The 261,991-nt window shown below is 42.1% G+C and overlaps 5 protein-coding genes and 1 long non-coding RNA gene across 20 annotated transcripts; 4 read left to right on the forward strand and 2 right to left on the reverse strand.

Moving 5' to 3' along the window:
* Positions 1–2,708: 2,708 nt before the first annotated feature.
* MCF2L2 (MCF.2 cell line derived transforming sequence-like 2) lies at positions 2,709–183,858 on the forward strand. 7 transcript variants are annotated; one of them, XM_037406989.1, is made up of 34 exons: positions 2,709–3,118; positions 43,980–44,063; positions 54,536–54,650; positions 63,020–63,110; positions 64,341–64,460; positions 70,074–70,190; positions 73,369–73,518; positions 74,515–74,639; positions 76,162–76,276; positions 77,449–77,568; positions 78,774–78,965; positions 79,773–79,964; positions 80,351–80,528; positions 90,672–90,775; positions 94,183–94,271; positions 141,236–141,302; positions 142,454–142,569; positions 143,870–143,939; positions 148,821–148,913; positions 149,410–149,502; positions 153,173–153,298; positions 157,553–157,774; positions 159,125–159,217; positions 159,595–159,673; positions 160,798–160,870; positions 164,069–164,178; positions 168,085–168,180; positions 172,276–172,365; positions 174,525–174,596; positions 176,327–176,413; positions 178,647–178,765; positions 179,329–179,441; positions 180,417–180,520; positions 181,702–183,858. In XM_037406989.1, the coding sequence occupies exons 1-34, from the start codon at positions 3,016–3,018 to the stop codon at positions 181,800–181,802; spliced, it is 3,819 nt and encodes a 1,272-aa protein (XP_037262886.1). In that variant the 5' UTR covers positions 2,709–3,015; the 3' UTR covers positions 181,803–183,858. The 7 variants fall into 7 exon arrangements, with proteins under 7 accessions (XP_037262886.1, XP_037262884.1, XP_037262885.1 ...); XM_037406987.1 differs by lacking the exon at positions 2,709–3,118 and adding an exon at positions 24,873–25,214; XM_037406988.1 differs by lacking the exon at positions 2,709–3,118 and adding an exon at positions 24,873–25,214 and having other exon boundaries at positions 64,341–64,454.
* On the reverse strand, positions 94,451–116,213 carry B3GNT5 (UDP-GlcNAc:betaGal beta-1,3-N-acetylglucosaminyltransferase 5). Of its 5 annotated transcripts, none has more exons than XM_037406996.1 (2): positions 116,037–116,213; positions 94,451–99,922 (listed from the first exon to the last, which is right to left on the reverse strand). In XM_037406996.1, the coding sequence occupies exon 2, from the start codon at positions 99,589–99,591 to the stop codon at positions 98,455–98,457; it is 1,137 nt and encodes a 378-aa protein (XP_037262893.1). In that variant the 5' UTR covers positions 99,592–99,922; positions 116,037–116,213; the 3' UTR covers positions 94,451–98,454. The 5 variants fall into 5 exon arrangements, with proteins under 5 accessions (XP_037262893.1, XP_037262892.1, XP_037262891.1 ...); XM_037406995.1 differs by having other exon boundaries at positions 115,990–116,213; XM_037406994.1 differs by having other exon boundaries at positions 115,929–116,213.
* A 39-nt stretch (positions 183,859–183,897) lies between the features above and the next one.
* Positions 183,898–209,294, forward strand: LAMP3 (lysosomal associated membrane protein 3). 3 transcript variants are annotated; one of them, XM_037407190.1, is made up of 7 exons: positions 183,898–185,587; positions 187,585–187,781; positions 192,172–192,962; positions 194,311–194,433; positions 197,767–197,824; positions 199,754–199,921; positions 203,596–209,294. In XM_037407190.1, exons 2-7 carry the CDS (start codon positions 187,736–187,738, stop codon positions 203,733–203,735), a joined length of 1,326 nt encoding a protein of 441 aa, XP_037263087.1. In that variant the 5' UTR covers positions 183,898–185,587; positions 187,585–187,735; the 3' UTR covers positions 203,736–209,294. The 3 variants fall into 3 exon arrangements, with proteins under 3 accessions (XP_037263087.1, XP_037263089.1, XP_037263088.1); XM_037407192.1 differs by having other exon boundaries at positions 194,314–194,433; XM_037407191.1 differs by having other exon boundaries at positions 187,617–187,781.
* Positions 209,295–212,939: 3,645 nt separating this feature from the next.
* Positions 212,940–233,687, forward strand: MCCC1 (methylcrotonoyl-CoA carboxylase 1). The gene is made up of 19 exons (XM_037406764.1): positions 212,940–213,041; positions 214,184–214,230; positions 215,252–215,391; positions 215,812–215,907; positions 216,074–216,195; positions 217,187–217,334; positions 218,133–218,254; positions 219,372–219,483; positions 219,809–219,890; positions 220,684–220,811; positions 222,332–222,515; positions 223,019–223,128; positions 224,446–224,662; positions 225,752–225,838; positions 226,369–226,418; positions 228,677–228,814; positions 229,425–229,532; positions 230,530–230,601; positions 232,087–233,687. Exons 1-19 carry the CDS (start codon positions 212,983–212,985, stop codon positions 232,204–232,206), a joined length of 2,142 nt encoding a protein of 713 aa, XP_037262661.1. The 5' UTR covers positions 212,940–212,982; the 3' UTR covers positions 232,207–233,687.
* LOC119156666 lies at positions 232,427–241,417 on the reverse strand. Its single transcript, XR_005107258.1, has 2 exons — positions 241,309–241,417; positions 232,427–234,117 (listed from the first exon to the last, which is right to left on the reverse strand). It is a non-coding gene; the product is annotated as an uncharacterized LOC119156666 (long non-coding RNA).
* Positions 241,418–241,520: 103 nt separating this feature from the next.
* DCUN1D1 (defective in cullin neddylation 1 domain containing 1) lies at positions 241,521–261,345 on the forward strand. Of its 3 annotated transcripts, none has more exons than XM_037406767.1 (7): positions 241,521–241,644; positions 250,412–250,628; positions 251,897–252,065; positions 252,646–252,776; positions 256,564–256,646; positions 256,890–256,986; positions 258,517–261,345. In XM_037406767.1, exons 1-7 carry the CDS (start codon positions 241,642–241,644, stop codon positions 258,594–258,596), a joined length of 780 nt encoding a protein of 259 aa, XP_037262664.1. In that variant the 5' UTR covers positions 241,521–241,641; the 3' UTR covers positions 258,597–261,345. The 3 variants fall into 3 exon arrangements, with proteins under 3 accessions (XP_037262664.1, XP_037262662.1, XP_037262663.1); XM_037406765.1 differs by lacking the exon at positions 241,521–241,644 and adding an exon at positions 242,202–242,297; XM_037406766.1 differs by lacking the exon at positions 241,521–241,644 and adding an exon at positions 249,538–249,841.
* The last annotated feature ends 646 nt before the right edge of the window (positions 261,346–261,991 follow it).

A 261,991-nucleotide genomic window follows, 5' to 3' on the forward strand; every position in this document is an offset into this window, starting at 1 on the left:
CTGTACTTCTAACACGTATATATCTGCAAGGGCTTTTATCCTTCAGAGAGGATATCTGTATTTGTAGTAAAAGTGTTGGCTCAATTTCACAAATATATGCAGCCCTGGAAATTGTTACCTTAACAGTGATGGACTGAGTTGCTTCAGCACCTCATCTTCCTAATCTTCAGCCATTCCTTGAGTGACAGGCACAGGGCTTTCATTTCTCTCCATCTCTAAGAGATCCCTGTAGTCCAGCTTCCTGTTTTTCCTCCTCTCAACTTGGGTCTTGAACTGTGGATCACCAGTGCTTTTGCAGTATTTCTGACTTGGTTGAGTCTCTGTGACCCTTCCATTTGGGAATTTATAATGGAAAATGGCAAATACGCACTATGAACAGTAGCCTCTTTTAATGCAGGCACCACTGAATCTTGGCAGTGTAAAGAAGTCATCCCATGACTGATAAAACTAATGGAGTTTGCTATTGCATGGCTGCGTGCTGCAGCCCAAACCTTCCCACCAAAATAACCCAAATTTCCCTTTTGTTGTAACTCACATCGTAGGACAGCACCCTCAATTCCGACTGAATCCTATGTAACCCACCCCACGGTATAAGCTGGGCAGGGGGCAGCCACAAAACATAATTATTCAGTCCCTACTGCATCCTTTCCCCTTTCAGGCTTTGTACACCTTGCTGATTTTCAGTGAACCTGTAAGAACTAATTTCTGTCTCCTGAATTGGATTGCAATTGACCAACAGGTTCAAAAGTTATTGAAGGTATAGTGGAAGACTGGAAAGCAGACTCACATAGCAAGAAAAATGATAAGAGAAAAAGGATCTTAAAATAGCAAATGTTGATGTGTCTGCAGTTACTGATGCTGAATAACAATGTTGGTATTAGGAGCATATGGTCTTAAAATAACTGGGAGTGGATTTAGCTAGAAATAAGACAAAGGCTCTTAGCTATCCTTGATGTTCTTGAACAGCCTTGCTGTAGGAGTAGTGAGAGCGTACCATCTACACCACTCTTCAGTGGATTTTATTTCATTTATGAATGGGATTATACAATGTTCCTGCCTGCAGAAAAAAAAAAAAAAAAAAAAAAAAAGGAAAGAAAAAATAAAAAATCTGTTAAGTGCCTGGAAACACAATGACTTTTCTAGTCCTGTGTTCCTACTTGCAATGTGTGACCCTCCAAGACCAAAATAAAGCATCCCAGATCTTTCAGACACCTCCAAAGATTATGTCTGGGTGTCAGTCTGCTTCCTTTATGCTTTTTTTTTTTGCCATGATGGCATCTGTTCCCTGGTTGAGGGAATCCTTTTAACATTAGTCAAGGACTTTACAGTCTGAACTTTATTGCCTAGATGGGCAGTAAAAAGAGGATGTCAGAAAAAAAATGGCTTTTTGCTTTAATCTCAGAATGTTGGCAGGTGGGTGGCTCTGAAGTCATCCTCCTCACTTGTTTTCAGGCAGACTTGCTGTTAAACTAACTCAACAGAAGTATGCAAGGAACCTCTCAGCACAGTTGGTCAATCATCCAAAAGTGACAACCGCAGCACAGATACTCAGACTGGCTTGTAGGTCAGTCAGCTGATTATAGGATTTTCCCGTCACAGAGGTAGATAAAACCTTTTGCAACACCAGTACTGACGCACTGATGATGCTGTAAGATCTGATGAGCCCACAGGGGTATTTCACAGCTCAAGTTTTGTGTATACATGTTGTCATGTTCTTTGGCATGTCTGGAAAGGTGAACCCAAGTAAAATCCTGTGGATGGGTGGGGAAATCTGGAATTATAGCTGAATGCATTCTGCAGAAATAGAGCAGATCTCGCAGGCAGCTGCACCCTCCTCTATTTTATTTTTTTGTTTTTAGAGGTGTAATAAATTTTCTGTGTTCCCAGAAGTATGTTGCCTGGAGCTTCAGGTAGGCTTCAAAGGAGGAAGTGCAAAAAAGGGAATGGAGACATACAAGCCTCTGGCATGCCCTGCCCTCTCTCACTTCCTTGCCTGCCTCACTTTTCCTTATCTCAGATCCCAGCTGGGGTCTGTAGCCAAGAGGGTTGATGAAGCTTCCCAGTAGCTCAGCAGCCAGTTGCCCTATGGCAGCCGCGCAACCCTGCAAGGCTCAGCTGTGTCCCTGGTGCCCAGGGGCAGCTACTCCCCACAGACCTGCTCTGGCCCACTGACGGGCAGTCCATCAGGGCCTGCCTGCCCTCGGGCACAGCAGAGCTGCGTGGCCCTGATTGCAGGTGAGTCCTGCCCAGCAACCAGGGCTAATTAATTCACCCTTCCTGTACACATGCAGCTGGAGAGGGTCCTGTGGGCTTGGTCATGCCAGGATCCTAGGGTTTCCATCCCCGCAGGAGGCAACAAACCCTCTGCCCCTCTCCCCCTCCATGTATGCGGCAGCCCCATTTGTCAGGCAAGGGCTTTTAGAGGGGGTGTGAGGACGGTCTCTGGGGACATTGGGGGTTTCATCTGGGGACAACCTGCAAGGCATCTGGGCCCCAGGGGCCAAGGGGGAGTGCTGGAGGCTGCGGGTGGGTTGTTCTCGATTCCCAGGCACGCTGGTGAAGAGAGCGTCGCAGAGCAGCTGCTGCTGTTAGAGCTCGCCTGCCAGCTCCACTCCTCCCGATGCCATTCCTACCTCCAGGATTTTTCCCTGACTCACAGCATCACCATCCAAAAGTCTCCCTGGAGGAAGGTATCTGCCTGCTGGTTTGTCTCTTTATCCTTTGCCTCATCCGCGGGAGAAGGGAGAAAAAAAGCCATAAGCAGACAACTTGCCTGCTCCTTTTTCCTTTTTTATTTCCCCACTCCTGCTCCCTTCCTGTTGTCAAAGGGGGTAAAATCCCCTTTTGAAAGGAGCTTTTCTAGGTCCATGCATGGACCGCAGCAAATTGGAAGAGGTGAGCAGCCGGCAGAAGATGTGAGAGCTGGAAGGGCCGTGCTGTGGGAGTGGTCCTCGCTTTGTGTGCAAGCGAGGCAGTGAGTGTGCAGCCTCCCACTCTGGGTGCATCTTTTTTTGGATGCTGTGCAGTTCCCTGTGTGAAATGCTTTTTTGGTTAAAAGAAGAAGAGATGTCACATCAGGAGCTCACCCAGCGACTGACTACGGTTATCACCCATGTGGGTAAGACACCTTTATTTTTCTTCTCACTACATTTGTGTAGATTTGGGGGCCCTATTCCCCCAGGAGGTGCTGATGCTCTGTACAGGCAGGAAACCTTTGTGTGACAATATCACACCTGTGCGTGAAATAGGAGCCATCAGCAAATTGCAAACCCATGGCTTTGGGCAATTAGACAGCTTTTATTGATGGTTTCATTTGTTTTTCAAGCATGCCGTTCTCTGAAACACAGAAACAAGAGCAGAGAGTGTCCTACCTGTGAACTGATCTGTGTAAAACACCAAAGCACAGTCCTGCTTGCAGGGAGGTGGTAGAGAAAAAGGGGTGGTGGAAGGATGCTAAAGCAACAGCATGTTGCTAATGTGCTTTGCATTTGCCTGTGATACTGGAAGAACAACCCATTCTCAGAGTCTTTTTTATTACCATTGCTGTTTCAAGGGTTCTGGAAGGTGCTAGGACAGGATCCCAAGAGCTCCATGTTGGGCTTGATTTTACTGTTTGCTAACCTTCAAATGCTAGTGAACACAGGTAAGGCCCATACTATGCACTGGCATCCTTGTAAGTCTGAGCTGGCTACCCACTTGCTGGCTTTGGTGATCTAACTACAAAGAACCAAATAACCTAAAACTAGCAAGATAGTAGGAGATGCTGGAGATTAAAATACCAACTGAGAAAAGCTTTTGGGACACCCTTTTCTGTTACATACAATTAAATTAAAGCAGTTTGTGGCTGTGTTAAATCATGCAAGGAGAACATTTTTAGCTGAATTGCATGGGAGCAAATTTTATAGCTGTCAGTGTTTTAATGGATTGTGTGTTGTGAATGCTAAAGAGATATACAGGCTCCCAAAATGCCTTTGCCATTGAATTTGCTAAATCTGTATATGAAACAGAGTGTGTCCAAAATGTGGCTTTTGGAGAATATACAATTAAGATTTTAGACCAAAATGCTTCTTGGGTTTGATATTAGCTGTAGCAGCTGAACTAAGTTTAAGAAAGCAAATGAAATTGATAGCTTGCCTAAAGAAATGGCACAAAAGCAGATTTAAACTGAATGCTTAAGACCAGGTCCCATCATCTCTCCAGGCTTTTATCCAGGGGTCAGTCTTGGTGCTTCTCATAACCTCAGCAGGGGTTTGGTGTGGGGGAGAGAGTATGATTTCCATGAGAACTTGCAGTGTCAGCCTCTTGACCCAGTGATGCCAACATGAGTTGCTTTGCAATTGTACAAATTCAGATTGACATAAAGTCACATTAATTCACATTTTTATTATGAAGATTTGGGATTCAATATGAAGCACATTCAGACTGACACAAAGTTACATGAATGCACATTTTTATTATGAAGGTTAGAGATTAATATGAGGCACACTTAATTTTTTTAAGAAGAGTATTTCAGTGGAGCCAGAGATTTGTGCATCTCCTGGTTTTCCTGTTAGATTCAATACAGATCCCCATCATCCATATTAAGGACCTTCCTTGATGTTAAGAGGGATTTGTTAGATGTAACAGTATTTTGTTAGCATTTATCGAAGTAGGAAATCGCTCTGGACACAAGAAAGGTGTTAATGAACTTTCCCCCGTTCCCTGACAAATAGAGAGGTTTCTGGGTCATGTGGCTGAAGCTAGAGAGTCTCATTGGTTTCCTGGAGGTCAATCAGCAGGTCAGTACTAGGGGGAGACATGAAGCTCACAGATCTTGTGTTTTTTCCATTTCACACTGAGGCAAGAGCCTAGTTCACCAGCTTCCAACGGGGAAGGAGAATGCCACCATTTTCCCAGCCATTCAAGACCTAGAAAACAGACCCTACTTGTGGATTCTGCCTGCCTGTTTGTAGACAGTGCTCACTTTTTTATTGAATCATGCAACTAGAAAAAGCACCTGTACAAAAATGGAAGCAAGTAATATTAAAAAAAAAAAAAGTTATTGGCTGAAGGCAGAACTTTTCTTCCAAACCTACTGATGTTGCACCATGTTTATGAATCACACCTTGTAACACGAGTTGCATTAAGTGAATCAGCAGTAGCTTATTGAAACAGTAATTCCTGGGCAGCTGCAGGGGTCTCTTGAAAGTTCAGTGGGAATCTTCACAGCTCAGACAAGTGAAAGGGCTGTTATCCTCGGCAAACTGAGGGGATTCCTCACCATGAACACACCTTAGAATGTTTAGTATTTTTACAGCATTTATCACCCTCTTATTACCGCTTGGACTGATGGCATTCAACCTGTCTAGAATATAGCCAGCTCTTGGTTAGGAGCACAGCTCTCAGCTCAGTCAATAGCAGGAGGGAAGAAGCTTATTCACAAAAACTGCAAAAAGCCAAACAAGAACTTTATGGCAATATTAAAAAGAAAAACCTTTATATTTGCAATAAAATCTTTATGGAATCATTTTGGTGTGTATGAAGTAGACGAAGAACTCATGAAGAACATGAGTTTAGTTTTAATGTGTCAATAAGAGTGTCACAAACATGGTTAATTGCCTGGAGCTTAACTTATCTGTCCTGGGCAGAAGCTTTGATCCCTCATTAGTTGACTCATGTTGTGTTAGACAGTTCACGTGCTTGTTAAAAAGCCTCTTATCCTGCTACAGACTTCATATAAGCTACCTGCTTCGCCCAGTTTAAAATCAAAGCACTGAAGTTATTTACCTGCTCCGCAGTAGCTGTCCTAACTTGGTACTTTTCTAGTACTATGCACCCTGCCCTGTAGCAGGTCTTTACGCAGTGTCAAAGAATAGAGGACCAAATTACATCTGGTAAATAGCCCTGTGCTCTCTCAGCCTCTTTGGGATTATTCCCGATTGCCCTGATGTGCGTGAGGTAATGGAGCCACCACAGGTGTCTAGGACAGAATAATTTGTTAATACTAGCAGGCTTTCTGCTTGCTCTCCAAACTTTAGCACAAAATGTTACCCAATCTTGTTACCAAAACTGCATCAACATTCTTTTTTAAATTTAACCTACTTTCATTAAACTTGATTGTTGGGAGGTGTTGGGGAAACACTCATCCCTTTTGAAAAAAGTGTGTCCTTTGGGTAGGTGGGCAAGTGGCAGCTCTTCTGTGATGGGGAGGGAGGAAGCTTTGCTGGGTGACATGTCTGGTGCTGACAACAGGGTTGTCTGCATGTGGGAATGGTACAGCTCTTCCAGCTTGTGAAGCCCACCACAATATGCTTTTGTGCACCTGCTACCCACTCACACTTGGCAGTTGGTTCCCAGAAGTCTAATGCCAGCTTTGCTCTGTGTGGGCAACGTTCTGGGTGCAGTTACGCACATAAGCACCTCCACCCAGTGCCCCATTTTCCCTATTTTTTTTTCTTAAAATGTTTTTGTAATAAGATGGAGCTGCCAGAACTGACATCAGCTGTCTCAAAAGGAAACAGCAGAGTGTGGCTCTTTTCTGTTACCAGTAATGAATTCCGCGGCACATTAGAGGCAGGGTTTTCTTAGAGGCTCCCCTTAACTTACAATTAAGTTGAAAGCTCCTCACATCTTCAGATGACAACTGAATCCAGATGAGCCGTCTGTCAGTGTCCCTGGTAGGGGAGTCGCTGATGTGAAATTGCAGAAAGCCGTACATTGCACAAATAATATATGCAATGAAACCCCCATATATTCATGTCAGCTTTCATCTGGTTTTACACACTCATATTTGCCCAATCTCCCGTTTTATGAATAGAAAAAAGAATTTAAGCAACTTGATGGAGATCAAAAGGAAAGTCAGTGGCAAAACTTGCTTTAGGATGGAAATCTTAGGACTTACACAATCACTTAACATTCCTATTTGTTAACCATGGTGGGTCAGTTCCTACTGCTCTTGACTTAATCACCAGCTCTGAGGAGCACTGCAAAATATCAGTGTGCAATGAAGAGAAGCAGTGCTACAATTTGGGACAGGAAGCGAAGGGTGATACTGCATCCACTTGACTGTGTGAGAGGAATTTAGGTCAGCAGAATGGAATAACCCGAGCTGGCACTTGTCCGAGGCCAAGGGCTTAGCATCACTAGTCACAGAATCTGTTTTATGCTGCAAAGCCACAAATAATCTAGTATGTCACAGCTGGATAGACGATTGCAATGTTTCTGATCTGTGTCTGATCTACAGCAAGGACACTCAAAAGAGATTTTAAAAGAAATTAGATTTCAAGGTACCGTATCAAATAGGCCTTCTGCTACTTCTATGCAACGGCTTAAATCAAGGCAATGGAAATTCCCCTGCCTGCAACTGAAAATGCTTCCCTTTGTTTTAGAGCATTCATGCATTTCAGGAACTGTTTTCGAACCACTGGTTCTACAGCTCTGTCCTACTTAGTTTTCTGGTGAGCATCTAGGGGCAACTGGTCTTTTCCATCAACCACAGCACACCAGGTTTCCTTACCCAACATGGGATGTGCACCTATCACTGCATTCCCAATGAAACAGGGCAACAGAAAACTGCAGAAATTTAGTTGCAAAATTTGCTTGGGATCTCATGCTAATGAGAAGTGGTAGTTTGGAGTTCCTTTCCCCATTAACCTACTCCTATTAAAAAATTTACCTTCTGTGATCATGTTAGCTGCATCTTTCTTTCTGTACCCCAATAAAACTTTTGATTGAACTGTTGGCCAATTTTAGCCAAATTTAGTGAAGTGACAAAGTTCATAAAATATTAAGTTCATGCAAAATACAAAAATAGTGACTGAAGAGAAGAGAAAGATGCAATTCATGAAGAAAAGGCTAATAAGCTCATTTGGTTAGACCTCAGGGAATCCACATGAGAAAGTGGAATGGGAGAAAAGAGAGGTAATAACAATTTATCTTTTTGTAATTTCACAGCTTAAAAAATCTACTTATTTACATTTTTGTTTCTACATTGTGGTTATTAATTTTACCCCATTCTGTGCACCTGTTTCACTGGAACTGTTTAATAAGTCACTGTTTAAAAGTATTTTGCTAATGCTGCAAAGTTTGTGTCTATAAAAAGTGGAAATCAGGCTTTCACAGAAATCCATGAAAAACGTGCAGATGTGCCTAGTGCACTCCCCAAAATGTAGAATATTACAGAGCCCACATTCTAACCTGGTTTGTCGAGGCATGATCAGAAATAAAGTCCATTAGAAATTTTTATGACTTGGGGGTCCAGTTTGTCTTTGTTTCAAGGCAAAATACTTACATGACAGTTTGGCAATGGGAGACAGAGGTGACTGAAGAGCTTCCCAGAACCAGCAGAAACAGTTGCATGCTCTAAGGCTGCTCTGTGTCAGGAAAGAACAGCTCAGAGGTGTTTCCTATCTACATGCTGCCTATTCTGCTTTAGCTGAATACTGTTTCCTATGGGATGTGACTCTGACTCTACCATCCTTAACAAAATTCAAGAGAAAGTTAGAAAAATCCTGCAATATCCAGGTGTGTTACCATTAATTTCTTTTACAGCAGCATGCAATAAGCAGAGCCATGCAGAGCCCCACAGAACTGAAAGGCTGCTTACAGCCCTAGCTGTTTTCTCATTTATTGGTAACCTCCCCAAAACTGGCTGTTAAACCCTGGGCTTTCATTCTGAAGTCAGCAAGAGACCAGGAGGTTGGGGAGAAAAGGGAATAGGAGTAGCTACCATCCACCATCTGCTTGCTGCAGGTTTTTCACACTTTCCACTTACGCATTTTGAGATGGTGGCTGTTGGAGACAGGGTACTAGGCTGGATGGAACTGAGGTGTGATCCAATCTGTCAGTCTGTGGGTCACTGTCTGTTTTGAAAGCTTCCACATTGCTGCTGTTAAATCTAATGCTACAGCAGTCTTCCTCTGCCCTTTATTTTCTAGCCTACCTCAGTAATGGCTTGTTGATGTTTGTTTCTTGGAGTGAATGCATGGAGGAGTGTGTAACATGAGAGGAAATTACTAAAGGAAAGTCAGGTGGCAGGATCCAAGTTTTGCTGTTAGTACTGGTGGTGCCCATGGTTCCTTCTACAGCTATGCATACCAGGCAGTGGCTCCTGTGCATCCTTAGAAGGCTCTGCTGGGCTCTGTAGTTTGTCTATTGGTGGTCTCTATTCAGTCCACTCTCCTTAATGTGGCCACACATTAGTAGTAGGGACTCAAAAGAATTATTCTAAGATGCATAATTCAGTTGCACACAAGTCAATGTGTCTGCTGTTTGGGTTGGCTCTTCTCAGGGCTTTCGTGAATGCACCTCTGTCTGAGGGCCGTATTTCCGACGGTGTTAGCCCTCTGTGGCAGTTTGAATACGACAGAAAGCAGAAACTACTGCCTTCCAGAGCAGACTTTTGCAAACACTATGTTGTGGTTTTCTGTTGGGTTTTGTTTGCCTTTTTTTTTTTTTTTTTTTTTTTTTGAGGCGAGGGGATGTTGGTTATTAAATAATAATTAAATAAAAGAAGAAAGAGGTAGCTTAGGTCACAGGCAAAGGAAAAATTACTTCTTGCAGCATCATTCAGTGAGCTAGTCAGGCTGTGGCACTTCCCCTCTCCTCTTAAACACTCCAGAGCAAGCCCAGGGCTACCTGGAAGGAGGACGCAGGGGGACTTTCCAGAGGAACGCAAATGTAGGAGGTTTCCTTCTGTGTGAGGTTTCTGGGTCAGGCACAATGAAAGCTGCTGGTGCTGACAGAAGTCATCGCTTGCTAACAGAGTAAGCAGTTGTGACCAATACTGCACTGCTAAGTCCCAAGATTAAAAAGCAAATAGGCCAAAAGGAGGTAGAGAGGAGCCCCTGGCTGTTCCCATCTCTGTGGTAGAGGGACGCTCAGATGGCCTTGCTGAAAATTAAACTGAGTTGACATCTATCACGATTCCTGGCAGCTCATTAAATACAAGGGCCTTTTTCCACCTCTTGCCTCATCTTTTATTTAATTCCTTTTGTCGCCTTCCATATGGTGCCTGAGTCCAAGAGATCCCCTGAGAGGACATCTCCCTGGGGGAAAAGGTTCAGTGCTTGGGAGGCTTGCAGCACCAGAGCATCTGTTTCATCAATTTCATTGCTGTTACTCCTTTCTCCCTGTTTCTACACCATGTTTGAGGCCTGTCTTAGCCTCCAAGGAATGACTTAGCATTCAGTCTAGGGTGAACCTTTCTGGGTGAGGCTTGCATGACTGCTAAAATAATTTTCACAGCACAGTGTCAGGTACATGACACTAGCTCCGTTTATATATTTTCTCTTGGTTTTCAGTACTGGGCTTGTTTCAAGCATTCGGGAGAAGATAAACCATAAATGTTTGGTGTTAATGCTGATGTGTTGTAGCCCACAGACTGAGCCTGTTGTACCTCACTTTAATGTTCAGCACAGTAACATCTGGATTTCCCCAGGTGGTCAGTGGGTCACTGACTGGCAGAAATCCAAGTTCTCTACAAAACTGCCTGCTCCTACTTACATGACAAAATGCTGGAGAATGATGTGAAAGGGATAACGTGGCACATGGATCATTATTAGTCAGTGAGCTTTGGTGACTCACACTAACCAATACACCAGACAGCCATAATTGAAACCAAGTAACAGGAGGGAGACAGGGTGAAGAAACAGCCAACTCTTACATGCATAGATGGAAAAACATCACTTGTAAATACCTTAAGTGATCTGTAAATCATGGCATGGAGGGAGGTACTGCTCTGAAAGCAGAAACACTGTAAATAAAAGCTTGTGAGTTTAGTGGAGGAAAGGACAGCAGGCTCCACTTTGGCATAGGGACAGATGTGTAGGGGACAATTGGGTTGAGATCACAGTATCTTCAAGCTCTACTGTCATGTAAGCACAACATAGATAACATCTGTGAGTCTAAAGACATAACTGCCTCTGAGGAGTGATTGAGCTCATGTACTGGAAAAGAGCCACGTCCAGTATGTGAACTCAGGCTGGTATAAATCTGAAGCAACAGAGTTTATTCAAGGGTAAATTACATTACATTTGTACACACCCACTTCTTGTTGTTTGCAGTGCAACATTACAGAAGGCTGATGCCCTTTCAGCAGAGGTCTACAAATAATTCAACATTAGTGAATAGTCCTTTATCCTGTTTTCTATTAGAATATTCCTTGCAGTGTAGTAGGGAATGAAGTGCTGAATTGAGACAGACAATCTCAATTTGCAGTGGACCCTGTGATTTAGTTTTCAAAGCTGCTGTCTCCATCTTTTCCAGCCATTGGAGTAACCTGACAGTACAGAACAATATGTCAAACTATACGGCCAAAGGAACGACAGGCTACCAGGATCAAAAATCCATGCTGTCGTGAAATGATTGTCTATTTTTTTTACCAGAACAACACATACACAATAGCTCAAAAACTGTTTTGCACCTGCTGTGCATTGTATTTGGGGTGTTCTTGAAAATGTGTTGTTCTGAAATCACTGCTGTCATGAAATTTCAGTCCTGCATCCTTTAGACAGTCAAGAGCTAAACAAGCACAGCCAAAGCACTGGTTCCCCATGCTTTCATAGAGATGCACTGCCGCTCATTTCAACATCAGTACCCTGCCTGCCTCAAAGGTGCGCCCATGGTTTGGCTCTGGTATAAGGTACTCCCACCTAGTGCCCTCCTGATGTGGGGACACAGGGGCTTGTTTGACACGTCAAGGCAGCCAGCCCAGCCCTCCCTCACGTTGGCAGAGCTTCCCTGATTCCAGAGCTACACGAATGCAACAGAGATGAAGTTCCCTGAGGACCCCATTGCAGTAAGTGCAGGACTATTACAGTGAATGCAAAGCTGACTCTCTGGAAGCTTAAACAGAGATACAAAAGTTCTTTTTGGGATGTTAGCCCAGCTTTTGATTTTAAAAGTAATGGATTCCTGTCCTGGATTACTCAAGCATGGGAGCAAAGGTTAAATTGCTGCAGAAGCCAAAATCCTTTGAAACATTGTGAAGAGGTGATGGGAAATGATCTCTCATCAATATTACAACAGAGTGTCTCTGATCCAGAAAGGTGGAAAGAGCTCTATATTTCTGTGTGAATAACTGGATAACTGCTGGTACTCAGCACTCTGCAGGACCAGATATTTTCATCTGAGTGTACTCAGCTGTAGCCCCTGCTGCAAACAGGTTTAAGAGGCAGCACAGTGCAGGCGCTGCCTTGGGAGCTGAGACTTATGACCTACTGTCAGAGTTGCCCCGGGTTCATTTGGGGATCTTGGGTTGGTTCCTGTAAAAGCTCAAGGAAAGCCAGGCTGAGAGGATCTTGAGTCAGACACCCAACTTGCGTGAACGCAGGCTATAATCTCTGTTCTCCCAGTTATCTCCATCTGTGTCTCAGAGATCTTGGATGAAAACCAGCAGCTCTTATCCTGAAACTGGGGTGCTCACATATTAGGTGATATGGGTGGGTGCATAAACAAAGGTACTACAGTAGGGTTTTCATAGTATCAATCCATATATTAACACCATATGTTACAGACTTCATATGAGAAAGGCTGGATCTGCCACTTCCGCAGTGCAGGCTGTTGCCCAGGGCAACGAGATATGAGGGGCTGCGAACCATTTAGCTATTGCTTTCTCTGCACGACTCTGAGATGTGTGATTTCCAGTTTCCCTTGGGCAATGAATTCTCTACAGCTGGCCCTGGATACGAGAGCAGTTATCTGCAGTTGCAAGACATAAATACAAGACAAACAATGATAACATACAGCATTGTGGTCTGCCTGGCAACAGCTGCTGGCAGGATCTGACTCCTCTCCTTGAATACATGCCTTGGGCTCCAGAGATTTTATAGGAGTTACTCCCAGTTAACACTGGAGAACCACTTCAAGATACTGGAACGTGGAGAGGTGAAGAAAGTCTAAACCCAGAAATGGTATCTTTCAGTATTTCAGGAGAGTGGTTGTTGCCTTTAAATTTGAAGACCTTTAAGGTAGCAGCCATATTTTAATTACAAATAGGTAGAGGAATGTCCCGAAGTTGCTGGCATCTCTAATTATTGTTATTGTGATATCTGTAGATTAGTTAGGATTTTCTGAGGATATGCAAGTGCTGACAGGTACTGGCGGAAAGAACTGCAGCAGACACATGCAGTTCTTGTAATGATGATAAGTAGTAATGAGATGATTTGGAGATGTGAAGTTTGGATATGCCATCTGTTAATTATGTATGTTATAACCTCAACACTTCAAATGCATTTTCTTCTGGTATGGAGCTCGCATTCTAATAGAATTGCTGTGGCTAGAATTACTATCAGGAGAGTTTGCCTCTTGTTATTAATCAATAATCTTTCACATAACAAAGCGTGACTATAAATATTTCCCCCTTTTGAGTCTGAAGTTCACTCTTACCCATTACACTTTGGTTCAGAGGTCTCTGAAGCCAAGGCTTTATTTCTGAAGTGATCAATATTGGTGTTTGCAGCATAAAAGCCAAAGCTGATGACATACATAGAAGCCATACTATTGATCTTGTAATATTCAGAGAAAATGTTATTTCAAACAGAAATAGCTATGGCCTTAGTATGACCCTAAGCTGTAATTAGGTGCATAACTAATCGGAAAGCTCCCAGCAGTAACATGCCAGTAGTTGTGGAGGTTCCCAACAGGAGGGTTGCTGGCAAAATCTGATTAATCCTTGTTATGGGGATCAGCTTATTTTGTGAAAACAAAATTCCTCATGTTTTAAAATAGAAATTCAAAGCTACTACCACCATTTCATCTGTCTCAGATTTTGCACTGTTGTCAACGTTTAGTATCTTATCCCCTTCCACGTTGCAGAAGCCAGGAGAGGCTCCACAGCAGACTTTGAAGTCACAGTTCAATTTGAGGTAAACGTTTTGGTCCTTCTTTTGTAGCTCATAAAAATATTACTTTCTGGCTTTGTTTTCAGCTAGTGGAGAATCAGTTTCAGCAACGTGCAATTGTCGTTTTGGATCATGTTGTAGTATACTCTGGCTGTACAGCAGAGCCTCGTGCATAGCTGTATCTTGAATGGGAAAAGAAGCTAGCAGCCAAGTGCACTTTGTTGGACAGAAGCAGAGGAGTTTGTTAGTGATATTCTGTGCCCATTCTATCCCAATATCTGCAATAGCAGCTCTGCCTGTCCCACACTCCCCTGCAGAGCTGGGGTGCCACCACCACGCAAGGCTTCCCCAGTACAGTCATGAGAAGGAGGAGAGATGACACACAAGCAGTCATCCTCTGCGTCCTCCTCCATCCAGCAGGACACCAGAGCAGGGCTGCTGCCTGGGGAAGGGACAGTGTGTGTCTGTTGGCCTCAGGAATGGCAGCTGTGCTGGAGCAGCTTTGTCCACCGCAGGGGAGAGGGCAGCAGAGGGCACATCAGAAATAGAATCAATTTCTATTGATTTTCAAAGCCCCTCAAGTACAAAGTCAAGCGATTTTGTATTTCTTTCTCAGATCAGCTGAAAAGTGAGGTGTTATAGTTGGACAGAGGAGCCTCACTCGGTCTCCAAGAGATTTTATGGCACTGCAGGGTTTGGTACCCAGGAGTTCCTTCCTGTTGATAAAGCCCCATCCAGTGAGATTCAGATGGTCCCCATTGCTGCCTCTTTTGCTGAGGAGGCACTAGAGGGCACAGGAGGGTGTAACCATGTCTGTGCACAAACCCTATGGGAGCAAGGCCATTTCCCTGTTCATGCTACAGTAGCATCAAGGTGCAAAATACCCAGACAGCACGAATTCAAAGAAAGGCATGGTCTCCAGAGATAAATAGCCTGTAAGATGAGTGCTGAACCTTTGAAAACTGTGGTACACAAGTTCTCCATTTAAGCTTTTCATCTAAACTGGGATACACTAGAGAAGGACATCACTTGACTACATGTGTGTAATTCTTGATCTCTTTAGGAACCATAGTTTAAGTCTTATGTAAAAGCCATTTCTCTGTTTAAGAGTAAGCACATACCTTCATCTTAATCTCTAGAAAATATAAAAGCAAGCCTATACTTATAGCAGCTTCTCCTTCAGTAAATCTGAGCGTCTGTTGTGATTTTTATAACTTATTTGAACACTACAAGAGTTACTAAAAGTCATAAACATCTTCCAGGAAATACAAAGATTAGAAATATATACCTCACAGGAAAATAAGGCTGGTATTGGCATGATCATCCTCATGCCTCAAAGAGCAGTTCCACAGTACCCAAGCGGAGATGGTAACATTCAAATGATAGATCAGGCATGAGTTAATCTAGCAAATCTAAACTACACATCAGGAGCAGCAGGAAAAAGCAGCTGAAAACGGCATTACCCACAGCATAAGAGAAAGATGGACTAGGGGTCCTCTTAAATGGCGTAACTGGAGCACTGGGTGGAGAGTGAGTTGGTGGGAGCCTCAGGTAAAAATGTTCTGGCAGTTAAGGTTGATTAGCGCAGTCAGGATCCTGACTACATGCTGCTACTAAATGCAAAATATTTTCGCAGTATAACCCATATGCTCTAACATACCTGCCATGTCCACTACCAGTGCTGATATTTGGGATCAGTCATTGAGCCTGATTTTAAAACTGCTTGTTAGGGTTTTGGTTTTTTTTCAACAAACTAGCTCATTCTTAGCAGTTTCAGTTCAGCAGCCTTCACTACCAGGCATGCTGCCTCTGAAAGTGTACATAGTAGTAATTAGCCTGACACAAATGACACTGCAAAACTTTAATGGGCAAGATGCTGTTTTAAAATACAGTGTTGAAAAGGTGGAGGTATCTAGGAATGATATAAAATAGAGAAACACTGTGTGTGCCATGTTCAAGGGTGCAGCCAAGAAAGGGATATTTCTTGGTATGTCCCCTTTTATCTTCCAGCTTTACTGTAGTTATTGCAATTGATCTTAGACAAATTGTATGATTACCTTGAGATTCAGTTCCCAGCTGAGGATTTTTTCCTTTTGCTTCATTATTTGTATTAAGATTTTAAAGTTAATTGGTGGATTCTTATGATGCTTCTGAAGTAATTAAAAATATTGCTCTATTTTTTGCACAGTTGATTGCTATTCTTGAAGCAAGTATATTTAAAACAAGAGACAGACAAAAATATTGTGTAGAATTATGTGAATTTATGTTACAAAGGAGCAGCAAAGAAAGGGCTAAAGTGGGTGTGAAACTATTATATCCCCACCTGAAAAGCAGGTAGCAATTAGGAGTATGTGTTATCACTAATAGTGGCATCGAGAACTGCTACAGGGCCTGTTCCAAATAAGCTGTGAAAGAGATACCAGCTGAAAGAGATTAAATAAGAAGGTAAGTTTTCAGGTGTGGAAGGAAATATAAAAGAGGGGTTGGAAGGTTGTGTGCTGTATGGGTAACCTGAAAGTTGTATGGAAGGCTTATCTGAAGAATGAAGTTTGTATGCTGTGTGGGATGCTTTAAGGGTGTGTAGGAGGGTGAAGGCTACCAGGAAGCTGGAAAAGCTGCATGGGAGACCTGGAGGCCAGGCAGGTGGCTGGGAATGTGAGCCGAGTCCAATATTATCAGCTTGCGTGGCTTGGAGACTTAAGAAAGACAGAAAAATAATTACTTGTAAGAGTTCCTATGGATGTTCCAGAGCTTAGGGATGCAAGAAACAACTGTTGTTTATTCACCAGCACATTAAACAATTAGATTCTCTTTTAGGCAGAATGACTGTAGATAGTAATTTTGTGGAATTAGTTGTTAACCTAGAGCTCTTGGAGCCTTCAGGGTTATAGGAGGTGGAAGAAAAAGTAAAGACTTTAGATATTACAATATCTTAAGAGGAAGCAGCATTTGAGAAGAAGCTGCTTCCTTTGAATGTCTTTATATCACTTAAGAATTAATGTGAGTGATAGGTTGGCTTTCATGTGTTCTCTTGGGTGCTATAGTTGCCTTTTAATGCTATCTAGAAGCACTGGTTAGGTGAGCAGGGTCTGTCTTATGGCGGTGTTGCTCTTTGCCAGGGTGTGGAGTCAGCTGGCACGAAAGTCCTCACAGTAAGAGAGGTCTCTACCAACTGACTGCATTAGTGCAGAAGCACTGGGAGCTGGAATCCCTCTTAAATCAGTGCAGGCTCCAGCAGATGTGTCATCTACTCACTACTTCTTCAAGTGGTACATATGTACTGATAATGTGCTGTTCAACCTTCTCTGCCGCCTGTATGCAGCATGCCTCTGTCAGTATCTTCGGAGCCATGCTGTGAGTACAGCTGATTGGAAAGGGTGCTCTGCTACCGAGACAGTGCTGGCAAATATTTCTAGTTTGCAGATGCAGGAGAGATCATGCTGATCTATGTCAGTGTTGCTATAGAACTTTGAAACAAGGACTGGATACCTCTGACTCCAGGTGGTACCAGTGAAAGCATAGGTCATTAGTATCTCAGAGAGTCAAAAGTCCAGTGCAGACAGACTAATATTTGGGTGCAACTAGGAGGATGGCATGCTACTTCATCCTTATGCCCCTGTCCACTTTGAGGTCACTTCAACAGTGAGTCACTTCAACTGCTGAATCTGATGTGGTTTCATTCTTGACAACAGAATAATCCTAATTGTGAATCTACTGCTTTTAGCTGCTTTCAAACTATTTTGCTGTTGCTTCTTTAAGCAGAATGTCTTTGTATGTAAAGATATCCCTCAGTATAAACCAAGTCTGAAGGGTTCTCGAGCCTGTGGGAGATGTATGGATATCTGCTTTTAGCACATTCATCCCCAAATTTTTGCTTTTGTGGGGCAAAACTTCAGGTAAAATACTTCCTATTTACCCTCTGCTCCCCCCTTTTTCAAATGGTTCTCAGATGCATACTCAAATAAAACAAAAATATTATTCTTAAACTGTATCCTTTTATTGGCAATTAAATGGGAAATTGCCTATTTCATGGGAGTAACAATCTCTCTGTGGTACCAAAGTGCTCAGCTGAGAATCACTGGAGAAGTACAAAGCATTATCGAATGTTATATTCCATGCAGTGGATTTATGCCTATTGGGACTAAGGTCCATAAACGGATGTGGGATTTAGATGTGTTTTACTGAGTTAATCTGTGTTGGTCAGCAGAAAGCATTTGTAGTGGGGTTTTCTGGCAGGCTAAAGAGCAATTTTTTTTGTACCTCATCAGAACATGGCACCACTCAGCTTTAGGTGATTTTAAGCCCATAGTACTGTTGAAGTCGAAGCACTGTCTTTAATTTGTTGGCTGGCGGTCTGGCCTGGTGCAGGCAGTGGTTAACACATCCCAATGTGAACGCTGCATGTCCTTATAGTGGGACACTTGAGTTGACAGGGAAGGTCTTTGTGCATTGGTGTGATATAGCGGAACCCTTGCATTGCATCTTGTAGGACAAGTTATCTCAGATGCAGCTCTACGTTTCTGCATATGAAGCTGACTTAGAAATCTTATTTTTATTGTGTGGACATACTTGCCTGTTGATGTATATGGTCCCTGGATAATTTTACGCTTGCAACAAAAGGAAAGACAGCTTTTATGCTCAAGCTTTGTCTGTCCCAGCTGGCTCTTTTCCATATAATTTTAGCAGCTCTTGCTTCGTTTTGACAGAGGATTGAAACTCTTGGTTTCCTGTCAGTTTTCCCTATTATAAGACATTACAGAATCAAGACAGATTAGGCTGATGAAAGCCAGTAATTGTGCTCACTGGGGAGGGGAGGAGGAGGGTTGGGAGCGTGGTTGTGTGTGGTGAGGCAGTGTCTTGGTCTTGCAAGACCAAGTGTGATGCAGTACTCTGGGTGGGGAGGAGGTAAATGAAGTGTACATATGATGTACACTGATGCACATGCTAGCAGTTTATCCATATCTTTATTTTTTCTGCTACATGCCAGACTTTGGTGTAACTTGGGAAATCAGCCTGTAGATGTGTCTTTCTAGAACCTTATAATCCATTACAGCTGACAGTTTAAAGACAAAGCTGAGGAGAGCAAACTGGGAATGCCCATGGGTTCAGTCTGTGAGTGGATATGAGGAAGGAACAGTTCTGAAGCATCATGCATTGAGCAGGACAAATTCCTACTGCTTGAGTGTAGGTGTATGCAAGTGTCCAGCTGTCCTGTGTGATTGACTGATTTTATCCTTGGTTCCCTGGAAGGATGCAAACCTTGCCCTTGGGGATGTGAAAGGAGTGTGTTTGATGTATATCTGCCAGCTGAGAGGGCCCAATCTGTCAAAGCCTTGGTGTTAATGAAAGGCTGGATAGGAGCTCCTCTTTCTTTGTGGACTGCTCAGAGTAACTGAGTGAACCTCAGTGCACAGACATGCAGACAGGAAAAAAAAAATCAATAGTCCCTAAAGTCCAATATCCCACCCTACTAGTAATGATGTTGAGTGTTTGAGAGATGGCAATAAAATATTGGAAGTGCCTTTACTGTACTTTGTAATGTGAGAAGCTGTTTCTTCCTGTTCAGCTAATGTTTGGCATGTGTTCAAAAGCCTTGAGTATCAACAGCCCTTGTGATTCTTACAGATCCTATTTTTATCCTTGTGTCTTTCTGGTTCTTCTTTATCTGCTTCAAGTTATGAATTGCAACAACAACAAAAATGCTGTTTCTGTCAGGGGATGTGCACAGCTGCTTCTCAGAGAAAGAAGCTGTCCTGGTGGTCTTGGCTGCATGGATCCAGCAGCTGTTTTGCAGTCTAAGTGCTCCAGTGGTTGGTTGCAGGGAGAAAAAGATGAAGGAGGGGGAGAGAAAGAGGAACAGTGCAGGGTTCTGGGTGCCAGCGAGAATCAGGGTTACCATCACACTGGAGGTAACTCAGTGTGTCAGTGGCAGAGTACAAAAAGGAGAAAAGCATGTCCCTGTCTTAATGTCCAGAAACTTTCTTTTCCAGCACTTATGCTACTGCTGGAGGGCAATGGCACAAGGACCGTGCCTGTGCATCCACCTCTCACATGCTGCATGGGTGGCAAGGTGATCATGGTGTTAGGGAGTGTGGGAGAATGATGGCCTGACATGCCCAATTTTATGGATCACAACCTCTGGGTTACCCAGTAACTCTCTCATCTGTTCCTTTTGCATTTACTTGTCTTTCATTTTATTCCACTTACTCTTTAAGCCAAGAGCAATGTTTTGGGTATGTAATGCACAGCAAGACTTTTAGCCTTACTTAGGCATTTTCATCATCAAGACTGGAATAACTTGGCATCCAAACCCAAACCCTGGATCTAGCTGCTTTTTACTCCTGTACCACTTACAGATTGGTAACTTTGGGAATCTGTTTATCTTGCCAAGCAGATGCCTAGCAGAACAGGAATGCATTCTGTTTGTGCATAGCTGCAGAGGTCAAGAGAGCTAGATAAAATAAACCCTGCAGGTGCAACAGCAAGTCTGGTCCACTGCTTGGTCTATGAAGTTTCCACTGATCTCCTGATCTCCCAGATTCTCCAATCCAGCAGTGATGGTACTGGTGCTTATTTAGTTTTTTTTTAAATAATGATGGTAATGGTTCTTGATTAGCCCTGGATGCCTACAGGGCTTTGAGATGGCAACAGAAGTTCTTTTGGGGTAGGTTGTCTTCTGATCTTTGCTATACTCACTCCTGCTTTTGGCAGCTTGTGTGGGAGTAAATGTGCACCAACAGTGGCAGAGTTCTTGTTTTCTGCTGCTGAACATGACCAAAACTGTTTTGCTTGTCAGTTAGGAAATCACTTTAAGCAGATCAGTGTAATGAGATTCTGAAGCCATATGGCACTGGAATTAGTGCCTTCTAGTGCAGTAACTGCATGTTGTAATTGCAACGGTGCTGTATGCTAAAAGTAATTTGAAGAGCAGAGATTCCTCTGCTAGTTCCTTTAACTCCTTGGGGCTTAAAACAATGCCTGGGATGCAGCCCTTTATTAAAAAAGGAGGGGGAAGGAGTGGGAGTCCTGGTCTGCTTTTTATTAGCTGGAACAAAATCAATGGAAGTTAACAGAAAAGACCCGTTTCCATTCTCTAGCTGAAAAGTGGAATGGATGTAACCTGTAACAGCACTAAGTGTGCTCTGAAAAGAAACCTTTTTTGTCAAGCTGCCTTGTGGCTTATCAGATTCGTGACCGGGGTGGTGGGAAAGGCAGAAAGAAGGTCACCAAGGTATATGCAAAAGGACTAGTGTGTTTCAGCACAGCTATCTAAGAACACTTCAAACTTAAGATAGAACTTCACATAAAAAATAGGAAAATTGAAGCTGGGGTTTCAAGAATGAAATATGGATATTTTTCTTAGCCTCCATGTGCATAACCTTAATAGTGTAATTGGATTTAGATTCCTTATTTCTCAGCCTTGTAGAATACTATATATAGGTGAGGGGAGCTGCTAGTCTTCATGAATAAATAAGGTATCTCCTGATGATCTCACTGGGTTGGGGGTTTTTTTGGTGGTTTCTTTTGTGTGTGTGGGTTTTTTTTTTAAATCATTGGTGGATAGAGGCAATTTTTCAGTCACATCTACTTGTTGGTTTGATGAAGTGTAAGAACTTTGATGGTTCATACAAGGCTCTATGGGAAAAGCTATGTCTGTTTCGTCTCAATTGTTTTAATGACTGGGGGGGTAAGTTGCAGAGAGTGTTTTAGAGTATTTTTTCTGTTGCCTCACTTACACATGCAGCAGAAGCAGACTTCTCTCCCAATTTCCTTTAGCACATAATGCTGTTTCCAAACTCAGTTCTTTTCACCAGAAATAATGTCCATTGGGCCCAGCACCATTGAGATCCAATGTGTGTGTTGCATGTTTAATGCTTAATGTGGTACCAGCCATTGGAGCGCTGCTTTTTTGAGGCAGAAGCATGTTATTTCATGAAAAGAGGTATAGGGCTTAAAGGCAAATTAGTTAAATCAGTTTAAATTTATGGCAGTCCTCTGGCTATGCAGTCATGACAGCAAGCACTTCCTAGCAAGCTCCAGTTCCAAGGTAAACTGGCATTTCTAATGGAACTGCACTAGTTTCTAGTTTCTCAGTTTGTTTTGGTTAATGGAATCTCTGGGGATATCTGGGTAGTTGGGATTTTTTGTTTAGTTGTTTTTTGTTTGGGTTTTGGGTTTGAGTTTTTTAATTTGTGATGACATTTTCTTACATGGATTTACTTGCTTATTCATTGACAGACCAACCCAGATGATGTTGCTAGGCAATGCTGGCAATTCATGAGTAGGACATGTCCTCTTCCTTAGCTTTTCCAAACATTTTGCTGTGGCTGTCTGGAGCAGCAGGGAAGTAACCCCCTTCTGTTCTGTGATCTATGGAGAAGACCCAAGTAAGCATGCTCGCCATCTTCTGTACCTGCTCCCTCTACTACAATCTTCTGCATGCAAAGAGCATAACTTGCTTCCAGTCAGACTGATACCTTTTAACTAACAGAGGAAAATTGTGAAGAATCTATTATCCGTGCTGAGTGCATGTTTGGTAACATTATGTATGAGTGTTCCTGCAAGCCAGCTCTTGCAGTAGCTCCTGTGCAGATAGATCCAGTGCAGTACAGAAGTGGTAATTTGTGTGGTAGGAAACAGTGCAGGTCTTAGTGCTCCCATGTCAAAGGTTTCCCATATGTCAGGAGAAGCTAGCCCAGCTGCCTGTGAAATGTGAATGAAATGAAACTTGCAGGAGAAGAAACAGATCCTTCTGTCCATCCATCCTAGTTCTTGCAGCACAGCACTCAGTCCTTGAAATAAACATCATGTGCCTGGTTGCTAAATGCATAGCAGCTACAGTCAGCTTTTTTTGGTTTTGTTTGGAGTTGGGTGATGGCAATGGTACCCCAGGCATCAGAGATGTGTATTTAGTGTTGTAATGCATCAGTGTTTCCTAAGGAAAGATGTTTTTTAGATCGTTTTCCTGGTGTGTGCTGTGGCTACCTGTGCTTCAAAAGTTCACACCTAGGGCAGATATCTTCTTGTCCCACTTTCAGCATCAAATCTCCCTGCCTTGGAACAGAGTGTCTCATAGATCCTCCTGTTGTGAAGCCATGTGGACACCAGTGGGAACAGTGTACACAAGGAGGGAGGATGGCAAACAGAAGTGTATTGCCACAAATGCTGGATTCTCCCTCATTGTATTTTTATATAAGGGCAAGGTCGAAGTGCAGTTATTCTGTTTCAGACATACACATGAACGTGTTGTCAGAAAAGCTTATTTTCCAAGGTACATCGTGTTTGCCTGTATATGGAAGGACACCTTGAGGCCCTGTAACGAAAGAAAAGAGGATGGAAGAAAGGCTTTCAGATAAAACTGCTGGGTTGTGTTTCTAGTTTTCTTATCTCAGGATGACAGTTTTCTACAAATTAATTTTGCCTTCTGTACCACTGTTCTCCTTATCTGTAAAATATTTCAGTCCCCTGGGGATTTCTGTATGGAAGCTCTAATAAATATTTTACAAATGCTAATGAATCAGGCCACCCAACAGCTCAGTACATCATTGTCCTCACTTAGCAGGTAGGGTATTGGCAAAGAGCAGGAGGGTGACAGCTTTATGCCATGCAGCAAAGCTGGAGTGGAAGGGAGCACAAATCTTTTCATTTAAGAGTGGAAATCCCCTTTATAGTTTCCTTTCATCAAAAGGAGAGGTTCTGAGACTCCCTGCTCCTCAAGTCTGGTAGCTGTTTTTCTCCGTAGTCAGTTTGTGCACGTTGGAAAGCTTGAACAACTCACTGGTTGAGGAGCAGTGGACCTGGCAGGGGAGAAGCTGCAGAAGATTGTGGAACGGGGAAGTAGGAGGGTATTGACTTCTGTATGCTTCAGGCATTCATGCCAGTCTATTTAGTTATTCACCATTTTAGTAATGGCACTGTGTGAGGTTTTTTTTTCTCCTGGGCATCTTTATTCCCTCAAGTTTAGTCTCTGATTTGTATTAGTTAGGCTTCTCCTTTCCCACTCCATGTCTAGGGCTATCAGATATGGTCTGAGAGGGCCATGAGCTGAAGGACACTGGATGCAGCTATGTAAAGTGCCAACAGGTGGTAGCGACTGAAGCAGAGGGAGGCAAAGGTTCTCCTGGCCTCTGTTTAAGATCCTTGGAGGAAGCTTGTTCTGTGCTCAAGTCCCTGCAGTTGAGCTCTGGGTTGCAGCTCAGCCCTGATTTATTAAGTTCTCATTGTATTCTTTGCCCTGTCACCAGTACTGACCTTGTGCCTGTTCTTGCATCTCCTGTGCAGTCCCCTCCTGACCCCAGGGAAGGCTCCTTTTTATTTCACTGCATCAGGATTGAGTGCTCCCTGCACTCAGTTCCCCAGTGCTAGTTTCTTCCCAAGACTCTCTGATCAGTGAGTTGTATTATAGTAATTATTCAAAGGTGAAAAAGCCCCTTCAAAGGGAAATTTCTAAACATATGTTTCAAGTCTCTCATTTTGGTGTCAAACTGATGGATCAAACTTCTTTTTTTTTAAAAAAAAATAAACTGGGTGAGGGGTTGCACAGCTAGCAGAGCATGTCTGACAGCAGTGTTTTTCTTCTGTCTTCTATTTGCTACTGTGTTCATTTAGATTATCAGATCTTATGAGCAGGGACCGTGCACAGCAGCAGAGGGCTTTTCTGTACAGTTGCAGCCTCCCAGTAACTGCCGCCAGACATATGAGTAATTGGTTGAGCAGCTCTGCAGAGCAGTCTCCTTGTACTGTCCAAGCTGAAATGCAGAAGTAAAAAAAATCATCTCGGTGATGAAGAATCATAAAATCATAAGCCTGAAAGGGACCAAAACCTATGAAGAAAAACCGTTTCTTAAAGAAAAATTCTTTGTGAATATATCCGGCATGCTCTTTAAGAGACATTCTGTGATCTTGCAACATGCTTCTGGGATCTTCTCTCTTCATTGCTGCTTATAAGATAGCTTTAAATTAATGATAAGGAAGTCATTCAGGCCATGGGCTGTGCTGAGGTTCACAGCTTTCATTCTGAATGAGAGAATAAAGTAAACTGATATTGAAAGCAAGGAGGGAGAAACAAACGCAGTCAGTAAGCCTATAAAAGCCTTAGCCAATTGCAATGGCGAACATCCTGCTGGCAAGGGTGACCTTGAATGAACTAAGTGGGATAAAGTCACCAGCCTGGACTGACGGCTGAAGAATCAGGCTGGATTCCAGCAAACCAAGAGAGCAGGTTCCTGGCAAGAGTCTCCTGAGCTGTGGCAATGGCTTCTCGATGTCGGAAATGTGGACAACAGGTGCCCAGGAATCCACCTTTCACTGCCGTCCGGATAACAGAAGGAGAAATGAAATCTTATCATGATTTTATAGGAGGATGCATTAGACTGGAACGCATGACAAAGAAAGGTATGTGCAGCATCTTTAAAAGAAATAGCATCTTCTCATAGTGTTAGCTGCATTGCATTCCTTGGAGATTTGCAAAAAGATTATTTTTCTAATGCTTTGAGGAGTCAGTGGTAAATAAAGACAGCTGGCTGGGTTTGAATGTTAACTCAGGTATAAGTGCATCATTTTACTTGGCTGTATGTTTCTGGAATATTTCCAGTGATTTGACCTGAAGGAGTTTAAAATGAATGCTAGACTCATTCTGAAAAATGTTTATTTTGCTTGAGTGTTAGACACTGAGGTTTCTGTATATGTCTGGAGCAGGTATTTGATGTGAATGTAAAATACTTTTTTGAAATGAATGTAAGGAGTTGGGGCAGTGGGTTTCATGACCCAGCTGACTCTGTCATCCTGTGCTCCTAAATTATGATGTAGAAGGTTGATAACTTTTTCACTGTAAAGATTTTGGTTTCACTTTACTCGTGACAAACTTGGACTATCAAGCTTTTTGTGCTCTGCATGGGTCAGTCTGGGTACAGGGCAGTATTCTACTCTGAGTGGGTTGCTGGTGTCCTGGCAATTTGTGCTAACTGCATGTTAACTCTGAAGTGGAGTGGTGGTAGTTGAAATCTAGGCTGTTGACTGTTCAGTCACACAGCAAGATTGCTGAATCATAGAACACTTTTTCTGTGTCATTTGAGAGAAAGATTAATCAAGGAACCCTTTGGTTTTTTATTTGCTCTGTTAACTTGAATAAATACTTAGCAAACCTCAAATCCAGAACTTCATAACATGTTCACTAGTATGTGACAAAAAGATCCCTGAAAGCATGCAATGTGATTGTACTTTCAGGTTGAATTGTTTATTTGCTGAAGAGCCAATTAAATCATAAGAGAGTTGCATTTCAATCTGGTAAATCGAGAATATTCTGCAGAAAAGAGGTGGACCAGAAGCAGGTCATCTGCTGGCAGCTACTGCTTACAAATTGGGATTTGCAGATGCTTTCTTTAATAGGGCTCTAATGCACAATGCCACGGTTTGAAAACTGCAAAGCCAGTCCATTGTACCTCTGCTTCTGTTGGCCATCTACCCGTGCTGATTTTTGGGCTCAGTGCCTACCTATGTGGTGTTGTATTTGGCTGACCTTTCAGTAACTCTAATGTTTCCAGTTCCAGTCTTTGTAACGAGGCATTCAGAGTTGTGTAGCATGGCAGAAATATCTGGTATCTGAGTACAAGAGAGAACAGAATTAATTGAAGTTCCTTCCTGACTCTTTGATCAGGTGCTTCCAGGTTGCTCACGGCTTTGGGGGCCTGTGGGCCTGCTGGAGGCAGAGCTCAGGCATCTGCTGTTCTTTTTCTTCCTGTAGGTAGGGAAGGGAAGACACTAGGAAGAGCTTTGCCATGGTTACTGTTCCCAGGGAAACTCTGTCCCTGCTTCTCCTGTTGAGAGATGACCTGGCATAGTATTATGGGCGGAAATCCTTTGGAAAAAAATTTTCTGCTAGAGAACAGTGTGTCAAATCGGTCTGAGCCTGTTGCCATTTTGTAAGGCAGAAAGCATCTTTGCTGTGTGTGTTTTAAATTTGGACGAATGAGGCTGCAGAAGGGGCAGAAGTTAGGTTATTGTTGGGGTCAAGTTCCTTCAGCTTGCGTGCATCAGAGCTGTGTTCTGTGAGAATACACCAGTGACAGCTCTGCATGCGGTGATGATGTTAGAAGGGGGCTAAGGAGCTGGCAAGGTGGCACAGGAATTTATACCACCACCACTGCCTGGGTTCTTTTCTCCTGCTTTGAACTGACTCTGTACTCATCTCTTGTGTTGTTTTGGCCATAATTTTCTGATCTGTGAGGTGGAAGAAGTGGGAATTACCCGCCTCCATAAATATTGGATCCTGGTGATGTAGCTATGACTATCATTTGAAGCTTAGACCAGTTTCCCTTTGCATTAGGTGTTGCTTAAACACAGGGAAAGAAAAATGGTCTGTCCTGGAGGACTTGAACTTTATCTGCCCCATCTTGCTAGCCCTTTGTTACTAGCAAAAATTCATTGACAAGCTCCAGGGGTGGATGTGTGCCTCTTTCTCAGGCTGGCTCTGTCTAAACATAGTGGCCAATGCAGGATCTCTGTGGCATGTTCTGACTTGACTCTCCCTTAGGGGTACGCTTTGTGCAATGTAAAGACCTAACTGGAGCATTGTTAAGGACTAATTGGCTAGTGCTTACTCAGTACTTCAGGCGCTCCAAAGTATGAAGCATTTTTCACATACAGGCCACATCTATGGAGCCCTGTGAATATTCTGTGGCAATTTTATCTCTTGTACTAAATATTGTAATGAGAAGAGATGGAAGGCACCCAGGTAACTACAGCAGCAATAGAGACCATGTGGTTGTGGTCAGGCCTGCAGTGACCCGCAGGTAACCTACCTGCCATCAGCAGTACCCCATAGCAAACAATGCTGTGCCAAGCTAATCCAGCTCCTGGATCATGCAAGTTCAAAGCTTCCTTGGAATCAATGTTATTTGTTTTGGTGAGCATTTGAAAGTGTGGTTGTAGCTTTTTGTTCACGTAAAGAGGTGAAAATAGTGAATGCTTATGGAAAGGAAGTGCTGCTGTGGGGGGCCAGTTTGAAGGATGGTCTCCCTATGCTATGGCCATGTGATGTCTGCTCAGAGCTCCACAGCCCTGCTTCCCTGTAACAGCCAGAGGAAGGACCTTGCTGTATGAGCTGGCCTATGGGTGCTGAAGTCCCCTCTGTGGTCTAATGTACAAATGGTGCTATTTTGAGTACTAGTGTATGACCTTGAGACTTTCCCTGGGAGCTGCAGCTCCAAGGTGCTATAACTGACATGTGAGGGGAAAGAGCCCCCAGAAAGCCAGGCAAGAAATGTGGCAGGGACTCCAGTCCAGAGTTGATCCTTCTTGTAGTAGCCCTTTCAGTTCCTCACAAAAGAGACACTGAAGCTGAAAGCAAAGCTTAGCCTCTTGTCATGAAATGCATCGTTTTTTGTACAGTGGCTCATGTACCTTTTCAGCACTGACATGACTATTCATGTTACCCAATTGCTGGTTAAAATCTTTTATGCTTGAGGACACTGCCTGCTGAACTGGCCCCCTCTGTCCCCAGATGCTTTTAATTAGTCTGCCTTGTTGTGATGCTCGTGTCCTCCAGTGGGACCACACATCTACTGGGGCTTTACATGGATGGATGAGCATTGGCTGGTTAGACTGTATTTTTGCATGCTGTGGAGCTTGAGGCTGCATGCAGATTATATATTTTAAAATGAATAAATGTGTGTTTTTCATCTGTGCTCAAGGCTGGTGGCTGCATAAACCAGGGTAATGAATCTGCAGATACTAAGGAGAATGCAGCTCATTGCTGAGGCTCTTCAGGATTTTGCTGTTGCTGCAAAACCAGGCAAGACTCTCCTTGCCAGTAAAATGGGGACATGCCTCTTGTACTGACAGAGTACTGATTTTGTTCTTCCATAGGACAGAGGCATGCCGCAGTTCGGTCTGCCCAGTAATCATGGCTGCTTGTTCTCAGTTCTGCTGCTGTGTCTCTCTTACTGCTGGAAAAGAAAAGCGGTTTTTCAGATCTATCTGTTCAGGGAGAAGAAGGGACTAAGTATTGGAAATGGTTTTAGAGCAGTTAAGGATTTATAGTGTTATCTTGGGAAGGAAATCCCAGCTGAATGAGTTCAGGCTGGAATTTATTGGACTTCTTGGAGCTTCTCCACCTTCAATACTGAAATAAATGAGAAATGCTGACCTTACCATAAAGGTGCTGGTTACTGGGGAAAGTGACTGTTGCATGAAAGACTGAAATCCTCAGTGTAAGTAGAAGGTATTTCTAAACCCCTTGAGACTCAGTCACAGTGCCTCCTTGTGCATAGCTCAATTTTTCTTGTATTTGCATTCAATATCTATTCTCTTTAATGTAAAATGCTACCTAGGGAACCTGGGATAACTTTAATCTGGCTCTCACTGCAAAGAAAATAGCTAAAATAAGATATACTGTTTTCCATAGAGGTTTTTCTAAGAAAAGATCCTTATCTTAGATGCTTCTGTCTCTTTTCACCTGTTCCCATTGATATGCAGCCTGGTCTGCTGCTATTGAGCTATACTAAACCCTGTTGACCTAATCAGAAAAGTCTAGAAAATGGTGATGAAAATAGGGAAAGCATAGCTTGATTTCCATTTAAAATTAGTTTTGAGAGATAAGTAGTACTGAGAAGATCAAGAGAACAAATTCTCAGAGGGCAAGTTATAGCAGAGGCCTTCTGGGTATTTATGTTTTTCCCTTCCTCCCACGACAAAAGAATAAGAAACAACTTGGTGAAATGGAAAAGCATTAAACACAGATAGACAGATTGCTGTAATTGGTAATGTTTTGTTAACTTGTGGGACTTATTACCACAAGATAATAGCTCAGTTTGCTTTTTTTGTATTGCCTAAATTGCAGTGTAAACTGGGGAGAAGATTTCAGTGGAATGTACAGGGAGGTTGGAGAGGATCTGTGCAGAGCTCTTCCTGGTTATGCTCACAGAGCTTATTGTCCAATTTCAGCCAGTTCTGCTCCTTTAAGCCCCACTTAAAGATCCAATTCTGCTGTGCTAGTATGTTGTGTACAAATTGTGCTGCTTCCTTATCTGCGTCCTGCTGTGGATTAGCCTGCCCAGTGAGGTTTCAGAGCCATGGACTCTCCTCCTTCACCACCTGGATGTTATCTAGCAGAATTACTCATGCTGAAGTATAAAAGAATGATAACTAAAGCTTGTTTGTAGCAGCCCAGTCTCCTATATGAATACTTGGGCTATGCCAAATGTCTTGTTGCACAGATTTCTGATACCATTAGTTCATTCCATTTCTCAAGGGCAAGCAAAAAAGTCATCCAGGCTTTTACAACAGACAAGAATTATTGACCAAACACTTCCCCACCCCCCCACCCCCCTCTTTCTAAGCCAGGATGTGTCAGCAGCTCTGTTCTCCACAGAGACATCACTTTATTCATATGCAGAACCTTTTCCTGTGAGTCATTAAATTGGGCATTGCTGAATTCAGGCAATTTGTCTAAACTCTTGAGTCACCACCTTGATACAGTGTGCTGCTGTAGGGGCCTCTGAGGAGCCAGGGTCTACATGACTAAAGATCTGATTATGAAACGAGGATACTGTTAACTAGTAAGGTCATCCTCTGCTAGCATTGGGGAAAAGCTGAGGTGAGATGTAAAGAGGTAAAGGAATGGGATACTTTGTTCCATTTTTTCCTTTGCCACTAGACTCAAGAAGGGAGATCTGCCAGAGAAAGGATGAAATTGGGGGCAACTAACAATTTTTTAAGTCAAAACCACAATAAGATGGAAATTAAAGTGAGAACTTTGAAACTGAAGCCAATTTCTTTGTGTTACGCCAGCTGTAGGGGAAACAGAGGATTTGCAGTTGCCTGGAGTCTTTAACATAAGATTAAAGAGCTAAATGCTAGTTTAATCCAATTTCTGTGAACTTCTTGTGTGTTCAACAAGTCAAACACAATGAACCTAGCGGCCCCCCCTGGTCCTGCAGTGGAAGAATCTGGGAGGAAGATCTCTGGGTTAGAGGCACTTGGGTATGAGCCATTCCTTGTCATCGGTTGGGACCCATACCCATAGGTGTGAACACACAAACCTGTGGGGGCAGATGCTTGAGTGGTGCAAGTTATTTCAATGGAACTGGGGTGTGTTATAGCAGCTGAAGATCAGGGGGGTTTATTTTTTTTAAGTAAACTTCCATATGTACTGCAGATGCTTACCAGTAATGAAATCTGAAACTTCAGCATTAGTCTATTCATTATGCTGTATGCTGATGGGGTAATATTTGACTAGTACAAATATTGTTCTACTGAGAGTGGCACAATTAAGCCTTTTCAGCTTGGCAAAGACATTTTACAGATGCACACTGAAATTACCTTTACTAATCATGCAAATGAAAAATGTCTAAAACTTGTAAATCTAGTTTATGAAACTGGAAGTGCTGCCTGATGAGCTTTCCTTTGAGCATGTAGTGGACTGAGAGGAATTTCTTGGTGCCTCTTCTATGGTGAGTTCATTCCTCTCTCTATCTCGGGAACCCAGCATAAAGTTAGTGATCTACGTTCACTTGCAGGGTAGTGTTTAGTCTTCTAACTCCACAGCTGGATCTGCTACTTGTACAGCATCTCTACACAGAGGATTAAAATGACTTTTTCAGAGTGTAATCTGGTGCATTTATCAACTGCTTATGCTGATGTGACACTTGTCCATAACGCTTTGGAGCTTCTTCCACCTCTGCTGCTAGAGTGGATGAGTCTCCGCAGGCAGGTTGTGAATGCTGCCCGGAGAGGGCAGTGCACTACACTGACCTTGGCTGGGGAACTCTGCTGTGAGCTGGGGCTCCCACAGGAGATGAGCTGGGTCTCGGTGCGTAACGAGGCTGTTTAACTGTCCAAACAGAGGTGGAGGTGAATCTTCCACCCACAGCATCCCCACCTGAGAGCAAAACACATCTACAGTGTGAGACAGATTTTGATTGTAAATTGGTTATATGTGAAAGTTTATATCAGTACAGGCAGCAGAGAGTAACATTACACACTCACTACAGCTGGTAAATTCATGTGGTTAGCATGCAGTTTAAGAGAGGCTGGGGAAAGAAAATGCAATGTAAAAACATACTGTGCATCTTGCTGCTCTTGTAGTCCACCTTTATCCCCCTAGTAGTACCTGTCTGTAACCCTACAGGTGTCTTAAGGTTTCATACTTACCTCATACCTAGCATGGTGATGCTCTATTTTGATTTGGCATTTATCTGTAACTACATATAAAATTCTGTTAGTTTTCTCATGCTGTACTATAAACACTGTGATGGTTTGTGTTGGTTGGCTGATAGGGGAAGGATGGAAACACTGGTTGTGTGATCCTTAAGACGGATCCACTCCAATAGCCTGTCTGTATAGACAACTTTGGGCTCCTCATTTTACAGGCAGGGGGCAACTGAGGCTGGCTGGTGACCTGAATACCTCTCCCCATGCCTCAGTTTCCCTATCTATAAAATTAATTACCCTTGTCTTTTTTTGAGCCTGACTGATGGCAGGACATGGAGAAGAAGCACGATGTTACTGCTACATCATATCTAGTAGAGGACAGCTGCCCTGAGTGTACCCTAGGTAAAGAATGACTTGTATCTAAAGTTACTGAGCTACTAGGGTTTGTGGTATTAAAGGGACAATTTTATCAACAAACCTAATGCTGAAGTGGTGACCCAGTATTGCTTCAGACAGCTATAGGTGCCCTGTTACCAGTGGCATGCCAATGTGAAAGTACATGTGTACTCCTTTTGTGCACTGTGCAAACTTGTGTCCTGAAGAACAGATTATCTCCTGTTCAAGAGCTGTTGTTCTGTTTCCAACCAAATTCATAGGTCTTGTGCAGTCTTCTCCTTTGTCTTTAAATAACAGTACTATGCTTTGGCGTGTGGGTGTGCCTTTGGGATAGTACTCCAAGACAGCTATTCAGAGCAGTGCTGTTGGTTTCCCTTGGCCTTGAATACTCTACTATTTGAAGTTACTTTAATGAGAGCCTTTTCCATGCCTTTGTCTGAGCAAGTGAATCTGTTTTGTCTCTTGTTAGGATGTACCTCTGTGCTAAGCTGTGAACGCCTCCGAAGTGGCTAAGGGTCCAAGTGGAATGCTGCCTGGGAGGGAGCTGGGGAGGGTTAAATTCTGGGTATGATGTGTGTCAGAGGTCTCCACTGTGGTCTGCACTGAAGCAGTTACTAAGCAATTTGTGCAGTCCCCTCTGGGAGAGCGTCAGCTCTTTGGTGCACCGTTGGTTAGATCCAGGACTGCTTCCACAGAAGGCTGCCTTCCTCCATCCCTCCCCTCTGCCTCTTGCAAACTCATTACCACAGCTAGACTGCAGAGAAGCCAGCCTGTGACACATAGGAGGGCACATGCTTGTGAGTGTGTGTGGGTCTAAAGGGGAGGTGTCATGCCTTGCAGTGTGTTTCCGTTGCTTTTTGTAACGGGCATTTGAACTGAGATGGTGGAGACAGCTTGGAGAAGGCAGCTGGGGGGGTGGCTGGGGCTCCTCAGGCAGAGAGGTTGGCTGTGAGCAGTATTTGTCCTTTTACTGAGATATATATTCAGAGTGCTACTGGCAACAGTGATGGCTGCTATGGCTCATTGCCTCCAATGGCAGTAACCAGGGAAATATTTTTGAGCTAACTGGCCTCTGTTCAGGAGTGAGCAAGAAAACAGTCCTTCAGCTCTGGAGCAGAGTGGTCACTCAAAAATTACATGAATAGGCTCTGAAATGATTTTGCTGGATGCAATAGTTTGGAGCAGAGCCAGTGGCTATAATTTTTCGAAGATAATTGTTTCAGCTGTAAAACTACTGGCAAGCTCTGGGGAGGAAGGAACGAAGCCTGCCATACAGTCTGCCATGTCTCTTGATTAGCTTACTGTCAGGGTATTGTAGTGAATGTATTTTAGCCTTGCAGTTTGGCACATGCGGTTTTTGTTATTCATGATGGATTTTAAGATGACAATGTGGAAATGTGAAACCTTCTTTTGTTGCATTGTGTTCTCTGAGCAGGAATTTATGCTCTAGCAATCCAGCATTGTTGTGAAGCACAGATTTTTGGGAAGAAGATGAATTAACTTTTCTCTGGCAAAAATTAGAAACCATGAAGAAGTTTTTACTACTGAGGAACTAGGCAAAGGGGCTGTGCCATGGTGCTGTAAATCTGGATTAATATCTCGAAGGTGATGCTGAGATTAGACCTTGGCCTTTAATGCCTTTTTATTAGGGAAGCTTCTGTTTTATAGAAAGCAGGATATAACATCCCCCCTCTAATACTGCAGTGTATGCTCAGTGAAATCAAGCAATATCTGTCTAACAAAAAATGATTTGCTGAGTATAGTGTGTTTCTTTATCGCTTTAATTATAGATAGTTCATAATGTATAATGAAGATTTGTTAATAATTTCATATCTATATCTTATGATTTTACAGGAATATTATAAAAAGTCTAACAGGATGGAATATGAAGTCACCTAAACCAAACCCTGAGAGTAATGCTTTAAGAATTTTATATTGTTTTGTGCAATTTAGCTTTTATGGGGATTATTAATCAAGGATTCTCAGATGTGTGCATAAATGTATGGAACATTCTGACAATAAGTAGTTGTCAAAATCCATTGTGTGACTCTAGATATAAATTTGTACACACCAATATGTTTTTGTAGAACGTATAAACAGTCAATCAAAACACTGGCTTATTTTCACTTGTTCTACTTTACTTACGTAGGAGAGAGACTTTTTTCACCTGTCAATTTTAAGACACTTTCTTTAAAAACAAACCAAAAAACCCCCAGCCAAACAAGAACATCAAAAGACTGGTTTTCAAGAAGTGGTTAAATGGAAAAAGTGGCAATATGTGTTTGTTCACTCAAGGAAGTCTATACCAAAATCTTTTGAAGCTGGATTAGAAAGTTGAAATAAACCGTAGCGGGTGCATGTTAGCAGTACCAGCACTGCATATAAAAGCGCAGGGACCCATCCTGCCTGGGTTGGTAACAGCCTGCTTGCCAATTTGACACAGAAGTGGATAATTGAGTTTTAAGCTATAAATAGGCCTGATTGAGAAATGTCAACTTTGCTACTTCCGACTCAGAATTCCCTGGACTCAGATTTTAATTCTGTATCTGAACTTCCTGGCCATCTACTATCATTTTAGATTTAGATGAATACATAGTTAAAACGTTTAACAAACAGTACTCCAAGCATATGTACATGTCCTCCAGTTTCTGTGCAGCTGCACATAAACTTAACTTTGCCTTACACACATGCCTGAGGGGTCTGCTGAATTAGCAAGCACCTGAATGCCTGGATGTAAAGCCTGGGTGAAGTTCAGGTTTGGATTAAAAAAACCTGTGGTTCACTTGCACTTCCACTGTGAAGGAGCATGCTGGACTCTCTGACTTGAAAGCCACTGCAAGCAAGTCCTTGAAAAGTCCTTGCAGATTGCTAATGGCTGGTGTGATCTTGAGTGTAAGCTAGAAGAAATGTCTCTTTATGCAGTGGCAACGTTGACCCGCAAATATCTGGGAATTACTCTCCCGTGTCTCTGCTGCCTCGATGCCTGCCTGTCTGTGTAGTCCCTGCCTTGTTACTTGGTCAGTATTCAAACATCTCCTTTGGAGGTCGCCGCTGAGCCTCTCTTGAATTGTTCGTTGAGTAAACTTCAAGCACAGGTGTATGTTAATGGGTTTACATCTTTAGAGTGGTAAGATTTTCCAGTTACCGAAGTGGCCCAATATACCTACCCAAGAAATTGAAAGTGAGGGGATTTCCAGTTGGGAAGACGTGATTTCAGTTGTTTGATATAAACAGCTTTCCCTTCACCCCCGTCCAAATCAGCCACAGTAGGTTCCTAATGGATGCTATGCCTACCTATAACAACTTTTAAATTAAGTCAGTAACTGCTGCTGGAGCATGGGAGAACACAACCACTAAACAGGTCTTTTCAATCTGTGACTTCTCCACTCCTGTATTTTATGTTAAACGTTAACATCAAATGTAGTGAATGAGATGAACTGAAAAATGCAGTGATCCAAAGTAATTTGAGCAATCATTGCTGAAAGACTTAAAATTGGAATAAATGTTTCATGTCCCTGCAGAGCAAAGCTCAGGTAAAGCTGTACATCCTTCATTAGGCTGCACAGAATGCTTTGGAAATACTGATTGCAACTTAGCATAACAAAAGGAGAAAACTTCAGATCTTCTGTGCAGTAGAAGATCACATCAGGCAGTAGGTCAACTTCTGCCCAGGTAGACACTGAGGATCACAGGTTTTTGAGGTTTTCAGAGCAAGGTGTGCATTTCTAACCTTTCTTTCTTTCATGGGCATTGTTTGGGAAAGCTTGCAAGGCAATTCCATCCACACCATGGTCCCTTCTCAAGGGATCAGAGCATATTGACATTGCATCACTCAAGACAGTCAAAGTCTTGCTCCTAACCTTGCTTGTCCAGATTTCTACCACATTAGTGTACACCACGTTTTTTCCTGGCTTAGTTTTCAGTTGACTCAACATGGTTTAGCAAAAAAAGATAAGTGGTGGGAATGTGCAGAAGAGTAAAGAGAAAGGAGGGGATTTATTTCCTTTCTGTTTATTGCTGGATTTTTAGTTCCTCTTAATGCAAACAGTCTGTAGTACAGCCAGCTTGTATCAGTGACTGATCTTTCTGTTGCTCTGTCTGGGCTGAAAGAATAAACAAAACTGTTCAAAAAGTAAACAAAGGGCACAAATGGTGAGAAAGGAAATAAACAGTTTTTTTTTAAAAAACCAAACAACCAAAAATAAGAGCTTTTTTCTCTGACTTAATAACTCTGAAGTTCTTTTTGGCCTTCAGGAGGGGAAATGTTTTTCTTAAGCATTGGTATTGGGAGTTCTGATGGGACAGAATATTTTCAAATCCTTTAGCCTGCCTAAAACTTATCAGTGAAGACATGCAATTTTGTCTCTTTAGTGTGTTTAGTTCTTGAAATGTAGCTTAGCTCTGCTAGACTCTTAACTAACTATTGTCGTTCATGGCAAGCTGACACAGGATAATGTTTTAATTGTAGATACTCTGCAACTTTCAAACTCTGGATTTGTGTGTTGCCTTTTGTTATTTTTTTTAAGAATAAGAACACAATACATTTGGTGTCCTTTCATGCTCTTAAAAGGAAATCTCTGGCGTTATGCTTAACCTATCTGACTTTTCCATCACACCAGCAATCTGATTTTCTGCTAAATCCACATTTTTTATTTGAATGCAGTGAGGGTAGTTTTTGACTGAGCTTGCACACAGTAGAAGTAGGCCAATATACTCTGAGATTTTAGTGGAGATTTATTTTCAGTTCCAGCTGTTGTCTTTTCCTGTAAATTAAGTACTAGGCTGCCATTAAGAAGATAGGAACTTTGCTCTGGAAATTTGTAACCCAAGTTTAGTGACTTCAGAGCGGGGATTAAAGCAACCCCCTCCTCTTGTCAACAGAAGGTCAGGCAGTTGTAGCATTCAGTCACCAAAAAACCAAAGAACCCCCAGTGTCCTGTCACGGCTGGCTGCCTTTGGTTGTCTCTCATGGAGCAGCAGGCACTGCTGGGTCAATCTGCTTGGCCCAGTCCAATCTTTTGCTCCAGTAGGTCATGTTTCCAGCACTGTTGGAAACTATTAATTGCCATGAGCATGTATACTAGTTTCAATCTGCTCAGAGAAGAGACAAAGAAACATGATTATATTCATTGTTTTTTATTAGCTGTGGTTGGTGTAGCTTGGAAGGCAGCGCCCTGTGGGCTGTGCTCCAGACCTGCTGCAGGAACACGTGCAGCTCTGGTGAGAAGTAAAATAGGTAAGTGTGTGTGGGGAAGCCCAAGCATGTTTCATTTGAGGGAGGAATTATGAAGCGTTAACTGAACGGCTTTCCCCTTTCCCTTATAGATTAGACAGCACAGTTGCAGCTACATTCCCTACAGGTCTGGAAGGGAGGAGAAGTTGTCAGACAGATGGCTGTAGTAATTGCTTTTCTTTTTCTCCCCCTTGATAGAAAACCTTGGGAAGCAAAACTGTAAGGCCTAATTCTTCTGCGGCAAATCTGGTCTCTGCTAGGAATTGAATTTGTGCCAGTTTAAGAGGAGAACCAGGAGTAGATTAACTGACTTATTTTATTTGTTTTGGTTTTCTGGTGGATTTCTTTTCTCTAGTATCACATCCTTATTCACATTTTAATTGTCCTGGCAAATTCAGTTAGCCAAAGTAATGAAGAACTGCATGGTATGTCCGGAGATTCAACTTTGGTGACCCATGTAGAGGACTGGCATTTTTTCACATCATACTGATTGATCAATAAATCTTTTTTCTTTTTTGAGAAGCTGTGTGTAACTGCCCCTTCAATTAAAAATAGTTAAAACTGTTAAGACCACAAGAATAATAGCACAGAAGCTAGGAAATGCCTGGTGTATGTTTTGATATGATCTTTAGTTGCATGGCTATGCAGACTTTTTATCAGAGGACAGGACTGCTCTGAAGTGACCAGGTGTTGTCCAGTCTCTTCTGCAGAACTGGCACGGTGCAATGAAACAAGACAGTTGTTGTCAAGCTCCTGCTGCTTGTCAGCTTCCTAAAACTTTCCCATTGATTTTTGGGTCCCTGTGTAGTGAATTAAAACATGTCTATCATCAATAAGTTTTTCTGAGGTAGTCTACGAGCATGCAGCTGTTAGGTCAATGTCAGCTTAAAGCAGGGTTTTCTCAGCTGTGCTGTCTGTCCCACAGGAAAAAGGGATGTTGCTTCTGCCCAAGAGGCTGGACGCCACTTCCTGCAGACTTGTGGCTTGCCGTACAAAGACCAGGAAGGCTACAGAGCCTCCTGGGGTAAAGCTGATGGAAGATATGGGTGGATTAATGTTCACTAATGCTAGGCAAAATGTCATAGCTTTAGGACAGGGGTCCTCAAACTTCTTAACCAGGGGGCCGGCACGGATGAAGTGGCAGGCAGCCATCTGCGGCTGCTTGTTCCCCCCCCCCCCCCCCCCCCCCCCCCCCAGCAGTCTGTAAATACTGGGGGCCGGATTGAGGACCCTGGGGGGCTGTATCCAGCCTGTAGGCCATAGTTTGAGGACCCCTGCTTTAAGACAAACCCAGACCTGTGTCTTTCACTAAGAACTTTTTTCAAGCTTTATTTTTAGTCAAAGATTAAAAACTTCCTTCATCATCCCCAAGCAATCATGTTTCCAAGGACAGGAGCTTATATTGCAAGCTCTGTGCTGTGATGGTGTTACAAATTCATCGATATTGGAGAGTAACTACCTTTTACGCACTGTCCTAGAGGAATATGCAAGAGTACAAATGTGACCTTCTGTGCTGTTGGCTTCAGCTGCTGACATTTCTTAGCCATGTGATTTGCCATTTGGGCTCATGAAGTATCTTCCCTCTTCTCCTTCTCCTGCTTGTTTCTTCTGCTACAATTTCTTTTCCCAGCATGTCAGTGTGTGAGCTATACTCACTTAAATGTGTGATTCCTAGTCACCAGATGTATCTTATACCCCCCTTCTCATCATCTGAATGTTTCCTGCTGAGTGTGGGCTTTACAGAAAATCTCATGTGCCTTGTCTTGCCCAGGCAGGGGATTTGATGAGAACTAACTGGCACTCTGCAGTTCTTGTTTCTATTACTTTATCTTATCTTTACACCACAAAACTCTTTTGGTAGAAAAAGAATATTTAGAAACCAATAACTATTTTTTAGGGCAAACTAATAAAGCAGCTATACGAAGGTGTGGGGGAGAATTTCGCTTTTGCTCAAGACTAGTTGATATTGATGATGCCTTCATATTGGCAAACATCAAAAGCAAGCTATTATACTGCCAGATTTGTTACCCTGGAGGGATGAGCAAGTCTCTGAGAGGCTAGAGATGGTGGCACATTTTCTATTTCATTTTCCATTTCTGTTGAGCCTCCTTATGATTGTCTCATCCATTGTGGAAAACTTTCCTGCATTTTTGCAACTGTTTGGCATAAGCTCAGTCCTGGTCACCAAAACCTGGGTGCACCTGTCTGCACAGGTGTCACAGTATCTTTACATCTTCTGGATGCGGAAATCAACAGTGTAATCTTCAATGGATGCTGCAAGATTTCTCAGTTCTGAGAATCTAAGCTCTGTTTTATTACTTTTTTGATATCCCCCCCCCCCCCCCCTTCTGGGTTGGTTGGGGTTTTTTTTTCCTGTTTTTTGATTCTGCTATAGCCACCTCTAAACATCCATTTTTCTCTCTTCTGCCTCCGTCTTGCTGCCATCCTGTTTGAAAAGGGCAGATCTATTAATATTATGGTGATTCAGAAACACTTCAAGTAGAGTCTGAATGATGACAGAAGTCTTTAACCAGAAATTTGGAGAGACTTGTCATATCTGTTGAGAATTATATTCGTAGATTACAGGACCTTTTTCTCGCTGGTTCCTTGGGTGTAGTATTTATCTGACTGTAAACAGGGCTATTAACGTGCTGTTCTTGAGCAGCTGGCAGAGAAATCAGGCTTATGGTGTTCTCTGCTTTCTAATAAATAACCCTGTATATTCAACATTATTTATTTTGCCTTTTTATACTCTGTAGTTTCCCCCACAGATCCTATTCTGGGCATGCATGGGGAAACCGCAAAGTTAAAAAGGAAAAACTTAATGGGTTACTGTTTTTTAGTTTCCTTTGGGAACATACACCTACCTCTATCTCACCAAAACCTGGAGTGCCACGTGGCTGTTGGCTGGGATCTCTGTGCTGCCACCATATAGATCATGAATTGGCATGAAACTCACTTCAGGTGTGCTAGAGGAAGAGGTAAACACAGCAGCTCAGGGTGGCAGGCTGTAAACTGGTTTGTGGGTCCTCTGACTTCCCTGCTTTGTCTGTGACAGATGCGTGGAACAGGTGATGCTGTGCCAGTTCACATGACAATGGTTTTGCGCATAGGAAGGACAAGGGTATAAAACAGACTCTGGGAATCCTGATGTGTAAGGATTAAGGATTTATGGATGTTTGATATGAAGACAAGAAAAAGCTGTGGGAGGAGAGGTGAGATTACTGCAGCATGGTACTTGGCTGCCTTGAATAATGTCAGCTAGGGTCAGTAGGATACCTGCCGGGAGATCAGGAGGCTGTTCAGTCCTTCAGTCTCTTAAATGACCATGTGCCCTATTGGAAGCAAAGCTCAGCAAACAGAATTGCTGGTTATATTTGTAAAGGCACAGAATGGAAATCGGTTCTCTGTCCCTAGCTGTTCTGTGGTCTTTCCTTTGAGAAACTGAGCATAACTTGCTGAATATAAGGTACTGAGTTTAGCTTTACTATATATGTCAATGGATTTCCACAGACCATAACACTGAATTATCTCAGGTCTAAGGTGTCTGCAGACAGACTCAAGGCATGTTACTGTTCTAGCCTTTCTGTTGCTCTGTCTAAAAATTCACAGGTTTTGCCCTATTTGAAAATCAATTGCAAATGAGTGCCCTGCTTGTGAAAAGGTCCTAATGGCTGTTCCAGTACTGGAGAATGGCTTTCCTTCAATGCCTCTAGAAAAAATATAGCACAGAGAAGACCATATGCTGCTCGAGCGGAAGAGACCAGCCCTGTTCTGGCCTGGTGCATCACTGGTTCCTTTGGCCTGTTTGTTATAGAAACCTTGTGAAATATAGTCATGATGGTGATGTTGAGAGAAAGGACATGGGTCTATTTTTCCCCAAGTAGATTTCAGAACAATGTCAGTAATATCTGGAAGATCATCTGCCAGTGGCACGCTGTGTAGTACAGGGCAATTCTACAGGTAGATGTGTATTGCTTTTGGCAGTGGCGATCCAGGCTGGAGGAAAGAGGATGTGGTGAGGTGGTCCAGACAACCACTGCACTGTGGCTGCCATGAAGTAGTGCAATCCATTAGAGCACAAGGTTAAGTTGCCCTGATGTCATGGCAGAGATGAGGCAAATCCCACTCTTAATTCCTGCTCTGTGAAGTCTGGAGAGAAAAGCAAGCACAGAGCTGGTGTCAGAATGTATTTGTACCTGGCAGAATGACCAGGCTCCCTTATATTACAAGCTACCTCAATCAGCTGAGGGCAGCAGGGCTTTGCAAGGGTTCTTGTCATCCTAAGCAAAGGCAAAGTCTCTTGGTTTTGACAGGGTCATCTCTGGAGGTTGTCATGAGTCTGCATAAGATGCTGTGCGAAGATGTGTTGGGGTGTATTTTTCATTGTTGCATTTCTTGTGCCTTGAGTGGGGAGAAAATATGGTGCTTTTCCTGCAGAGGCTGTATCTACCTTCTGATGTGTTTGTGATCTCTGCTGCTGTTGTAGTTTAACCCCAGCTGGCAACCAAGCACCACACAGCTGCTTGCTCACTCCCTGCCACCTGGAGGGGTGGGGAGGAGAATCAGAAAGGAATGTAAAACTCAAGGGTTGAAATAAGAACAACTTAATAATTTAAACAGAATAAAAAGCTAAGAACAACAACAATAATAATAATTACAGTTACAATGGAAAGGTGGGGGAAAGGATAAAGTCCAAAGGAAAAGGGAGAAAGGAAAACAAGTGATGCACAGTACAACTGCTCACCACCCGCTGACCGATGCCCAGCCAGTCCCCGAGCAACAATCCTCCCTGCCCCAGCTAACCCCCCAAGTTTCTATACCAAGCATGATGTCCCATGGTATGGAATATCTCTTTAGCTGGTTCAGGTCAGCTGACCTGGCTCTGTCCCCTCCCAGCCTCTTGTGCCCCTCCGGCCCTCTGGCTGTTGGGGTCCAAGAAACCGAAAAGTCCTTGACTTAGAATTAACATTACCCAGCAACAACTGGAAACATCAGTGTGTTACCAGCACTGTTCTCACATCAGAGCCAAAACACAGCACTGTACTAGCTACTAGGAAGAAAGTTAACTCTATCCCAGCCGAAACCAGGACAATTGTGTATTCGGGTTTTGACAGAGAATAAACCACAAATATAAGTTGTTCCACTATGCTTTTTGGAACAAATTGTTCTCTTCCCTACTTGTAGCCCCTGCCAGTTCAGGAGATTTTGAGTCTTGATGGTCTTCTGTTATATATGTGCTGTACCTGACATAGACCCAGACCTTTGACAACTCTTGGGCTCCATTCAGGTGATGAGAAAGGTAGTATAAAATACACTTTGGTGACTAGGAATCACACATTCAAATAAGTAAGTATAGCTCACACACTGATGTGCTGGACTCTCGGGCTATAACTGTGTGGCTCAGTCCTCTACAGACACCCAGCTTGGTTACCTGGAGTATATCTCTTCTCAGAATAAAAATAAACTAGTCTGTGTCCAAGCTAAATGGAGGCCAAAAAGTGGTGGTGGTGTTCTGTACCTGTACAGTGGCTAAAGGCCTACTTACAGTAGGTGCTATTGTAACATAAACCTTTATCCTGCCAGTTGAGACAGCAGATAAGCAGATATTCCCCAGTAAATGTTGCTGGTCTAGACTGGGGTGAAGAGTGGGGAGAACAGCTGGGTGCACCTATTACAGAAAGATCAGGTTAGCTCAATGCAAGGTTGTAGTTGCTGGTCACTGAATAGATCACACAAAATTGTGGTGTTTTTTCCCCAGCTGCTTGCTAACTTGTGTGTGTGGGTTTGGGTTTTTTTTAACTTTTCAGTGTTTACTTCAGAAGAACAGGCTTTGTTTTCGTGAGAATAAAGCCTCACAGCCCCTTATTTCCTCCTTTTACTATGTATTTGCTTGTAGCGGAAAAAGCACCAGCAAAGGAAACTGTTCTGGATTGGTTAGTTACATAAAGTCCTCGAGCAGAGACCAGGGAGTTCAGGGTGGAACGTGGCACTCTATCTGAAATAGATGTTACTGTTTAAAAGACTGAAAAGCTGCTTTATGTGGGAGGCCAAATGCAGTGGCTTAATGTGAAACACGAAGTAGTAAGGAGCAGGCTGTCAGCTTGAGCAAACCTGTGACAAACGCTGGCAAATCTACTGGAGCTGCTTTACGAAAACCTATCTCTAAAATCACAAGGCAATAGATAAAGTGAGTAGGCTGAAGATGAGACTGTAAGTATCATAAACTTTTCCATGATAGTCATATAACATCTGAACCAATAGTCAAGTGTGGCTCTTTTCCTTTGAGTGTTGTCTTTTTTTCTGGATTCTTAAAGGATGGGAAAATTGTCATTAAGGCTTTATTAACTCATTTAAGATTTCTGTTTTCACTTGCACAGATGAAATCATGCAGCAGGAGATACGGCCGCTGGTTGCAGTGGATATAATAGAGCAGCTCCACAGGCAATTTGCTATCTTGTCAGGTAAGAAGTTGCTGGTAATCATGCTCCAGGATTCTCTTTGAAACATATTGGAAACTATCATGCTGTCACCCTTCAGCTGTGTACAGCAGTTGCAGTCGTATTTTTATATTGCTAATGAAAAGTGCTGTTACATTCAGACACTCACAGTGCATGGAACTGATAAATGCCAACTTGCTGTGCTTATTTGTCTTAAGGTGAGCTCGTTTTCCATGCTGTCCACAGTGGGGTGGGGGGAACAGATTTAGAGGGTAAGAAATTAAACAGAACTTTGTGTACATATCCTTGCACAATGACCAGGCCTTCTGTTTGTGGGAAAAGATTTTTGGTCTATCAGGGAGCTATTTATGGCCTTCCCCCTCTGCCTTTGTTTTAAAAATAATTCATTTCTGAAGTACAAGGTTCTAATCTTTTAAAGATTTGGTTACTACATACTCCTTTTTTTGCCTGAAGTTTGCAGTCACACAAAGTGATGCAGCTCCTGCCCTGAATAAATAGCTGATATTGAAATATTTGCCAAAGTATTTAATATATTTATTTTGGATACTGTAGAAAAGAAATCCTTATCTGGGTCCTAAAATGGCCTCTGCTGTTGACTGTATGGCCTCTGGCAACACTTTTTGTCTCTGTTTCTGCCTGATCTGTAGGTAAGGGAATTAAGAATTTGCTTTCTTTCTTCTGCATAGACACACAGTGAAGTGTCATGAGTTTGCACAAAATACTGAGATGGTCATAATAAGGTACTCTTGGACAGCCTGTCCTTCTCTGCTTGGTGGAGAGGAGCACTGGGTACACGCTGCAGTGAGTACAAGGACCCAGCTCTGTAAATGATCAACTCAGCAGGCCCAATCCTTATTGCATCCTCACATTAAGTACACTCCAAGCTCCCAAATGAAATACAAATCTTAAGTTACTGAGAGTTCTTTATGGGGCTCTAAGTATTAAAACTTGATTTTTCAAGTTTCTAGGTAGCATCTTGTGGCAGTTTCATAAGCTCAATAACTAACTGTTCTGCATTCGTCAGAGTGTGTTGACTGAGCAGAGGTGGAACAGCTGCCTTCTCATCTACAGTAATGGATCTCAGGGTCACATCTTCCTAGAATTCCTGATAAACGTAAACCTCCGTGCAAAACAGTCTCAGCAGCTGCATAGTATTGCTCAAACCTTTTGTATCCCATCATTGTGCTCAGTGCAGGGTAACTAGGAAATGCTACTGTAGCATCTATCCCAAGACCCTTTTGAGGGGTAATGTTGCAGTATTCTCGTTTGGCTGTCCAGGTACTCACCTGCATACCATGTGCTTAGTGTAGCTCTGCCATGCCGAACTGAAGAGGATGGTGAGTAACTTGGTATTACTGTTAAGTGATTCACACCTGACTGCCAGAGATTTCAATGCACAGATGCCACAACAAGGTCTCAGAAGCATTAGGTAGTCAGGTGAAGATGGGCACCCCTTTCCTTTAAGGTGCTAGCTGCTTAACAGCAAAAATTAATGACTGATGGGTGGGAGCTGACAAGTTCTTAATCAGGGGGCTGTTGTCAAGTTTGAAACCAATCCTCACTTAAAGAGCTGCTTCAGGAATGCTACTCGCATCCATTTTATGAGTGCTAAACTGACTAAAATAGTCTAAATACAAGGAAGGGAACAGGGAATCTAATCACTGTTCAGTTCCTTCTGGGTCTTGATGTTAACTTCAGTCATATCACCACTGGGATGCTTGTCTGCTCCTTGTAAGCAAGAAAATACTTATCAGCTGGTCTTTAGAATGATCTGCTTGCTTTTTCTGCTTACCAGGCATGCAGAGCTGCTGAAACCAATTTTGTTTTCAAGGCTTTTGACTGGTACACAAATGCCTGAAACAACCTATGTTGGTGTAAAGAAAATCATGCATGGTGACATTTCAGTGTCTTGTGTGCAATGCCTATCCAGTAAAAAAATGGAGGACTGCTCTTCTTTTAACTATTGTTACCTTGCAACATTTGAGACCATTAATAAAAGCTATACATGGCATGTCATGAGCAACTTGTGGGAAGTGGTTTTGCTGAACAGGAAGAAAAACCCATTTTGAGTTCCAGCTAGAATATTAAACATGGCACAGAAGTGTCAAGGGTAAATATAAAAACATTTTCATATTTCTTTATGAACTCATCTTTTCAGCAGTGCCTGTATTCTCACCTGCGGTTTTAGCAAATTCAACCCTTCGCATTTGATCAAATTCTTTTATTCTTGGAAATGATCAGAAAGATGTTTTAATAAGACTATTTAATTCTAAGGTGCTTAAAGAATTTGAAAATAATTCTTCATAGAAAGCAGGGCTGAGGAGCTTGTTTGTTAGGGGTTGGCAAATAACTGGTTCATTGGCATACAACTACTAATAACAAATACTAAAAGTGAGTGAAAACGAGTCTTTCATGTCCCCATCTACAGAAATAACAAATCCCATTTGAAGAATTTTCAGGCTTATCTAAAATCTCCTCAGCAGAGTCCAGAAATAGTATCCTAACAAGAAATAAGGCAGTATAGTTCATAGTTTCTACATTGTTTTCAGTTTGAAGTTTACAGCTGCATTTGGAAATCTGGGTGCCTCCAGTCCAAAATCCCTGTGGCAGCCCTTGAAGATGATCATAAATGTAAAATCATCTACTCGGATGTCTCTTTAGCCCAATATCTTAGTCTGTTGGTGACAGCTGGTGGGTAATAGGTAAAATATAACATTAGGAATATTCCTTACTGTCCCTTTATTGTCTCCTGCAAATGGAGGTTTAGGTACAAAGGTACAAGCCAGAAATTACTATACTTTTCAAACATGTGTTTCTCTAAAAAAGCGTGACTTTCTCTTTCCTCTAATGAAAGATTGGGTGTGGGGTTTTTTCATCCAATGAAAACAGATCTGGGCACTCTCCTGCCTCATTTCACTTTATTAAAGTAATTCACACATAAATGACCTCATTTGATTTTGATTTTTATTTTCTAGGCAGCTCTGCAGCTTTTCCTTAAAGCATGCTGCTTTTCATTAGGCACACTCACCACAAATATTTTGGTGCTTCAGTGCTTGCCTACATGGAGACTGAAAATCTGATACCTAGCCTATTTCCTGTTTTTTCCATGCTGATATGTTCCAGCTTAGTAGCTGTCGTCTGGGGGGAAAAAAAAATCCCTCTGCTCTTTGGCCCTGTCACAGTGGGCAGTAAAAACCACTCCCAACATACTTGTAGAGTGTTTGGGGCATATAATGTGTTTTTCTGAACATATTTATAAAAATGGCATATGCTGATTTATACCAGTTGGGGTTTTTTCTTTCACTCTTTAGGCTGCAGCCTCCAGAGGGCCACTAGCCACCTCTTCCATGCATGCACACGCAGAGCTCAGAGGATGTTAGCAGTGAGTCTGGTTTGTGCTACTGCACAGCCTCTAGCTTTGTCAAGCTCTCCTGTTGGATCCTGTGGACCCCACATCCATTTGTTCAGCAATAATGAAAGTAAATGGTTGACTGTTGCAAGTAAATATTTACTTGGTTAGTATCAGCTTTTCCTTGTAATGGTAGTATTAACAGCATGCAGCTAAGGCAGATGTAGGGAAACCATACTATTCCCTTGCAAGTAAAGCAAAAGAGAAAGAGTAGAACAATTGGAGTCAAAGGCTCTTTGTTTTCTCTGGACATGACTCATTAGAAACATTTTCCTGACAATCGCTGTGTACAAGCTTCTTAGAAGACAATCTGACTATCTTGCAGTGTCTGAGCAGATGGTGGGAATTATATAACAAGCCTAATGAATTTGATGTTTGATTGTGTCAGGGTCTAGTTATAATGAATGTATTAGATACTAACAGCCTCTTCTTTCTACCAGACTAATCAAGACTGTACTGTCCATGCCAAGAACAGGGAAACTCTCCAAAGCCTTCCCTGGTCCACTGTAGTAGCAGAAAAGGCTGTGGTGTAATGTGATAATGTCCTAATCACATAGTTCTGCTTTGGTCATCTTTTTTTCCATGTGCTGTTCTAGCCTTGCTTAGCTTGTGAGATCTAGTTGGGAGTACTAGTTCTTGTGGTTAAATTCTGGTTTTGAAACCACTACTGCCTTTTTCCTTTCCCTTAAAACTGAACTCCCAATTATGGGACTCCAGCTGTGACAACATAAGAGTGCACGGCTATGTTTGTGTGTTTCCTGTAGCTGTTAAGGGAGCTAGATCATGAAGCTGGGTAGCACTGAAAACCTGGCTATTTGAATGCAAACCAGTTTTTACTCAAGTATGGAGAACCAGTGGTAAAATACTGTTCCTGTCCTGCTGACTGACTAATAACCCACTGTACCAATCTGTTCTTGGAACCTCTACTACCCCCTCCCTTTTTATCTGCGGCTTCACAACCTGTTCTTATCTGTAATTAGTCTGTCAAAAAGCCCAATCTGCCATTTGCAGCAATAATGGATCCTGTTACTAAATCACAAATTTATTAGACAAACTGTCAAGAAGTATCTTAGCAGAGATTAATTTCCTTTGTGTTCTGCTCTTGTTAAGTCCATGGACTTCAGTGGATGGGAGGCTATAGCTGAAAAGGGTAACTGACTCAAGCCAGTTTATTTGATTTCCAAAGCCTGGAGGGTATTTGGCCGTCTGCTTCCTGTTTAAACTGAGCCTTTTGGAAAACCTGGCTTGATCTCGCCAAAAGACAGTTTGGAGCTTGTGTAAAAATCTAGACCCAGGAAGCATCGTTTAACTTTAATGAGAAATTCAGCGTTCACAACCCTTACATGCTCTGTTTTAGTTTTCCATGTTGAGTAAAAAGCAAAACTTGACCAAGGCAGTGAAACTTCAGCCAGGATATCACTGACCTCTCTTGCTGTGTGACCCAGGAGATGAATTGTATTCACATCTGCTATGACTAAGGAGCTCTCTGCGTATGGGCAGGCCCAAGCAGTTGGCCTACATGTGTCAGCAAAATTTAAAGAAAAGTTTCCAATACTGATGAGTTGGTGTCTGTGGCAAGCTGGGGAGGTTTTTTTCTGGAACTTTTCTTGCCCATAGCCTGTTTGTTGGTTTGGGTTTTGTTTTGGTTTTTTTTCCCCGTGGGATTCAGCATATTTGGTAAGCTCTAGTTAGATGTTACTTTATGAAACCTGCTATTAGTGTTACAAGAAGAGCTGCTGGCTATGGAATAGAGCTTCAGTGTAGCCCTTGATTGTCTAAACCATGGATATTTGGGGTCCCTGGACAGGAGGCATAGGTGGGCTAGAAATGAGGAATGGGAAATTTCCTATGATCCCCATAGCGTCCAGGAACTTGGCCTGCAATCGTGATTGCTGCTTTCACATCAGTCATACCAATGTGCAACTTCAGCTGTGAGAGCTCTCAGAATTCAGCACTCGCACCTCATTTGTCAATCACACCCTTTACAATGCAAAGCAAAATTAAACTCTCTGTGCCACTATATCCTGTTTCTACCCCCTGCATATTCCTCCCCTGAATACTTCAGCTGTTTTGTTTCCACAGTGGAATTCTGGCCCTGTCTTCACTGCAACATCTAGCCAGGCTGCATTGGCAGCTGGAAAGTCTATCTAATAGGAGCAACTATGAATGCTGCTTTGCGTCCTGGGACTGGCACACATGAGAGTGGGTGATGGTCCCATTACTGTGCCCTAATGCAGCTTGTGTGCCATCTCTCCTACTTCTTTTTCCCTTCTACATTCACTCTGTACTTCTGTCACCCAGGTTCTCCCTATTCCTTTGCCCTTGGGCCACGAGAGAAGAGGAAAAGTTGAGCAAGAAGCTGGGGTGGAAAATAAGGAAAGCGCCCAGGAAGAGGAGGAAAGGGATGCTGTCATTCTAAGTGGCAAACCAGGCAGACTGCTAAGCTGACTGTAATCTTTTCCTCTTAAGTCTTGCCTTTTTACAGGCAGTCCAGCCTTCTACTCCTCCAGCTTCTGATTTGTGCTCCAAGTTGTTGAGTTTGATGCACCTCTGTGTGTGACCCGGAATGCAAATGATTTAACTGCTTGCTGATAGTTTAACTCTGATCATACATCAAAATTTGTAATCAGAATGAGTTTGGGTTGAATGCCAGGCAGGTTGCTATCTGCACAGGTAGAGAGCAGAAAGGAGATGGATCTCCTGAAGGAAAATGATGGAGCTGAATCAGGGTGATGGCATGTGTTGTATTCATGGGTGATGTCTGGGAGGGGCGTTCAGGTCTGCATCAGGAGAAGGTAGGCAAAATAGAGTCGAGTTTCCTTGGGAGGCAAAACCCTGGGGCTGGCTGAGCAGCAGTGACCCACGGAGACTGCCAGCGGGATGGCCTGGCTCTCCTACGGCAGGGTCAGGAGTCAGCCTCATGTCAGTTCAGCCAGAGAACAGCCCTGAACCTCCCCTCCTGCCAGAGGAACCTTCAACTCTTGTGGCTGCTGCCACCAGCTGCTCTTTCCCTGGCCGGGCACCAGCATTTGGAGCTACCAGGAGGTGTTTGAGGTGGCTGGGTCTCCTGAAGAGTGCTGCAGGGTGGCATCTAATGGTGCCTGGAGGAGCTGCAAGTCAGTGAGAGAGGCCTGTGTGCTGCTTAAGCACAGCTGCCAGGCCTAGCCTTGCTCCCGACACCTATTTTTCAGTATATCTTTGTCCTTCTGACTGCACTAAACTCAAGTAATTGCTCACATCTCCCATGGGACTCTTTTATCTCAGCTCACGCCTCATCTTGCCCTGGCTTTTTGTGAAGCTCCTTTGCTCCTGGCAGTCCTTGGGCCCCCTTATCTTGCTGCAGAGATGCTGCTGAATGGAGCAGGTGTACCTCAAGTAGCCATAATGTAACCCCCTCAGCTCTATGCTGTGTTCATGTGGCTCATTCTAGTCAGCACTTCTTTTCTGCCTTCCTCCTCCTGCCCTCACTTGCTACATGAAATGTTTGGTTTGTTTTTTTTCCTTTTCCCTTGAGAAGTGTTTGGTTTGTTTTTTTTAATTCTTTTGGCCTTCTGTTGAGCTGCTGGAGCTCATTCTGTCCCTGTCTCCCTTACTGATGATGGATTGTAAAATTTCTGTTCAGCAATTTGCACTTTTCACAAGTGATGCCCAGGAGTGTAGGGGTGGTGCACAGTCCCAGCAAGTGAAGGGATTGTGTACAGAGAGTCCTTGGGGCCAAATTCCATGCACTTAGTCCTTATGGCTGTGGAACTGGCTGAAGACTGTCCCTGTTGGTTTTTAGTTTGTGCTCACTGCCCTTCCAGGACACTGAATAGTAGCCAGTTGAAGTATTTTAAGGATTGGAAGAAATCTAGTGGCAACTGCCTAGAAGGCAGGGTTGGTGGCCTAGGAAAAAAAGGGCTGCAGCCTGTCAGTTCACATTCTGCAGAAATTTGTGTACTGCAGCAAATCTTGGTTTAGTGTAAGGAAACAAAATGGCATTAACATTTAGATGTATGGAACTGATTTCTCATCCAGAGGGGAGAGTTTTCCAGACACCCTTGGCCTTATATCCCTTAACATCTACTCTTGTTGCCTTGCTAGATATATGGATCATTTTCCCTTGTAACTCAGCTGCTGCTCAAGATTCAGATATGGGTAGGAACAATCCATTCTTAATGTTTGTGTTATTACTTGTCATCCAACACTTCAGACATTTGTGTTCTCTCCTTGTCATAGCACTTAACAATTTCTGATCGCAGAACTCCCTCAAACTTCATCCTGATTTCATGGTGTGGCAGGAACTGAGGGTTTCCTTGTTTGTTCCTTTGTCTGAAATACAGCTGTACTCAAGAACATTCGGAGTGTTCTCCTGTTCTGGTTGCAGCAGAGAGTACTGCCTTCACCTTGGAGAATCAGATGGAGTCCAAGAACTGTCAAGGGCATGTGGCCTAGTCATAGGCAAGGAGCATCTGGCTCTTAGATGAATGCTCAGTGTGAGGCTGCTCCTAAGTGTCCATCTAGATTTGTTGCTGGTAGTGAAGAAGTCAGTGTTCAGCCTGCTTAATTCATTCCTTGAATGGCTTTTTGTAGGAGAAGATCCTGTCATAAAAATACACACCCACATACACACAGTGCCTCAGCAACCTGCCTCATCTGGCTTGGGGCAAAGAGGCCGGAGGAAGAGAGCACGTTTGAATGTGGATGCAAGAGAAAGGGAGGGCAAGAGAAACACAAAGAGATCCTCATCAGCAGGAGCATTAGAAGTGCCATGTGAAACTTGTAGCTTAAACAAAACTTGAGGATAACTGCAGGTAAATGATCAGGCGTTGAAGCAGGGGAGCCAGGGGAATCATTTCCTCCAGTAACAAATATTACTGCCTTAAACCATAATATTCCAGGTTACTGCACCCTCCCCCATTTAGGGTATCTACACGCATCCGAAACATGTGAATGGGAAACCGTGGTGCCAAGGAACCTTGTGCACGCACACAAGATACCGTCTGTGAAGCACCATGTCACGCATCGAACTCTGCAAGAAGAGGCAGAGCAGGCGAGTGGCTTTGTTTTCCTGCCTTTTAGTGCCAGTGTCCAGGACGTGTCACCAAGAACCTGCAACAAACCGTCCGGACTGGGTCCCTGCTGGCTGGAGCACTCAGGTCTGCGTGATGGCACAATTAGTGTCACTGCGGGCTGCAGAGGCTGCCCCGAGACCACGCTGCTGTCTGCCAAAGCGGAGGCTGGAAAAGTGCTCAGCTCAACAATTGAGCATCCAATTCAAAAAGTGTCATGTGGGTGATAGTTTTCTTTCTTTGTGTTTTGGCTGAAAGCTGCTTGAGGGCTCTGTAGGCCTCTCTTTTCTCTGGCAGGGTGAGTTTAGTTGTTGATGTTAACACAACTGAGTCATTTTCAGGTGTCATCAAAGCAACAATCAATTTTCAGAAAGGAAAATAGGGGCTAAAGGTAGTGTCTTGATGCAGCTACCGTGTCACCAAATGTCAAGAAGGAAAAGGGTTTCCTTGTTAGAAATTCCTGTTTTCTAGAGCCCTAACTTTTTCTTTATGCAAGTATTTTTGTCCTCAGCATCCCAGCTCCATGGCTGGACAGCACAGAAGGGACCTTAAATAATCCAACTGAGGCTGGGAGGGGTGGGCAGAGAGAGGATCAGGACTAGCAAGGGACTGACCGCTTTACACAGACGTAGCTATAGGAATTACTGGAGTACCTTTTTGCAACAGCCGCCAAAGCAGGAGCAAGTCGTTTGTGGCATCAGCTGTGGTTGTCAACAGAAGGCAATAATCTGTGGGAGCAGCCTGGAAACAGGGCTCGTTTATAGAGATTTAGGGGGTCATTTTGAGGAATGAGAATTCATGTTTTTCTCCCTAAGTCTCTGTTTCCTCTCATGCTCCTAATGGGATAATCTATTTGATACTTTCCTTGCGGAAGGTAATTTTCTGCCTGCCTCTCACTGTTTCTTTTTCACAAAGGGGAAACCCAGGACATGGCTATTCCTTGGACAAGAATCTTCTTTGGGTAGTAAATGACTAGGAAAACTGTCTGTACTGCAGGACTAGGCTCAGTATTGGGTTAATAGAGAATTCCTCAGGCTGGTGTAAAAAAAAGGCTGACAGAGAGATTGCAGAGGAAGGAGAAAGACTCAGGGAAAAGCATGTCCTTAATACAGTATCTAAGGAGCACTAAGCAATAAGGTACCAGTAACAAAAGCTTTGTTTCATTGCGTTTATACTTTTACATGCTACTGCCTCGTTTGCTGTCTGTCTGAGTCCAAGTTGGTGAGAAAAGTCCTGTTAACTTCTGTGTGGTTTGAGTGATGCCCAGATTTATTAGCAGAACCAAGTTAGGATTGGTCCTGCAAGGGAACGGGGTTTGTGCTGCGTACTGCACCATCTACAAGAGCTGAGCATTGTTTCAGGAGAACTGTAAAGGCTGCTTAGTTATAAAGGGCTGGGTTCCATGCATCCCGTAGCTCTACCAGAGTTTGAATACTGCTGTTTGGATCATGGAGTCCCTCAGATAGGGACTTTTCTTGACCTTGCTGCTTATGACCTTTCTGTCCTATTTAATGGAGGTTAGATGCAAATAAACAAGATGAGCAAAAGTCATTGATTAAATACTCCATGCACTTTGAATGCTTTTTTTTTTTGTTAAGGAAAAACCTAAGACTTGATTGGTCCTATGCCTGTGTCATGGGTTGTATGTGTGTATTCAAAGCTTATAAGCTCTACTACTTAATTTCATTTAATGTCTAGAAGAAACCAGAGTCCTCTACCTATACATAGAAAAATGTAATATTATCACAAGAAATTACTTGAAAATATGAACCAAAGAAAACACTTAACCAGAACTATGCAGAAGGTTCATGAAAAAGCTGAGAATAAACAGCAGAGGCTAGAATCTCAGCTGGTGAAACTACAGTCAATTATAATATCAAGTGGGACACTGATCATGTGTACTGGATCTGGGTGCTTTTCAATGAGGTATATGCCAGTGCTTCCCATTTAAGTACTGACCAGTCTGTCCGAAGACATAAAATCATACTCTAATTTTTACAACCTCTCTTTTGCAGGAGGAAGAGGGAAGGATGGAGCACCCATTATAACCTTTCCAGAATTTGCAGGATTCAGCGACATACCTGATGAAGATTTTCTGAATGTGGTCACATATCTAACCAGCATTCCCAGGTGAGGCTACGCACAAATGTCTTGATTTCCCAGAGCTTTGCTTTCTCAGCGGCTCACTGCTTTCAGGGGTGCTACCAGGATGTGCCAGTGACTCTGCATTCGTCCAGTCAGTGTGGAACTTGGCTGTGTACAGGAGGCCCTAGGAGCCACTTGCGTCATTTGCACGGGAAAGAAAGCTTTACACAGGACAGGTTTTCTGTTCAGGGCTTGAACTGGGTGGGAGGGGGTATAGATCTGAAGAGCAGCAGTAAAAATAGCAGATCAAAAGGGAGTTGAGGAGCATTTGTGAAAGCTGTCAGGAGGACTAGGTGTAACAAGGGAAGGGTTGCATGTGGAAGGAGCCAAACTTACATAAGTCCTGCTGCTGCCTATCTCTGAGGGCACCTTTCTGTGCAGCTTTCTCTTTTCTGAGAAAGCAAGCCAGGTGCCCTGGTGACAGGATTCTGGCAAGCACAATGTGCTTTCTGATGTTTTGTTTATTGGGAGGTTGTTCTAGATGTTTTCCTTGATGTTTGTCTAGGATAGTGAAACAAATGCATTTCCACTGTGCTAAGGAAACGTTCTAAGGCCTGGCTGCTGAATTACTTTTTGTTTATCCAAAAAAGCGCTGAATATTTTTTCAGTCCCCTGATCCTGCCTCTGGACTATGGCTGCTTGTGCAAGTTAGAAGCACAGCAGGGATTTATTATTTCCTGTGGTCTTGTGTATAAAGGTGCTTAGAGGATGATGAGGGGAAAACGTGCCTCCTTCAAGTTTGAGTAAGTTTTCCAGCTCCACCTACATGTATTCCCCGTACAGACTTGCCAAAGCAAGCTGAGAGAAACCACATACTGTGAACTTAACAGTGTCATTGTTTAGCTCTGCTCTGTAGGGCTTTTGTTCTGCCAGAAGAAACTCTGTCTTAGGTATTTCTTCACTAGCATTGGGACTGGGAGGATGACCAGCTTCAGGGTTAACAAAACAGCAATAGTAGCTGAGAAAAACACAAACCTAGTTTTCCAGTTCTCTGCATTTGGTATGCTGGTGGGTGATTCCCAGTAATGTTGTCACATGTTGGGAATCTAGCACTTTACATTGTCAACGTGATAGACAGAAATGCATTAAGCTTCTTCAGCCTGTGTGAAAGCCAAAAGTAGAGATGGGTTCAAAAGCAATTAGCCAAATTCATGAGGGATAGCTCCATCAATGGCAGCTGAACACAATGGCTCGGGTGCAAACTCTGGCTGAAGAAATCCTTGTATTTCTTCATGCTGGGACTTGGGAGAATATACCAGAAGAAAGATTGCCCTTTTTGCTTTCCTTCTGCTTTTGCCTCAGTATGCACTGCCAACCAATATTGGAGACAAGGTATTGGCCTAGATGGACCTTTGCTTTGATTCTATTTATCAGTTTTGTGTTTTCTTTTCCCCTGAGGAATCCCAGAGCAATGCACAAAAGATGATAAATTAAGTTTCAAAACTTTTAAAGTCAGGAGATCTGCAATGTGCCTATTTTACAGATGATGAGGTATGTGTAAGTAATATCTTATACTACAGATAGGCTCACCAAAACTTGAGTAAGTGCCTATTCAGTTTGATTTAAATGACCTGTTCAAGGTCAGTGAAAGACTGGGGTTTGAACCTACATTTTCTGTGTACCAGCACATTGCTTTGACTCTTGGGTTCAGTCATATATCACACTGTAGGGATGTGAGTTTTCCAGGGAGTTTGCTAGTTTTTCTTGCAGTGCTTTTAGGAAGATTGACCACATTTCTTGAGTCACTATTTGAAGCTTGTCATCCTTTATGTAGATAGTGAGGGACAAAGGTTTTAATTTAGAGGAGGAAGAACCTGAGCAGCAAGCTTTGGTTGTGTGATTTGTGACATAATTATATGATGTACAATCTTAATGTGGCATAAGTAGTGGACCTGTTTGGGTGCAGCAGAGTCTTGTTAGTCTGCAGTTTGCTGGTCCATGCACAGAGAGTGCTTCTATCATAACATCTCAGCAAGCAGTAAAGGGACTGCATTTGTTACTTTCATCAGCACTACTGTATTGCATACTACTGTGCATATTACAACAGTCTTCTTGTATGTGTTGTTTCACTGCTAGTAGTTCACCCTTTATTTTAATTCTCAATGAAGAGGTGCAGGTATCAAAGTGACTAAGAGAAGATAATAGTCTCTAACTCTTGTGGCGTTACAAAGGGCATGGCCGTGAATCAGGTAAGAGGAAGTATAGTTTGAAAAGGAGTTTGCCTTGTTTATCATAGGAAATACTTCTTCATAGCTCAATGAACCATACAAATCAGCATTGATTTTTCAGGCAAACATAAAGAGAATATCTATCATTTGTAGTGTCTGTTCCTGCACATCCTATAGAAAAAGATTCATGCTAGTTGTGGAGATAAGATCTGTAATTGCAGATGACATCATCCAGTAAGTTAGTAACTTTCTAAGTCCCTCTGGAACGATTACTCTTATGCAGCTATATGACAAAACGTTGAAAAGATAGACAGTAAATGTTGTTATTCAGATGCGCAGGCATACACTTGTCTTTGATGTTGCTGAGCAAATTTGGCTTTACCAGCTGTGGCATACCACAGTTTACTTACAGGCTTTAAAACATTAACTGTTCTCCTGGGTGGAAAATCAGCCCACTGGGACTTTTGTAATATGATTAATTTTCCCTCTGGCTCAACACCTGCTCATGAGAGTGCTCCGCTAAGGGAGTCTGCATACATACACATCCACAAACACTGAGTAACACCACGTATACTCATGTATACCTTTATGCATGCACACTTGCAATAGATAGCTCCAGAAAGTTCTTCTTTACTTGGTTTATTCCATGGCCAGAATTCCCTTCTCTTCCAATTGATATGGATCAACAACTTTGATAAACAGGTACCCTTCTCTCCTTCCAGAAGAGGTCAGGAAATTTGACATCTTCTGTTCTCCTCAAATCGGTGTTTAAGGGCTAACCTGAATTCAGAGTTGAGGATGAAACAGCTCTGCTGATTGCATGCATTCTGTTCAGGGAAAGGGAACCTCTCTGCCAGACGTCTGTAGATCTAGAAAAATATGCCAGAAATCAATATGGTGGTAAGCCTGATGTTTATCTGCTGCGCTTGTCTTCAAATCCCTCTTTTCAGAGGACTGGAGAGATCCCAGTGTGTTTCCATTATGAGGGTAGAGATATTACAGTACTGACACAGAGAAACTACTGATAGGGTGTGTGTGTTTAAACAAACTCCCTTCCTCTGGATACACACACGAGTGGTGTTTCTCAGCTGTACAACCACTTGTGCTGATGCTGCCACCTTGGCTGGGCTTCTTCCCACTGCTGCTTATCTGCATGCATCCCTTAGCGCCAAATGACCTTCAGACCTTGGTATAACCTTTCCTTTCAGCATGCTGACCGAAATAGGATCATTTGCTGACACTCTTTCTGTTTCCCTGGTTAAATTTAGCTCTTACATCAGCCAGGCCTATCTAGTAAAAAAAAAACAAAACCAAACACCAAAAGCCAAACAAAAAAAAGCCCAACTGAACAACAAAAAGCCAAACATACAAATACCATTGGTTTATCTCAGTGAAGACAATTAGTACAATCCTGAACATCAAGGTGAAAACCAAGGGATAACATTGCAGAAGGTGGAGGTCTAGACTTCTGTCAGAGTTACAGGCCCATTTGAGTTTTCTCTTGTCCAAAGTACCTCTTTTGTCTAGACCCTTGTGTTGTATCCATCAGCATGTAGCAGCCAAGTTTTACTGGGGTGTATCTGTGAACGGGTTTTTTTGCTGCTTGCCTTTGTGCAGCCTGCTGGAGTGATTTTTGAGTGATATAGATGTTCTCCCACATTTTCTTTTGTGCGCTGCTCAGCTGTTTTGCTAAAGCAGCACGTGTTTTCTTGTCTTCTCTGCCTACTCTTTTCCTCCTCCTTGAAATCATGTAATTTTCCAGCCTATTCTTTCTTGGTTTTTACCCATTTCATCTCAGACAATGTAGTAAGTTCAACATTGTAAATTACATATACTGGAATAGGTACCTCAATTGTTTGCTTAATGGCCTGGTTCTCATTTTACTCTGACAAATCTCTCAGACCTCATGTCTTGACTTGTTCTTCGTACACTTCTGCAGCTAGGATCGTACCTGCACTGTTTGTGCAGTAAAGTGTTCTGGCCTGTGCCTTCCCCCACAGCCCTATGTGCCAGGCATGGCTTGTTGGCAGGTTTTGTCTTTGCCAGCCAGCTGCATTTACTACACTTGGTCTTGTAGCAAGAAAACTGTGAGTAGTGCCCCAACATAGCTAGGCTGCACACTCGGTGGTATTTTGCTGTCCTTTGTTCTTTTGTCATGTTTAAATCCAATTTGTTATATCAACATCTATTTTATCTTTCATTTCCTCAGTTTGTCTCTTTAACTGGCCTGAAACACTGTGATTTGCAGTGGCAACTGATAAGCAGTGTTCCCTTTCCCATGTGTTCGCTATTCCCAGCTCTTGCCACCCCCAAGACCAGTCTTGCCAAGCCTAATTTCATGAGAAAATTAATCTACTGCTTCTATTGCATTTTCTTGTCTCTGTATTTCATAAGCCTTTGTTCCTGTTTTCTATGAATTTAATTTTTCTTGTTGCATCTGATGCCTGAAGGTTTGGATGCTGTTACAAATCCCCATGCAGAAGAACATCTGGAAAAATGAACTGCTTGATCATGGACATGTTACTTGAAAAACCAGCAAAGGTCCCTTTTTAAGTGACTTTGGCTCTACATGTCAGAGGGGCTTTTAAAAATGGGAGTTAAGAGCTAGAGCTGAGGTCAAGAGGCAAGTTTTACTTGACACAAATACTTTTGTTTGTTTAAATCACAGTTGTACTTGTTACTTTTGGCAGATGCTCTTGTCAGTTACTTCCATTGCAGTTTGCTCGCCAAGGTATCGTTATAAGGGTCTGATTCTGAATTCTTTTAGGCCTCCAATTCTCCATGCACACTCCTATTAGAAAGCCTTTAGTCAGTCTCAAACCAAGTAGACAGGTAAAAGAAAGCAATTACTAAGTGCAATCGGTGTGTGAGAATATGGTGCTTATAGGTATAGTTAGTTGTGGTTTAGCTACACTATAAATTTTGCAAAGAACAGATTGTTCTCATTTTTATTATCCTAGTATTAGTTGAATGATATATTTCTTTAGACCAATATCAGCATTTTGTTAACTTTAGCTAACATGCTTTCTTTGGTCATTTTGTTATATATCAGTGGTTTCAATGGAACTGCATCAGATTTGAACCTGATTCTGTGTGTCAAATTGTTGTCTGAGAGATATTCAGCAGCTACAAAGTGGTTGTGGGAGTCTGAGCTGAAAACATAATTAGATGCTGATTCTAATACATATTCTTTGTTTCTTTGGAGTAGAGGTCATATTTTGGTGATCTGTTTAATTCAAATTATGTTCTCTTACATTCCCATTTTCCTGCTGCTTTAATGTGGTTCTCAAAAATTAACATGGCTGTCAAAAATATATAAAGAATACTAAAGAGACAGCCTTTTCAAAGGTCATCTAAATATATAAGCGTTGAAAGTGTTGCATTGACTTAATTCCCCCTTCATATCTCACTATTTCACTAACAAATTTGTTCCAAACAACAGACAACTTTCATTAACACACTGTAAGCAACATGGATGTTGAATTGTAATGTTGTTTTCTGAAATAATTAGTCACAACAAGGTTTTTTTGTATTTGTTCTGGTTAGATGGATATTTGGATCAAATGCTGTTCCCTGCAAGAGCAAAGAAACCTAAGTGGGACACTTGTCGTGTGATTACTCATTTCTCTGGTCATTTGAAGAACTGCAAATAGAAGGGCTAACCTCCACCTGTATGAGGCCAGAGCGTGCTTGAATCTGTGCTTTAACAAGAGGCCAGGAAGGGTGCTGGGATTGTTTTTGGGAGCACTGGATTGTGATAACTGTATTATCAGTATCAAATATTATAAAACTTTATCCTGGACTAGTCTGAACTGATTGATAGTATGTAGGAGAGTTTTCAAGTATCTGTTTGTGAGTGTGATCCCGTCTTTAACAAGCCAGTTTTCTGTGGACTGGATGGTCAGACAGCAGTGTCCACTGGATGGCCTCCTCTTCCCTAGGCTGGGGAACTGGCTGCAACCCAGTCTGTTTTTTAGGGCGTGTTTCTATTTGATGGCTTCCCAGTGGCTTTTTTACCTTTTGGGGTGGTGGTTGTATTAGCTGGAGTACGGGGGGTTTGTAGCTTTGGGGTTCATCTGCAGTAAATGGAGTAACTGGGGCTCTTGTTGGCACGGGGACCAGCAGACCCATGTGCCCCGGGGAGGTGCAGCTCTGATGTTGAGCAGTGGCGATTTACGCCACCCCCAGCCTTTTGCCTGGAGTGAGATGCTGTGCCAGGGGTATTAAATGGGAACAGAGGAGCAAAACCCCACCCTTCCTTTCCTTCCCTCTGTGACTCCTACAGGCATTTGCACCCTCTGGTTTCTAACAGCTGTTTCCTTTCTGTAGTGACCTAAATATTTCTTGGCAAAATTCCTGGCACCCCACCTGTAATGCTGCAGCATTGGTTGTCAAGGCAGACAGGAAAAAGCCTGACCTTGCTCTATGTGTCTTCATTAGGTAGGACAGGCACCCTGTCCACAGAGATGCTACCCGGTGGTCTGGAGGCTGAGGCTGATTTTCCCAGGCCTTTCCTACCTATGAGACTTCCAAAGCAATTTTTGGTCCCAATTGGCTGAAGCAGTTTGGTAAAATCAATGCAGGTTTTTGGGCAGGTTAGGAAGGCCCCAAGTTGAGACTTCTGTGTTTAGTTTCTCACACCCTTTCTGTAACAATCTGCAATACACACAATTTCTTAGTTGGTTTCATCTGAACCTTTGATTCCTAACATCTACAGCAAACACGTAGATTTTTCTTGAAACACTTGTCAAGCTATTGAAGCATATGCATGTATTTGTGTGTGTATATATATATAAAAGGGAAAACCTGATTAATTATCTTCCCCGTGCTTGAGAGGCACTGCTGCAAACACATTTTTCTATCCTTTGTATGAAAAGCTGCACATTGCACTACTTAAGAGGAAAGATCATCTATTGTCATTAAATTTTGTAATTTTCAGAGCAATGCTGTAAAAATGTTGAAGTGGGAAATTCAGTGAGTTTTCTTATTACTGGTATGAACTATTAGGAACAATTGCATAGCATCCCAGATTTGTGTGACTTTGGTTTTCAAGTTGCTGTTCTTGATCCTGCAGAGCTGTAGCAGAAGCTCAGAGTTGCTAACACTGGTGCTTTTTGGTGGATTATTGACATGAGTTTGCATAGAATGACCCGTGAAAACAGTGTTCCTGGGTTGTTCTTGTACGGACAATGGAAAAGGGATCAAGGAAATGTCTTATAAGATTTCTTTGATCTTAATCTGTGATTAGATGTTTGATTGCAGTATGTCCTTTGATTATAACTTTTTTACTCTTTCTGCCTGCCTCGGGTTTGTCCAGAGATGACTAAGTCATCCTGCTATAATGACATTTCTGGAGGTTTTTCTTGATGTGTACTTCCTAGCTTCCAAGAACTTCTCTCCAACTCTGAACACTCTTGGAAGGCAGAAGGTAGAGCAGTCCTGCTGAAGCCCTGCACACCAAAGTGGGGGTTTTGAGAGACGGGGAGAAGATGGGATATTTATGCAGTCTACATAGATGGGATGGAGCATCACAGCAGTGCCTCATAGATCCTCCTTGAAAAGTACTGGGAAGGAACAGTAACAGTTATTCTAGCCAATACGTTAAAAGGATGCTTTTGAATGACTTGTAACCTTAGAACCAGTTTGTGGTTGGCAAGATACAACTCTTCCATTCCTGCTTTGCCTCTCAGAATTTCTGAGGCATTGTGTACACAGGGGAGGTGGTGACAGTAGGGGGATGCTGACTCCAAGGAGCTAAGTGCCCCTGTCAGATGTCAGCGTGCTTGGAGAATGAAGAGTGAAGTGGGGTGTCTATTAACCTGAATTATTTTGCAGAGAAAACAAGATCTGAGGTTTTTGTCTTCAATACAGTACAGTGTAATTTGTGATCCTGAACTATTCATATCATCTAGATTTGGCAACGGAATAGCATAGCAGCTGACAGATTTAGCAGATAAAATATTCATGTTTTGTGTAAGCTGCTAGCTTTACACTGGAAAGAAAATTTGCTGGCTTTCGTTTTCATGTGAATTTCTGCCCAATACTTATACTTTTCACTGTACGTTGCATTTTTGTAATGGGCTTAGAGGGTGATCTGACGGAGCCTGGTTTTTTTGCTGCAGTACACTTCCTTGGAACAGGAGTATCTCCATGTAACCCAGCATACTTATTTCATCTGTTTTGCAGTCTGGAAGCTGCCAGCATCGGATTCATCATCATCATAGACAGACGACGGGACAAATGGAGTGCAGTCAAGGCATCCCTGACACGAATAGCAGTAAGTGCTTGCTTTTATTATTTATCTTCTAGAAATTAAAATTATCCACTGAACTTTGGCACAGGATGCAGTCTCACATGCTCATTTTTAGCTCCCATTTTCTGACTGTGGATGCAGATTCTCCCCTGCCCTGAAGCTCATCAGTGTTAAGTAAGAGAGGGAGGAAGCTGCAGTAACAAATTACACAGCCGCCTTTACTGATGAAGTAGGACAAATTGCTTGTTTGCTGGGTTGACAGCAATATAAATTATAGCAATTTGAAATTGGTTCCTAGAAGTGGATAGCAGAAGTAGCCTTCTATGCCCTAAGGAGTGATGACGTGGCCTGCTTATGAAAGAAATGGATCCCAAGGGGCTTGTGTCTGCATGGTAGTAAGTGATCTCTGTTCAGAAACTCTTAATAACTTATTATATCTCATTTGCAAAAGTTGGAGTTAAGCACTGACTTTCAGTGCTAATAAAAGCAGTTGGTTTCATACATCTATTGCCAGGAGCATGTGCTGTGTGAGTAGCAAGCGCTTATACACAGAGGTGTAGAATGGAGGGATGACCAAGGTGACTTTAAGTCCCTTCAAGGAATTTAGACAGAACTGCATTTCGTTTTCAGTTCTTTCTAGCTGCTCTCTTCTAGAAATTGTTCTTTCCTTACGCTTGAGGAGCTCTGAGGAGTGCATGAGAGTTATAGGCTGGGTGTTGCAGGCAGGGCCATGTCTAATGAGTGTGCTGAGTGCCTGTGTGTAGGGAAAAAAATACGTGAGGTTAAAAAGATTAAAAGCCTTTTCCAGAGTGAGAAGGTAAGTCAGCCTGGGGAATTAATCTGTGCCACCAGCTTCTTCCACCCAGTCCAACGAGGGTAGCCAGTTTTGCCCTCTAGTGGCTGCAGCCTAAAAAGAATGGGAAACCTTGGCGTGGTGGTGTGAAGGGAGCGTGGTGTGATTCAGATCTGGGAAGGAAGGCACCAGTGCAGAAACTTTAGAGCTCTGTGCTAAATCCATATCAGAAAACAATGTATGGCTGGGCACTAAAATCCATGGGCCAGTCTTTCTATTGGCTTTGGAGGCTGTGGCAGTAGGCACGTGCTGAAGGGACCAGCTGATATTAGCAGCTGGACTGAGCAAGGTTCAATATGAGCTACCTGCTTTGCCCTCTTTAGGAAACACTTGACTGAGAATTCCCTTGGCCTTCCTTTAAGGCAGAGTTGTGCCTTCTAATAGTTCTATATTTCTTGCAGGGAGCATTTCCAGGAAACCTGCAGCTGGTGTTTGTCCTACGACCCTCACGCTTTATCCAAAGGACAATCGCTGACATTGGCATTAAACTCTATCGAGATGACTTTAAAATGAAGGTACCGGTAAGCATGCGCTTTTATTTTTGTCCACGTGTGTTCTCTATCTCCATGTCTGTAGTTCTTAGGTGTCAGCAATTTCTCATAACCCAGTAACTGAAATTTGATTGCAAGTGGCAGCTGGGGACTTTTATCTGGGTCTGTATGGTGTATATAGGAGTCATACCAAAGAGTTAATTACCAGTGGATGCTTCCTAATGTTTAATAGATATGGCTTTAAACTGAAAGAGGGTAGATTTAGATTAGATATAGGGAAGAAATTCTTCACTATGAGGGTGGTGAGGCACTGGCACAGCTTGCCCAGAGCAGCTGTGGGTGCCCCATCCCTGGCAGCGTTCAGGGCCAGGCTGGATGGGGCTTTGAGCAACCTGGTCTAGTGGAAGGTGTCCCCGCCCATGGCAGAGGGGCTGCAACTAGATGATCTTTAAGGTCCCTTCCAACCCAAACCATTCTATGATTCTGTATTCCCATGTAGGTCAGTCTAGCTATAAAATGTGACTTGGATTTTAAGTATTGACTTCTTAACTTAGTGGAGCTATTCCCCAATGTAGTAAGAGGTAGATCTTGTCACCCTAGCAACAAACAAGTATTTAGGACTACAGAGCAGTGAAAGGCTAGGGCTGAATTCTGCTCTATTTTATGTATTATCCATGGGACCGCTGACAGTGCCCCTGTTAAGTGCTTGCATAGCATTGTGCATTATTAATGCCTTTTATGATTCCCCATGACCTCAAGATTCAAAGTTTAGGGTTTTTACTTCTTTTTATATGCACTTGGCATATGCTGTGCCTTGATGAGAATGCAGATTGAAGCAGGTTATCAATCCTGGAAGAGTTTAAGTTGTAGATTATTCTGTGAGAGCTCTTTCGGGAGTTCCTAGCTGCATGTTTGCCTGTGGTTTCCAAGTGTTTTATAAATAAACTTGAATCATGATTATTGGTTCATAATAACCATGATTCATTCATTCAGGTGTTTCATCCTGGACCAGACTCATACTGTGTTCCACAATTACTTTACTGGAGTCATTCCATATGATTGTTTTGGATTTTGCTTGTGGTTTTATATTGTTTTGCAAAAGACCCATGGCTCTCCTCCAATGAAATCTAGCTCTGTTGATACCCAAGTTTGAAGTTCAGGTATTTGACACACTTCTTGCTTCTTTTGAAGTAAGAGACAGCGGCCCATTTATTACAATGCATATGGAAAAGGAACCTTGAACAGTCATTTGGTTATCGTGGATTAAATTGTAATGTTGAGTGTAGTTTGGCAAGGGTGGCTTTTTGGTAATTAAAATGCAAAATTGATGGAAAAATGTGTGTTTGATTACAAAACAGAATCTTTTAATTTTATAGCACCTTAAAAAAAATGGATATTCCTGTATTTAGTAAGCCATGATCTGTTACCATAGCAACTGTTGTACCAGTTACTGTAGTCCTGAAAGGGACAACTTCATCAAGGACTAGCATTTTCTAACAGTTCAGCATCTTCTATACTTTTAGCAGTTTGTTTGACAACAGTGTTGCATTTCAAATCCAACTTGAAATTATGACAGTTGGAAGGGAGGTTAATTCTTGGCAGGAGTCAAGCACTGCATTAAGAATTATCTAACCAGCAGGAAAATGAAGGTATGAGTTTAGTTTCTGGTAGTCTTGGATGTTCAGATTTTGAGCCATCTTGGGTATGTCCACAGAGCTCTTAAAGAGCAGTCTTACAAAAACTAAGAGCATGATGTGCTTGCTGCTAGATCTGCCTGCCTCCTGTCCAGATATCTGTAGAAAACCTGTCAGATTTATATATAGGCTGTTCATATATGCCTGATTCTGTTATAAATTGCTTAGGGTTGTGCTAAAGGTGTCCTAAGTTCCTAGGTCTGTCATGCTCTCTGGAGGGGCCTTTCACCTGTGTTTGCAGCCCATCCTAAAAAGACCGTCTGGGCATGCCCCAGTGTACCCCGATTTGAGAATGAGTAAGTGACTGAGAGCAACATCTATTTGTGCCCCTTGAAAATAGCATCCTACATGCCAAGCATGAGAACAGGGCCAGAGAGTTCTTGTCCCACGGGAGATATTCTTACTCAAGGAGTTAGGTATCAGCACCTATCTTTAATACCACCATCATCTTTTAAATTGTTTGAGTGTTGGTTGTTCACGTGGTGTGTTTGGCACTATGACATTAATGTCACAATTGGGCTGTGAGTGTGTTGCATTTCCTGTCACAACCATGAGTCAGTCAGGGCCAGGACACAAGCATTCAAAAGGGGCTTCAAGAATATGGTGTGGATTTGTTAAGGAAACATTTGTTAAAGAGTTTATCCGAACTATCAGACTGCAAATATGTTCAGTAAAATAGTTTTGCTGGGTTAAATCAACACTGGATTGAGTTGAAGCCAGAATATCAAACAGGAGCAGGAAATAAAGGCTGAAACAATAAGCCAGATGCAATAAGGAAATGCAGGATTTATATGATTTATTAACCTACAAGTTTGGTTAACAAAACCTCCTGAGGTAAAACTCTGTTGGAATAGTGAAATATCATTACCCAGGAGCAAGATACAGATACACCAGGGTTCATCTGAGATAAAATCTGGGAATTCCAAAGGAACACCCAGAGATTTACAAAGGGAACCTCCCATCTTGGGAACTGAATTAAAGCGTATTCGAAGTGTACACAAAATGCTGAATAACCTGTCTGTAGCAGGCACTTTGACCTTTGTAGACTGTGACTTTCAGATGACCTAACCCACCATGAAGCAACCTCACTGCAGCTCTGTGTTCTGTGCTGACTTGCTTATGCAGGCCCTCCTCTTTCTCCAGCTTGCTGAATGTGGCAAGAAGTGGAAGATGCTAATGCTCTGCAAGATTGGTTTCTTAGATGGAGGCTGGATTACTCCTAGGCTTTCTCCTGCAGAGATGCCTTCAGGGCAAAGACTTGTGCCCTGTTGGGTAGCACCACAGCTGGCAACATTAATAGACTTGTTTTGTGGCTCATGCTGAGCATATCAGGTTAAAGCAAACATCTTCATAAAAGAAAAGTGCTTGAGAGTGTTCCTCTATAGTTTCAGTGAAGCTTGGAGTATGAAAAGATTTCCAACTTGTCAGCAACATTTCTGATGGGGAAGAGCTACAAAGCTCAAAGACTTACTATTGAATTGCAAAGCACCTTTGAGAAAGTAGTACATAGACTTCACATTCCAGTCTGAGGCTACTCCAAGATGATATAGTTCTTTGAGTTTTCTGGCTTTGATCATAACAAAACAGCATTTGGTAACACATCCAGGGAATATTTTTCCATTTAGCTTTGGCTGAGGTACCCTGTGCTTGCTTTGCCTCAGTTTCTTCACCAGCAAGGTCTCCTGGCCTCTGTGTTTAGAAGCGGGGTTCAAGGAGAAGATGAACTGCTGGAAGTGAAAAAAGAAGTCAGGGACTTCTTGAGAATATTCAATCCATACAGGTCCATGGGACCAGATGCATCTGTCACAATATTCTTGTATCCAAGATAGGATGTTAAAGTCTGGATAGGTGGACAACTAGACAGATTTAAAAACCAGTTGCATGATTGGGCTCATAAGGTGATGGTTAATGGGTCATACTCTTCCTGGAGGTGGGCAACAAGTGGGGTTGTGTCGTGATATCTGCTGCGACCTGCCCTGTTTAACATCTTTATCCATGACCTGGAAGAGGTGACAGTGTGCTGCCATCAAGTGTGCAGATGACACTAAACTGAGAGGAGCAGCTGGTACACTCAAAGACAGGGCCGCTGGAACATAAGCTCAAGGAATGGGCTGATGAGCATATTATAAAATACAAAAGGGACATATGCAAAGTCTTGCAGCTGGGAAGGACTTCCTTTCTCAAGAACACAACAGTGTGTATTGTTGACAACAATATAGGCTGTAGCCTGACTGTCTGGGGAGCAGCTCTGCTGAAGGGGACCTGGGAACTTGGTAGACGGCAAGCTGTATGTAAACCAGCAGTATGCGCTGGCAGCAAAGGAAGCTATCAGCATCCCACATTAACATCAACAGTATTAACAGAAGCACAGCCAGCAGGTTGAGACAAGCAATTATCCCCCTTTATCTGGCTCTCATTAGATGACATTGAAAATATCCTGTCCAGTTTTAGTTCCCTTGGTGCAAGAAAAAATATTAATCTGGGTTGAGGTCAACAGGGGGCCATCAAGAAGGTCAGGGCTCTGTAAGATGCTGAGAGAGCTGGGCTTGTCTAGCCTTGAGAAGGGAAGGCTTGGGAGGGTTAATATGACATAGCAGCAGCTTTCCAGTTCCTCCCAGCAGGTTACTGAGAGCATGCAGCCAGGTTGTGCATGGCAGTAGGACAAGAGATAACTGACATGAAGTGAAACAAGGGCTCGATATAAGGACTCGATATAAGAAAAAAACTTTTAACCACAAAGATAATCAGGCGGTGGACCAGACTGCCCACAGAGGCTGTAAAACCTCAGTCCCAGGAGGATAAAGCCCTGAGCAAGCTGGTTCGATCTCACAGCTGACCCAGCTTTGAGAAAGAAGTTGGACTAGAGACCTGAGGTTCCTGCCAACCTGAATTATTCTAGAATAATTCTGTAACAAAGATCAGCTAAAAATCTGTTCAGGTTTGTTCTCAAGGCTTTTCTTACAGCACTATCAGCCCAGAATATACATCTTCTTGCCTCCATACATCTATGCTCGTCTCATTGTCCACAGTGCGTGCAAGTGTACTTACCATGCTCCCTTAGAGCCTTCTAACAGTCGTAGCCAGTTATCCTTTCTTTAAGCGGCAGTGAAGTAATACATTTGACATATATTAAAGTCTAAGGCTTCAAATTTCTCAAGATGCTCAAGAAAAACATCTTGCTTTTCTGTTGCTGAAATCATGGTGTATTTTCTAGCTGTTAGAACAAGGAGATACATGTGTTTATTAAATATATATATATATATGTTATTTGTGTAACCACTTGTGTTGCCAGATCTACAGTGGTTGCCAAAAGGTAATACTGCCTACCTGAAGCTGAATGCAAATCTGGTTTTGCTTTCATTAAGTAGGTCTAGTGGTAAGGAGACTCTTTAAAATAAGAAAATTGATTTAGGTTTGTCTCTCCTTTTTCTTTCATCATGGCCTAGAACAGAAGAAAGCCAGTGAACTCAGTGGACATACAGTGCCATAAAAATGGTACAACTGAAAGGAAAATCTTATTCTCAGTGGTCTCGTTTCAGCACTTCCCTGAATCAAGTGGTTGGTGTTGAGGAAGCTGTTTAACCTGCCTACACCTCCACTTCTCTATAAATAACTTGCCTAGAAAATATATAAATTATTTCATGGAAGTCTGTGTGAACATTATAAATACCATACTTTTGCTCTTGATGCACATGCAAAATGACTGCATCCTCAGCCTAGTAAGGAGCGAGATGATGTCAAATTATGGTTAGTTCAAGAATAGCCATGTACATATTGAGAAGGCAAAACCTAGTGGAACTAAACTATGGCTGTTACATGAACAAACATACACTGCCTATGGTGGGACTGCAGTTTGGTCATGCATGTTTAAGGCAAACCCAGATCCTAGGAACAATGATGAAAAGGGCTCATTATTTCTCTCAGTCTGTTGTGTTTGGATTCATTTCAGATCATCATGTTAAATTCTGTGTCTGATCTGCATGGCTATATTGACAAAAGTCAGCTGACACGGGAGCTGGGAGGAACCCTGGAGTATGGCCACAGTCAGTGGATACATCACCGAACCGTGAGTGTTGGTGTTGTTCTTTCAGATGTCTACACCCAGAATTGTCCAGATGAAAACCGTAGAGCAACCATTAAGCAACTTTTCAGCTGCATTTCAGCATACAGATTCTGCCAGGTACTCATGGAAAGAGGAAATCTATGACTCAAATAGAGAAAGGAAGATTCCCTAAAAGTTTATAACAGTAGTGGTAACATGTATCTCACCGTTGGCCTAGACTAGGGCTCAATAGTGTCATAGTATTCTTACTCAGCAAGGCCCTTTGGCACATTCTTAGCTTTTGAATAATTGATGAGAATCCATAGGCCTTTGGTTCATGGTTGAAGCTGAACGCATGCTTTAGCACTTAATGGACTCAAAGGTCAGAATTCTCACTTCAATGATTCATTGTGTCCATGTTTTAAGGGAAGAAATACACTTAAGGCTAGTACTAGATTTTATTTTCCTTTGTTTTCATTCTCATGCTACATAAACATGCACTCCAGCTGGGTCTTATTTTGCATAACTGAAGAACACTTATTAATTGTATGAAGGCAGGAAGACTTTTTATTCTATTGCCTTTAAGGAAACTTGATACAGGTTTGATTGTTCCCTTTTTGGGTTGGTTAATACATTTCAGTGGCTGCTTCAAAACAATATAAACAATTCATTATGGCACCCCAAAAAGGTGACGGTTTACAAAAAACAGACCCCAAACTCTGGCACGTTAGCAGCCAAAATATTGTCTCATCCTACCTAAGCAAAAATGGGCAAAGCTGGGTCCTGATCCTGAATAAAGAATTAGTTTTCCAGAGGCTGTATGCAATGTTTGCATCTGTCTTTGTGGGTCTGCTTGGAAAACTGGTATGTTAGAGCTCACATCTAATTGGCCTCAATGTTTTGCAGTGTCCTGAGCAGCCTCGAGTTTGAGTCTGGGGTTGCTGACCTGCAGGCTAGGTCTGACACTCGGAAAAGAGCTTTTCTGAGGTGGCTTTGTTAAGTCAAATCACTTGTCACCTTCCTGCTATCATTTTCTGTGCTTTACTTTCCTTATAAAATTAAATTTTACTCTCCTTGAGAACCACTAAATATTTCAGGTTTCTAAATATGCAAACACAGAGTCTGAATTTCCTCTAACACTTGTTATGTTTATAGCTGTGTTGACTACAATAAGGTTAGAATTGAAGTGAGTGAACAGGCTTACATGTTAAGAGTATCAAAAATATGAAACTGTTCTTGCAGGAGGGGTGAGTCTAAAGGAATCATCTGTGTGAACTTTCAAACAGCTAAAGGTTTGAAAAAATGAGGGGGAGTAAAATGCGGCACAAGAAAGGCTATGTTGTTTGTCAATGATGGGAGTTTGCGTATTTTACCAAACGATGTGTATATGCTTTACATAAATAAAAGCGAGCCAAGATTTGAGGTGTGTGGCTATGTAATCCCCAGATCTTTTGGTTAAATTTGTTTGAAAAACTTTTACCAAGCACGGAGACATGAAAAATACCCTACAGACATAACTTACGTATATGAAACAATACGTTACTCACACGCGCAGGAGGGTAGAGGCAAGCATGTGATGAAGCGAAACACTGATAAACTCACGGTGCATGGCGCAGCCAGCCAAGGAGTCTCTGCTGGATAAGAGGGTTGTCAGCAGGGAAGTGTCAGCCTTGAAACAACATGACTTTCAGTCTTGCTGAGCTATGGTCTTCATCCCCTCTCCTGCTTCTCATCATGTTCTCATATCTTGTCCTGCCAGTGCTTTTTTTCTGAAACGGCTTTAAATGGTTGCTGAATGGTAATGACACAGCAATCTCAATGCATTGTTCTTTGTTTCTGCTTTCTTATCTTGAATGGCTAGAAGCCTGTGAGCTTTCTTGCCCACAGAGTACAGTTTTGGCTTTTAGTAAGCCGCCTTTGGTCCTGAATGGCTCCATAAGTGTGACATTTCAACCAACTTTAATCCCATAGTTTCAGTGCTGAGAACAGCAGGCTACAGCTGCTAAGCAGTAAACCAGAGCCTATGTGGGTCTGTACTGCTTATGCTGAAAGCAGGCATGAATTTATGGGGGGAAAAAAGAGAAGAAGGCTATGAACTCGGCTAGCATTGCCTCATCTGGGGCATGTTTCAGATCACATACGTGGGATGTAATTTCTCTCTTCACCTTTTGAATGATGATCTACCTCCAGTTTGTTTTTCACTGAGCACACAGCATAATTTTAACTGTCGTGGTTGCAAATGAGGGATTCCCATCGCTGCTGGAGAAGGGAATGCAACTTGCAACAACCATGTAGTGTTTGGCTGGGTGTAAGAGCATCCCTAGTAGTGTTGACTGACTCAAGCCATTGGGTGGGTTAGATCAAAGAGTGTAAAGAACAAAAAGCTATACAGAACAATACAGTCCCTAAAGAAATTGGGACATGATAATGAAAAATCATCCCATGCAGTTAATTGCTACTAGCTAAAATGGTTTTAATCACATCTCACAAGTCTGAACAATATATTCTACTCTAAAGGCAGCATTGTTTTTAAGCCTTCCTCACTTCCCCTTTTGATTTTTGACAAGGTTTGTATTAGTGCACCAAAGTGATAAAGAAACAGCAATGCTCCAATTAATTTATGCATTTTAACTGTATTTGCAGTAAGTTGTCCTTGTATTGTACTAACATGAACAGATGGGAGGGAGTGCCTGCAATGCATCTTGTACAGATAGGCAGGACGGAGATGCACATTGCCTTCCCCCTGGCTTCTGAAAGATTGCTGCTGAGTGAACAATGGCTGTGTAAATATAAATGTAAAAAGGCTTTGCCCTATACACTTTCAGAGTTTCCTCAACTTAAATAAAGCCTTAATTAAACATCTAAACACAGCAGAATTTCCTAGCAAGCACAGGCAGAGGATCTAAAGTTCCAGTCCTGGCTTTGAAACTTATGTCCTTTGTGGTTTCATTATGTCTGTAAAGCTCTGGGAGTTCCCCGGCTGGTTCTTTGAGATGACAATACTTGTAGGCCTGTGAAAAGATCATTTGTGACACAGGATTTAATTTATAACTTTTAGTATATCCACCCAAAGAAAGGCAACATGGCCAGCTTTACCGGCATGTAATACTTGCAGCACAGTGTGCCTGAGGGACTAAGTAAGCACTGTTAAAGGGTTATGGGTAAATAACCAGTCTGTGACTTTATGCTCTTGCTTTTCCAGGCTATTGAAAACTTTGCAATGACAGTAAAAACAACAGCACAGATGCTACAGACCTTTGGAACAGACCTAGCAGAGACTGAACTTCCCAACGATGTGCAGTGCACAGAAGAGCTCCTCTGCACACACACTGATCACCATAGCAAGCTGAAGGTGAATGTTGTCTCATGACAGCTCCATCAGCATAATGTATGACTTCTTGATTTAACAAAATTTTCTGCCATCATTTGGGAGTCCATTGTCTGGAAACTACTGAACAGGAGATAAACCTGAGTTCAGGAGGTCGATTTGATTCAACTATGAAAAAGGGTTTCTTACAGCTTCAGGAGTGATAGAACAGGGAAATATCATTTCTACTGTATGAGAAGTTGTGATGGGATCACATTTGGAATAGCATGGGCGCTGACGAAGAGTTCATCAGAAAGGATGAACTCAGACGGGAGCAGTTGTAGAGAATGTCTGTGAGGATAATCCAGGAATAAACAGAACGATCTAACTAGACGATGACTAGTGTTTTGTTTTGGTTTTTTTTTTTTTTAAATAAAGTTGGGGCAAGTTTAGCTTTGCAGAATAAGGCTCAGAAAAAAAAACATTACTGCTGTCAACAAACACCTGAGGTTAAACAGAAGAGAAAAAATACTACTTAAGCTATATTAGCACAAGAACAATTTTTACGCAAGAAGTGTGCAGTGATGTGGGGACTCCTCAGATGACGTGTTAATGTTTGAGCCTCATTATCCTTTTCATTGCTCATCTTCCATGTTAGAAAGACACCTTCTTCTGTGGGTGACTCCTTGATAGCTGACATACTGTGGCTCAACATGTCACAATGTTGTTTACAGAACTGAATGATCTGCAGCACACATTCAATTTATGGTATAAAAATTCATTCTGCAAGTTGCCTGGTCAAGAGTACAATCTGCTTAGAATTTATATACGATTCCTTTTTTCAGAAATATATCTACTATTCAAAGTGAATAGATTTAGTCTCTGCCTTTCTAGAAAAATTTGGTAAGCATTTATATTTTGTTCCAAGTATTTAATACCTATGAAAGAATTCTCCTTTAGTATTACTATATTGTCCATCTAAGAGGTGTGAGTGTTGTCAAAGTACATATAATTTGTTTGGCTTGTTTTTTTTCCCCTCAGGATGAGCTGAAACTAGCTGTGAAGCAGGGGGCCACCCTACTGACATGCATTAGGGAGCCAGTCACCCGAAGTGCCAACAGCAAACTCAGTCCAGATGAACTGGAAAATGTGGCAACAGTAGAAAGGTCAGTGAAGCTAGATTACCTTGTGCAAGTTGCTAATTTATTCCTAAGAAATGCAAGTGTAATGTTAATGATTTAAATATTTGAGTTATAAATTCCTACTGGTTCAGCTATTTGGGATTTTTTTTGGTCGGGTAACTCAGAAGGGAAAAACTTTGAGGAAGTTACTTGATTAAACTGCCAAGACAAGTTCAAACAAGTCCTCAATTTCCTAGGATTTTTTGTTGGACCACTAACTACCTGGCTGAAGACTTAGTGTGGGACTTACTTTGCCCATATGCATCCTCCAAACTTCTATGCCTAGTTGGAAAGTGTCATCTGAATTCACGTGAGATGGGAGGGTGTTTGTGCATGCCTGTGGAAACACTGGGAGAGGAACAGATGAAGATGATACTCTGAAACATACTTCACAGCTGCACAGAGGAGAGCAAAAAAACCCTATTCCTTCCTACAATGCTAGTTATTACCATAAAGCTTTTAGTCACCATGTAGAAGTTTCTGCTTTGCCACATGATGCAGTGGAAAGAGAAATGCCATGCTAGTATTTCAGTGTGTCTGCATTCACTGGGAACAAAGCTGCCAAAAGTAAAGCTGAGCTGATATTTTTCACTGAATACTTTAAAATCCTTTAAACAGTCATCCCAAAGGAATTTGCGAATTCATCTTGAATGCAACAACTAGCTTTGATTAAAAAAACCAACATTTTTCAGGGATAGATTAAAAACAGATTTTTTTTTTTAGAGGAATAGGAGGGAGCTACTGATGTTTGCCTCAGTAACTTCATTCCAGCACTCACTGGGCTTGTAGGAGATAAGGCCTTGTCCCCTGCTCTGCCCAAAGAGTGTCCATCTATTGAAATATAGGATATTCAGAGAATACTTCCTTTTAATTTTTTTCCTGTTTAAACTGTTCTACTTTGTAATGTAATTAATAGACTATTGAGAGACTGTGAGGATGACTCAGTAGTCTAGTGTCATTTTACTTAAGATGTATGACACCTTGATGCTATTTTCTTTGCCAATAAATGTTTCATTGTTTACACAAAGTGAAACAATGTCCATGGAAGGCATTATGAGCTTCTAACCTATTGTTTTTAATGGACTGGGAAAAATTATTCAGTCCTTGCCTATTTCTGGTGGGAGAAGAAAATGAAGAAGTTGTAGAGTTCTGCTTTAAACGTTCCTTGAAACAACAATAGCATTATATTAAATCTGCATTAGCCTGGGGTGAACTAGGTGGAACTAGAAGAAGAGCTGGGTGGAAGCTAGGGAGAGATGGCTGCCTTTGGCTGCCAGCACATGGAACAGCTCTGTGCTCCTGTCGTAAGTCAGGAGGCAGGACTGCCTGCCACAGTGGATCAGCTGGCACAGTGGATCCATGCAGCTGTCATTCATCACACTCATGTCATTCTTTTTTTTTTTTTTTCATTCTCTCTTGCTTAAGGGGAAGTTGGTACAGATCCTTCTTACAAAAGAAATGAACTATAGGAAAGTAGTAAGTTATTTTCATTTTAATTTCTTAACAGGTTGTTGGCTCAGTTGGATGAAACAGAAAAGGCTTTTGATCAATTTTGGACCAAGCATCACCTAAAACTAGAACAATGCCTGCAGCTTCGACACTTTGAACATGATTTTAGAGAGGTATTTCATCTGTTCGTTCTGTCTAGCCTTCTCTGGTACAAACAACCCAAAAAGGAGATTGGGAGAGAAGCCCTTCATTATGAAATAGCAAGTGGATATTCAAAAATTAAATTCTTGACAGCTATCAGATATCTTACAACATTTGAATAAGGCACAGTGAGGAAAGTGAGAGCCTGTTATGCCAAAATGTGAAACACCAACTTCTTGATAACATCACACACAAATGAAAAATGATTGATCAAATATCACTTCTGTGATGGTAAATTGCCGATTCCACCAGAGTCATATAATCATAGGATGGTTTAGGTTGGAAGGGACCTTAAAGACCACCTGCTTCCAATGCCCCCGCCATGGGCAGGGACACCTTCCACTAGACCAGGTTGCTCAAAGCCCCATCCAGCCTGGCCCTGAACGCTGCCAGGGATGGGGCACCCACAGCTGCTCTGGGCAAGCTGTGCCAGTGCCTCACCACCCTCATAGTGAAGAATTTCTTCCCTATATCTAATCTAAATCTACCCTCTTTCAGTTTAAGATCGTTACTCCTTGTCCTATTGCTGCAGGCCCTACTAAAAAGTCTGTCCCATCTTTTTTATAAATGCCCCTTAAGTATTGAAAGACTGCTCTAAGGTGTCCCCGGAGCCTTCCCTTCTCCAGGCTGAACAACCCCAACTCTCAGCCTGTCTTCCCAGGAGAGGTGCTCCAGCCCCCTGATCATCTTTGTGGCCTCCTCTGGGCTCGCTCCAACAGGTCCATGTCCTTGTTATGTTGCAGGCCCCAGAGCTGAACACAGTGCTCCAGATCAATGAAACACAGTTCAGAAAGCCCGGCTGTCAGCCCAGAGGCTGGGGTAATACAGGTTCTGGAGTAATATAGACTCTAGAGTTACAGGTCTTCAAAACTGTGTGGGCCTAAATGGTGAGAAGCACTGTAACTCTTTGAAGAATAGTTGATTTGTTGCATTATTCCTTGGGTTTTCAATTTTGGATGTTATTTCTTGGTTTTTCTATTTTGGAATGAGCTGAAAGACTAAATCAGAGGTGTAGACTCTTCTAAAAGATGTAGGCAAATGTTTAGAAGCCATAGTTTTGTTACTGTTTTATAAGTATTTTGTGATGGGTCTTTGGGTGCAGGTTTTTGGTGTGGTTTTTTTAAATTTTTATATTGTTTTTTAGGTAAAACTGGCCTTGGATAATCTCATGGAAGCACAAGCAGCTTTTGCTGACATTGGAGACAGTGTGACTCGAGTGGAGCACCTCCTAAGGGAACAGAAACAATTAGAAGAGAAAGGACAGGTTTGCACTCAATGTAGTATTCTAGCTGCTATAGGCATGATCTTCTAGACACTTCTCTGTCACTGTCCTTACATCATGCTTATTCATGTCTCATGAGTCATTATTTTAAATAGCAAAACTCAGATCCTAATTTCCAGAAACCAGGGTTGTTCAGACTGGTAGTTCCAGTTCGTTACTTGGAAAGCTAGAATCCAGTTCAAAAACTGGTATTTCAGACCAGAAAAGGTTATGTCCATCTTTAGAATCTGAAAAGCTCAGAACACTTCACAGGTTAACTTGGCCAGGTAACTTTTAAGATCATTCTATTCAGACTCGTAGCAGTTTGAGGAATACCTGTGCCTTCCAATAAACACCTTTCTTTTGCAGACATTTGGACTTTGTAATTCCATCAGCTGGTCAGCTGTGATGTACATCAAACTTAAGTGTTATTAGAAAGCATTGAACAATGAGTAAGTTAAATCAGAGGAGGATGCACATGATCAAAGGTTATAGTAACATGTGATGTGGACAATGGAAGGAAAATGCATGATGTACTGATGTGTGCTCTATTCCTGTTGGCCACCTCTCATTTAATTCTATTGTGACTAAGTTTATTAATTGTAGTCAGTCAGTAGGATCTGAAGAGTTTTCCAAAATATATCTTGGAACAAAAATTAACTAAAGCATTATAAACATCACAATTAATGAGTGGAAAAAAAAAATAATTTACAGTTTTTCTGATTACTGGGAACTTTGCAGGAAAAAAGACTTGTATAATAAATGTCCCCAGTATGTGGAAAAAAAAGGTGGCATGTGCTCACATAATCACAGTTACCACAGAAAGCTTAAAGATGGAAGAGACCTCTGGAGGCCATCTTGTTCAATGCCTCTGCTCAAGCAAAGAAACCTAGAGCAGGTTGTCCAGGTGGTCTTTTAATATCTTCAAGGAGGGAGACTCCACATCTCTGGGCAACCTGTTCCAGTGCTCGGTCACCCTCACAGTAAAAAGGTGCTTCCTGATGTTGGGATGGAGCCTCTTGTGTTTCAGTATACTCACTGACAACTAAGTTGGTCTTTGGTATAAATATAAAGTAAGACATATCAGATAAATTAATATCCCAAACCTTCACCTGCAGGCTACAGCCGGGATTACAGAGGCGGATTAGTTTTATTACACATGTCATTTTAAGATCTAGCTTTGGATTTCTTTCTCATTAATTTCACAGGAACCTTTGGAGAAGGCCCAGTCTCTAGCTCTCCATGGAGAACAGCTCATCCAAAACAACCATTATGCAGTTGACTCCATTAGACCAAAGTGTGTTGAACTCAGGCGTATTTGTGATGACTTTACCAATGAGACCAAGAAAAAGTGTGATATTTTGGGAAAGTCTCTTGAGCTTCATAAGCAGTTAGATAAGGTGAGTGAACCTTCTTGGGTAACAGCCCAGGTGAGGTTCTACTGAAAATGAAAGTTTTTATATGCTCAGGTAATTTGGATGAAGAGAAAAAGTTGGGGTTTTTTTTCCCTCCATTTAATTCAGAAACTGTTACTATAAAAATGGGAGCAGTAGCTTCCCATAATTATGGTCTTTAAATGATGAAAAGTAGAAGATAAAACTAAGGAAAAAAATTGAAATAGGCCTAAATTTGAAAGGGGAATCAAATGTATTACAGTGCTTAAAAATTACTGTTTTCCCTTTCAGTTTAACAGTTTTCACTTTCTTATCTAGCTAGAATAGCAAGCTAAGTGCTTCGGGAATGTCTGCATGCTATTACAGCTACATCTGAAACAGGAATTACTGAAAATTTACGGTAAAACCTGCTTTGGAGTATTTTTAACTAAGTTTTATAGGCCTAAGAAGTTTCGGGGAGTTTTGATATGCTTCAAATACTTGTTTCGGGTTTTGGATAATTGGGTGACTGAACACTGAAATGAAGGTAGTACAGCTGACAGATTCGATTTGCAGCAACCATAGTAACACTTCTGTTTGCTCAGAATATTTTTACTTTACATATTACTGGACCATCTAGCCCATGACAACTGAACTTAACTTGCTATTGGTTCTGTGTATCTAGGTGGGGTGACTTATGGCCAGGAACTGTTGGGTGCTATGAAGTCCTTTAGGGCCACGTTAGGCCAAATGCATATTTCGTGGAGTAAAAGCAACACCTCACAACATGGACTGTCAGTGATGAAGTCTTTCTGGCCCCGTTTTTCTCTAAAGGCAAGCCAATGGTGTGAAGCTGGGATCTACCTCTTAGCTTCCCAAGCTGTGGACAAGTGCCAGTCACAAGAGGGAGCTGAAACTGCACTCGTTGAAATTGAGAAGTTCCTGGTAACGGCTAAGGAACATCAGCTCTCTAACCCGAAGGAGTTCTACAATCAGTTTGACATGATCCTCACCCCTGAAATAAAGGTAAAACCCGTCAGATATGCGTGCACTGATTTAAAATTTCAAAATTACCAACTGCCTTGTACATGAGAGCATACTTGGCTATATATTTGAGTCTGCACAAATATGCCAGTTTCCCTACACCAAAAGGGCATAGAGGTGAACGCTTAGGGCAATAAGTTTTATTCAGATGGGTAGTCATGGGACATGTGATTTTTCTTCATAGTGCTATAAAGACTGCGTGACCTACTCAGTGAAACAAATCTGTGTGAGTGCATGGGCTGGGTTGCAGTAAACTGCAGCACATTATGATCTTCAGGTCTAGTCTGAATCTGAGTAACAGAAGTTCTTTCTTAACTTGCTTAGTTCAGCACTGACAACCATCTGTTGTTTGCCTTTTCTTTACCTAGGCCAATGCCCAAAGAATTCTACAAAAACTAGAAGATGTACAAGAAATGTTTGACAAGAGGCAAGTAAGTCTAAAGAAGCTGGCAGCCAAACAGACCCGGCCAGTACAACCTGTTGCCCCGCATCCTGAATCTTCCCCAAAGCGAGCATCACCAAAGATTACCAGACCAGCAGGAGTAGGTAGGCCATGCACACCTGCTTTCAGATACGCACCAATGTTTTGTTCACATAGTCATGTTTAAATTTTGTTGCCACCATGAAGACTTGATGTTCAGTGTCAGCCTTGCAGGCCTAGCTGTTAAAAACAAATGTGAAATATCTGTCACTGCAAACATACAAACAAGGATGAATAAAAAAAAAATTCTGGCTTCTCTTCCTGGGCCTAATCTACAGGGTACATTTTTACACTGTTTTTCAGTATGTCTTATAGTGCAAACTCTTGAAAACCCTAAACAAAAAGCATGAGAACCTCTTTTACATTGCATGTACTCTAGTGTGAATATTTGGCTTTAAAGGGTCACAATCCCTCGAGTTTTAGTCAGATACTTGCAAAGGTTAAGGGTTCGTGAGCAACACTGACTTGTTTGTGCAAATTTTTGTTTTTCCCTCTACATAACTGTTTATTCACTTTCTAGTATTGTCCTCTACTAACTATAAAAGTTGAACATTGCTTGAGTTCAGAATTTATTGGAAGTTTCTTACTTGAGATGAGGATGTGCCTTTAATCAAGATAGCTATTTTCTGCAGAAAGAACATGGATGAAGCCAATTTGAAACAGTGCATCCTGGAGACCAGCTACCCTGTACTTGGTGGTGGGAAGGGGTTGTCCATTTTCAGTAGAGATGCTTATAAGAAACTAAAAAATGGAACCTTAGGGCTTTTTAAAAGGGGAATCTTTAGCAAAGAGCCTTGAAAAAACTAATTTGCATGAAGAACATGCAATAAACTTTGCTTTCTCAACAGGAAGATTAGGATGGCCAGTAGCCTGATCACTTTGCTTTCTAGGCATGTTATCACAAGGTCACACAAATGTCCCTGTCATTCTTCTCTGCTCCCCAGCACTCATCTTTCCTTGTCAAGGGAAATCATTGTCATCAGTTACCTGCCAGTCTGACATCTGTACTTTTTTTTCCCCCAAAACCATGCTAGTTGTGTTCTTAACATTGAGTTGCTACCTCAAGTTTCAGCTTCACTACTGGCTTAAGGCAAGCAGGGACCACAATGCCTTTGAAGGGGTCCTGCTCTGCCGCCCACACGTCCTCCAGCCATGTGTTCCCCTCTTGCACTGTTGTTGGCAGTCAGTTAGCTGTATAAGTTGTGATTTACCTTGAAAACTCAACGATCAGACTGCAAAAATGTGGTAGTTGGTTTTCCATTGCATGAGTTACAAAAACGCAGGGACCTCTCAAGATCACATTGCCCAACCATCTGCCCAAAGCAGCACTAACTTTGAAGTTGATCAGATTGTTCACTGTGTGGCCACTAGTGCTGAAGCAGAAGTTGCAGAAAAAACAGGGTTATGGGGTCAGTAGGTCAGAGCCGGTTAGTCGCTGCTAGTGGTAGTACAGTTTTAGAATAGTTTTCAGCTATCATGTAACTGCATCTTCAGGCTAAAAGCTAGTCTTGCATTTCTGTTTATGCATGCGGTCACTGCTTGTGTTTCTCAAACTTTCTTGTCACTTTAGAGCGCTTGCAGATTTTTTAAATTAAACTTTTGGCACAAACAGAATCTTAAAGAATAGTCGCTAGGACATAAATGACAATGCTTGTTCATACTGCCAATCCCATACTATCAGCTCTTTCACAGAAAATCGTGAGATGCTTCCTTGCTCTGACCCTTGCATTGCAGTTTCCTGTTATACAAACAATACAGGATAACTGTGACAAGGATTAGATAGCCTCTGATGTCCTGTTGCATGTTAATAGGTAGATGAAATTTATTTTAAAATGTTACTCCATTTGTTCTCTGAGGAGATGCAAAGTGCAACCCAGTCTTGTTCAGACATTGGTAAGTAGACTGTAACATCTCATTCAGATTTTTTGTGCCAGAAGGTGATTGACCTAGAGTACCTCGGTACAAAAACAGAAGTCCCTGACTGTCTACAGCTTATCCTGGGGCTCAGAAAGTTACTTTAACTGCTGTAAACAATACATGGATCTTTACATATACTGTGTAATGGCATCCTTTGTGTATTATCCAATTGTCTGCTACAAAGAGTTATACTTAAATTTTTCTGAGCGTCCTTCCCCTCAGAATGCCAAAGTACTTGGCAAGTACTGGTGTTTAAACCCCTGTTTTTTTTCAGAAAGAAAACTGAAGATAAACTGATAAACACAGATAAACTGATTCATCAAGGGGTTTCACAGTCTGAGTCTGAAATGTGGCTGAGAATAGAAACAGGGACAGTGAGTCCTATTCCAAGCCTTGAAAATGAGGCTGTGAAATTCTGCTCTTCTTGAAGCTACCCTCATTTGGACTTTCCTCTGTGTCCTTTCTTCACACGTTTACAGGATCAATGCAATATCAGCGGGTCTTTTTAGAAGAATTGAGTACCATCTTAGAAAAATGAGAGAGGCTAAGAGCACCTTCTTGAAACGTATTGTAACTCATTGTTATTTGTTACCAGGACGTACCTGAATATTTCGAACAGCTTGCAAAACAGAATACAGCTACGGGAAAATACCATGTTCCTAGTCTGTGTAAATACAAAAGCAACCAAAGGCAATACAATATGGTAAACAGACATAGAAGACCAGAAAGGAAGGCTTTTGTCCCCAGGCAGCAGATGTAACAATACCATGGCAGCCTTGCAATGGTTGTCTGTGAAAGGAAAAAAGTTACGTTTGTTCCAGAATAGATTTTGTTTTGTTTTGTTTTTACTTGCTGACTATCTGCTCCCCTAAAAAGGACTGGTAGGGAAAATTCAATCCAATTCAGGGTGCTAATGGAAAAATCTTAACAGATGTGAAGGCTCAGGCATGAAATACTCCATTATTATAGCTGTGCCACTCTTCACTTTACACGGACATAATCATTAGTGCATACAGGCAGAGCTGATACCATGTATGAGAGAAAGGGCAGAATTCTATCAGGGAAACAACTGTGACAGTTTCTTATGTCTATGTCCTTATGGTGTTTGATCACTCTTGGAATAGTCTTAGCTTAGTAAAGATCCAGAAAGGCAGCTCAGAGCTGCACTGTAAACTCTCCCTCACCCAATGCTTTTCTGTGGGTTGGAAATTCTGAAGCAAAATTTTAATGTCATCCCATTTGTGCTTGAACCTTTCAGTTTCACAAAAGAGCTTGTAAATTTTGCAGGGACAGGCCTGTTCAACGTTGAAAAACTGCTACTGGAATTATCGTGATGCTCAAAAGTCTATGGCAGCTGGACCTGGTGTGCATTTTAGCTGTGGGAATCTGCTTAAATGTTACTCACAGATCAACCCAGAAAAGGCAGAAAACTGCTGACCCTTTTGTAATAAATGCCTTGAAAATATTAGTAGTATATACGACACCTTATTTTAAGGAGAACTCTCTTTAGTCCCAATAGAAGCTGCTTGAATATTGCTAAGGGCTAAAATTGTCCCTGCATCTGTTGGGAGGAAAGAAGTGACACTTGATGGAGAAATTCCTTTGCTCTACTTCACTTTTGAGGGTATCATTTTTTGTGATTTGACTACGTATTTCTGGTCTGTATTTCTGTACAAAACTCCTTAGCTGAAGTGAATTGGCATAGCTCCACAAAATCAAGTCCTGCAGGCTAGCATTGCCCACAGGCTGTCAGGCAGAGTGGGATAAGCCACAGAACTGTAAAAGATAATACGAGCTATTCGGGATGGATGACTGTAACTAACAGTTCTCTATTTTGATTGTAATTCTCCCAAACTCCAAATCTTTGAAATGAAGCTTTCCCAAAGGCTATCTTCTTCAGCCTGATGTTTTCTTGGAAAACTTCAGTAAAAAATTATTTTGGCCATCTCAGTGAACAAGGCTAGGAAAATTGTCTAGCTTTAGTTACCTTTGTGGCAAGAACTGGAACATGACAATACAAAATAGTTTTGTCCTTTCCTAAAGTGTCCAGATTTGGCAGAATTATAAGCACTTGGGGGACAAAAAAAAATATCTCAGTTCAAACATACTAATTAGGTATGAACTTGCTACACTCTGGCTTCTATAGTCTTACTTCCTTTGTTGTCAGCAAAAATCTTTGGAACCCAGAGACAAAATATGTTTCCTATCCCCTGCACCACTTGTTTCCTTACAGTATGATCTTGCAGCATCTTAAGTAAGGCCTGCTTAATGCAAGGCTGTCACAGTCTCCCTTTCTACTCTTGTCTTTGCCCACACAGCAGCGCATTTCTGACTGCGCTTTCCCCCAGTACTTCTGGTTACCTAGCCAGGGGAAACAAAGGAGGGAACTGAAAACTGTCACTGAGGTGGTGGGGTTGTTCTGTTTTGGCTAGTTCAGCTCCTCATTGTCTAGTTCCCTGAACTGCAGTGCTGACAAAAAAAGAAGGGAAAAGTATATGGCCAAAGGTTGGGAGGACAGGGAGAAGTGTACCAGACCCAGGTCAGATGGGTTTCAGCTGTTGTGGAGTCAGCCCTGAAACTGTGACTACTTACTGCTGCTTTTACTCGTGATGACATGGGAAATAGAAGCTGGTGCTGTAGGTGTAAAGGTCTCAACCCTGTTAAAAACACACGTGGGTGTTAACGTGATTCAACTTACTAAAAACAACCCCCTCAAAATTGCACTAACTTGTGCAACTACATAAAGAAATCTACACTGGAAAAAGCAGTAAAAGACTGAAATCAGAATTACTGGGCAGGGCAAGTATCCTCGAACAGTTAGTGGCATGTAATACTCACTAACCTGAAAATTCAGTTCTAAAAATGTCAGGTTGGTCTCCCAGAGTAGTGTATTCTCTTGATCTTTATCTATGGAACTCAGATGTCAGTGTGGTTGATAACAGCCTGTTACCTCTGAGAAGTGTTGTGAAAACAGCTCAGTAAGTATTTATGAAGCACTTGAATTGTAAAAATGATTATTAGAAAAAAAAAGACAATTATTTTCAGAGCAGGGACTGAAATACCATACGGATAGTAAGGCTCTGGGCCCCCACTGAGAAATACAGATAAATCAAAATAGTGAATAGCTGCTCATGAATTGTTTCTGATTCCATGCACTGCATGAAACAAGGATTCTTAGAGGGGGGTGGGCCAAGATACCTTAGCTGCAAACGGGCAAAATTAGGGTTGCACATGCAGCTTTGCTTCTGGCATCTCCTGTCTTCTAAATGCTGTAAAATATTCACCTAGGGATTTCTTTGTGTGCAACATAAATGTGAAGTACAGGAGCAGAGATGTCAAAGTTTCTGTGAGCTCATTAAGCAAATAACATGTTTAACAGCACATTGCACATAAAAAATCCATGACTCACCCTACAAACATCTCATAAGGCCAGCTTGGATCATCAAATTCATATGGGGAACACAGCTAGAGCCTTTTCAGTTCCTTAAATAACAAAATTTAAACTGGTTCAATCTCAGTTAAATATGTACTACTGCTCATTGGATCTATTCCAGCATTCCTCACAGTCACTAGTGCATAACGCTCACTAACTAATAACATCTGGATAGAGGATAAAAGAATGTCTTGCAAGAGCCTGGGGATGTGTGCAGGAGAAGTGAGGCTGCAGAGATTAGCTGACTCAGAAAAGATGGTGCATATGATTTTCATTAATGGTTTGGGGAAACCACCAATTTCTATAGTTCAAGATATTTCTATATATGAAGTAGAGAAAAGGAGAAGATGCTTTCAATTGTGCAGCTGTAGGGCTGCTATCACGCTTGGGCTACTCTTGAGGAAACCAAGTAGTCTGTCTCCTTGTAGAACAATACTCCATGTACAGGGGCCTTGCTGTATGCTTCTTATATGGGTAGATTTTTAGGGGGCTTGATAGCAATTTTGCTAGAGCAAAGAAGTATAGATTACATTGCTAAGAATGGAAAAGACTTTCTGTATTAAGCCATTAAATGATAAACCCTTAGGTGCTCTGGTGTTTCTTTAGCTGCCTAAGCATGCTGTTTTGTCATCACCAGCATTCAAAACAACTATTAAGGCATTATCTTCAAACTCATGTTCCTGTGGTACAGCATGAACTGCAAGCCCCGATAAACAGTTTAGCAGACTAGTTGCTTCCACACCTGTTCTTGACAAAGGACTTTGTTTCTGCTTTAGGTGATTTGTGAGAATGCACAAACTCCTCTGCAGAAAACAAATGGGGAAGCATGTGGCTGGGAAATTCACACAAGACCTGAATGTAAAGCATGGTATTTAAATCTGAGGGGGGCTTTGAATGTCTTACAAGTGTTGGGGGTGTGTCATAACCCTTGACTCTACCGAGTCTGTGTCTCTTGCTGGTCAACAAGTTACATGTACTCTAGCAGGAGCAAACTTGAGGCCAATGCCCAGATGGACTAATTCAGCTGTCTCTGAGCACGCGGGAGCTGTGTACTGTTCTGTTTGCGCCTCGCTGTGTGATGCAGCCCCCGCCGTGAGAGACAAACACCTGAGAGATGGTGCCTGTACCCTGCCATGCAAGAGCAGGGTGGGGAACTGGGTGAAACCACATCCTTTCCTCACAAGCAGCACAGCAAGTTGTCCTCACTGAATTTGTTTCAGTCTTGGAGTGGCGGGGAGACTGCAAAGCAACATTGAGCACATGAGTTTATCTCCTTTCCTAGAAACTTCAGAGATAGTACAGCCCACATTACCATTTGTTGTAGGCTAGTAGTAAAACAGTAATTCCATATTTATCGTGCAACTTGTTCATAGAAAAACTAGTGAGAAGTACTAAAGCCCCATATGAAAAGGACAGGGGTGCTCCAGGTGAATGCAAGTGATAGACCCAAACCCTGCTCTACGGTAAATATCCTTGCAATAAACAGTTTACCTTTGCATACAATGCCTTTTAACATTTGTTTTAAAAGCAGCATTGAGCAATTTAAAATATTGAGTTCAAAATGAAATCTTCATTACTCATTATCCAGAGGAGTGCTGTGAAACAATAGGATGAAAACAACCTTGATACCCTGTAGACCTTAGATTGTTTATAGATATAGTTTTCCTTTGTGTTCCTGTACTTTGTTCTTTCAGTAGGCAGTTGAACACTGTAACTTTCAGCTTCCTCAGCAGTACAGTACAGTGATGACCTTGAAACGGCCAACTGTACAGAATTTTATAAGGGAGTTTCCCTTATAAAATCCTTTCAGTTCCATAGTAATTAGTGCAATAATTATTGGCAGGTATTTGAGCTGTTTCTTTCTATATTGCTCCAGAAACTACTTGAGTGTAGTGACACGCAGCAGTCTCTGAATATGGGCCAGTCTATAACTGAAAAATACTCTGGAGCATAACTGAAAACAGATTGCTTCCTGTTTTCAATTCATTTCTGGGTCAAATTTGAAGGGGAAAATTTGCTGTATCAATCTGAACCAAATTCATCTCTGAAATATAAGCAGTTGGAGTTGATTGTTTTCTTATCTTCTCCCTGCTTCTTTCCTGAAATATGTTATACCGATGACGCTAATAAACTAAGCTAATAAAGTGACCCGAGTAATCTGCTGCTGGATCAAAGAGGATCTGCTCTTGGGCTTTTTGTGAATGTCATCTTTCACTTACACTGTCCAGTGTTCTTTTTCCTGGATCACCTACATCTGTCTCAAGTTTGTAAGTTGTGATCCAAACATCAGTCATAACAGATTACCACGTTTTCTGCTGACTGCTTTCATCCAGGATCAGTATCAACCATCCCTTCAAGCTAAAGTTTTCTTATTAATAAACAGGTCAAACAGCTTGGTATTACTGACTGCTGTTCTAAGCAAAAGTTCTTAAGTTTCCTAAAATTACTTTCTTTGCTTCTATTCCTTTTAATAATACATCCAGTATATATAAAACTTGGGAATTGACTTTGTAGAGCAATGAACTCTGATTTAGATAGGGTAACTGGTATTCAGGAGTGTTTGTTAAGTGTGTGGGGAAAAGCATGAAAAGTCTCAGTTTTCTATAACTGAATCAGGATTTTTGTGATCAAGTCCTGTATCTATTTTAATGCTGATTTTTCGAGGTATAAATAGGATATAGTTGGGAGAAGCTCCAGAAGAGACTGTTGTTCAGTGTGACAGGTATGATTGCAGCCTGTGTCTTGCCAAGATGATGCTAGATGAGCATTTAAGGCTAAATAAAATCTTCTGGATGCATTAGTATGGAAAAAAGTGAATTTACTGATGATTGTAACCACTTTACTCAGGGATTCACAGGGAAAATCAGAAAAGGGCCTGTTTGAAAATTTATCAAATAGTTGATGAAGGTTGGTATTCTGGTTTTGCCAATGGTAGAAATCATCCTCCCTGCAGATTAGAAAGGTATGAAGAACTTTGACAATAAGGTCAAATAGCTTTTATTTGCTCTATCTTGCTTTTTTTCCCCTCCCTTAGTTTCAGAATGTCAATACACCACTTTTTAGGTGAAATAACAATATTTTTGAGACAACAGTTACTACTTCATGGAAAGCTTTCTTGGGGATGGGGAAAAAGGCATCTGTTGAAAGCAGTGCTCAATCAAAACCATCCCCCTGCTGTATATTCTGAAGAGAGTGATGGAAGAACCAGAGTTGACATTTTGCATTTCTACTCAGTCCTGGGAACTGTAAGAATCTTCTACTGGTCAATTATAGCTGTTGGTGGCTGCCAGACTTTGCTGTTCTTTAGAAGAAACTTTCTAATATGGAGTCATTGTGAGGAAGTAATAGGCATGACATGGACATTACCAAGTCTTCACGTCATTCAGCATGGGATAAACCCAGGAAGATTCAGGAAAGAGTTAGAGAGAAGCTGCTTTAATTAATTCTCTTCCCAGCTGCACAATAAAACACACAGGATAGAAGAAATGTCAGCTTCAGTTGTTCTGTCTATGAAACTGATTTTCTTAACTGCATATAATTTGGGGTATTTTGATGCTTTTTCTTTTTTTTGCCTTTACGTTAAAAGAATAATTTAATGACAAAGGCAGTTGAAAATTTGTTAAATGTGTTTCTTTTTTAAAAGTGTTGAGTCCTCTCCTACATGAATCTTTTGCTACTGTGGCTGCCTCATTCAAAGATGTCTGCATCTTTTTTATTGTATCCCTCAGCTTCTCCCAGAGAAGAAGAAAAAGTTATTGGTGACCACCAAGACTGTAAACTCCTCAAAACATTAAACTTGGTGAAACCATCTTAAACAATGTTACCAGATGCATTTGAAAACACCAGCTTTTATTTTTGAAAAAGTTCTTGTTCTGTGAGAAAGTTTTCCCAGAATAAAACTAAAAAGGACTTAATCTCAGAATTACAACAATTTTGTTCTTTGTTGCCTGACCCGGATTCTTTCATTATTTCATCTGGTATTCATATTTGTTTTTATCATGACATGCATGGTTGCCTGTATCAATTCAGCAACTAAGAACACGGAGAGCACTGTTTGCCTCATACTCACATAACATGCACTGTGAACTCAGGATCAGTTTAAAATAAAGATACAAACTGTAACAGAGATTATTTTTCTACTGAAGCCAAATGCATTCCACTCAAGCCAGATGTATGATTCCCCTTCTCATAATTCATTCTAAACCTTTTCTCTGGGCAGCAGTCTCATGAGAAGCAGTTATGTTATTAGGGATAATTTTCTCTGACAACTCACTGTCAACTGGTTTACAGAGCCTGTAAGGCCCAACAAACCTGACAAGACAGAGCATATTCTAAAATAATCTCCCTGGATTCACTGTCATTACATACATGGTCACAGTTACCTGTTGAACACCTGTATGATTACTCTTTTGAGACTTGTTCACATGATGAAACCTTATAGGGCACAATTCCTTATGATCTGACATTAGCAAACTGTTACCAGAACCAAACTTTCTTCTCTTTGGGAGCTCACACAAGCAATACCACCTGAGCTGAAAAACCATGCAAATGAAAATTACCCAATTGTTGATACAGCTGGCTACGTTTGCCTGTGCTACGCTAAAGATGGTTGGCAGGAAGGAAGCCAAACCGACGCAGTCATTACGGTGTGGGCTGTAGGTGTCAATTCAAGACACAGCAGAGCACGGAAGAACATAGCCCATCCCTTGTGCCAGCTGGTCCTTCACCTCTGCAGCCACAACCCAGGTCTCCGTTACCACTGATGTGACAGGATGTTTGCTCATTGCTTTTATTACAAAGTAGGATTTCAACTTTTAGCACGCATTTTCTAATGTTACTTTCTTTTTGACTCCTTCAGCTACCAACAGGAGGTCCACAGAAATTTCCTGCCCTCCTAAGACCATTTCTGAAGTAGAGTTATCAAAAAAGAAAAACATTAAGAAGAGTAAAGGTGGAATTAAGGTAGGTGTATCTGTGTTTGGGGGACATCCCATATTGTGAAAGAACTCAAAACAATATAAATAAAAGATTTACATATTTATACTTAGAATTAAAGAACTGAACATTTAGAAGAATTCTCTGGGGTTTTTTACACTTCATGTTGCAGTTTGAAAGTTACTCTGATGAGTGTTAAAGATTTATGCTCAAGTACATAGAAAAAACAAGTTATACTGCAGCAGAAATCACTTTCAAAGGATGAAAGAGGAAATGTGGAGTTAATGTCCAACAATAATACATTCAAGTGCATCCAAAGTCCTTCCTTATAGCATATGAACTATTCTGTTTCTAAAACTAGAATCTTATTCTAGCTCCTCTGAAGTTACGTGTTATGTTCCAGGTTTCACCAAGTTATGTATTTTCCCTGATTTCTAAGGGTAACATGCAAAGGAGGGAATACTAGACGCTTAATACTTCAAAACTGGCCAACCAAAAAACCTGTAGAAAAATTCCACTGTTGCTTGTTGCTGCATGGGCAAGTAAGGTTCAGGGAAATGTATTTTGCTTTTGTGTCTCTATGATATTTGTAGCATTGCTGTTTCTGCAGCAAGATTCTGTTCAGGACTCCTTGGACATCCTTATCCTTTCCTCCCTGTTCCCAAGCCTGACAGCATTTAAGAGCCCTGCCATTACAGCAGAGTCTTGTTTGTTTAAGCTGTAGAAACTGACTGAGATGATAAGCTATCAAGACAGGCATTTGGCCCTCCTTCGGTATTTTAAGACTGGAATCAGAAGGATCCAGAAACTTCATTCATCTGCAATTCTTGTAACTACAATGAACTGCAGCTGCATCCTGCAACTTTTAATTTCCCCGAGCTAGCTGAAATAGCCACTTTCAGAGACCAAACTTATTTTTTTTCCTGTCAAATTCAAGTAATGCCTCATCTGTTTGAGTTTAGACCACACAAATACACCTGTAAGGGACAGGAGTACCACTCAAGTTGTGTTCTGAATGGTCTGTGGACAAGTATTATGTAACTTTGCTAACATCCTTTCAGTTAGAAGTTTACAAAAAAAAAGACTGAAGTCAAATCATACGCAGTGCTGTTCACTCACAACCTTTTAAATAGTAACAGCCCTTTGCTGTAATTTTCTTGCATCTTCCCTGCATTATGATTCATGTTATTAGCTCGTTAGGGCAGCATGTATCACTAGAATGAGAAAAAAAAAAGTGCAATTTAAGGTATGCTTCAAGAAACAAAAAATTGAGAGGGTCCTGAATGTGTTCAGGGAAATAATACAACTAATATTCAAAAAGAATAGCAAAACAAGTTGAGTAGTAGGGGAAAGAGGTATGATCTTGATTTAGCTGCCTCATTGAAGTGTGATAAAACCAACAAGTAGCCTTCTTCACATTTCAGCAGTCTGGGGTCAGATGAGGGAGAAAGGAATAAGCTTTGTCAGTACGTCTCTGGGGAAATGAAATACCCCAACCTAAAACAGGTTATATACCTGGTAAAGACGATGACGCACTAGCCCCTGCACTTGTTAATTTTTTCATAGTTCCTTAGTTATTTTACAAAGGATTTTTAAAGGTAAGCTCTACATAAAGAACACATCCAATAGCAGAGATCACCTTTTATGATTAAAGTTCTCTGGGTGTTTTCCCGTTTAGTCCACTATTATTGAAGGTATTCTTAAAATAAGCATTTTAGACTTCCTGATTTTTAGTAAGTAATTCACAGAACAAACCTCATACATTAGCGCTTCTTACACCAGTAACAGCCACTCCCAGTTCTGAAATTCACTCCCAGTTCTGAAAAATTAAGCATTAGTGGAAATAAGTTAGCACCCTCACTGTGCAACAGCATCAATTAGTGGATGTGCTGCTTTGCCCCAGTTATCCAAAAAATGGCTTAATCCTGTTAGTGCAGAAATTCTACACAGATTAGAACTAGTTGTTTTGGGGTTTTGTTAAGTTTGTTTTCTGGGTGGTATGGGTATTGTTAGGGGCAAGAAGGGGAGGAATAGTGTTATCCTAAGGTAGAAAAAGCTTGAAATGTATCAAGTGTCTACCTGGCACAATTGTGCTATTTACCTTTTGATATAATGCAAGCTACTTCAACCCGGCTCTTCTGTTATCCACACCCTGACTTGCTTGTACATTTGACCTTTATTTCCCTGAAGCTGAAAAGCAAAAATTATATTCAGCCCATTTCCCAAAATGGCTAAAACAGCCAACGAGTTCAGCAATAAGCACAGAATAAAATCTAGTTATCAGCAGGAACATACAGCTGGTCTCACCTTTGAACTCACAGAAAGTAACTTTGGAATTAGTCTTATTTGCACCAATAATGCAGGTAATCAGTTGCATTCCTTCCACAATTAAGTGCATACAACATGATACAGGCTTTATAAAAACATCCATTAATGCACTTTTAAATCTACTTTCTAAGACTACAGTGCAAGGTATTACCCCCTCTCCTTCCCTTTCCATTGTTGCTATAAAATTTGTTTGTATTTTATTTGTTCTGGCAATATTTCAGGTGAGGATAGCTTATTAATGAGCCCATCATTGTCACCAACCAGCTAAGTAACTTAGTTACACAGAATGTAAGGCAGGCCACTGCTTGCTTTTTTCCCCACAATCAGCCCTTAAAAATGAAAGTGCTCAGGAACTTAAAAGACTCTGCTGGAGTTTAGATATTGGATTAACTGCAAACTCAACAGCTGAGTTGTTTTACTGAGTTTGAAGAGTTTGCCTTTGAGTAAGCCCCAAGTAGTGTTTCAAAGCTGCAGGGAAAAAAAACAAAAGAGGAAAAGCCTGTGTAAAACGTGCCTGGCGCACACTTGAAGTGATCTGACTCTGCAAGACAGGACAAGGAAGTAGGTTAATGTTTATCAAAATATTACGTAAAAAACTCCAGTCCATTTCAACCTGGGAACAGCCCTTGCACATGTATGCTGTGCGCTGTGTTTGAGGGGATATACTTACCCAACACTGCTACTAGCGCAAAGATACTTGTCAGAGGCACAAGATGGATTCCCTTAGACTTCTCCATACAGCACCATACAAAGAACTCTGAAAACGTGAAGGCAGGAAACAAAAAAACCCCAGTATTTCAGACTCTAACAGGCTGCTATGCCTATAATGATCTGCGTAAGGGGATAACCCTCCTTCCACGGTGGAAAAACAAAGACTTTGCCTGGATTCAAGAATGCCTCCCATGCCAATGTTGAACAAGGAAGCAGAAAAAGGGAGAGGAGGTATTCTTAATTTACAACCTGCATATATAGAATTCAATTAACTTGTCCAGTGTCTTACTAGACTAGGCAGGATCCATTTTTTATTCTTTTAAAGAGTCGATGTTTTCTAAATAAAAAGATCAGCAACTGAGTATTTTGACTTCTAATGTGTCCTTTTTATTCAGATTGAAGTGATGCATGAAGCTAGTCAAGGAGGATCTAGCAGAGTCCTGGTGATGAGTGAAAGTGATGAGAACTTGTCAACAAGGAGGAGGTAAGGCTGCATACATGAGCCAGTATCATTGTTTTGTTCTTAGAATTAAGATAACTGCGTTTATAGTACATTCACTACAACTATGGTGAAGGTTCACTAAGATTAAAATTAGATATAGTCAAGTTACTGAAATGCTTCAGACATGCATTTATACACAGTTTGTCAGCTGGAAACGCAAGCAAGATTTATCTTTTATTTTCAGTTGGGGGCTTGGGGTTTTTTTGCAATTTCCTTTTTTCTTAGAAGTATTAATTACATGGCATGAGAAAATAAATCATTAGAATAAGCCTTGCATATATGTACAAAAAAAGCAGTATTAAAGATCATCTCATTGCATTCAGGATATTCACATTTGACTATATGCCTGTAAGAAGTTTCTGGTTTCTTAAATGCAAGCAAAAATCTTCTCTCCCTTTCTGCAAAGTCTTGAGAAAGGGATTATTAATGATTTAGTCTAAAATACTTAAGTCATTTTAGTTTAAGAGGTGCAATGAAAACCCAGTTCAATTTAGTTATACTGCACTGTTTCTAGGGCAAGAAGAGCAAAGAAAAACAAAACCAAAAACCAGCAAACCAAAAAAAACCCACAACAAAACTCACCCTGCAACAAACCAAACCCCACAGTCTTCACTGACTTAATTTCCTTTGTTTTCTTCAGTACAATTCAGTTATGCCTCTATCTTACTCAAGTATAAGCTGAAATTACTTGATGCAAAAGACTGCATTTCTAAAACTACCAGCTTGATACATTATGCTAGGCAAATGAGAGAAACATACAAAAGTGCAACTTACTCCTATCTGAATTTAATTATACCCTATGAAAATACAACTGGTCTCCAAACCATCAGCTAGTTTTCAAAAGCTGCAGAGTGTCATCTGAAATAGAACTTACTTAGATAGATACACATCTCTTAGGAACAGTTGCCTAAAAAGAACATACACATTTGGAGTTAATATTAACAACAGGTTAAGCTTCTAACATCTGGCAGTTTTATACAACTTCAGACCTAGAAGCTTGGTAAACAAATTTATGAGTCCTCTCCTTTCTTGAAGACACCACAAAAGGTTTGGTTCAAGGTAGAATATGAGGAACGGCGCAGAAGGGGAAGCAGTTTGAAGTCCTCTCTTTGACAGGGAACTCAGAACAGCACTTAAAAGCATCAGAGCTCAGCTTGTCTGTTACAAAGACGACAACAAGAAATATTTAACCTCATTGTGGTGTTTTTTTTTTTTAAAAAAAGAAATAAGACTGTTTATTCAAAACAAATTTTATAAAACAATTGTCTTTGTGGTACAGAGCAAAGTTTAAGAATAAATATTGAATAATTTGTATAAAAATTAGTAGTATCAAAGGGAAAATGATGCAAACCAAACAAACAGGTAAAAAAATTTTAGCATTAAATATGCTGTGCAACAATGTCAAATTCTTAATGAGGAGTGACCATTCAGGCTGACAAGAATTTTATTTGTAGAAGTAAAACCTGACAGCCCTGCATTGGAGCACTGAGACTATTGTTACAAAAGATCCAGATGAAGGTGTACAAATCTTAAGTCACCGTTTAGAACCAGAAAATAAGTTTTCCAGCATCTCCATTTTTTGAAAGGAGTGCCTTCATGCTTTCCTTTTTATTCAACAAGCAACTTCTCTTCACTGCAGCAAAAGAAAATGCATACTACAAACATCAGGGCCCTTTTGAAAAACAAACCAAACAAAATTCAAACCAGCTGTAAAACAAAGTGTTACAATAGTAAAAAATGACTTTCAGATAATGGCAAATTACATCTAAGCAGTGTTTTAGGTGTTAGCTAGGTCACTACCCCATAGAAGTTTAAGCTACTTAGTTAAAACTTATTTTACCTTTTTTTGTATGAGTGAAAATAATAAATCCCAGCACATAGTTATGCTGGAAAAAATGTCTTATTAGTACATTTCGGTTGCATACTGTGTATGAAGACCCTCTTTCCCCACAGTGAACAGGGTGGCCTTTTCTATTAGCGCCATTTTGCTGTGCAGCTTGTTGATTTAAATGGTCAGAGATCTGATGAAGCAGCTTTCCCTCAGCACAGAATACTACTTTCTCTATATGTGCCTTTATTTCTCTGTAAGCCAACAGGTTATATAGATCTAGCGCCGTCTTTTGTTTTTTTTTCTTTTAAAGTACCCGCATCCTCATTACTGTAATCAATCTGTACAGGCTGGGTTTGTTCTTTTTAAAGTAGCAGCTGTTACATTCTTCAATCATTCTGAAACTGATAAATGATTTATTTGTGGGTTCTGTACATACCAAACATTTGGGTCCTGTTAGGATTCTTATTCTTTTCTTTCTGGAAAACCAATTACAGAAAGCTATCTATTTCACTTAATTCCAGTAATTACCTACCATACATCTGAAATGGCATCTTAGAGAACAGCAAGCTCACTCCTGGATTCTGTCTACACTAATATAAACCATTAGCCATTCAAACCATTAAAACCTGCAGCACAGCTCCAACAGCTGTAGCAGTTACTTAAGTCTGTATAGCTGTTCCACAGAAAAGTCAGAAAACACAGGTCAGGTACCTCACTGCTCCACACAGGGAGGAACTTCAGGCAGAAGGAAAAAGTCTAGGCTCAGACAGAAAACAAGTAGTATTGCTCCTGTAATTAGCACATTTCCAACAGATGCTTGATGATTTGTGAGCTTTTGCATTGTTATTGCTCTGCTGGGTAAGCTTGACTCATTCAAGCTTTCAGAAGTAGTTTTCTGACACTATCCATGCTCGAACTTTTTCCAGCATCAGATCAGATCGTAAGCAGTATCTGACTGTACCTTGTGGGCTGTGCGTCCAATCCAGGAAGAGCTACCACAGGTTTGGCAATTAGCAACTCAAATATCTGTCCTGAGAGTCTGTGAAAACACCACTAGTGAGCTACACAAGAAAAGACTGCAGACATCCTAGAACTTTGATTCTCTGCAATATTTATATGGCACCACAGTACAATTCGAAACAGCTGGAGTTTAAATATCACTTGAATTCTATCCTGATCTACAACACACAGGTGTTTTATTCCTCCTGCAGCTGATATTAACATTGAAATATATTTAAGATACAGGGTTTTGTGGACACAAACTACCCTGAAATTTTAAAGACTATCCTTGTGCTTAAGGCTACAGAAGTTTTAGTGATTTTGGTTTGTGTACTAAGTTTCTGTGGATGATCATCTCCCTATCCTTTCACTGTGAAGTCAAACTTTGTGCAGCAAGTATCTTCCTCCTTTGTTATACAAGCATGAAATTTTGCTTTTTACAGTCTTTAACAGCTTCAAAATACCTGTAAGTAATATTTTTGGGGACTTTTGCTTGCTTTTCACCTTCAGAACCACGAATACTGGAAAGCACAGGTATTGTTAAAAAAACACATTTAGCTTATTTGCTTATTAAAGATTGGACTCTAAATATACTGCCTCGGTCTTCAGAAGGCAGAGAAAGATGAGCAAAAAGAGTTACACAAGCAATAGCTTGATTTTTATTCTTTCAGGTTCTAGAGGGAACTCCTTTGTTACTTTAAAACAACCAAGTCAGAGGGCACTCAAACACTGTTTCCCTATTTCAAAGACTTAGCAAGCTTTGAGGAAAAGGTTGTAGTAGTCTTCACTTCTAGCACTCACTGTTTGTCAATTGTGCAGGTCCATACTTACTTTCCATGAAGCACTGAGAACTGGTGAATATTTGTAACTGATTAACATTGCTCTAAATTACTGCAATAGTCTCATTCATCAAGTCAGAAGTTCTATTTTCCTCATGTTTTGAAAGGTCTACTCCATTTTGATATAGAAGATTATTTTTTATCATATGCCTTAGTTCACATACATTTTTTAAAGAAAACTTAAGACTTACTGACAATTTCAAAGTAGTAGACATTTTCACCAAGCATTTCAAAGTCTAGAAGTCCGTTATAGTTCATTTAATCCAGATTTGCATCCCTTGGAGAGTGTAAAGGAAGAGGATACAATGTAAAAAGTTGCAATACAATAGGAGAGTTATTCCAATAAGAGATCGTGAACAGAATTTGGGACCATCTTTCCCCCCCCCAAACCCCAACTATTCACATGTAAGTTTTACCTCTTTCCACATTTACGTATTTTGAATAAACAGCTACAGTTGTTTTGGCTCAGTCGATCTTCAATGCAGATATTCAAGTATCAAGAAAATGCAGCTGAACAAGGATACGTGTCCTCATAGTATAGTTTACAGAGAAGCACAATATTAACTAGTCTGCAGTATATTCTACCCCAAACCCCTGAAGAAAACTCTTTAACTTTGGGATCTGTAGCCTCCTTCCAGAGCTGGTGAAGATCATCTACGTGTCCATGAGAAGTCATCATTTTTTTATAAATGCAGGGATGATATGGAGCCTTTCCTTCCCCAGAAAAAAATGCATGATATTGTGGTACAATTCCCATTTTATTGGCACAGAGACCCATGAAAACATCATCTATATAAAGACTTGTATTGAGGGTCAATGAAGCCTCATATACTTTAGCTGCTACATCATTTGATATTACATAAGCAGCTCCTGCTGTATAGTCAGGATAAGAGGGCCACTGGTACATTTCATATGGAACATAGTATTTGCTACTCTTGTCTCTTATGGGGGGTGATCCACGATGGACACGACCAATCCAGAAATCTTGAACACCCATTTGTGCTAGACTTTGGAGATAAGCAACAAGATTTGGCATATGGATAAATATATCATCATCTGCAGACATAATGAACTTGGCATGAGGACAGTACGCATTCACCCAGCTAAACTGCAAAAGCAATTTAAGAGTAAGATTGTGAAAAGTATCCAAGAAGTCTTGCTGAATCAAATCATTGTATTTCTGGTCTTCCAGCTGAAGTTCTCTTTGCAGCTGTGTTTGCTGCTGCTGACCTGCTGGTCGCCCTAAAGCAAAAAGAGTTTTAATGTTGGCGTTAAGTTGAGAACGAACATACTTCTCGTTACCCCAAGTTTGTCTAATTGCATCCCTCCGATGACTGTTTTCAGGAGAAGTCTTCACAAACAATAGGAGAAGGACATCCTGCTGCTGACATTTCTCTCTGTGGTTGATCAGGTACTGGTAGCTTGATACTCTGCCCAAGTTATCCCTGTTGATAGACAGGCTGTCATTCACAAAATGGTAGCTATTTATGAGGTATCGGTATGAATAGGACTTCATATGACTCACAATATGATTATCAAATGGTGCCCAAAAAATCATAAGACACAATACAAAGCAGGTGGCAAATATCTGCAAAAAATGGCATTTTCTGACTCTTCTGGGACTAACAAACATTCTGATGCAGTTTCTATAATCCTTATTCTTGTTTGGGATCAGTGTTTTTACAGTGCCTGTGTTTTAGTTTAAGAGCACAGTGTCACTCCAAGGTAAGTGTCCATCGTAAGGCACGTTGTCTTTCATTCGGCATCCTTGCAAAGCCAGCTTTGCTCACAGATTTCACAAGTCATCTTTCTCAAAAAAGATTTTTGTCTCATGGAAAGAACACAGACAGTTTTGAAAGACGAGACTTGCAGATGAGCGTCTTCCCTTTGGAGCATCTTGACGTGAACGCTACAGCTCTGACTGGGTCTTCTCCTGTGCTTCTTTCCTTCATGAAGATGAACACCTACCAATTGCAAGTGGGGGTGGGAAAGAGGGGAAAAGTTTTAGTGAGCTGTTATTAACACAGGTTAGGTTTTAAGTTTGGCCACAGAAATGAGCTGACTGCTCAGACGTTCCCCACCATACCTACCTACGCCCCCCCAAACACAGGCAGCGAGCTGGAGGCCCCAGCGCAGGCTGCGGGAGGCCGGACAAGAAGGGGAACCTGGCACAGAGGCTTCAGTTCCCACACAAGAAACCCTTTCTCAGAAAATCCCACTGCCCTTAGTTCTTTTAAGCTAGGAAGGAAACCACACCTACAAATGATGGAGTTTACAAGTTGTCTTTAAGCAGCCTCATAGAGCGAGACCCAGGCCGGCAGTGGGAGCACCAGGCCACAATGGCGGAGCCCCCGCAGGCCTCGCCTCACAGCCTGCACCCAGGCTCTCTGCAAGGGGCCCGGGGCCCGCTGGCGAGCAAGGCAGCCCTCAGGCTGGCCAAGGGCTGTGGGGGTGCAGGTCAGGCAGGACCCCCGTACCCCAGCGCAGTGCCACCGCCCCCGGCCCCGCACAAGCCCACTGCCTCCACCCTGAGGGAAAGGGCCACCTCCATGTTACCCCGTTGCCGGAGCTGGTCTGTCCTGCCCCAGCCCTGGTAGCAGTGCAGCGGCCTCATCCAGCACCTTCCCTGCAGGGGCCGCGAGCCCAGGGCAGCGCTGCTCTCCTGCCTCTGCCCGGGGCAGGCCTGCTGAAGGGAAGCCGCCATTAAACCTCCACAGCCAGCCTGAGGTTGGCTGAAAAGTGCCACTAGTACAACCATGCTCCAATGGCACCCATTACCAAACATCCCATGTATCAGCTTAGGACCTCTACTTTTTAACTGATGGTGCGGACAGAGATTGTTTGTAATCCCAGCTACCGTTATGAGGCAGGTTACGAGCAAGCTACACCAGACAGCACCACACAGACTCTCCAGTTAGGCACCCCTCTCACAGACACACCGGTTAAGACCAGACCGCTAACATTGCAGTGCTCCTGTCTCTGCTACCAGCCAGAGTTTTAGTGAAGAAAATAATCCTAAGCACAGAAAGTCCAACCAAACCCAGCCTTCCCCCCTGCAATTTGTAAAATTCACTTCTTGCAGCCAGAGTTGTCTCTCCTATCTAATAAACAAAACCAGCCTGAATTAGAAGTACTTGTTCATCCCATAAAAACCTGACAACAGAGTAAGCTCTCAGTCCAGAGGAAATGCAGGACTAGCACCCCACAAGCTAAGCACTACTTAAACAGACACACAGCCCCTGAAGCAAGAGAGCACAAGCTGTCACTATTATGTTAAAAAAGTTACACGCAACACAAACGTTTTGACATTGTTTTACCCATTTGAGGTCTTGCAACTAGATAGCATGACAAGAACAGAACAGATTATACAGAGATAAGAAAACCTGCAGCAATTTTCTGCTGTAGTTATCTACAACAGGAAGGGGACTGGCTGTTAAAAATGGAACCTGTGCATTGGTGCAGTTGAGGCTTGCAAATTGTAGTGCATAACAAAAAAGCTGTATGGGCAGTTTGGTGAATAAAAGTCAGCCCTTTTTATAGTATCAGTTTAAACCCTTTTTATTTTGGAAACACGAAGCTAAACAATGCACCTCAGAGTTATAAACTCAGCAACTTTACAATAGAACGCTAGTGCAAAGCTTACTGGTTTCAGATGAAGCACAGAGATGCAGGCAAGCTGGCATGTCACAGAAATCCAGACATTTGATAGCTCCTTTTGGAGGACTGGGTCTGAAGATGCCCGCTACTTCCTGAGAGTGAGGATAAGTTCTGGTTTTTCCTCCAACCTAGATACTTATTGGTGCTCTTTTCCAAAAACTCTGTACTCTTTGCAAAGTTGACCAGCTAGCACTAATGCTGCAGCATTATTCCCCCAACTAAGTTTACAAAAAAAAAAAAAAAAAAAAAAAGGTAAGCTCAGCCTAGGTGGTCAGGTTGCCTGATCATCGTGACAGCTTAAAACAGCTGACTGACTTTTCTGAAAGTTAAAAGAGCACGAGGCAATCTATTTAGCCACTTGAAGCAAAGTCTACCCTGGTAAACACTGGAATCCTAGTCACCAAATACAACTTTTTTAGGTTACACTTGGATAACATGTTTTGGCAACAATATGCAATTGCCCAAGTCATCTGGTAAAAAGAGACAACAGTCAACATCACAAACACAAAAGTGAGAGTCGCTGAAGACTAGCCTACATGACAGTTATTGCCACTAGGGAAGGGTAAGCACCTCCAGAACAAAAAACCAGCAACCACAAAACACAGAAGTCACCACGGAAACAGCTTTTATTATGGAGCAGATAGTAGGGCACAAGAGATGCACATAGATTTTCTGCTCCCTTGCACCCCCCCTCCTGGAAATCAGAGATGCTGGAAAGAAAACTTAAGCTTTTCCTTGAAGAAAAAGCAAGCCATGAAATCACCTGACTAAAGGCTGGAACAGTCTGGTGTATCACTACCTCGATCTAGTTCAGGGGAATTAGATCAGCCTTTAGTAGACAGAAGTTGTTCAGAATCCCCTCTCAGAAACATCCCATCTTTCATTGTCAGAACTTTTTACAGCTCATTTACAACACCCATCCTTCGGGCTTAGTCATGCTCTCCTTCCCTTAGCAGGGGAACAGGCTGACTCACCACAGGAGCTATTCACTGACAACTAATTCTCAAGATTCTGAGAAAAGAAAAAACCCAACCACCATACCATACCCATGTGTTCTCCCCAGCAAGAGGAAACATGGTGGAACAGAGATAAAACCATCCTCGATGGCCATTTTTTCTGACCATAGTTAAAAGTGTTTTGCCTCTTGGTGTGCATTTTCTTACTTGCGGCTTGGAAGCTTTTAGATCCACTGAGATTGGAGAAAGACTGGAAAAACCAAGCACCCATACACAGTTCCTGTAGCTGCCTTCCTTTCTGGTAGATTTAAGATTCACAACTCATGCAGTCTAGTTGCAAGTACTGCAAGCCTTTTTCACCCTGCAGCGATCCTACCTTTCCTAAAGGGCTTTGTAATTTAACCTTTCAGTATTACAAGCATGACTGTCATTTGAATGTAGTAACTATTTACACTTCCATATTTTGCATTCAGTAGATGTTCTAGGATGAAAGTGGAGCTACCATGGTTTGTTACGCAAACTTGGTATCTTGTAGAATGACCACTGTGGAAAAGCAGATCCTTAGAGAGCTACTTTAAATGCTCACAGAAGTCAGTATTTGAAAAAAGTCAGTCTGAAGTTAATTTCAGGACAGAAACAGAACATTTTTGGAAAGTCCTCTGAGGAGAGACAGACATGGGAGATCCTAAAGAAACAGAGACACTTTAGACATGAAACACCAGAGACACAGACCTGCAGGGAAAAGAGCCATGAAGGGACAACATTCACACATAAGGCACTCCAACACGGAAATTTTTTTCCAACTACCACCACCCTGATAAAAACCCTAAACTCAAGAGAGACCAACTAAGACCACCCAGAGGGAACACCCCACAACTCCCAGCTACAAATTCTGTCATGTGGTATGATACACATGCTGGGCTTTAATTAACCTGTAATATCTGACATACCACATCCCTGCGTGACACACTTTAGGACAAAGAGATCATAATATACAGTTATTTTCACTCCTTCTGCCTAGGACAGAAGCTATGTTTAAATCACAAGTGGCTTTTCCCAGGCAATGCAGGATATTCCAGGAAACACCATTCTAAATAGAACCATTTTGCACTATCAGCTTGTAGCAACTGTCCCTTTCACATCAACAACTCTTAGATGAAGTTCAGAAGATCTACAAGAAAGAACACCTCAAACATTACCTAGTTTCAAACAGAAGTCATCTGAAGAGCTGCTGATCACTTATGTCCATGTCTTGACCTTGGCTATGCCAAAGAGACACTTTAAGGGTGCAGTCCTATGGGATGGTTGACATCAAAAGCTTAACTGCTGCCAGTTGGGAACAGCCTTAAAGTCACTCTTCCCCAACCCATCCTCACCACACAGACCTTCCACAGCTTGCAACAGCTCTGGAGCTTATACAGTTGCTCAACAAGCCAAATTCAGCTTCCTCCCAACATCTTCCCCTCAGAAAGCAACCTGCTGAAACCCTGCAGGAAAGATCAGAGTGCTTAATTCAGGTCAGGCTGTATCTAGAGCCTAACCTAAGTGCACAACAGCACTCAACGGTTTCCTTTGCAGAACCAGATGTAACACACGTTTCTGAAGTTTTCAGTCTTTTCGATTTTAAGGCTACTACCAAGGCCCTGTGTTACTACAGAAAACTTTAAAGTCTAGGGCAGGCTTTTGGTCTGAATTCAGACTAGTCCTGTCACATGAGCTACTCCAGATAGAACTTTTTTAATAATGGAGCGGGATGTCCAGGTTAGGAGGCACACTGCAGAGATGCTCCATCCTGCTGGAAGACTTCAGATGTCACATGGACCTAAACTGCAGCACCAAAGGAATGTGCCCAATCACAGAGGTGACCAGAAGCAGAAACTCTGCAGTTAAAGCTGCATGGCCCAAGATTAGCACTGCCTGGATTTAATTCAGACAAATTTGTCAAGCTCAGTGTACTACGACAATCCTGAAAAGAGCAAGCCGGATTTTCTTGAAGCTTTCAAAATCTCTTTAGAAAGGAGTTACAGGGTTCAAAGAACACATTTTGGCACGTTTGACAGTTTTGTTTAAGTAGAATTTTAAACTAGTTTGCAATGTTTGGTTTCTGAGCAATTTAAACAGTTAAAATTCCTATGAAATTGAACTCTTCCATCTCCAGCTGTACTGATTTATATACTGCTTACACCAAAAGACCAACAGAAACATAGTCAAGTTAGCACATCAACTAAGCCATCAAAATACAAAATTACACGTTTATCAATATTTTCCCTTCCAATTGACTACTTAAAGGGTAAGAAAGTATGTGCCTAAGTTAATGGGAGCAAAGCCTGAATGGACATTGCTGCTTACAGCTTTAGCTACAAGATTACATAATCCAGGTTCCTCACCATTTTTCTGTTGCTGACATGTCTTCACAAGTCATGCTATCTGCCATCTCTACCCTGGCCTATGTCCTCCTTCACTCCCCAAGATCTGAAGAACTCTTTATACATTAATAATTTGCTTTAAAACTAATCTTCAAGTTCCTCATAGATGAGCTGTATCACAAAAGAAAACTGAACAGAAACACCAAGTTACACCTGTGACACTTCTAGGATTTCCTGCAGTAGTGACAGGTCACTTTAAGGAAAAAAAGATGCATTAAGGTACTTAGCTAAACCTTCCTTCCTACGTAGTTCACAAATGCCAGGATGGAAAGACAGCATAAGCACACAGCCTGCAAAGAAAATAATTTCAAGTATTGTCAAAACTTCCACTGTTACACCATCTTCTGTACAGAACTGGTGAGAAATGGATGTCAATTTGGACATGTATCCCATAGAAAAATATAGTCACAATGACAATGGGATTAACAAAAAGAACCAGCCTACTGCTATGAAGATCTATGCAAAGTTTAAAGTCATAGATGCTGCATCAATAAAGAACATTAATGCAGGGATCACTGACGGTAGCTTTGAAAATTTTGTTTCAAGAACATTTAACACACCTTCTGCAGCCTCATATGCAGGCTTTGCCTGCAAATTCTTTAGTTTGCCAGCAGCAGGCAGGGGACAGTTTCCTGGGATGTTAGAATCGGCATTCTTAGATGTTTTTTGTGCATGCATTGAAGATCTCTCAGATTGAGCAGACACCTGATTTTTCAGGTGAAACTTAACACCTTCCAAAACACAGACTCCCTGAGTGATTCTGAAGTTGCTCAGTCAAGAGTAATCCCCTTATGAAAAATAACGGGTCCTGAAGTATAGCACTTCCTTCAGGAGAGCTTTGTATCAGAGATAACAGCAGCATCATATAGAAAAATGAGACACTGAAAGCTGCAATCACTTACTGCTTCTCATTGATGTGTAACACTTCTAAGTGCTGGGGCAATCTCTGAAGTGTTCATTGGTAGAGAAATTCAAAGGATGGCAAAGCATTAGACTGCAATTGAGCAAAGCATTTCAACTCCTTCAGGGCTGGAAGCAGAAACAGATTGTAATACTCAACTCTGCCAAGAGACATCTAAGTGCCAGTAGAGATGTAGTTTCTACAGAGATTTTGCACTTGCTGTGCCCACTGGGTGGAAAGGAAGAGGGTGATTTCTTCCGTTTCCCCTAAAAGGAGCAGCAAGCTTCCCAGCTGCTACAAACAAATCTAAATGGAGACATCTGCCAGTATGGACAGAATTGCCTTAAGGTGCTTTCATCAGTCAGTCCCCTAGAACACCTACTGTGCAGATATCAGGAGAGGAGCAGAATCACACCTTTCAAGCACCAATCTATGCTTAGACTGCAGTTTTCAGTTGCTTTAACCTACTATATCCACTGCAGACTCTTCCCCATACAAGCTAAAAAGGAGGACTGCATTTTCCAGCATGAAAACCTCCAAAATACAAGTAATTTAGTTCAAGGGATTTTGCACAAAATGCACAAGCACCAACATGCAATTCTTTGGTTTGTGTGCAGCAGATTGGGTGAAAAGAGCCAGTTCTTCATACCAACAGTAAGGATAATACTCCGAATTTTCAGAGTCTGGCAGCAACCTGATTGAGGCCACACGCCCTCATTTTCTGAGAAGAGTGACTAAGTAGAGCACTTAACCTCCACGCAGCAAGTCAGAGCCCTAAGATACAACTACAAAGGCCGTAGTGGTACCTATTGTACAACCCATTGCACCCGTTTCAGCAGATGCCAGTGATAAGCTCTAATACTACACCGAACAGCAGTCTGTATTTATATAAATTCACATTTACAGTGCCAGTATTTAAAGACGTGCGAGATTGGTACACATTCCTTTCAACTCCCATGTAATAAGGCAAAAATAGACAGCAAAGGGGCAGAGCACACTAACTGCAGCTGCTCACGTTACCCATTGGGTGTAGGTGGCAGAGCTTTAAGTATCAAATCCATTTGCACAGCGCTACTCTTTCTGCTTCAGAGCAGCACTTCAGTCAGCACTTTTTACGCGCTCCAGAAAGCTTCCCCCCAGTTTTATAGCAGGTCATGTCTGTTCATATTTGGAACCTTCTGTACAAGTGGTGTAAAGAATTTTCTAGTGACTATACATCAGTCTCAGATTATGCAAAGTGGGTGAGGATCGCAAAAGGCATTACTAAGAGGGCTAGCTTGCCACTGCTTTCTACCCCACATTAGCGTACTCATCTCTTTACAAATGTGTATTTCAGAAGGACATCCCATTACACAGGTCAAGCTCTCAGCTGAAAGTTGGCTCAAACTGAAGGCTGAAGAAAACTCTTTTGCCCACAATAAAGAAAGCAATTAGCATCATAGAATGATAGAATCATTTAGGATGGAAAAGACCTTTGAGATCATCAAGTCACACCATTAACCCAGGACTGCCAAGTCATCACTAAGCTCCACGTCTACAGATTTTTTTAATTACCTCCAGGGATGGTGATTCCTCTACCTCCCTGGGCAGCCTGTGCCAAAGAAATTTGAATAAGCAAGCAGTTATGGATCTAGTCCAAAGCTCAATACTGGATGACAAGAGAATGCAAATTCTCTAGTTACACAGTAATGCTGAATCCCTGTTTCATAGCATGGTAAAAGTTGAAGAGCTACAACATTACAGTCATGCCTAATCAGTAATTCCTTCTGCTGCCATTAAGTAAGCCCATTCAAATATTTATTTGCAGCTAGAGATGTTATTTCCTGCCTGCTTTCCCCACAAACCTAAGGTGATTTCCAGTCTCCAGGCCATACCTGAAGATCAAGCTGAACAAGTATCTGAGGCAGACTAGCTGCCAGCTGCCAAGCTAAATGCAGAAGTCAAAAATTTAAGACTGACAACTAATTGCAAGATGACTAGTTTAAGTTGCTTTTCTATGGGGCCTCACTTTTTTTTTCAGAATACTTTTCAAAAAAATACAGTGAGTTAGAAAGTGCGCAAAGAACTCATTTAAACAGAAGGCCAATACTGTTGTACCATGGCTGTTTCTAAACCATGCTAGACTTTTGCTATCCTCGTTCCATGTTTTAAGTTTTTCATTCCAGAGTAAACATTCTCTCATCTGCTCTGCAGCCAATCTCTCTTCCTCAGATAATACTCTAGCCTATGATCCCAATTCAGCATCCAACTCCAGATGGATCTCTCTTACTGCGGCAAAAATTTAGTCAAAATCTGGATGTTACACATGTCACTAGCATGCAGGCACTAAGGCAGGAAGACAAATCAATTCAATTTGTAGATTAAAATGCAGGGATTTTTTGTGCCACAGCATTGCATTTTTTTTTTCTTTCAGTTAGACCAGCAATGAAAAAACATGTTGGAATTAAAAAGAAGTCGAGTCAAATACTGGTTAACTTACTGGGTACAGGAAATAGTGGAGTTTTTTTCGTGTTCTATTGGGCTTACATCTCTCTTTTCCAGATTTAAGTTTGCACAGGTCAGAGATATGTGAACTCATGGTCCACACAGCCGAGTAACATCCCATCTAGACTTTCCAAATCAGCTTAGCTGCCTAAGTTTGCCTCTCTTATGCATGGCTTATTAACCTTAGCCAAGTGTCACGCTGCCCTACCATCCAGGCGTTTATACTCCATACACAACTGAGCATGGCAGAAGTCTTGGATCACCCCTTTCTGCATCAAATCTTTTCCTCCAGTAGTTCACGTTCCTAAACCTACAAGTAAAGCCCTGGGAAGCAAGTCTGCAGGTTTACTTGTCTACCCGCAAACCACGCACACAAAAGTTTAAGGAAGCTGGGCTGCAGAACACTGGTGCTGGTTCCCATCTCAATAGTACCTGGGGTCAGTAGGAGCCAACATCACTTTTGTTAAAGACTCTTCCACTTAGATGACCCAAGTCACATAGTCAGGAACACAGCCTGTTTTTCAGTTCTTTATACATGTTGTAGAAATTAAGGAGCAAATCAGGTCCCAGTCCTATGCACAGGGACACCAGACAGTGCAGACTAATTTGCTGTGTTGCCTGGGAAGTACCCGGGTCTTCAGTTTCAAGGCCATGCTTTCCTCATCACATAACACACCCCCAAGCAAGCACAAGGTCTAACACTAGGTTGAATCCACCATGCAGAGATGTACCTCAAGCAAAGCACACATCTACACACAAAGGTGTCCTAGGAATTTAAGGCAGTCCTCTTAAAGCAACTATAGGATCAGCTTAGAAAAGAAGCAGCTCTGTGGAAAAAAAACAATACTTCTATCAATACCTAAGAAAGCATCTACATATATAATTCAGAGACGAGCTTTCCGATGAATGAAAAAAATCATGAGAAAGGGGATCATTAATCTTAAAGAGGTTCCCTAACAGCTCATCACCCCCACAAGCGTAATGGGGCTGCCATTGCAACAACACTTCAAAGCCCTCCTCTTGAGATCACAAAGAGCAAATATTGCTTAAGCCACTCTATCTTTCCTTACACCCACAGATCGACAAGCACTTAAGAACAGACAGTCATTGCATGCTCTGTTCCCTTGGCCCTTAACAGAATCATGCCTTGTTCATTCTCAACCCTTCCCGTTCACCACTGTGCATAGCTGCCAGCAAATCTTAAGCTGAAAGAAGTGTTGTATTCTACTTGAGGCTGAGGGAAGAGGAGAGTTATTAATAACCCTGTCTGCTTCTTGGATAATCTCATCTAGTGAGTTGTCTTCTTTTATTAATAGGAAATCAATCTATTCAAATGAAGCAAGCAGGCTATCTGACCATGTATTCACTTCTTGTTTAGTATTTGTAGTTCAGTGTTTTCTTAAGAGATTAATTCCCTTTTGTGGTAGTTCAGCACTAATTTGGCACCAAATGCAAATGCAGTGTAGAAGTCTCTCTCTCCACACACTGTGTATGTACACCCACACTTTTTACAGAAGCATGAAGTACTAGTCATTCAAGATACATCAACAGAAGTTAAGAAACTTCATTTTTAATTAATTCAATTTTGAAGTTACATAAACAGCACCTTGAATTCCATAAAAGAGTCACCCTAACTTCAGGCAAATAGTCTAGAAACAGCAAACACACCACACTGTCGGTTTCTCCTAAGTCCCAACTTCCAGACTGCACACAGTCTTCACTGCCATAAGAAAGCCCCAAACAGCTTTAAAGCTGAAACTGAATAAACATGCTAGAAGCATTACATTAAGAGGTACATGTATGTTAAGTCAAACTCCTAGCAAACAGACACAATCCAGACCTGTTAGGTTTGTGCTCTCCCATCTCTCTCCAAGACACCACTTGTTGAGGAGCGGCAGTCAGTTTGAAGAGAGGGTTAGAGAAAACAGCAAAGAAAGTTTTGCCAAATTTAAGTGTACTGGAAGAGCCAGCCACCAGAAAAGTAGAAGAGTGTTTTCTGCATTTGCAACAGCTGTTGACAGAAGTCACTACTGGTTTTGCACTTCCATGACATTTGGATTCATATGGCTAGCTAGCCTCCTTTATTTCAGTAGTACAGCATTAAGCTAAGGTCTATCTCAATTATTTTATATGACTACATAAGTTCAAGGCTTTAATGTAGTTTTCACATTTTGAATAGTTTTCAAGACAGTCAAGTATTTCACATAAAGTTACAAAGAACCAACAGCTCTTGAAGAACAGACTCAATACAGAAGATCCTACATACATATTGGGGGTCTCCATGTTTGTTTCAAGCAAGCTGGAAAGCCAAAATCCTCAGATTTTATCATAAAGTGGATCGAGAACCACCTCAACATATACAAAGGAGCTGCAGATTGGCTGGAATAATAGCGGCACAAGGCTTTGTTTAAGCCTGTCTGCAGACTGGGTGGGATGAATTCCATTAATCCTCTCCTACTTCTGTGGGAACCAAGGAAAATTTTGGCCTTTTATACAGCCTTTTTTTTCAAGGCAACAAGGCCAGGGACTAAACAGGAGACACTCATCTGCTTTTTTCTGTTACAAAACATGGGGAGCAGGAACAGCACAGGCTCATGGCAGAAAAGTGGAAGAACAGAACCAGCACCCCCCACATGCACCAGCGAGAAACGTGACAATACAGTAAGCTGTAGCAACTCAAGAACAGCATCCTGCAGTTTCTAGCTCACCACAGATGAAGTACCCTCACTGAGAGCTGCTAACAAGTCAATGGCCGTAACACACCGCAGAACAGAAGACTACACAAAGAATTCCTCAGGCCTAGCTTCAAGATTCAAATTGGATAAGAAAAGTCAAACAAAGGAGCTGCAAAACACTCCCAACATGTTTAATAAGCAGTGAGGTTTCTCCAAGACTACTTTGTAAATTAACATGAAGCAACTTGTGTATTTGCATTTAACCAGAAGTACTTGTCTCTGCTTAGGAGAAATGGATAGTAGGTCACACTATTTCATAATATCAAGAGCCAGTAAAAATAGTATTTTTAAATTTATAAATGTGTCTGTTGTATATATGTGTGTATATGCACACACATTTATATGCAAGACTGATGTAAGGCCAAGAATGTAACTGAACTGCACACAGCACAAGATTAAGCTCTGCTGCGAGGACAGTTTAGTGAAACAGAGTGAAGTAGAAACTACAAATGGAATTCATTAGGAGGCAGACCACAAAACACCAGTCTGTGGACTCTAGAAGGAAGCTACAAAGATGGGAGCAGAAGCTTAAAAGACAGGGATGACTTAAGGCAGAAGGAAAAACAAAAAAATCCATTAAAGATGCCTGCTCATTCTAGAAAGTTGAGCTTAGAGAACAATGCAATAGAAAGTCAGTACTTGTAATTACCACAAGACTTCACTTGGGTCTTTCAAACAAAGCAGCCAGAAACTCAGAAAAGAATTAGTCGCAAGTATGGTACCTTTACCACCCCTGTTACCCATTACAAGGGTTTCCTACTGAAAGTGTAGTGAGTAAGTATTTTATTGGAAAGTCAGGAAAGCTACAAGGAAGAGTTGCAAAAAGCACTGTCTAGTCTTAACAATAAAACACACTGATTACATACCTGAGCATACAGTGCAAAATGAAAGGCTAATCTTCCTTTAGTTAACCAAGTCAAGTAGAAGAAAATCCATCTATCCTCTATTTCATATTCCATGGAAAACCACAACTAATAGAGGGCTGAGGGAAGGGGGCTGCAGTGGTGTACAATGAATAGCAGTTTAAAGAACAAGAAAAACTGTAAGTTTCCTGCCCCAAGACAGAAGGCTAGTTTACGTCAATCAGCACAAGACTCTTCGGGTTCTTAGCAGCAGCGCAACTGGAAGAAAAAAGCTGCAGGATGCAGCAGGAGAAATGTGAGCAGAAAGTGACTTACTGACCCAACAGCAAGTTCAATTTGAAGCAACTTTCCTCAGTCTAAATGCCAAAGTACTAGCTAAAAATCTCTTCCTTTGCTGGTATGTCCCAAGGCACCTCCAACAGTACATGATCTGTGTTGGCAGAAGGGGTTCTTTATTTCAAAGTTGCTGCACCCGAGTGGGTGAAGTTGAGCTGCTGCATCTGAAAGGTGACAGCTTACCTTCAAGGCACCAGCAGCATTCCTGGAAGTTGAGTAACCGAACACTTTTTATTCAGACTGTAAGACTATATCCAGCAAACTGGAGATGGCACCAAACTTGACCTCATGAAACTGGTTTGCAGCAGGTAAACTTGCACTGCACTACAAGGCAGTCTGCGGTCTTTAGCAATACGTAGACCTATGCCCCTCTTCAACAGTCCTTCAAACCGGAGTTACTTTTGCTTACAACATCCTCTACTTTCAACATCATCTGTCCACAGGATGTTTAAGCAGTCCTGAGATCTGTTAGATTTTCTGGGTTATTTGGGCATGTAGCAGCAGCATCTCCAAGCCACAGTTCTATGTTGAAGATCAGACTACGCAGTCACCCAAGCAACAGGTAAACTTCAGGACTGGTACAGGTTCATACTAAAAAGTTGCAACTCTAAAGCAAAGGGGTTGTTTCATCATCCTATTTCCACACATTCTGATGGTTTCTCCATTGACTACAGAATCTAACTGGTGTCATCTTTCACAGGTCCTTCAATAGCATTCCTCCCCTTGCTTTCCAAGGGCAAATATCCTATTCTCAAAACTTATGAGAAAAGGGAAACCTCTCAAGTGTCTGTGACTTATTTCAGCCTTTGAAGACTCAGGAATGTACAGATTTCTGTTCAGAATCTGGAGCGGTGTTTCCCAAATATTTCAAAGATTCCAAATACGCAATGTCTCCTGTATCAGTGGAAAATCCTGCTGTCACTTCCAGCCAACCTGACAGAGGTGCACCATGCTGCTTTGCACTGGAATTTAAAGAGTAGTTATTACTGAGGTCTGCTAAATGGTCAGATAGCCTCACTCAAGATGTGTGTATCCCAGGAAGCTGATAAAGGTACTTTACTAAACCCCGCAGGCTGGTATGGAAGGAAGTTCTAGCAGCACAACACTAATCCATCACTTTTAGCCAGTTCCAAGGCCCAGCAGACCCACTGCAGTAACAGCAAAACTGCAGTGAGGTTTCCCAACAGCAAAACCCCCTCCCACTTCTGTACTTTTTAGTAAGCAACATCAAGTTAAAGGATTACCTAGACAATTCCTCAGGTACAGACAGATAACCATGGGAGATGAGGCAATGCTTAGCACATCCTGGATGCCATAACACTTGTAGGTGCAGAAAAACACCCAACACACAAGCCACTGGCATTTCAAATGATAAGCTATGACTTGCAGGGTTTTCCACATGCTTCTCCCTGATCTGTAGGTGAACTGTCATTCCTAGCTTCAGTACTCACTATTCCAGTTTGTCCAGAGAGACTGTCCCAACTGCTGGCTTTGAGCAGAATGAGCAACCAGTTTGATTCTCAGTAATTATGGATCTTGGAGAAAACAAAGCGATACAGTTTTGACTGACTCAATGGAAGAGAGCGACTAAGCAGATATTGCTATTACATTTCTAAGCAGAAAAAAAACCAACAAAACCTTACCAGCAAAAAAGCCCATATTTTTACCAAAATGATATATTTCTGTATATAACAGATGGTCGGCTTCTATGAAACTAGTTCTGTGCAGAACAACCAGTAACTCCCATAATACCAGAGCAACACCCAGCTCTATGTGACAGTCCAGCCTTCTGGAATACTGCTAGAATACTCCATGGCTGTTATCAACTGTGATTTAATATTGCCTGCCCTGCTCAACAAGGGGAAAAAAAAGCTGGCGTTTATCCTCTCTTAGATTACAACTGTTTTCCCTTCTTTTAAAATAATCTATCCCTTTGCTGACCCCATCCCTTCCCCTTTCCAACTGCTAGGAGGAATGCAAGAATTGGGGAGGAGAAGCGAGAACAAGACAGCATCATACAAAACAGATTTCAACAGCCACACTAGGCGTTTCAACACTACTGCTAAGGGATCCTTGGCGAGTCACTAGATGCAGATGCACGTAGAGAGTCCTCCACCGCTTTGCACGGCCAGAACACAATTACAGGCTTTTCTTTTTGGCATTGCCTTGCACTTAGTTTAGTTGCTTACAACAGAGCCAGTCTCCCCTCTCTGGACACTCCCAACATCTTGCTCAGCAGCAGCTCAAGACGCTAAAAAGCACAGGCGTTCCGATGCGCCCCCAGCGAGGGCGAGCACCCCGCCGCCCCTTCCCCCGCCGGACCCCAGGGCTCTGCCCCACACCCCGTCCTGGCGCGGCAGCCGGCGCATCCCAAGCTCTTCCCAAAACCCGTGAAACCCAGAAGGCTCAGGAATACTGGGACGCTGGCACTGGGGCGGGCCGCAGCACCGCCACCCTCCCGCCACCGCCAGCTGCGGGGCGCCCGCGGATCCCGACATGAGCCAGATCGATCGTTCGGGACCGCCCCGCCCCGCCTGCCCCGGGCACTCGCGGAGCCCCGGGCACCCGCGGAGCCCCGGCAGCAGCTCCGGCCATGCGGCCGCCCCTTCGGGCAGACAAAGGAGGGGGCCGGCGCGGCCCTGCCCCTCGCACACCCCCGCCGCAGCGGCGCGCCCGACCGCCGCCCGCCGGCTCCGCAGCCCCGCCGCAAAAAAAAAAAAAAAAAATTAAGGCGCTTTTTGAAAGCGTTCGGTATCTCCCCCTTTCGCCTAATGCGTTTCCTCACGCCGATTTTTTCCTACGGAGTCCCCAGAAATAGTTCGGGAGAGGGGTGGGTGCTCCCGGCGGGGCGCCGCCAGCCTCCGCGCGGGGAGAGGAGCTCCCGGCGCTCATTAGCGCTAACGAGGGCAGGGCGGGAGGGCTGCCCCGGCGCCTTCGGGGGCGCGTCCCCGTGTTGCAACCCAGGGCTGAGCGGAGAAACTCCGAGCCGGAATTGCGAGTTCCTTAGGCGGGGGAAGAAAAAAGCCCCACACCCACTTTTCCTGTAGAGGAAAAAATAAAATTAATATTTAGAGCAATGGGAACGCGGGAGCGGCTGCCGGATGCAGGGCCGGGGGGCGGCGGCACTGCCACTGCTTTGAATGGGCGATTTCCCCGCAAACCTTGAGCGGCTGCGAGTTTTTCCTTCCGCGGCTCGGGGCGTGAGTAATACCCCGAAAGGGCCACAAAATGTTTCAGAGTTTTCCCTGCTTTTTCTTTTCTTTGAACACAATCGACAATCAGACAATGGCAAGAGACCCGGGGGGAATCTGCTGGAAGGCTCCGCAAAACACAGAAAAACTGCGCTGAAGTTTGGGTCTCGTTCATCGCAGAAATGTGAAAACCCAAAAGCCGGACAAAACCCTTCTTTCTTTACGGCAGGAGTAAGACAGCCGCGTTCGGAGAAACCTTTTAAACAAAGCAGTCGGAAAACTAGTTTGCCCAAAGCATGGCACCGCAATTCCAGAAACGCGGAGAAGCGAGACACCCTCCGCCCCGGCGCAGCCCAGCCCCTGCAGCCCCCGAAGCCAGACGGAGAGGAGAAAGCAGAGTACATTCGCTAACTTTAATTACCCAGCTACTCGCTTCACACCGAAAGCGAGGGAGGCGGACTGCTCTTTGCAAGCGAACGCACCGGCAGAGCGGGAGGGAGGGCGGCCGGCCCGGCGCAGACGGCGGTACCTGACCGGCGAGCCCCGGCAGCCGCTGCCGCTTCCGTCCTCGGGGCAGGGGGCTCGCGCCGCCGCCCGCGCGCGCGGGCCGCCCCAATCACCCGCCGCATATAGGGGCCCGCGAGCCGCGCAGCCAATCGGCGCCGCCTCTCCTCCCCCTCCGCCGCGCGCCGGGGCTCGGCCCCGCTCGGCGCGCGGCGCGGGTGTCCCGCTGTTTATAAACACCCGCCCGGCGCGGGGCGCCTCCGCCGTGCGTGCTCCCCGTGCCGGGGTGGTGCAGGGTTGGGTTTTTTTTTTTTTCTTCTTTTTTTTTTTTTTTTCCTCTCCTCCTCCCTTTTCCCTCTTCCTGTTCCTCTCTCCTGAGGAGGTGGCGAGGGTGAGGCGGCGGTGAGCTGTGTGGGGAAACGGCAATGCGGTGACGCTCGGACTGCTAACAGTAACGCTTCTTAGAAATTCAACGATACGTCTTAAAAATATCTCAGGGGACGCGACAAAGCTTTAGCTAATTGCTGCGCTAAGTCTCCGAGGTGCTAAATAACATCTGGGTAGGTAGCTTAAGGTCGCAGTGAAACTTACTTCTTGTTGGAAATCTTAAGAGGAGAAATAACGGTGGGCTTTAGCGGGTTTTTCTTTTCTACTTTCCCCACGTAATTAGTGACTTACTCGCATTGTCTTGAGGGGGATGCCTGATTCACTGAAGTACATCAGCATTAAGGCAGGCACTGTAGGCAGCAGACCGGGATGGAAGTACTTAGAAAGCAAACCAAGGTGTAAGTGCCAGCAATGTGCCTTCTTTAATACACTTTTGCAAACCTTTGTAAAAAGAGAAATGAGGTTAAAAAAGGAGAAAAAGAGAAAAAAAAAAAGCTCATTCATGTTAAGCTGAAAAGCCATTTATAATGCAGTGCCTTGTATGATTTATTGGAAATCTGAAATTTCTCACTGAACATAAGTATCAAACACAAGTCCACTGTGTATCTTCCATTCTTTCAGGACTGACCTGAATCATTCCTGACCTCATCATTGACTTCACAGAAATTTAACTGTGGTACATCATGACAATTGGTGTCTGTCACTTTACAACCATAAATCTGACAACATCTTTGTGAAATGAGGAACTGTTTTCTTTTTACACACACGAGAGGAAATCAGAGATGGGAATACTGTTGTCCAGGGCACCCGGCAGAAGTAGAGCAAGGGTAAAACCTGGGCAGTTAGCAATCCCACAGAAGGATGGGTTGCTTTGTAATACAGGTTTTGTTTGGGGAAACTTCAAGGCCTAAGGAGTTTTTCACTTGATCTCTCCTTTTTCCTGTTCTGTGTCTTAAGATGACTAAACACTTACTAGCGGCCTTCCCAGATTTCATCTGATTCTTCAGTAAGACAAAATACAATTCTTCACGGTTCATCTTAGCAGAAAAACTTTGTAGGTCGCTGTGTAAATTTGGCATGTTGTCTAAGCAGTGTTTAAATAACAGTAAAAATACCCTTATAAACAAAGTGTCATTCATTTTTCTTACCAAAACTGTAATTGCTGATTCCTTCCTAGTTCACAATTATTTTTTTTCATAAGTTTATTCTTCATTCTTTCTTTTAGTTGTCAACCCATTCAAGTATTTTATCAGTGATAAAAGGGTCCCTTTCAGAATGAGAAACTCTCAATGATAGATACTTTCAAAACTCTCTAAAGAAGTGATTTCTTGGCTGGTAATACCAGTTTTTCCTGTTTTCATTTTCAGTTGAAATTGGTAAACCAGACAGCAAAAAAAAAAAAAAAAAGCACCTGGATTCTTCCTTCCACACCTAACTCAGAACCCCCTCAAACTGTGATTCATTTATGCTTCAACCAAATACGACTCTTAAGCCTGCAATTTTAACTTAATATTTTTAATATGTAGGAGGCCAGCTTGCCAAATACAAGCATGAAAAGGTCTCAGCTCTGAGCGTTCCAAAGTCAATTTGTTTCCAAAGACATTTAAAATTTAAACCCAAAATATTTCTGTGCTGTCTGTGTCTTGATAATGCAGCTTCCAGAAAACACAGCATCATGGAATCACATTTTCAAAATCAGGAGGTACCTTTAAAATTTAAGGGGCGTGTGTGGGGAAACATGATTCAGACATAACTACAGGATTCTAAGAACTAGGTCCATAGAAGGCAAAGTCAAAGGTATTTAAATTATCGAACAAAAGTTACTGCTTCTGATCAGCACTACTAACAGACTGAGTTTGGCGTGACTGAGTTTGTCTTATTTGTCTTAACAGTTGTGTCCGCTTTTCTCCTGAAAAGTGACATCTGCTCAAAGGATCAACCACATTTCATTTGTGCTCACTAATTTCCCATCTTGGTTGATCTGAATTTTCCCCAATTTAAGAGACATCTCTGCCAGTGAAGTAAGCAGACTTCATCCTGCTTTCAACTTGAAATTACAGTAAAAGTGTTTCTTCAGGGTTTTTATTTTCCAGTAGAAAAAACTGGACTTACTGTCTTCTCTTTCTTCCCCCTCTCTCCTTTTTTTAAAAAACAAAAATTCTGTTAGGGTCAGATCCTCTGTTGAGATAAAAATTATTTAGAAATAAACCTTCACCTCATCCTTCTCCCCAGTAATGTTGTTAGGTGGGGTGTTTTTAAAACATCACCCTTATTTGTTTATAAATTAAATCTTTTAACAGCCCAGCTCTATCTTGCCCACTTTGGCCTCAGCCCTGACAGAGATGCATAGCACATAGCAGGTTACATAGCTAAACCAACAAGAGAGGAAACAGCACTGTCAAGCATGCTGTTCTAAAAAGCACTTCACACATGTTTTTCTCCAGGAAACACCTACCCTATGTGTTTATCACACTCTGTTGTGCACCACCACAGCGCGCACAGGCTCGGGGCTTCTAAGGTGTTTAGAGAGCAAAGTGGTTTATTGGCATAAGGACTAATACTTGAGAACGGATGCAGGAAAGTACTGTGGCATGCTTGCAGGAATGGGATTTTAGACAGGCTGATTCCTTGTACGCGTTCGGCCATCTGGCACAGTTGGCCTCACGTCTGGCTGGAGACTGCAGGCCCTATTTCAGCATAAATAATGAGTAGGTAAGATTCAACAAAAGGGGGAGAAATACCTAGATGTTACAATTCTGTAGAATGAATTGCAGTTCCTGCAGATTTGTGTTAACAGCAGCTGCTCTGCTGTTACTGTTTCCTGCTCTTGGTAGGAGCGATGTGCTTCTAGCTGTTCTTGGCCGGTGGGAGAGGAAGGTAGGAGGGAATTCACTTAAAGCCATTTGTAAGTAACACAGAAGCCTGCTCGCCAATGTAGTATTTTTACAAGAAGGTTGGGATCAGAGATCTGTCATTTAACACTTCTGAGCCTTTGAGTCTATGTGGAGCCCTGAGCAAGCCGTGCAGTGCTCTCAGAGGGTTTTGCCTCTGGGCCACCTGCTGCCTTCTTCATCACATACATCCGTTCCAACAGGATGGACTAGCGTGATCAAACAGCATCTGTGTGCCCTAACTGTTGTGTTGTCCAGTGCAGTCCAGTATACAGAGCCTGGGCCTAAGATTCAGGGGAGGAGGTGTTTAATCAATAGAAAGGCAATTTTAAAATCTAGAAGTGCAGTTCTGTTTGATAAGCTGAACAAGCACCCTCCATTCAGAAATCGTGATTTTGGACTCTCATTGCCTTTACTTTGAGGTGGCCTTCGTAGTGCTTTTGTTATATCATAATCTAACTGACAGCCTTTTAGTTTTCATTTTCAAATCTTTCTGTGTATTCATTACATGTTTCTTGTATGAGAAATCTGATGGTCTTTCATAACCACATGATCCTGAGCCCAGACTGTAAGTATGAAATAGACATTTCTAATAAAACCACAAGAAGGGCAACCCTTTCTGGATAATTTACACAGTTGGCTGTAGGCAGCCTGTATAGATGTTACTGCATCAAAAGGTTCATGGAGTGGAGTCCTAACTAATGCACTCCTTAGTATCTTATATGCGTTAACTCCATTACTGTGATATTTTGCAATATATATTCAAATGTTATGATGGGGAGCTGATTTGGTCAGATGTTCTGTGGTACCATTTTAAAAAAGGAAATCTGATTCATAAGTCTGTTCAGATGACAGTTTCATAATCAGTCTAAGCTCATTTAGGGCTGCTGCTGCTGTCCTTTCTTCCTCTTTCCCCACACCCACCCCACGTTCTCCCTTTCTATCCCTTATACAGGGCTAGCAACTGTGCAGCTGACTTATTTTCTTTTTGTGAAATTAGTTGTGAGTTGGATCAACTCATCTTGCTCACCAGTTTATCTGACTGTCCATGCTGGTGTGCCATCACTGTCAAACGCAAGGAGGGGGGGCAGGAGGGAGTGACTGGGAGTGTGCAAAGGTGCATAGTTATTCTGTCGTACTTGTGGATCAAGAAACTGCATCCAAACAGTTATGTCAGGTATGAATCTGAATTTCCTGTAAATTTGGAATATTTTCTGGTTGATTTTTGGATCAGATTCGTCCATCACCTTGCAACAAGGGCTAGGGGACCTGGTTAGTCAAGGTTGGTGCTTTCTCTTTGAAAACACATGACAACTGTTCCTGGACTTTCTGACCACAGCTTAACTCTTTTCATGAGATGACCCCCCAGGGTTTGCGTATGGTGTTGATGTTACCAGTGGGTTGTCAGTGTGGCCTTGACTGTGATCACTTATAAGCACAAAACCAGGTATATTGAAGTGGTAGGTGTGCAGTGGCAGGAGTTACAGTAGCGTTACTTGTGTCTAATTTTCATTCATGTCTGCTGAATATACTGCTGAATAACAAGATGGATGATGGCAAGGCATCGGTAGTTTTTTACTGAGATGTGACATGTCCCATAAGCAGCATAATCCCTTCTTTCTGAATTAAACTCTAATGAGACTTTAAGCTCTCCTAGAGCTTATATTCAGATAGAATTAACTTCATAAATAACCAGCTCTAGGATTTGGAGACTGAGGTATCATTTATGGGACTCAAATGAGAGAGTCAAGTTTAATATGGGATGGACCTACCTATCATGTTTGCATAGAGGACTTCTGTATACATGCAAAATAGTCTCCAGGCGTGTACACAGCCCAAACTCATTGCTTATCCTCTGAACATGCACATAAAGTTTGCTTTACGTGCTGAGAAAATCTGTGGAGCATCTGGCATCACTTCTGCACACCAGCAGCCAGCTGTCACTTTGCAAACTCACATCCTGGAGTGAGGTGCCGCCTGCGGGTATATGCCTGAAGGTGTTTGTACCCTTAAATGACAGGTTCCAACTGCAGATTTGGATACAATTTAAATTTAAGCGTCCTTTAAATTCAGTGTATCTTGATATCTGGGTCAGGCCTACCCTCAGTTTTAATTGATCTAACAAGTACTGGGAGCTTCATAAATCAGTCTGTGCATCACTCTGAACATGAGAATAACTATAACACTGAATCGTCAGGTTGCGTGGGTAGAACAGGCTAGCACTTCTGCCCTGGGTAAAGAATTAGAAGCTATTTTCAGAATGAGAATAATGTGCCAGAGCCCTATTCTAAATCAGCAACAGCAAAGTTGCATTGACGTTTGGTCTGGGAATTGCTAAATTTAGGTGTGGACTGGTGTCAAAAATACTACTAGCTCAGGGAGTGCTGCTAAAAGCTTTGGTGTGCAAGTGCTTGTTGTAATCATCAGAGCTGCATATGACAGGAGAGAGGAACAAAGATCCCTGATTTTATTAGCTGCCGGCCAAAGATGCAGAGCTTCTACAGGAGGCAGAGGTAAATCATAGAATCATAGAAGGGTTTGGGTTGGAATGGACCCAAAGATCACCTAGTCCAACCCCCACTACCTTGGGCAGGGACACCTTTCAGTAGATCAGGTTGCTCAAAGCCCATCCAACCTGACTTTGAACACTTCCAATGATGGGGCATCCACAACTTCTCTAGGCAACCTGTTCCAGTGCCTCATAACACTCATCATAAAATTTTTTTTCCTTATGTCCAATCTAAATCAACCCTCTTTCAGTTCTAAACTATTGCCCCTTGTCCTGTCACTGCAGGCCTTGGTAAATGCTTCTTTCTGGTAAGCCCCCTCTATATTTTGGAAGGCTGTAATAAGGTCTCCCTGGAGCTTTCTCTTTTCCAGACTGAACAACCCCAAAAGGTTTTCCCCCAAAAGGGGGAATGAGTTTCCTCTTTTGTATGGCATTAGTAAGATCCACTGCAAAGCTTTCCCTACAGTATGTAAATGAAAGATGTAACAATTTTCACAACATAATATAATGTAATATGATATAGACTTGTATTACAATTGAGATAAGGTGATTTTGGTGAGTGGCTGAGACATTAAGTGTTACAGTAGAGCCTTAACAGCATGCCTTTCCAGTCTAATTTCCGGACTCTTGAAAACTTTCAGCTGGTAGAGGGGAAGAGCTTAAAGCCTACATTTTTTTAAAAGAGAAACTCTGTTGTTGACTTCATTGTTGGGCACAGAGAACTGTTTTTCTTTCACCAGACTTAATGAAAGAGCAGTTAGCAGGAGAAATTTCAAGAAGCCACTAGCCATTTCTTGTTTGCCATCATCTCTTTCAACCTTTACAAAATCTTTGTTTTCAGAGAAGTTTCCCTGTTGGGCAGATTGGCTCCAGCACTTACAAGTCTAATTATACCCTAAAGGGTTGGGAAGATCTTTGAAGTGAAGTGTATGCTGCCATGTAGGGAGATGTTCCTGCTGATAGAAATGTGTGTAAAATAGCAAGAGAAGACATATTCATACTATAGATCCAAATACTTCTGGGAACTGGAACAGGAGAAAAAAAATAATCATATTGTTACAGTACAGTGGTTTACTGAGTGTTCTGGAGGCTTCGAGAAGTCCTTGTGTCCTTGCTCCCAAAGAATCTGGGAGGTAGAGAAAAGCTGAAATAAACACTCTCAACATTCACGTGCTTTCTGACAAAATTTGCACTTAATCAAGTATCAAAGAGGGACAAGCAACCACTTTGCTATTGTCTGTCATACCTGCTTTCTATTGGATATTAAGGTTATTTTAATACTCTTCAGAAATTCCAGGAATTCCTCAACTTGTTTTCTGTGCAGTTGTTCTGCTGCCTGCTGGCTCTGGGCAGGCTCCTGGAATGCAGCTGGCCACATGCACATACTGGATGGTTGCTTTGTTTTAGGCACATGGGGAGGTTGGGATCAGAGGTATCCTCTGTCTTGCCGTGTGTCACAGGAGTGTGTGTGCTCCACTGCAAAAGCATTGGAAACCTCAGCAAGCGCGCAGTCAGTGGAGGGCAATCTGCATCCTCTGTTGGATGGCCACTTCCTATGCCTAGCCAGGACTTTACTAAAAGTTCTGCCCTCTCCCACCCCCGATCCATCTCAGGGTCTATACAGCATGTGCAAATAAAGGCTGCTTTGTGTTGGCCTAGGACTGGATGCATCCTGCCTGAAGAAGCATGTGTGGGCTTGAAGGTCTCTGTGTTTGTTTCTCCCCTAACTGTAGCTATATCACCCCTCAACAAAAACCTCACTTGGCTCTCACATAGCAGGTTGACAGTCCTTGGCCTTTCTGTATTTGCCTGAAGGACACCTAGAAATCCCAGGTAGCATAGGCACAAGCCAAGGAGCAGAGGATGTTACTCAGCCCTGTTATCGCTGCCAAGCTGATGGACGAGGGCAGAGGAGAGGCACTGGTATGATTTTATACTACCTCAGTTCAGATGGTGCCACTTTTTCTTTAAAAGGCAGGACAGTGACAGTCTCCAGGCTAAGAAACTACTGAAACAAGCTAGGAGCAATCATGCCTCTCAGGGTGTAAAATGCTCCAGACAGAGTCACCGAAGCATACCTGTCCTCCCCAAACACGTTCACACCAGTTCTGGTTAAATCTGGTTTTAAACTGATCTGAAGTTAAAACCATGCAGCTTCTGTATGTCAGTTAGCTCATGAAGAAGTGCTGAGCACTTCTCGTTGTCATTTACAGCAGCGCAGAGAGCATGTCATGTTGCCTAACCAGGATGTCAGTGACTTGCACCCACACTGGGCTGATCTAAATAATTGCGTGGTTTGCAGGACAGTAGCAGACAGGACATAGCAGGTCAGAGATCACTCAGTCTGTGCAGCTAGTGATGCAGTGGAGCAGTGATTTATCGAGTGCACTGTTCAGTAAATCACCACTGACTTTACTTGCTGTGTTTAACAAGCTGCTCATTGACCAGCAATATAATACCAGGTTTGGAAGATTTGTGACGTACTCATGTTTAGAATTCTGTATTTACTTCTGAAAAGTAAATACGCATACTTTTTTCATCCAGCAGGAACATTCCTTCCTCATATGGGTCTAAACAGGAATTTTGTTCTATATGGTATCACTTGTCTGTCAAGCAGATCCTCTGCAGACTGCAAAGTTCCTGTGCCTATCCAGATTATTCAAAACACTGTTGCTGATCTTTCTCTGTAGCCTCTAGCTCAAAGGCACCGATGCTTTACTTCAATTTCTAGTTATTGCAAACCTGTCTTCAGATGCTTTTCCCTGGTTAATAGCCATGTTGGACAAACTAGTACGGACAATCTTGCCTTTATGGCATCTGACCTGAATTACAGCTAAATAACGTGGCAGTGAGCATGCTGTTCTTGGTAAAAATGCGTAAATTCTGTATGTCTGTGCTGGCTCCCTCACTAGTACTCTCAGGCCAGACTTACTGCGTGGGTAGGGGACATGAAGAACTCCAGCCTCTGTAATCGCTCTTCCTGGGGTGGTGTGCTCACACCTCTTCCAGTCACCATTGGAACTGCACCCAGCCCCAATTCTAGCTCCACACACCGAAGTGGCAAACTAGACATCTCCCACATGGGCAAGGCTTGTGTAAGACCTGTAACTGCCACTGAGGCTGATAAACCAAGCTTCCTATTCTTCCAGGGAAAAAAGAAGAGGAATGGCAGTCCTGGATGAGCCCAGAAATCTATCGGTCCATTGTATGATCTTGGACATTGGCCATTAGCAGCTGCTTAGAGAGAAAAGTAGGAAGCAGGGATAATACTATTACCGAAATATTGGGTAATACCCTCTCAGTTTCTTGCAATCCACAGTTGTGAGAGGTTTTATTAAAGTGGCCCTTTGAACAGGTTGTCCAGCTGGAATCTGCCCTGTGGTTCTCTAAAGCTGCTTTCTAAGTTTGGAATATTACAGTCGCTCTCCCTCTTTCTTTAAGTTCATCGTTAAATTCTGCAAGCTGCATTCCAGAGGTATGGTAGAGAGGATTGTGCGAAGTATGGCTTAGTAAATGGATATGGGTGTTCCTAAGAGCTGCGATTCCCAGTCACTGCTGGGTGGAGTGTGATAGCTGCGGATGGTATGATCCTTGCTTGCCCCTCTGCCCCAGATTATGGCTGTGGAGAAAACATGATCCACAAAAAAAGGATGTGTTTGCTCCTCAGCCACGGCAGTTCAGAATTTACTGATCTAAACATGCCAAGAAGAGAGTAGCTAAAACAGAACATGTGTTCCAGCTGCTCCCATAAACTCTGGTTTAGCTTGTCAGGATTTTCTCTCCTTGTTCCATTCCCACTGTTGTGTAACTAACACCTGGTTTATTTGCCCCAAGCCCCACAAAATATGGAGTCTTGAGGACATTTAAAACCAGGGTATGCCCAAGAGATCTACCAAAGCTTGGGCAGGAGGACCGTAGATTTTAGGTCTGGCACAATGCTGTGTCCTATTACAAATAGAAGCAGATTTTGCAGGATGGGGTTTCCTTAGGGCTGTATCTCAGACTGAAATCATGGAATCATAGAATCATTTAGGTTGGAAAAGATGTTTAGGATCATTGAGTTCAACTGTTAACCTGGCACTGCCAAGTCCACCACTAAACCATGTCCCTCAGTGCCACATCTCTGTGTGTTTTAAATACCTCCAGGGATGGTGACACCACCAATTCCCTGGGCAGCTTGTTCCAGTGCTTGAAATACAAACCCACCCAGGAACCAGGCATCTGTCAAACCCATCCCCTTTCTTCCAAGTGCAACATGCACTTCTTTGGTCTTCCCTCTCCAACATAAACTCAGGGCTGTCTGTAAAATCCATAATTGTAATAATAAAACTAATTCCTCATTCTACCCAAACGGCCTTCCAAAGTCTCGCAGGACAAAGCTATCAAAGGCAGATCTGCTATGAGAATCAAAGCCACTGGAGCTCTCCTCCTCCTCCAGCAGTGGGCCCTTCAGGGCAGTATGCGTTGCCATTTGCATGAAGTGAACAACAGTTTCGTGTTTAACTTCTCTGTCCCAGTCCAGAATGGCTCTGCACAGCATGAGGGGCCTTTCAGGGACAGGATGAGGAAGAGTGAGTACCACAGGCACGAGAGATGTTAGTTGCACCACCTAATGGAGGTGCTCTGGGGTAGGAGATTAGGTTGGTGTAGGAATCTATATGGAGCAGAGTCACATGTGCTTAAAACCTCTGTCACACCAGCTCAGCAAGGGAACTCGCCTGAGATTACACAGAACTCTGGAGAGAGGCTGTGGGCATGTTTTAAGGCCTGAGCTCTAGCTGTCAACATGAATTCTCAGTATAAATAGTTCCCATTAAGCTTCCTTCAACCTACTTTTGGGTTTTATTTTTTTGGTCTTGTCTGAAAGTTTTGGGGTTTTACTGCTGTAACTTTTGCTTTTATTAAAAAAGCCCTTTTTCAGATATCATGCTTTAGCACCCTGTGTGGGAAAATCCACAGCACTGTCAGCCTTTATCAGATTTCTTACTCAGTGAAGTCAACTGGTATTTGGATATCTTTATATTTTACTTACAAAGGAGTGGAAAAAGTATGCTGCATGTAAACCGAAAGTAGTTTCTGTCTTAAAAGTCAGGTTGAGCATAGAAAAAAGCTGTTAAATAGTTTTTGCAAGAGTCAGAAACTACTGCATATCTAGAGATTTTTTACCTACTCTACTTCCAATTTTTAAGGAAAAAACTCTAGGAAGGAAATGGCTTCCAGGACACAGGAACTCTGTGAATTTCCAACAAACGATAGGACATGCAAAGTGTAGAGTGCTTTATTTTAGAGGTCTTATCTTTTAAATCTGTGACTGTATGTTCTAGTGCTTACTAGCTAGAAACAAGTAAGAGGGTAAAGAGCATATTTATAACCTTCATTTATGTTTTATACATATATGCATATATTTATATTTTATATTTTAAAAAGCAGTGAGCTTCCTTTGTTGGCTGGTAAGCTTGAGTGCCCATAATGATTTCAGTTTAGCAGATGAAATCTGTTCTTAGGCAAGTGTAGTGAAGAATTATTTCTTTCTCCCCTGTCCTCACTTTTTGTGAGTCCTATATGCAATATACTTCGCTGTAGTAAATGAAGATCCAGCTGTACTAATCTGCCTGCCCCTAAGAAATCAGAAGGTTTGCTTTTGATTGGATAATATTTCTAAGGAAGAATAGTGAAATTTGAGTAATTCAGTTAATTCTGTGGCCTATATGTAATTACTGACAATCTCAAGCAAGCAAACAATGCTAAGGAATTACATGAAAGTCTCCGCAATATGGGAGCAGCCTGGTAACCTGCAATGTCTCAGTTCCATGCAGATATTTTACAAACGTGTGTGTAGTAGCTTGTATGGATAACAATCTTCTAGCAACATACTACGATCTACTAAAATATGGCCTAACACTTAGTTGTTACATTACTAGCAGATTTGATCTATAAATTATTCACCTGCTTTAGCTAATTGATTACTCAATGCTGAGATATCACAAAGCTCAATATATGTGTATCATCAAATAGGAATAGCTACAAGGTTAAAAGACCAAAATCATAAGGTGGTCCTGATGGATATTCACAAATATGGGTAGCTGGCAAATATTTACACAGCTACTTGGCATGTTATTTTGGCCTAAGTGAGGACCAGTCTGCAGCATCTGCATTGTTTAAAGCTAGCTCAAATTTGTGTGCAGAGCTGCATCATTTCAGTATGGATGTGCAGCTGAGATGAGAAATAACTCTTGCTTGACTTATAGTTCTCTACTCTTATATTCCTCTCTGTAGGTGATTTAATTAATTTGCCTCTCCATTAACAACTATGTTCTCGTTCCTATAATGTAGGCCAACTAATTAAGATATATAAAAATATTTCCCCAAGGTCGTTTGTTTTGGGAACAATTAATGTGGGACAATTCCTTATGTGTGAAGAGATCAGATCATTTCAGAAGCAGCAAAATATTATAAATGGTGACTTAGCTGGAGAAATATATTTCTAACAAAGATACAGTCCTTCTGCTGAGAAGAACTTCCATAATAACCTGAGCAAATCCATTTGACATTGCAGCAGAATAGGATCACCTAGGCAGGCAATTACAGTATCTTCACTAATTTTCAGATGAGATAGAGCATACTACCTAAATCCCTTATGCTTCTCGAAGTTAGTTAGTTGGGATTCATTTGCAGCCATGAAATGCATTTTAAGAACAGTCATTGCTCTTTCAAGCCATTTCTCTCTTTCATTTGAAGAAAAAAAAAAAAAAGGAATATGTGTCAGAGAAATCAGAAATGTTTTCTGTACCAGCTAACAAATAGAAAGTTCCATTCAAACAAATGTTCTTACGTCCAAAATTATCTTTAATTCCACCTTAGGAGGTAAAGTATAGCAACTGATTCATTACTTAAATTTCACTTGAGCTATTGCACAATCTCAGCTGAGAATACTTTTTGACTGGAAGAGGCACTTTTAGCACTGTGAGAAATGAAAAAAAATTCCTCTTAAAAGCCATTATGTAGGTGGAATGGAATTTTCCTCTACGCAGCAGTTGACATGCTGTCATTTCTTTTGATTTCATAGCACAATGTTAATTTTGAGATTTACGGTTAGGCCAGTCTTAGAATTTCTTGTAGCAATTTCTAATTCAAAACTGGTTGTGCTATTTATTGCTGATTCTATTTCCATTGGGACAGTGAAATTTTCACCATTTACTATCTACAAAGGAGATACCATTGCAAAAAATATCACAAATATTTGATTTACATTCAGAAATAGAAATTTGACAACACTTAAAACTAGCCAGAGTACTAGGCCAAGAAGGTCTTTACCACTGTGCTAATTTTTGCAAGTCAGTAGATGTTTCACTCTCACTTCTTTCATGTCCAACGCTATCCAATGTTGATGTTTATTCTAAGTATAGGAATCCGTTGCACTGCACACAGTTCTGTTTGGTTCTTTCTCTTGTTTTTGAAGCCTCAGATATTAAAAAGCTGCTATTTTCAATTGAACTAGATCTCTATCTAAATTAGATATATTTATAAAAGCAATGTTTTTTTAATTTTTATTAACATAATGAATTCCACTGAGTATTTTGCTCTTACACACTGGTATTTTGCTGTTTCAGCTATTGAAAATTTTAACTTCTCATCTTCCAGGCACTGTGCGTTTTTTGGTTTTGCAAGACAGATATGGAGTACCCATGCACAAGTGCCACCTTTGCTGGCTCCACATCAGTCATGCAGACAGGTTTTCTGCAGTGTAATAATTTTGGGACACCAGCTGTTATTTATGGATGTGGGTTGTTGGGTTTTGTTGAGGTTTTCTGTTTGTTTGTTTGTTTCCAGAAAAGCTCACTGGAGCTCACAGCTTTAATTCTATTTGATGGTTCTAACTGATCTTTGGGGGAAAGACTCCTGCTTATCAGGACAGGCACCTGTGATAGCAAATCCTGTCACAGAAACAAGATCTGGGAGTGGAAGTGAGCCAGTGAGTTTGTTAGAAAAGAAACACAGCTACGGAAACAAAAATCCTGAAGTAGTTTTATGTTACCATCTGAGCAGGATGAACAAATAATAACTGTATGAGCAAAAAGCCATTGAGGTTTAGCCAGAGGAGATAATAATAGGTTGCGGTAGTCTCTAGATATTATTTCTACAGTTACCAGAAGAAGCCAGCTCATATAAATACCTGTTGGCAAAGTTTTGTTGCAACAAGTCAATGCAGTGCAGCATTAGTTTATACTTGGTTAACAACATTGCTAGTTGCTATTTGCACAGTCCAAAGCAGTATCAATAGCTACATTTGGTCTGTCAGCACAGGCAGTGACAAGAGAAATGCACCACTAGAAGTGCTAATTAATACCAGCATTTACCTTGGTTTCAAGGTTTTGATTATGACCTTGGCTAAAACCAAGTCTCTTCCTGATGCTTTGCTGTCCTTTGCAGCCCCTGTATTCTTACCCTTGTTGGAGAGAATACTTTATGCAATGATTTTTTTTTTTTTTTTTCACTTTAGCATGGCATGACTAACTTGGCCAGAGGTCAGAGAGAGCACTAACGACAAAGTAGAAAGTTTTCCTATTACTTTCGCCTTTCTTATCATACTTCTTGTGCTGGTACTGCAGTGCCTCTCAAAGCTAGGAGTGTTGGAAACTGGCTTAATGTGTGAGACCTTAGTAGTGCTGCAGGGCCACAGGATGTCAAGGCTGCCAAAGCAAGAATAATCTGCCCAAAGGAAACTGTTGTGAACTCATACCTGCGGGAAATGTGGTCTTAGTGTAATCAAGGCCATGATGTTTCATTAAAAACCCAGATCAAGAATTCACAGAAATGTGAGCTAGTTGTAACTGTTTCCCATAACAAGAAGTTTCCTTTGCTGGAGGAACATCTGACAGCAACGCATCAGTGGGCCTGTGTGCGTTCTCTCCCTGCCACAGCCACGTCCTAATTCTGCCAAGTTATGGTAGTAGCAAAGGCCCAGCCATACAGGGTGCCGTGCCAGGTTAGTGGTGGCTGAGCCCTCTCGGCTAGGACACACAGTAAACTCCCTCTGCAGAGGGGAAGCTGGCCTTGCTTTCCCGAGCAGTGTTTCACATCACTGTTTCCACACCAGGAAAGCTCGTGGGTCAGGTATTACTGGGACCAGAATATTCCACTTTGGAGTTCTTCTAATCTGGGAGTCTGTTTCTTTGTGAAAGGAGCAAGTATACTCCAGTGGAACTAAGGTTTACTGGTAACAAGGATGCCTACAGATAGGACCTTAGGGATTTCTCAAACTCCATGGAAACCTTAGACCTTCAGGTCGCATGTCTTATCCTTCACCATCTGTGCTGAGATGGCCTGCTTACTTGGGAATGATTCTTATGAAGACCTGTCCTTGTGAGAGCTGCTCATAAAGTTCAGCCAACTCAGAGTTTTGTTGTCTTTGGACTGTTGCCATCCAAACCTCATATTCTTGTAAAATGTCTCCGAAATGAGGAACAATGGAATGTGGAAGATCTCCCCCCTTTACTCACACATCCCAGTTACACCTTTTTTTTTCTCTACTTCCCAGTCATTAAGGGGAGTGTTCGAGTCCTTCCTGTAATTACAATGCTGAGTCCAAAGTCGAGGCTGCAAGCTGCTTCTATTCTGAAATTACCTCCAAATCCTGTCAGACACAGCCAGCTGCAACGGGCCCATTTATAGGGTGCAAGTTCTCATACTTACTGGCCAAACCACGAACAGTCCCTTAGCACCAAGGGCAAGATTTCAAGTGGTCCCTCCTGGCTCCATCTCCCGTTTTCATGCTGCTCTGTGAAGGGGAAAGCAAATACAAGAGCAGGTAGGATGGCAGATACATCAGTGCTGTGTCTGCTGCTGCCTCCAAGGGAACAGCCTGCTGATTTAGGTGAGTGAGCAGTGTGGAGGCTAGCGAAGCCTTGGGAAGCTGGTAGAAATCTGCATGAAACTATGCTATGTGGTTTGGACATGGACACAGAAAAAAAGAAAGACTGAAGGAACTGTGAGTTATGTTTGAAACTTCGAATACAGTAAGGGCCCATATCTCTCATCTGCCATTGATTAGCTTATATTCTTAATTTTTCTAATATGCTTTTTCATTCCTTCAATCTTTCAACTTTTGTTTAATTTCTGATGTTACTGGCAGGATGTTAGGGTGAACCCTGGTGGCTGTACTTTCCTCTTAGCAGTTAGAAAGACAATAGGTGCTACATTTGTCTTAATTTCTTATCAACAGTACAATGTCCTTAATGTAAAGAAGTTCTTAGGAAGCATTCAAATGTAAAGAGGACTTACAAAGCAGCTGGTTACCAGAAATTACTTTTAACCTGGTCATGCTTGTTAAGACCACACAAGGGAAAAGGGGAGCTGGAAGAACTGCCTGTGACAATAGCCTTGTCAATTGCCGCATCATATTTTCCTTAAACATGATACTCACAGCAGGTGCATGTTGAGTTACCCTCGCTGCCCTGTGACAGTCACCAAGGCGAGTGGCTCTGGTGCCAGCGGGGTCGGCAGCCGAGCACTCCAGCATGGCACGTAGGGGCTTCCCAGGCTGGGGGAGCCTCAGGAGGAGCGGAGCGAGCCACCAGGAGCTGGCGAGCTAGCTCCTGTGACAGCAGCTGATGGGACCTGCTCGGGGCCAGGAACAACGGTGGCCAAGCCCCCTTCCCCCTCCCACACACACATTAAGAGAAGCCCCGGGGAGTGTGAGCAACCAGGAGCCACCAACAGGGTGGGCAAACAGGGCCTGGCGTGGCCATTTGCGCACGGAGGGCGCTGGAGCCCTGCCAGCTCCACCAGGCAGCAGTGGTGCCCACCAGGCAGCAATGGTGCCCACCAAGCGCTGTGCCCACCAGGCATCAATGGTGCCCACCAGGCAGCAATGGTGCCCACCAAGCGCTGTGCCCACCGTGCCAGAGGCGGCTGCCCAGGCAGAGCCCGGCGGGAACACGCAGCCGCCCCGGTGCTGGGCCGGCAGCGGGGAGCGGGCGGTGGGAGCGCCCGGGGAGAGGGGAGCACCTTGGCTTAGGGACCGAGCTCCGGTGGGAGCTGGGTAGGCTGAGGACAGCAGGGAGAGCAAGAGGTCGAGAGGCACCTGGGATGGCTCCCTACCTTCCCTGGGACAGGCCCCGCAGGCGGACAGGACGCAGACACGGGGGTTCCCTGCCCTCTCCCCGCCCGGCTGAACGCAGCGGCTGGCGGAGCGGGGGGCGATGGCGACGAGCCCCTGCCCGGCGCAGCAGGCGCGTCTCCTCTGGGACTGCCCCACCTGCCCCGGCGTCCGGGCACAGCGTGTGTGAGGCGCTGCCACTGGAACCAAAGTCCATCCAGCATGGAGGTGCCGCCCTGGCTAAGCCAGCCTGTGCCCGGCGTCACAAGGCCATCGCTGCAGGAGCTCCTCCCGGGGAGCAGAAGGCCCCACGTGCAGACTGGACCCACCTCTCAGCGGAGCCTGCGGCCTCCCTGGGGCCCGGCTTCAAGGTGAGAAGAGAAAGCTTCCTGCCCTGGTGCGGCCCTCAGGTTATATCCATTACCGGTTTTTCAGGCAGAAGCGATGAATTTGCAGCAAGAAGTCCAAGGGCAATCCAGAGAGACTCCAGGACCTTGGGACAACTGGTTAAGGGATCGGGAGCACAAGCAGTGTTCTCCTCTGCCCCTTCAGCTGCAGGGAGCGGTGGGGGGAAGACACAGGAGGAGCCGACAGATCGATACCTGGCCCCGAGCCTGGTGTCACCAGCAGAATTTTGCGTTTTATGATCGTGGATTGGTTCACCACAGGCCTGCTGGCAGCAGGCGGCGTACACCCGTCTCAAAGGGGGAAAAGGATCTTTGCACAGGAGTTAGCAGAGCTCATTGAAAGAGCTTTAAACTAGATTTGAAGGGGGAAAGGAATAAAACCAGGCTTGCTAGAGATGAGCCTGGGGGCAGCACGCCGGTGTTTGAGGGATGGTGTGCTAGTGAGGTCCTTCGGTCTGCTGTCTCAGGTGGAGATCCATACAGCAGTGGACACGGGGGTTACTGATGTGTTAGAAAGTGCCTGAGAATGGTCAGGTAGGAATTAAGGCTTCTCCCCACCAAAAAGGTGCTGGGATTAATCCCAACCACACCAGTACGCACAGCACGGGCAGCAAACAGGAGGCGCTGGAAGCCGTCGTGCAGCAGGAAAATGGTGATGTAGCTGCCATCACAGAAGCATGGCGGGATGACTCACAGCACCGGAGTGCTGCAGTGGATGGCTGTAAACTCCTCAGAAGGGATAGGCAAGGAAGGAGAGGCGGTGGGGTAGCCCTGTACGTTAGGGAGTGTTCGATTGTCTAGAGCTTAATGATGGTGACGATAGGGTTGAGTGTTTATGGGTAAGAATCAGGGGGAAGGCCAACAAGGCAGATAGCATGGTGTGAGTCTGTTATAGGCCACCCAACCAGGATGAAAAGCAGACAAAATATCCTGTAAGCAGCTGGGAGAAGTCTCAGAATCGCTAGCCCTTGTTGTCAACTTACCACATGTCTGCTGGAAACACAATACAGCAGGGAGGAAACAGTCCAGGAGGTTCCTGGAGTGTGTGGAAGAACTTCCTGACCCAGCCGGTGAGGGAGCCGGCTAGGGAAGGTGCCCACTGGCTCTGTTGTTTGTGAACAGAGAAGGACTTGGGGGTGATGGGGTGGTTGGAGGCCGTCTTGGGCATAGGTGGTCACAAAATCGTACAGTTCCCAGTTCCTGGAGAAGGAAGGAGTGGGATCAGCACAACTGCTACCTTGGACGTCTGGAATGCAGACTTTGGCCAGTTTAGGAGGCTGTTTGACAGAGCCCCTTGGGAGACAGTCCTGGAGGGCAGAGGAGTCCTGGAAGGCTGGACGTTCTTCAGGAAGGAAATCTTAAAGGCACAGGAGCAGGCTGTGCCCGTGTGCAAGAAGGGCTGGAAGGAGGATCTGGAGAACTACGAGAGCTACGGGCCTGTCAGTCTGACCTCGGTGCTGGGGAAGGTTATGGAGCAGATCATCGTGAGTGCCGTCATGTGGCATGTACAGGACAGCCAGGTGGTCAGACCCAGTCACCACAGGTTTATGAAGGGCAGGTCCTGCTTGACTAACCTGATCTCCTTCTGCGGCAAGGTGCCCTGCTTCGTGGATGAGGGGAGGGCTGTGGATGTTGTCTTCCTGGACTTCAGTAGAGCCTTTGACACCATTTCCCACAGCATTCTCCTGGAGGAACTGGCTGCTCGTGGCTCGGACGGGTGTACTTTCTGCTGGGTAAAAAACTGGCTGGATGGCCGAGCCCAGAGAGTGATGGTGAATGGTGTTACATCCAGTTGGTGGCTGGTCACAGGTGGAGTTCTCCAGGGCTCAGTACTGGGGCCAGTTCTGTTTAATATCTTTATCGGCAATCTGGGCGAGGGGATCGAGTGCACCCTCAGTAAGGTTGCAGACGACACCAGGCTGGGTGGGAGCGTTGATCTGCTGCAGGGCAGGAAGGCTCTGCAGAGGGGTCTGGACAGGCTGGATCGATGGGCCAAGGCCACCTGTGTGAGGTGTCAGGTCCTGCGCTTGGGTCACACCAACCCCACGCAGCGCTGCGGGCTGGGGGCAGAGTGGCTGGGAAGCTGCCTGGTGGGAAAGGACCTGGGGGTGCTGGTCAACAGCCGGCTGAACGTGAGCCAGCAGTGTGCCCAGGTGGCCAAGGAGGCCAACAGCGTCCCGGCTTGTATCAGAAACAGTGTGGCCAGCAGGACCAGGGCAGTGACCGTCCCCCTGTACCGGGCACTGGTGGGGCTGCACCTTGAACCCTGTGTTCAGTTTTGGGCCCCTCACGACAAGAAGGACACTGAGGTGCTGGAGCGTGTCCAAAGGGCAACGGAGCTGGTGGAGGTCTAGAGCACAAGTGTTACAAGGAGCAGCTGAGGAACTGGGGTGGTTTAGCCTGGGGAAAAGGAGGCTCAGGGGAGACCTTATCGCTCTCTACAACTACCTGAAGGGAGGTTGTAGGCTGGTGGGGGTCGGTCTCTTCTCCCAAGTAACAAGCAATAGGACAAAAGGAAACAGCCTCAAGTTACACCAGGGGAGGTTTATATTGGATATTAGGAAAAAATTCTTCACCAAAAGGGTTGTCGAGCATTGGAACAAGCTGCCCAGGGAGGTGGTTGAGTCACCATCCCTGGAAGTATTTAAAAGACGAGTGGATGTGTCACTGAGGGACATGGTTTCGTGGTGGTCTTGGCAGTGCCAGGTTAATGGTTGGACTCGATGATCTCAAAGGTGTTTTCCAACCTAAACAATTCAACGATTCTGTGACATCCTGGAACAGATAAACATTTCACATTTCACCACTCATGGCTTGGTGTAAATCTGATTATGTCATTACCAGTTTTCTAGGCTGTAAGAGTACCTCAAATGCCATTAAGTCCCTTGTGCCATATAGTGAGCTCTCTACTTCATCATTTACCAGCCTCGCATGCTCACACAGTGAGTGTAAAAGTATCTCCTTTATACTCTCTCAATGCTTTCTTCTGCAGCAGCAAGACATACTTATGTAGTTCTTTAATTTACTGTTCTTAAATTGCATCTTTGTCAGTCCAATTCTAAGGCCTGTGGAAGGCCCTTGACCAAGTGCACAGCTTTATATTGTTAACAGTTTGACAAGATAACGATTTATGTGAACAACCTTTAGTGTTTGAGATTTTCCTACTCTGGTTATTATTTAGAGAGCAATTCAGGTAAGTTACTCTGGGAGCACTGGAGCTAAGGAAGGCTCGTTTCTGATGGGTTTGTGCTGAGCGTTCCTGGTGGCAGCTGTAGCACCAGCCCTGTTAAAGAAAGAAATACAGAATAACACTTTCAGAAGAATAGTGTTGGAATCGTGTGAAATAACATCGGGAAACTGTAGGATGGGCACAGATAGATGGATGGATTATATCATGTTCATATCATCATTTCAACCAGGCAGCCTTGGAAATAGAATTTGCACCCACCAGCTTTTTGCAGAAGCATGAGAGAGAGGTATTCTGCTTGGGGACAGTGGGAATCTTCAGCATAAAGCTCCTATGTTACAAGTAGGAAATCTCAGAGATGTACTTGGTCATGGGAACTGAGAGGCAGGTGTAGAAATACCTCTAAAGCATGTGTGCTGAGTCCGACAGAATGCTGGATGTTGGGTCGTATTTCTCTTTTTTCATGTGGACAAAATTTGTGGTTGGGAAAAGACTACAGTTAAAAACAAACAAACAAAAAACAACAAACCCACCAGAAAAACTGAGTAGTGAAAGTCTTACTTGGGCAGCAAATCCTGCTATCTCACTGAGGGTAGGTATTGGAAAATGATTACCCTTTATGTACAGACTCACGGTTTAGAGATATGAAGCTCTTGAACTCTAACCAGGAGCTGAAGGAATATTATCATTATTCTGTCTCAGTTTCATTGTCATTGAAACTGAGATGATAAAATGGCTAATATCACCCTTACAAGAAGTGAAAGTGTTAGACAAATTCTTCATAACATTTATAAAGCCAAAGCATTTACTTTTAATATAAATCTGCATATACAATTAAGTTAAATAATAAAATCAAATAGTCTTAGAGAATCGTGTTAGATTTTATGACAATCCCGTAAGCACAGTGGCAGTATCTTAGGAGTTCTACCAAACTTCCTCTAATAAAACATTCCTCATACGTGATTTTTTTTTAATGCCCTGAATAGGCAATGTTTCCAAACAAAACCAGAATTAGTAAATCAATAAACAGATTTCTTACAATGGGGATTCAAGAGCTGGTGCTCTATGTTAAACTAGGATTCAGAAAAGATTAAAATAATTCATTTTTGCTTCATCTTTAGTAGAAAGCTGGATAGTAAAATACCTTAAAGGCCTCTGTTCTACTTACTGAATTACTGTGAGTTGTGCTTTTGACAGGCACCGACTGTTGTTTGTTTATGACAGTTACTAGGAAACCTATGGACAAATTATTTACTTTTCAGGTATAATTGTCAACTAAGTATTGGGTTTGCTTCGAAGTCGGTCCTGATGTAATCTGTTAGGTAACAGACTAAATAACAACTGGAAGATCTATATCTTGTTTGCAGGTAAATAAACATCTTTCAACAGTAAGGCTAATTTAAAGATTAATTTAAAACTGAAAAGCATAAAGTTTCTCTGATGACTTTGTCATATCTGCTCTGTTAAATTGTTTTTTTAAACAATGCAGAATCTCTTTGGAAATATGAACCATGAGCATTAAATAAACCTCGTGAGGTTCCAATTGCCACAACATTAAATTTTAAGTCTTCTGTATCTGGAGAACAGAAATAATAAACATAATTTGAGGTTTCCTTAAAATAATTATGGGTTAGAGTTGAAGTTAAAAATTATATTTCAAAACTTCTAACTGATGGAACAGCTCTTTCAAACAGTGTCAAACCTGTTCTCCAATTCATTAAATAAGTGCAGAGCAGTAGTTCTTGGGTCTACCATGGGAACCTAGAATATAACCATCCTTTGGCTCTGAAGAGTGCTCAAAGTTGAAATATTTCTGTGTACCAGTGCAAAGACCATAGCTGTGTGCACAAGTAGGACATATGCACAGTTTCTATGGCCACACCATCATCCCAATGCAAATACAAGGTTTGCATAGGAAATTATACTTGCCTGTGTCTGTTTTATTGTATCTACTATTAGCTGCCTACCTGGACAACTGAATCTCCAATTTTCTCTGTGGAAGCTGGTAACCAGACATATGTAATTTCAGCTCCTTAGTTTGAAGTAGATAGTGACCACCAAACATCTGTCTGATTCAGCAAGTTTCTGCCACTAGAGCTTGTGTTGTAGCTTGATAACCGTTAGTGGCCTGAGCTTGATGAGGTATGATAGTTCACTTTGATAGCCAACCTAAGTTTTTTACTCCAGAAACAAGTTGTTAATTGTCCTCATGATTTCTTTAGCACTGCAAGTGGTAGTGATGCTAAAACAGTAGCAATCTGCTTGTCTCCCTTTACATCTGGTCTGTGCAGTAACTTCAACAGCTGTTAAAAGGAAAAGTGTATTTAACCATGAAAGTTTTATCTATTTCAGTCAACTGTAAAAACAAGTGCTAATATTTGTAAAATAATTTTGGGGACAAATGGCCCCTTAGGCCATTGTGCAATTCCCATGAAGGTGCATTAAAGTAGTATATATAGCTATATCATGAGGAGTAATCTAGTACTTTCAGCATATCCCAAACACATTTTCCAGCTCAAAGGTGTGCAAATTCTGGGAAATGTGGGCAGAGTTCTTCCATGGGTTAGAGTCCAACATGATGTGGCTTTATCAGGTCATGCAAAATACTACAGAATCACTTTGCACTTGTGTTTGTTCAATAGTATTGCTGGGTCATGAAGGGTGATAAGATTTTTTTCCCCGTTGCTAGGTGTGGCTTTCCTGTGCATAAATATCTCAATTTGAGATCAATGTGGAGGTTAACTAATTGGAGTCAGGGCTCCCAGAGTGTGCAGGGTGCAGCCCTGACCCAGTTCCCTACCTTGTGGTAAACACTCTGCAGTTTTGTTTTTACTTAAGGCATTGTGGCAAGGTACCTATGAAATCCTAGTTATTTTACAACAAAATTTGAAATGTTATGTGTCAGTTGAAGGTAAAGTCTAGTTTTTTCAGTTTTTATAATGTTTCTCAAGCAGTGGTCCATAAAGCAGTAATAGCCAGTGTAACTGGTCCCCACCTAGCCTGCAAAACCATATTGCCTTGAAAAAGACTGGGTAAACCTGAAGCAAATCAATGAATTATTTTAGTAACCTGGTAAGGTTTTAGTCAGTGCTTTTGCATTTCAAGCTGCCCGAGATGTATTTTACTTTCAAATGCCTGTCTGAACCATTTAAAGAAGGCTTTATCAGAAGCAGGATTGATTTATTAATCTCAGAAAGGACATCTTAAAAAATGAAGAGAATGACAAAATCCCCTTACAGTGGATGCAACAGTATAAACGTGGTTCATGACGTAAAGGGCTAATGGGGTCTGGCTGATGACATGACTTGTGTGATAGATAAAAAACAGGTAACCAGACATAAATATGGCAAACTCTGAGCAGGTGTGATAGAAGTGACCTTGCAGTCTTTGTATTTTCCTCTAGAAAGCAGCCTAGAAATGCTTCAAGCTTCTGGCAGCAGAGGAGCAGATTTCTATCTCCACCAACCTCTTGGAGAGCTTTTTACCGTAATACCAGAGATCTGTGTTCTTGCCAAAAAACAGGGTTTCTGTAGCATGTACTCTGGAGGCTACCCTCCAGGCACACCATGGTGTCTTCGGCAGTAGTGTGCTAAACTAGTACATTTCCAGCAGAAAACCTGGGATTGATAGTATTGATTGTATGTATAAAGTGGCAGGTACCCCATGAGGTAGAAGGGTCTCCAAGCACAAGATACTTTTCTTCTTTCTGGCCATTACTAATTCCATCCTTACCCTAATGTATGTACAGGGAGATACTGGACAAATGCACATGCTGGTATTGACGCCAGTAGTTGCCTAAACTTTACTAGGCTCATGTTGTGTGCTGCTGATGGCTGACCATAGCCCATTCCTCTAGACATTGCTCCCTAGCATCCCTCTGGTGATGTGTTTTGGCTTGATGTAGCTGTGTGGTTACAGACTCCTGTGGAGCATGGAGCAGGAAAGGGATACTAGGCGTTAGTCCCTTTCTACTTGAAGAAAATGCTCAAACTTCTAGAAGAGCTACCCTGAAAGTTTTGTTCATAAGAATATTAAAGACAACGTTCTCTTGAGAATATGAGACAATTAACACATAAAAAAGTTGAGGGATTTCATGCAATTTTATTTTAAAGTCTAATTATTTATTTTTCCAAAAGTGAATTGGTTACATTCATGTTTCTGTGAAATAAATCAATTATCTTCAATATATGTCCTCAAGTTACCTAGGAGCATTAAACTAATATTAGAAATGAAATGTCCAAAACATAGTATAAGTATTTTATTCTAAATTACTTTCATGTTTTCAGACCTCTGACATCATTCTGTTTCCTGTTTTTGCAACATAGTAAAGAGAGGCTCCACCAATTTTGTTTATTTTATAGAAGAAAGCGAAACAGAAATGTAACACAGCCTTGGGAAATGTAATCCCTTTTTACTGAGTATTGTTAGTTATTATTAGAAGAGAAAACCACCTGGGGCATTTTAAATCTTTTTATTCAGATTTGTATGTATAAGAATGGCAGAAGCGACCGAGATGAAGTTCAAAATGGGCTGAAAAAATAATAGTCCAAGGCATGTTTAGGACTTTCAAGCTTATCAACAAAGCACAATATTGAAGTATGGAGAAATGACCTTCAGAGGTTTGGGTTTTGTGTGTGTAGTCAGAGGCGTAAACAGGAACATGCAAGGAATACCATTTTTCTTTCATGTGTGCTTCGTTGAACTGTTAGTAAACATTATAACTCTCCACCTTTCTTGTCTTTTAGCCACATAATCAATGAGCTGATAGAAACAGAACGGGTTTATGTAGAAGAGCTTCAAAGTATAATAGAGGTAAGAAAATCTTCTGAAATGACTTCTGGTGTTTAACCTCTAAGTTATCACTGCAGATGCACATCCTTCATGGGCTGAACTCTCACCCCCCACCTTATGTCTCTGGTAGCAAGATAGCTCAGCCTTGGAGATGGGAAATGAGAAGGTTGTTTTGAACGTCTTTCCTCAGGGCTTAAAGAAAGAGTCACCTTTCCTGAGCCCACCCCACAGCATCATAAAAGTTGCATGGTTCTCAAAGTTACGGACAGAGCACTAGTCAATAAGGTGCCTTTTCAAAATTTCACCAACAGGCCTCAGAAACATCACCCTTGATTTCTGTGGGGCCAGACACTAAATTTTTTGGGAATGTAGGTTTGGAAAATCATTAAGAAAAATGAAGGCCCCCTTCCGCCTCTTGTTTATTGTCCCATGCAGTGTCCAAACACAGAAAAGAACAGCTCACCCTGCAAATGTAACTCTTGACCTTTGGAAACTCATAGGATACCAGGATACTCAGTGTGTGTGGAGTCTGTGGGAGGGCGGAGGCTGAGTAGGGCTCAATCATTCTTGTATTTGGGTGGGACTTGAAGGACTGAGTATTTTCTTTTCACAGCCACGTGGTTGCTTCTTTATTGGATTTGATCTGTGGGAGCTTATGGCTCTGGTAATTGATACATGACTTGAGTATAAAATCTGCGCTCAGAATGTTCTCTTGAAGTTTTTATTGAATAAACATAATCCAGTTTCTACAAGAAACAACTAAATAATCAAGCCAAATACTACTGTTCAACAAATAAACCCAAACTAACCCCTTTGCAATGAAGCTGCATAGCAGAAAGATAAGTGTCTATCAACTTTAGCAGTTTCCATCCCTACGTGACCAAAATGGCTTTTGAATCCTAGGGATATAATTTCATCTTTTTCGTTGACCCAGTAATCTGTCCATTTGTGGTTAAAAATATGTTTGCGCAACTATCAGGGGTAAAAGCTCTGGGGAAAATCAGAAGCATCAGAAAGTAATGGGAGCAACAAAGAAGCAGGCGTAGGAGAAGCCTTTGTATACTCTGTTGAGAACAAAAAGCACATGGGCTTTGGGGCTTTTCAGTATCTCGGACACAGTACTAATTCCCTGGTAAAAACAGGTTGGTTTTATTTTCCACTTTTTTCTGCAGGGGTATGCTTCAGAAATGGACAATCCCAATTTAGTACATCTGATTCCATCTGCACTTCAGAATAAGAAGGAAATTCTTTTTGGGAACCTCCCAGAAATCTACGAATTCCACAACAGGCATGTGGGAACTGGTGGTTGTCCTGTGCCCTCAAGTGCTGCTGTCATTTCTACTCCCTTTGTGTGGGGTGCTTTGTCATATTCACACATTTGCAGGCAGGAAAAGTCATCCTCACTTTGCCTCTGTGTGTGTCCTATAAAACCCATGTGTGGAGAACACTTCCGAGATCATCTATTTCATCTTTTTTTTGTGAAAGTTTATACCCTTTTGTGCATTTACTAGTGACTTCCCCTGGCATTATCCATTCTGAACGTCCCTCATGGCATTTTACTACCTCTCTTGGTACACTGGTAGATGTCACAGGACAAAATCCTGATGTTCATTCTCTGGTAAAACTCTGTGAGGATATTTTCTTAGTGTTCAGTTTATTTGTCCTATATTTTTGTTATCACATCAGAAGACATGATAGATTTGATAGCATATTTCTTAAGGGATTTTATTCTTCACATGATCATAAACCTTTCCAGAAGCCTTGTTCATGCTGTGGACAAGGGGATCTAGTGCTTAACTGCAGCACACCAGTTATGAACAAGATGAACCTCTTTTCGATCCTTTTTCAAAACAAAAGCTTAGGGCTGCTACTGTAAATTTCCTGCTTTTCCTAGCCTTGATTAAGTAAAACTGGCTGTAACCAAAGTGAGAATTTAGGAATTCTTTTGGATAATAATTGCCTGTAAGTTGTAACAAACAGTTGAACAAAATAAATCAAAAAATCCCTCTCTTGAAAGTTTAAATATTATGCCAGATTAGTTGATACATAGTAGAAAAAAATATTTTCCTGTTTACATATTATTTTGAAAGAACATGTCTTCCATTTGGAGAATGACATTCCCCTCACTTTAAAAGCCTGGTCTTTCTTTCCCTAAAGGCTTAGTGGATTGACTGCCACTGCAGAAGCCTTTGGACTATATCCCATATTTGTACTGCTTGCTGATTAAGCAACTGCATCTGACAGAGCTTTTCTGTCTTTTCTAGCAGTTCTGAAAAATCCTCATAACCAAATGGGAAGCAGGTGTTTGGGCTACATATTGGAAACAAATCTTAACATCCAAAGGAGCCAGATGTATCAGATGCTTGTGAGCAGATGAAAACTTGATAATATTGGTGACTCAGGCAATCAGCTGTAAACCACCTTCCATTTTTCTAAAAGATATATATTTATTTGTGTCAGAATTGTTACTTTCCCCACTGAATCCTTTTACTACAAAAATGTAGTCTTTTAGCTGGATGCACGCAGAAGCTGGCACACAGTGCAAGTGGGATGTTATATTACTGTTTGCTTTCCTTTCTCCCTCTTAGGATTTTCCTTAAGGAAATAGAAAATTGCATTGAAAACCCTGAGCTTCTTGCCCGATGCTTTTTGAAAAGAGTAAGTAAATCCTCTTGCAGGTTTGTATGAATATCTGTGGTTTTATCCTACAGTACTTACAGATTTACTCCTATCCTTTCACTCTGCTTTTGTGAATGAGGGGAAACTCACATAAGCAGATATTCCCAATTTGAGCCACAGTTAACAAGTGTGTATTCTGAAATCTGAACCTTTACCTGTTTTACTGACAGGAAGAGATCTGTTACTGGTGTTTTACCAATGTATTTCAAGCCCTGGTTAAAAACAAAAAGAAGAATCAGTGATCCAAATGTTTAACGTGCCTTTCATATCAGACAAATCTATACCAGCAATCTGGTGTAGCCCAGACACCACCCTACTGTAAATAAGCAGAGAATGGTATCACAGCAGATTGCTCTGAGCGCAGACAGTACATCCTGTTCCTGCCTTGTCTTACCTGTCTTTCCTCTGCGCCGTTCAGGACACTTGGACTTAGGACACCTGGAACTGGTCCAGCAGAGTCTACCACCTTGCTTGTGTGGTGAAACCCCACCAGCTCCCTAAGACTCTGTGAGGCTGATTCCTTTACTCGTTCACATAATTCAACAACCATGTAGGATTCTCCCCTCTCTTATGAAGTGGGGAGGGTTAGCTGTTTAAGAGTAGAGTGAGCTCAGTTTCTGAGAAAGCCTGAAGCCAACAGGCTTTGGTCAGATGCATGTGTCTGTGTCTTCTCTTCCTGTGACTTTCAGTGCCTAACTGCTGCAGCTCCCTCCGAGAGCTTCCGTTGTGTCCTTCCCACCGCTCCAGGTAGCACGACTGTTAGTTTGGTTTCCTGTAACATAACAAAAGGTGCTTGTTTATATAAAACTCATTCAGAGACCCTACTAATATGAAAAAAGCTGGTTTAGTGGGTTGCTGCCATTTTCATAGTCTGACAAAACTGCTTGAATAAGACTCTGTTTTGCATGGAAATGGCATGAGAAACAGGAAAATCTGTCCTCTTCACTGTACTCTAAGCTACCTCCTGCTTCTACTGTATACTACATCTAGCATTTGCTGCTTTTCCAGGGTACATGTGAAATACTTTTTTTTTAACAAGGTACTGTATGAAATACAGACAGATCTGGGTGAAACATGCATACCCCAGTTGCCAGAGGTGTTGATCACTGCCCCATCTCTAAGATTTCAGTGGGAGCCATGAACATGTGGTACTTCCAAAGAGTATGCCCCCAGTTTACAAGCAGGTCAGACTGAAGAGCATCATAGAAGTATAAATGTGATTATAAGTCCACTGAATTATTTTAACAGTGAAGCATTTAGAGCTTGAATAAGTGACATTAGTACAGAATATGTTGTTATCCTAAGATTCAGATGCTGAGCAGGAAAATATTGTGGTGAAATAGGATAAACAGTCTTTGAAGAATTCAGACTATTGAAATCCAAGGAGCATAAAATGCACTGTATCTTCCAAATATCCCTGGAATTGGAGCTAAAAAGAAATTCATGATACAGAGTTGATCCTATAATGCTGTAGAAAGTTCAAAAGTTCAAATTCTATGTTTAGATGTTGTAGCTTATGTCTGTCTGTAAAAACAGCTGTTGAGCCCAGTTCTCCTCACTGTTCTACCGATATGAAATTAGCAGCACTAAAGCTATGGTTCAGGTGTGAAGTGAAAGAAAATCAGTCCCTCTGTCACCTTTGCTTATCAGTTTCTATGGCCTAGAACACTAAATCTATTGAATAAGAGGTTAAATCATGCATTTGCTTTCTCCCCATTTCAAATTTCGCGCTAAGAAAGCAAAAGCCTCTCTCTTGCGATGTCTCTGCTCACACAGTAGCACCTTTGATTCAAGAACTTGCCCTTACATTCTGTTTTTAGAAGAAGCCACATGTAGTCCAGAAATGTGTTGTTTCTGTTGGAGTGCCTTTAGGAGGCACAAACAGAAGTCTGCTTGTGTGTTTGTGTTCCCCATGATCTGGCAGGTTTTTTTATGTCTTCCTGCTGAGCGGAGGCTTCTGGCTTGTGCCGTGAGTTATGGCTGTGCTTGCTTTGGCATAGGAGGAACTGAAAAAGCTGCTGCTCAAGGTAGTACCAAGTTCTGGGAGGAAATTCACATTGTTGCAGATTCACTTCTCATTTCTCCTTCTTTGTGTGGGTGTAACCATCCTGCCACAGCAGCATGGTGGGCCTGTGATTAGAGAAAGACTGATTTTTAGATTCATACCTGAAGAATATTACTCTGTCTGATCATGCTGGGACTCTTCAGCTCTGATTCCAGAGCTGCTTGAAAGAGTCCTGAGAGCTGCAGCAGGACATCCCGGTGCCTGAACCCCTCCATCCCCTGCCAGTCATTAGTCTGCCACATCCCCACACACTCTCCCACCTCCACCAGTGCCACCTGGTCAGCTGTCCCCATGGATGTGAACCCTTTTTCTCAAGTGATGGCAGAAACAGTCTGTGGAGTCCCAGCCTTTCTCCTCTCTAACTTCTCTCCTGGAACATAGTAGCAGAATCAGGTGAAAGATGAGGCAGAAAGCCCCTCTTGTCCTCCCTCCCACTTCACCTGACATTCTTAGGGTATGATTTTCATATGAACTAAATCACAAGTAAGCCAGCTCAACTTTGCCCACATGGCAGCTATTATACCATCACCAAGATGCTTGACCTTGCTTGAAGCTCTGTGTGGTGAGGACTGCACAAGTGCTCAAAGAGGGGAGGGATGTTACTGAATACCTTGCAGGATGGGTCTTCCCATGCTTTATCAGCAGAAAGAGAGGCACTCTGGGCTAATCTGCTAAACATGGGGCTGGGAAGAAGGAAAGCTTACCAAAGCCAGGCAAGAACGCTCAGGAAGAAAGGAAAGGTGTGTCAGACTGCTTACCAACAGGTACCAGGTGAGGTGTGACTCACTGTGGATTACCAGTTTACTTATTCATATTGCTAACCTTGGAAAAAGAGAGTAATTAATAGGAGCCAGCAGCTGGGGTGTTTGGTCATTCAGGGAGAAAGAAGTATTTAGAAAAGGAAGCTATCTGTAGGAGCTGGTCTGACAGGACTATAGGAGCTGGCCAGAAACCTGTGAGTTGGATTCAAAGGGCTAAATTCTAATTAAGCAAAATTTATTCATAAATCAGCAGTTAAAAAGATAATTGGAACTCTGCATAAATACCATGTGTGTGAAAACTTACAGAGATCTCAGGATGCAAACCACCATGGAAAGGAAAAGCATTACAGGAGAGATGAGCGTGGTGTAAAAGTACCAGCAATAAGTCAGAACCTCTGCATATGAAAATAGAGATATGTGGAACATTTAAGACTGGAGTTGGAGTAATTAGGCATTTAATTATTTATTGGCATTTTAGAGTCTGATTCTAGTAATTTCATCAGGAATTTCCTATTCCTTACACTATTACAAATCTTAAAGTTGTATTTAAAGATTTAAGTATCTGCCTGAGCAGATACCACTGATTTAGGCAGCAGTAGATTGCATTGGCATAGGGTGGTTCCACTATGACAAATTACTGGTATTGGTGGTTATTGTACCTTTTCTTTAAATTTAAATTGGTAATTTTCTCTTACTCCTGATAGTGCTTTTGACTGTTGCTGTCTCTGTTCTTTCCCAGTCCAATTAGGTTTCTGTGGGCCAGGAACAAATTGCAATGCTTGATTCCACTTTGTTATTACTTTTAGCTTTGTGGGTTTTACCCCCTGCTAACTTCCCTCCAAGGCAACACGTACAAACAATTCTATCTGTGTGGAGAAAGCTGCACTTGCTATGGAACAGCACCATTAATACTGTATTGAGTTGCAACAGAACTTCTTGCATTGCATAATCCTTAACAAAGTATGGCCTTTTCAAGGCATAGCTCTGCTTTCAAATCGGGGTCATCAGGGTGACATCCATCTAGGTCTATAGAGGAAGACAGCAGCAATACTGATTTCTTCTAGTAACTGTACAAAAGAAAATGCTTTCCCCGCACCAAGAGCGTGTAGGCACTGTCTAGTGGGTTGAAAGCACAGAGGCAAGAGCCAGGAATTGCCGAGATGCATTTTTGGCTCTGAATCTTTGATTCACTGAGGTCACATCCATTAGAGTAGGTGCAGACAAAGATGGGAAGCTCTCAGCCCGTCAGCCACAGCCAGCCCTGCTCAGGACTCTGTACGGCACTGCTCCGTGGTGGCAAGGCTGCTGTGCTGGGTGGGCACACAGCGACTGAGCCAGAGGAACACTTGTCTGTCAGCGTCCGCCCCTATAGCCAAGGGAACTCAAAATACACCTCTCTGGGCTTTTATAAAGATTGCCTTTGCTTTCGCTGAAGTCAGTGACATTTTCGCCGTGGACTTGAGTAAGAACACCTGGAATGTAGTCAAAGGTAAATAGAGGTCAAGTGAATCCACCTACTTCTAATTTGAATAGGACAGACAGAATTTAAGTACTTCCCCCTGCCTAGCCTGGGACATCAAGAAGACAAACTTGCTACTTTTTAATTTATTCTTGTACTATTGAGAGCTAGTGCTGTTTTCAAAGTGGCTCGGACATGTAAACCTTAGCTAAGTGGTGAGCATTATTAGCAATTACCAATCTGTGCCAATTGTCAACAAAATTTACATTACTAATGTCTTTTGTTTTCGGGTCATCTATCACCTCTCTGGAAGCTAACAGTTTTGCCATTAGCTTATGTGTCTTACAGTCTGCAGTCTCCTAGCTTTGTGCAAAAAGTGAGGACAAAACCCCCAAAAACTGCACTTTCAGGTGTATTTAACTTTGCAGGATAAAAAATGAGTTTGGTAGCTCCAGTATATTTTTACATACAGTTATCCCCGCATGTTAGCATGGAAAGTAAGAAAAAGTTAACTCAAGGCAGAAGCTCTGTGGATTCTTTTTTCTTACCTTACTTAAACTCTCCTTTCCTTGCAGAAAGAGGACCTCCAAATATATGAAAAGTATTGTCAGAACAAGCCAAGGTCCGAAGCTCTCTGGAGACAGTGTGGAGACAGCATCTTTTTTCAGGTACAATCTCATTGCAGACTAACAGTTCAAGACAATCAAAGCTTATTTTCCTTCTGTATCTCTTTCTTTAGAAAACTTAGAGCAATATTCAGACTTTTCTGCATGCTTCTTATATTGATGGCAGGTGCTTGGTATGTGTCAAGGTGCTCTCTACAGGATACTGGGTGGGTAGAGTAAGTAAGTAAGTAGATTTCCTGGACTGGAGCCTAACTCTTCAGGCTATACCCAAACCAAAGAAATGCTGGCTTCTTTACAAACCCCGGATGATTGCAATCTTATAAGCAGGGCATGACAGATTTCAACACTAAGTTGAATCTAAACATTAGCTCTTGTTTAGATATGTTTTCACTGTGGCATAAGTAACCTGGAAACTCCTATGCAGATGGAACAATTTTATCTCCCTATTAATTCACAAACTACCAAATGATAACGATCTTCTTGTCGTGCCTCTGTTTCAAGAAACAATTGTATTTTTCTTCCCTGCTGTCTCCTACAGGAGTGTCAGCGTAAATTGGATCATAAGCTCTCACTAGATGCTTATCTCTTAAAGCCAGTCCAGAGAATCACCAAGTACCAGTTGCTGTTAAAGGTAAGTTCTCTATGACGGTGCAGAGAATTGCAATGCAGAGCTTGTTTTACTTACAAAATTGTATATCAGAATTAGTTTCTAAAGGACTACCTCAAATAAATCCTCTTTCACTTCAACAAATACTTTCTAATGCTAAGATGTAAAATGGAAACAGAGAGGACTTCTATTTCAGAATAAGTACTGCTGTTACTTAGCAGTACTTATATACTAAGCAATAACAGTATATTATTATTATACATACACTGCTATATACTGTATAAAGTAAATATTTTATATAGTATTTTATTGTCTTATGTATTGATTTATTTATCTTTAAACAGAAATTTAATTTGGCTCTGTTGGATCAGTATGTGGTCATACAGTTTGAAAACTGGAATTGACGCTTTAAATCCTGTGTCTAACATCCATCCCTGTTTAACAAAACACTTCCAGCTCTCTGAACCTGATGCTTTCCCATGGTTGTGACTCAAACCTTTTGGAAGGAGCCACTCCCTTTTGGTGCATCTATTTTAAAGACCCAGCTAGGAGCAAATTGTCTGTAACTTTTCCACGGGATGAATATGTGAACTTCCCTGTTGATTTGGTTGGAACTATGAGTGGTCCACGCTTGAAATTCTGGTCTGAACTGGGCAATGGGAAATACATGCTCTCAAACCAATGACATTTTTTGAAGATAGTGGCTTAAATTTCTGGCTTCATCTTCTCAGTTCTTAAAAATAGTATTTATTGACCTTCCTTATGGGAAGGTCATGAAGGTGAATTACATGCTGTTCTTAAGCCTCTGGACTTAATGTAGTGTCATGTACTGTCATTTGCAATAAAGATTTTAGGCTGCAATTTTATTTTCTAATGGCTACCATGACACTGGTCAAACTGTGCCAGTTTAAGCCCTGTGGGGATCTGGCTGGTCATTCACTTGTGCAGTGTTCCTGTGACCTGTTTATTGACTTCAAACAAAACTGTAGAATCCAAATATTGAACGGTGATATTAACAAGGATGCAACTTCACTGATTCCAGTAGATTTACATCAACGTAATCCAGAAGTAAATTTCACTCTATTTCTTGAAATTATTCTGTGACAAGGGAGAAAATGCCAAGGTCTTCAGAAGAGCAGGAGTAAACCAGATTCTACTTTTAATTTGAAATATGACTGTAAATAAAACCAAGATTAGATCAAGGAGTAAAATTTGCAGGCAAAACAGGTTGCAGCCATTGGGGTTGAAGCTGGTCAGACCAGTTTTCTACTTAGCAACAACACATTGGCAGGGATGTTTACTTTGTCAGGGATTATGAGATCTGTGAAGATGGTGTACTCTTTGCTGGCAGCAGGACATTTAAAAGTGTAGGAAAATGGGAGTCACTGAAAAATGGGTGACAAACAAGGACTCTTACAAGCTGTGTGCCTTGAGTGATGGGCAGACTAGATTTAAATTCTGAGTCACAGTTATTGCAGCCCTCTGGTTTCAATCAGTTTAGCTAATACTATATATATCGCTATAGAGAGAGCAGGGAGCCATTCTCACCCCAGAAAATGAGCAACAGGTACTATAGGAACGCATCCTGCTTTTACCTTCTAAACCCTGGTCATCCAAGCACTTGAGGAGAGGCTGCTGGTGTTTGGGGTTTGCAAGCAGTACCTGTTTGCAGCCCTGTTTTACAGGAACACAAGTGCCTCAGCTTTTGGATTAAATAATTTCCAAACTCAAAATGTGGCTAAAAAAGATATGCCTGAATGAAAAGCATGCCAATGGCCACCCCTGCTGAAGGGGTCCAATTCTCACTATAATAAAGATTACTAAAGTTAGTAGAAACTTGATTAATTCCTAGGTATATTTCTGCAGCATAGTTTCTGTAGATGCTGTAGTCAGCATAAAGAAACAAAACTGAACTCACTTCCTTTACAGTTCTTGGTGAGGTTCTGTTATTACGGGAATTTATTTCTTAGTTCCTTCACAGCTTGCATTTCTGAAGTGAAAACTGCATCCACCCAAATGCTTCTTTCGTTCCACTGTTAGATATATAGGACAGGGACAAGTCAATATGATTAATAAAGTAGTTATTTGATTATGGGTTCTGTCACTGGAACTATTGTCTCATTAGCAACCAAAAAATTTATTCTTTCACCTGATTAAGGGATGCAGATTCTGAGCATCAAAATCACAGGTCACTCGCTATATGTGATCAGTTATCTTACTACCTTTGCTTACAGTCATCTTACTTTTTCTGTTTAATGGTAGGAATCCTGATTGGCTTTGGTTTCAAATTCAGTTGTGTAGTCTTGGGATCTTCCAGCTACTCTGAGATTCACGTCTTCTCAAGACTGTACCTACCATCTGTGGGTTTGTATCTGTTAAACTTTGCTTCCCTAGATGCTTTTAGCAAAGTTATAGAGTCTGACTCTGATCTCAGGTGGATACTCGCTGGCAGTAACTGCTTTCTCTACAGTGCAGTGGGGAGAAAGCAATCTGTGCATCTGAATCAGGTTCAGGGCTCCTCTGTAGGCGGAAGAGCAAGAAGCAAGGCAGTTAACTTGATTTATAATGAAGGTTTTAGTGTGTTTCAGGGCTTCCATAGGTTATAATGGTTGGTTACAAGAAAAGAATTAAGTCCTGAGCTATGACTAGAATTTTCCAAGCAAGAGACACATCTAGAAATAAGAAGTAAGGAACTGTACTATTCTATGTAAGTAGTTGGCCCTGAATATTTGGAACTCTAAATAGGGTCTTTCTATGTGAAGAGGTTACAGAAATTGAGCCCTCAAAAGATTTTGTTTGTTTCTTTGCTTTGGGCACATGTTTCTTAACTTGTCCAGAACTTTGTCTCTCGTTCCTTGTGCAAGGGTTGAAGAATGGAATAACTTTCCTTATTTCAAGCAGAATATAATGTTTGATGAATTTTTGCTAGAGGTCAGCATTGTTCTTCAAAATTACTCTCTCTCAAAAAAGGTTTTCAAATTTGCAAATGTAGATCTATAGATAGTAGAGGTAGAGACTAAAAGGTGGGGAAATTTTATAGTAATCTGGCCTATTCTGCCCCCCAAAAAAACCCAAAAACTGAAAAAACCTGTCTTCTAGATTAAAGAAGTCTCATTTAATTTAAGGAAGGGAGATTTGTGAGATGATTTGACCGTGTCTGCAAGCACCTACAACAGGAAGTGACTTCCTCCCTTGCAGTTTGTTTAACTGACAGGAGCTTGCTAGGACCTGATGAATGGAACACCAAACCTGCCAAATTCAAACTAGAAATTAATTTATATTTTTAATGGTGGTAGTAAGTACCTTGTGGAACAAATTGCAGAGGGAGATGGTGAATTCTCGAACACCTGAAATCACTACATTAAGATTGAGGTTTTTTTCTAGCAGATGTGGAATAAGAAAAACCTGGATGTCACTCTGTGACATGCAAAAAGTTCATTGTAAATATGTCAGAATGGTCCTGTCTCATCTTAAATGAACCCATATAACTTGAAAATGTCCAAAAGGTCAAAATGTGTGCCCTCAATGACAGTTCTGGTGAGTGTCCTGTTTGGGTTTGATCTTTTTTAATTTTTTTTCCCTATAATTCTGCTACTTTGTCTGTGCAGTACAGATTTCAGGAAGGTTTTTCTTAGGGTGGCTTCTAGTTAGTATAAGAAGTTTTCAAGTAGTTTTCATATCTTTTTTAAATCAGGAAATGCTGAAGTGCAGCAAGAATTCAGAGGGTACTGCTGAATTGGAAGAAGCCCTGGCCACAGTGCTTGATATCATCAAATCAGTAAATGACTCCATGCACCAGATAGCAATCACAGGATATGAGGTATGATTTGCTGTTGCTCTTACTCTAGTTTTGACCTATCCAGTGTTCCTCTCATCATCGATCATGCTGTGCCCATGGCTGATAAACTTTGCAGGAGTCTGTGCCACATTCTTGAAGGATGTCACTCAGTGGCATGTTGTGGTGGCCAAAAATACGTGTCAGAATACCTGTCATGTGGAGGCGGGGGTGTGAATGTGGGGAAGAAGTGGGACAAAGGCAGTCCTTCTGAGTAATCACACCCAAACCTCATTGGTAGGTGAGAGGTAGCGAGTGTGACGGACATAAAGTTTCAGCAAATTTCTTAAGTTATGACTGCTATGCACTTAGGAAGGAAAATTTGGCTCCCATTTGAAGTTGGTAATAGAATCCATCCCAATGACTGCCAAACTCATTATCTGAAATGTGAAATAACAACCACAGTACAAATCAAAGGCCACAGATGTATGTATATCTCTGCTGAAGCTCCATTGCAGTCATATGACTTCCAAGAACTAGTGTTGCCTACATAAAATGAGCCCTTAAGTGAGAAGTGGAAGTGACTGACACACAAAAGAGAAACATTCCGGGTGAAATGGGGCCTGAGGGTGATGTGGTCGCCCATTTTGAAATGGCTGCAGGGTCAAGAAAAAAGAAAGCACTGAGAAGGTGGGTTCGAAGAGTTATTAGATCAGGATAACAGGGTTTAGTCTGGACACTAGAAAAACAGTATTTTGTGCAGAATGTGACTTTCAGAGAAAGTGCTGGAGTCTATACTGACTGTGTCTGGGTGGGAAGTTATTTGTGTCTTGCAGGATGTAGTTGCTTCAGGAGTTTTAGTTTCTGTAGTTCTCTTGTGCAAGTGTATCTGCACCTGGTAGCTGAGGAAACTATGCCCTCTGTCAGCATTGTTTTATAAAAGAACTTAACTGCTTGCTTGGCTGTATGTCATAGATCCACCGCTGTGCACAGCTGGAGATCCTCCTGTGGATTGTACGTTACATTTGAGATGGGAATGTGAGTTCATATCCTGCAGTAGCTGTACTGGGTTGAATGCGAAGCAGTGGCCGCCTTGTTACATTAGCACACACACAGACTAGCTGCAGTGCCTGTGGGTCAGAGAAACACCACAGGTCCTAAGCACAACTTAGCGCTCCCAAACCTGACGAACTTAAGTAAAGCATGTACTTTACCCCAGCCTTCTGCACAGCTATGAGCTACACCCATTATGAATTGACCAGGGGATCTTGTGCTGTATGTGTTTGCACCAAGAGTTGGGTTTAGATTAAGAATATAACATGAAGCTTTCCTGCTTAGTTTAGATTAGTAGTATCTTTTTGACATGATTTCCATCTAATTTTCAGTTTTTCCAAGTGTTCTCAAGGTAGGAGAAGCCTACTATGTTCAGATTTGTTGGCTGAACCGGAATAGTTCATTAGCTTTGTAATTTCTTCAACCTACAATGTCAAATTCAGCACCTGACTGCTTCGGCCATTGGCAGTTCTTAAACGATTCTTCAGTATTATCTCTTCTGATGGAGCAGACATGCTGTATATTTTTGAATCTTCACTGAATAAATCTTAATTCCAGTAACACAAAAGAAAACACTGGTCTTAAAATGAATTTTATACTGGTGTAATTGGATGTAGAAAATAACGTCAGCTATACATTTTATTTAAATATATAAATTTTATAATATTTACATGTAGAGAGACAAGCCAACAGCTTAAAGTGACTTAAAGGTCATCCTTTCGCCTGTTCCTTACTTTCAAATCTCAGAGTAGTTTTGTACTCAGGAACCAGAGCATTCATGTTCCTTTTCAGCCTCCACTTTTGAATTTGTCGGCCTTCCATGATATGCCAGATAGCCTCCAAGGACTAGATTGTTGCCTCTTCTACAAAGTGGAACATGGCTGCTGTGTAGCCTGATGCCGACAGCATTCCTGAGATGGTTTGTTACGTGATTATTGAATTGGGTGAAAGTGTGAAAGAGGATGAACCCAATAATCTGTTCTCCCTGTTCCACCTGTCCCAGCTGCTCAGCTGTGATGCCAAATAAACACCTCCCATAGCTCATGAAACCATACCCCATCTTGTGGAGTCTTTCCCACAGAGGTATGATAGAAATACTTGCCTAGAGCACCTTGCAGAGAAGGAAATTATGCCAGCAGAAAAGCAGGTTTTATGGCAGCTGATGAATGCTCCTAATTGCATAGGATATTCTGCTTCTCAGACCTGTGCACATGTAGACTTGAGGAGCTGAATTCTTGTGTAAGAAATTCCTAACATGTAAGTCCGGGGTTGGTTTGGGGTTTTTTTTGGTTGCTTGTTTGTTTGTTTGTTTGTTTTAGGCAAAGCCACAAAAAAGTAGAATAAATCTTGCAGAGAGGAAGTTTTAGATATGTTTCCTACTATCGTCCTGACATTTGCATACAACCTGGCCTGGGTAATTTGTCCGTGAATTATGCAGCACCTAAGCCATTCATATGTATCTCTTGTCCTCTGTAAACGTGATATAGAGTGTAGTGTTATAACAGGGAATAATTATATTTGAGAAAGCGATTAAACCTTCCATTTTAAACTTCCTTTAGGACAAAATATTGCTGTCCACTAGCACAAGTTACCAGAGACAGTGTCAACTTCTCTATTTGCTGCCTACCCTGAAGAGAGAGTCCAGTGCTTGTGGGCTAATATTCAGTCTTTTTCGGGATTGCTGCAGGGTGCCATCCCTGTCCATCCTCTTTCTCTTTGCAGTGGTAACCTCGCACTTCATTTGTTATAAGCACAATCCTATATCCGAGATTGAAGAGACGGACCTATCACAAGAGTTGAACTGAGCTTTTGGATCTCAGTGCCATATCAAACAGTGCCTGGAGTGACAGAAGCCTCTCACCATTGTCAGAACTCTGTAGGCAATATGTTTGTTTGGGTTTTTATTCAGCTTTACATCTCATCAATGCACTTTTCACAGGTTTGCAGTTTACACCCACACGCACACATAAATACAAACACACAGAGTCCTGTAAGCACAAAAAAAAATCCCAACTCTGAATATTAGAGATGAGAGATGGTTATACCAATTACTGAGATTTTTTGAATGCTTTGGAGAATTAATAATACTGTGATATGGAGTTGAAAAGTACCTAATCAAACCTGGTTTTGCAGTTGGATGTACGGTAGAGGATGTGGAGTGGGAGGGAGAGCAGGTTGCAATCCATATTTTAAGAAATCAGACATTCCCACTTGGAGCCAACATCCTCATCTTATAATCAACATAAGTACTGATTTTCAACATTTGTTTGTTTAGTAATGCACTGAGTGTATTCTCTCAATTTATTATACAAAGCACTCCTAGAAAAATTTGCTGCTAGGATAATTATGTTTATAATTATTTGTTGAAGCCCATTACCATATAGACGTTGCCATGTCTTCTATCCATACATTGCTATACTCTTTAGTACTGAACTGTGCTATAAATATTTGTTCTGGTGGCATCTGAGCCAAATATTTATACCAGGTGAAGTATTCACCCATCCATGGTCCTCAGAAAAGGGCTTTAACTTAGAAAGGACCAGTTCCTGCTTAGTTTCACTTGCCCTCAGGTACTTGTACAGCTCCTTGGTGCATTTACTCCCTCTTTGCGCAAGGCTGTGCAGCATTGCAGTTTGCAGATGCTGTGCTGAGAAGCTATTGACAAGGGTTCTAAAGTCTATTTTGCAATGGGAGGGAATTACACACCTACATACCTCTAGGCATCAATCTGTGTCTTCAGACACCTAAGCATCTTTCAAGGTTTTGCCCAGGGATAGAGGAAGCTCCTAGCAGAGCAGAAACTGAAGCTAGATCTTTCAGAGCCAAGGCCTTTGGCTGACTATCTGGACTGCACTGGGCCTTCATACTGCTTTGGAGTCAGGAGTCTTGAAATCTAGTTCTTGATAGAAGATGCTTCCTCTGAGGTCATCAGAGGAGACAGCCTGTGTGTCAGATCCAAAGAGGTCCTAAACCAGACCTTAGACACTAACTATGAATGGAGAGACAAACTGGGATTTATGAATGTGGAAAACAGTGTGTTAATGGTTATATGAAGAAACCACACAGGTTTAGGAAGGAGACGTGTGCAGATGGGATTCCAGCTATAATGTGTCCACTCTCCAGCACAAGGGATGCCTAGGCACATACCTGTGCCTGGAAGCTTAAATACCACTAGTGGAAAGAAATGTGCCTGGGATTACCCTAGTCTGAATACGATATAGGCTCTCTTTTTTCCTTGCTTGCTAGGGGGATGTCAGTGAGCTTGGCAAGCTGTTGATGCAAGGTTCCTTCAATGTCTGGACTGACCACAAGAAGGGGCACAACAAGGTGAAGGATTTGGCTAGATTCAAACCAATGCAGAGACACCTCTTCCTCTATACAAAGATGCTACTGTTCTGCAAGAAACGGGAGGAGAACACAGATGGCCATGAGAAGACAGCTTCATACAGCTTTAAAAATTCGTTAAAGGTAATAAATATGGTAATAGTGGGGAAAGAAAGAAATCTGGTGTTCTCAAAACATGGGGATGCTTCCATGTGGAGACTTGAGGAAGGTACACATATCTGGAGCTGTCTTGCACCCCTGAGTAAATGAAAATCTGGAGACAGACCCAGCCATGTGTCCTGCAATTCCAGACATGAACCTTGGTTTTTGCAACTTGATACAAATGGGCACCTTGTGTGTTCTTGGCCAGTGTTCCATAAGGAGGAGCAAGACTGAATGGACCTGCATCTCTCGTTGTTCTGCCTGTAAGCATCCTCTAAGTTCCATACTATTGCAAGCTTTACTATTGACATCATTTGAGCAGATACATTCTGTGACGGTAATAGCTACAAATGAATCACAGTGCAATAGAAGTGCCCTTTTATTTGCAAGAGTGACATTTCCAGATATGAGTCAGGACATTTTCTGTTAAGATGGAAATTACAAGTAGGCTCAGTTTTCCCTTTAAGCACACTGGTGTGCCACTGGTGTGACTTCAGACAACTAACATTTGTCCAAGTGTAAATGCTGCAAACTTATTGCAGGGTAACCAGACAGGAATTGTAACAGAACCTAGTTCAAGGAGCGAACCAATTCATACAAAGGTTTGAAGTTTCTTTCTGTGGAGACAGCAGAAATGATGACATAATTAAAGCTGTTTAAATCTTCAAATGTAATGCTGAGGCAAATCAGAACAAGGGAGAGAAACAAATCCAGGAAGAAGATGGGAAGCTGGTAAGCATAGTAGCAGCTGGACTTCAAAATTTGGGTTAAGAATCTTATCATTTAACAAACCTAGAATTACGTTCTTCAGTTCCTTGTTTGTCTTGCCTAGTTACACACTTAGCTACTTGCTCACCTCTTTTTAAAATTTTCCCGAAACTGTATTGAATTTTTTGTATTGTCTGGATTTGCAGATGAGTCATTAAATCTCACAATGCCCTGTTCCAGCCCTCTTCCTCTCCCTCTCAATAGGTCAGTGATGGCAAGTTGAAATACCATCTTCCTCAGACTCAAAATTTGTATAGATGGACAAGAGCCAGGATAGGGTTGAAAACTGTTGCACAGTTCAAGCAAGAAAAGCAAAGAGGATAAATTCATTATCAGATATTAACTTGTGTTACTTTTGAGGACTTAATTTTTTTTCTATAACAGTAAAAAATATGAATGATAAATCAGATGTTGAGAAGCAACATGTTCTGAATGTTACTTTTAATAACTCCCTAAGGTGCAGAAGTGAATGCATCCTTTTAAAAATGCTTCTCAGAGGATAAATTGTTTAAGGACTATTGACGTTTTTCAGATTCCAGCTGCTTCTTTTCTATTTTGAAACAGATGAGCACTGTGGGCATTACAGAAAATGTAAAAGGGGATAACAAGAAGTTTGAGATCTGGTATAATGGCAGAGAAGAGGTCTATATAATTCAGGTAACAACAATCTTTTTTTTTTCCCCAAGGACTATTCTTCCTTTCAGTTGAATTGTGTTTTAAAAAGTTTTCAGTTTCGTGAATTTTTCACTGTTTGTTGGCACTCAAATTACAAACTTACCATTCTGAAAATGGTCATGATTTTGGGTGAAAGAGGAAACAAAGTAGTGGAAAATTACTTGGAACGCTGGACAGAAAAGCAAGGACAGGATCTTAGATTCATGGCAACTTTTCCATCTTGAAGAATGTGCTCTGCTTTGCTGGCCACAGTCTTCTATTCCTTGGGAAAATCGAGACCAAATGTAGATCAGGGCAGCCAACTGATTGGCAGCATGCTTTAATTAGATCTGTTTTGCCTTTTCCTCTGTTGTTCTCAGGCATCTTCTGTTGAGCTGAAAAACACCTGGATTTCTGAGATTCGCAAAGTCCTGACAGGACAATTGGAAGCATGTAGAGGTAGGACACACAGAGCGAGATCTGGTAACATTGCTTTCCTTCTGTAGCTGTGTGTGACAACATGGAGCTGGGATGAGTTACGGTGCCATTCAGTACCACCAGGGAAACCAGCAAGAGCAGACTTTCTGTGTGAGGATCCATTGCATGGTTGCAGCATTTGTTCAATTTAAACCCTTGTCCTTCATCAAATAAAATTTCTCAACTTCAGAAATGGCATGGAAAAATATTCCGTTCAGTTAGTCTGAGGAATGTGATTTTCCTCTGTTCTCCCTCTCAGACTGCAGCCCTAGAAGCGCACCCCTTTGCAATAGCCTGTGAGCAGATGGGGTCCCAGTCTTCACTCTGTGCCTTCTTGCAAGACCTGACACAAAAGATCTCCTTCCACATATGTGGCTGGACATGCCAACTGTTGCTCTCCATCCTGTTGTTTGTTTTGCTTTGTTGGGTGTTTGAGGGTTTCTATTTTAAATCTAGTCGCCTACCTTATGCTTTAAATGTCAGTCAGTTATCCCATCTTTTTATCTTCGTGATCTCCCTGTAAAACATGATTGACATTTCCCTCTCTCACAGAGATGTCACTTTTAAGGTGATTTGTGATGTGCTAAACCCGTGAATGACTGAAGCCTCATAAGTACCTAAAATATTGACACCCTCTCCTTAAAGTGATGCCAGCAAAGCCTCTCCACCCACATCCTTCAGATTCCTAAGCAGACTTTGTCCGAAGTGGAAACCTGTGCCTGGGCTTTAACTTTAGAGGTCACCTTTATTTTAATTGTCTGTTTCATACAGACAATGAGTTCTTACAACCTCCTTAAGTGGAGGGAAACAATTACACACATTGGCCTCAGCAATTTAATCCAACCCATAATAACAATTCTTTACAATGCTTACTACTCAGGTCTTTTGTTACTGTTCTTGTCTTCATCCTTTCTCCTTTTTGCTCTGAGTTCTGCTGCGGTCACTTCAGCAGGAACTGCTGACAAAGAAACTCAGGATTCTTATCAGTGCAGTTTCAGGCCTTGATCTAGGGACTTTCTGATACAGTTTGTAATATTTATTAATGGGAAAACAAGGAAGCAACTTATACAGCTTGGAGCAATTTCTTTTTACTTTTTCTTTAACAGAAGCAAGTCAATTGCACCAAAGAATTACTGAAAGTGTATACCATGCACCAATGGATTCCTCCAACGCAAGCAGGTAACCACAGCTATTGTGGCATATCAGGGCCATTTTTTGTCTTGCCTTTGTGCTTTTGCAGTACATAAATTCTTAGTTTTCTGTGTTTAGCTTCCTGGGTACGAACTTACTTGATTGTCTTTGAATTCTTAAGAGACATGTAAATGCAGGTAAATGTTTTGCTCATGGGGAAACTAAACTCATTCTGAATGCAGAATTCATTTCAAAGGTGATCATTTGGGTTTGCAAAAGAACCATATGCTCCAGATTTACTCCAGTTTAGATAAAACGTAATGGGACATTTCCAGGATGTTAAGTGGAGCTGCCAGCAAATTTTTGTAATGACCCAAATGCTGGACAAATTTAATGTAAGCTGGTATGGGATGAAACAGTAAAATTTTAGCAGGATCAACCAAACCAAGAGACCCCAGGTAACACAGCCAGCCTCTGAGAGTTGTGCAGCTCAATGCAAGAAATTTTACATAGATGCAATACTGTTAATCTTGCACCATATTTTCTCTAGGCTTGGTTACATTTGCGTTGTTTAAGGTTTAAGCTGGAAAGATTTAAGGGTGAAAAACTTTCAGTAAACCCACCTTGGGGATAGGATAAAATTATTCCAGTAAAATATGAAATGCAATCACAAAAATGTTTCAAATCAATCCAGAGGTATACCCCTCTTGTAAGGCTCTCAAAGTGAGAATTTTCAGACCAGAATTTATAGACAAAATATGTAAGCAGAAAATTAATTAACTCCAGGAAGAAAAGCCATATGATTAGCTATTTGTCCTAGAATGGATTAAACCAAAGGAAAAATGAAGTACTTGTTGTCTTCACTCTGTCAACTGTGCTGGAGAAGGAGAGGTTAGATGCTTCTGCTCCAGATGCTGAGTTATTACAGGGACAGGGTGGTTATGGGAAGTCTTCACGAAAGAGCAACACTCCGGGCTTTCATGAATGAAACAAAGTTCAGGGTGCCCTATTGGCTATTGTGAGCAGAGGCCACCTTGATCCTCTGTCATGTGTGTCTCAGGTAGAAGCAGGGACAGTGGAATTGCAGCACAAGGTGGCTTTGCACTAGCTGATGTGAAATAGTGGATCCAGAATTCCCCAGACTGTGGAGCCCCTTCTGCATCCTGTTTTGGGATGCTGGATGGAGACAGGGAGGAAGGAAGAAGCTAGGCTTTGTGATACCCACCCACATAGGCATCATCTGTGTTTATGACTGATATGACTAAGCAGCCCCAGTTGTGGAAGGTGCTATAAGTAAGCCAGTGGCAGACAGTATTAGCTAAAGAGCAACTAGCATCATCAGAGCTTTGCTAGTACTTGGAGGCTAATTAATTATTGAGATTTTATCTAACCAATAGACATCCTTTCCTGGGTTGCTCATGTGTAACAGTGATTCTACTAGGAATTGTTAAACCTGTACTGCGACCTTGGGGAGATCTGTTTGCAGGACGCTCTCCCCTCCCTGAGCCTTATCTGTTCAGTGACAAAGACCATTCCCGTCACTTGGTTATATGCCACCGCAGCAGTTGGGGCTGCAGTTCCATGAGATAAGGCAGGGCTGGGCTGACTCAGGATTGGAGCTGAGGTGTTGGCAAAAGGGACATTTAGAGCCAGTGTCCTTAATACAGACAGTTACTAAACATCCCTAAGTCCTGTTTAATCTATTTAAACTCTCTCTCTGTAAATTCTTCCCCAAAGTTTCACTGTTTAATCCTAAAATGAGATGCCCTATGGTGCCTATTGCTGCTGTATCTCTCTCAAGGTATGGCTGCTGCATTTCAGTGATAATGAAATGATCCCTCTGTATTGTTTTCTAATCTATTTAAACATACAAAACTTAAATAGACTATTGTTCTAGCTGCTTAACTATCTGCTTTATTGGAAATGACTGATTTAGTCATACATCCATGTAAAAATATCCTATAGATATACACAAACACCTGGAGTTTTACTGCAGATGCTGTTTCAGAGAAGCTTGTGTGTTTTCTTCATGTCTTTCTCATAGCTGTAAATCTTTAACTCTGTCGGCTGTGTGTTTCACAGTTATCTCAGCCTAGCTGGGAAGGAACAGAGAAAAAAGAATAAGGAAATGTGAGTGTGCTTTGGCTTTGTTCCCATATGTATTTTGAGCCCCATTTTGTACATGACTTCAGACTGCAAAATCAAAATTTTGATTTAGTACAGGAGGTAACAGAGACCTCCTGTTAAGGTTCCATCAGAAACAGGTCAGAGGTTGAAATACAAAGCAATGAGTCCCAGGCTGCCTTGTAGTTATAAAAGGTATTCACAGATCTCTAGTATTCCAAATGTTTTGTAAGTTTTTAATGATATCTTGGACCTTTCCTTACAGCAAGAGAGACCCTGGGAATGTTAAGCATAATGGTTCACGTATTAATTGTAAACAGCAATGCAATTGCTGATACATGTTAATAATAAGCATTTTGGGAAAGAATATTTCAAATGTGTAGATACGATGAAATGTGAGGAGCGGTCTGCCAAAGATAACAGTGAAACACCCAAACTAACCCACCAGACATTTGCAAAACAATGAGGTTACCATGAGAAAACCTTGCAGCTCAGACACCCTACAAACCTGGGTCAAGGGGGTTACTCCCATTACAGACGACAAGGGTGGTATCTGTGCAGATCTGGCAAGATGGGTCCCCTCGTCTGTGGTTCAGCTGTAGACAGGGATATCCCACTTGGATTCATGTTTCCGAAGAGCAGAAGACGAAGAAGTTGGGGGATCCTGGAGTCAGTGGAATTCATGTGTTCCTCTATGTATGCTATGACCTCTATGTGACCACCCCATACCCATTTCTCTCCTGGAGTTAAGTATACTTATGCTACAAAGGATGGAAAACTGGGCTTCTCTTTTCAGCGTGGTTTCCCACTCCCTTTCTTCAAATCTGTTGGATTTGCAAAGAGAGCTTGTACAGCCAACAGGCTTATTCCTCCGTTTTTCCCTTCTCAATTCTCACTGAGCACATCCCTTACTGTGTGGTGTGGAAAGGGGGCAGGGACTGGAACGGCTTTTCCTACCATACATGCCTGCATAGACGCAGACTTTTATAGCACACAATTTTAGAACCTGCCCTTTATTCCTTAAGCTTCCATATCTGAGGGTAAAAAAGAATGCTTAGTGTTCGGTGCTCTGTTAGGTATTAAGCAGGAATGTAACTATTTTTGTATTTCTTTTGTCCAAAGGTATAGCAGGAAGTCATCAAGTATATATGAAAACAAATCTGAGACATCAAACGTGGAGGCATCTAACAATAAAAACAGGAATTCCAGTCCCAGCGCCAGACAAAAGAGAGGTAGGGGTTCTGAGAGGAAGCTTTTTTGCTTCCATAGGGTAATATTTTTAATTTTGCCCACTCATTTCTGGAGTTTGATAAGGATACTTTAGATGTATGTTGTTTAAACCCAACATCAAAAAACCAATGCTACAAAGCTGAGTGACTGTCCCATGAAACTTCCTGAACACCAAAAAGCGGGTTTTTTTTATCAGTTTATGATTTTTTAAGTCTGATTTTTGTTGCATTACAGTTCTCTTTATGCTGCTTGTGTTTTTTAAAAATAGAATTGGGGGGGCAGTAGTATACACATGTTAACCTATATCCTGGCTAAGTTGGTTTCTAGCCATATTTAATTTTAAGATTGTCTGTGGACTTTGCTAATCTTCTTCTTTATGTGAAAGAAATTCTTTTGCCTCCTCTAGTGTGTAGTAAATAAATGGATATGTGGCCATTATCTGAGGGCATAAATACAGTAAAATATATTCCATACAATGTAGGTTAAAATGAACACTAAGAAGAAATGGGATCTCATCTGGCAGTAACAGGAACAGAAAATCTTACAACAGTAGTTTCTTTTTTAGGTAGCATTTTGAAATATTAGAGCAAAGAATTTTCTACTAAATAAAAAAGACAGTTGTGAGGTCTTAAGAGATTAATGTCCAAATCAGGCTTAAAGTAACATCAGGCCCCTTTATAAATGGAGATGGTAAAAAAAAAAAAAAAAGGACTATTTTTTCTTTGTAAAATAGCCTATTCACCAAAACGTTTTTCATTGCGGTAAGTTTTCATTCCAGGAAGAAAGTTATGGATTCTTCATTAAAAAATCCAGTGTTGAAAACCTGTTTCAGTAAAAATTTATTTTAAAAAATATAAACTTTTTTTTTAAATTGAAAGAAATTGGAACGTTGAAAAGCAGTCGTTCATTGGAAATTCATAGACTGCCTTTTAAACAAATTCCTGGGAGAATTATTGATGTTTTCTAACCGGTCCCGCTTACGCACGAGTGTGGGAACTGGGGTTGCCCTGTGAGCTGACTGTCATTCTCCTGTATCGCGCTTTCTCACGGCCAGTGCCCAGGGCTGTGGCTGGAGCCCTGCCGGAGCCCCCCGCCCGCGGGGATGCGGCCGCTCCCCCCCCGCACCGGGGCGCGCCTGTGCCGGTGCCCGTGCCGGTGCCCGTGCCGGTGCCCGTGCCGGTGCCCGTGCCGGTGCCGGCGGGAGCCCCGGCTCCGCACGGCCCCCAGGCTGCGGGTCCCCGGGGGCGCCCCCGGCCGGGTCCCGGCGGGGCGGGCGGCCCTGGGCAGGCACCGGGGGCCGGGGGCGGCCGGGGCTGGGGGCTGCCACAACGGGTGTGCCACCTGCTGACTGTAGCGCTCCCGGTAGCGATGCGGTTCACGTGAACACGGGTTACTTAACAGTAGCTCTCTTTCCGTAACGCAGCGGGGGAGGGCACTATGGGCAAGCTATTTCAGTTTCATTGTTCTTACGGATAAGTGCCTGCGGGTGAGTTCTCTACGTGCAGACCAGTGTTGTGTGTGGACCTGACCGGTAGATTCACTGACTTGAAGCCCTACGGGAGCCAGGTCCTGCAGGAACCTCTGGGGACCACCCACTCGAGTGCCCTGCTCAAAGCAGGGTCAGCTGAAGCAAGTTGCTCAGGGCTGTGTGCAGCTGAGTTCTGAATAGCTCCGAGGATGTCGACTGCGCAACTGCCTCGGGGACACTGTCCCAGGCTTTAACCGCCTTCACAGTGAAAAAATGGGTTTTTTTCATATTTTTAAATGGTATTTCCCATATTCCAATTTGTACCCATTGCCTCTCATCTTATCACAGGGCTCTACTGAAAAGTGCCTGACTCCATCTTCTTTACTTGAAAAGATTCCCCTGAGCGTTTTCTTCTCAGGCTGAACAGTCCCAGCTCTCTCCCCCTCATGTCAGCCACTGCAATCCCTTAATCACCTTTACGGCCTTTCACTGGATTGACTCAAGTGTGTCCATGCCTTCCCTGTACGGGGGAGCCCAGGACAGGACACGGCACCCCAGGGGCGTCTCACTTGTGCTGGGTAGAGGGGAAGCATCACCTCCCTGGACCTGCTGGCAAGTCTGTGCCCACTGCAGCCCAGGATGCTGTTGGCTGCCTTTGCCTGAAGTATGCATTGCAGGCTCATGTTCAACCTGTTGCCCATCAGGACCTAGTTCTTACTATTTTTGGGAATGGCTTCCAGGGTTATTTGGTATACCTGCAGAATGAAGGAAAAGGTTAGAAATAACTCCGGTGGGGACAACGTGTCTTTAGAGACCAGTGTCTACTGGTCAGCCGCTGCTGAGAAGCTGTGGGGACTTGTGAAATCCTAAGGGGTCCCTCAGGGAAGTGATGTAATTGCATAGCTGAAGAACTAACATATAAACCCACCCCTACACACATGCACTGTTGTACTTGCCGCCTGATTGTTACAATGGAATACTCTGGATTTTCTTGCTCTATGCAAACAGAAAGTAAATATATTTTCTATACCAGCTTCTGGATTCTTTATAAGCTACAGTATCTTTACAAAGATTGCCTCCCAGTGAGAGCAGCCATGGCAGGGAATGGCTCTTAGGCCGACACTGGCAGTCTGAAAGCCAAATGCTTCCCAGTTGCAGCTGTGGGCTTGAGCAGATGAAACCACTGCTCAGGGGCGGTTCCTCACCAGGTTCATCTGCCTGGCCCAAAGCTGCCATCCGGCCACCGGGTCAAAGGAGCTGGACCTCACCAACACAGTACTTCTGTATTGTTAAAATCTGTTCATCACACCCATCTACAGGCACCTCGGATCCTGGATTACCTTGGCTGCAAATCAGGAAGTGATGGGATGTGCTTTCCTTTGGAAGCACAGCTTGTCTCTCTGTTGCTTGTTGCTTGTTGCAGCGTGGGTTCACTGTCTCTTCATGTTCCCTTTGTACTTCTGGTCTTCATTTGTCCCTCTAATGATTTTCACTTGGCAGTGTACGAAATAAAGAGGAAAAAGCTATTGGTTAAATAAATCGTAAGACACAGAACCAGGCAGCCAACACGTGGCTTTTTTCCTGCTCCTTTGTTGTAAACCTTCTGTGTGTTACCTGCACACACAAAAAAAGGGGCAGATCTAGAATCTGGCAGGAGTGTGTGGATCTGGGGGGTTGATCTAGGGCCACCTGTTTCCTGCAGCGTAACCGAGGATCTTTCAAACCCAGAGTGTCAGGACATAGATCTGGCTGTGACTTAGCTCTGTAAAGTGACTGTCAGGCAGCATGGCGGGCTTGTTCATGTAGGAGCTTGGCATGTAAGCTTTGCTGGCATGGCATTCCTTACATCCCAGCAGGTCATGAGATCAAATGCATGACTGTGTGCCAGCTTCGGAGGCTGTTAGAAAGACTTCAGCAGGTAAGGCTGAGAGCACATCAGTCACAGGACTGATGACAGCAGACTCTTCGGTGCTAATACTGGATAGCAGAAGTGAGACTGCTCACAATGCTTGCTGTCTGTCCATGTCCTGCACTGCAAGGCTTCTTCTCTTATTTCTCCCTACAACCTTGCTGTTCCAACCACAATGGTGTGTTTTCATAGTAGAAGGCACTAGATGCTTTTTAATAAGCTTGCTGCTAAACTGTATTTTCCTTTGATGAGAGCTACATCCCTTCATGTGTTTTTCTTTGTTTTGTTGTTCTCCATTAAAACTCAGTGAGCCAAACTCAACCCAGGGGCTCTGTTTGGCTCAGCTGGTTTAATCACCCTGACCTCATGTCGCTTTTGTAATTGATTAGCTCTTGTTCAGCCTTGAACTGAATCAAAATTTATTTATTTGTTTATTTTTAGTTGTCATCCAGTGCTAACCTTTCCTTTCCCATAAGCTGAACAGCTGACCCTTCCTTCCTTATTTCTTTTCCCTCTCCCTCTCTCTCCTAGTTGATGCTTCCACCAGCCTTAACCTTGAGCGCACAGCGCTTGCTAGAAAGCGATTCACATTGCAAGGTCTTTCCAACCGCAGAGCTCCACCCAAAGGTAAAATCACCCCATGCAGCATTTGGTCTCTGGCCATCTGTCTCCCGCACTTCCACAACATTCTCTCCATCCCATAGTGCCATCCATCACTATTTCCTAAAGTGCTGCTGCATCTCACCAAAATGCTCCTGTCTGATGCACGCATATGGCTTCTCAAAGAAACTGTTACCAAAAATTGCTCCCACAGCAGTGTTGGCAAGGCAACCTTTGAGTTGACTGGTTGGGTGTTTTAGTGGTGCACAGTGCAAATAACATGTATTTCCAGTTTTTCTCAAGGGCCAAAGTGTGAATTTGTTTTAAACCACCAATCTAACTTCTTTTAGCAATTGAAGGGAAGAATATCATCTCTGTGTTGTGCTGCATGAGGTTTTTATGTGTTAATTTGCTTATTGGTTGGACCTCTTTGTTTCCTCTTTGTTTTTTCAAATATTGCTCAGCTATGGCCTAGTGGTTACACTGTGGAATGGGAATTCAGAAGATCTGGGGTTTATTGCCATTTCTGTTTAATTATGTTATATGACACTGTAAAGTGGTGAGCTCTGAGTCTTTGTGCATAAATGTTTAGAGGACACTTAATAACCATGAGTAGAGAGCATTGCATGTTCCTGTGACGGCTGTACAAGGAGCAGACTTTAGAGGAAAGAAAGAAATGTGAATAGAAAGTAAGTTTAATGACTATTTACAATCACTTTCTGAAAAGGTGATGTAATTACTCTTTTTATTGTTATTATATGGCTTTTCTCCTGTTCTGATAAATGATATTTCCTCTGGGAGAGAAAGGCAGAGTGTGCAGTGATGGAGATGAGCGGAAAGGAGGAAGAAGCAAGATGAAAGGATAAAAAGAGAAATACCGTAGCATTAAATGACAACGTTATAAAGTAGATGAGAACACACTAAGAGCCGGCACAGTTAACATTCTGGATGCAAGGTTAAAGCTGCACTTGGTAGTAAGATCCAAGATGGACAAACCAGTTCAATGTTCTGAATGCAAAAAAGGGAGTGGTTTTCAGATCCTGTGACTTGGGGAAGTCAATTACAAAATACAGATTTCAGAAATGCAGGATAATACTGTAATTCAGGCAAGTTTGGATCTGGACTTTTGGTTTGGGCCTTTCTTGCTCTTTTATCTGAATTTTTCTTGTCATGTGAAGTGTCATGTGTTGTATTCAGCATTCCAGACAGCAAAGCACAGTTTGGAAGAGTTCATACCCTCTAAGCTATAGGCGCTCTCAGCTCAAAGACTTGCTCGGTCTGGTTACTTGAGATTCCTGTGAAACACCTCCATCGCACGATGTCCCATTTCACTTTGTTGTGCTGTTCAGTTACTAATCTGGTCCTGGCCTAAAGGAAACCAGCTGGCAAATAGGCTGGATGATTTGCAGAGTGTTGTGATTTCTGCGGGCGGTGACAATGCAAAGCCATGTTAGCGCTATATGGACTGGCTGTTAAGGCAGATTGGAAGCTGTGAGAATCACAAAATGGTTTGAGTTGGAAGGGACCTTAAAAATCATCTAGTTCCAACCCCCTGCCATGGGCAGGGACACCTTCCACAAGACCAGGTTGCTCAAAGCCCCATCCAACCTGGTCTTGAAGAAGGTAACAAGGTAGTTAGTGCAATAAGCTTGTCCTTAATGCTCTTGACCCCTTTGTCTAAGGTTTGTTACTGGTCATGGCAGAAGATGGCACACTGAGCTGAGCATACTTTGGGTCAGACCCACTGTGTCTGTTCGTGTCCAAAACACGTAAAAGGGAAGGTTTAAACAATAAAATAACAGGACTAACTAGGGGAAAAACAAAATTGCCTGATGGATATCAACTGGCAGTGGAACATGAATGCTCAAAGCATTGCTGAACTGTCTGCCCAGGCTGGATATGATGGGGTTGAAAACGTATATAAGCACCTTGGTGTTTTGGCCAAAGAAAGCTGAACTCTGGAGGAGAAACTTTACCATCCTGCACTCCATCAGTGCAGAGACCACCAAGACAGCCGTACCAGAACGGGCACCCGAGTGTACGAAAGCCCACACTCGTAGCGCTCTGCATCTCCCCCACCCCTGGGTCAGGATTAATGTCCTTGTTTGCAGAACCAAGCTCATATTCCTTGGAGGTGGAACAGGGTCTCTAAGAGCACAGCGTGGTATAAATGTAGCCCAGCACTATAAGTATAAAGTGGAATTTTCTTTGTATTTTAATAAGGGCAGTTACAACAGTCTGAATGTGGGGTCATTCCATTGTAATTATCACTGAGAGCAGAGTTTAACCTGTCATTTTTCTTCAGACTTTTAGGAGGTGCGGATAAGGATGTACTTGAATATATATGCTTTTATGAGTAAATTGATAAGGAAGTGCATTGGCAGGTACAGAACTTACAATCTTTTTACAGTAGCCAATCTACAGTAAAATCACTGAGATTTTAAGGAGCTAATATGGTTTCCTGATGTTCTGGCATAATAAAACATTATAGGAATTGCAGTTCAACCAGTCACACAAATTTCTTCTCCACTGGAAACATACAGTGAATGTGACATTTATTAGGCAGAAATATGGGGAAAAAAAAGTAAAGCGAAACATTGTGTGACTGAACATTCCAATAAGAAAATGTGAAGATGAAGAATGGGAAAGAGAACTTTAAGATCCTTGGCAAGGAGATATTCACAGTAGTATAGTTCTGCACAGGATATTTAAACCTGAAAGATCAAATCACCTGAAATTTATTTTACTCCAGTGCTGTATGGCAGTTAAACACTGGGGGAGACCAGCAGGGAGAGAAGTAAGAGAGAGAGAAAAGAACATAGACATGGTAAGAGGAAGGGGACAACTGAAACAGAAAATTCCTCTGAACCACAGGCACCATCTAGGAACATGTGGGCAAAGATTCAGCAAAGCATGTAAGCATGTGCTACACAGGGGTTTGCGTGAAATAACTCTCGACCTACCCCAGGCAACTTTTCAGTGAAAACAGAAACAACTACTTAATTTTTACATAAATATTTCTTGGATGTTTTTAAAAATCAAAACATGAAAATCACAAATAGTTTTTGACAAATTGAAAACCTTCAACAGAATATTTAAAGCCATTTCTAATAACGTTTTCAACTGAGGTTGTGTCCTGGTTGAGTTAAGCATTCAAGTACCTTACTGAGACTTAAGATATGAAGCATGTGAATAGCTTTACTCATGTCCCAATGGACATACTCACTTGATGAGCGCAGCTTAGAGTGTTTTCAGCAGAAGTGACTAAAAAGTTAATTCTGAAATATTTGTAAGCAGGCAACTTTTTATCCCAAGTGGTGCTGCTGTAGTTGGTAGGTGCAAGAAGTGTACTGATGTGTTGTAGATGCATAGACACAGTCTAAGAGCTGTGTGATGACCTCAGTGTGTTTTGAAACATCATGTGCTCTCTGAAGCTGGTGAACAGTTAGTCCATTTATACCTCTGATCTGGTTATGAAATATTTTGAGTAAAAAATGCTACTCACATCTCATACTGTAGTCTGGAGAATTTGTGTTTTCTTCTGAATGGGCTTTGAGAAAAGGCAGGATCCTGATTGGAGTAAACAAAAAAAAGTTCTGTTGCCTTCACTTTCTCCAAGGTGATTTGCACAGTGAAGGATGGAGGCTCAGAGATGCTTTCAGGCATTCACACAGTTAACTTCTAGAAATGACAAATGTGAGCTCCAAACCACAGTTTGGTTTTCGGTGTATTTCAGGTCAGTCATCACAGAACAAGCAGTTGTGTGTCTGAAATAATCCAAGCCTCATCTGTAAACACACACACCCCATTCTAAACATCATGCTCATCTCTCTGTGTTTTGTAGCTGTAGTTGTACAGTAGTTGGTTGTTAAAATATCAATTGGCATAACTCTCCTTTCTGAAGTATTAAAATTGATACAATTGGAATTTCTTTGAAAATATGTTCATATAAACTCCTTTCTGTGCTTTCACTTCATTGAGGGCATTTTTCCTGGCTGTTTTAGAGGAGCAACCTACCTTCTATTTACCTTTTCCAGCTGCTGCTTTACTTTGGACCTTGTTTACCCTTAGTGCTTATTAACCTCTAATTCTGCCCTGCATTGCATCTGTCTGTCCTCCCAGATCCAGAATCTAAGGAAAGAGAAGTTACCCGTCGCTTTTCCCTAGCCTCCTCCACCAGCACCACAGTTAATTCTTCTGCTGTGACCAAAGGTACCGTCATGCTGCTTGCTTAGCTACCCTTCTCCCTTCCTGCTGGCTGATACATTTACTGCCAAATGCTGTTATCAGAGTGAGTACATCAGGCTCAGTTTTTATAAATGCAGGAGGTTCCATTAGAAGAAGAGTCAGAACCAGTAGAACACCTGCAGGGAGGCAGGCCAAGACATTTTGAATGTATATCAAGGTGTTCCGCCAGCATATATAGTGACTCAGTTTCTCTATAATAGGCTTCAAGGAGTGGTTCTGGTTTCCATGGAAACTGGATTAATTTTTGGCTGATGTGGGGTTAGGTTTCCAACTTCTTCCTGGTTTGGATAAAGTGAAATTCAATAGAAATTATTTCTCTGTTTCCTTAAAGCTGTTTAGGATTTTTGCTTTCAAGGAGGAGAGAATCTCCTCATTGCTTAGCCTCAACAGACATCAGATGGTAAGAAAGCCTGAAATCAAGCCAAAAATGAAGTAGCAATAGATGCTGGGTTTAAGCATATTTAGCATAATCACAGTTATGATTAGAAATTATGTTTTCAAGGAAATTTTCAGATGTGTGTAAGGGAGCCAGGTGCCCAGAATGTACTGAGCTTTATGTAGTTTGTGTGGGAACTTCTGAAAGTTTTACTTCTGAGCTGTGATTATTTTGATAAAAGGCACTTTTACAAAATTTGCTTTAAGTTACTGCACCAGTGCTTATATTTAAATTCAAAAGCAACCCATGCATTTGGGCAAACTGGTTGTGTTGAAAATCAGTGAGGTTGTAGGCACCTATGCCTACGTGTCAGAGTTACAGAGTTCTGTTTGGGGAACAGAACATATGGTCTTACATCAAATTCTGAATATACTGTCTTTTGGCAGTTCCTGGAATGGAGGAACTGATTTGCAAGTTCAAGATTTGCGGGACAATTCACAAACTAAAATAGAAAGAACAACAGCTGAATTCATTTGTATAAAAACCTTTGCTATATATTTGTCAGAAAAAAAGGTTGCACAGTAGTTAGTGCATTCTAAATAGTTACGAAGGATACACACCGTGTCCTTGACTGTGCAATGAGGCTGTCACAAAATGAGAGTGTAGTGGGGTTTATTGGCAAAGGAAGGATGAGATATTTCGGCTTCCTACAAATGTTTCTTTGCCATCCTCTTCAGATTATAGCACTAAAACATCACTATGTGGAAATGATGGGTATAGCACAGGAGAAGAGGTTCTTAGAGCTTTCTGTCATTGGCAACAACTTCAGAAATATGTAACTGTTACTAAGTTATGGGAAGACTGAATTATTTCCTAATATTTATTTCCAAAGTTGGGGAACAGAAAGAAGCACTTATGTACAAAGAGAATGGGCAACCAAGGGTTGCTCTTTCGTGTGTTTTATCAAAGAGAGCATGTGTGAATTACAAGGAAATTAAAACTTCTTTACAGTTTCATATAAAAAAATCCTGTCCTAGGATCCTGTCTATCACAAAGCTGTTGGCAATTTCTTGGAATGCTGAGAAAACTACTTTTGTAATGATTTGAAAGCTAGAAAACAAAATCAGTGCTCTTCAATTAAGTGTTAAATAAAGCATGTGCTTTAAGGAAATACTTCAGATGACAAAAGAACCGAAGCTTGAGCCTTGTCTCAGGATCAGTCAAGTGCAGATCTAGCTAGGGTGTGTGGATCATCACATTCAAGGCTACTGCATACTGCTGTGTGCTGGTCCTCACTGCTGACAGTTCAGCTCTGTCACATCGCCGGTCCTCCACATGTGGAGTCAGGACACAGGAGGAGCACTGTACGTGGACCTGTGACAGATGCCCTCGACTTCTGTGGGGCACGAGCGTTGGCTTTTGTGGGCTCTTCCCCGCCAGCCTCGTGGGCAGAAAACCGAGACTGTGAGTTGCTTGCGTTAGTGCCATCTCCCGGACGAGAGAGAAAGCATCTGTGAAACCTGATGGGAAGCAGATAACATTTATTATGTCTTAATGTCTTTTGCAAAAAGGGATCTGTTTCCACATCACAGAAGTGTTTATTTTATCTTCACCACCTAGAATTTAAGGGTTGGTAATTTTTCCGGGTGAAACAAAGTATTAGGCAGGTAGTGTTTCCAGGTAATGGGAAAGCAAGTTTCTCCTTCAACAATATTTACAGCCTTGTGACTCTGCAAACTTCACACAGGTCCCCTTGTGCCTGCAGTTAAAGTCAAGAGACATGAAATAAAGAGTGACCCAACTCCCCTGGGGTTTGAAGGTATGAGTATTTCCATCCTGCATGAAAACCTGTTCGGCACTCTTTTGATATTACTCACTCAATTAACATCTCATCACTGCTGGCAGACGACACTGGAGTCCTTTAGGGATTTGGTGTCATTATCTGTTTAACTGTGATAAACACAGCTTGTCACCCCCTTGCCTGTCCCCTGCACTCATGTTATATTTACCAGCTTTCACCTAGGGATGGCCCTAAATTAAACTGTCTAAATTAAACAGACTGTCATCTGGATCTGGATTTTCTGCCTGGCTTCTACCTCACTCCATAGAGTGCAGCAGCAGGGAGAGAAGGAGCTACTTTTCACCTTCACCTGCATCTGGCTGCTTGCATCCCTCTTCCCTTCTTAGTATCTATACCTAATAAGAGGAGCAGGAGCCTAAAGACTACAGAAGAGGCTACTGTGCATTAGTATCCATTTAAGGTGCAGTGTTTCATTTCAGCCAAGCAAAATTTCCACCTATTTGTTGGAACAGACTCATCAATTACTGTTTAATAAACAATACCAAAGAGTTAAACTGGGAAGTTTTTCCCCAGCCACCAAAAGATCACCAGCTTCCATTGGCAGCTTTCCCCTTTACACAAGCGTTTGCCAGAGCATGTTGCCTTGTGGGGCAAAAGCAGTCAGATGTCCCTACTACAAGACAGGGGAGAGAGAGACGTCGGCTGAGGAATCCTTTCTTGGGATTGTATTGCTTTGCACAAAACATTGGTAGAAAGGGCAGGTGGCCAGGTCAGTGATGGAATCAGTGACATACCAGAGCTATCTCCTGTGTCGCTCCCCACAGAAGAGGAAATTAGAACACAGAGGTTGCAAGAAGCAATTCAGAGACAGCAGGGGAAATAGTAGTTCTGCTGTTTGCAGAGTTTTTCCTTTTGTCAGTGACCCCTGGCACTATGTTTGGAATCATCCTGGCACCCAGCACCAGGAGCTGTGGTATTCATACCTCACTTTCCTCACTGACAGATACTTCTGATCTCAGCATACCATGTGGCTGCAGAGGTAGGTAGGGGGTATTTCAAGGTGCAAGTACTGTCTGTAGGATAAAGCTTACTTGGTCCTCACTGGTTGAAACCATGGTGGTACTGCACAACATCCCTCACGACACCGAGTTTCTTTAAGTAGGAAACAATGAACATTATCACCCCTTTACCAGAAGATAATACCGCTATTGCCAGGGCCCTGACAGAGTTAATAACACAAAGGATTTGATGTACATAGATAAAAACTTCCCCCACACAATTGCATAGCATTCATCAAGAGTGAAATCATTCACATCTGGCTGGAAAGAAGAGCCTCCCTGGTTCCCTCTCGTTGCTGTATGGATGGGCATCAAAGCCATATATCATCACCTACAGAATGATTTGAAATGCTGCAAGGAAGATGTTAAAAACATGTGAGCAAGCTGTAGCGAAATAGAACACTGCACTGTTCACCCAGCAATTATTTTCCTTAATTAACATCCGTATTTCTGTTTGATTCATTTGGCTGTTCTCTGTCCTTCTCAGACTTACAGTTTTTTCTGTGGAATGCTGCTGTCTTTTCACTCATTTGTGCTGGTCATGTGTCTCCTCTTTTGTAACTGTTGGACCCCAGTCCACATGTTTGTTAAAAAGACTACCAGTTGCAGAGGTGATTCAGGAATTCACTTTGGACTGGTTGTCTGGTCACTGTTTCACCTTGAAGACACAAATTGTACTTCCTGTCACAGATGCTTTTGAGAACACCATATTGGCCCAGACTAAATGTAATACTGGTTCTACCGCGAGACCTGTACCTAGATCTGCTTCACAGACAGGTAAACAAAATTAACACATTTTTCATCTCAATTTGAGAGTGTAATGTAAATTTATGATAATAGTTACTCTTTATAACTTAAAGAGATTTTTCTCTTTTAAATAACATTATTTCCCATGAAAGCATTGTAAGAACAAGGTATAGAAACAATGTCCCAGGTTCTGGTTCTCTGTAGGTCAGGCACAGCTGAAAATAATTCTTTTAACTGACGTGAGAGGGCTCAGAGTTTGATCTGTGTTATTTCACAGCTTGAAGTACGTAAAACTTAGGCTATTTCTTAGTCTCTGAAATGAGGATAGCAGTTCTGGAATGGAAGAGGAAAGCCAATGGATGTATTTGTAAGGAATCCTTGCTGTTTAGGTTTCTGCTTTGGATGCTTTCTACAAATGACAGTGGCAAAAGGTCACTGAAGCTTTGTCTAAGGGGGAAGGGGGATATCTTTTTCTTCTGGTGTTTGTATTCCAACCTGTGAATTTGAAGTACAATTGCTGTAGCAGTTTGAAACGCATTAGCATCTATGTATTATTGTACATTTAGACAGTTGTTACTATTTTGCTGGTGTGATTCAGCCGATGCAGAATACGGGGTCCAGTTCTGTATGCTGCATGGTCTGTAACTGAAATTGCCTCTTCTGCCTTAAAACTCTGTGACTCTTGTTGGTATAGACCTTGGCAGGGACACTCACAGCCGAGCACACGAATGCTGCTTCAGAGCCTAGTTTACATCTTGGAAAGTGCGGGTGACCTAACCACACCTGCAGGGTTACAGCTGGGGATCTGCCCTGGTGGAAGGCGGTCGCTGCCTCTCCTGTAACTGAGCCGCAGTGGTCGGGGGAGTCACAGTCCTTGTGTAACAGGAGGGAGAAGGGGCTGCAGAGCTGCATGACCACACGTTGCACCAACCAGTGCCTGTAGCAGGGGGAATGTACACGGGGAAGGAATAAATAAATCAACTGATAAACCTATTTCTCCCAGATCACAAAACTTTTCTGTTTACTGCCTGAACTGCCTGACTCGTGTTTTGTATTGTCTCAGGCCAGGTTGGTTGTGGGTGCTGGATTATGCATAATCCCACTGTGTGACCATCTGTCTTGGCGCCTTGTTGTCAGAGCACTGCTTTGCCTTGCCAAAAGCAATGGCCCACAGGCTGGAAAGAACTTGATTCAGCAGCTGCTCACCTCAAGTCCCTGTGAATCAGCTATTGCACAGCGGGTAGATGAAGTAGGAAGGCACATCATGATTCGACTGACTCCATTCAGTTTATATCTGTCAGGGCTGCAGAATCCCTCGGTAGATGCAAGGTCTGTTTCCTTCTAGCTCGACTGTAGTCATCCCCATCAGAAAAGGGACAAACATCAAGCGTGAAGGAAAGTTGTATCGTGATTGCCATCTGTACAGAAGAGGCCGAGTTACTTTTCCATCATGGGAGCCTCAGGCAGGCAGGTCTTATAAGGCTTAGCCTGAATTTCCCTCAGGACACATCCTCTGGGCATGCCTTTGTAAGGAAAGAGAGCAGCTGTTGTGCTTGGGCTGGATATCTCTCACTAAGTCCCTTCCACTGGGCTGGGGTGGTTTTGGGTGCAAAGCATGCAATAAGTCTGTTAACAGCAGAAATATTAATGAGATCTTCTCTACCTACCACCAAGGTCTAGTTGTCTTTTTGCCCTTGTTGTTTACTCCGTCCCTTCCCTGCACTTCCAGTCTGCTCCAGGGTATAGTCTTGTAAGTTGCTTAGGTGGTAATATCACCTTGGCGTGAGATGGAGATAAGAAGTCAACCAAAATTCAGTGGCTTTGGACTTCATTTTATGGGTAAACATGTGAAGGTAATCTGGGAACTGAATGAGCATGGCCTTCTGAAAACCATGTTGGCAAAAGTTATCATTTGCTACAGTTCTCACTCCTCAGAAATATTCCTGGTCCTTGCTTTTCGTACATCCTGAGCTGAAGTTATTTAGCAATGCTGAACACTCAAGGTGCTGATGGGCACGCACACTGTGGCCACACAGTCTGCCTTCCCGCAAATGACAGCAAGTGGTACATGTTTTTAGAGACGGAGTAATGGTTGCAATGACATTTTTATGGCAAAATCAGGGAACAAGCTGTAAAAAGGTACAAACAATTCAGTAAGCAGAATAGTGGGAAGCGAACCGGTGGTGTTTGTTTTTAAAAGACTGAGTCTGAAAGAGGCTAATGACTGATAGGTAACACTTTTTGTTTTATCTCCTTTGAAAAGGTTGGCCCAGCAGGCAAATGCCATCTCTAGACACATTTGAAGATTTTGAAGCGATCCCCTCCAGCACAGATGAACTCTCCAACTCTTCTGACTTGGAGGAAGAGACCAACCCTAACAATGTAATGCCTTTTTCAAATTATGCTGCCTTTCCCAGTGCAACCTCCTCTTCTCTAAAGATCACAATTTAACCTGTTGAAGTTTGGGTTCATACCAGTCTTAAATTCATGGATGTGTGGGAATACAGAAGGTGGGAATTTGATCTGGGGTGTTGGGAGGTTATTCCAAGGCTATTTTGTTGATCATTTGTACCCTAAAAAGTCACCCTTACTTGTAAGCTGTAGCTTTACCTGTTATAAAAGTGAGGAAAAACGCTGAGCCTTTAAAAAAGTAATTTCAGACTTTTCCAGATAACTAAACCTGGTGTCACAAACCTAATTTCTGTATCAGAACAACGGCTGGCCAGTTAATTCTAAAGCCTGAATGCACAGCATACTTTTGTCCTAAGTTTGAGTCGTAGTTAACCTGGGCATGGTAAAAGGAATAAACTGACAGAATTCCCTACAGAAGAAACCTCTGCCAGATTAAAATGTCTAATTCAGCATTTAACTAAACTCACTCTCTCGCACAGTGTTCTTTCATCCACAGTGACTGTATTTCTGGTGCATTGTTTCATCCGTTTTAGGGGACCAACCTTTTTCGGGTAGAAGGCAGTTTTGACAGCTGTTTCCCAGATTCTCTTACATTTGAGGATGGCGATTTGGTGCAGTTTGTGCAGGAAGGAGAGAACGGTCAATGGTAAGTACAGCAGAGACACCGAATTTAACAGGTACAACAGCCATAACCTCCTGGAAAAGATGGAAAATATTCAGAAGAATGTCAAAGCCTCTTCAAAATCAAATCCAAATCCCCTCACCCCGTTGACCACAATGTGAAAGAGGCAGTAGAAGGCATGAACATACGAGCAGCTTTGGTGGGCTTTCATCCCAAACGCTTGTGACACGAGCCTTGAGAGGACGGAGGTTTGCATAAAGGAAATGGAGGGGAATATTTGGGGTTTTGACACCTTTTAGCTGGAAAGACAACTGTCAAAGGCAGCACCCTGCCATAAGGTACATCAATAAAATCCCCATTCCTTCCACCAAGCTGCAGCAGTTAACCAGAGTGCATTTTTAGCCCCAAAAGCTTAGATATAAGATGAGATTGACAACATGGAATGAATCTGGCCCTCTTGAGCTCACACAAATTTTGGTCTATTTATTCTCTCTTGCTTACAAATGAGTGTTAGGAACTGACCTGGCTGGACATCTGAATTCTCCTTCCATGGGTAGTTTGGAGGAAGAAGAGCTGACCTCCTTGAAGTGCCTGTGCAGTCAGACCCTTCACTCAGAGCTGACATGCAGCTGAGATGGGAGCAAGTCCCATCAGATGAAGTAGGTGGGAAGTGAACACATCCACGCAGGATGGTATTGACGGAAGGGGGATGGACAATATGAGAGATTCATTTTCTTCAGCTCTGAATGTGGCCCAGGGTCTCAAACACAGGCCAAGGCCACTGCTTCCTTGTCACACAATCTGCTTGCAAGTGAGCTTGATCTGGGATACTGGGTCACTGAAACTGCTGAAACTTAGTCACCAGCTACCTGTAGGACTGCTCTGGGTCCTCTGCCTTCTTCCTTAGTTGAGAAAATAGCTGCCCAACATGCACCTCTAAGAAACACAACCCAGGGAAAGGGAAGTGGGGAAATTCAATGACTCTTCTCTGAATTTCAGGTTAGTGAAGAAACTGGTCTCTGAGAAAAGCGACTGGGTTCCTTCCAGTATATTGCAGCCAGCAGAGGGGGAAAGTAACAACCTAATTAAGAACAGCAATGCAGGTAACAGAGAAAATGTATTATTGGCATTTAATTCTCTTTTTCATACAAAAAAAGGATGTGATAAAAAGGATGTGATAACCAGTGTGTTTTCTGTATTAAAGGACTCTGCCTGAGTGTGTGTCCGTGCTGCAGCCTCTGGTGGTGCAGCTGAGCTAGCCTGCAGTTCGGTGCCGCGGGTATCACGGCTAGTTAGGCACAGCAGCTTACCTTGGCATGGTTTAGTTGTTTTCCCCTTCCTGGGCAGAATGCAAATCTCCCACCAAACTCCTGTGGCTACCAGTACCCAGGCTAGCTACTTTACAGCTAGCCCAAGTGTGCCATATGGCAGGGTGCGTTGTGACTGCAGGATAGCTTTCATCCTGGCTTGCGTAGGCTTTGGATTTAGATCAGCATCAGGGCTGTAGTTCTGGTCTAGGTTTGAAAACATTGAAATCGCCTGTACCATTACTGCTTTCATCATATTTCGCTGCTGGCTCCAAAGGCTGGAGGAAGGGCTGCTCTGGCAAGATTTCAGCCAAATCAGCACTAAAAGTCATCCTTTCTCAGCGTTGGTTCTGACCTAACAGCCAGGCAGGTTGCACTGGAAAAGCTGAGCCTCAGCAACTCTGCAGATCAAAGTTTTACAATTTTAGATTAATTTTTACCCATCCTTAAATATAGTTTACCAAAAATGTGTCCTGCTTTTCTTCTGGTAAGAGAAGAAAGCAAAATCTGGCACAGCCATTCCCTGGGGACCTGTGGTAGAGAGCTACCAGCATTTTATTCTGAGTTACTGGTTTCTTTGATTTTATTTTTTTTTTAAGTCAGTTTGTTGAAGTGAAGAAAAACCTTTTTTTGAAAGTTAACCAGGATTCTTTGCTGTTGTTTAAAGGGAGTTTGGTAATTGCTGCTCCTTCACCTCCACGGCAGGTCAGTTCTGTCTCCACCCTCAGTGCCTAACTACAGCTCTTATTTCTTTGGCATGTCTAATGCTTCAAAAGAAAAATAAATAAAGCCACACGCACATTACAGTTAGTTACATGCCAAAAGAGCCTCCCTCGCCTTTAGTGAAGGAATTGGGAGGGCAATAGAACTGTGATTATTTATTTTTTATTTTATTTCAGGCTTTTAACAATGAACCTCAAGACTGTAGATGTCCTTTAGACTTACTGTAGTGACAATGCCCTTGTCTTCCTTTTCAGACATGTACAACGATTCCTGCAGTACAGCCTCAGTAGAGTCAGACACCAAGGAGAGCGAGGTGGCCAAGAGCTTCCCAGCAGAACAGCGGGCTGGCAGCTGAACAGCAGGACTGGCCTTCCTCAGGATCCCATCCATCTCTGTTTCCTTTGGGTGGACACTGGATCAAAGTTGCCTTTCTCACAAGCTCTGAGGTTCACAATTCACTCAAACTTTATCAGCATGAACACGTGAGAACATCATGGAAGCTGGGAACATCAAACTTGAAAGGAGCATTAAACATCCAGAAAGCATCAAACCCCACCTTCAGTATTAGAGGAGAAAAATGCTTCTCGCATTGATTATCAGACTGTTTCGGAGGATGTGGCCTAAATTAGGTCGACAGCAGAGCTGAAGAGTTACTATGCACGCACCTTTTGGCAACCTTGCTTCAACACCGAGTCACTGCAGAGGGATACATGCATGGTTACGAGTTCTTGCTCTACCATGGGGTCGCCTGGAGGTTTTTCCATTTGCTTGCCTCTGGCTGTGCCTTCCCTGTCCTCCTTAATTCCAGCTGATGCATCACAAATGTGCCCTTTCTGATGATGGTCAACACCAAAACCATCCCATTTTAGGGTGGCTGTGGGAAGAAAGCTTCTGGCTTGGATCATCAGAGAGGCTTTGTGCAGCAATGACGTGACCACTTTTGCAGCAGCACAGTGAATGACCTGCTGCATACAGCATTACGTTGGAGACGAGGTGGCAACTCCTGGCTATGAGGTGGAGGTGCAGGGCTTAGCAGGGAAGCAAAGATGTGTGACAGCTACTGTGACGAAGAACATTTTGAACTCTTTTTACAATATAAGTCATTCCTCTGTCCCCTCTACAGTCTGTGGTTGCTGGATCACAATCCTTTGCATTTGGTGCCGAGAATTCAATTGAATGCCATTTAATGTCATATGTTTGAGTAGACTGCATGCTTTTTTTGTGTGCTGGGCTATGGAATAGATACATTTCACCCCCCATTTGGAATATACTTAAGCATTGCAAATAGGCAGTGAACATTAGATGCTCCAATGAGTGGATAAAGTGTTGTTGTTAAATACTTATTTCCAGGACATTTGATTAAAGGACTGTACCAAATCTCTGCCACATAAGGATGTAATGTATAATATAAAGTGATTACAGATATTATTATTCCTATACAAGCCATTAGCTCATTTAGAGCAGCTGTTAAGGCATGAAGGCATTTTGATGGTAATTGGGTCTTAGGTCCCACATAAGCTGCTAATACTTTAATAAATTAGATAAGTATTGACAAAGGATTGCAGACAGGCAAAGATCAGCGTGGTAAACATGACCCTAGAAGCTCAAGAGTGAGTGATTGGCTTTCATCATTAGGGATTTTTTGTTTAACCCTGAGACTAGTGGTGCTCTATGTAAATAATAAAGGGGGCGAAAGCACTAAAAATGGAGATGAAGCAAAACCAAAACCTGCTCTTTAGTAATTGAACCTATGAGCAAAATAGTAGTAGAGTCTGTATCATTTCTGCTATCATCTTTGCAGGGACCTGAATGTTTTTCTTTGTGTCTCAGTGGAGGCTGGCATTGCAAATATCTTAGTGTGTGAGTTAGGATAGCTGTGAAGCAGGTAGATAGTCCCATTCAAGAAATGGCCTTGGAGTACGTAAAAGCTTATTCAGATTATGTTTGCCTGTGAAGGCTTCTTGGTTAATTATGAGTTGCACTGTGGTGGTTAATTCCTGTGGTTCTTCTAACTCTCAATATCAAAACTCTGTGATTCTGATGTTTTCCATTCATGACTAAAGGACCTGAGAGTTCTGTACCGTTTTGGAAGCTGACTTTGTCCTACAGCTTCTCTGGCTTGTGCTAGTCATTTACCTTAAAAATGACACAGAGGCTTTCAGGAACATGAATCCTATTAGTCTACTGTAGTTATGAGTATCTTGAGGGAAGAACTGATTCCGTTCAGTCCCCTAAGGAAACATGTAGTGATGTTTTCTTGTAGTGCAATTATTTTATCCTCTCCCTAAAATGAGTTCATTTTGGTTTCTTATTACTTTCAGTAATTTTTGCACAATCTGATAACAGTGCTTCTGTATACCCCTGCCCGAAGTATAGGAGAGGAAAAGGGTAGGGAGCTTTGATTGCACATTTAGGAAGGGGGGGTGGGGGTGGGGGGGTGGGATGGGGAGAGGAGAGAGCGAGCAAGATGGGGAAGGGTTACCCTGGGTATATGAAACTGCCAAAACTAGGATTTGTGACATTGCTGACAGATGGAAAGATGCAAACTTGCACTTTGGAGTTTCTTCGGAGGAATCTCATTCTAACAGTGACATGGCAGTGGGAACTCTCTGTTTGAACTGAAGATGGAAGATCAGGTATTGTCAGTCCATTTCTTACCTCTGCTATGTGAGGGTGACAGTGTGATAGTCCTATATCCCCTGGTGCCTCGATATCTTCTATTCTATAACATGGGAGCTATTGGATTTCCCATGTGTCAAATTCTGATGCTAAATTGTAGCATGTATGCAGAAATGGGGGGCACCTCCAGGGGACAGCAAAGCATTCAACACCCTGTGTCCCACTGTGTCCTCCATGAGTGTCAGTGGCGGCATCCTGTGGGGCAGTCTAGAGCTGGAGCAGGCAAGAGGATTGCTGCAGAAGTGTCTCCTGTCTCCCAGCTCACCATCTCATCCTGACAACTGCAAAAGTATGGGCTGGATTATAACACTTATCCTCCCTACTTAGCTTTTGAAAACAATTTTTTTTTCCCTTTTTTTTTTATTTTCCTCGAAATCTCATATTTTATCTCGTTGGACCAAAGTCTGAATCACTTTTGCACCATGAATGTCCTGAGGATGACAAGTAACTCGCTGCCCTGTGGCTGTGTGCAGCAGTGGCACAGCACCCTGGGCTCACAGTGGTCTTTGGGAGCCGATTGTATCACAGTTATCCTCAGACACTCCTGAACCTGAGCAGGGAGCCCACAACCACTAACTGTGTCTTTAGCCTTCCTGCAGTGCCAGCAGGCCAAAGACAGCTGCCTGTTTCTTTCTTCACGTTCCAAACTCAGACCGTGCCGCAACCATTGCCGCTGCTGCTGGGAGGTGAGCGGGCGCTTTGCCTGCTGCCTGCGGTGCAGATGGTGAGGCGGTGCCACGCTGCGGGCTTTGCTTTTTTAAAGCATGAAGTTCAATGACAGATCAGGCTGCTGACATGTCTGAAAGCAGCCAACAAGAAGTAACCTTCTGGCTTTGCTGATGAGGCAAAATGAGGCTTGATGACTTTTTTTTTTTTTTTAATTGTAGACAGGATAGCCTTTTAATAAGTGTATTTCTGTCAAGCAAGCTGATAATTAAGGGAATGAGTCTCCACGTACAGTCTAGAATATGATTTGGTAATGTCCAGCAAGACTAATGTGTACATTAAGGTATACTTATTCTGTATGTAGGTCTTTGACACTATCATTTTCAGGTAGATGGACATAAAATGATAATTTTCAAATATGAATTTAATTTCAATGTTGTTCAGAGATAACATAGTGACCAGAAAGTCATTTAAAAGTAATGGTTGCCACCAAGTTTCAGTTGTAGAAGAGACAAGGTCCAAGGTAAATCTGTACTGTGGCAGCACCTGTGGTTGAGCATCGTGCCCTCGCTGCGTGACCCGCCAGTCCGTGCCAGCTGCCTGGCTGTTCTCTCCGGGTCCGGGAAGCGAGACCTGCCCTCCAGGCTGAGGTTTTGACTTGGATCTCCTCCCTCTGCTCTGCTGCCATCTTCTGTGAAACTCGCAGAGACTTCACATCCTCAAAACTCTGCCCTCTGCTCAGTTGGGTGTAGTGGAGCAACAGACTCCTTCCTTGCTGGTGGCAATGACAAACAGGTAGGGGGGCAGCTGCTGTGGTACGCAAGTCTTGCTCTCAGTAAACCAGGCTGAAATGTCATCAGGCCTGATCCTCTCCTCCTCTCACGTCTAACCCCTCTGGGTGGAGAATCAGGCCAGTGGTTGTCTTGATCATCAACAGCTGTGGCCAAACCGTGTCTCAACACTGGCTTTCCTTGCCAATGGCAACAAAGCTGTGCGTATGTCTTATATTCTGGTTGTGTATGTGATGAAAAGCCATTTTATTATCCATAATTTTCTTAGACTCTTGAGATTTCAAACAGGATTGGGTATGAGAAAGGCCATGCGCTTCCTTTCCAAAAATACTCTAGGCCTAACTTCAGATATATATATGATTAGAAATATATAAGAATAAGAAGAAAAAAGAGCCAAATTGTTTATTTCTTCTTGCGGCTGGAGCTGAAATAACTGCTAAGTTTTCCTCTCCCCAGCTGAGAATTGGTACAGTTTGTTTTTCTTACATATTTTCCATGGTGTTGATAATGATGTATTTGTATATTGTGACTGATGAGAGATAATCAGACAGGGAAAGAGCACAGAATTACCTGTTCTTTGTTTCCAGTCAAGACAGAATGTATGAATTTATTACAAGAAAAAAGTGTGCAAATGAACTTCCTGTAATTAGGCCATTCTGACCTGTGTAGAACCACACTTTGTTTGAAATTTATAAAAATGATAACTAGTACAAAACATTGTGGTTGATGTCTCTGTACGAAGTAACAAATCAAATGAGCTTTCTTTCTATTCAAAATAAACAAGTCTTAGTAAAGGCACATCATCACAGCTGAAAAAAAATCCACACATTTGTGCAATATAACTTTATTTGTCCAACATGCACGTCACAAAAGGCACAGCGGGGGTTTTTTCTGTCTCCCCTAGTCATGTTCCTGAATCCCTGGGACTCTCTTAGGACCCGAGTGCGAAGGTTCGCGCTGGCAGGTCCTTGTTGCGTGTGCTAATGATGCAGCCGTAAGGCAAGGAAGATGTAGGATAACTTTATCGTAGTTACCCCCAAGAGACCTGTGTACCTTTGACTACAGTGGTCTGTCAGGGAGCGCTAGCTGACCCAGATGCGTGTTGTGGATCATGTAGAAGGGCAAGCAGGTACAAATGGGAATATAGAAACGGAATGCAAATAGAGAGAGCAAAATACATTAGAACCTTTTTCAGCCAATATCCAGGTTTCTGGGGGCAAACTTCACCTCACTTGAGTTTTCAGGTCATTGGCCTTGCCCTGTTACTGCAGTGCAGTGTTGGTATGGTAGAATGAAGGATTAGGACCGCACCAGATCCCAGGTACGGGGCTTGCTTTGGTCTCCCCACACCAATCAGGTCCCGTGGCAAAGACCCAGGGCTGGAAATCCGGCTGCACATGTGAGCAGGCATAACGCTCTCCTGTTGCAGATCTCTGGCGTGTGGCTATACATGCCAGGACCTGTCCGTGCAGCTCTTGTCCCAGGTCTGCAGGAGGCACTTACAGGACACAGGTGGGGCGTTGCTATTTGCTGAGGAGTGTGTTTAGATGCAACACTAATGGTGAGCCATCCCAGCTGATGCACCTTCAACAAACTCAGTCCTTGGAGCGAGACTGAACCAGCCAGCAAAGGCTGCTGACAGTCCCCAGCTGGGACCAGAGCCCCTCGGGGGTTTTGCTTAGCCCTGTCTCCCTTCTAGCACGTTCCCTGCAGAGATGGCTCAAGGTCACAACTCTCCCTTCTATGCCTCAGCATGAAAGAAAGAGTTTGAACTAAAGAAAGTACTTTTTTTAAAGAACACAGGGAAAGTACTGATTCACAGGTTGTAACCTTCTACTGGGGTACAGGTGCAGCCTGGACCAGGTTATCGAAACTGGAGAGAGGTGCGTGAAGCTTTATGTGGCCTTGCAGAGCGAGAGACTGTTGCCCCCACAGTTAGCACAGCAGCCCTTTCTGTTTTCACTTTCCTTCCTAACCATAATTTATTTCCTTCTTCAGTAGTTTACAGAACTCTCTCTCCACCTCCTTTCCAGCCACGTGACCGAGCGCTCCCTGCATCAAGTGAAACTTTTCAGTCCCCAGACCTTGATTTCCCTTCCACCTGGCTCCACGGTGAGAAGCTTCATCTCTCAAGCCTGCAGCTGTGCTGGCCATGGGGAGGAGCACACGGCAGTTCATCTTGCTGACCTTCACTTGTGGTGAGTAACATCCTCCATCGGTTCTATCAGAAAAATGAGAGAGACTGTGCTAGTTTTGTTTCCCTGCAGCCAGGACAGCACCTAACAGACAGAAAACTTTAGTTCTGTTGCTAGCACTAAGGGTGCTTAAGTCTCACTGCTAAGAAAGAGCTGTAACTACATTTGATTGCAGCTGGTATAGACCGAGTCTGATGTTTTCCTGTGTATTTTCCCTTGCACTCTGTGGTGACAGAAGCAGACTTTTTTGGGCTGCTTTTCTTAACTAAAAATAATTTCCAGTGCAGCAGAACTAACTGAAAGTCTTGAGTGAGACAAGCAGAAGAAAAACCAAGGAAGCATTGCCTAAGCCATGCATTTGTCTGCATTGCAAGATGCAGAGCGTGATCAGGAAAGCAAGCGGGGGACTTGGGGGAGGCAGGCTGGGGTTTGTCCCAACGACAAAGCACATCAAAGTCACCGTTCAATCCTCAGTGCTGCTCTGTGAAAATCTGTGGAGCCAGCCTGATTAAGGACATGTCCCAGCACGTTAAGCCATCCCTCAGCACCTGCAGCGGTACAAAATCTGCCAGATGAGGAAGGACAGAGCATGTAATGTGTAATAGCTAAAGGCTGGAGCTCGCTGGCAGGGCGCTGCATTTCTGCAGTGTGTTTTGCCATCGGCAGACTGGGATCACACCAGTAACACAGCCGTCCCCCTCCCAGCACAGTGAGCAGGGAAACAGCCCAGGAACTCGGCCACAAGCAGCCCCTGCTGTGTCTGCCCTGCTTACCCACCCCCACCCCATAGCCAGTGTCCGCTGAAGTAGCCCCAAAATTATATGGGGAAGAAAAGCGAGATCAGACTGAAAGAAATAACACTAATAACTCAGTGGTGAGCAAGTATCTTTTTGACTGGAAAGAACAAGTTTCCTTGGTTCCTTATCCATTTTTGATCATTCCTTTAAATAGTTTTTGTGACATTTTATTAATGCCACAAAGTCACGTCTTTCAGTGCAGACAGAGAATTAATCATCACTAGAGTTTAAGGGATAAAGGTCTGATGGGTTGGAGGTTTAAGAAACTGCTCCTATGTTGGAAGGAAACTCTGGCAGTACCAAAGCCTCTCAGAAAACCCTGGTGCTTTTTCCAGTTTCTCAAGGACTAAAAGCAGCTGGAGACGGTGAGAGTGTTTTCAGTGACTGTAGGAGCTGGGGCACATTTTTGCGTCCACACAAAATCAGTCAGCTGAACACGAGCATTTATTCTGGGCAGCATAAAGCGGAACAAACTTGCTGAGCAACACAAGCATGTGGTTAGGTGAGAAGAGGAAGAAATCCTCAGCAAGGGCTTTTTGAACCCAGCCCGTTGCAGGGTGGCAGGCTAAGAAATGTCACAGACAGATGATGGCACCGAGCACTCCACTTCCCACCGTAATGCCTGGGAGCAGACCAGTGATGTTCCTTTGCTGGCATTGACTGAAACTTGTCACCAAAGCATGAAAATAGGTGCTCCAAGCCCAGACTGGGAACAGTGAATTTCTGAGAGCTGCCTTGATCCTTTTCTGAGAGTTTTGTTGTGGAGCGCTGCATGCATGGGGGCTTGCTAGGCAGAGCACAGCCCTTGGCATTTGCAACGCATGACTTTGAAGCCGAGGTGAGACGAGGGGATTGCAGCTGCTTGCTTGAGGAAGATTTGTGCAGGGAGCATGCATCCCTTGAGCAGAATGTTGGTCATATGAAGTTTTGAGCTAGCTTTATAGACAAAGAAAAAAAAAAACCAGAGACTAAGAGAGGGGTGCAGAGCTGTGCTGGTTCATTGTTCTGTGGCCCCTTTTTCCAGCAGAGCCATGCAAAGGGCTGGGAGCTGTGTAGGCAGCACCGTTGCTGAGCTGTGCCAGGCTCCCTGCGATGCGGTGGGAGCCATGGTGAAGCCTCCCAGGCCTTAGCTGGTGAGTCGGTCAGGCACCCCAGGGGCCCACCTGCCCCTTCGCACAGCAGAGCTACCGAACTACCCCCGAGAGCCACCCAAGACGAGCCAAGACCATTAGGTGCAACCAGAGAGCAATCCTCACCCATCCCTGAGAGCTCATGGAGCCAAAGGCCTTTAGAGAAGACAACCCAAGCCAACAGGCTTAGCAGTGTGGCCATGCCCCGAGAGAAGCTCCGAGATGCTTGGGAGAGCCGTGGAGGCTGGAGGAGCAGTCTGGCAGGTCACCCGGTGACCACAAGCCACGGGGCACCCCAAAGACATTTCTGACTTCACCCCTCAGTGACCCTGTCAGGCTGAGTGTTTTTCTAATGATAAATCGTTAAGTTGAAATGACCTTTTGGGGAAAATGAAGTTTAATTTAAAAGCTATTGGTGGCTTTCAAACGTCAGTGAAATAACGTTTCTCTCCGTGTCTATAAGATGTTACCTGGCCAGCAATCAAAACCAATCTGTTAAAAAAACCCTAAGAAGTACAGACTATTTACGACTTGTTTGAATTTGAATGCGGGTTATTTTGCAGTCTCATAGGGGAAAATAAAGTGGAAACTGCAACTTCTTCCTTTCTGTTTTTGTTGTGCCAGTACACTTCGATGCAATTACCTATAGCTGGTATGTGGCAACTGCTCTGATTTTCCACTGGCACACAGAGAAGGAGACAAGTCATCTGCTTTTCAGCCCTGCCAGCAGGTGTGGTGAAGTCTAGGGGAAAGTGAGAAAATTAACTGAAGTATCATATTAATTATGGCATTTTTAGGTTCCTTCTGAAAAATTCACAGAAGGATCTGTCCTGTCCTTTCTGTGGCTTTTCAACTGTGTCAAGTTGCACTTCTTTGGTAACAGCTGCACTGGCAGTCAAGTGTCTTCTCTAAAGCACAGAGGCAAAACCCAGACAGTTTTAGGAATATGGAGTATATACCTATACACCTGCTCTTCTCTAGCATAGCCATTTTTAAAGGAAAATTGTGGTGTAGGTTCAGATCTATATACCTTTTCTCATTTCTTTGGGTTTGATCTTGAATTTGAGACAAAACCCGGAAGGTTTTATTATTCTTATGTAGTGCATATATATACTAAAATGGTGAGATTTTGTGAACACAGCTACTGTTGTAGATGTCTGTTCATGCTGAGTGAAAACAAACAAATAAATGAAAGAAGAGCTTGTGAGATTTCGGCCATTTCCACTCTGAATGTGCCTCTGGCCTTAATCGATCCTAAAACCTGAATCTCAGCAACCTGCCTGCCACAAACCTTTGACATCGATCCGTGAGAAATTCCTTTGGAAGAACCATTGTACAATAAAATTCTTAGACAACATGTTGGGGCATCCTCTGTGGAGCCATACTGCTAGGAACAGGAGGTGTCTTGGACTTTTGGGTCCCTTCTGCCTCCAAACTGGAGAATTCATCTCTGTCTTCCAGTTAATTCAGCTTTTAACTGAAGCTTCATGCACAGGAAGGAGTTCATATATGTCAGTGATTTATGATTTCTTCTCGCTTGACTTCATCTTTACAGAACGTTGTTGGTTACTACAAGCAAAGACTCAGGCAGAAAAGTTGTAACGTTCCTCTATTCTACAGTGTACTTTCCCTACTTCTTCTTTGCTTTGTTATTTACATTTAGGAGCCTTTTCAGTTCTGCAAGGGACGTGTTTCTTAAACGTTATAAGATGGAAGCATAATTTTGGTGCTGTGACTATTTTCAGGTGTGATCCAAAACACCCCTGGATGCTGTACCCTGAGATTTGTTTCTCGATGCTCAAATCCCATCACTAAGAGGGCTGGTTTTGCCTTGTTTGGAGCATCCCCTTGGGTGCCTCCCAGCAGGAGGAACTTTGGGGTTTAAGCTGGCATGGCTACAACAAAAACATAAATAAGTATCTGGAATTTCCCTGTCTCCCAAACTGGTTTCCCAGACTATTGTGAATCACTGTAAGACCATTACACTGCCTCACTGCTTTCACACACACAAAATGTTCCCTTTCCCCACGCTCTTTGGGAAGTAACCAACCACCCCTTCACCTACTTCATCTTCCTGAGACCCATGAAATCTGTTTCCAGCAAATCTCGCTATACTACTGCCTGGAAGGGAATTCTTGTGCTGCCTGGGGATTGTGTAAGGTCTGCTCACACCCCCGGCATCCTCTGGCCTCTTCAGCAGCACAGGCAGTGTGTGGGGAGCTGGGAGCCAACGTGTTTCCACTGCAATGGGTATATTCAGAGGTGTGGAGATTGGGGGAGTGGTGAAAAGTTATGGATAATTGCACAGCGTGTCTGCTTTCACTCTCCTATCATGACTGGAGCCAAAGAAAGAATAAAATAATATCACCCATTTGATAACAAAATTGGTGCGGCTATGTTGTGGGTATCAACAGAAATGTTAAATGTAAAGGTTTCTGGACTACTGATTTATTTGGTTCTTTGCAGCATTTTCCTCCTGTTTTGCTGAAGTGGCCCTGGGGGCCGAGCTGTCTCCAGGAACCGTATCCTTCTACCATACGGCTACTTCTGCTCAGCCACTTTCCCTTTATCATCCTTCACCCCATCAAGACAGCACCGTTCATTTTAACAGCACCGGCTCTCCTAAAACAACACCCACAAGCCACAGAACAACTGCACAGCCAACAGACCAGCACCAGGCCACAGCAGCACCAGGCCATCACACGACAGCCCAGGCAGGAGCAGCCACCGTGCGCGTGACCAGCCAGGTATCTCCCATGGTGACATCTACAACATCAGCAGACGACACAACTGCAGCTGGTCAGGCTACAGCCCAGGCAATGGAAACGGTTACACCTGCAGTGGTGAACACAACCATACACCCTACGTCCTCCAGCAGGGAAGCTGGAACAGGTGTGAGCACAGAAATAACAGCAGCAGCCACAAATGCAACCATAAACCATACAACACCAAACACGCAACTGACAGCTACTGCCACGACTACCGCAGCCACCACCATGCAAACTGTAAAGCCTGCCACAGGGTCAGGAAATCAAACAACAGTGCCCAGAACTCCAACAGCCACAGCCACGACCAACACAACAACTGTTTCTCCAGCAACTCAAACAACCATCCCACCTACTACGACGACAGCCAGACCCACTTTAGCACCACAGCCTTCTCCCATCCCCACTGGCACGTACACAGTTTCCAATGGGACCAGGACCTGCATCAAAGCGGCCATGGGTTTGCAGCTGATGGCTCAAAATTCACTGAAGGTGAGGTAAAAGCCCTACAAGGCTGAGCTTTGTAGTGACTGTTTCTTCGCTAGCTGGAATTTATTTTTCTTCTTTCAAAGCAATTTTGAGAAGTTAGCTTGTGTGATAACAGTGAGCGGTTTGCTACCAGTCGAGGGCCTTCTCTGTGCCACTGCATCTCAGCTGCTGTACTTTGGCTTGTATGGTGGCGTCAGTAGGGTGTACGGGCGCTTTCTTATTTCAGTGGTGTATGTGTGGTAGCAATCCTGGGGGGGGATCAGCCTTAAGCGTTATTGGTGTTTCCCAGAATGGGAGACTATTTAAAATCTGAATTGACTTCAGTGAAGGGCTTGCCATTGCAAGTTGCAATGAAAGCAAGAAATCACAGACTTGGGATTCAGGGGTGGGTTGTCTTTATGCTGGTGCGTGGAGATTTTAGGATCACAGGAGCTGCCAGGCTGGATCAGAGCAAGGGTCCTGGAGAGCTGGTACCCTCCCCTAGCAGTAATCCACTGAATGATTCAACAACAGGTGTCATAAAACTCGAAATGGTGATGATGTCCCTCAGATTTATGGTTTTGTAGCCTCCATTAATACAATATGTGGGGTTACATCCTCAGGCTCTGGAGTTAATATGCTTCAAGCCATCCCCATTACAAATTCAAATATTCTTTTTTGGCATTTGAATATGTCTAACGTGGGATGAGTAACTAGTATTGGTAAAAGTAATTTTCATCCCTCGTCCTGGCAGAAGCCAGGGAGGGAGCATGATTCCCAGCCTCACCAGAGCATGGTGAGGTGTTTATTACAAAAGTAAGGTGTGTTTGAGATGAGACTGGAGGAGCCAGACCACATTCAGGGCTGCAGAGCTCTCGTTTCAGACTACAGCGTGGGTTGCCAGCTGCTGGAGATGAACTGTGCGGGCATAACGAGGAGGCCGGGGTGGTACAAGGAAGCAACACATGTCAAAGCCAATCTAACCCCTGCCTGCCTCTGTCTTGATCTTCCCTCTGCCTTCAGGCATGCATTCCCACTGCTCTCTCTTTTTAAATCAAAAATGATGCTCATCTGACCCTGCTCTGAATCATATCACTTCACCCGAATGAGCAGAAAACTCTTATTTCTGCCAGCTTAATGCACTGGAACGGCTCGGTGGTGTGTCAGACAAGGGCTAGTGCTGGTTTACGAGTGGGGAATGACCCCCTGGCAGACAGCAATTAGGCTGCCACCACCACTGGCCTGGCCATTCAGCCACACAGAGCCCTGAGGGGGTGCAGAGGAGAAGCAGCTATAAATCTCTGCATGTTTCTGATTAAGTTTCCCCCCCGGCTCCTCAGCAGCAGCCCCACAATGTCTCTTCTCTCCACAGAAGCAGATGGAGTACATGGTGGTCAACCCCAATGAGACACAGACATCTGGGAGCTGCGGGACGGTGCAGGCTGAGCTGAGCATAACTTTCAGCGGAGGGTTTATAAACCTCACCTTTGCAAAGGTACTTGTTGCATTTGGAGAGAAGGAGTGTTTGGGATTGGGGAGCTGGAGCTTAGGCTGCCTTTGATCCAGCTTGCGCTGTGGGAGAAGGTGTTTTATCCATCTCTATGCTAGTTTTAAACCTGTATATAAGGCACTATCACTCCTGTTGTTCCCAAGAGGCTAGATTCACAGCAGCACAGAATAATTCAGGTTGGAAACGACCCTTTGGAGGCCACCTGGTCCAACCCCCTGCTCAGTGCAGTGCTAACTTCAACGTTAAACCAGGTCTTGTCTATTTGAACTTTCAGTTTGGAAAGGCTCATACGTGCAATGAAGGGGAAGTGCAGTGCCTTGCCATCCTTTGTGTTAACAGTGTTAAAGCTGTTCGCTAGCAACACAGTCTAGACACGGCCTCGAGCAACACAGAAGTCGCATTTTTACAGAGGTAAAAATCTAGTGGGAGGCATGGCCAGGTCTGGTGTTTGCATTGGAGTGGGACAGAGGGAACGGCTTTGGGCTGGGGTCCCTGCACAGAACAGGGGGGTGTGCCGGGGGCTCTGACTCGCACTAGCAGGTTGCTGTTAGGAAATGGTGTCTCAGGGACCACCTGAGGGCAGACGAGGTGACTCATTTGATTCCCGTAAATGCCAAGTATCACAGCTGCCCAACTAGAAGCCGGCTGTGGCTGTTCAATCCAAAGGGTGACCTGTGCAATTTTAAGGAGCCACAGTCCATCTGCAGCTGAAGGGGCCTAATTTCTGGGTGGAAATTTCCAAACAAGTGAACTACAGCAACAAAATTGTAGGTAAGTGCCCTTAAAACGCTCCACACCAGAGAGACTTGTAAGTACACAGAGAAACCTGGGTGAGAGAGAGGCCCTGCTCACACAATGGGAGAATGAGCTTTTTTTTTGACATTGTGGCTGTTGGTACCATGTTCCCCACTAGGACCACGTCGTATGTGGGTGAGTCTTTAAGACAAGCTGCCAAGAATGATGCTGCTGTTGTAACCACAAGAAAAAACTGCTGAGTGCTGCCATCCTCTCGCTCCCTCAGACATTTACACAGTTTACACTTTTTGGGAGGCAGCACGCAGTACTGTTTGTCTGAAAGCTAATAAGGGCTGGGTGATGATGCCGGCAGGGCTAAGGACAGATGTTAATACCGTGTATAAGGTCGTTAATGGGCAGGGAGGAATACAGCATGGGTTGGATCCCATCGGACTCTGACTGAGCGTATTGGGCATGAGGGCTGTGTCCCGGAGCTCCATTGCAGTTCGGAGCTGCACCTGGCCACCACTGCCTATCTGCCTCCTTCAGTTAGCCAAGCCAAAACGTCAACCTTACAGCCTGGTTTCAAGCTCAAATCAGTGGGAATCAAGAAAAGTACAAATGGTTCATCAGTCATTTCCATAGAAAGTCCAAGAGGCAAATTATACCACACCTGAGTCATTAATGCTTGAGCAGAGAAGAGATTTCAATTAATAATGGTCCTGATCTTAGTTTACAGCAGAAAGTTTTCTAAAAGCTACAGAGGAAAAGTGAGGTAAAAAATCAAGGAGCTGTTTTAAAACAAACGTTCAGTTCAGAACGTGAGTGTTTGCTTTAAACGTGCCCTTCCTGCACAAAGGGAGCGTTTTCTGTGTTACAAGGATCCTTAGAAAAAGTCTGGGGATTCAAGTACCCGTGAAAGCCCCAGCCTGGGCAGCCAAGGAGAGGGCAGCGAGCCTTCAGGGGGCACTTGACCTGTCTTGCCCTGAAGGAGGTGGTTATGGGCACAGCACTGGGCAATCCGCCCTTCGCTTACAGATAACCCTCAAGAGCATAGCAGGACTCGGCTCAGACTTTGAAATTCAGGTTAATAAGAAGTCATTTTGCTGCTGGTTTTTTTATGTGTTTGGCTCCCACAGCCTTTCTAACCACTTTGAACCTGGAGTGGTGGCACTCCCGATTTTCTCCGGTGAAGGAGGAGCTGGGTCAGGCGCTGGTGCTGCGGGAGGCGAGCGGCTGGCTCGGTGCTCAACCCTGCCAGCTGCCTTTGGCCAAGAACTTGAAACAAGGAGGTTTTGTAACCCACCCACAAGTAGGAGCGGGTGTTTTCCCCAAGCAAAGTTCTTAACAAACAGAACATAGTGCTGCCACCACCAAAAAAAGGGCAATATTTGACTTCTTTAAGTAGGATTAACGCTGAGAACCTCTTCTCTGGTGTATTTCTTTCTTAAACTTTCCCAAGTCATCCTACTGGCTTTTAAACTGCGTAACGTTAAAACTGGGTACATTCATTTCTGCTGCCATTTATCCACCAGCTGCACTCACCAGTGCCTGTGTGCTCGCAGCTGGAATGACAACGAACGGCAGGGCTGCTACACAGACTCGCACTGTGCTCCACCACCACTTCCAGGGAGAAGCTCCTAGGGCTGGCTCTCCCTGAGTGACAGTCCGGGGCAGGACAGCATTCAGGCTGCACCGGGGTTTTAGGGCACATGCAGACAGGACACTTAGCTGGAAGTTTTGCTCTCTGATGTTGTACCAGGTGCTTTCCATGTCAGCAGTCCATAGACATTCAAAAAAAAGCCAGCCAGAACCAACAGTGTCAGCAGGGGGGAAAAAAAGAGTTATTTCTCCCCTGCACATCCAGGTTGCTGTTTCCTCGTTTGTAGTGATGGCGGTTGGCAAAATAGGAAATGAGTGTGGTACTGGCATGAGGTGAGTTCCCAGCTCTCAGCTTGCTGCTGACCTCTCCCCATTCAAAACAGTGACGAACGCAGAGGCACTGCTGCTTTCTGCGGTTTGCTCACCCACAGGGCATCTGTGCATAAAGCGCGCTGCAGCACCAAGGGTCCCGAGTGCTTCTGAAGGTGCGGGCTGGGGTCCTGCCAGCAGCCAGGCTGCAGGTCAGCGCGGGTTAATTCAGCGCAGGATTGCTCAAGAGAGTGCTGTGGGCTCTTGCAATGAAAGCAGAACAGGTGATTAAGAATAAAATGGCCTTATCACGTGTCTGTCGATTTGTGCCACGTATACAATTTGCTCAGCTCCCTCTTACTTTTGGTTCCCACAGGATCTGGCCTGAGCAGCGTGTGAAATGGCACCTGCGTGGTCCAGGTTCATGGAACTGAGAAGTACTGGTGATGCAGCCGAGACTGTTGCGTTACCCTGTGTCTTAGCTATTAGATGGAGGATTTGGAAAAGAAAAAGCAATACATCCAAGCAAGTTGGTTCTTGGGTCTTGAAAGCGATGCTTTAAAATGTGTTTCTTTGGGAAATTCTTCATGACCATTTTGCTCTGGTGAACTGTATTGAACTGTATGTTTTTCACAATTACGAGGATGAAAAAAGATGTATCTTCTTTTACAGCAAGCTCCAGTGTACTACGTCAGTAAAATTGAGTCCAGATTACAGTTATCTTCCGAAGGTCAGTGATTTTTACACGGTATTAATTTCATATCATACTGTTCTGGGTGTGGGATAGGCTTTCATACCTTTAAAACAATGGCTTTTGCAAATTATGTGTTTTATCAGGCTTTCAACAAGTCATTCACTTAAAACTTATGGTATGAAAATGGAAGAGAAGGGACCAGGGTGCAGTTGCATCAGAATTGATCAATTTTTCTTTTGTCCTCAGAAACTTCACCTGCCCCACCTCTTTCAGAATAGTCATTACTTCAAACCTAAATTTAGGATACAAAACAGTCCTCTAAGTTTTTATCTGCAAACACACAAAAATGCTGTGACGCCAGTTCAGGTGCACATGTCTTTCCAATCTCATTAGCAAACTAAATTAATACAGTATCTGGATCACAGAAATGCAGGGCTGGATCCAGATTTCAAATACACCAACATGGACAGGGATGTCTGACATTTTGGTTGAGCAAAATTAAGAGCTGGACCCAGGCTGAGGTTCTTCAAACCATCCTGAAATCCTAGACCTTGTCTGTGCTTTTCTCAGGGGACTGGGTTTTCTTTTTTCCTATATAGCCCTGCTTCTTGCCATTTGAACAAATGCTAAGAGAACATCACTTAAGTCAGAGGGACAAAATCTGAACCATCGCTTCAGATTTTCTGACGTTAATTTTGCACAAATTCTTCCCAATATATCAAGTCTGTGATGGGTTAACGATTATGTTATGTTACTTCTCTGTTACTCATAAGTATTTGGATTGACTTTTGTCCCTAAAGGAGAAAAACAAATCATGGGCTCATGCAGGTGTGTCCTAATACCACTGTGCTTTTTGGAAGCTCAGTGCCTATTTTTTTCCTCACTGATGAGCGCTTTCATTAGCCCAAGCAGAGCCTATTCTGATCTACAGCAATTAAAGTAAAAGAAAAGCTGATCCAGAGGGCATGCCTCCTAGGGATGTTCTCAGTGTAAATGACCAAGGTTTTCCTGTGCACTGCTAAGTGTAAATTGCAGCAAATGCAAACTAATCAGCTTAATTGTAAGTTTTTAAATCCTCAGATATACTTTGAGTCCTTCGCAGTGCTGCTGGCAGGAGACATTGCTGTCCCTCGCTGTTTGTTACCCCCTCTCTGCCAGACATTGCCATTTCACAGTCCGCCAGCAGTATTTTTGCTGTGAGCAAGCCCGTATCTTCTCTAAGATAAAAATGACTGAATTAACTGTATCAGTGCACACCGGTGTGTTGGTGTACTGTTGTACTGGCGCACTGATTCTGACTGAAGAGGACCAAGAGTATGCTGCGCGCTGTTGTGCCGGCAGGTGCGGTTGAGATCAGTGATGCAGAGCTGGCGATGTGGATGGTTTTGTCTGAAGCTGGTATATCTGCTTTCAAAGGAGGATGTGCATGAAGGATATGCCCAGGTTACAAGATCTTTTCACGCTTTGAACTTGAGCCATATTTTTCATAAAGTACCGTGACACTGAAATATGTTTAAAAACATATTTAATACATAAAGCAATACAGACTAGATATGTCAGATTCCCACGCTAGAGGCGGTATCTTTCTTGTCTGGAAATACGCTGGAGATCTAAGATAGTTGACTGCTCCTGTGAGAATCCTAACCCCTTCCTGCACACTCAGGTTGTTAAAGTAAGATTTGAAAAAGCACCTGAAATTTTAGCCACTTTTTCAGACCCAAGCTCAGCTGAGTTGCCCATTGACAATTATTTAAATTTTTATTTAAATTTAAATAAGAAAAACCACTCATTTGAATGTGGAAGAAATGTAATTGATACTTTGTGGGGAAAGTGTCCATGCTTTGGTTACATCTGGGATTGTTGCTCTGCCAAAGCAATGGGGATCCTCCGTTTGATCTCAGAAAGATGTTGGTTCCAACAGAGTGAGCGTGGATTCTTATTTCTCTCTCTCTTTATGGCCTCCAGGTATGCTTTATTATGCAAGCATACATGAGAAGCTGTTTACAACAAAGCTGGGGAATTCTTTTAAGTGTGCCAGCAAGCAAACCTTCGGCTTGGAGAAGGGCTTCCAGCTGCTCTTTGTTAATATGCAGCTGCAGGCATTTGATATTGTTGGTAACCAGTTTGGAAAAGGTAAGTAGAATGACCCCTTTTCCACCCTTCCGAGATCTACGTGTCAGTGCTGGTAGCCTGGCAGGTACGGTCTGCTAGATCATCACCATACACACGCGGTGACTCTGCTACACCTACAGCACAATCACAGCTCTGTAATGGTCCCCAAGTAACGTGGCCTGCCTGCTGCTGTATTCTCACCCTTTTCTGAGTCATTTCAACACAGTGCTAGTACCTATGGAAGACGGAAAATTATCTTTCCTTCCTGCGTTCAGTACCTTCTGTTTCACCTCCTCATTAAATATGTTCAGCTCTACAGCCACAATATTATCCTTCACCCATTTTCTCCCAGACCAAGTGGAGGTGTGTTCACCACCATTGCATTGCCCAAGGGTCAGTTTAAAGTCACTATTCTTGATATAGTCAGATTTTAGCTATTTTGAAAGGCTCTCAACATTCATGATGTCCCACAGCTGCAGCAGCAAAACTGCCAGCTAATAAAGGATATTTCTGAATGCAGGATGATGCTTCCAGAGCAGCTGTGTCTAGATGTGATGAAATGTGCTTCTGAGGAGAAGCACGGTTGGCATGCTTCCAGTTTCAGAACTAAATGTGATGCTCATCTCTGCAGTTTGTCTTCTTGAGTACAGCCACAAAGAGGCAACCATGTAGCTCACTAAAAGACGGAGAGAGACCAGTACTGACTCCTCTGGTCTCTGGATTGCCCACACTGGCAGAACGTATTGGGGCTCATCACAGCTTCTACCCTGCACCCACATCTGGGGTTCCTTCCACAGGGAAGTGAGGTGTTGTCATCCTTGTTTCTTGTCCAGTGATGTAGCCAGGACCTGGCCAGGCTGTGGGGTCCAGGACTTCTGGGTGCACCAGGAAACCCTTGTGTCCCACAGTATGGACACTCTCATGGTCTGCTGCCCTACTTCCTATGAGATGCATGAAAGATCCTACAAAAAGCAGAGAGGTGGACTAGATAGGACCCTGTGGTTTCTTTCAACTTGTACATCTGTGACTTCTCAGGATGTTTCCATGCAAGAACTCAGGTGGACAGATAGGCTTATCAGCTCTCCAGCCCTTCACATGCACTAATACAACGCTCCCTTCTTCTGACATTTGACTTTCTGCATGCTTACAAAATATTGCCACCTTTTCAGTTTAGATCTGTCATTTGATGCGGTTTGGCTCTGTTTGATGATTCTTCTTTTGTTAAGTCATCATTTTGTCTGCCTTTCTTATTCTCAAAAGAATATAATGGGAAACAACATTTGGGGCTTAAGACATGGACCTTTTATTTTGCATGATTTTCTTTTAAGTTCTTAAAAGCCACACAGAATCCAATCTATGCTTTCATTCTCATGAATAGGTTTTCATGGGATAATACTGAACTGGAACAACTCATGGGATCCCATCTGGTTCCTACATTCCCATTTGAATTTGTACAATGAGTGTGTTCAATTATAGCTTTTAGTATGGCCTCACCTCTAGCAGAGACAGAGCTTAGGAAGACCTCTCCACGACCACCAAGGCCAGGCTAATCTCTGCTAATCAATACCATATACAAAATTAAATTAGTTTTGCTCTTAATCAAATGGCTGAGATAGCAGCTGCCACCTCTGAAGTAATTCCCCAGTGGCCATGAAATAGTTATGAAACTGTTATGTACCTCTGCGGTACATGCATGTTTTGAAAGGCAAAATCCCCAGTGAAGGAATGACTCTACACATATCACCAGTCTCTTCCCCACGGGTGTCCATGGTAGTTTCACTTCTGTTGCTCATGATTTGCTTACATTTAAAAAGAGAAGAAAAAGAAAACGCTAATGATCATTGGTTTCAAGTTCCTAACAATTTTGTACAGACTGCAGAAGGATTACATCAATACCTTGGCCTGTTTGAGTCTGGAAAGCTGTAGAAGTGTCTTCTGAACTACACTTCGGTGTATCAGAAACAATTTCTAGAGTTCACAGCCCAAGGTTTCATCCAGTTCAAACACCTGTGGCTTTTTCCAAATGGCCAATTCAAACATCTTTGGCTTTTGCAATACTCAAATGCAAATATTTTTCAGCTCACTTCCTTAAGAGCAGGTTACATTAACCAGACAAAGCTTTTAAAAGGCAGCATCTACTAGAGGGCTGATGCCTTTGGCTTTGTGCCTTTGCATGACATGAAATCACCATCTGGATCAGATTTTGGGGAGAGCTGTGCGGATGCTCTGGAGCTGTGGCGTGATGTCATGCACTCCACATGCTCCCTGGGCTAGCTGCCAACCTTCAGCATAAAGATTCCCTTGGGGAAAAGCCAAAGCTAAACTACAATCTGTGCCAGCATAGTCATCAGAATGAGGCAATAACACCAGAGGCTTTTGTCTTGGAGCACTGCTGAGATCTGCCTTGGAGCAGTCACAGAGTGAAAGGGCTGGAGGGTGCTGGATCTCCCTCATGATCTGGGTACAAACTGGATTCACTGCTGAGCTGGGATATGCTGTGGAGTTTAGCTGATCAAGCTACCCGACTTAGAAGATAGTTTGCTACTCAGGTCCCACTCAAAGCATCATACTAGAGGTCTTTCTTTCCCTGGAGCCCAAGGAAGGTCCATTCCTGTAGATCAGATGGAAGATGTAGGTCTGTCTGATCCAGTTCCAGGATAACACATTCGTGATCATTCCCAGACCTTCCCTTCACTCCCAGGGCTACACTTGTATTGTGAATTCGAGACTGATCCTGCCATTGTTACTTGGGTAAAAATTCCATTTAGGTCAGTGACCCAGATGGTGCAGTCTCTTCGTAGGAAAGCCGTCAATTTACCCCAATCTGTCAGTTCATTTTTACATAATGAGTTTCCATTTAATCAGAGGATGGCTTGAATATTCATTTGGGTAGGGGGTGGCTGAGGAAGTCAGAATTTGCCCCCTCTGTAGCTAAGAGGTATGTTTGGAGTGAATGTATCTTTGGATGGCTCTTAAAAGATATTATTTGTGTCAACACTTTTTCTGATTTCATCATATGTACAATAAAATTACAATGATACTGCTAAAGCAATCCCCTGGGCTAAGTCCAAGGCTTCTGCCTTCCTAATCTCTTGATGTTCTGAGTCAGCCACAATTATCCACAAATAATCTGAATTAAACACAGAGAACAATTAGAATTTGTTTTTTCTTAGGAAAGAGTGCCTTAACTAGGATCGTTGCTGCGCTAATGATGTGCTGGACTATGGGCTTCCTTCTCTGGCTTGATCCTTTTTACTGGGCAGAAGCAATTAGGTGCCACATAGGAGCCGTTTTTGTCCATGCAGGGTGTGTCTTGCTCTTTACTTTTAGACTTGCACTTTGTAGTGTGATGCTCCACATCTGCTACCAGCAGGAAAACCTTCTGCTGCATGTGTGCTGATCTTGATGGCAGAACACTTACTGCGGGCATGAAAGAGCAGAGTCACTCTCCCATAAAGCATGTAGCTATTTCAAAAGGGGCAAGTATTGTTTTCTTGAAACAATGTTCACCACAGATGAAAATATAGTAAGTATAGCTCAGGGAAAAGAAAGAAAAGAAAAAACAAAAGAAAAGAAAAGAAATCAAGGTCTTGAGAACTTCAGGCTTTATATTTGTTAGCTTTTCTGGAATATAGATTTATAGTCGAGGAGTATGGTGTTCTGTTATAACACGTTCTCTGATCTTTTACTTTCAGAAGAAGAATGTATTCCTGATAAAAACAGCAAAGCAGCTCCCATTGCAGTGGGCCTGAGTATCCTGGGATTGTTTGTCATTGTGTTTGCCACTTTCCTGATCTCCAGAAGAAAGCCGCATAGAGGATATGAGCGTATCTGAGGTGCCCTTCTTCCGAATGTGCGCAGCCAGCAGAGAAGTCAGAGGAGTTTTAGCTTCTGTCTGACAATCTCGCTGGCCTGAAGCCACATTTTCAAGTGGGATGACACCATGTGCTTAAAGCTAGTGGAAGTTTCTGGAAGCGATTTCTTTAAGGTGGGAAGGAGAGGACTCACACTGTCTACTTTAAGCTATTCTTAGCATCTAATTTAGATGTAGTCCAGACAACGAAAGTGAGGGGCCCAAGTTCTTTATATTATTGACAAAGGAGGCAATTCAGACCACCTAAGTCAGATGCCTAACAATAGCTTAAAGCGAGCTGTATCACTATCCCCCAGAAAATCCATCAGGTTTGTTAAAGATAGCATTTAGATTTATTGAAATAGATGAGTCCAGTAATGCAACCTTCGTGTGTATAAACCAGAGGTCCGCAGCTACAGACAACCCCGTTAAATCAGAGCTCAGTGAAAGCCTTGCGGGAACACTGTGTGTGCTGAAGTCTCGGAGCAAGTGTAAGTGTGACGTCCCTTCACAAGCAAGTTCTCACCAGCCCTACAACAGGGTTACACTTCCTCAGTTCGTGGCTTTTTCCTGCGAAGCCCTTCACAAGGACACAGTGGTAAATATGTGACTCTTACTCTGGAGGCAGTATTTTTAGAAAATTTTCCAGTTTCCAGTGACTGTGTATGCAAATAAGGGAAGATTACCCAACTGAGGTCATATAGGGTCTGCCTGACCAGTATGTGCCAATGTTATTGCTTGTCATTGCTCGTCTCAGCCTTGCTGCAAAGATGTCTGAACTTCTGGCCAATAGTTCTTGAACTGCAGCCTCCTAAAGCACAGCATGTCAGAACAACCTGATGCTGGTAAGTTTATCCTTAGGTGTTATGCTGCAAACTGCGCGATTCTAGAGCTGACAGGCGGGCAGCTGAGCTGTCTGCGCAGCAGAACTGGGCAGGCAGCTGGAGGCAGTCACTCCATCCATCTGCCACGCCTGGCCAAGCCACCCCGCTCGCCGGTGGGTGCTCCGGGCACAGCATCCCTTTGCCACGTGTGTGCAACCCGACATGGAGAGAGCGAACACGAGGGTCTGAAAGCACAGTGACACGTGGGCTGGTACTAAGGGTGCCAGTGCGATGGATGGGGACTGGCGTGAATGTCCTTGATAAATTCAAGGAATTTAATATTTCATGGTCTTGCTAGAGCTCATGAATCACCCGCTTCCTATTCAGACATGGACCTGTTACAGTGACCGCCACTGAACTCAGTAAATCTGCCCCTCTGCTGAGATGGCAGCACTGTGACCTCTCTTCATCTGGGAAGACACCACGCTCATGGAAATGCCAGGGATTCGGTGGCCACACTTCTGGCAGACCTGCACAAGGTCCATGAGCAAATGCAAGTCCACTGACGCTGTAAGTTCAAGGGTTCTGTGGGAAATAAGGGCTTGCGCAGCCTCGGGCAAACTCTGCCCAGGAGAGAACGCTACCAGTGTGCTTCCAGCTCAGCGGCTGGATTTTCATATGGAAATAATTTGGAGTTGCTTTAAAGCACAGTAATTGAAATACTGTGTAGTCTATTTCCTGCTAAGACAATGATGAAGGCAGGAAAGTAGTAATTGCTTGTGAGATTAGGTTCAGCTAATGTTCCCTGTTGTAACAAGGAAAACCTTGTCACAGAAGATTTACAAAGCTGAACCTATGCACAAATGTGCACAGACACACACACAGACACACACGCATGCACCATGCAATCTGTTCACTGCAAAAAATTACATCAAAATGATAAGAAATTATATCTAAAAAAATTTACAAAAGAGAAAATAATATCAAATAAGAGCACACTTCCCCCTTAGGAGTTAGGGCAATGGCTTAAATTTTACCTGGAAAAGGACTATGGAGTAGTACCCATTAAACAAAAGAAAGACTGAAGTCATCTGCAAAAGTTCCGTGTTGTTAATTTAATCTGGACCTAAACAAAATAGAAATGCTGGGAGCTAATTTAATTTCCATGAATAATAGACCAGATCCTGAGCAATTATTAATCGTGATGGAACCTCAATGGATTTTCACTGGGTAAAACTGATGATAGTATCTTGTGAGGTTAATTTCCCTTAAGTATTTTTAAATAGTTTTGATATTTTACTAGTATGTAACCATTGAGAAATTACTTATTTAAATTAGGAAAGGAAAGAAATCCCTCTGTTCCATGAATTACTAAAAGATGCTGGTCTGTGTCAAGCAGGAAACATGGTCATATGGTTCCATAATGGACATAATACATAGCTGTGGAAGTAATTAACAGTCTCCAGAAATTTTCCCTTTGAGTCTGAATGAACCAATAAATAAGAAAGATAAATACCTTTTTGAAGCACCTTTGCACTTGGAGAAACATAAGACAGAAGTCAGAATGAGCGGCAAGCGACGGAGGCAGCTGAATATGATTATAAGGTAAAGTGGCGCAAGAAACAACACCTAACTCCCAAACCTTTAATACGGATACAGTGATTTGAACTGTATTCAGTTGAATACTCACATTGAAATGTATTTCAATTATTTTTTTTGTAAAAGACCAGCACTGTTAACATCGCTTAGTGAACTTTACCTAGCTTATTTTCACCTCCCTACCTTTCCCCACAGTGAGTGGACAAGCAGCCCACTGAGCTCAGTGGCATTGATCACGCCTTTGGCTTAATAAAATCCCTCTAAGTTCTCAGGGTTAGTTAATACTATTAATCTGTTGTTTAGAAAGCAGATTTGTATACTTGATTAAAGCAATCACCTTTTAAAAAACAAAAGAATTGATGAGATGTCCAGTGGGAAAGGTAAATGTGTAAAGAGCTTCCCTTCAAAAATGAGCCTATATATGCAATAGTGATGTTACTGTCCCCAACAGTTACATGTGGACATTTTAACAAGAAGGACCTAAAAAGCTCAGGACCGCACATGATCTGAGCCTAAGCTGTTCTGACTGGTGATCAATAGTCACCTTTCCCATTCAAAACTATGTCCTATTTCATGTGTTCTTTGGATTGTTGGGTTTTATGATCTGTATAGTACAGTTACTTCTACTAATACGATACCAAGCATTTTCTTGTGATGTTCTGTACTGAAAAATCTCTATGTTTGATTCATCCTCATTGATATCAATGTTTGATATCAACAACATGAGGAGAGAAAACTGTTCTTTATGACTGATAATTCTGTGTTTAATCCTCTGACACCCTCTGGCATTTTTACTGATGATGCAAGGTTAATGTCTTTTTCCCCACACATTTTTCTTTCTACAGTGAAGCAAACTTGTTATTGAACAATGTTTGGATTCAGGTTTACCTGATTTGTTCTTACGCTTTCTATTGCTATTATGTTCGCTATTTTTATGAGGCTGCATACTGCCCGTTCTAGATAAATAAAACCCTGGGCTTGCTCTAGACAGCACGAGTGAAGTGCACATGGTATAAACCGATGAAACAATTGGATGCTCCCATGAAACGTTGCCAAAATGCAGCAAAATTAATCCAATGGAGTTAGTGCTTTACATTCATAGAGGATCCATTGGAGAATTCCTTTCTGCATGAGGAGATCCCAGCCCCTAAGTGCAACCTTTCTCTTCCCTGCAGCCCAGCCTGCGTGCCATCACCTCCTTCCCTTCCCTGACCACAAACCACACCAACAGCCTGCAAGTGGGGCTGCGTGCCAGCGTGCCAGCACAGCAGGGAGGGCTGCCTCTCTGAATTTAGTGCTGAATTAGAATTAGATGGCCCAGCTGCTCCCTGAGTTGTCATGTGCAGCTTTTAAAGCTGATGCCTGTATTTTCTGCCAGAATTTAGGTAGATATTTGGCTGACACTTTGCTATCTAAGGGAGCTGCTTGAAGGTCCTCCTCCCAGTGGGGAGGCTCTACAGGTGTAGTTGGTCATGGTCTTGCCAGAGTTTCTCTTTTAAGTATCTTGTCTGAGGAAACATTTTGAGCAAAAACTCCTTAAAAGAGCACCATACAAAGGAGAAGCTCTTATGGTAAACTAGTCATACACTAGCTGGGCCATAATAGTTGTAAAATAGGGCAGCAGTGCACAGCTTCTTTGCTTCCTGTCAATATGGATGTAAAATAAAACTGTATTTTCTAAGGCTGGCAGATTGCTTCCCTTCCAGGGCTGCTCTTTGCCATAGTCAGACCTTTGTTCAGTAACTTGCTCACTGCTTGGGACAAGGGTTTACCAACCAACCTGCCCTAAAAGTCTGCATGCCAAAACCCTTCATATGGTCAGCATGAGCACGTATACCCAGAGAGCCGAGAGAAGGGTGCAGTCTGCTGTGGGAGGGGACGTGGTTGCAGCTGGGTCCCAGAGTGACCAGCAATGTGTGAGACCAGCAGCCCTGTCAGCCGGGGAACAAAAACCCAGCTACACGAAGCAGATAAGCAGGTGCTTCTTCATTGCAGCGCTGGGTGCTAGGTGGCATCTCCACAAATCAAGCACACTCTGTGCTGATTTCACTGTTACATTTATACACAAAAATTACAAGGTACTACGCTCCCAGTTACAATGATTGGTTAGTGATTTGCATATAATTATAATATGTGTCATTCTCGTCTGTTACTACACTTGTGCAGAGGAAGAGTCTTCACCGGGGCAAGGGTGGTCTTGACCTATAGGTGTGCTTTTTAGTGTTATAATGAAGGTAGTTCACTTCAGAACACCTTAGAAGTAAGTTTTGTTGCCGAGTGTCCAATATATATCCTATATACAGTAGAACCTAGGTGCTCTGGTTATGGTCTGGAGAGTAAGGACTAAGGCTAGCATGGTGCAGAGAATAGGGACTTCAAGTAACAGCCTCTGATAACAAGCAGCACAGCAACCCATACATCATTGGTCAGTAAGTGCTAACACAATGCTAACGTAGAGGCTAACTTCTTAAAATCAAGATATTCCTATAGCTAACTGTTTCACAAACAAACACAAAATATAGAAGGATTCAGTAACACTTAAGACAATCTGCAACAGCCCCAGCTCACTTTTTCCCCCAGCTGTGGATTCAGGTGGGTTGCATCCCTGAAGAAAATACTGATCGTGATGTCATGATGCATCCCATCAGGGAAGCTATGCTTAACTTGCTTGTAAGCCTGTGCTGGTCGGGATGCGGTGGGGCCACTCACAGTGACCAGGAGGTGAGCACAGCCCCGCAGCTCCCCAGTGCCCTGCCGTAGCTCTCAGCCCAGACCACTCACTGTGGTCTCTTGCACACCCAAGGCAGGTATGAGGGCATCCCATGAGCATGGCGATGTCAGACAAATTGCCAAGAAGTTGATAAAGCAAGATTTAATTTCTGCCAGTCCCTTTAGCTCTCTGATGGAAAAGCCCAAATTAATAAATAGCTGTTAATTGTGTTTGAAAGAGGAAGAGAGATGTAGTTCAGCATCCTGAGTGGATGAAGATGGTTTGGTTGATCACTTCTAGCTTGCTATAATACATGGTTGATAAAAAATAATTTGCTATGAAAGTAAGATATGCTCTTTATTTTTCTATTATTGGTGTTTCTATAATAAAGGTTGTATTTAGTCATGATAGCGTGCGTTACTATGCAATTACTTTACCTCTCAAGTGCTGTTTCACCTAAACTGTTTAAAATACAAGTACAATCTAACAAACAGGCAGAGTCCTATAGGCTCTGAGCACACACCACAGGTTCAGATACACTTATATCCTAACATAACTTTAGTGATTATTTCTTCTGTGGCTTAGGCAGCTTGTCTGACATGTCTATCTGTGTTTCATCAGCATTACACACATACAAAAAGGGTATTGAAAATAGTATGTGGTTTTCTGTTAATCTCCCCACAATTTCCAAAGTATCTGAATTCACTGTGTTTCTTTACATGACTAAATCTATAAACACAGACCATAACTCACAGCAGATGTGATGGATGCTTGTTACTTCATGTTTAAACTTTAACAGATAATAATCTTAGGAATTATGATAAGAGGAGAATGCCTCCTTTCAGCATGCAGTTATGGAAACTAGAGGGAATAAATAGCTCAGAAAACACCACACACAAAACTTGAGAATTCAACAGCTTCTGTGTTGGTCTAAAGAATTCCCCAAAGGATGGGGGCTGGACTAGATGATCTTTAAAGGCCTTCTCCAACCCAAAACTATGATTCTCTGTGACTTTGCTGTTTGTCACACCCACAGCCAGCTTAAAATATCATAACCATGGGACAACAGTATGAGGTAAACATCTCAATATTTTGCACTCAAAAATTCTTCAGCTTCATCTTTGAAGGTTTTTCAGAGAAACTTGAAACCAAGTCTGTCTAGATCTGGATCTAGATTGGCTAATAACTGCAGCCAGACCCCATTCTGAGTACCGGCTTCTGCAATAGCTCTGAGACTGCTGCTGGGAGGTGCACGGCAGCGGGGTGGGCAGCTGTGGGAGCGGGGTGCTAACTTCTCTGTGGTGAGTGAGACAAGACTCTGAAACTGCTAAAGAAGAAGCAAAGGTGGTTGCTGGATTGCAGGAAAGCAGAAGGCGTGGTAAAGATGGGGCAGAGAAACCTACCTCCTCGCTGCTGGCAGTGGATTCAGGAACCTGCCGCCCAGAGATAAAATACCAGATACACTCGCTATCGCCATTTCTAGCATCGGTGCACACCTCTACATGATGGAGAATTTAAAGATCACAAGGTGAAAACTTCACAAGCCCCTTGGATGGCCTTGCAGCAGAAAAGCAGGGCTGTCAGGGCAGCGGGGCTGCTTTGTTTGGCTCTTCGCACTTGCTTGGCCTGGTAACGTGTTAGATCGGGTGCCAGGTTCACCTAAGCAATACACCTATTTAGTGGACAAGGTTCCTGGCTTAGTTTTGGAAGCCGGGCTGGTAAATACACGCTTGGAAGATGCATTTCAGCTGACGAACTACGATTTACTTGGGGCCTTCTGCATGTTCATCTCCTGTGGGGGCGGCTCTGAAGCAGACCCTCGAAGGATGCTGGGTGTCTCCAAGGTCTCTCTTTCTTGAAAAGGTTGAATGGCAGATGGAGGAATGGCGAACCAAGTTCCTTTTAAGGCAAAAAAACCCATCTGTAAGTCACACCACCGACTGTCCCAAAAGCAAAGAAGTTTGGGATTCACTGAAGAAATGCTTTAACATCAGAGTGTGTAGAACAACAAAAGGAGTACTGTTTTAAAGCGTCAGTTTGAGGAGTGATGAGAGAAAGATTCCTATGCAGTTAAACCTTCGCTAGTAAGCTGCCAAGACTCTTGGAGACTGCACTTTCTTTCTCACATCGGTGGCTGCAGCCATTGCATGCCAGTGATGCAGGGTATGCACACCTGAAGTTTGTCAGCCACAGCAACGCTCACACTCCTGGGCTTCCATCAGCATCTGGCCTTTCCCAGCTAGCCACAAAACATCACAAAACCTGCATTTCCCTCTTTCTGCAGGTCCTGTTGTCTATGGAGTTGGTAGGCACCAAGTATTTTATTAAATTATAATGTAACTGGCCAGTTTCTTACTTAACTCTTTCTTCAGAGTTTTAAAAAGGAGTAAGATTCATTCCCCACATGCGCAAACAAAATAAATGGCTGTTGGGAAAAAGGAAAGCGTTCAGTCTGAGTCAGGAGATCTGTGCAGATTACAGACACAGATCTTGCTCTTAAACCTCAGCTTTGCTGGGGCTTTCCTACACCCCAGAAATTTCTGGATAATATGATTCACAGGTGCAGCCAATGTTTAACCTCATTCATTTTGCCACAAAATGACATTTTTTTCCACCTCCTCAAGGAAAATGAATTAATATTTCAAACAAATTATGATGTTCTACTACCCAGTGCATCACTAGGTTCATCACAGTGCCTCTACGTACACGCACATTAAGCATATTACTGGTGTCAATGAGAAAACTTATTTTCTGCATTTCAGTTTTACTACTTTGCACTTTCAAATACGCATGTGCGGGATCTGGCGATGCCACTGGACTTTGCAAGCCTCAGCAGCCACACTTGTGGGACGCCCGCATCAAGCGCAGATTTGCAATGAGTTTGCAGCTACCACTACTCCTGCTGCTCAGGGTGTAACCGCCGCCTCTGGTTTGTGTGTTGTGAGTGTTGCCAGCGCTCAGCGGCGAGCTGTATAGAACGCTGCCATCTTCTGTTGAGGGACAAATTAAACATGCTGATTTTATTTTTTTTTTTTTAATTTGGGTTTCAAAAGGCGGTTTCTACGCTGTCAGCACATCGTCTTGAACGAAGTGGATGAACTAGGAACGAGGGGAATTTTCAGTTAATAATTGAGTTTAAAGTCCCCTCTTTAGAGGGAGAGCCACCACCCCTGGCAGCGAGGGTCGGGGGCCGCGCTCCGCCCCTCCCCCCCCGCAATTTGGAAACAAGCTAGAAATCCGTGTTTTGACTAACTGCTACTGATTGAGGGGGTTTTATTTCTGTATATGAGTAATATTGGTATCACGGCCATGTGGCACCCTGCTTTGGAGGTGCTTTATTGCCGCCTGCCAGCGCCACGGTTTCTCTGGACGTTACTGGTAGCCCGGGCTGGGTAAACCGGCGCGACTGGCCTCCCCCCCCCCTCCGCGGCGCCGGGAGCGGCCGGGCCCCGGGGCAGGGGCAGGGCCGGGGCAGGGCCGGCGGGCGCCACCGGGCCCCGCACCGCGGCGGCCGCCAAGCCTGGCGGGCTGAGGCGGCGGCAGGGCCGTGCCCGCGGCCGGCTCCCGGGAGGGGGGTGCCCGGCGCTCCCTCGCCGCCCCCGCTCACGCCGCGGTGTCGGGCTGGCCGCCGGGCCCGGGCCCGGCCGTTGCGGTGCCGGAGCGCCCCGCGCCCCTCGCAGCCGCCCGCACGCTTCGTGCCGCTGCCCGGTTGCAGCCCCCGGCGCCGCGCCCGAAGGCACACGGTGAAGCAAGGCAGGAGCCTGCTGCGGCCCGCAGCGCCCCACGTCTCTGTGAGGTTTACTTCACCCGCTGTTTTACTGCCCAGCTTCCCGCTGCCCAAGCCCCGCCGGTGGGCCCGGCTGCGCTCCCACCTCACAGCCCCTGCACCCCTTCGCCAGAGCGCTCGGCACCGAGCAGCACCCCGCGCCTCGCACATCCCTCCCGGTGCCCTCCCGCCCCGCCTCGGCTCGGCTCCCGGCGGCTCCGCCCGGCCGCGGCCCGCCTGAGCCCGCCTCAGCCCGCCCCCGCCGGGCAGCCACTGGCGGCCGCGCTGCCGCGCACACCCCCCGTCCCGCCGGGCCCCGCGCTCGCCAACATGGCGCTGGTGCTGGCGGCCGTGCGGGGCTGTCGCTGCCTCCGGGCGCTGCGGCGTCAGTGAGTGCGGGGCGGGATGCGGGATGCGGGATGCGGCCCCGGCGGGCGCTGCCGCTGCGCTCCCCGCCCCTTCCCCGCGCTCTGCGGCGGCGGCCGGTAACGGCGGGGGCTGAGGAGCAGCGGAGGTCGCGGCCGGGAGGGAGCCGGCGGCGGCTGTCGGGCCTGGCGGGAGCGGCTTCCCGGAGCCGGGCTGCCCGAGGCGGGAGGGGAGAGGGCCCTGCGCCGCGGGAGGAGCGGGGGAGCTGGGCCCGGCCGGCCCCGCTGCTCGGGGCGGGATATACTCGTACCCCGGGCTCCTCTGTAGAAAGAAAACAAACAACCCACCCCCACCCCTTGGCTTTAAGCAGCTGGTGCGGAGCCCGTGGCAGGGGTCGGTGCCCGCAGCTGCCGGCAGCTGGGGGGGCTGCACCGGTTGCCCCCCGGTTACTGATACTGCCTTTTGCTGCTGTATTTTTGTCTGGTACCGTTTAAGAATTGCTGGACTCGATCCAGGATTCCAGAGTTGATCTGTATGTTAATTGAAACAGCCCTGGAGTCTGCTTTTACCGTTCCTCCCAGCCGCTGAGCCTTCGCTATCCCATCTCTTCAGCGTTAAGTCCTTTGAGGTTTAACTTTTCATTGCTGGAATTCTTCGTAGCTCTTCTTTCTTGCTGCCTTTCGTGTTCTTTTCTGTTGCCCCTTTTCTCTCTATAAGCAATTCCTATCTCCTTTTTAAACTTCTCTTTTTTGGTGGTTGTTAATGTCTCCTTTCCCCAAATACCACCAATTGCCTTCTCCGCAATAAATGCCAGCCGCTGGCTGTTCTGTCCACTAAGAGTGTTGTCTTGTGTTTGGCTTTTATTTGCCTTTTTTTTTTTTAATAGGATATGTTGATTATTATAATGTTATATTTCAATGCTGCTAAAAAAAGCAAGGGGATAATTTCTGTCGCGTCTAAATGAAAACACAAATGAAAATGCTTGATCTGGTGAAGCCTGTGTAACCTTCCGTGTTGTTCTTGAGTATGTTCTGTGGAAATAGTTGTATCCACAGCTTCAGAGCTGGTTTTAGTGCTGTCGTCTTCTCACCTGAAAATAAAAGTAGCTCATTTGCCCCTTCTTTTTATACTTTTGTAACATTTCTGTGCGTTTGTGATTGTACAGGCAGTGGAACGAATTACAAAGATTTGTGAAATGGGCCTCAACAACAGGTATGGAATTTAACTTCTTTAGTTACTAGGTTTAATTGCTTTTGTAATGTGGATGGGTTTACAGTTAGTTTTAGACCAGCGGTTGCTGAAAAACTGTGGGGTTTTTAGATAAATATTCAATACTTACACAGTTTACGAAAACAGTAGTCTGTAGGTGACCTAACAGAAGTCATCTTTTAATGTGTAAACAACATTTTGAATAATGTTATCTGTCATATTTAGTTATAGTCAACTGAATGAAAACTATTCATTTTTCTGATGTTTTCCTCTGAGTCCTTTTCTGTTGCGAAGTCTGTGAGAATTGCTTTTTAGGCATAATGGTATTCAAACAATATATGAGGAAAAGTAAAGTATTTAGCAACATTATTTAAACTGATCCTGTTGTCATGTTGTCTAAAAATACATGTTCTAGAACTCAGAGATACATATATTATTAGTTAGTTTTAAGCTATTTAGCTCTGCTTGTGAGGTCTCTGGCTGTGCTGGTCCTGTGTTTCTACCATGTTGTAAGTGCTCTTGTGACACTTAATAGATGCTTGTAAGTCACTGTTTAAAGAAGAAAACCAACAAAAAATTCATATCTTGTTATTTCTTTGTGGCTGTGTATCAGTGGGGAGTAGTGCCCTTCAAAGAAAGGTGAGTCAGTTTTGGGGGGCAAGGGGGCAGGGACAGGTGTTAATTGTTTTCTAGTTGATCCAGAACGTACACAGTAAACAGATAAGCATCAAGTTTTATGTTTAAGTGGTATTTTAGGGTTAGAATATATTTCTTGGATTCTAAAAGGAAGAAAAGACTTAAGTCCTTATGCAGAAGTAAGTTTCATTTATAAGGAAAAATTCCAAGACTAGCATGGAAATGCTTTTGGGTGAAGCATGTGGTTTTTTCATTATTGGAAGAAATGTATAAACACTACAAATGGTGAAAAAGAAACCTGAATTTTAAAATTGTTTTATTTCCAGGAATTTTTTAAAGGATATATTTCTTTTAAAAATTGTTTGCTGTTCTTCATCTTTTTAAATAGGATGTCACAACATAGAAAAGATTCTTATTGCAAACCGAGGAGAAATTGCCTGCAGAGTGATGCGAACAGCAAAGAAAATGGGTGTGAAGTCTGTAGCAGTTTATAGTGAAGCAGACAGAAATTCCATGCATGTAGCAATGGTGAGGTATATTCATTAAGTTTGTGATTGATGTTCATTCATAACTATTTCTCATTAATAAGTTTAATGTGAAAGTAGATTTGTGTGCTAATGCAGTTCGTTTTCACTTCCGTAGAGCTGCTTCCAAGTTTCCTTTAAATCGATGAAAAGTTTGCCTAGTCTCTGTCTCAGCACCTGACAACTTCAGGGGAAGTGCATTAAAGTTTGGTGCTCTGACTCAGAGTAGCCACAGGGGGTTGGAGAATGGACTCGATTTTGGGAAGAAAGTGAGAATTTGTTTCACCTTGAGTCTTTCCATGAAGAGAGGCAGCGACTTAAACTGTTGCATGCTAGCAGTCTGATAAGCAATATAATTAGCTCAGAAATTCAGTTAAATTTGCTTTTTATTATCTAATAAACAGTCTATTTTTTCCTGTAACAGGCAGATGAAGCATTTTGCATTGGTCCGGCACCCTCACAGCAAAGTTACTTGGCAATGGAGAAAATAATACAGGTGGCCAGGGTCTCAGCAGCACAGGTAGATAGATCATGACCTTAAATCTTCTGTTACTTCTGTGCTCTTTAGTTCTTTATTTTTGCCCATGGTGTTTCCATTTTGTGTTTCCTTAGCATTCTATTGAAGTTTCAGGGTTTTCTAAGCTAAACTGATATAAAAATAGGCTGGTAACATTATTCTATTTTAGGCTATTCATCCAGGTTATGGTTTCCTCTCAGAAAACACAGAGTTTGCAGAGTTGTGCAAGCAAGAGGGAATCATCTTCATAGGTCCGCCTTCATCTGCTATCAGAGATATGGGTATTAAGAGGTATCTATTTCTGATTTGTTACTTGGTTATGCAATTTACAGTTTGGCAGGGTTAAATTAGTTTACAAATGACCGGTTGCCCCATAATTATTTATTCTGTCCATTTTCATTGTGTTTTATTTCTATGGTTTTCCTCAAAGGAATGAGCTCCTGGTTTATAGATGTGGGATTCCTATAGACATAGAAACAATCAAGATTGTTCACTTACCAGGATTTTGGTAATTAAATACTGAACTGATTTTAGTTTTCCAGAATTGGGGCATTGCAGTCTTACATAGGTGAGGGTTTAGCAGTCAGATTGAATGTCTTGAACGGTGAAAAAGAAACACCTTATCATCAGGTGTTGTCATGGATCATGTAAAATGGGGTGATAAGTTTTGTTCATTAAAGAGGATCTTATTCTTGGTTACTTAAATCAAAGGAATGTTTCCAGGGTATGAAGTATGAATCAAGAATATGGAAATACGGTTGTTACTAATACGTGAACTGTGTAATATTAATTTAAGAGAATTTTTTTAATCACTTCCTAATGTGAGAGTAAACTGCTTCTGTAATGTAACTAGTTTTGCATGCATATTTGAAATTACATTTGTATGTGTGAGTGTTTTGTGTGTGCTGTGAATCCATCCCTTATGAAGAGTTTTTTCTTTGTACAACTTTAAATATAGTTTTGGCAGGATATGGCGTTATAATTTGAAAATGTTAGGTTTTAGCCTCTATGATGTGGGTCAAAAGATAGGAAAGAACAGTAAGCCTGCAACTAATTACTGCTTTTATGTGGAGGGCTTGGAGAGAAAAAAAGAAATCCCTGTTTGAAGCATTTGGTTAATTACAATCCAATTGTATGTAACCCATTTATGTAAGTAGTCCTGTTGAGGTCACAGGAACTACTTTTATGAGGACAATTAACATTGGGAACATATACAAGTTTGGAGCTTAAAGTAAGAGAAAAATATTACCATCATTCTAAACATAAAACTGTTCTGTCAAAGCACTTCCAAAGCTATAATGTCTGCTGCTGGCGTTCCTGTTGTTGAAGGTTATCATGGAGAAGATCAATCCGATGAGTGTCTAAAGGATCATGCCAAGAGAATAGGATATCCAGTAATGATTAAAGCTGTTCGCGGAGGTGGAGGAAAGGTAAAGGAGCTAATCTGTTCCTCACATGGTGTAAAATTAGCATGTCTCGGTATCTGTCATAGAGTATTCTAAAAGAAATCTGAAAACAAAGAAACTGGCAAACTACTTTTCAGTAAAATTTATTATTAATGTCCAATCTAGCACTATGAAATCTCAGTTCCTTTTGTGGTGCAGTCAGGCACAAGGTAAGTAGCTGGTATAATTAGAAGAGTTTTGTTTATTTCAATGGGCCTCCAGTAATTCACGTAAGCAGAAAGGTTGTCCTCTGGATTTGTTTGTGTGAAATTACTCTGTGATAGTTTCTGTGACTGTTTTTGCTAACAGTTTTAAATGTTGCATAAGAAGTGATTAGAAATACTACTTAAGTATTTGGTGTCTAGACACTTTTTAATGTATGGTGAATTCACTGTCTAAATCTGATTTTACTCTGAAATAAATTTCTATAAAAACGATGATAGAGAATTCTAATTATTTCCAAAATAACTGTATTTTTTCTGTAGTGGAATCAAGTTTTCTCTGCCAACCTTGGAAAATTTCTATGATGTTTTAAGAATAAAATTGAATTTCCTACTCATCTTTACCAGTGGAGTTATACCTATTTTTTTACACTTCTTCTGGCACTTCTGGGACATGGTAGAACTATCTTACTGGAAGTTGATACACCATTTTGCTAAAGTTTTAAGAAAGAAGGGAAAATTTTTATCGTTAAGCTCATTTCTTGCTGTTTTTGTGCAACAAGAGTTTTTATTGTCTACCATATTTTAAGACGTTTAGATGTGCTTTCTTCCTGTGTTTTAGGGCATGAGAATTGCTCACTCAGAAAAGGAGTTTCTGGACCAACTAGAATCAGCTAGGAGAGAAGCAAAGAAGTCTTTCAATGATGATGCAATGCTGATTGAGAAATTTGTGGATAATCCAAGGTGAGAAATAGATGTTGTAATATAAACACTGTAATGTTTATTCTACTGTTAAATAAACATAATTGTTTTAGTAGTAGGATGAAAATGGGTCTTGTATGTTTTATTTGCACTATGACAGATCTTTAGTCAGGATTGTTTATAATGTATTGAATTTCTTGTAGTGACTTTGTTTTGAATGGTAAGAATTAAAATACTGCTGTTTGGGAGACACGACAGTGGCATTTAATAATATTGATATTCCTCCTTGAGTGAGCTTTCTAAACTTAATTGGCATCTAGAAAAAAAAGTAATCGCTTTATAGTTCTTAAACTACAGACCTGAATCGAGCTGACATGGTGTGTTTGCTGCCCTCAGGTGTCCTAAACTAGTTATTTAATCTTTTCCTATTTTGATATTAGAACAGAAGCCATAGTCTTTAGCTCATGTCTGACATGTGAAACTGAGCTGATTGATTTTTTTATAAAGAACTTCTCACAGAGGTCTATTTGATGCTCTTGTACTTTACATCTGTTTTTCTTGAAGCATCACTATAAAGAAAGCATTTTTTCTAAAGAAACTGGTGGCCTACTTACGCTGTCAGATGGGCATGAGAAAAATCTCATTAAATTCCTGGGGAATTTTTTTTGCCAGCATCAGAGGATTATTAGAATAGTGAGAGATTTTTGTTAGTTTTATACATGGAATGGAGTTCTGCCACCTAATAGTTGTCCTTTGAAATAGTGTGTTGAAATAAACAATGTTATTCCTGAGCCAGGGCTGCTGCCTCTTGTGAGTTGCTACAGAATAATAGTGAAGTGGATAAAATAACTAATATAGAGGTAGCAGCCTTTACATAAGTATCTTGTTTGTGCTATGACCTATGAGGTTTCACTGCAGTAGCTGGCATTTAGGCTGCTAGTTTGTTTAGGAGATTGCGGAAGTCTGAAAGAGTTGAAATCCTGCATAACAACAGTCTCATCTCTGCATTTTTGGCTGTTTAAGGGAAGACACTTAAATCTATAAGAAGTCCTACTGAAGCATACAGGACTGTGTACACATTCAAACTCTGTTTGGTGAAGTCAGTCGCAGGATTGGAGTTTTATTGAAATACCTTGAAACATGTATTATTATGGAACAGGCATGTTGAAGTGCAAGTGTTTGGTGACCAGCATGGCAACGCAGTGCATTTGTTTGAAAGAGACTGCAGTGTGCAAAGGAGACATCAGAAGATCATTGAAGAGGCGCCTGGGGTGAGCAGAAAGTTCTTGTAATATTTTTTATGAACAGACGTATTTTTAGAGTAAATGCTAACCCCCATCAAATTTATTCAGCAGGTGGTGATTTATTTGTAATTCTCAATACCTGTTTTAATTTTGCTGCAGAAAATGTTCCAACTGAAAAAATTACTTTCTTTAGGAAAATGATTCTCAGGGAATAATTATATAGATTTCAAGTGTAACATCAATAAGGATTTCACTATCGTTGCTAAATACGGTAAAATATGAATTCACAGTATGTTTAATATCACCAAAATTCACAATAATTTATAGGGTTTTGTATTACTGTTATTTACAGCCAGGAATTAATTCTGAAGTTCGAAAGAGACTTGGAGAAGCTGCTGTCAAAGCAGCTAAAGCAGTGAATTACGTGGGAGCTGGTAAGTGTGGAGTTATGGCTGCTTAGAGGTATGCTTTTAACTTAATAAGACTTTAAGTCTCAAAGCAAATGGATCTGATTGTTTTAGAGTATGACACACATCCCCCAGATTTTTTGAGGTTTAAGCAAGTAATCACATAGTTGACTTTGATGTAATTACAAATTCAAATCGGCATACCTGGTCTGAGCTTAAGACCAGTGTCAGCTGAGGAACAGAAAGAAAAGGTGTCAGAGCAGGTAATTCTATCAACTAGGTTGTTGTTGGAAAGTGAGCCTTGTGAATGTTAGTAAATTTGAGCAGAGCAAGGGAAAAATAATTTCTCTTTCAGCATATAAATAATAGTAAAGCCTTTAAAAGAAAAGTACCACTCACTGTCTGTACAAAGTCCACACTATTTCCAAGATGAAAAACAAGCTGCTAAAATAATTTGTGAGTTTTTCTCACTGCTTTCTTGGGATACTTATTTTTCAAAAATAATTACGTGCCTTAATACGTATATGCAATACTGAAAAGCATCTTGATGCACTTCTTACAGCTCTAACAAAATGCAGCTCTTGCTGTGAGGAGAATGGCTACTAAACAGCACAGGATGTATACATGTGCAAGGAAACAACCGTTCTGTTTTCAGACCTCAGTTGTGTGACTGTTTTAAGATCACTTGTGTGGAATTTAATGAAATTCAGTGTATCTGATTTAGAAATAGTAGTTTTGTCCAGGCATAAATTGATTGTCTTAGGTGTCCATTCTGAAAACATCTTGTTTTGGTGAAGTGCCCTTTTATTAAATACTTCAGGAACAGTGGAATTCATTATGGACTCACGACACAATTTTTACTTCATGGAGATGAATACCCGACTGCAAGTAGAGCACCCTGTTACTGAGATGATCACTGGAACAGACTTGGTAGAGTGGCAGCTAAGGGTAAGTGTTAATTGAATCTACATGTAGAGTTCCTCTTCTCGGGTGAATAGTACTCTTTGGCGTTGCCTATGAAAGACCAGATAGGTTTTCAGATCCTATTCAGCTAATAGGGTAGAATTTCCTTTGCTCCAAAGAAACATCTTATATTATTTTACTTGATTATAGAGCATTGTGGAGATGCTTTGAATTCCAACAAACTCATCTTTCAGTTGTGTAGAGAAAAAATATTTTTAAAGTATATTTAGAGAGATTATAGAGAATGTGGAAAGTGGCGGGAGTAGGGTCCTGATCTTTCGCTTGCCACGCTGAAAATTTTTTAAAACTCTAGTTCAAATGTATCTCTGGCCCAAAAGTCATTCTCAGATCAGGCTGTTGGAGATTCATCACAAAAACACGTCTGATGTTCTACCAGTGTAGTGACATTCTAAAGTAAAGGTCTAGCTGTGTGGACTGGAAACAGGTTATTTCCTCACACACCCAATTTGCAGAGAGATTAATCACATCTTCAAATGATAACAAAAAGTTTTGGACCTTAGGGAACTGCAATGAAAAATGATTTAGGTTAGATAAATCCAAAAGTGAGGATAGCAGCACACATTTAGCTTAAGTAAAGATAGGGTAGGGGAGTGTTTAGTGTAACCAGAAGAACAACTGAAATGGCAAATGCTGATGCGAAAAGGATGAACTTTTGGGTTCCTCATCTGGGAATGGAAATTGAGTGCTGAGTTGGAGCAGGGAACAAACCATACTGGAAGAAAGAGAAAGAGATAGAGTGGAAAAGTGTGGTGGTCTTCACATGTGGCTTAATGAGTCAGTTCTTGGAGAGATTATGTTTGTGAATCTGTATAGTAGTACTTTGAAGACTAAGTTCTATTGTGCTGTCTCTGCTGAAGCCCAGAGTTCGGTGGCAGAAGGCAGAGTATGGAAAATCCCTGACATTTCAAAAGAAGATGAAATGTTACTACAAATTTTTTTGATAGGAACTTGTATTTTCCCATGTGAATTCCTTTGAGTAATAAAACAATTTTTCCTTCCCCAGTAAACATTCTTAAATTGTTAGAAATCCCCTTTAAGAAATATTTCCGTAAGTGTGCAGGTCCCACAGTATGCAGAAGAATCAACAGCATATGTCGCTAATCCATTTTATCATCTGCTTTTGGAGCAATTATTCTCTAATAAAATCTTGTCTTAGTTGACCAGGCTTTAATTTAAACATTTAATTATTTTTTGACATAACCAGCAGAAAAATATTAGATTGTTTTTCCGTTATGTTTCAGCTGCGTGGAATACTGGGAGGTCAGTTTACACAGTAATAATTCAAAATCCTTTGACTGGTTACTCCCAGAGAAAAGGAAGGACTAAATTCAGAATTAGCCTTTTATGACCTACCACTTTTTTGTCCTTGTGCTTTTTTTTTAATGTGCTTTCTAGTTGTTCATGTTTAGAAGAAAAATATTTAATAATTCATACATTGGCAATCCAGAATATTGATCCTGAATTAAAAAAAATACTGTTTTCAGGTTGCAGCAGGAGAGAAGCTTCCCTTAATGCAGGAGGAGATTCTACTCCGGGGCCATGCGTTTGAAGCTAGAATATATGCTGAAGACCCTAATAATAACTTTATGCCAGGGGCTGGGCCGTTGTTGCACTTATCCACCCCACCACCTGATAGTTTCACCAGGATAGAAACTGGAGTCAGACAAGGTAAAACTGAAGGCAGTGGTCTGATGAGAAATATTTAACATCAGAAGCTCTTCTTTATAAGCATTTCCCTCCCTGGCCTAAACAAGTTTGTCTGACAGGGTGTTGTTACAAAGACTAATCTCTACAGCATTATTCTTCCTTGTGATTGTCTACGTACTTTTGGTCAATTACTGAATATTTTATTTACCTCTTTATTTACCTGTATCCAAATTATTGTCCATTGGATGATGCTGATTATATTCTCATCGCAATTTGTCAATCCTTCGTTCTGATTGCAACAAAGAAAATTGAAGTTGAGTAATGTTACCTCTGCAATAGTCTGTACTGAAGTTGTCCTTGGAATTGAAATGCCAGGTCACGTCATCAAAGGTTCTTAAAGGACATAAAGAAATGTGGCCGTCAATTGTGTCAGAGTTGAATGCCATATGGTGTGCAGTACTATGCATTACCAACTTTCAGAAATGCTTGGTTTAGTGTTACAGGATTTTTAAAATATATTTTAGGTGATGAGGTTTCTGTTCATTATGATCCAATGATTGCAAAGCTCGTTGTGTGGGCCGAGGACCGTCAAGCAGCACTGAGAAAGTTGCGATACAGTTTGCATCGATACAATGTAAGTAAAAAGAACTTGGTATGATTTCAGATCTGGAGCTAACTTTATGAACATCTTGAGCTAACAAAATATGGGTAAAATACTACAATAAACCAAAAGTGGCTTTCAAGAAGAAGCCTGCATTGCCACTACCATTTCAGATTAATTATTTGTTTGCAGAAGCTGCATTTTTTCCTAATTTGCAAATTGTTTTCATTGGTGGAGTCAGTATGTGGGAAGTCCAGCTTTACACATAGATTTTTCTTAAGTTTGTGGTATCTTCAGCTGGATGATGCAGCTGGGACTTTGTAGAAGAGTAAGGCTAAACAACATCGTCAATTTTAATGTGAGCTTTCTCAAAACCGAAGGAATTTGTAGGTGGAATTTGTGTCAGACAATGTTTGCTTGTAATTTCTAACAACTATATTTTAGACTATATGGGTGATAAAGAAATACGGAGGATTTCTAATATTGTCAGTTCTTTTTAAAAACTGGTCCCTTTCCCCCCTATAAAACCTACACTTATCTATTTTCAGAAGTGGAATTCAGAAGGTTTAACTTGAGGTGAGACTGATATTATTTGTGCAGAATTAATTTACACTTTTAAATCAGCAACATAAAGGTGATTGAGGTACTGCAAATGTTTGGCCCGCTATTGTTTTAGCTAAAAATGAAGATTATTGCAAGTGAAAGAGATAAAAGAATTCCCTTAATTTTTTTCAGAACTTTCTTAGTAGTTCTGTCAATAAATGTTGACAGTTGACAGTACAATATAGTTACCAGTTTCACTGATTCCTCTAAAATAATTATTTCTATGTTCATGGTTTTTGCTTAGGTATTTTGCAGTACAGGAAATGGATAGTATTTAATAAATTTATAGAAGTCATTGTTCCCTTTTGTTACTATTAAAATATCAAATGTGAAATATCTGAAACTATTGTAACTCATTTTTAATAAGAGGCATTTTTCATATTAGGAATGTTTTTTTAGATACTCACGAGCATGATTTTCCAAAACAGTATTTTTTTTTTCCTAAATTACTTCCCATTACTATTGCTGGAAAACATCCTTTGACTTCACAGTGGACAAAGGTAGCATTTTGAAAACAGTGCTTTTGAGAAAGCCACTCTTGTTTTTGTGTTGTGTTTTTATTCTTTTCTTTTTAAAAGCAGTGTTTTCATATGTAATAAACCAGACCAGTTGAATTAATTACATTTTATTGATAAACGTTTTGGTGCTGGCTGAAGAAAGATTCATCTATGCATAAATTGAGCAGAAAGCTGTATATTCATTCATAACTTCATTTCAATTTGGCAATATGCTTCTTTTTCTTTACAGATAGTAGGATTAAGCACTAATATTGATTTCTTACTGAGCCTGTCAGGACACCCACAATTTGAGGCTGGAAACGTGCACACTAATTTCATTCCTCAACACCACGATGAACTATTTCCAACCAAAAAGGCAACCCCGCCTGAAGTTATGTGTCAGGCGGCTCTAGGACTCATACTGAAAGAGAAGATGCAAACAGATGCTTTTAGAGATCAGTCAGATGGTAAGGATCGTTCTTTTGTGTTGTTTTATTCGTGACTGGATGAGACGGTGCTGCGAGCTCATGTGCAATTATTTAGCTTGTGTGCTCCCTTTTTGCTTTGTGCCTGTTCAGGGTTCTGCATTCTGGCATCTCTCAGTCAGATATTTACACGCAGAGCAGACTGTAACTTTTGTTAAGGGACAGATACTGAATATATCACCACTGTAATGTACAGGCTGCTCCCCGCAGCACTGCAGACAGGCACTATCTGAATGACCTTGGCGTTTGTAATTGGTGTCACTGTGTACTCTGCCCTTTACAAGCATGAACAGGGGAGTATGTGCGACTATTAATCCTACAGTTGGCCCAAGGTCTTCAGAGATAAAATTGACTCTGCTAGGGTTGGGAGAGGCAGTGGGGTTTAACGGAATGAACAGGACTCCGGGAGGTGAGCGTTCTTGAGTTCAACACTGTTAATGGCTATACCACTGGGGCATGTGATTACTGTTAACAAAAACTTCATATAAATCTAATACATGCTGCCAACAACCTCATTAATTTTCTTTCCTTCTCCACTTAACTATCCTGGAAACATTGGAGAGTGGGATTGGAAAGGTTTCCATACACTAGTCCCTTGCTTCAAGAGATGATAAACTAATCGGGCAGCATCTGAGAGCTGTATATGTGATCCATTCTCAAAAACACCAAGGGAAAGAAAAACCTTCAGTCTTCCCCAGCAATTTGCTGCCACATTTGACTACTCTTAGAGTTGAAACCTTCACCTAAAGGTCCATCTGTGCTGTGTTGCACTTGAATTCTCATCCTTTCTTGTCCTGTTCAAGGATGTGTTCATTGAGAACAGTTAAGACTCTTAGTAAGTGCTGTTGGTACTGCCAGGTTTTCAGTAGGTTACACGGCATGTTTATTCGGTGTTGAAGCTTGAGGAGGGATTGTCACTATTACAGTGGCTCCCCAATCTTTTATGTGCGATATAATTATAGATGTATGATGGTAGTAATAATAGGACAGTGATTTTATGGTGTAAGTTCTAAGTACTGTGTTTTGCCAAAGTAGAATGAAAGTAACGTTTCTGTGTATTTTGTGTTCTAGATAAATTCTCACCATTTGCATCCAGTACTGGTAGAAGAATAAATATATGTTATACTAGAAAACTGTCTCTGCTGGATGGGGAAAACGGTAAGTTGATAAAGAAGTGCGTGGAGGGAGAGGACGTACTTTATGGATAACATTATTTTAACTGGTGCTTGAAGATTCAGGCTAAGAAATGGCAAATAGAAGCAGTATGAGTTTTATGAAATTTAAGCTGAGAGTTCACAGAATTGCATGCTTAATCCGCACTGTTAGATCTTGAGGAGATATAAACCAAATTCAAATGGCACTATTAATGTTCATAATTTAAATGAGTAAGGTTGAGATTTTAAAAAGAGCTGACTGCCATTGAGTTTTTTTACTTCATTTTTGTCCTCAGCACTGAAATCTGTATTTCAGGGCATAATTTCAGGTGTTCATCTTTGAAGAAAATTTTCTAGAATTCAGTATGAAATCTGCAGTGTGTACTGAGCTAATCTGAAAATACTTGTTCTTTTCTTAGTATTAGTAGGTGTCTTTTTGTCAAGAATGCTAGACTAAATATTGTTTTTATGTCATTGTTTCTAGATCCTATAATTAAATCTACTCACATGTATGTATTTTGTTTTATTGAACAGTTGTGGATATAGCTGTAAGTTACAATCAAGGAGGGTCATACAACATGCAGGTACAAGTCCAATTTTTTTAGATATTTCATTAGATAAAAGAAGACTCAGTTTCTTGTAGACTTTTCTTAGTATTAACTGTTACTGAAGTTGCTTGGTAATTACTGATACGGGATTCTACTTCTGGTTTGCTTGTAGCTGTTGTAGACTATTATTTTGGCCTGAAATTATCTGTGCTAGATGCTGGATTGGCATGGAAGAGCTACTAAAATGTTTCTGAAAATAAGGCTAAGAAAAGCATTTGTTTTCCCAGTATTTAAAGATCTTTATTTTCCCTTTCCTTAAATTTGTCTTTCTAAAACATCAGAAATTAGATTTAAATCTGCATTTAAAAAGACTTTCTTTCCACAGGACTTCTGCTTTATTCTGTGCATGAGATGGATCTCCTGTGGGATAAATAAAAGCTTTCTAGAGCATTATCTGTAAGATAACACTTTTTTTATTTTGAAGATGGAAATTGGAAAGTGATTACCAAATGAAATGAGAAATGATGGAAGCAGTAAATTTGGTTAAAAAACTGAATGATGCCCCATAGAATTGGCTTCTTTCTCTGTCTCTGCTATAGAGGTCCTATAGGACACAACTAAAGATGCCTTTAACATTAGGTATTTTTGGGTGTGCATATGTGATTGTTTCCAGTTGTGTGGCTTATGAGGGTTGTATTTTGCCAAGTGCATCACCTGGAGTCAAATGGGGTTTTTCTCAAATTTGGCACCCAGGATGATTGCATGCCCAAGAATGCAGTCTCTCTGTGGGCCAGCTTGTTATTTCCAATATTCAGAGAAGGGGAATTATGAGAATAAGTCAGTATTTATGGGCTGCTTAGACTGTGTAGAGATGAACGTACTAAAAAAAATAGTGAGAAAATTGTTGTGCTTTCATGTGTATAATGACATGTTGGGTAACTCAAACCCTTATTTCTGCTGATATGAATACTGAGATAGCCCTCATCCCTCAAGTAGTACCCAGGTTATTTTGAGTGTATTGATTACATATGTAATGCAGGAGAGCTTTTATACTTTAGGTTTATCTCGTATAAGTAATACCAGCAAAAAATAAAAAGAGGCTGGAAGGACCATAGAAGCCTTTTGGGGAGGGGAAGTGCAACTGTTGGGGAATGTAGACTCTCGGGGAAGAAGGAAGAATGGGGGTTGAGATGGGAATGGAGAGAAGCTGGAGATAAGGGATGGAGAAGCAGAATCAGGAACTGGTTATGAGAAGGACAGTGCCTCTGGAGTGCTGCAAAACCTGTCCTGAGGCCAATCAACTAGAGCAGGTTGTTGGGCCGTGGAACTGACAAGCACTGACAGTGCTGCCCAGGGTGTTGCCCTAATTTGTGCCCCTGCTCTGGATACTGATGAAGCAAACAATTTTTTTCCCCCGAGGAATTGGATCAATAGTATCCTTTCAATGCATGTTATAAGGTCTTCATTCAGCAGAAAAATAGTATGCAACTATGTAAATGAAAACTAAATTTTATCTTTACTTGCAACATCCTGAAAGACCAGCAAGTCTCTGATTATTTGCTCGGTGATAGACTTAGAACTAAAAATACCAGTTAAATGTAATGCACTTATATTCATATTCTTACTGTCTTTGTATTCTGAAGGTGTGGCAGAGGTGCAGTTTCCATTGATGAAGATGAAAGGGCTACCTACAAATAAAGGACCCTTCCATTTGGTCTTTTGCAGTTTTGGTGTCTAATTGACACTGTTTCCATCACTGTTCTCCTCCACTCCTTTGTAGGTTTACTGACTATATTGTAGTTTTTGTATTATAAGCTTCCAAGACTGAGGAAGATACCTGTCTTTTGGAAAGCACTCTGGAATCTTATTATGCCAGCTGAATAGTATGGATTTTTCAGTTTGAAGAAGATGCTAGGACAAATTAAAAATACTGGATTCTAATAGCATCACTAAACTGAATATTCTGATTTTTTTTCTTTGCCTTTTTCCTGAGAAATAGTATACCTTCGTACTTTGCTGAGTGCTATTGCATAGTTTATAATAAACAATTGTCCTGGGAGAGCATATTAGCTAATCTTCTGGGCTGATTGCATTGGATACAGAATACAGTCTGTTAACTGAAAAGTTAAGGATACATAAGATTTAAAAAGGTTTTTTGCTTTATTTTTTTTTTCTAAGTTCCAGAATTATCTGTGAAGAATCCCAGGTTATGAGTGTATTCTACAAATACTAACTTCTGGTTTATTGTTGATGAAAGGTTAGCCTTTGTCCTTATAAAAGCATTTAACTTTCAGATTCAAGATAAAACATTCCTGATTTCTGGAGAGATCGTGAATGAAGATGATACAGTTTACTTGAGGTCTTCAGTGAATGGAACAGTGTGTAAGTCCAGATTGGTCATTTTGGACAACACCATTTATCTCTTCTTTCCGGTAAAGTTCCTTTCTTTCTTATCACAAGTATAATATTTCAGAGTTTCATCCATGTAATTGAACAATAGAAATGGCAAGAGAATATGAGAGAGAATCATAATTTCAAGCTCTTTACTGTGAGGGTGGTGAGGCACTGGCACAGGCTGCCCAGAGCAGCTGTGGCTGCCCCATCCCTGGCAGCGTTCAAGGCCGTTTAGACGGGGCTTTGAGCAACCTGGTCTAGTGGAAGGTGTCCCTGCCCATGGCGGGGGGGCTGGAACTGGATGGTCTTTAAGTTCCCTTCCAACCCAAACCATTCTGTGCTGCTTGTTTTGATACTTGTTGAATTTTTAGCTATAATTGTAAGTTAGTTGCTTATGGTCAGTGAGTGAGAAAAATAATTACTTTTAGAAGATAAAATACAGTTAGGTGAATCAGAGGACTTTTTTAAGGACACTGGAAAAGTAATAAGCATGCTGACAGTCCTTTTGCTGCCCTGACCCCAGTAGTCTGCCACCCTAAACAGCTGACTGGTTTGCCTAAAGCTGGATCTGTTCTTTTCTTGTGTGTCAGCATGTGCACTAGTGGCATTATTTTGTTAACTCGCATGTCATTGATTTTATTTCTGCAGGAAGGTAGTGCTCAGGTCGGCCTTCCTGTACCCAAGTACTTATCTGCAGTGAGTTCAGTGGGAATGCAGAGTGGTGCTGTAGCACCCATGACAGGCACAGTTGAAAAGGTAATTATAATAATACAGGTAGGAAATTAATTCTCCAATATATATCCAAGTCCACTCTTCCAGAAATGGTGCTTGCTTCTGTACTGCCAGGAAAGAATCAGGGCCAGAAATGCCAGTGCTCTGTGACTTCTCCCAGTTGAAAAACGCCCTGTTTACTCTGAGTTTTCAGCATCCACCCACGTTTTTCAGGCTTCTAGTCTTCTAGAGCTATGGAAGATCTGAGTATTTAACTACTGCTTAAATAATTTTTTCTTCATCTTAATTACTTTTTAAGTTGAAGTTCCCTGAAATGTTACAAGCTGTTTGGTCGGTTTCATTTAACCAAGAGAGAGAGATGCAAGATGCACTTGCAAGAAAAGAAATACTCAGAAATGCCTATTTTGTTAAGCTGTGTGTTTTGCTGCTTCTGGTTGTATTTTTTTTTTCTTTAGCTCAGCAAGTGTTGTGTATTCCTCTGTACAGTGACAAAGTTTTGATAGAAGAGATTTCCAGGAGCATTTAACAGACGGATTCTGCTAGCAATAAAAAGTCATGAACCTTTCAGAGGGTGGAGTACGTTGAATGTGGATCTCTTGCATACTGAGTGAATACCCTAAATCAGTTACTGCAGAAAAAACTAGGTGGCTCCTGCAGTCTTCTTTCTGGATTTTGTTTTAAAAACTTCAGGGACTGGCTCCAGAAGAAGTTCTGCACTTTAGCAAAATAGAAGCTTTTAAGCCCAGAAAGGGTACATTGTCTCTTGTGTTTCTTTGATACGCAGATGGCTTCCTGGTTGTCCTGTTAGCTGCTCCTGAACCTCTCTCTCTTCTGTAGCCCCTAACTTTCCTTGAGTATTATCTAGAGAACCCAGACACCCAATTCAACAATAACAAAGAAATTATGAGGCTGTTTTGTAAACGACAATCACTGAGTGGATTGTGCTAGCCAAGATCCAGCTAATGATCTTTAATGGTACAGACGTGCATGATTAATTTGTCAATTTTCTCTTGAATTGTAGGTGTTCGTGAAAGCAGGGGATAAGGTTCAGATTGGAGACCCTCTAATGGTTATGATAGCTATGAAAATGGAGGTAAGTGACATATAAAAGGTTTTCATTACTGAGAAAATAAGCATCTGGCCAGAATTTAATTGGTTTTGGTTGCATTATTAAAGTCTGGTGCAGTGTAGCTTGCAGATGTCAGTATCACTTCATATGCTGCAAAACAAGTGTTATTTCTGACTAGATTTTAGAGGATTATATATGCTGTTACTTTATTAACAAATTATGATTATATAATCCGTGCTATTCTGCAGCTGTTTTAACATTAATTTGGTTAGCTTTGTCAATCCTTCTCTCTCCTCCTTTCACTTTTCTAGCAGAAGACTGTCTAGGTGTGTCTCTTGTTCACACTGTTTGCGATATAAGCATCTGTACTGTCTGCAGTTACTTAATTCAGAAATTCAGCTAATGGTGACTTTGTAACTATGCCCAGGATTTTACTTTGTTTATAATCGTTTTTAGTATTTACTTGGAAGTTTTACCAAGAGTATGCTAAAGATTCTTTGTAATTGCCCACACGGCATTCAGTTGACTAGCATTTTGCCCATTATATCTTGTCATATTGCTTGATGATGGCTCAGATTGCTTGAATTATAGTTTTTGTGGCCTGAACTGGTTTGGTTTGGCTATTATTTTAAACTTCAGTTTGCGGTAGCAGAATTAACATTGTTGAGAAAATTTGCCTTTCCCTTATCATGCCCTTTTTATAAGTGACACTAAAATTACATTAAATACAACTGCACTAAGGAAAATTGACACCCAAAATTATTTGCAATTAGCTGGTATCTCAAGACTGCTGTTATCTGAGCTGTTCTCTTTTTTTGCAGTGCTATTGAAATACAAAATCTAAAATTTAAAAAGCAAATTATGCTTAAAATGAATCCTTGCTTAGATGTGAGGATTTAGTATCTGGTATTAGATATTAGACTAATCTTATGTAGAAAACTACAAAGAAGCAAAACTTCAATGGCAAACTAACCTGATACAGTAACAAGTAGACCAATGTGGGGATTGCTATATAAACATGCTGTTCCTTTACTGGCACTAGTAGCTGCATTTGTATTTCATATGGATTTTGCAAAATAGCTGCTCAATAAAGATGCCTCCTGGCCAGCAAGCAAAATTACATTTAGTAAATCTGCTGATTCCTCTTAAGGGAACAAATCTACTATATGATTAACATTTTGGACTAAAAATTTTTATTTCTGCCTGGTGTTTATTACAGTAACAAAAAGTATTAGTGAAGTAAAATAACATTCAACTGTTCATACTTCAAAATGTAACATTATATAGCATTTTTGTCCCCAGTATTCTTACCAGAATAAATAACGATGAGAAAATAAAACTTAAAAAAGGACTACGATAACATTTTAATAAGAAGGTTTCAAATAAATCTACATGTCAGAGGAAGTAATTGTGTTCTGTTCTAATTGCACCAAAGAGTAATATTAGCGTTTGCTGGTGGGGGGTGGGGAAGGTACTCTGCTGGTTCACTATGGATCTTTTTCTGTGCAGCATACCATAAGGGCTCCAAAGGCAGGAGTGATAAAAAAGGTTAATTTCCAAGAAGGTGCCCAGGCCAACAGACACGCTCCGCTAGTTGAATTCGTGGATGAAGAGGCCGAGTCAAAATAAAATTCAAGGAAAGGTGCATTTTATTTTTTCTGCTTTGCTGATTTTCTCTCAGGAGATTTCTTCGTGTTTTCAGCGAACTGTTTTGTATAATAGATTGGGGAATTGGTTTCCTCTGCAATTCCTGCATAGTTCCACTGTAAACTATGCTGACATTACTGAAATTTGGATATCACTATACTGTAATAGTATACATGCAACTCGTGGACCTATGTGATTGTTGTTTGGTGGTTGTGAAATGGAATGGAAAAAGAAGTGGAACTTTTTTTCCATGCCATTGGGATGGAAAAAGGATGGGAGAGCATAGCAACAAGGACTGTACGTTATAACGAGCTAGGGTTCTTCTGCCTACTTTTTCATTCACAGCTGCCTTTGAGAGCATTGGTTTGAAGGAAATCGGAAAGGTGACACTGGTTTTATGAGAGCATTTCTCTGGCAAAATTCTGTTTGTGGCTTATGTTTTTCCCTGAATAGGGAATTCAGGAATGTTTCTTAGCCCTGTATCCCTCTCCGTCATTTTTGCTCATTTACCTCATTAAGTAGTGAATAATTTGCATTTCAAAAATTATTTTAATGTGTCTTGAAATATCTGATACAAAGCATTTTTCAAATACATATTAACATATTAGCATTTGCTACACTAATCAACGCTGGAACCTAACTGCTTTCCAAAAATATCATTTGATCTTTAAACATGAAGTAGCAGCACAGAGAGCTTATGATGATAAGCTTATTTAATACCTAGAAAGTGTGCCAAAATAAAATACTTCAAAATCCTTATTACATTTCCCATATCGTTCATATTCTAGTATATTACTTACTGGCTACCACAGTCTTTGTAACAACCTGAAATATTACTAAGAATAGTTAGGTTTTTTGTATCTGCAGTGTTGCAGAAGAGAAAATTGGTAGGTTTTTTGATACACAAAAGAAAATATTTCTCAGATGCAGCATACTTGATCATTTGCCGTAAATTATTTTAACTTGTTTAAAAAGCACCTAGGAGAAACAGGAAAAGGGAAAGAAAAACTACCTTTTAATTGTTGCAAACTTGCAAAATCTTTTTACCTTTTAGTTAAGATGAAGTTCTGCTTGCCCTATGAACTTTCGATATACTCATTTAAAATGACAGTATGGTTTATACTGCAGAAAGGAGCAAAGACAGATGCTGCAGTGAACCCTAACTTGTAGTTACATCTGTGCAAATGGATCCGTATGCTTATTCTGAATCAATATACAATGTCACGGGGAATTCTCTGATCTGATTCTGTAACTGTGCAGCTTTGCCTGCAATGCAGACAAAAATTGTAAAAAAGTAATGGCTATGGATGGTGTATATGTTAAAAGCATACAGTAATATTTTTCAATTTTCCTTGTAATCCAATGGCCACCTAACAAAAGATTACACTCCTGTGATCATCTTACAGAATATTGTCACAGTGATTTTTATTTACTGCCAAATAAAACTTAAGCTGAACTTTGAATGTTTGTTTTCGTTTTTCTCCGTTTTGTTCTTTCCTTGGTTGCTTGCATTTATACATCGGAGGGTTTTAAGCAGCTGTTTATGTATCATCACCCGATATCTGACAGACCGCAATCTGCAGATCACTTTCAGGAGGCAGCAATCCAGACAGTTGTGATGGGTTTCACTGCAGGTAAGTTTCAGGACTTGTATTACCTAAAAATTGAATCTACATGTAGGAACATGAACTGAGACCTGAATGGATGCTGCAGCTTGTAATTTATTTTTTTTTCTTTCCATGTGAGATTGCTACATTTCTAGACATACTTTGCTACGCTGAATCTGTAGCAAAACATTAAAACTCACAGCATGAGGTTCTCTGTCCACTAAGTCTGTGCTGCTTGCTTCATCCAGTCAGTGAAACCAGATGTGTTCCTTGGACGCTGTCTTCCCTTAGGAATGAAAGCAGACAAATAATTTTACCAGTTTTAATTTTCCCTCACTTCTGGAAATTAGCTGTCAGGTTTTTTTTGCTGTACGTTTCCACTGAGATTGATTTTTCAAGTAGCGATGGTTTTGTTTATTTCAGAATAAAATCTCTTGCAGAAGTTGCTGTCAGAATTTGTGCACTTGAAATGTTTTGCTGCAGTGTGATTTAATTGAACTTAGAGATGCACAAAGGATTACTAATGGTAGGTTGTTCCTGTAACCCAGAATTTTAATTTACAGAATATTCAGAAATTTTCCATTTTGTTACAAATAAATCCTTGTGTTAGAAATGTGAACTGATAAAAGCTATATGAACAGTCAATGGCAATGGATTAAGGTCTGAACTTACAACTTTTACAGAAGGTATGTTCTCAACAGATACTTTAACTGCTTGTACAGTTCTGTTCAAAATTATTTTTACACATTAATGCTTCATAGGTAAATACCACTTAGTATATGATTATATATCACATACTAACTATGTATCAGTTTATCTCTGCCAGTTATTCACTATCAATATAACTTTTCAAATAGTGCTGTAGTTCTGATATAATCATAGATATTATAGAAACAGTCTGTTTCTATAGCTTATACCCACCGAAGATCTGTGGCATGGAGCCTAAACTCATGTCGAATTGGTGATTGGGACACAGGGAGTGGAAAGCCAGGACTGTGTTCTTACTTCAGCCACTTACTGTGACTTCAGGCAAGTCACTTCACAGATACTTGCCTGTGTTTCCTTATTTAATGAGGTTTATGGTAATCAAAACGCTGCAAAATTTGTGGACAGTGATTCATAAATAATTATTTCCCATGTTTGCCAGTAAAATTGTAGTTTTGTACGTAGACTATTTTTACACGTAAGGTTATTTTTCTTACCTTTTATACAGTAAATATGTATCCCAGTGAATTGTAAAAGTTTCCAATGTGTATTAAATCCTTTAGTATAATGGTTGTACTATCTAGTTACCAGAAAATCCTAGGTTCTAACCTCATGATTATTAAAAAATTAATACTCAAGTGTTAAAACTTGGTCGGGGGGTGGGGGGGGAGTTGAGGAGTTGATCTGAGTACACTCCTCTTTCCATTAAAGCAAGTATCTATCTTAAAGGGCGTATCAGCCAGTGCACTTACCATAGGTATATTAATTTCTGTTGATTATTATTCTTTTCAGTCAGATCAGGAATTATTTGGCTGCACTCTTATCTGTTCTATTTGTAAAAAGCTCAACAGTGCTGTGTAGAATGTGTTTACTGAACAGTCAATGGCAATGGATTAAGGTCTGAACAGCTTTTACAGAAGGTATGTTCTCAACAGACACTTTTAACTGCTTGTACAGTTCTGTTCAAAATTATTTTTACACATAAATGCTTCATAGGTAAATATCACTTAGTATGTGATTATGTATCACATACTAACTATATATCAGTTTATGATACAGGGGCATAGCCTTCCGCATCAGGAAGTAATATTGCAGAAATCTATAATTGAAACCTTGGCATTTATTTTTATGTGGACTCATTGTATTTCTTGAAAGAAGACAGCCTGGGTTCTGAAAGCAATACAATATATTTTATGAGACATTTACTGTTAGCTTAAAACCTGTTGATTTATATGATGAATCTATGTTAAAATAAACATGGATGTTCCAGATGAATACCCCATATTTTTTATTATAGCAGTGACAAGCAAGTAAAACACATGTCTAGAGTCCTACTGGGTTTTGAAATTAAAGTGGTAGCTGGATTTTAGCTTTAATCTGTTTTCTGTACAAACAGTTCTGGTGCCAAAAAGTTGCTTTTGAAATGGTAATTGGTCTCTGTGAATGGCAGCCAATCCACTCAAAAAGTAGGGAAAGTGGGAGATGTTAACATACTAAAGCCATCAAAGTTCCAGAGTGGTGAAAAAGACAGCTGCTGAGAGCTGCATCCCTCTTTTGCCTCTCTGAAAGGGAAAAAGAGATGTCTTATGCTGGCTGAACTGTTGTGCTTACTCAGCCTGCACTGGCACACACAGAAACACTCAGTACTGGTATGATAACTGCAGCCAAAGAGCCCATACATGTTCAGGGTCCTCTGCTCAGCATCCCATAAGACGTAGCTCCTGCTCTATAGAATTATAAAATGAGATAAAATATGACCAGAACTGTCATACACAGATGAGGGTAGTGCACGTTTTCCTTGAAGTTTGCCCCCCCCCCCCCCCCCCCCCCCCCCCGTATATGTTGATAGCTAGTCATGGGCATGGAGGTTACAATTTGCCACAATATCAAAAAAATAATATTGGCTTGGTTGTGTAGGTGCGTTCCCAAAACCCAGTTTGCTGTTAAGACAGTGTAAGGAGTGGGAAAGGCTATATGTGTGTGACATGTGACAGGAGGTAAGAATCACCTAATTCCCCTTGCTTTGTACGTCTGCTTTACTCTTGCAGACTGCTTACCTCAAGACAAAAGGCTCTGCTTCCCATACATGTATCTTGTTTTGCACATTAATAGCAAAATATGTGCTCTGAATTGGGATGCCTTATGAAGTTGAACAATTAAAGATGGCACATACAGAAAATCACTGTGATAAGGAGATAATAATAGTGTGTCACAGGCTCCTGTATTCTTGAAATCACCCACCGTAATTCTTCGTAGTGAGAATGGAAAGCTGCTTACGGTTCAAAGGTGTAGGTTTTAATAATTAAGTCACAGCTGTGATGGCACCGTCTGGTTTATAGCTTGGAAAACTTCAGATCATTCTGTTTACAAAGATCACACCTTGTGTACAGAAGTTCTGCACCAAGAAAATACCCGTATCTCATAAAAATCAACTAGCTATCTCAGTTCTTATTGCCCCTTTCATTTCTTAATGCATATTACTTAAAATGCTTTGATTTTACTGTATATATCTCACTAGTTCTAATGAGTTCCGAAAAAATACAGCAAGTCCTGAAGTCTGTGGCCCATTAGGTGTCCTGGAAAGTCTCAGTTTATTCAGGCCTGCCAGGCTCTAGTTAGGTACCCGAGAAATTTTCAGGCTCTTAGGCTCACTGACCTGACTTTTCTTTCTTTGTCACATAAACCTGTCCTCTCCTTCCCGGAGATACTGTCATGCGGAACCCAGCTCCTCAGAGTGCCTTGGACTGGGTGTAGTAACTTGTTAACCTCTTGTGTAATACAGGAAGGATGAAAAAATGAATAGAAGGTGAACACCCTGCAACTTATTAACAACAATCATCAGATACTGGAGATGTGCCAGTTTGCAGGTTAAACAACTTAAGACACCTACAGGACTCGGACTGTTTACTTCCTCTGTGCTTCTTTCAATGCAGAAAAAATTATGGGCTGATAGAGACATTCCAACCATATTGGTTGAACGGCGGGATAGGAGCAGGTCATTGGACGCTTCACACCTGTGGATGCTAAGGAACTTCATGCCTGTAGAGTGGCATTAAATCTCCTTGTTCAGGACAGTTCATGGGACTTTGTTCTCTTAGTTAAACGTGGTTTGCAGGCAAAGGGCCATAGTCATAACCAGTTCAGGGCTATTCCATCAGTGCAAGATGAACCGATGGTTTCACTCTGTAGAGCAAGAAGTAGCTGACAAAAAGATGGGGGGGTTAGACATTTCCAGGCCAAGCTGTTCCAGGTTATTGTTATCCTTGATAAGGCTTCGGGCCTCTTCCTCAGAAAGTACTTTAAGTGGAAGTCCTCAGCAAGGGGATTATGCTAAATGGATTCTGCACTGACTGAAAGTGAGACTTGCTTCTCTATTTGCTCAAGAAGAGAGCTCAAGTTAGTGTAAAACAGCTCAATGTTACATTCAGAATTAGGCATTTGACACACTTGGATTTTAAAAAAAACACTGGTTCTCCTAGGGCTCACATGACTTACAAAACATTATTGGACCGCAACAAAATGAGGCAAGCACGTCAGCCTTACTGTAAATTAAACAAGTCATCATGTTGCTGCGGTCACAGTGATTATGCTGCATGGAGATTGCACAATGAATAGTATTTCCTTCTGGTCTATATCACTGAATGCATGTGTCATGTTTACAAATAGCAGAGCTGTTCATCACTGGTCTGACTTGGTGTGCCATCCTGGATGGAGCTGTACAAAGGGTACCATGTAACAAGCCCAGTTTAGACAATTTACTCTGAATATGTACAAATATGCTTTTTGGCAGCCTCGTGGTGCCTCTTGCTTTATAAAGCATCTATTTTTGCTCAGAAAGGGTGAGATTCAGTCAGCACATACGTCACTGAAGTACAGATTACCTCTGCAGATGTACAGCCAGCCAGCAGGCGTATGGACATGAGTGGAATTGGGGCAATCTGACTGTCCTGCAGTGCGTGCTCTGCAGGATATGCCTCCTGCAGTGTGCCATGTATGCAGAAGATAACTGAGACAGTCTAATCAAACTGGCTCAGGCTGAGGCACCAGCTAGCCTGGCCGTGGTGGCCAGCAGCTCTGGGTAGGGTAACCTACCTTTCATTCAACAGTTCATGTGTACCCATGGAAGCACTCTGGGAATCAAGACAGAAGAGCATACTCTAGCTCCCACTAAAATCAGCAACACTAGACTTACAACTTAAACGGCAGTAGGAAGCCACTCCTGTTCTTTTCTCATGTACAATTTCACCTTATAACTGAACTTGAATTGGGGGAAAAAAACACCAAACACAAAACAATAGCGTGCATACTAGGAATAGCATTAATCTGCATTTCAGGGTTGTTTTTGTTTCACTTGTGTTTCACTGAATCCATTTTTGTCTGCCCTGCTAAGAAGCCTCTGCAAAGCAGTTAAGTATGATTTTCCATACCTTATACAATAAGAATTCATAATGTACAAGAATTTAGTAAGATCAAATCCCAAGTCAGTACAGTTTGGAAGAAGAGCTCAAATGTCCTGATGTCCTGACTCCCAGGAAAAAAAGATGGTACAGCAGGAACAATTTCTGAACATTAAGGTACTGAGAACAACCTCCACAGACCTGCAGCTAACTAATTGCTAATTGGTAAACAAGACACAAGATGAAAATAATGGATTGAACTAAAAGTTGTAGCAGTAGTGAATTTTTCAAGGAATTTTTTTAAAGTAAATATAATTTGAATGCATAAAATCAGGTCTTCTAGATAATACTTGTAAGTCTACTAATGTAAGTAGCACATTATTAAAGCTTATGAATGCTCTTGCATATTAAGTTCCTTGTGCTCTTAAATATTTCTGGTATCAGGCCTTAATTTATTATGATTTTAATCTAAAACTCATTGGAAAACAAAGGAACATGCCGATTTTGGTACCTTTTTAATGACCTAACCATGAAAAAGTTAAAACTAATTTATGTTCAGTACTTTATTCAGGAACAGAAGAAGCAAAATGAGAAATACTTTTTCAATGTTCTTTTAAGTTAAAAGAATCTTATGTACAACTTGTTAAAAGAACAGGTAAAAATAAACACAGTGTGCCCCCAAACCCACACTCAAAAAGGCCCCCAGCAGACCCCACACTACAGAAAACCTGCAAGATTCACAGATACTAGGGAAAAACAAGTAATTTAAAAGTCCTGTCTGTCCTGAGGAATCGACTGCAGTCACAGTACATCTCTCAGATTATTGTTATGTGTCACAGTAATTGTCAAGAAGGTTTAAATCGTGTCTTCAGATTGTGGGAGGGCTGTCACAGCACGTTACAGTGATGGCAATTAGCTAACTCGATGAAATAGATGCTCAGGTTTGGCTTTGTCTCCCCTGCCGTGGTTCACATGGATGGGGCTGGCGTGCAGTGTTTGTGACTGTTTACGCTGGCCACTTCGCAGCCATCCTCCATTTCAGAAACACCCTTCTCAGCAGGATCCAAGGTATCCAGGCAACTAGCGTCTCTCAGGGTAGCCGAATACACACGCATTTCCATAGACTTAATATCAAGACAACCCTTAATTTTACTATTTCAGAACACCAGCACAACTGGGCACTTCACAGGACAGGCCTGATTCTCCTCTCCAAATACTACTCTTAACTCCTCACACTCCATCTATGCTTCTTAGTAAATTTTTTTTTTTAGTAGTTTTTAGTAAAACAAGTGAGAAGCAATTTGGACCCTTTTCTATGAAAACATACACATAAACTGTGGACATCCATCATGAAGAATGGCTTTCTGAAGTCTTAATTTCCTTGGGGTGTGTGCACTCACACCAGGCATGTAATATAAATACAGAAGCTTACTTTAATAGCTCCCAGCTCAGCAGGAGATGAGAGAACAAGAATTGGATCGCAAACCTTTGTCCTCCGCAGCTACAGGTTGCCACTACAGTGAGCTTCATCAGTAAACGTTCTGCTTCCCCAAACCTCCCCAGCTGCCAAAAGCCTGCAGTAGGTAGAGTAAGCTTTCCTGGGAAAAAAACAACTGTCTGGGACACGGTACAAACTGTGATTTGACCCTTACAACCTCTTTTGCTGTACTTCTACGCTACTGCAGAGAAGGCTGCATCTATCGACAGCCACTTGGAAGCAACAGCTTTCCAAAGGGAACCACAGCCTCTAGCAGGAAAATGTTCCATAAGGAAACGCCTGTAAAGCAGCTGCCCCGAGACCTCACCTTCCCCAGGGCTCCATGGCTGCTCCGCAAGCCTCCGCCGGCAACCCATCCCGTACGGCCCGCGGGCTTGTCCCGTCCCAAGGTCCGTGCCCCGGGGCTGCCCCCGACACAGCCCGCGCAGCCCAGCGGCGAGGCCGCAGCAGGCTGCTCCCACTCAGCCCTCGCAAAAGGTTTTAGTTTTTTATATTTAAGCACATAAGGTGTTTTCCCGGCGGAAAAGCGGGCGTGGGGTGACGCGGGCCGCGGGTAGGGAGCCGGGTGTGAGGGAGCCGGGTGTGAGGCAGCCGGGCGGGCCCGGGCCCCGGCCGCCCCCACTGCAGCTCCCGGCCGCCCCCACTGCAGCTCCCGGCCGCCCCCACTGCAGCTCCCGGCCGCCCCCACTGCAGCTCCCGGCCGCCCCCACTGCAGCTCCCGGCCGCCCGCGGCCTCGCCTCGCCCCAAGCCCGGAGCCACCCCGCTCCCGACGCCGCAGTAACACCAAGGACAGCGGGGGGGCTTCGCTTCCCTTCCCTTTACCCTCCCCTTCCCTTCCCTTCCCCGGGCCCAGTCCCCCCGTGCGGCGCCCCCCACCTCAGCTGCGTGCGACGACCGACCGCCATCGGCGCCGCAGCCCCAACGCCGCGCCGCGGGTGCCGGCCGCTGCCCGCTCCTCCCGGGGAAAGGGCGGCCCCCGCGGGCAGGGGAGGCTGCCGGGCCGCCCCCCGGCCACAGCTCCCGCCCGTCGCGCCGCGGCCGCGCAGCTCCGGCTCCCGGCGCGGGGGATGCGCCGCACTGCGCATGAGCGGGAGGCGGCGGAAGGGCCCGTGAGGAGCCGGGAGCTGCCGCCGCCGGAGGAAGCCGCCGTCGCCGCCGCCCTCAGTCTCCGCCTGAGCCGGGAGGGAAGAGGCCTGCACAGCCCTCAACATGGTGAGCGTCCCCCCGGGGTCGCCCCTCGGCGCGGCCCGGTGCCGCGGGGCTGGCCGGCCGCGGCGGAGCCGCAGGGGCAGCTGGGGCCTAGTCGTGGCGGGCTGGGGTGTCCGGGAGCGGCTCGACGGGAGCGGCGAAAGGGCCGGTCCCGGGGGCTCCGCAGCCGGGGCGCGATGTCCTGGGGCCGCGGGCGCCTCGGGCCTCCGACCAGGCAGGTGGGGAGGGCGTGCGGGGCCCGGGGAGCGCGGCGGTCGGGGCCGCTGGCCGCGGGGCGGGCGGGCAGGAGGCTGCGCCGGGGCAGGGGCAGCGGCGGGGCCTAGGTGGGGGGCGCCGGGCCCCGCGGAGGCCGCCGGGCGCTGTCAGGCCGCCTCCCGGCCAGGCGGTGCCCGCTGGCGCGGCGGGTGAGGGCTCGGGCACCTTTGTGCGGGACGGGGCAGCGAGCGGCGATTGCGGGCAGCGCGGTGTGTGCCCGCCGGGGCCGTGAGCCGCAGGGGCTGCCAGAAACCGAGGGGTGCTTGGAGTTTTCCTCAGGATTTCAGGTGGCTCGGGGCCCATAAGTACGCTGTCAGTTCACTGGGAAACTTGGATATATTGGTCCTTCTTGAACTGGGATTATGTTGGAGAATTTCTTGACAATTTGTTTTGTCGTTTTGGTAAGGCTCCTATTCATGTAAGTGTTGTAAAGAGTACCTGTCTATCTTCCATTTTCTCTGTAATATTTTTTTCCTTATAGCTGAGGATTTGCTGTAGACTCTCAAATCATCTGACTTTCTCCCATCCCTCTTCCAAAGAGAAACTGCAGTGGTTGGAACAAAACTTACTGTTTGCCTAAACAAAAGAAGATGACATTCCTCAGCAATGGGGGGGGAGCTTACTGGTCTCTTGCACGGTGTCTTATGCACCTGAGGGAACGTGTCTGTAACCATACTTCTGGTCTCTTGTCAGTATGCAAAAGTTGTACAGCTTTAGCTACAGCTGTACTGTTTAAAGTAGTATTTTTTTGTAGCAGCTGTATTGTCTTAGGAAGGATGTAGGAGGGAGTCTAAAATCTACTGGTGTACCCTTATTGGTATAAAGATATCTTATACATGCAGTTAATGTTATTCTGGCAAACAGTGCTAAAAGCATATTAAAAAAAATAAAAACGTCACCTTTACCTGATGGAGTTATGTTGGCATAAGAATTTGGTTAGCCAGGATTTAAATTAGTGGTGCAGTATACAGGCCTCTAAAAAACTTGGCACTATGTTACTGGTATAATTTTTAATTGAATAGTTTGATGTAGATCTTCACTTGAGTTTTTTTATGGGAGCTTAAAACTAAAGTCCGGGTAAAGTTAAGACACCTCTACAGTCTGAGTGTAATTCTGCAGTTCTGGGACTGTCTCAAATAGCACTTATGCAGTAATGTTACAGAATTTTTTATGAAGATTTTTTTCTATAACGATCACCTAAAGCTGTCTCACAGCATATGCAGTGCAGGTATGCAAAATAAATACACAGTTGATGTCTTGTACATACATATATTATTGGCTGGCTATGTGGTTAGAAATTTAAATTGAACAATACTGTAGTAAGTGGCAATATAACAGAAATTGTGAGGCACGTTATTCTGAGAATAGCTTTCTGTGAGAAACAGCAGAATCCTATCTGCTTAGTCTTCTTGGAAATACTGAACTGAAGAGCTAGCAGATACTTTCCGTGGAACAATAATATACTGATAAATTGGTATTTATCAGATTGGAGAGAGTCTCTGAATACACTAGTCATGGCCCTGAGCACAGTTGTTAGGCCCTATGCAAACGATTGTTTTCCAGGTTGTGCTTGTTGACTCTGACATCCAGGTGAAAGGATGACATAAGACACTGAAGTGAGGCTAAATGACAGGCTGCAGCTTTTATAACTAGTAAATACAGGTATGAATTGTTTCTAGTGCCCAGGTATAGGATTCTGTACCTATACTTGTGGTATGCCAAAATCCTCTATTTAGTTAGGGGAAAGAGTAGGGAGACTTCTTCACGGAGATCTGAAGTTGTCCACCCAGAAACATGAGATTCAACATCCCGTTTTTCTGCCGGTATGCGCTAGTGCTCTGGCTAGTCCTTCCAGTGGCTGCGGCAGGTTCCTGGGGCCAGGTTGCTCGTCCAGCACAGCAAATGCTACGGTAGAGGCTCCTGCAGCTGGGGCCTGGCTCCTGCTCGCCCATGCAGCACCACCAGTTCGAGCACTTCTGGCTCTGACTTGGGGTTCATACGGCCAGGGCTTTCTCGGCAAAGGTTCCTGGCTTTGAAGTGCCTTTGTCCAATGTCTGGAAGGAAAACCATTACAACAGCCTGTTAGACTCACTCTGGCCATTGGGGCAACTTGAAAAATGTTTTCTGTCCACTGCTCAGGTACACCACCCGGACAGCATTCCTAGGGTTGCTGATAGCTATCTGCCTCTCTTACCCACATTTTCACTTGAGCTGAGTAGCATCTGTAGAAGTGGTCTCCTTCACCTTATCGGTTAGTATGTTTCCACCTCACCTCATCGTGAGGACAAGTAATGTGCCTGCAAATCAAAACAGAGCAGCAAGCTGGTCCATTATACTCGAAGCCATCTTCTCTGAAGAGAAGAGCTACTGCCTAGGCAGTACTATTCTGAATGATTCAATTAATTTTGGACTATGTGTGATAATCAAGGGAGGTGTGTGAGTTTCCATATCTTTATCCAGAGCCAAAAGCTAACCTTCTCTCTATTTACATTATCTATTGTAATGTCCAGTTCGTGTTCTCTGAAGAATATTTCTATGCTGATAAATACATAATTTCTTACTGCAAACCTCAGGTGACAGGAAGTTGTAGAAATCTAGTATTACAAGAATTTAATGGCTGACGCTGTCTCCTGTGATGATGTTGTACTTCATGACATTGTTATGTAGTGTTTAACTCAAGCTGTTCTGCAAGGCTGTTTTGTACTGTGTATATTCATGTCTGTAGCAGTTTGTTGATATTAATTGTTTTTGGTTTTGGTTCTCTCATACTAAAACTTGTAGATTCTTGGCATTATGCTTAGGATGGAGTAGTCGGAGTGCTAGACAAGATGGTGCGTGATCTTGTTTCCTCTCCAGCCTACGAGAGAACCCTTTGAACTTACACTGTAAAATCACTTTTAACTAGAGCCATGAAAAAATTATTCAGGAATATGAGCTACTCTGAGAACAAGGTGTGAAATTTATTACGTAGCTCTTGATATTTTACTCATGTTTTGGTGGTGCCAATGCAAATGTAAGGTATGAATGCGGCTTCTAATCGCTGAGTAGAGCTTCTGCCCCCGACCAGAGTTAAGAAAGCTAAACAACTGACAGCTTTGTTTTATCCTTTTTTAATTGAAAAAGCCCTGGGTTTTCATGTTTCCTTAACATCTCAGGTTAACATGAATTACCTTAAAACACTATTACAACTACTGCATTCTTCTAGGTAGCTATATATTGATCTTCTACAAAAGACTTTCTACCCATATGCCAATACTGAAACAATTTTATCCCCTAAAAAAGTTACAGGGTGTAAAAAGCAACTTTGATTTTATGTTGCTTGTGATTTTTTTCCTTGCATTTTATATCTCAAGAGACCTTGTACATTTTAAAAGTTTTGTTCTGTTCCATTGCAGACAAATGGATTTTACACCGGTTTGAAACAGAAGCTTAAAAATGTTCTGAGAATCATACTTTGTGTGCCCTCTTTTTGAGAAACTGCTGTAGGAAAATGTAGTTGAAGGTTATGTTTGTTTACATTACACAGAAAGTATGCTATTTACTTAAACTGGCTTTGTCTTTAACTTGGATTTATATGGTTTTCCATGTAGTATACCTGTATGCTGTCACAGTTGGTGGATTAAAATGTAATTCAGTGTATTCATAGACTTCTGTTGTTGTGATGAACTTTTGTTTTCTCACCAAAGAAATACTCATGATTTTGCCTTTTAAACTTCAGCCATGTATTTGTTCAGTACAAGCAGTAAACCAGATTATTTGGAGCTGTCTTGTACATTGCTTTAGTGGATACAGCCCAATGTGGAATGATTCAGATGCTGTAAGGGAGCAATATTCTCTTGACCATTAATGTCGCATAAAGATGCCACAAACCTGGCAGTTGTGATAGGTAGGGTTGTGACATGCGCAAGCCCGTTCTGTGTGCGGGCTGAAGTTATTCTGTTTGAACTGACGTCACTGGGGTCCTTTGAAAGTGCAAGGATGCTTCCGGCAGCCAGGTCTCTAGGTAGAGTTTAAATGCAGTTAGTATAAAAACCTAGACTTTGTGGATGTTGATACTATTTTAGAAAAGGCTTTTACCTGTCACATGCATGAGAACTTAACAGGCTTTTCTGTGAGTCCTGACTGAAACAAAAGCACAGATGTCACATCGTTCAAATTCCTTCAGTTAGCAGTGAAACTAGCAGGAATCAGATCATCTGTTGGCGGTGGCTGGGAAGGGGAAGGTGAAAAGCAGTTACTCATTAAAGAGTAACTGCGAATGCCTTCTTTGGGGGCCCTAAGGAATTTTGGGCAGGGATGCTTCAAACTGATTGTGCACTGCTTGTCTAGCTGGTGGCCGCATGCAACCTTTGAGCATAGGGTTTTGGTAGGAATCTTCAGCTCTGGTCCAGGCAGCATGAGATGAAGGTTGTTACTGTTTCCTATGGACATTATTCAGGAGAGTGGAGCCCTCATACAGCTATTAGCTATACAGAAAATGTTGATGCAAGTGTGCAGAACTAATCTTTGCATTTGAGGTGGCTAAAAATTGAGTGCAGAAGTTAAGGAAAGACAGCCATGTAGTCAGAGTTGGCATTTTTTTTCCTTCTAGACTGGGAAGGCTTACTTCCCTAGATGGGGGAGAGTTTCAGTCTGAGGCCAGAAAAAAAAATACGTGGGGGATAAAAAGCCCGAGTATTTTATATATATATATATATATATGTGTGTTTAATCTTTCACTGAAGTATCTGATCAAGGATGTGTTATTGAATTAGAGTTATCAAATCTGGTACTTCATGGGGAGAGGCAAATTTTATTTTTAAAATCTATGTTATAGCATCAGTTGTTTGTTAGAATGATGTAATTATTGTAGTTTTAAGAATCTACATAATGTAGCTTTTCATTTGGCGAAGTTATTCTGTATTTTGAAAGTTAAGTTCACCTTCTGTCTGTTACAACATAGAAGGCAGCTTGGGTATCACACAAACTTCATCAAAGGCTTGCAGGTCTGAATTTTTCCTTTTCCCCTTACCCCATGGGGTAAGACTTACTAGAAAATTTATTGCATTTGTTTTCCATTGGTTTTTACTTGTATATTTTAGCAAGACAGGTAACTGTTAAATAAAATTCTGTCCTCCTTTTTAACTAGTGTTAGAGTTGAGCTACTTTAAAGGGATTGCATTGCATTGCAGTACATACAGCTGCAGCGCAAGGTATTTGTTGCCTGATGACTACAGGATTAAAGGTTACAGGGTGCTCTGGCTTCTGTACTGCACACTTAAAACAATAATAGCCTGTTAGAGCTCAGCTTCTAGAAATAGCCCTTAAAAGTGCAGAAGGCTTGGAACCTGTTCCTGCTTGAAGTGTGGGTTTTTAATGTGATGAAAGAAGGGCTATAATAGGATAATAAAAACTCAGCAGTAATTTCATCTCTTGCTGTCCTGTCCTAGGCCTTCAAAGAGTTGTCCAGTTACTTAGGATGTGGAGTGTCTTGTCCATGTTGGCAAGCTTCTGCGGAAACATTCATCAAATATAAAGAAAGAGCTTTGGCACTTTTTCACTAAAAATAAACTCGTATTTGACCAGTGAAAATACTGTTATTCCAGAAAAAGATTATGGCGGAACAGTGTGATTTATTGCATCTTAATATATTACTGAATGCTATACTGATTGGTGTCATTAGCTGTTTGACTCTTGGCATATTCAGTGTTCTTTTTAAAAAGGTTTTGTATTGTTACAATCACTTAGGGAGTCCCATGTGCGGGAAGATCTCATGTGCATACCTAGGATTTAAACTTTATCATAAAAGTGATTTAAGCGGCATTTTTATGATCTAATTTCATTCTCCTTTTATGTGACAACACACAAAATACACTACCTTTTGTGGTCTTGGGCATCGGTGGCAAAGCCCTTTTAAACCTGTTCATTGACTTTTTGCTGTATGTCATTGCTTTTAGAGTTTACCCTTGCAGGATAGGGCAGAACAAAGCCTCATAAGGTTTTACAGAATACTCAGTACTAAAAAGGCTGTGCATACTTATGTGTACATGTTTTTTTTAAAAAAAAAAAAAAACACCAAAAACCCAACCAAACAAAAAACTAATGATTAAAGGCACCAGTTAAAAAACAAACAAACAAAGAACCCCAACAACCAAAAGAAAAACAAAAAACGCCAACAAAAACAACTAAGGTCGTATGTGTCTGCTCTGTAGTGCAGCTGAGTCTGTGGTGATGCAGCAGTCTGGCTGCGTGGAACTGATTTGAGGAAGCTGGTAACTGATACAGAAAATTAGCTTTGGGATTGTGTCATCTTCATTTGGGATTTCATTCAATGGTTTGTTTACAATGTATGTTTTTAAAAGTGCAACTAAAAATCCATTAGTCATTTCTGGAAGTCATTCCACATGGCTTTGTCAGCATAAGTGATTTTTGTGTGTGAGTTTGAGCTAGGTATTGTAGGGTGCCGAATGTCTGCCGTGAAACTTGAAGCATGCACAAATTGTCAGCAGCGGGTCTTCACAGGACCTGCTCTGATGGCTTGACCTTTCCCCGGAACCTGAAACTCTTGAGTTTCAGAAACATGTTTGTAGCAAAAGGTCCAGCGTGAGAAACTTATTCAAGAGCTTCAAATAAAGCAGACACACATTGTAACTTTAGAAGTAGTATAGCCTAAGTAAATGTCACTGTGTTTAAGCCTGCAGTATGTCCTAAAATTCTGACTTCACCTGAGTATTATATCTACAGGGTTGTTGTGATTTGCGGAGGGATTACAAAAAATATTTTTTTTACAAGGGATCTTTAAGGGTGTTGGTCTGTTTAGTATATTATGTGAGTGTCTGTTTAAGCCAAATGTGTTGCTGTTGTACTTTTAAAAATAGTTTAACTCTGAAGCTGGTAACTTAACTACTCTTACAACTAACAGGTTCACATTCACTGTCATCAAGCAGCAGAAAAACGATTTTGACTTTTAGGATGGATGAATTTGTGTTCTGAAGCTAGGGGTTTTTTTGTAATGATAATGTGACACTAATTGTCCTTTAGAATTAAGAGCTTGAGCTTGTACTGCTCTTAAACATTTGTGCTTTGGCTGACGACAGTTTGTCCCACTTAGAGATATTTTTTTTTGGCCTTTTCCTCCATACTCACCGAGGAGGAGCCATGCACTTGGAAGTTACACTAATGAACTCAACATACAAGTTTTGTTAGAATGCAGGGTCAAGCTACAGTAGAAATACTTGTGCCACGTGAGAAGTCCAATCCTGACTTAAAAGTCAGAACTGCTATTTACCAATTTGTAGTACTAGGAGTCTTTTTGCTTTGAATATATTGAGTGAACTTTAAAACTGAATTTGGATTTAGTGCAAGAGCTATGTGATTGCTTTCTTTGGTCAGCAGTTAGTTTTGTGTAATGAATACCCTTGAAATACTGACTGTGCTTCTTGTTATCAAAAACGTCCTTGGGAATCCCTCTGTGCTGATAAATCACTGGCAGCAAGTTCTCCTTTCAGTTTTGCGCTAGAGCAGAGGGGCATGTCTCTTGGCCTGGGCAGGAGGCCTGAAATTCCAGAGCTCTCACCTTGGCTCCTCACTCCCTTGCCTGCCTCTGGCAAAATTACTTACCTTTTTTTTTCCTTTTTTTTCTTTTCTTTTTTTTTTTTTTAGCTAGCTTCAGTTGCTGCACCTGTGAAATGGAGACAATACCTCCTCACAGGAATGTTTTGCAAATTATTAGGTGGAGTTGAGCACCTTCAAAGTGAAGAATCTAAACAACAAAACAAAAACTTTAAGCTGTTTTGGTGTGTAGCTCCCTGAAACGCGTGACCCAGCCTAGTGGCGTTTGGTGCCATCGAGAGGCAAGAGATCCTGTCGCTGGCAGCGGGGTCTCACCCCTTGTCCTGTACTAGCTGGTGTTTCTGTTAGTTCAGGCAACTGGGACTAAATGAATCGCCACTCTCTTTTGGTGATGGTAAGCTATTAAACGGCCTGTTCTGCGGCATCTGTTGAGGCAATTAATCTATCAAATATTTTGATAGCCATGGGCTTTATTCAGGCATCTCAGTTGCCCTTTTTTGGTAAGTGTAGTGTTCTATTAAGAGGAGGGTTTTTTTCTTTTTTAAAAACAAAAATTGGTTTAAATTAAAGTGTCCCAATTTACAGCTGTATATGAATTTGCTATGCCCTTCAGCTCTCTCCAAGTATGCAATAAGAATACCCATCTTTTATTTCTGTGATTGTTTTGTCGGCATGATTTTTGTGATCATTTAACTCAGCTTTGTTACAAGGTAAAGTACCTAGAATGAAGGTAAGTTTAAATTAAAAAAAAAAAAAAAAAAAAGAGAATATGTTGGCTTGAGTGTCCGACTGCCCCATCAGTTAGAGGAAGTTTAACTGCTTGGGAAAATTATAAAAGGTACTGATTAAAAAAAACAAACCAACAAAGCTGTACTGAGGTTGTGTCCTTTTTTTGTTTTTTGTTTTGGTTTTTCTTTTTCCTCAGTAAAACTTTTCTAGTTACAGTATTGTCTGTTTTTACTAGAACAAGTTGAAATCATCACAGAAGGATAAAGTGCGTCAGTTTATGGTCTTCACACAATCTAGTGAAAAGACAGCAGTGAGTTGTCTGTCTCAAAATGACTGGAAGTTAGATGTTGCAACAGACAACTTTTTCCAAAATCCTGAACTTTATATACGAGAGAGTGTTAAAGGATCATTGGACAGAAAGAAGTTAGAACAACTATATAACAGATACAAAGGTGAGTACTGTGAATTTTCAGGCTTATTTCCTAGTTGTATATATGTATACTTAATTATAAGTATTGTTGCAGCTGTGCTCTTGTGCTTGGAAATCTTAACTGACTCTTTTAGTTTTGTTTTCCTGTTCGTAAAAATACCAATTAAAGGAGAATATGTGTAGGCTTCTGCTTCACAAGGGTTACATGCGGTTGCTTTATGTGCTCTAAATATATGTACATTTATATGAGATTAGGGTCTGGAGCTGGGATTGTGTGTACAGTGAGTAACTGTAATGGTGAACACAGATTTTAGGTGGTTCTTCTGGGGAAAGCACATCACTCAGGATTCCTGACAAAGTGAAAGGTTGCATATTAAGGATGGATTCTACCTTAATTTTTATTCACCTTGGGCTTATTGTCAGATAGTTGCAAACAGAGCAGAAAAGAAAACAAAGTCTCTCTATGTCTTATATAGGCAGTGTTCAACTGACAGTGTCCTACCACAAATAGTAAAGTGGATTCAGTACAGTAGAACAGCTTCTGTGTTTTAGCACTTCAGAAAAATCTAAAAATGAGTGCTACGTTTTCTGTTAGTTTTCATACGTATGCATAATCCAAGTACCATTTTCCTTAAGTCTTCGTTGGCTTACGTTGGTTAGTGCACTTGAAATGTGAGCATCTCACTTCCAGACCAGATGTTGATTCCTTCGTGGAAAGAGGAGTGTGCCTGGCTGACTTGCAATCGGTAATGGGGCAACGTAACTTTCCTCTTGGAGGTTACCGTGTCCAGTCTCATGCATGCTGGTGATGCCAGAGAATGCATAAAACTAATGTTGACTTAGTAATTTATGGGTAGATTTGATTATTTTATCAGTACAGCTTGTAAATGGACACTGCAGAGTGGTTTATAATGGTACACAGATCAGCATTCTTACCAAAAGTGCCAATAATTAAGTGTGCTGGTGGGAAAGGGCCACTGTTCTCTGTATGGAATGAGTCAGAATATCGTGCATATTATTAGGCAGAAAACAAATATTTGTGCTGCTTTTGTCTCTCAATGAAAACAACATAAGCTTCATTGTATGGGAGATTTTATGGTAGTAACTGCCACAGTTGTTGAAGTTTAACCATTGAAAGTTTAAAATTAATTTTGTTTTTAAAAGTCACTTATAAGGGCTGATCCCAAAAATGGCTTCTTGAAAACGTTTGCTTATCTTAAATGCATTTGTTGAATAAGTCGGCTCTTTCAAAAATCTGTTCTTCTTAATACTTACGTTTATATCCCAAAGATCCTCAAGATGAAAATAAAATTGGTATAGATGGTATACAGCAGTTTTGTGATGACCTAGCTCTTGACCCAGCCAGCATTACTGTACTCATCATTGCATGGAAATTCCGAGCTGCAACGCAGTGTGAGTTTTCAAAGCTGGAATTCATGGATGGAATGACTGAGCTAGGGTAAGTGTGCAGTAAGTGTTGGACACTGACAGTGTAACGCAATATCAGAAACTGGAATGTATGGTGAAAGAGCCCTATTTTGGCAAATGCGCAATCACGTTGTCCTTTCAGACTTCAGAGACATTTTGGAGTCTAGCATCACTTGTCTGCTTCTGCTTTTTATGTGCTGGGTGCTTAGTGACCAAAAAAGGGAGGCAACTTTGAGTCCCGCCTGCCTGGCTTGTCTTTTTCATTTAGTTGCCATAGGGCAGCTCAAGTAGGTTAAGCGAGGATGTTAGTCTGCAGTCTAGCACACCTGGGGTTTCTCTGCCAGATGAGAATGTAGCAGTCCTTATCACGTTTTTCTAAAAATCTAGCAGATTATAGAATCTGATGTATTAGCTAGTAGTGCAAATGGCAATGTGAAGAAATAACAAAAAAGAAATGAAATTGTTGTATAGGTACAGACTAATTAAAGGCTTCCTGAATTTTGTTTTGATAATTGTATTGTATTCCACAAAAGTTTTATAAATTTTTAAGTTGTAACTCATGTTTTATGGCAAAATCAATAATACACAAATAAACGGGCTTTAAAATGCAGGTGTGACAGCATAGAAAAACTGAAGGCCCAGATTCCTAAAATGGAGCAAGAATTAAAAGAGCCAGGAAGATTTAAGGATTTTTATCAGTTTACTTTCAACTTTGCAAAGAATCCAGGACAGAAGGGTTTAGGTAAGTATGTGTTCTTAATTATAAACATTTGTTTGTAAACATGGGAAATGACTGATTAAAGCAGTAAGTGAAAGTGTTGTCGTGCTCCAATGAGTCTGAAAGATAACCACCCCGGGATAAAATAAATCTCACTGTTGTGAAAGGCAGATGTCAATTTAAGGTGTTCAAATTGATAGAAATATCTGCATCATTAATATAGACTACAGAATTTTATGAGAGGGTTTATTCTTTCCCTAAGAATGAGTGCGGCTCTCAGAGGCACAATGGATTATGGCCTGACATTAAAGGTATAATTATACCAGTTAGAATTTGCAGCACTGAACAGATTGAGTTTTCACTTTTAGGATAAATTTAAGCTGTAAAACTGATTTCTCTGTAAGTACACTTGCAGAGTCTCTTGTAACACCAAAAAGGCTTGCAAATGTCTTGGCAAAATAGAATTGGAGTAGTACAAATAGATCAAATAGATTTCTGTGTCCTGGGCTTGATGCCTGTTGCTGTTGTGCTGTTGGTAATAGGTGTCTACCTGCAGCCTTTCCCCCTCCCCCGCAGCTCACTGGATTGTGCTTTTGATTAGTGTTAACAGGTGAACTAGAAGAATCAATTGTTAAAAATAATGACAGAACACCACAGTTCTGATGGAACTAAATGAACAAACTGTAGTTCTGTCTATTCAAAACAGCAAAAGTGAGGAAACAAAACTTTCTTTCAAGCAGTAATGTTAACTAACCAGTGTGCGTATTAATTTATATACAGTGTAGTTGAGACATGAGCCATAACTGATATTCCATGACTTCGTAACTGTTAACTTCTTAACTGTTCTACTTTTGAGAAGAAATGAAATACTGGAAGGCCAGTAGCTTGGCAGCTTCTGATTTTATTTTTCCCAGGAATGAAAATGCCTTAAACTGACTGCCACTGACCAGCTTTGTATTCACATGCTGTGAAGAGATGAGTGTTCTGCTTTGGTTTTTACGTGTGGACCAACTTCTGGGTTAAAATGAATATTGAAAAATAAGCTCCATGTCTTAGTTTTGACTCTGTCATTCTTGAACATCTTTCTCTGTCCTGTCTTTGTTTTCAATTGGATTGTGAGTTGCATTGTCTTAGCCACGCTCTTTTAGCTTCTTCAAAACTGTTTGAAAGTGCTGGTGCATACTTGTAGTCAGACCTGAATCCTGCATGTAAATGAGTGGAGTGATTCTTATTTCTTCTAGAAAGTCATAGTAACTCTTTTAGGTTGCTACAACAAGGATAGTAACTGAATTGTGAGAAGGCAGAAGTTAGGTTATGGAGAGCGTCAGTGTGGAATCAGTTCTGCAGTGTGAATGGTTGCAGGGGTTTGGTTTTTTGTTGGTTTTTTTTTTTTTTTTTTTTTTTGTGGTTACCTTTGTAACATTTGAATGTTTTTAATCTTTAAACAGCTTTACACAACAATAAGTATTTTGCAGAATCCCTGTAAGGTGGTAAAAGTGAAATGACAGATTACAGTATCATAATTACATGATCATTATTAATTAATTTTCTCCAAGCTTCAGAATAACAGAACTGCTTGATGTGATATTTTACCTCTTATTTTCTTCTCCATGTTTCTAAGGTATAAGGAAAACCTACACTCTTTTTCCAATCCTACCCCCTACCCCCACACCTAGTGCTATATAGAAATGAATCTTTTGATATCCCAGATTGAACAGACTTCAGTAAAAACGATTTACCAGGAAAACTAAGTTCCTTGCTTAATTTCTCATTCATCTTAAAACTGCTTTATGCAGGTTACCTTCTAGCAGTGACAAAGACAAGTGTAGTTTTCTCAGATCCTTATAGCATATACGTAGCAGAAGGTGGGGGTTTTATTTGGTTTTATTTTTAAATCTGGGTCTGGAAGAGGTGTAGAACTGAGTTTAAAATCTGGATGCTTACCAGACCTTTTGGTGCCAATAAATATGCAGTTCTAGGCATAAATTTATGATAGGGCAGAATAATTCAGGAAACCCTGAAGCAAAAGAATATGGGGAGAAGTACAGTGCTGAAAAGTAAGTGCTCCTAGTTAGGCAATTAATTTTGGAGTGTCTAAGTAACTGCTTGTAGGAGCTTGCAAAGTGATTTTAATGTATATTGGCCTCTAATCTTCCAAACATTGTGTAGTAGTTCAGGCACAGTTGAGGAAATGTGTTTCCTCTGCATAATTCCTTACTACCATGTAAGTACTGTGGGTGTCTTAAAAGTTCTTGTGATATTTGCATCTCATCTGAGAACACCTTTTAGCTGGTATTAGTCTCAAACATTGTTTGCTTCTCTTGCATCAAACTCAAAATGGAGCATATATTTTGAGACTTCCATATTTGATCCATGAGGACTTCCCTGAGCATTCTTTCACTTTCTTACAAAAATCTAAAATTGTATCTTTACTTTCAAACTTTGTGATTTCATAAAATTTCTTTCGAAACATGTAGTTTGTCCTAAGGCATTATATCTTTGTGCTTTACATATTTGGACTCACGTAATGAGTTTGAGGTTGCAGCATCCTGAGAACTGTTGTTGAAGGCCTTTGGTTACCCACAAGAATAATCTCAAAATTGTGTAAGCGTGTTGAAGTGCACAGTTTCTTTACAGTGTTTGTTTACAAACCACTATAAATATGCAGTGATTTGATGACCTTGCATTTTTTATATGTCTGCTATTAATGCATCACAAGTAGATAAAATTTAGTTTTCTAATCTGTTTCCTTGAGGGACTGATCAGCTTAATCTGAAGTTTGTATCTATCAATTTTTAGAAAGACAGCAATTTTAATTGAAAGCTGAAGTGCATATTTTTTTATTTTAATTTTCTGTGAGATACCTTTACACCCTTTACACCTGTGAGATGCCTTTACACCCTTTAATAAGTTGTCATTTTCATCTATAGCTTATTTACTGAGGAGTAGTGACTTCTGTTTAATTTTTCACTGCTTCTTGAAACTCAAACACTACACTTTTGTGTGAAATCACGCCCCTTTGCAACTGATGGAAAATCTACAGATTTTGGATACGTATACTTTGGTCAGGAAGCAGCATAATGTGAACTTGCTAGCTGAGAAGAACTTTTAATAACAAAGATACTAAACAATTCAGAAATTCTCCCTATCACATCTGTCTTCTCTCCAGCAATGCAGAAGTTCATGCTTTTTGTTTGCTATTGATTTCATCTAAGATCTACCTTTTTTTTTTTTTTTTTTTTTTTTAACATTTTGGGTGCCTGGGGAAGCGAGTGGTTTTCTTGGGTTGTTGCATTTTTTCTTTTTCTTTTTTATCCCTGAGGTGTAGTTGCTCATGTGCCTCTTTGTTCTCACAATAGAATTGTTTATGGAAGACATTTGCTAGACAGCAAGATACTTAAGAACTTTTGATAAAAAAGAAGTCGCTTAACTCTGTAGCCTTTTGGTGTTACTGTACGTACTTGGTGATGGGAGATTGCAGTTAGTAGCATTTTGTAGCATTGTCCTGTTAATGGAGATCACACTTGGTAGAGATTTAGAACTCAAGATACATAACTTTCTTTTATCAGCACTAATAAACAGTAAATGCCTGTCAGTTTAGCCTTTGGCAAATACCAAGGATGTATCAAAATCTGTAAAATACTTGTGTAATGCTTTTTATTTATGGTTGCCTTTTTGTAAAGGATCCATGAGTATATTTGCATTAGATTATTTTTTTAACCTTTATGAATACATGGTTCATCTTGGATACCTGTGGAGATTATATATTTGAAATGTATATCTCTAAAAGTAATGTATTTTAATATTACAGATTTAGAAATGGCCATTGCCTACTGGAATTTAGTACTAAATGGAAGATTTAAATTTCTAGACTTGTGGAACAAATTTTTGTTGGTAAGTTTAAATCTTTACATAAACTGGACTGCAGTATTTTGAAAACTTGGAAGATAATAGTGTATTTCATCTACCTAATAATATAAACATTTTTGACCCACATCCTAGGTAATGCACTTCATAGTGTGAAAACAGAGAAATATATTTTGGGGATATAGATGTGTCCAAGACAGTAAAAATAAATGTGTATAAGGGCTTTTAATTTTTATTTTTAAAATATAAATTTTCCACTCTTCCAAACAGGAACATCATAAAAGATCAATTCCTAAGGATACCTGGAACCTTCTTCTAGACTTTAGTACAATGATAGCAGATGATATGTCTAACTATGATGAGGAAGGTAAACATTTCTATTTTCTTTCATTAACTTTAACTGTGTTTTATGCTACCTTTATTACTGTGTTATCTGCTTTGGCACAGCTGTCCAATAACAGCATAATTAGAATATCACTGGTGATCTAAATTCCAGTTAGAGCTAATTTAATGCATGTTGTTATCATCTGTACGTTACTGCAGGTTTAAAAATGAAATGCCGAAATGTTCTTAAATCAGTTTTCTTTTTTTCTTCTGTCGGAGCTCAGAAATTAATTATTTCATATTGAGACAAACCCCAATATTTGTCCATTTAAAAAACCCACAGATTCTCTGTCAGCGCAGCTCTTGGCATCTTCAACCAAGCAACTGATTAATGGCCTATGCATTTCTTCGCAGGGTCCTCTGGTTATTGCATTTCTTAGTCGGGAATATTTTAAAGTTTGATTGCTTCAGTTTAGGTGAAGATTGGACATTTAATAACATAAAAGTAAAGCTGGCAGCATGCAAGGATTGCGAAACATAACTTACTTCCTACCAGATGTGTTTCTTGTAAACTTCTGTATTGATCTTTCCTCTTCCAGTCCATCTATAGCCAAGAGCAGCTAACTGCCTTCAGTCGCTGGCAGCAGATCAGTTCAGTGAGGGGAGGAAACTGCAAACTTCTGATTCTTCCAGAGCAGAGGGGAGCAAACTTCTAAACTTTCATAATTATGGATAGCTCTCATTCCCTTATCACGAGCAAACGGGCTGCTGCCCACAGTAGATCGATGTAGTTTAGAAAGATTGAAGGCAGAAAACATGTTTTAACGATTTGGAATAGAAATATTTTAAGGGGGAAAAAGCCCCCCAGAACAACCCACGGTTATTTAACCTTCGCATGGCCATCATGCAGATGATGGGGACCTCTTTGGATATGGCTGCCCATAACATGTAAAATGTTGATAGGCATTTTAACTACTTCTTGATAAGGAATATGTAAGAGTATTAATACCAGCCTTCTAGGCCTTTTTACAGTACTGCTGGCTATCAGGGCATGTTTTGCTGTGTTCAGGCATGGCTAAGTGCCGGCTCTAACAGATGAGCATTGCATTCATGTCAGATCGTATTGTGAGCAGTGAGTGAGTAGTATGTTACTATATGCTGCTGCTTACAGCATAGACTGCTTCATCCAATGTTCAGTGTTTTTTAAGCAGCTTCTGCCATCCTGGAGGTCAACTTTGAGTTCTGGTGCCAAAACTGGGACAGTTTTAAGCTAGAATTTTTGTTAGCCTTTTTTCTTTTTTTGGTCAGGAAGGTGAAGGAAGTATGACCCGTCAAAGTGATATGTGTTAACTGGGGTTAAAGGAAGTAGACATCTTCAACCAGCTCTTAAATTTCAAGCAAGAAAATCAAATGACAGGTTATTTTGCTTGAAACTATGCCTAGGTAAATTGGAAAGTAAATAACTTGTTTAGACCTGAAGCTTTACAAAGAATGCCTTGTTGAACCGAGTTCTTATGCTCTGGTCTGTCTCTCTTTTTTTTACTTTTTTTTTTTTTTTTTTTTTTTTTTTTAGGGGCATGGCCAGTTCTTATTGATGACTTTGTGGAATTTGCACGCCCTCAAATTGCTGGGACAAAAAGTACGACAGTGTAGCACTAAAGGACCCTTCTAGAGTGTACATAGTCTGTACAAATACCTGAAATGGAAAATTGCACAGTCAATTTCTGCTGGCTGGACTGAACTGAAGATCAATCCTCACAATATGTCTGAGGGTTGAGACAAACCTTTAAGGATACATCTTGGACCATATCATATTTCATTCTTCTGGTGGTTTGGGCTTTTCTTCTAGTCTGGACCACTCCTGCCCGTTAAAATTCCAACATTGTGGATTTCATCATGGATTTTTTTAAATATTTTTTTTTTTGGTGGACCACCCTAGTTTCATCTCCCATAAGTCCTAGAAGCTTTATAATTATTTTGAGGTTTCTGGTTTCACATAAAGCACAATGCTGGTCATCATCAGACAACTATTGTATGGCATCTGAATTATACAGATCAACATCAAAACAATTTTTAAAAGAATCCTTAAATATACACTTGGGGCTAGTTGCAAAGACTGTATTGATAGCACTTCCTGTAAGAGTGATATATTTAAGTGTACTGGGTCTGACTTTCTTTTTTTTTTTTTTTTTTTTTTTTTCCTTTTCTGGAAAAGTACAGGTATCGTCTAAGTGAGTTTGATTATCTGGTAAAAACAATTACAGAAATAACCAAGAAAACCCAAGGTTGTTGATACTGGGGTATCTAGGTGCCTATCTGAATGGTTTGATTGTACATCAGCTGATGGTGAGAACAGTTGAAGTACAACACAACTACTGTGCACTTAAAGCACCCGTGTTTAATGTTATAGTCGGCCTTCAGTGAGCGTCATTGAGATAAGCTGTGTGCGTCATGATAGAATCTAATATTCTCTAGGTTATTATCGAAGATATCGGATTTCATTACAGTTTTGAAATGCTTATCTGTCAGAGAAAGGTTTTTCATTTCTGTGGAGATCTAAGACTTGAATATACTGAATTTGTGTCTTAAATGTTTGCTACACAATACAGTATTTTAAATTGAGACATGTAATTTTTATGGTTGAGGTATGATGAAACAAATGGCCCTGTTGTACAAGAAGCTGGCGAGTTTGTGAATCTAGATTTTGAAACCATTATCCTGAGAAGTAAGTTAAATCTTTATAACGTAGAGGTACTGCCATTATGGATGACACCCATCTTTTAATTATTTTGTTGAGTTTTTCCTTAAATTGACGTATCACTGTGGTTGCCAAATACAGAAATTAAAAGTAAAGCTTTCCCAAACAAGCACAGATGAAATGTAAAAATACTACACTGGCTTTGTTTGCCTAAATTATTTTGTTGATCAGCACTACTTCTTACCACCTTACTGCATTTAACTAAAGCAAGTTCATTTTGGTCAAAACAGGTTTTATCAGATGCAGTTCTTCTTTCTTTTCAATATTATGGGAACTCTTGAGCTGCTTTCATGCTAAACATGGTCTTTTATTCCTCAGTTACTTGTGAAGAGATTTGATAAATACTACTTTGTAATACAAGCTGGAAAATCACAAGCTCCAGGAGAAAAGACAGAGGGTAGTTACAAGTAAGGACAGAGGTTTAAGTCCATGCTCTAACTAGTCCCATGATAAGGCCAGAATTATTTCTGAGATGAGCAATTGGTACTTGCACAAAACAGCAGAACACTTTCATGCAGATGCCAAAAGTCTTTTAGGAAAGAACTGACTTGAACTGCGAAGAGATTTTTATTTGTACTCCCTGATGCTGACCGTAAGGCTAGCTCCCCTCGTTGCAGTGCCCTCCTAGGAAAAGCCAGTTGTGCATTTATTTCAAGAATAGTTCCACAAAAACACTGCAAACTTTCTCCAGCTACTGGCATTGGCTATGCCAAAAACCGTGTGTGTTGCTGCTTTCAGTATTTCCTTTCTCAATTTTGTGTTAATATAAATGGGGATTTGAAATTATGGGGGGGTGGGGGGGGGGTGGGGCGGAAGAAAGCTCTAGAAGGTATCTATGCGTGCTGTTTTCTGTCTTGAGGGTTTTGGTACCGTTTTGGATTGATTAGTTCAAGTATGCTGTGTTTGGAGAGGAGAACTGACTTGCTTTTTATCCCAATACAGCCTTGTCTCTAAAAAAAGTCTGCGATTGGGTAGTGGCGTAATGCCGTGGTGTTTTAAAGAATATTCCTTTTGAATGCAAGATCTTTTCAACAAAATAGTGTTGTCATCAGTTTGGTACTACACGCTTATAATTACTGTGTAATTATAAAGAAATACGTAAAACTTTGACTAATGTTGCAGAAAAGGGTTATTTGTGCTATGATGGCATCTTACAACGTTTTTCAAAATGAGTGGCTGAAGTAGAAACATTGATTTAACAGGGTGTTGTTCTAAGGACAAAATGCCTGGTTACAGGGAATATTTTGTATTGAAACGTGCTCAGATGTGGCCATGTGTTTTTTCCTTTATATATTTGTGTGGGTTTTCTTTTTTTTTTTAAGAATGCAGACAGTTGCTTACTTGGATTGCTTTAATTTGTAAGTGCTTACGTCTCCAATTTGATGATCTCCCCTTGAATGGATCGATTTAATTTTGCCAAATGTCAAAAAAAAAAAAAAAAAAAAGGTAAACTCCAGGTTTGTAACCTGTTTTTATACGTTAAATATGTACAAAATTAGAAGTGCCCTGATATAAAACACTTAATCTTGAGATTATATTTAGTAAAAAACCATCATTTACATATCTCTGTAAGTTCAAATGTAACTTCTTACAATCCCTCTCGTTACCAACAGAGGCAATAAAGCTCCAGTGAAATTGCCATGACTTAAGTCTTCTTATGCATTGTTGCAGTGTATTATTTGTAAGTCTTATTTCTGGAGTGTGCTTTTCAGCGGGGAGAGGGGGAGGTATGGAATGCTTCTGCATAAAATACACTTTCTTGGTAAGTTTGGGGGGATTTAAGCATAAAAATAACCTTACTCTAAATGGTTACAAGTACAAAACGGCGCTGAGCTTTCCAGCACTGATGTCACCCAGCACGTGAAGGAAGACACCACACACAGTGCAGCCGTTTAACATGGATGAAGACTACCACACATACAGAAGGTGACTTTTTTACTGCTGAACCTAATAGGTAACTTACGACTTGCTTCAAAACTGCTTTACGATGAAACCTGTACCGAGAAATCCTTACTTAAAAAAAATAAATCTTAAGAATGCATTTAATGAACTTTTGCAATTCACACATTATTGAAATAATATTGCCAGAAGTCTCTGTAGAGTTTACTTGAGTATGGTAATGCTGAATGGGTCTGGTTTTTAAACCCATGGTGCCATTCAGGCCGCTGAGCTTTCAAGAGTAGACCACACCATTATGTATTGGATAAAATTATAATTTTATCCATCAGAAATATACAGTCAGCTAAACAGTACAAAGCTAAGGGCTAAGTATCTGCGTGAGTAAATATTA

Source organism: Falco rusticolus, chromosome 13, assembly GCF_015220075.1.
Source record: "Falco rusticolus isolate bFalRus1 chromosome 13, bFalRus1.pri, whole genome shotgun sequence".
In the NCBI taxonomy this organism is placed as follows: Eukaryota; Metazoa; Chordata; class Aves; order Falconiformes; family Falconidae; genus Falco; species Falco rusticolus.

What these genes read in the sequence shown, in the direction of transcription:
- MCF2L2 (XM_037406987.1), top strand. Translation starts at nt 25,073, where the DNA reads ATGGCTTCTCGATGTCGGAAATGTGGACAACAGGTGCCCAGGAATCCA. An exon ending in AGAGTAAAGGTGGAATTAAG is followed by an intron (nt 90,776 to 94,182) that starts GTAGGTGTATCT and finishes CTTTTTATTCAG; the next exon opens with ATTGAAGTGATGCATGAAGC. An exon ending in GAAGGAGAGAACGGTCAATG is followed by an intron (nt 179,442 to 180,416) that starts GTAAGTACAGCA and finishes TCTGAATTTCAG; the next exon opens with GTTAGTGAAGAAACTGGTCT.
- B3GNT5 (XM_037406996.1), bottom strand. Translation starts at nt 99,591, where the DNA reads ATGTTTGTTAGTCCCAGAAGAGTCAGAAAATGCCATTTTTTGCAGATA.
- LAMP3 (XM_037407190.1), top strand. Translation starts at nt 187,736, where the DNA reads ATGGGGAGGAGCACACGGCAGTTCATCTTGCTGACCTTCACTTGTG. An exon ending in TAAACCTCACCTTTGCAAAG is followed by an intron (nt 194,434 to 197,766) that starts GTACTTGTTGCA and finishes CTTCTTTTACAG; the next exon opens with CAAGCTCCAGTGTACTACGT. An exon ending in ATTACAGTTATCTTCCGAAG is followed by an intron (nt 197,825 to 199,753) that starts GTCAGTGATTTT and finishes TATGGCCTCCAG; the next exon opens with GTATGCTTTATTATGCAAGC.
- MCCC1 (XM_037406764.1), top strand. Translation starts at nt 212,983, where the DNA reads ATGGCGCTGGTGCTGGCGGCCGTGCGGGGCTGTCGCTGCCTCCGGGCG. An exon ending in CCAGGGTCTCAGCAGCACAG is followed by an intron (nt 215,908 to 216,073) that starts GTAGATAGATCA and finishes ATTCTATTTTAG; the next exon opens with GCTATTCATCCAGGTTATGG. An exon ending in AGAGATATGGGTATTAAGAG is followed by an intron (nt 216,196 to 217,186) that starts GTATCTATTTCT and finishes GTTCTGTCAAAG; the next exon opens with CACTTCCAAAGCTATAATGT.
- DCUN1D1 (XM_037406765.1), top strand. Translation starts at nt 242,259, where the DNA reads ATGTTGGAGAATTTCTTGACAATTTGTTTTGTCGTTTTG. An exon ending in CAATTTGTTTTGTCGTTTTG is followed by an intron (nt 242,298 to 250,411) that starts GTAAGGCTCCTA and finishes TGTTTTTACTAG; the next exon opens with AACAAGTTGAAATCATCACA. An exon ending in GATGGAATGACTGAGCTAGG is followed by an intron (nt 252,066 to 252,645) that starts GTAAGTGTGCAG and finishes TTTAAAATGCAG; the next exon opens with GTGTGACAGCATAGAAAAAC.